The sequence below is a fragment of the Diceros bicornis genome, chromosome 37, assembly GCF_020826845.1.
Source record: "Diceros bicornis minor isolate mBicDic1 chromosome 37, mDicBic1.mat.cur, whole genome shotgun sequence".
Lineage (NCBI taxonomy): Eukaryota > Metazoa > Chordata > Mammalia > Perissodactyla > Rhinocerotidae > Diceros > Diceros bicornis.
Window position 1 is genome coordinate 12,297,045 of NC_080776.1, and position 288,358 is coordinate 12,585,402.

Below are 288,358 nucleotides of genomic sequence, written 5' to 3' on the forward strand. Positions count from 1 at the left end.
CTTTTCAATATAAAAGTAAAGAGTAAATTCAGCGGCCTGGGGTTTGTGGGTTCGAACCCTGGGCGTGGACCGAAGCACCGCTCATCAAGCCATGCTGTGGCGGCGTCCCACATACAAAAATAGAGGAAGACAGACACAGATGTTAGCTCAGGGCCAATCTCCCTCGCAAAAAAAAAGTAAAGAGTAAAGATAAATTACAGGAATAGAATGTAATTTAGTAGCAGAGAGAATAATTTTGAAGTCACATAGACCTGGATTGAGTCTTCCTTCTGCCACTTTGTTGTGTGGCTTTGGGAACATTTCCCATTTGTAAGCCTCAGTTTTCCCCTCTGTAAAGTGGGAGTATTACTCCTTAGTACAGCCTACATGGCCTTACTTGATCGAACCTCTGCCTACCTCTCCCAAGTCAATCCCTGCCCTCAAGTCTCTCCAACAGGCTGGCCTCCCAGTGATTCCTCCAACACACTGAGCTCGGGCCTGCCTCAAGGCATTTACAGCTGTGGGTTCCTCTGTCTGAAATGTTCTCTCTCCTGATCTTGACGGGGCAGGCTCCTTCTTTTCTTCCAGGTCTCTGCACAAATATCCCCTTCTCAGAGACAACCATCTTACCTAAATATGTCTTCCTCCTACACACCCACCTTGCTCCTCTCCATAGTTTTTATCACTCCCTGAAAGTACATAGTCATTTGATTTCTTATTAGCTGTCTCCCCTACTAAATTATAAGTTCCATGATCCAAGATCTCCTCTTTTTTTGAACTGATACAACACCTGGCCTGGAATAGTGCCTGACACCAATAAATGTACATATTGTCACACATATTGAACACCATGTGACAACAGAGGAAGAGACTGAGGGATACTCTGCCACAAGCCAATGACCACCAAGAATTGCCAGCAACCACCAGAAACTAGGAGAGAGACCTCTGAGCCCCCAAGAAGGAAACAATCCTGCCCACAACTTGATTTGGGGCTTTTGACCTCTAGAACTGTGAGAGGATAAAGTTCCTTTGTTTTAAGCCACCTATTTAATGGCATTTTGTTACGGCAGCCCTAGGAAGGTAATAAACAGTACTTGATCAATCGATGAAGATTACCATTTCTATTAATAATTTAGCTCTTGCTACAACGACCTTGGTGGACAAGGCAGGCAATCACTGTATAACTACCTTTACTGGGAGCATTCTCTACAGCTTTGAGAACAGACCCACCCAGTTAGACTTGGGATGGGCAGGTTTTCCAGACCAGGCTTGGTCCCTCTCCCAACTCCTATGGTAGTCTTGTGGCTTCCAAAGATACTCCAGGACCAGAACCAGCTCTGTCTGGCACCTTGGTGAACACTGGACCAGAGCTTCCTGGCATGGTAGGGTGAATGTGGCATTCAAGTCAAGAATAGCATTGTTTGGAAGCAACCCAAATGTTCATCAGTAGATGACGAGTAAAATAAATTACAGCACATAGAATGGAATACTATGCAGCCATAAGAATATAATGAACAAGATCTTCTTACACTCATATGGAACAATCTCTAATTATACTCTAAATGAGGAAAACAAGACAGAGAACATTATGTAAAGAATGCTAAGATTTGTATTTTTAAAAAGCCAGTAGATTCACATTTGCTTGTATATGCAAGTAAGTAAAATTCCATTTGGAAAAAGTCCTTTTAAAAATAAATCTGAATTATTGAAATGGTCTTGCAATGCATCTCCACATCCCCAACTTCTCCCTGCCTCCAGATACTATTCATCCAATAGCCAACCTCCTGATGAATTTTCTGGAAACACTGCTTTCCTTACGTCCTTTATTTGCTTTTCAATGACTTCTCCTTACCTCAAACATATACTACAAACTTTATAACCTGGAATTCAGGGCCCACTGCTGGGAAGACACAATTTATCTTTCCAATACTATTCCGTTACTCAAATACAGCAACTCTCCACTCTAACCAAAAACAATTGCTCACTGACCCCAGACACACCAGCCATTCCTATTTTATTGAGGGGTTTTGACAAGAATGAGTGTTGAATTTTGTCAAATGACTTTTCTACATGTATCAAAAAGAGCATGTATTCATTTCCCTGGGCTACTGTAATAAAGTATCACAAACTGGGTGGCTTAAAACAATAGAAATTTGTTGTCTCACAGTTCTGGAGGCTAGAAGTCCAAAATGAAGGTATAAGAAAAACCACGCTCGTTCTGAAAACTGCTGGGGAATCCTTCTCTGCCTCTTCTTAGTTTCTGGTGGTTTGGTGGCCGTCACTGGCGTCTCTTACAGCTGCATATCTCCAATCTCTGCCTTGGTTGTCAAATGGCAACATTTGTGTGTCTCTGTCTTCACATGGCGGTCTTCTTATGAGCACGAGTCATATTGGATTAGGGATCCATGCTACTGAAGTACAACCTCATCTTAACTACATCTGCAGTGACCCTAGTTCCAAAGGAGGTCACATTCTGAAGTATTGGGTGTGGGATTTCAACATATCTTTTTTGGGGGGGACACAATTCAACCCATAACAGATCATATGACTTTTCTCCTTAGCTCTATTAATATGATGGATACTACTGATGGATTTTCTATCATTTGACTATCCTTGCACGACTGGAATGAATCGCCCTTAGGCATGATATATTCTTTTTTAAATGAACTGTTGAATTTCAATTGTTGATATTTTAAGATATTGAATCCTATTCACAAGTAGGAATATTCTGTTGTTTTCCTTTTGGTACTCTTTCAGGCTTTGAGATCAATATCATAATTGTTTTATGAAAAATTTTTGAAAAATTCTTTCTTTGGGAACAGGTTAAGTAACATTGAGGTTATCTATTCTTTGAAGGTTGGGTAGAATTTCCCTTTGAAACTATCTATCCTTGGTGCTTTTCATAGGGGAGAATTTTAACCCCTTTTTCTAGTTTTTCCACAATAATTGGTCTGTTAGACTTTCTTTACTGGGGTCAATTTTAGTAAGTTGCATTTCTCTAAAAAAAAAAATTATCTATTTCATCTACATTTTCCGATTTGTTCACATAAGGGTATGCAAAGTACCCTCTGAGGACTTTTCAGATTTCCTCTGCTTTTGATGATTATTTTTCCCTTAGCATTTCTAATTTTGTGCTTTTGTGTTTTTTCCTTTTATTCTTTGCTAGATTAGTTAATTGCTTTTCTATGGTGTTGATTTTTTTCAAAGAACCAACTTTTGGATTTGTTAGTTTTATTGTTTTTCTCTTTCCTAACTTAATAATTTCTGCTTTTGTTTGTCTTAAGCTATCTGTACTGTAACTTGGGCAGATTTGCAGGTAATTCTGATCCCAGATTTGAGAATTACAGCTATGGTTTATGTAATTCTTTACTGGAAATTAGTCTTCTGATGCCCTGTGTCTTCCATGACACCATTGTTTTCATATTATTACACATTTTTTTCTGTGTGTTTGCATCTTATTTCTGCAACAGAGGGAAGCTCTTTGAGGCCAAGGTTATGTATCACATTTCTTTGGGATGCTAAATATTGATATTGCAGATATGAAGTTAGAAAATTAACGTAAATGGGAAGAACCTGTGGTAGGCAGCTTCTGAAAGGGCTTCTGATGACCCCTACATCCTAGTATTTGTGCTCTGTCTCATCTCCTTCTTGAGGACTAGCTCGACCTAGTGACTTGCTTCTAAGAGACAGAATATGACAAAAGTATTGGGATGTTATCTCCAAGATCAGGTTATAAAAGATGGCTACTTGGTCTCGCTCTGATTCTCTCTCTGTCTCTGGTTCTTCTTGTTTGCTTGCTTTGATGAAGGAAGCAGCTGTGTAGTGAGCTGTCCTATGGAGAGGCCCACGTGGCAAAGAAGGGAAGGTGGCCTCTGGCCAATGGAATGGAAATCTACCAACCACCACTTAAGTGATCTTGGAGGCTGATCTACCTCCAGTGTAGCCTTGAGATGACTACAGCCTTGACCAACACCTTGGCTGCAACCTTCTGGGCAATCCAGAACCAGAGGACTCAGCTAAGATGCACCTGGATTTCTGCCCCACAGAAACTATGAGACAATAAATGTTGTTTTAAGCCACTATTTGTGGGATAATTTATGCAGCAATAGATAATCAATACAATGTACAAACCCTGGATATCTGTCTTGATCCAGGAAATATTGCCAACTTGAAAATTGAATGGTCTAGTTGTAATTTGGAAATGACCTGCTCTGTAGAGAAACTCTAAATTAGAATTTAAAATGCAATAATGCAATTAATACCAAAGTTTCTCATCTAAAAGGTATTTTAACATCATTTCCTTTTAATTCTCTCATTTTGATTCATTAATGGTATGACAGTTTTCCCCTTGAATTTACTTATTTTTAGTGCTTTCTTTAAAAAACGTTGTAGCTGCACGTGAGTATTTAGAATGTGCCAAATTAAAGACAGACCACCTAGATAAAATTGAGCAGATCATGGGTTGAATTATAACAGATTTATATTTTACATTTAAGCCAACATTGGTTTGATTTCCATACCTGGTGGAGACTGCTGATTGTCCACCAAAACGTGTCCTCCCTTCTCCCACAGTAATAGCTTGGACGCAGGCTGCCCTGCTAGAGATGACATTTCCCAGCCTTTCTAGAGGCCATGTGACTACTCTTTGATGGCTATCAGAGAAAGCGAGGTGGGAACTTCTGCCTTACTGAGAAAGAAATCACTGCTCAGGACACTCACTGGACTTCAGACGTGCCCATAACCCAGCTTCAACCATGCAGAAAGGGACAGCGTCCTAGGACTCGGTTCCAGGGGGTGGTGGAGTAATCAGATGAAAAGGACACGAGTCACTGTGTAGAGTCATGGAGCAGAGCCTTCCCATTAACCCAAACTGCTCATCTTGCAACTATTATATGAAAGGGAAATAAATGGCTGTGTTCTTTAAGCCACTGGATTTGGGGATGTCTGGTACAGTGGCTTAACCTTTTCTCTAACTAACACATCTATCATTGGTTCCTCTAAAATATGTCATTTAGCAATTGGTATATATACACAATTAAGCAAAGTACAAATAACTGGATTTCCACCAGGAAAAAAAACAGTAGTAAAACGTATTTCTCCTAGGCATGACTAGTGTTAAACTATCAAAAAACTACAGCTCTACATCAAATTTGTTTATTTATTTGCATGACTTCAGGCTATCATTTAACATCTCCACTAGATGTTATGTTAGAGCAGTCTTTCAGCCTATCACTTCTCAAAGACATTGATTTTTCTTCGATTGGTTGGGAAATTTATGTTCGGAACATTGGCTTGTGCTTTAGAAGACGTGATCTGGGGACGCATGTTGATCACTGCCAGAAGTAACCAGCTTTTCAGTCTCACTCAGGATGTTCAGGGCCAGCCCCAGTGGCCTAGTGGTTAAGTTCAGCGCCCTCCACTTCCACGGCCCGGGTTTGGTTCCCGGGCGCAGACTTACACCACTTGTAGTGGCCATACTGCGGTGGTGGCTCACATAAAAAGAGGAAGATTGGCAACAGATGTTAGCTCAGGACAAATCTTCCTCAGCAAAAAAAAAGGGGGGGGCTGTTAAAAGCCAAATTCTGCTGAGGATTCCTTACTAAATTGAATGGCTCCAACACAATACATACTGTTACCGCAATGTCACAGGTGCCTTATAGAGCTTATGGAAAGATTTTTCACGACACCCTTATAGGAAAGACAAGAAGTGAGGATTATCGTTTTATCATATGAAGAAACTGAGGCAGACAGTGACGTCGCAAGTCACTGGAAGCTGGAGTCAGGACCTGGGCCTCCAAGGAGATAAAATACGTTGTCTGAATGTACAGTTCTTTGGCCTTATGACACATGTGTCATGTTTTGCTTTGCCTCTTTTTCCTAGTTGGGAGAAAGGAAAACGGAAGCATCGAATGTGGGAGATAACATCACTCAAGTGTCTTCATGGGAGAACATATTTCTTTAACACAACTCCAGCTTTTAAAACTAAACCCCAGGGTTTGGTCCCAGTGGCTGTAAATGACAGCAATGCTGGGGAGAGAAACCTTCTGCTTCTGGGACTGGACATCTGGTGTGTGACTCAGCTGGACTGTGACAGCAGCTCTGTGCTTCCTCTGTAAGGGAAGTAGAAAATGGTATCTCCAAGAGTTTCATTGCTCTCTCAGCCCCCTTGATCTTGTTCTCCAGACAGGACCAGAAAGGAAAGTGGAAACTAAGGCATGAGGGAGACCAAGTCACCCTTGAAAGCTACCTCTCAAAGACTTCCTGGTCTAAAAGCACAACTGGGTAACGAGGTTTTCCTTCATAGGCCTTTGTGCAACCTCTACTTAGCAGGGTTTGCACGGGCGGCCAGGAAACGCGCGGCCCTCTGCTGCAAACTGAAGATAGAAGGATTGAATTGCGCTTTTGTTGCAGGCTGACAGGCTAGGCCTAATTTGACTGCTGCCTCTCCCCATGAGGAAGTGCAGGGGCCCTCACGCGGGATCTCAGCGCTCTTGGAAGGAGGTTCAGGAGGGAGGAGGGAAAACCCAGGCCGATCTATAGGATGTTTCCTTTGCTGCTCTCCCGCTGAGAGCTCTAGAGCAGGCGCAGGTGCGGAGAGATGTCAACTCCTCCTCCCCTTCCTTGCCGTGTTCTCTTCGGGTCTAAAGGTCCCAAACGATCTTGTTCCGTCTTCCCGGTGCCACTGCGTAAAGACAGGCAGAGCGGAAAAAAACAGAGGAAGCGGCAAGCATCATCCATCTCAACGCAGGAAACCGAGAAAGAATCGCGTTTCCTCCCCACGGGTCTAAAAGTGGTCCCCCGTTGCCAAATCACAAGGGCAGAAGCAGGTAGGCGGAGGATGGCTCAGGGTCCACTTTGAAGGCCCTCGGTTCTTGAGCAAGGTCGAGGAAGTTTTTCGAGCTTGGGGGGAGACGTCGCATCACGCAGAGTTTGGAAAGAAGTTGGGAATCTTTCCTAGTGGGAGGTCACCCTACTTGCAGGAAGCGGGGAAAAGCAGGAGTAGAGGGCTGCTTGCGGGGAGCTGGAGGGGAAATCCGACTTCCCCTTGGGCTCAAGAGGTAAAGGAAGGTCAAACGGGATCAGCCCGCGCATGGCAAGATGGACGCGCGCAGGTCCACACCTGCTCGGCCGCTCCCCGTTCGCTGGCACGTCTGCGCCAGCCTGGAGGGGGTGGGGGCGCGATCGTGCGGAGAGTGGCGCGATGTAGACACCTGTCCTCCTCCGCCCTCTTCCGAGCGGGCGGGACGCCGGGGACAGCCCGAGCCCGCCCAAGCCCACCGGGAAGGCAGGGAGGGCGGACACCTGGGCGCAAAGTGGAGGCGGACACCTGGGCGCCCGCGCGCAGGGGGCGGGCGCTAGGACCCGAGCGACGCACCTGTTGGCTGGCGCCCCGGCCCCGCCCGCCCTCCGCCCCCGCCCGGAATGCCCAGCCCGGCGAGGGTGACGGCCGGAGGGACAGTGCGAGCCCAGGGCACCGGCGTGGCGGCGGCGGCGCGCGGCCCCGGGCGCACCATGGCCGAGCTGCTGCGGAGCCTGCAGGATTCCCAGCTCGTCGCCCGCTTCCAGCGCCGCTGCGGGCTCCTCCCCGCGCCGGACGAAGGCCCGGGGGAGAACTGCGCGGCGCCCGGGCTCGAGCATCTCCCGGCGGCCACCGGCAAGGGCTGCGGGGAGCCGGCCAATGGGCTGCGGAGGGTCGCGGCCCCGCAGGTAACCGCGGGCCAGGTGTTCGCCAGGGGAGGGGGAGGGGCAGCCCGCTCCGCAGGGACTTGCAGGTCCGGGCGACTCCGCGACGCGCGGGCAGGCGTGCGGCGATCCTGCCTGGCCGAGAGGGCACCATCTCCGGCGGCGACCCGGCTCCCGCCGCTGTGTTTGCAGGGGAGAGGGGCTGGGGAGTCCACCCAGAAGGATGCCACCTTCTAACGCTGCCAGGTGGCCACTAGGTCTATTCAGACTTCATATCTGCCCAGAGTTTAAAGGCAATGTAGAGACTTTCTACCTTAATAAGTAGTTAAATTTATGTTCCTGTGTATTCTCCCAAATGTGTAAGAGTTACGTAATTGGAAAGAGGAGCGGAGATGTCCTTGGCATTTTCACCAGAGGCTTCCCTGGGGAGAAATTCTGAGCACTCCCCCAGGATTCGCGAGTTTCCGCCCCGTCCCCCTTTCCCTGTCCCGCACTGATGGGGTGTATAGCCGGCCTCACTGTGTTCTTGACCGTCCCGCATCGCCAGCTCTAAGGACAGAACGTGGGGTTTAAATGTTGCTCCTGGAGAAATTTACAAACCCCACCCCCACCGCCAGCGATGAAGTCCCAACAGCGCTTCGCTCTTTCCCTTCCCCAGGGTCTTGGGGTCCCTCCTGCCTGGGGGGTCTTTTATTAACTGGCACCAGTGACTTTGAACAGATGCTGTCGGGAGGGCAGCTCACCACGCTCCCCTAGGCGGTCAGAGTGTGGTTACACAACCCACTGCGGCTTTGGGGAAGCCAGCGCTGTTGTAGTCGCAGCGCTCAGGGACTCCAGGCGGGAGGGACCAGACAGGCTGCAGATGCTAACGTGCCAGGGCCGCTGTCTGCCAGGACGAAGGGATGCCCCTGGGAGGGAGGGCTTTCTGCAGCAGCGAGGTACCCTGGGCACCCACAGAAGCTGCCCTTTCCCCCGGGGGAGGTAAAAAGTGTGGCAAATCAGGACAGAAGCGATGTATTAACAATTGCAACTCCTTTTGTGGAATGTGAGGAAAGCCACAATTTTTTCTTCCTAGAAGTTTTGGTGACAGGAAGGTGGCATTTATTTATGTGTAGATTTCCAGATCTAGTAACTGAGGAATTGTGAAGAACCTGGCTTCCATGTGGAATGGAATATTGTGGGTATTGAATTATACCATTTTTTTTGAGAGGGTAGGGGGGGATTGTGTGTTGCACTCCAGAGAAATCCTCCTCTATAATATTTTTTTCTCGTTTTGTTGTTCCTTCTCTATCCCACATGGCATTCTAATAACTTTTAGATGAGTTTGAGACACCCCTCCCCACCCTTTTCTCTCGCCTTGTCTTAAAAATGGGGCAGAGTGAGGGGATAAGAACCAGTCACACGTCTGGAATGTGGCACAGCATGTGCTGTGCGCACACACTGTTTACACACATAGGTAGATGCACGGGCTGCGTTCTGTTGCTCTCTCCTCAAGTTTCTATTCTGTTTCTCTAATTCAGGAAGCTGAAGCAAAGGGCATTTTTCCGCTAGTGCTTTTCAAACTGTTTTAAACATTAGCCGTGGCAACGTAACTTTAAATTGTGGAAAAGGGTCCTCTTCCCCTCTGGAAGCAAGAGAAGCAGATGTCTTGCAGAGGTATCTTCTTGCTGCTTGAAGAGCGTGGGCGTTTAATGAGCCAAATGGGCATTCAGTGAGCCCCTTCTATCCAACATGCGACATCACTCACTATAGATCATGAGAAAATGGGAGCTAAAAATTCACAATAAGAAATCACTGTGTTGGTGTCTGATAGAAAAAAAAAGCCCAGGACAGCATTTGATAAATGAGAGGTTAATGAATGTTTTTAAAGGTGGGTTGGTCTCAAGTGACTTGGAAAGATAAATATTTTGCAGATAGAGGGTGGAGTTCCCAAAGGAAATGATTGCATACCTTGCCCGGATAATTCGTAGGACTCTAAGGGAAAAGTTGAGAAAATTTCTCTCCAATAGCTGTCCTTCCTTTGGCCTCTGGCCTTTGTCCAGCCTGTGGCCTGCCTGAGCCGCCTGACCATCTTTCTCTAAATAACCCCACTCATCCTTCAGTTTCAAAGGTCGGTTCCTCAAGAGACACTTTCGCTCACCTTCCAGAATTGCTCCCCCTTTTATAGGTTTTCTTTGCTTCTTGGGTTTCTTCCTTACAGCATTTGTCAGTGTGTAAATATGCCTTTGTATGCAGATCTGATCATTGCCAGTCTCTTCCAGTGGATGGGAAGCTCTAAGAATGCAGAAAACTTGTCTAGTGTGCTCATTATTTTCTTCCTGTGGCCTTGCACGTGCAATCTCAGTGAATTTTGTGAATAAATGAGTGCAGATGGCAATATAAAATCTGCCCTGTAAAAACAAGATAACAGATTTCTTGCAGAGCAGTGTGTTCTTGCTGCTTGAAGAGCCTGGGCATTCAGGAGCCAAATGGTTTCCCCCTTCCCATCCAACACACAACTTCACTCACTAGAGATCAGGAAAAAGTTAGAGCTTAAAACTCAAGATAAGCAATTAAGATTTTTTAAAACTGCAGAGTAAATATTGAAAATCAAAATTTTCCACATAGCCTACAAGTCAGGCAGCGCTAGGACATAGATTTAAGACCCTTTAAACAATAGAGACATTGTTTTCTTCCTTTGAGTAACTTTAGATTGCAACAAATTAATTTTTCTTACCTCCTACATTTTCTATATTTATTTTAATCCTTGAAACAGGATGAGTGTGGAAATAATTGAGTAAGCTCTTCCTCTGCGTTCTTATAACATCACACACTGCTAGCTTCAAGATTAACTACGTCTTTTGCAAACCAGGGCTGGTCTGGGCTTACACAAGGCTGTCATTTTACAAGTCAGGCTGGACCTCAGAGGTTTCCCAGTAGTCATAAATTTCACAGGGATTTCCCAGATATCTACACAGTCAGATCTTTTGACTCTCAACTCTAAACTTCTTTCTACTGGGCAAAATTCCAGGGAAAAATTCCAGGGCTTCACTTTATCTGTCTCATTGTGAAGGTGTGAGGTGTTGGAACTGGTTGGGAGCAGGATGGAGATTGGTGGAAAGAGGAGGTATTGCTTTTGGTTTGCGAGGGTAACCTTCGGAGGGCATTCTTGGCACTTGCCAAGAGCCAGAGGCGGGGATCCTGGGACTAAGCTAGGAGGGCCCAGGCCCGGTCAGAATTGTGTTTATTTGTTTTGGGGTAAAGCCAGCCTAGGATATAATGATATTTTGGTTCTATCATCTTTGCTTACTTTGCAACTCGGTTGCATTGTTTGACTTTGCAATGCTTTTCCCCATCATTAAATTAGACTTAGACAGTCTTTCCAAATTGCATTGTGCTCGGTAAATACTTTTTGCTAACTATTTGCTCAGACATAGTTCTAAAGTTGGGTTGGGGAGGGCATCAAAGACAGGTTATTATTTTTTTTTATTGAGGTCATAATAGTTTAGAATATTGTGAAATTTCAGTTGTACATTATTATTTGTCAGTTATCATATATATGTGCCCCTTTACCCCTTATGCCCACCCCCCAACTGCCTTCCCCTCTGGTAACCACTAGTCTGTTCTCTTTGTCCATGTATGTGTTTATCTTCCACATATGAGTGAAATCATATGATATTTGTCTTTCTCTGTCTGGCTTATTTTGCTTAACATAATACCCTCAAGATCCATCCATGTTGTTGCAAATGGGACAATTTTGTCTTTTTTATGGCTGAATGGTATTCCATTGTACGTATATACCATGTCTTCTTTATCCATTCATCAGTTGATGGGCACTTGGGTCGCTTCCACATCTTGGCTATTGTGAATAATACTGCAATGAACATAGGGGTGCATAAGTCTCTTTGAAATGTTGATTTCAAGTTCTTTGGAAAAATACCCAGTAGTGGAATAGTTGGGTCGTATGGTATTTCTATTTTTAATTTTTTGAGAAATCTCCATACTGTTTTCCATAGTGGCTGCACCAGTTTGCATTCCCACCAGTAGTATATGAGGGTTCCCTTTTCTCCACATCTTCTCCAACGTTTGTTGTTTTTTTGTCTTGGTCATTATAGCCATTCTAACAGGTGTAAGGTGATATCTCATTATAGTTTTGATTTGCGTTTCCCTGATGATTAGTGATGTTGAACATCTTTTCATGTGCCTGTTAGCCATCTGTATATCTTCTTTGGAAAAATGTCTGTTCATATCCTCTGCCCGTTTTTTTATCAGGTTGTTTGTTTTGTCGTTGTTCTATTTTTGAGATTAATCCCTTGTCAGATATATGATTTGCAGATATTGTCTTCCAGTTGGTGGATTGTCTTTTTCATTTTGTTCATGGTTTCCTTTGCCTTGCAGAAGATTTTTAGTCTGATGAAGTCTCACTTGTTTATTTTTTCTTTTGTTTCCCTTGCCTGAGTAGACATGGTATTCAAAAAGATCCTTCTAAGACCGATATCAAAGAATGTACTGCCTATATTTTCTCCTAGGAGTTTTATGGTTTCACGAAAGACAGGTTTTTCTTAGAAGTCTTTGCACTCCTGGTTTCTCTCTTGAAACATTAGGGGCCCTCCAAATCTGTCAGTCTATAAAACCCCACCCTTGATTTTATTGGCTTGCTAAAGTGCAAAGAACCATCATAGGAATCGGGAGACATGGACCTGACTCTGCCGCTGTGTCATTGTGAACTTCTCTAGGCCTCAGTTGTCTCGACTGCAAAATGAGCAGAGTGGAATAGAACCATGAGTTTGCAACTGTGACTGGACATTGTAGTCAGTTAGAGGAGCTTTAAAAATGAAACAAACAAAAAAGCCAGGTCGGAAGTGGGGCCCAGAGAAGCTGGCACACAGAAGGGGGAAGCTCTGAATTCTCTTCTCCTGGGACCCACCACCCTTCCTGTGTTCAAGATGCGGGTAGTGATGGCTGGAGGCAGTGGTCATGGCAGCTGTGACATTTGGCTTGATTATAACTAACCTGGCCAACAGGTCAAACTTCAAGTTTTCATTATCTTTAGATGGATGTTCAGGTTTGAAATGATAAAATTAGCCACTTTGAAAAGGTACATTTGATCTTTTTTTTTCTAGTTACAGATATTGTTCAGACGAGAAAACTTGGAAAAATACAAAGAAAAAGTTAAATCCGTGCCCGTTATACCACTGCCCAAAGATAATCACTCAGTAAATGTTCAACCTGATTTTTAATGGCTATCTATTACTCCATAGTGTGTATATACTATAATTTAGTTGGCCTATTACTGGGCTATCAGGTTATTTCCACTTTTTGCATTAAAAATAACATCTTTGTACAAGTATCTTTCCACGTATCTTGATTGTCTGTTCTTTTTTTTTTTTTGGTGAGGAAGGTTAGCCCTGAGCTGACATCTGTTGCCAATCTTCCTCTTTTTGCGAAGAAAGATTGGCCCTGGGCTAACATCAGTGCCCATATTCCTCCACTTTATAGGTGGGATGCCTGCCACAGCATGGCTTGATAAGCGGTGCCTAGGTCCCCGGCCGGGATCCAAACCTTTGAACCCTGGGCTGCTGAAGCAGAGCACATGAGCTACGCCACCGGGCTGGCCCCTTGATTGTCTTTTTTAGTGAGGTATAATTGACATATAAGATATTAGTTTCAGGTGTACAACATAATAATTCAATATTTGTGTATAGTGTGAAATGATTACCATAGTAAGTCTGGTTAACATCCATCACCACATATAGTTACAATTTTTTTTCTTGTGATGAGAACTTTTAAGACCTAGCAACTTTCGAATATATTATATAATACAGTATTATTAACTATAGTCATCATGTTGTACATTACATCCCCAGGACTCAGGTATTTTATAACTTGAAGTTTGTATCTTTTGACCCCCTTCACCCATTTTGCCCACCCCCCATCCCCTGCCTCTGACAACCACCAATCTGTTCTCTGTATCTATGAGTTCTTTTTTTTTTGGTGAGGAAGATTGGCCCTGAACTAACATCCGTGCCAATCCTCCTCTATTTTGTATGTGGGACACCAACATAGCATGGCTTGATGAGCGGTGTGTAGGTCCACGCCACAGATCCGAACCCATAAACCCTAGGCCATTGAAGTGCAGCATGTGAACTTAGCCACTAGGCTACCAGACCAGCCCCCATTTTTTTTTTTTTTTCTGCTGAGAAAGATTCACCCTGAGCTAACATCTGTTGCCAATCTTCCTCTAATTTGTATGTGGGCTGCCACAACAGCATGGCCACTGACAAGTGGTTTAGGTCTGCAGCTGGGAACAGAACCTGGGCCACTGAAGTGGAGTGCACTGAACTTAACCACTAGGCCACTGGGGCTGGCCCCATTTTATTTTTTTTTTATTCCACGTGTAAGTGAGATCATACAGTATTTGTCTGTCTCTGTCTTACTTATTTCACTTAGCATAATGCCCTCAAGATCTATCCATGTTGTCACAAATGGCAAGATTTCCTTCTTTTTCGTGGCTGAATAATATTCTATTGTATATAAATAGCACATCTTCTTTATCCATTCATCCACGATGGACACTTAGGTGGCTTCCATGTCTTAGCTCTTCTAAATAGTGCTGAAGTGAACATAGGGGTGCATCTTTTCAAGTTAGTGTTTTCATTTTCTTCAAATAAACACCCAGAGGTGGAATTCCTGGCTCATATGGTAGTTCTGTTCTTCATTTTTTGAAGAACTTCTATGCTGTTTTCTATAGTGGCTGCACCAATTTACATTCCCACCAGCAGCGTATGAGGGTTCCCTTTTCTCCACATCCTCTCCAACACTTGTTATTTCTTGTCTTTTTGATAACAGCCATTCTAACAGGTGTGAGGAGATATCTCATGGTGGTTTTGATTTGCATTTCCCTGATAATTAGTGATATTAAACACCTTTTCATGTACATGTTAGCAATCTGTATGTCTTCTTTGGAAGAATGTCTATTTAGATCATCTGCCCATTTTTTAATTGGATTTCATTTTATTTATTTTTTGCTATTGAGTTGTATCAGTTCTTTATATATTTTGGATATTAACCCTTTATCAGATATATGACTTGCAAATATTTGCTCCCATTCAGTAGGTTGCCTTTTCATTTTGTCTATGGTTTCCTTTGCTGTGCGGAAGCTTTTTAGTTTGATGTAGTCCCACTTGTTTATTTTTGCTTTTGTTGCTTTTGTTTTTGATGTCAAATCTGAAAAATCATCTCCAAGACTGACGTCAATCTTTGATTGTCTTCTTAATTTAAATTCCCAGACTTGGAATTGCTGGGTAGAAATATGCATATATTATGGCTTTTAATAAGTATTACCAAGTTGCCCCGCAGAAAGGCTGTACTAAGATCTGTAACTGAGTGCAGGTTTTCCCACCCCCTCACTAATATTAGGTATTAACACTCTGTTTAATCTCTGGAGAAAATAGGCCACTTGTGCTTCTAGCTCATCTTTGCTTCCTTTGTTTCCAACCAACATTTATTGATCAGCTACTGTGTTTCTGGGACAGTCCTCAGACTTAAAGATAAATAAGATTTAGTTCCTGCTCTGTGAAAACCACAAAGAAAATGGCGCAATGCAAAAAAAAACTAGAATAGAAGGATAAATACCAGGGAGAAAATAGGAGTAACTCACCACCCCTAGGGGAGCCCATGAAGTCTAGAGTCCGGGCTTAAAGAGCAGTAGCAGTCAAATAGATCAAAATGTGAGACTCTCTGTTCTTTGTCTCTGATGAAACATAAAGACACATTGTCATTTTTGGTGAATAAGTGACAAGTTCAGCTTGGGTATAGTAAGAGTCCCAGCAGGAAATAGAGGGCATACTGAAAAAGGGTAATTGAAACCCTTAAAAATGGTTGAAATGGGAAATTTTACCTCAATTAAAAAAAAGGGATCATAGGCTGTACTCCACCTTCAGGGAAGGGAAGCATAACTTCCCCCTCCTTAAGTGTGGGCTGCACACACTGACATCCTTCTAAAGAATACAATGGAGGGCCAGCCCTGATGGCCTACTGGTTAAAATTCAATGCTCTCTGGGCGAGCCCCGTGGCTTAGCGGTTAAGTGCGCGCGCTCCGCTACTGGCGGCCGGGGTTCGGATCCCGGGCGCGCACCGACGCACCGCTTCTCCGGCCATGCTGAGGCCGCGTCCCACATACAGCAACTAGAAGGATGTGCAGCTATGACATACAACTATCTACTGGGGCTTTGGGGGAAAAAAAATAAATAAATAAAATTAAAAAAAAAAAATTCAATGCTCTCACCACTCAACAGCCTGGGTTCGGGTCCGCAGAGCCACACCACTCGTCAGCTGCCATGCTGTGGTGGCAGCTCACGTAGAAGAGCTAGAAGGACTTAAAGCTAGGATATACAACCATGCACTGGGGCTTTGGGGAGGGGAAAAAAAAAAGAGGAAGATTGGCAGCAAATGTTAGCTCAGGGCGAATCTCTCCCTGCAAAAAAAAAAAAAGAACACAATGGAAAGAGGGAGAAAAAAAACAGTAATTTTACAGCGTAAAAACCTGACAGATGGGGGCCTGCCCGGTGGCGCAAGCGGTTAAGTGCGTGCACTCTGCTGCGGCGGCCAAGGGTTCACCGATTCGGATCCTGGGTGCGCACCAATGCACCACTTGTCAGGCCATGCTGTGGTGGTGTCCCATATAAAATAGAGGAAGATGGGCACGAATGTTAGCCCAGGGCCAGTCTTCCTCAGCAAAAAGAGGAGGATTGGCAAATGTTAGCTCAGGGCCCATCTTCCTCACAAAACAAAACAAAGAAAACCTGACAGGTGCTTCCTCAGCCAGCTGGTCAAGGTCAGCATCAACAGTGATAAGCCATGTCACCGTATGTGCTCTTCATGCACATTGAAATTATATACTTTTTTTTTTTTTTTGTGAGGAAGATCAGCCCTGAGCTAACATCCGTGCTAATCCTCCTCTTTTTGCTGAGGAAGACTGGCTCTGAGCTAACATCTATTGCCAATCCTCCTCCTTTTTTTCCCCCAAGGCCCCAGTAGATAGTTGTATGTCATAGTTGCACCTCCTTCTAGGTGCTGTATGTGGGACGCAGCCTCAGCATGGCTGGAGAAGCGGTGCCTCGGTGCGCACCCGGATCCGAACTCGGGCCGCCAGTAGTGGAGCGTGCACACTTAACCGCTAAGCCACGGGGCCGGCTCTGAAATTCTATACTCTTGATATATGTTGAATATGGCACTTCACCTCTATGGTCTTCTTCCCTCAAACCCATTCCCTCAGTCAAATCATGAGAAAGGCAGCAACTGAATCCGCATTGAGGGACATTCTACAAAATACCTAACCTGTACTCTTCAAAACTGTCAAGGTCATCAATAACAAAGAAAGTCTGAGAAACTGTCACAGCCAAGAGGAGCCTAAGGAGATGTGATGATTAAATGTAATTGTGGTGTCCTGGGTGAGACCCTGGAACAGAGGAAAGGAGGTTAGGTAAAAACTAAGGAAGCCTGAATAAAGTATGGGCTTAATTAATAATAATGCATCAGTAGTGTAACAAATGTATCATACTAATCATATAAGATGTTAATGATAGGGGAAACTGGCTGCAGAGTATATGGGAAGGATGTGGAGTATATGGGAACTCTGTACTGTGTTCTAAATTATTCTGTAAACTAAAAACTATTCTAAAAAATAAAGTCTATTTAAAAATTTTTAAAAAGGAGATGGCAGTTCAAAATTGAAGGCAGTTCAAAGATGGGATTATTTACAAAGGTGTAGCAGGGTTAGAAAAAACCAACGTGGGAGGATGAAGCAATTTGGAGCAGACAACTTCAGCCTAAAACGCAAGAGAAGACGAGAGGGTCCTGGTAACCCCAGACCCAGCAAGAGCTTCACTGTCAGAGAGGCCCTGACAGGAGCTGAGGCGGTTCGCAGAGAAACACAGCCTCCTCCAGGTAAGGAATGGGGGAAATACATCTCAAACTCCCTCTTCATATGCCCTCTCCTATCCTGCCAGTGCTTCTCTTTGGCCAAATTCAGTCAGAAGCCAGGGAGCTGGGGAACCTGGCTGATGCAGTCCATAAAGGTTAACCTGGAGAAAGGTGCAGACTGGACCTGGAAGATGTGGTTATACTGGCTGAAGTCTTGGGCTAGAGCCAGAGTTTTAGGCTGAAGCCTTAATGTGGCTTCCTGCAGAATTTGGACAGACAGGGGCATGGCAAATCAGTTTTATCCCACGTGCCAAATCAGAATTGGCAACTGAACACTGTGATAAGAAAGGTTCTCCCGGAGTCACTGTGTGTAATGGGAAAGAGCGTGGGATTGAATGGCGATGCCTGTGTGGGGTACTGAGGGAGCCTGGTGCTGAAGCATTTAAGAAATGGGGATGAGAGATTCAAACAGCAGCGAATATGAGACTGACATGAAATCAAGCCTTCATATCTGTTTTGGGTTCTTGGTGATACTTGAATGTCTCCTTCACCCACAAATGCCTTAGGAGGAAACAGACCACAAATGATTATAGGCTGCTATGTTTTGAATCATGGGACCCCATCCTTAGGGCTACCAGCTGATTGGATTGGGGATCAACTCCTGAGTCAAAGGCGGCCTTCTATAGGCTGGTCAGCATCTTATGAAATGGCCTGGCAAGAGAATTTCACCTAATTGGGTTACTGCATATTGAGCAATAACTAGCGGAGCCAATCAGATTGCTCGCTTAGGGAGTCTGAATGTAAGATCTGGACATAGGGACGTAAATGGTAGAGTGCTGATGAACTTCAAAGAGAAAGAGGCGGGGCCGCCCCGGGACTTAGCGGTTAAGTGCGCGCGCTCCGCTACTGGCGCCGGGGGTTCGGATCCCAGATGCACCGCTTCTCCCGCCATGCTGAGGCCGTGTCCCACATGCAGCAACTAGAAGGATGTGCAACTATGACCTACAACTATCTACTGGGGCTTTGGGGAAAAAAAGGAGGAGGATTGGCAGTGGATGTTAGCTCAGAGCCAGTCTTCCTCAGCAAAAAGAGGAGGATTAGCATGGATGTTAGCTCAGGGCTGATCTTCCTCACAAAAAAAAAAAAAAGAGAGAGAGAGGAGGCCATACACAGAAGCCTCGAGTCAGAGGAAACAGTAGAAAAGCAGAAGCCCATAGTGGAGAGAAGAGAAAAATTACGCAGTGTTGGTAAAAGCAGAAGGAAAAACTCCAAGTGGAGAAAGAAGATAGGTCTTGAGTATGGTAGCCGCTCCTTCTGAGGAACTGTTGACTTTCAGGATAGAATGGCTCAGTGGGGAGGGGCTCAGGAAAGGGGACTGGCTGTGTGGCTGCTGGCACTGTTTCCTTACTTCCTGAGGAACCAGGGAACAACTCCTCTAGCTGAAGGGAACCTTTGTGGGTCTTCCCTTGCAACCAAAATGTGCTGGTCCCTACTGCTTTGAACACTTGCACATAATTGCAATCAGATCATTAGTTCTGTCATTTTTGTTTAGTTGTGAATGGTGATAGACTGGTGGGGGCGGGGATGGGGACAATAGGGAGCAGGGGCCAGATCCCTCCTACTGCCCCATTCATCCCCAGGGCCTCACATGTGCCTGGGACATGGCAGGTACTTGACACTACCTGTTGAATGAAGCATGAACGGTGTGCTAAACTCACCCTTTTCTTTCTTGGCAGAAATGTGATCATCTGCTCTCTCCCGTCACTACTGGGCTCATTTTATCTCTGACCACATTAGCTGGCTGTGAGTTCTTTTAGCTGAATGTTTTTTTCAGTGTTGGCTCCTCCCTTTTTATCCAGGAAACTGATGAAGGGTTTTGATTAATGAATAACTTTTTTTATTGGTTTGCTCTCTTCTATTGGACACCACGAAGGGAGTTTAGGTATCGCTAAAAGCTGGTGATGGTGAAACACCTGTCAGCTTAAAAATGTGATTAAATTACTGTTTTAGAAAGACTGTTGACAGCAAGCCTAGTCTAATTTTAACTTTCTTGACTTATAATTATGATGTCAGAACTTTTAAATTTTAAAAAAACACTTTCAGTTCTGCTGTTACGGTTTTTGTTAATGATTAAATCCTCGGTTGTCCTCATAATAATTATGTCTTGAGCAGAGGCATTCTTGCATTTTATTTGGCACACAATTTTCCTGGCAGAAAATACTGTCACGGTTCCCTGGCAACACATTTAGAGCGCTCCTATCTGTGTTAGGAATCTATGAAAATGCTAAAATTGGAGGCTTTATTATTCTGCTTGCCTGGTAAGGGACATTCCACATATTAAGAAAATCAGATATTGAAAAATCCAGTCAAGACTGTGATTCACATTTCTCTCCCCTCATTCTTGTCTCACACACAGTATGGACCAATTGGCAAAATGTTTTAAAAACAAAGAAAAAATCCTTTGAGGTGGGCCAGGGTGGATGGAAGGGGAAGGAGTTAACCACCTGAGATCTTTTAGGGGAGGCTTGGGAATTTTGGAAAGGGGAGTAATGTTGTCCTTGAACTATTTTTCTTTAAAGAGTCAGTTCACCAAGAAGACATAACCATTTTATTTTGTTTTATTTTATTTATTTTATTTTTTTGCTGGGAAAGACTTGCCCTGAGCTAACATCTATTGCCAGTCCTCCTCTCTCTCTCTTTTTTTTTTTTCCTCCCCAAAGCCCCAGGACATAGTTGTATATTCTAGTTGTAGGTCCTTCTAGTTCTTCTGTGTGAGCCGCTGCCATAGCATGGCAAATGATAGACGGGTGGTGTGGTCCCACGCCCAGGAACCAAACCCCGGCTGCTGAAGCGGAACGCAATGAACTTGAACTACTAGGCCATCAGGGTTGGCTCAAACTATTTTGAATATTACCTCCAGCCCCCTAAATGCTCACTGGCAGTTTGATACCCCTTTATTTAATAAAACAAAACAAAACACCAGATTCATTCTTGCTTTTGTTAATGCTGTTTATTTGGTAATCTTGCCTGCAGGAGAAATGCCCTATCTTTCATCTCAGGGTATGTGTTGATTTTTCCAAGCAGCAAAAACTTTGTTCCCATAGAATTTTATGGGAAACAGCCCATCAAAGCAGGGACTCCTCTGGGTAGGAGGAAGAGGGGATGATGGTGAATAAGGCTCCTGGGGATAAAATGTTGGGAGCTAAGACACCGGGACTTAATTGGTAGAGAAAGGGCTTAGGCGAACATTTTTTTTGTAGTTAAAAATAAATTGTCCTCCCATGAAAGGTGACGTAAAAGGTGGCCCTGAACTAGAACATCAAAGATTTTGTTAAAAGCATGACAAGCGAAGGGAGCTGTGTTAGAAGTTGGTTGGTTTTTTTTTTTTTCTTCTTTCTGAGTTTTGATCTTTTGATGATTTTCAGCTAAGAAGTTATCAAATATTTTGAAATTCAGTTTTATCATTTTCAACGATTAAACTAATACATGTTTACGTTAGAAATAGTGGGACACCAAAAAGTATAAAGAAGAAAGCAAAAATCCTGTCATCATTTTGCAACCTAGAGAAAAACATTAACGTTTTAGAGTATTGCTTCCTTTTCTTTCTTTTTTTGTTTAATTTTTTAAATTTTTATTTATTTATTTTTTCCCCCGAAGCCCCGGTAGATAGTTGCATGTCGTAGCTGCACATCCTTCTAGTTGCTGTATGTGGGACTCGGCCTCAGCATGGCTGGAGAAGCGGTGCGTTGGTGCGCGCCCGGAATCCGAACCCAGGCCGCCAGCAGCGGAGCTCGAGCACTTAACCGCTAAGCCACGGGGCCGGCCCGCTTCCTTTTATTTCTATGCAAATATAGAATATTTAAGTTATGAACATGCTATGTGCATATAATATTGGAATTAGCTTTTTTCACTCATATCGTGAGCATTTCCCCACATCTTTGAATATTCTTTAATTATATGATTTTAATGGTTGTTATGATTTCTCATATGCCTGTAACTTAAAATTTTTAACCATTTCCTGAACTATGTATTTAGATTGTTTCAATGTTTGTCTTTGTATTTCAACTTGAGTCTAAGTATTGAATTATTTCCAGAGAACTGCAAAAGAAGCTTATTTCAGGGCTCTTCACACTTATTGACAAATTGCCTTTTGGAAAATGTATCTCAGTTGTTGCTCCAAATAATAATCCAAGACTGCTAGCCCATTGTCAGCATTTAGTATTATCTTCTTGTTATTTGTTTCCTTTTTCTTTTTATTTATTATAACTTTGGTATAGTAAGTGCACAGATCTTAAATATACAACTTGATAGATTTGACCATATATCAACATCCCTATAGTTACTGCCCAGATGAGATATAGAGCAATTCCAGACCCTCAGAAGGTTCCCTCAGGCTCCTGCCATTCCATACACCTCTTACTCCCGGGAAACCACTGTCTCCCTCCGTCACCATAACTTAGTTTCACTTTTTTTTTTTTTGGTGAGGAAGATTGGCCCTGAGCTAACACCTGTTGCCAGTCTTCCTCTTTTTGCTTGAGGAAGATTGGCCCTGAGCTAAGATCTGTGCCCATCTTCTTCTATTTTGTATGTGGGTTGCTGCCACAGCATGGCTTGATGAGCAGTGTAGGTCTGTGCCCAGGATCTGAACCCACAGACCCAGGCTGCCAAAGCAGAGCATGCCGAACTTAACCGCTATGCCACCGGGCTGGCCCCAACTTAGTTTCGCCTTTTCTTGAACTTCACATAAATGGAATCATATAGGATGTGCAGCTGTAATGTTTTCATTTTTCATGCCATGTAGCATCCATTGAGTGAATATACAGCAATTTATTTATCCATTCTACTATTAATGGACATTTTGGGTTCTTAGGAATAAAGGAGAGCATCAAGTATTATCTTTAAAATTTTTGATTTTTCATTTTGAAATAATTTCAGATTTTGAAAATTTGCAAAAATAGTACAAAAAACTCCTAGGTACTCTGGACCGATGTTCTCCTAGTGTTAGCATCACATGTAACCACAGTGCAGTTATCAAGGAAATAGCATGCAATCTATGGACCTTATTCAGTTTTCACGAATTGCTCTACTAATGGCCTTTGGCTGTTCTAGGATCTAACGCAGAAGCATAAATTGCGTTTACTTGATATGTCTCTTTAGTCCACCCTGGAAGTTTTTCAATCTTTCCTTGCCTTTCCTGACCTTGACTCTTGAAGAGTCCAGGCCAGTTATTTTGTTTAATATCCCTCAATTCAGAGTTATATGATATTTCCTCAGGATTACGTGCAGTTTCTATATTTTGGGCAGGAGTACCACAGGCAAGCTATTGTGTCCTTCTTAGTACATCATATCAGGAGGCAAAAAATGTTGATTTATTCCATTACCAGCGATTTTAACTTTAAACACCTTTAAAAGTGTTTAAGTGGTTTCTTGTAGCTAAATGTTTTTCTCTTTATAATTAATAAATATGTTGTAGACCATTATTCTGAGGCATTATAAATATCTTTTTTCTCTGCATATTTTCATCCGCTAATTTTGTCATCCATTAGTGAAGTATTATCTTTTAAAAAGTAATCTGCCAATTTAACACCAGAATGAAAGCATCTTATTTTAATTTTGTGTTTCTTTTATCTCTAATGAAGCTGAATATTTTTCTTATGTTTAGCAGATACTTGTATTACGCTTTTGGTGAATGATCTGGTCATATACTTTATCTACGTTTTCCACTGTGGTTTTAGTGGGGTTGTTTTTCTTACTGATTTTTCATGGTCTTTTTAGTTTATCCATTGTGTATCAAAATCTTCCATTGTTCCTCAGTTGACATGAGCTCACAACCAATGTATTTCTTATCTTTCCTTGTAAAGAGAAAATATTTGGAGTCTGAGGGAGAGATGGGAGATAAGGATGGAATGAGAACCAACTTCAGGGTATCTGTGGGTTTAGATAAATCATGCCTGGTTCCTCTGTTCCTTCCAGGTAAGGCCCATCATTTTCATACTGTGAAATGTTTGTGGTATTTCACTAGCCTTGGGCAGGGGTTGTGGGTTCTGAAAGGGTTAGAATTCATTCTCGGGCAACTCTGAGCGAGGAAGGCAATATATGCTTCGAGGGTGTTACCCCCATATTATGATATTATGATAGTGAGGCAGGAAAATGATTTAGTTCTGTTGTACATTGCAGAGGGTGGCAGACAGTTCTGGAGACCCTGCCTGAGTCCTCCCAGTCTTGGGTGTCCTCCTTCTGGATGGTTCCTGAGGAAACTTCAGGGCTGCCTTCTTGCCATGCTCCGTTACATCACATATGTCCTCAAATAGAAGGAAGGGAATTACTATCCCCGATATTTATTCAGTACTATATTTCTGAATAACCATTACTTTTGGAGAGAAGGGACCAACATCCATTGATCACTTAATTTTGCCTCCCATCTGAAGCCATGTGTCTAAACTCACAGGTCATGTTTTATTATCCAAAAATTTTGGCCCTGAAGGAATTATCTGAATTTTTCCAATATGTTGGTTTATGAGTGATCTAGCCCTGATTTCTTCATGCTTACCACCCCACTACCATTACAGGGATAGAAATGGAACTTCCCATACTCAACCTGAGTACCTCCTGCTATGGACAGATATACTTGTGTAGATGATGGTGCCTGTGTGTTATAATAAGGCGCATAAACACAATGCCGGCTCTTAGATTTAGAACGATTTATTTGGTAATCAATGCTTTTTCTCCCCCGCACCACCTGACCCCAGGCCCAGTTGACTCACCAGATAAATAATCTCTAATGGAAGATTGTTACTTTTGAAAATGAAACATTTATTTAATCTTTAAAAGTTAATACTAAACATGCATTTACCATGCAACCCACAGTTGCACTCCTGGGCATTTAATCCCAGAAATATGAAAACTTACACAAAAACCTGCATGTGATTTTTCGTAGCAGCCTTATTTGTAGTGGCCAAAAACGAAACAACCAAAATGTCCCTCACTAGATGAATGGCTAAATAAACGGTGGTACATCCTTACCATTAAACACTGCTCAGCAATAAAACAGAATGAACTATTAACATACCCAACAACTTGGATGGGTCTCAAGGGCATTGAGTGAAAAAACCAATCTCAAAAGATCACATACCATATAATTCCATTTATATAACACTCTTGAAATGATGAAATTATAAAGATGGGAAACAGATTAGTGGTTGCCAGGGGTTAGGAATGAGAGGATTATAAAGGGGTTGTAACCAGGGAGATCTTTGTGGTGATGGGGTAGTTTTGTAACTTGATGATGGTGGTAGTGACATGAGTCTACAGATGTCGTAAAATGGCGTAGAACTATACACACACTCTTCCAACGTCAGATTCCTGGTTTTGAAATTGTACTGTAATTATATAAGATGTAACCACTGGGAGAAAAAGGAGGAAGAATATACAGGACTTCTCTGCACGACTTTTGCAATTGCTTGTGAATCTAACAGTTATTTCAAAATAAAAAAATTTTTAAAAATCAATACTGCTTATAAAAATTGGTCCTGCCATCCTTCTCCCAGATTTTACTGCAGGCACTCTTGGCACACTCTGCAGGAAACCCAGAAAACACAAAGCAGCATTCAGGAGATTTTCCTCCGAGGTGCCTCTTGAGACGGCCATGCCGCCATGTCTATTTCCAGAGCCCCAGGGCTTGGCTGTAAACCTCCTGCTCGCTGACCCCAGCTACCTGCCTGGGGAGAACACAGAGAAATGTTTGAGGGTCAAAAAAAGCACATTTGTCCTTAACTTTATTTCATCTGACTTGTTTTATAGCTGTAGGTCTTTTGCATTAAAACATTTTTTTTGTTGTTTTTTTGTATTGTTGAGCCACTTCAAATTGGTTTGTTAGAAGTAGGTCAAATTCGCACATGGAGTCTTCAGTCTCCCCTCAGTTGTCATTTTGTCTCTGGGTCTACAAATATGCTCAAAATCTTCAACTTCCTTCCTTACCCATCACAGAACATCTACTTTCAGCCCTCGCCTCCCTAGAATCTGACATTCTTGCCTTTCTTGAACCACAAGACATCTTAAAAGAGTCGTCTAGATCTACACTCCATTTCTACTTTTTGACTCATGTTTTTTAAGTGCATGGCCTTAACTGATATAGTATAGACTAAAATGAAATACAACCTAGAGAGAATATTTAGCATAAGATATAATTTTTGAGATTTACTTTGCCCATGTGTAATTTTATTGACAACGGCTGACTAATTTTTTTTTTTTTTTGGTGAGGAAGATTAGCCCTGAGCTAACATCTGTTGCCACTCTTCCTCTTTTTGCTGAGGAAGATTGGACCTGGGCTAACATCTGTACTCATCTTCCTCCACCTCATACCCGGGACGCCTGCCACAGCATGGCTTGATGGCGGTGTGTAGGTCTGTGCCCGGGATCCAAACCTGCAAACCCCAGGCCACTGAAGCAGAGCGCTCAAACTTAACTACTACGCCGCCGGGCTGGCCCCAACAGCTGACTAATTTTATTTATTTATTTATTTATTTATTTTTATTTTTTAATAATTTTTATTTATTTATTTTTCCCCCAAAGCCCCAGCAGATAGTTGTATGTCATAGCTGCACATCCTACTAGTTGCTGTGTGTGGAACGCGGCCTCAGCATGGCCGGAGAAGCAGTGTGTCGGTGCGCGCCCGGGATCCGAACCCTGGCCGCCAGCAGTGGAGCGCGTGCACTTAACCACTAAGCCTCGGGGCCGGCCCTACAGCTGACTAATTTTAAATTAAAAATTGTAAAAGAGATAATTCTCTTCTAATCTACATAAAAAGCAAAGTAGATTCCTTTTTATTTAAACCATACTCCAGATGGCAGGGGCCAAGGCTATAGCAAGAGAAAGAATAGAAATGCACATACTCATATTTTAATGGCTGTTTTTTCAAGTCTCCAGGTCAAAAATATTCATCCCCAAGTAGTAGACCCTTTACATCTGTTGGTTAGATTTATGCTCTTCTCCCCCAGGTAGTTTTCATCACTAGAAAGTGTTTGTCAGATATCTAACTATAAAAGGTTTTTTCAACTATGTTCTGCAACGGGAAAAAATCACAGTATCCAAAGGATCTCATGAAAGTAATTAAAATTCCATGTATTTCTAGACACGAAAACACATCCATGATATATTATTCAACCAAGAAAAGCAGATTAAAAAATGAAATCTATGAGCCAAAATTTTAAAACTGTGTAAGCATATATTTGAATATATATTTTAAGAGGATCTGGGATGATGAACCAAATGGTTACCAACATTGGTTCTCTCTGGATAGTGGGTTTACAAGTTGTTTTTATTTTCTTATTCATGATTTTCTGTATTTTCTGCATTTTTTTTACATTAAGAAGGTAGTAGTTTTATGTTAAGAAAAAATTAAACCATTTTCATAAAAAAATACTCATATAAAAAAAATTCTCCTATGAGGATGTTTTGTACTTTTGAGGAATATTAGATAGTTACTGAGATTACTAACATTGTTCCATATTAGAATTTTTAAAAATAACCATTGACATCTTTGTAACAAATCCTGAATATCAGCTGTATCAGTTATAATCCTTACCTTGCGGGAATATTTATTAAACCATGTGGAGTACTCCCAAGCCGCCTTTCTTTTTTTTTTGGTGAGGAAGATTCACCCTGAGCTAACATCTGTGCCCACCTTCCTCTATTTTTGTATGTGGGATGCCACCTCAGCATGGCTTGATGAGCAATGTGTAGGTCTGTGCCCAGGATCTGAACCTGCCAACCCCGGGCAGCTGAGGCAGAGCAGGTGAACTTAAGCACCAGGCCACCGGGCCAGCCTGCCAGGACTTTTTAAATGAAACAAAATGGCTCCCTCCATGCCTCTGCCTGAAGACCCCACGTGAAGTTACAGAACGCTCTTTCCTACTCTGTCCCACCACACGAAATGGCAAGAGCTTAAAATACAGAATATTCTGCACTGAAGGGAATTTCTTAATGCAGTGAAAGATTTTGGCATCCAGACGATCTCTCCTTTTCTTGGCCGAAAATGTATTATTAGAGCGCTCGGGAAAGTCTTAAGAAAAGCAGATGTTGAGTGTTACCATCCCCACTCTTCAGTATATTTTTGGCAAGTATTTTTTCTTGTTCCTTTAAAAGTTATTTTAGAAGATCTCTTCATTGTAGGTCCCAACAGTGTTAAGTGGCTTTAACTCTTTAGTCACCTGCTGGCAATATCTTGTGCGTGTTTTGTGTTGGATCTTTGTTCCTCTTAATCTGATGACAGCGGTTAAAGTAAAGGGATCTTAAAGTAGGATCCAATTTAGGGACCTCACAACTACCATTGCCCAATGTTTGATCTAGTTCTTAATTGAATGATATAGGAATTTATCAATTTCTATTTTAAAATAAAACATAATTACTAATTTCAAAAACTAAGTGAATAGATATTTTCTTTTTTAAAATAATGAATATTCTAAGAATATAATTTTCTTTCCTAAAGAAATGTAAAATAATTTGTGGATGATGTTAATTTTAATGTAATTTTAATTGGAGTGGTATTAAATCTATGGGTTAAATTGTGGATAAGTGATATCTTTATGATACATCTACTGGTGTGTTGGAATGCAATTGAGTTTTGTGTACTGATTTGGTGAGCTTGCCAGACTTTCATTAATTCTAACAAATTGTCTCTCATTTCTTTGTGTTTGCTATGAAAACAATGAAAAAATAGATTTTATTTCATCCTTTTCAATTCCTATACCTTTCATTTGTTTTTCCTTCCTACCTTACTGCACAGACAAGGACCTGTAGTATTATGTTGAGTAGAAGTGGTGAGAGTAAACATTCTTGTCTTGTTCATGATTTTAAGGGAAAGGTTTTAACATTTCACCATAGAGTATTAATATTTGATGTAGTTTTTCTCTCCCTTTTAGGGCTTGTTTGCTAAGAGATATTCTCATGAATTATGGTTGAATTGTATTGAATTTTTTTCTGTGTTTAATAGATGATCATATGTGTTTTATTATCTCCTTGAATCTTATAAAAGGGTAAGTTGAAGGAGATTTTGGACCAAACTCCCATTCATGGAATAAACTCCTTCTTTGTCATGATATAATCAATAGCAACATTCACTGCTTATAGCAGATATAAAAATATTATCTAACAGACTTTTTGTACTAATGACTTTTTTTCTTTCTTTCTTCCTTTTTTTTTTTTTGCTGAGGAAGATTGGCCCTAAGTTAACATCTGTTGCCAATCTTCCTCTTTTTGCTTGAGGAAGATTCACTCTAAGCTAACATCCATGCCAGTCTTCCTCTATGTTTTTATATGTGGGACTCCACCACAGCATGGCCGCCGACAAGTGGTGTATGTCCACACCCGGGAACCGAACCTGGGCTGCTGAAGCGGAATGTGCCAAACTTAACCATTAGGCCACAGGCCAGCCCCTGTACTAGTGTATTTGTAAAACAATCTTCCTCCAACTCCCCCCACCCATCCTTTTAGGCTTTGTTGGATGATGGTTTTCATAAGCACAGAAAAACACTGGACAATTTAATTGTGCAGTCCATTTTCATGTGGCCATGAATACTGGATACCAGTATCATAAAATTTGCTTGATTATTTAAATATCCTTCAACATATAAAATATCCAGTTCCTAAGGTGTTAACTAAATGAGTTTCTCTTGGCTAAAAATCCAAAATGTTTTTAAAAAAAGTATTTCTTTTTGCAGTGTGTTTCTGTGCTGATATTTGAACTCTGAAATGTCTAGCAGTTTATGAATCCACTATAATATATTGGACTAACACTGGAAAGATTTGACTCAGGGGACCCTTATCTTCCTCCCTCCTCACAGGTGCTGGTTTGTAGTGCTCAGTAGTCCAAAGATTCCGACCACTAGTACAGGAAGAATCAGCAGATCAGTCCTAGTGGGGCCTGAGTGAACAAACGTGAAATCACAGTGACCAAATAATGAATCATGGTATTGTGTCAAGGAACGCCTCGGAAGGAACTGGCACATTTGCATGCAGTGACCTTTATAAAACACCCACACTTAAGAGGAAAATGACATTTTCTAGTAGTTTTCCCCTAAAAATTGTCACAAGAGTAAAATTGAAAATATATCACCAGAATGGTGATTGTCTTGTGAAGCAGAGGTACTGCATCATGAGACGAAATAAACCTGGCTTTGCTCTGAATTATTTTCTTTTGAGTGTCCACTTATTTTATTACCCAAGGAAAGGACTAATGAGTCAGCATGAAGAGAAGGAGCCCCAGGGATGTTCTTTCCTTTTGTTCCTTCTGCCATTTCTCCTTCCTAGTACTTCCTCAGCAGATCTGTGTTGTGCCAGGAGCAGGTATCACTGTAGTTTGTTTTCCGGTTTTTATATTTTTGTAGCCATTGGTTTTGGTGTTGCTGACTTAGGTGCTGTGCTACAAGGATGTTGGTTGTGGGGAGCCCCTGATGGCCGCACATGCCCCTGGGAGAAGGGCTGTATGTTGTGTGTCTGTGCTGCGCTTTGTGAGGAGGCGGTGTGATGAATGGGCTAAGACGGTGCCTCGCTTCCTACGCTTCCAAACCGCGTCACCTTGGGCATATCATGTAACCTCCCCCGCCTCGGTTTCCCCATCTGTGAAATAGTCACATACACCTCCTAGAGCTCTGAGATGTAAAGACATTCATCAGTGGGAGTGCTGAGGGCATTGTGCCTGGCATCAAGGAAGCCCACAAATGCTAACTATTTTCACCATCGTTTCCACCCTCCCACCACCACCAACGCCACCGCACCTGTTACTACTGCTAGGAACACCCTTACTGCTATTTATTTATTTATTTGTGAGGAAGGCTGGCTCTGAGCTAACATCCATTGCCAATCCTCCTCTTTCTGCTGAGCTAACGGTCTGTGCCCATCTTCCTCTATTTTGTATGTGGGATGCCACCACAGCATGGCTTGATGAGCAGTGCATCAGTCCGCGCCCGGGATCCGAACCTGTGGACTCCAGGCCACCAAAGCAGAACGCACGAACTTAACCACTACACCACGGTGCCAGCCCCTCTACTGCTATTTTTACCCAACAGGCCTTTTCTGGAATGAATTTCATCTCTTATAGTGGCGCATGGGTGGTGGGGGAGGGGGTATTGGACCCTATGTGTAGCGCAGATCTATTTTCTATGCCACTTCAGAATGGCTTCTACCCTAAAATGTGGATCAATCCTGTGCTTTCAGTTATTACATTGAAGCATATTAAATTTTGCATTCCTTCCTTCTGATAGTTTGTGGCACACAATCATTTGCCATAAAAATACTTTCCCAGGTCCTGCTTCCCTCATATGAACTTAGTGAGTTATGGAAAGCGTATTTTAGAGTGTTTCTAAATATTAATGTTTAATTAATATTTTGTCTAATATTAATGTCTGAGCTAACACTATTAATGTTCAGCCAATATATAACAAGCACCTAATGATGTGCCAGACGCCGGAGCACTCAGCAATGGATATGCCTGCTGCCACATGCTTTTTTTTTTTCTTTTGCTGAAGAAGATTGGCCCTGAGCTAACATCTGTTCCAGTCTTCCTCTATTATGTATGTAGGTCACTGCCACAGCATGGCTTGATGAGTGGTATAGGTCCGCGCCTGGGATCTGAACCCATGAACCCTGGGCTGCTGAAGTGGAGGACACCAAACTTATGTGCTATACCACCAGGCCATCCCCCCATGCTCTTGAAGAGTTCTCAGTCTATCAGGGGAGAAGATAAGCAGGTGAACATAACATAGGAGAGACAGGGACAAATTCTCAAAGATCATCAAGGTCCAATTGAACAAAATCTTCCTTTCTCAGATTCCCTCATTCCCCATAAGAAAACTCTCAGTGAACATTTTGAAAGAAGTTGCTTCTAAGATTTCTGATGGAACCCTTAAGAGAGTTTGAAACTTACCCAGTATAGAATTAGGACAGCTGACATTCTCAGATTTTAGAAAACAATAAATGTGGACATCACATGGAAAAAAATCCTTGGAGATTTTTTTTTATTATAGCATATGACATATAGATTTCATGCTTAAGACTAGAGTATTATAAGTTCAGAGAATTTAAAAATGGGAAAAGAAATCGTGCGCATGAATAATAAGATAAAGCTTCCAGCATGTGGCTATCAAGACCTCAATATCTGACCAAACCCCCGACCCAGGAGATCATTAACTATTCAGTGACCAGGAAAAGGAGGGCCCTCTATTCCCTTGACTGTGTGTGGAGTTATGAGAATGAGGCCGCCCCCATAGGGCCCCACATGGGTAATGGTCATCCCATGTTGGGTCAAGATGGTGACTAACTGCTGCTACTGGGACCTGGCCTTGCCTGGGGGCGTGGCCCTCCTTTAACCTCAGAGCAGGAGTCACAGATCAGGGCCTGGTAGACCAAATGTTGGCCACACACATGCTTTGTCCACATGTGGTTTTGCTAGTGAGACCTGTCTAGATTTTTCTAGCTTCTATTTTTTAAGATAACGGGGGCTGTAGCAGCACCAGCTTGCATTCCCACACAACCATAAGAGATTGGTTTTCAGTTGCAGCTGCCTCCTTGAGGTCCCCACCAGCCCCTCTTTTCTCACACCTGCAATCGCTTTGCTGACTTACGTCACTTGCTGGACTCCTGTAGGCGTTTGTATTTGTCACTCCGGGTCTAGGAAATTCCAGAGAAAAGAAGAGCCAGGGTTCCCAGAGTAGAAACCTTCAGGACACCTTCAGAGATGGTAGGAGCTCCTTCTCTTGGGTGCTGCCCTGGGGACCAGGATGCCCCTGTCTGGTGCTCTTTGATGTTTGTAGGTGGTGATCCCCCGGGGAGAGACTCTGAATCTCTTTGGAGTGATTAGGCCATACGAGCCACTGCTGTTGGTGGAAAAGTCTGTGTGGAAAAAGTGTGTGTGGAAAAGGCTGATGACCGCTGGTTAGAAGGATTCTTGAGGGGGCTGGCCTAGTGGCTCAAGCTGTTAAGTGCACGCACTCCGCTTCAGCGGCCCAGGGTTCTGGGGTTCAGATCCCGGGCGCACACTGACGCCCTGCTTTGTCACACCATGCTGTGGCGGCGTCCCATATAAAGTAGAGGAAGATGGGCACAGCTGTTAGCTCAGGGCCAGTCTTCCTCAGCAGAAAAAAAAAGAGAAGGATCCTTGAACTTTGCCCTTTTTGAATCCTCCCAACACCCCCTTCCTGCCTCATCCATGCACCAGCCCAGGAGCTTCATTCTTGACTAGGCTTGAGAGAAAGGATATGGTGGGTTTTGAAGAATGTAAAGGATTTGGATTGTTGGAGGAGATGGAGAGAACATTCTAGAAGGAGGGAACCACGAAGTAAAGGACTAGTGGTGCGAATGAATGTGCCATATGGAAGGAACATTTAGGAAAGCAGACTAACAAAAGCCGAGGAAAAAGTGGAAATAAAGTTGGTTAGTTGGCTGCTCAATCTGTTCTTGAATGCCAGGCTGAGGATTTGAGGGGTTAATCCTAGAGAGCTAGCCATTGTTCATTTTATACAGGTGGATGACATGAAGAATGCAGAGAACAAGAGAGGTTCATCTAGGCACTGAGTACAGTGTAGGTTGAAATGCTGAAGGTTAAGAAGTAGGGGAGCCAGTGGAAGCAGTGACTGAAGTTTTTCCTGGATTCAGGTAATGACAGGAGAATGGAGAGAAAGGGGTGACTCAGAGACACACCAAAAGCAAACACACAAAACTTTTTTTTTCCTTATTACATGAGCATTATGTGTCTACTATAGAAACTATAAATAACCAAAGTTTAAAATGAAACCGTCAATCTCAGACCATCCAGAGATATTCACCGTCACTATTGTGGGGTGTGGCTTTCTAGACACCTTTTCTATGCATATGGTATATACATCTTTAGCAAAAAATACTGTTTTCCAACCTGATTTTCCAATTATCTTGAGCTTTGTCCCACATCAACAAATATTCATTGACAATATTTTAATGACTACATAATATTCCATTTTCTATCTGTTATTTCTCCTGATTTATTTTTGCCAGTTAATTAAGATCATTTCCGTTTTTTCTGCTAATGTAAACACTATAGTGAATATCTGTGTGCATATCCTTATTGATTTGATTAAGACGTTTTGAATCGATTGGCAAGATTTCAAGATGGGTGCCTTCTTTGTCTCTCGTATCCAAAAATAACTCAGCATTTTGATCCTAAAGAATTTGGAGCATAATGATTATATTGACATAAATGAGAAAATATGGAAAAAGGAAGAATTATAGTTGTGAAGGAAGACACAGTAGATCAATTAAGAATTTTTTGCTATAGGTAACAGTAAACCTTGTTAATCGTTGCTTGAAATTTTTATTTTTCTCGTATAACAAGAGGTCCAGAATTGGCGAGTGCTATTTGTTCAGCTGCTCCACAATATCATCAAGGACTCATACTGCCTCTATCTTTCTGATCCTCCATCCTTGTTGGCTTGTTGTCTCATGATGCTAAGATGGCTGCTGTTGCTCCTAGCATCATAGCCATGTTCAAGTTAGGAAGAAGGTGGAAGTAATGACAGCTGCCTCTATCCTTTTTACCAAGAAAACAAAAACTTATCCAGCAGCTCCTCCCCACCTCCTTACTTCTCACCCCTGGACTGGGTCACAGGGCCACTCCTAATTGCAAAGGAGGCTGGGAAAGGAGGAAGTAGAATTGTCCAGATTGACTCGCCCTATTGCCCGAGGTTCAGTCTGAGTTTGGATTCTGCTAACAAGCCAAAAGTGGGCAGGTGGTATCTAGTGAGCGATTCATGATGTCTCTGATGCTATGCTTTGAAAAACTGAATTATTAGGAGACTCAGGAGGTATTGCTCTGGGCAGCGAGGAATGCTGGTATCCAGGCCAACGCTGCACAATAGAAGAGAAGATCAGAATGATCATTGCATAACCATAGAGGGAGCCAAGGTTGACAAATCAGACACATAAGACAAAGTTAAATAACAGGTTATTCAGTTTGAAGGTGAAAACTCTATGAGCAGTGGGAAGAAATAATCTTTATGACATTTTATGTAGGTGGTTTCGTTTAATCCTCCTAATGATGACTTAGTCCTTCTCCAGATTCTAATGAGTGCTTCCCACGTGCCCAGCTGTGCACTGGGGATACAGTGGGAATAAAGCAGACCAAGCCCCTTCATTATTGAGCTTACAGGCGAGTAAAGGAGACAAAATACCAACCAGAGAAGCAAATACTCTCAGGTAGAAATAAGTGCAGTAAGGAGACATACAGTTGGAAAAGGGGATGGAGAGTGGGGGAGAGATGTGCCTCTAGCACCACCAGGAAGCCCCTTCTGTCGTCACCACTGGACTGCTGAGGACACTGAGGTAGGCAGGCTGGCATCCAAAGTGACCAGGTGGTATTTGGCGGAACCTGGCCTCTGAGCCAGGTCGGGCTCTGGAGCACATACTTGGGCACAGTCATCCAGCTGGGAATCGGGGGACCACGGAGGACTCTGTATGTGAGACGAATTCAATCTCAGTGGCCTCACATTTCTCTCAATTCGACCTTTGCGTTACAGCAGGAGCATAGCACCTGATTTTTGCCCTGACTTCTTGGTGTCAACACAACATAACCAATAACCATTCTATAGGTAAGAGAGAGAGGTGAGTTTTACTTGAGCCAGTGAGGATTATAACCCAGGAAGGCCTTTTCCAGAAAGGAAGAAAGCCTTCCAGAGAAGCATGGTTTTCAGTACAGTCTTATGTCTTTTTAGAACAAAGAACATACCTTAAACACGCCCAGGATACATATTCATCCAAGTTTCAAAGAGGTATTCAGTTGCAGTTTAAGCAAGTCAACATGACCCTGCTGTCGGGAAAGGGACTAATATGGGCGGTACCAGTAGGGCGGAGAAGGGGAAGTATGCACTCTTATCTTGAGAGTGCATTCTTTAATGGTTAAGCAGAGGTACAATGTATGTTTGATAGGCCATAAGTCAAGCTTTTTAGTTCAAGCTGAATCTCTTTTGAACCCAAATAGTAACTCCATATAGCTCAATATGTGAGAATGTCTTGTCACTGGTCTCCGCTGGCCAGGCGTGGTTGTTGAAACAAAGGGACCATGTTCCGTGCCGTGAGCCAGTTCCAGGTTTCTGTGCAGACTGGAGGGATGGTTGAGGGATCGCAGGCTCTAGACTCCAGCTGCTGGGGTTTGTTCACTTATTCTCTTACTCATTGGCATATCAACTTGGGCAGGTTAGCCTCTGTGCGGCTGAATTTCCTCACCTGCAAAGCAGGACTAATCCTAATTCCTACTTTAGTGCCTTGTTGGGAAGAGCATCTGAGATCATACAGATAGTGGGAACACAGCAAACTTGATAAACGCTCGCTGCGTGCATTGTTTCTCTTGGTGGCTTTTAGAGAATCTTTGCATCCTTTCATGTTATGCTCATGTTGACACAAAATCACCAATAACCACTCTATAGGTATGAGAAATAACGTGAGTTTACTTGAGCCAGAGTGAGGATTATAACCCGGGAAGGCCTTAGAAAGCATTCCAGAGAAGCATGGTTTTCAGTACAGCCTTATATCTTTTTAGAACAAAGAACATACGTTAAACACGCCCACGATACATTTCATCAAAGTTTCAAAGAGGTATTTAGCTGCAAATTAGCAGGTCAACGTGACCCTGATGTTGGGAAAGGGACTAACCTGGGTGGCTGTTACCAGCAGGGCGTAGGAGGGGAAGTATGCATTCTTATCTTAAGACTTCATTCTTTACTTTAATGGTTAAGCAGATGTACAATGTATGTTTGATAGGCCATAAGTCAGGCTTCTTTAGTTCAAGCCGAATCAGTTTTGAACCTGAATAGTTACCCCATATGCCTCAATATGTGAGAATCTCTTGTCACTCACATTGCAGAGCTAGCCTCAGAGAAAAACACTTTTTTTCCACGCAGAAGCCTCACATTCACAAGTTTATAAATTGTGAACAGCCTGGTGGCATGGTGAGGGATCATGTTCCCCTGATGGCACATTTCTGAAGCACAGCATGCTCAAAATTTTATCTTCCCATTTGACATGCTTTTGCAGACGGCACAATATGGAACTGGTCAGACTCCTAATTAGGACAGTGGTCCAGAGCCAGCATCCAATCATGCAGTTGACAAAGGACTTGGTACGGAGATCGGTGACCAGCTGTTCCCCATCTCCAGTGAGCAGAGAGTAAGAGGAAATGGGTTTAAGCTGCGTGAAGGATTTGGGTTATTTACGGCAGAATTTCCTGACAGTGAGGGTTGCTGAACATTAGGACTGGATTACAGAGAGAGGTTGCAGAATTCCTGTCTGTGGAGATTTTGCAAACATTTCTTGTTTGTGCGATTACTACAGAGGCTGCCTTCCAACTGCACGCTCTGTCTTGTCTCTTTCCCTTTCCACGAATGTGGTGCCTGCAACCAAATGAACCTTCTGGAAGACAAGGGAGGAGGAGGCTGGTCTGTGGAGAAAGGAAGAAGGCTCCTGGTTTCCACGCCCAGCTTTCTGACACTTGGATGACATACTTTGGCATTCTGAGTGAGGTCGCACAAACACAAACTGGTTTAGTTGACCTTGGACTAAAAAGCCCGCCTGGGCCAGGGGAAAAGCAGAGATGGTTAGGTTTAGGACAGAAGAACGTGGAGAACACATGCCCCGTCCTGAAGAAGGCGGCCCCTTACCAGAATCAGCCAATTCTCGTCATAAGGGCTGTGGGGACTCACACTGTTGCTAGACTTCGATTCTCAAAACAAGTGTGAAATCTAGGGAGTTTGGAAATTCTGGCAACTAATTTTTTTTTAATTGATATCATAATAATTTATAACATTGTGAAATTTTAGTTGTACACTATTGTTTGTCAGTCACCATATAAATGTGCCCCTTCACCCCTTGTGCCCACTCCCCACCCCGCTTCCCCTTGGTAACACCAAACTGTTCTCTCTGTCCGTGTGTTAGTTTACCTTCCACATATGAGTGAAATCATGCGGTGTTTGTCTTTCTCTCTCTGGCTTATTTTGCTTAACATAATACCCTCCAGGTCCATCCCTGTTGTTGCAAATGGGACGATTTTTCTTTTTATGGCTGAGTAGTATTCCATTGTATATGTATACCACATCTTCTTTATCTATTCATCAGTAGAGGGACACTTGGGTTCTGGCAACTAATTTTGAAAAGGCCAATTATGCATGGGCCAAAGTGAGCGCATCTCTGTGGGTCAGAACTCAGAGTGCAGGGTGCTCTTCTTTGACCTCTATTCTGCCAACTCATGTTGGCCCTGTCAGCAAGGAGGAGGATGACATCTCTCCAAGTTCAAACACAGACTTGGGGCAGCAGAATTCCTCTTTTAAAATGAGAACCTCTGTATCCATGGGTTGAACCATATGGAATTGCTATTTTGCAGATCAAAAATTATCAAATATTGTCAATTTCATATGGTTCAATCAAAGAGTAATCATTCACCACTTCAGAAAAATGATATTAAATATAAACTGTGTTCTCTCCTGCAGCGTCAAAACTTTCTGTCTGCTCTGAGATTAGGAGAGCATTCACTTACTGCTCCAGAGCCCCATCTTATTTCCTAGCAAACCATGCTTGGCAGATGGAGATTTGCGCTAGGCAGTATAGAGAGCCTGCCCATCCCAGGACTAATGGCTTTGACATCGTTCAAGCTCTCTTAGCCACTGTATAGGCGTTTGTGGAAACGTCTCAGAGATCATCCTTCTCTTTTCTCTTTCCATCTTCCATACGGTTACAGGCTGCCATTTGCCACAAACATCATTAGTGTGAAATTAACTGGGTGTAGCTGAGGATGAAACGATTGTTATCCACAAGCAGATGAATAGATTCCCTCTCCAAAGCAGGAAGAGATCAGTTTCAGCCAGGATCCATGATGATTCAGGTGGAAATCAAATCGCTTACTGATGGTGCCGTTCTCTTAAACAAAAGGTGTACAGGGGGCGACGTGGCTGGCAGACCTTCTCACAGGAACCAAGTGGTCATGTCTCTGTGATGTCATGTGTCCCCTGCCACCCCCAGCCTGACTCCTGGGCAGTGGAGGTGGGAGGGGGGAGATGTGCCAAGCCTCGGTCATGTTAGAGGAGAAAGACAGACATGAGAAGAACCTTACTATTCTCTCTGGCCTTCCCATGTGTCCTAGAACTCAAGCTCTGATGGAAATATTTCTCTAGTCAGTTCTGAGCACTCTCTGACAAATAGGGTGACACATTTGTCCCTTTTTTTTTTTAACCATTTAAGGTTTACTCTTAATTGATTTATAAATATCAACCTCTTTGCATATAACATAGAAAATGTATTTTGACCAAATGCATAATGCATTCTCGTTCTCTTAATTGGAATTCCACCCCAGCTGCCTCCAATTTCTTCACTTTTAGTAAGAAGTAGCAAATGAATAAAAACCATACTAAAGAGAAGAAAGGGGGAAAAAAAGCTGGAATCAGAGACCTAACAAACGAAACTCCCCACTAAAACAGCTTTCCAGAAGCAATTTGCAGAGTACCTATGAAATCAGTCATTGGGAGGAAGTTTTGAAGGAAGAAAGGTGTCTGATAAGATGATTAGCGTATTTTCTACATGTGACCTAAAAAAAAATGTATAATCTATTCCTCATCCCATTGACGGTGATTACTTTGAAAGTCATATTAATATTTAGGAAACACCTGTGACCATGCATGGCATTATCCAGCTGCCTCTTTATCTAGTCTAATAAGGGTGTAAAAAATTATTTTGATGTGCTTGAAGAGCCTAAACCCTGAGTTATCAGTGGCTGGCTTGGGGATTGCAGAGCAGACGTCTGAGGAGCTGATGTGCTGAGCCCTGGGCTGTCCCGAGAACCGCGGCCACCTCGAGAGACCGTTGTCCCTCCTTCTCTTATCTGGAAGTAAAGAATCCAGAGCTCGCTGTGCTTTTCCATTGACTGAGGTCTCTTCACAGCTTCGCGCCTGCTTTTTGATGGATGGCATTACAGGCGCACTAAAAGGAAAAGAATATAAACATCAAACTCTTTTAAATGAATGAAAGGAAGGAAGGGAAGGAGAAGAATGATGATACGTAGATTTAAAGATATATTCTCATGTGCACTGAGCCCGGTGGCAGGGATGCGTGGAAACTGATTGCCTCGTGGTAGTTATTCAGTGCCTGATGGGGTAGAACGGCCCCCATTCTCATCATCACCACCAGCTTACATTCGCTCAGCACTTTGTGTGCCAGGCACCATTCTAAATGCTTCGCGTACATTGATGCATTTAATTTTCACAACTCTGCAAGGTAGATATTCTATTTTCTGTAGTTGAGGAAACAGGCAGAGAACCAGGGCCACCCAGCTAGTGGATGGCACAGCAAGGATTGAACCCCAAGTTCTTAACCACGGTGCTGTCCTACCTCTTTTGATGAGGGCACCAGAGGCCATTTGGTTATTTCTGAAAGAGTGCCTGCATTATGTAACCATTCTCTTTTAATACTACCACTTAATTTTCCTCTGTACTAAGGAGGTCTCTTTGGAACCTCCAGAAATGAGACCTCTTCTACTTTCTACGTGGCTTTTTTTGCCAACGCAAATCAGGACGTTTTCTCTTTCACCTACCAATAGTCTAAAGATAAAGAGAGAGGAACCTGGTGGTTTCTGTCTTTCTAACAGAGGTAAGGGAAAATGACCCCAGGTAGCCCTCGGTGGATTTTGTTTCTGTCGCTGATGTCCAGTGTTTTATGTCTTTCTCTTGGGGTTAGACGCCGGAGAAAAGCAGCCAAGGAGAAGTGGGCTATAGCTCTCTGCCCAGGTGGAAACCTTGAACTAAGAGAACTTGGGAGAGGAAGGAGGGAGTTCAGGGCTAACAGGATTGTTTGGTGACAAACTTTGGAGTGGCCTCTTGTGAAAGGTCTGCCCAGCCCATGTGCCAGAACAGATTTCTCCTCATGTGCACCATGAAGTTTGCACAGGTATGATGACGTGCAGGAGCTGAAGCACATGTAGATTTGCTCCTGGATAGTGGAGCTTCTTAGACTTGACAACCAGGCTTTTAGCTTAACTGGCTAGAAACTCAGTCTGAGCCTCAGTTACTTCCTCTGAAAATGAGGTGATTGGACTAAACAGTGGAGCTTTTAAAAAATAGACCGATTTGGGCCTCCCTCCAGACCTAGTAAATCAGACTCTAGGAGTGGGGTCGACAGCTCCCTGGGTCATTACGAGTTTCCGGATGGTTCTAAGGCCCCTGCTATCCAGAGTGTGTGTTGACGGCGGCTCACTCTTTGTTTCTCTGTCCGTTCATCCAATAAGTGTTTATTGGATGCTTGCTGTGTGGTGGGCAGAACAATGGCCACTGTGCTGGATGCCAGAGATTCTGCAGGAGGGCAGTGGTCAAGCTCCCTGCCTTGCAGGAGCTTGCAGTGTAGAGAAGCAAAAGGGTACAAGAGTAAGAGATTGTCAAGTGGGATGCAAGCTATGGAGAAGCTAGAACAGGGTGGTGCAGTGGGGCCATGGAGAATGTGGCCAGAGAAAGCAGCTCTGAAGAAACTTTGAGGGGCTGGCATCTCAGAGATGAGAAGGAGCCAGCCAGGCAGAGACATGCTCAGTACAAACGCCAGGAGGCTGGAACATGCTCAAGGAATGAGTATTAAAAGAAAGCCATGGGCCAGCCCCAGTGGCCTAGCAGTTAAGTTTGACGTGCTCTGCTTCAGCAGCCCGGGTTTGGTTCCTGGGTGTGGACCTACACCACTCGTCTGTCAGTGGCCATGCTGTGGCAGCAGCTCACATACAAAAAGAGCAAGATGGGCGCTGTGGATGTTAGCTCAGAGCGAATCTTCCTCAGCAAAAAAAAAAAAAAAAAAAAGGAAGGCCAGGGTGGCTGGAGCATGAAAAGGAGGTGGGCAGAGAGGTAGGAAAGATGAACAGTGGTCAGATCGCAGGCCCCTGACCATGGACATCATTTGGACTTTATTCCAGGTGCAACCGGGAGCCATTGGAGGGCGGAAATTGTTCATTTTGTTGGTTTTTAGATATGACTTGGTTCTTTCTGATTTACATTTGAATGAGGTCATTTTGGCTGCTCTGTGATCCTTGACAAGTTGGGTTTTTAAATTATTATTTGATATTTGACCAATTAGGCTTTATTTTTTAAATTGAGTATAATTCACATACCACAGAATTCACCCTTTTAAATATACAATTCAGTGGTTTTTAGTGTATTCACAAAGCTGTGCAGCTGTGAAGCTGTGTAGATAATACGTCACCACTCTCTACTTTTAGGATTTAAGAATAAATTGTTTTAAGTTGCAAAAATGTGATGGTATAAGAAATCATCGTGTCAGCAACAGAGTGAGTAAAAGAAGGCTTGACAGAGACTATAGAGAAAACATGAAAACCCTCTTAATTCAGCATATCCTATAGAACTTTCTGCGAGGATGGAAATGTTCCATATCTGTGCTGTCCAAATTGGTAGCCATTAGTCACATGAGCTGTTTAGCCCTTGAAATGTGACTAAAGCAACTGGATTTTTTATCTAATTAAATTTAAATAACCACATATGGCTACCATATTGTACAGTGCAGCTGTATAGCAACTTACAAATTCAATCTTATCTGAGATCATTTTCCCCATCTCCCCTACCTCCCCAGTTCCCAAAATGATTGAAATTTTGAAGCATATGCTATACAAATTGTTGTGTTTAAACTTAATCCTCACTACAAAGAGAAAGCTGCCGAGTTCCCACAAGGAATCTGGATGATGAGGGAAAGACAGAAGGGATGGGGGAGACTGTTCTGGAAATGTGTCTAAGTGGGAGTCAACTTGTTGGGCACCAGGCGTGGATGATGTCTGGACGCTCACGGGAAGGCAAGGGAAAGTTGTGAGCTTGGCCTTGGCTTCACAGCTCACAAGGATTAAAAATAATTCCAAAAGCAGAATATTTTGAGAGGACACGAAAGTAAGGTTCGTCTCTTGTTCAAGTTGTGGATTGTATGTGACGACAAGAACAAAATCTCCCCTTTTAGGATTCTGTCACCAAACTATTATTAAGAAGAATCAAAGATCCATGAAAGATTCTTTAAACTCTCATGGTGAAACCCATTAAGTTCCTCCCCCTCGCCCAAGTTCCATTTAAGCTATTTCTGTTATGAAAAAAAGTCGCCAGGATTTGCTTTTCCATCCTTCAGAAGAAGAAAAGTAGCCCAGGAAGAACCTTAGACTTTATTAGTGTTGTAAAAATAGTCAGTGTCTTTTTTCATTGTTCTTTATTTCCTGGTTTTTTTTTTAATTACCATGTCTTGTAAATATGAGACATACATGGAGGCAGACACATTTAACATACTTCTTATCCTAAAACGTCCTGTCCTATTTTGGACCAAAAATAAATCCTTGGCATTTATTATGTATGAAGTTATGAAAAGATGAGATGGCCTTTAATGTGTAATTGATATTTACCTATAACATACAACATGCTGGGGAGAAGACCAAAAATACTCACTTATTGCGTGACAAACTTAGAAGAAAAAAACACCATACACCTGTCAGAATGGCTATAATTACCAAGACAAAAAAATAACAAATGGTGGAGAGGGTGTGGAAAAAAGGGAACCCTCATACACTGCTAGTGGGAATGCAAACTGGTGCAGCCACTATGGAAAAGTATGGAGATTTCTCAAAAAATTAAAAACAGAAATACAATATGATCCAGCTATTCCACTACTGGGTGTTTACCCAAAGAACATGGAATCAACAATTCAAAGAGATCTATGCACCCGTATGTTCGTCGCATCATTATTCACAATAGCCAAGATGTGGAAACAATCCAAGTGCCCATCAACTGATGAATGGATAAAGAAGATGTGGTATGTATATACAATGGAATACTACTCAGCCATAAAAAAGATAAAATCGTCCCATTTGCAACAACATGGATGGACCTTGAGGGTATTATGTTAAGTGAAATAAGCCAGACAGAGAAAGACAAACACCGTCTGATTTCACTCATATGTGGAAGATAAACAAACACATGGACAGAGAGAACAGATTAGTGGTTACCAGAGGGGAAGTGGGGGGCCAAAAGGGGTAAAGGGGCATATATATGGTGATGGAAAAAAATTAGCCTACTGGTGGTGAGCACAATACAGTCTATATAGAAACTGATAATAATGTACACCTGAAATTCACAATGTTCTATACCATTATGACCTCAATAAAATAATTGAAAAAAAAAGAAAAAACAATCAGGCCGACCTCTAAAATTGCAAGGTTTCAGGGCAAGTGCACAAATGGAGACAGAGATTCTATAGGTCAAAATATTTCAGTTATTTATTAAGGTAACAAAGCATTAAATATAATACATTTTGACCTCCCTCCTTGACATGTATATCTTCACGTGACCTGGAAAGCTAGGTTCATATTTATAAATCTCAGATTCCCCAGATTTCCACGTTGGAATGTAGTAAAGACGGGGAGCCAGCTTGTCACCCGTCTAGGACTATACAATGGACTCCCCATGTTCCTAGGCTCTGTCTGCGTCCCCCACCAACGGCCAGCCCTCGGGTCTGGGGGAGATCACACCTGTGCTATCGTCCACGTTAGAGAGGACAGACCTGGGGAAGAGACCTGTGTTGGTCCTGCGTGCAGGCCCAGGCATTTGGGCAGGGAATGCTGGGGTCCTAGGTGCCTGGAGAATGTTCTAGAAGGTTGGGCATCTTCCCTTGGCATGTGAAGAAGGACACAGCTGGAGGAGGGTCAGAGTGGGGTGTCTAACTCCGGAGTCCGGGGCACGAACCCTGGTGGCCTGGGTCTAAGGGCAGCACTGAATCTTTTGTGTTTTAGGAACCAGTGTCCATTTCAGTGCCTCTGTGTTGAAAGAAATCGCTCCCTATCCCGCCCCTTAAACCTCACCAAGCTGGGACAGTAGAACAGTCTCTTATTGGAGTTATCTTTCAAGATCTGGTTCTACAGGTGGCCTGTTTTGCAGTCAGAAATCAGTAGTTTTTAGTTAGGCATTTCCAGGACTCCTGAGTGCTTTAAAAAATATTTTTAAGCTTTATGAAATATAATTCACATACCATGCTATTTACCTATTTAAATATTTTTTCGTATATTCATAGAGTTGTGCAACCATCACCACAATCGATTTTAGAGCATTTTCATCACTACAAAAAGAAACCTGTGCCCATTAGCAGTCCCTCCCCTCTCTCCCCACTGCAACCTCTGCCCTGGGCACCCTCTAATCTCCTCTCTGTCTCTTGGGATTTGCCTAGTCTTCACTGAGTGTTTTTGGACTTTTCAAGCATCTCCCCTTTCATATGTACATTGGCCCAGAGAGAATAGTAAAACCCTAGTACATTCAAACATTTGGTTTGTTTTCCCAATAGATGTAGATTAGTGCTTCTCAAACTTGAATCTTCTCAAACCTTAATGTGCCTGCGAGTCACCTGGGAAATCTGATGAACATTTCCCGGTGATTCCGCAGGTCTGGCGTGGGGCCTGAGATTCTGACTTTCTAACAAGTGATGCCCGTGCTGCCGTCTGGGGACCACTCTTCAAAGGACAAAGACATAGATGACGCTGATGTCTTATTTTAACCAGAGCAGCCTCCGTTTCAGGCAGTGCGTCAAGGACTTGAAATTTGGAACTGGCTTAGTATGGCAGGTTCCCATCATAGCATAGAAAGCAGGGGGAAGGAAGCGTGTGCATGTGTGTGCGTGTGTGTGTGTGCTTGTGTGTGAGGCAGTGGGCAGGGCTTCGCGTGCATGGACCTCTGTCTACGATTCTGAAATTAGGGCTGTGAGGACCCCAAGCATTCTTTTTCCCTCCTCTAGTCTTCAAGTGCATGCTCTCCCTCATTCATCGTCGTCCTTGTGTTGGCAAACAGAGGTACCAGAGGTTGTTTAACTTGGTCTGGTTCTCGTCCTTATTAAGGCTTCAACCCATGTTTCTCTGACGCATCAGGGCCAGTGGTTCTGGTCATACAGTGCTTTCTGGAAATCGTGTTCTATGAAAAGAAATGAGAACCACATTTTCCACATGTTGGTATTTTTGGTGAGTTCTGTGTCCTTAGTATGGGACCCACCGTCCCTGTTTACGGAGGAGGCATGTGAAGTGTGTGGCACCAGGTGACAGGGCTTAACTGGAACCCAGAACCTGAGGGTTTATTCAGGGTCGGTCCATGCACAGCCTGGGGCGTCCAGTTGCCATCCTTGGAAGAACTCCCTTTCTCTGGGTTTCATCAAATTGTTTTTGTTTCTGTGGTTTCTTGCTAAATAACTGTATCATCAGATCCCACACGGCAAAGCCAAGACCAAAGCAGAAATCCAGCTTTGCTGATGGCCCACAGAGGCTCTCGGCACATCCAGCTTTAATTTCAGATGTGATGGCAGAGGCAGGTTGTGTGTAAGACCCTCTGTGAGCACAGCATACCAAGTGGTTTCATGGGTGTGTTGCAGCGCGTCTTCGACCTCTCCTGAGACACATTTAAATCTGAAAAAAGATGGGAAATCACTGAGAAAGGACAAGAACGCAAGCACAGGTCATTTAGAGCACATCTCTGATCGTGTCACTTCCTGACTCAAACACTCTCAGTGGCTCCCCATTACCTGCATATTAACCCAACCTCCTTGTTACAGCCTTCAGGACTCCTCTCTCTGGCTCTGGCCCCCCTTTCTAGTCTTGCTACCTACATCTCCCCTTATAAATACCTTACACTCTAGCTCTCCTGGACTGTGTGCTCTTCCAGAACACTGTGCCTAGCTGCTTCCATTCCCTTCCTCATGCTGTTCCCTTCAGCTGGAATGTCCCTCTTCCCTCTCTCTTTCTGTCACAGTTCCAGTCATCCTTCCAGGATGGTTTACTTGCCTCCTCCTCTGTGATGTCTTTGTTTGTTTTTTAAATCTTCTTACTTTCTTTCCCTCCTCTGTCTTCCACTGTAATTGGGCACTTCTGACATTTTCTTATTATTCACACTGTTAATAAACACAATGCAAATACAACCACCATCTACTGAGCACATCCTGTGTATCTGTTGTGGTGTGATGTGGTTTCCATAAGTGACTTCATTTCATCTTCCAAACGCCTCTATGAGGGAGCTGGTGTTACACCCACTGCACAGGTGAGGACACGCCCACCACACAGGTGAGGACACGCCCACTGCACAGGTGAGGATAGACCCACTGTACAGATGAGAAGGTTCAAACTTCCCCAGAGTTGCCCCAGCAGATCTGTCGTTGGCCCCAAGGCTGGCTGACACCCAGACCCTCTTAGGTTCCATTTATATCCACTTATCTCAGCCAGAGCTGGCTGGCGCTGATGAAGGAGGGCTCTGGGTCGTGTGTGACCCCCTAGGACTTCCAAAGCTGGCAGGACCTGGTTTTACCTGTTGTGTGCTGGATTATGGGACCGGCCCTCTGCCTCAGCCCGGTGACTGTCACAGCTCTTGCTGGTCCTCAGGTCATTCTTTATTTCTTCAGTAGAGTGCTTTGAGCAGTGGCCCTCGGGCAGCCTTAAAGTGTATCCCGGGAGCTTTTGCCACATCTGGCAAAGAGACTTGAGGTCCTCGGGAAAACAAAGCAAGCGAACAACAACAGGACCAAAAAATGCAAACAGGTGGTTGCAGGGATCGTTGTCAATGTGGATGCTTGGCCAGGTTGAGAAAAGAGCCAAATAGAGATAAAGACCATGGAATGGTGCCTCCAGGTGCCCCAGCAGACGTGGGCAGGGAACTCTGGTAAGAGGCTCTCGGGTGATAAGATTTCTGCTCATGTTGACACAGGCCAACCTGCGCACGTGTTTGTTGTCTTGTTCTGTGCTGGGATCTACCGTGAGAACGGGTGAGTGAGACAGTGGAGCACAGTGAAGTTGGGACTGAAAAATTAAACAATCAAGGGTGACCAAAATCGTGATCTAAAATAATATTTTAGGGACCTAGGGAAATGCTCACGGTATAATAAATCATACTTAAACATTTAAGATTCACTGGAATCTCAATTTTGTGAAAATACATGCCATCACACACACTCACACTTATGCATAGGAAAAAGACCAGTGGAGATATTCAAAGGGGTTGAGTCTGAGAGGTGGGATAACGCGTATTTTTTCACTTTGTTTTTATATAGTTTTTGAACTCCCAAATGTTCTTGAGTGAAATGTGTTAATCAGAAGAAAAACAAGTGATAATCAGATAATTGGGGAAAAAAACAAGTGATAAAAAAGCCCCAACGTTTAACACAAGAAATTAAAAGTAAAAAAACAAAACAAAATAACATTCACAGGGCACAAAGAAATCAGAGCTTGCCAGGGACAGGCTGGGTGGGGAGGACCATTGTTCTCACCCAGCACGGCTTTCTTCTTAATGTTCTTTTATGTGTGTGCATACAATTTCAAAGCTTTTCCTAAGTTTATTTTTATGACCAGTTGCCTTAAACTAGTTCAGAGATAGCCTTCCAGAGGGAACTACAGTTTGAAAATGTGATGGAAATTGATGGAACTTCCCGAGAACTTTTCATGTAGACAAGGCTTAAGAGGAGTGTGGAGGGAGTGAGACTCTCTTGGCAAAATGTCCTTCCCTTCCATGGATCCCTCCTTGATCTGTCCATCCCTGCTTTACCCATGATGCCCTCTGCTACACATCGACACTGCCCCAGGGAGTGGGGCGGATCAGGAAAAGAAAATTGTTCCAAAGTACTATCTACCATCTTGAATTCCTCCAGAGCTCTAAAAAGTGGAATGAGGAGGGGACAGCTCGAAGATATCTTTCTGCTTCGTCCTTCTCCTCCATGTACACACATACCTACCCCCACTACCATGATGGTCTTGGATGAAGAAAACTCCAAGCTAAAGATTCTGTGCCCATTTTGCCCAAATAAACAAGAAAGATTGAAGCAGGAAAGCCTTTGGATAAGATCTCTTTGACTTCAGAGGCAAACCAGTCAGAGTTCAGTTTTGGTTTTGTCTGATTTAAACGTTTGTTTTTAAATCTTTTTACGTAAAAGATCACCAAGGAGAAAATCTTACATGTGCCCGAATAGCTTTCCTGCATTTTTGTGGTGCCTTTTTAAGTTTTAGAAAATGTTTTTTGAAGGGAATTAGGAATGAGTGAATTCATGCTGCCAGGTTAGAAAAGAACTGAATCACCCCTTTCAAGTTCTGAATTCTGAGTGTGTGCGTTGGGGCGGGGAATGGAATTCCTGGATTAAAACTAATGAACTCAAGTTTATAAAACTCCTTCTTAAACATCATATAACTCTTCCAAATGTCATTTTGATAAGTTAATATAAATGAATCAGAAACATCTGTACCAAAAATCCCCCTGAACACACAAGGGCTTAACAATTAACTGGAAGAATGTTTGGCACAATGTGTTTCAGGTTTGAGCGGATCCAAAATGTTTTGAGAAACAGTGAAGTTCTTAAGACATTTTGGGAATTTAAAGGGCAGCTGGTCCTCCCAGCCTCTTTAAAAATGGGAGTGGGTATTTCTGTTCTTTGGGTGCACCCCTGTTGTTCTTATTGTTTGTGGAGGAAATTCTAGCAGAGGCCCACGTCTCTTGTTTCTGCGAACTGCTGTCCTATCCTCTCTCTATCCCAGTCTTAGATTTGCCTCCTAAGCAGATATTGTGTGTTCCAGACACAGAATTCTGAAAGTGATGGTGAGGCAGTGTTTTATTGAGTTGTAAGACCCCTTTCTGATTCAGGTGAAGCATTGTTGCCAGCACGGATCACTGCCTCACATTTTCAAGAATTTCACGATTTGTGGTACTGGTTCACCCTTTCCGATGGTCCCCAATATGAGAAAGAGCTGGCTCTTGAGGAAAAGCAAAACAAGATATCGGATGTTCGGAGGATGCGATGAAATCTGATGGATTGTCAGGAGGAAAAGAAAGTTTATGTTGTGGAAAAGGCTACAACTAAAACTCCACTGTAAATAAAAGCCACCTTGAGTTCAGTCCCCTCAAGCTCCCTCTTATTCTTGGACACAGACTGAGGGATCCCAACAAAGGCCAACCAAGCAGATGAAAGTGATTAGTCTGCAGTTCCCTGTCAAGCTCTTTTATTCAAAGAAGTTGTCCTTCCATTTTATTGACTTTCAGTCTCGACATCCTGAAATTTTAATCACTGAGCACTGGGCAGACATCAGTTAGATCATCCAACTAGTAATTTTATCTGGACTTGAAGATGAAAGAGGAAACCCTCGAACATTCTCGTTTCTTCGGTTTTCCCCTTCAAGGAACACTGTCAATCTTTCTTAGGCTTCCTAAGTAATCACCATTTAATTTTCTTTATGAGTCAGAAAGTCTTGACTCCCTAAACTTAAAAAATAAAGAGTAATTAGAAGTGATGGGAGCATATTAGTAAATAGACATGAATTCAAGACAACACGTGTCAACCTCACCGTGGAAACAATGTGATTCCACCCCAATTTAAGATCAGCACTGCTAATTAATGATATTTCTCCACGAAGTTTAAGAAATCAAAAAACAAAAGAATTAAAGCAGGGTTTCTTCCCACTGTTTCTGAGCCAAAATTTGTTTTAGTCTTGCCAGAGTAGATCAAATCATGCCCTTATTTGAAACCTTTCGGTTACTTACTATTTCTCCCAAGCTAAATCCCAAACCTTGGCTTGAGCTAGCTTCTGCTGTTAACTTCATCTCCTGTTTATCTCTTTATCACCTGCCATGTTCCAGCACACAGACCTGGTTCCTGCTTCAAGGCCTTTTACTAAGTGTTCCTCGCTAACCCACAGACCCTGAAGGAACTGGCTCATCTCCCCATCCAGGGCTCAGCTCAAATGGCTCCTCCATGCAAGAGCATCCCCCAACACACATGTATCACTTTGTATCATATTATCTTGCTTTAATTTCATTATAGTACTTACGGCTAAATGAAATAATCTTGCTTATTGTCAACCTTCCATCACGAAAGTGTTAGCAATGAATGAATAGTCTACATAGACATGGCCTGTGGTTAAAAAAGATTTGCCATTTTCAATTTTTTTTTAGATGTTGGGCATTGCTTGGTTTGTACTTGGTGTATTAACATGCTAGTTGGTGTCTTATAATAGCTGGGAGGGAGTGTTTATTTTACAAATATTCCATCTCTGCAGAGTGTAATGGCATGCCTGCCAAAGCCTAGTCTTTCAGAGAGAGAGAGCGGGACAAAGACCTTGCAAATTATAGGTTCTATTGAAAGAGGCGCCAAGTTCCTTAGATTTGCCCTTCCCAATTGCTGAGCTCTAGATTAGAAATCCTGGCTGATTATATGCCGAGTATGAGAATCAGAGAGCAAGGCAATATAGAGTTTTAGTCCTGAATCGACTGCCTTTGAGGACATTGCCCTGACCCTGGACGGTATTTTTCTGGGGAGGCCCAGGTCTCCATAAATGGCCATCAATCTGGAGATGATCAGCTGACACCCCTCTTCTTCCACAATCTCAAACACATGAAGACGTTGCCTACCTTGAAAAATGACTCTAGGCATGCATGTGCCAACATGGCAACCCTCAGGAGTTGATGAGAATGAGTGTGCAGGTTGAATGTATATTATTGCAGATGTAACTAGAAATGACAAAGAATTTCCCAAGTTGGGTTAAAAAAAATAGTTTGGAACTTCCAAAAACCATTGATCGTAATGGGATACTCTCCTCTTAGTTTTGATCTTTTCTAAAAAAAAAAGAGAGAGAGAGAAAAAAGCAAATTACTGCCTCCATCTTAACAGAGAACATAAGGACAGATGTGCCTGCCTGCAGAGGTCAGAGAACTTTGTTCCAAGCGCGATTCTGACAGTGGTAAAAAAGCCCTTTTTAGGGAAATGAGGTTTGTTTTACTGTATTGTGATGGTCTGAGAGGTTGGGAATGTTTTTCAAACTTCATGACTCCTTCTTAACTAATTTTGGATTTGTCATCAAGGGATTTCTGCAAACCCTTCCCGAATGAGGGTGAGGAGCCCAAGATGGCTTGTTTGTTTATGCGTGGTCAGCTGGTTGTTTGATCCGGCTGCTATTTCAGTGGGGCATCTCTTATGCATGCCCTTCTCTTTAGTACCTTCTGTGGTCCAGACACTTGTCTGGGCTCAGTTCCCACATCTGGACTCTGGTAGGACCCTCCATGGAATTCACTAACTATTCCTTTCTGGTTTGTCACCAGCACGTTTACCTGTCGCTTTGATCACCTTATCTTACTCTTTAAACTCCCACTGAGTCTTCCTCCAACAGTGAGGATTAAATCTGAGAGCCTTACTTTTTGGTTTAAAAACCCGTTACTGGAGTGTCCTTCATCCTCGCTACTCAACGTGTGGTCCTTGTGTTGGCAACATGGCAGCATATGCATCACCTGGGAGCTCGTTGGAAATCTCAGCCCTGCCCCAGGTGAACTGCATCAAAATCTGCATTTTAACAAAATCCAAGTCATTCGTATGCACATTAGAATTGAGAAGTCCTCAATTTTCTCATTTTCTGAGAAGTCCTCGCTGCTACCATCATCACTCGTGGCCAACAGCTAGGTCTTATTGAGAGGTTTCTCTGCTAGGCTTTGAACTGAGTGCTCTGCATACACCATCAACAATATCTGATTTCATCTTCCCGACGTTCCAATGTGGTATGTCCTATTATTATTCCCATTTGCAGAAGGGGAAACTGAGGCCCTGGGGGATCAAGTCACTGGTGTGAGATTATTCAGGTAGTAAGTGGTGGAGCAGCCTAGATTCATTTTGAGATGCTTTGCCTCCAGAGTCCATGTTCCTAACCACAGGGCTCTGGGCCTTCCCTCTTCCTGGACTCTTCTGCTCTCCAGGGCAATCCACTATGTATTAGTTTGTTTCTTTCTCATCAGACTGTAAAACTTCTCTATAGGAAAGCCATTGTGAAGGGAATGCTGCTGTCTGGTGTGTTCTATAAAAGAGCTTTGGGTCTTAAAATTACTTTAAGACCTGTATAGATTTGATCTCTCTCCACCCTAGAGAATGAGTTCCTTCTACTGCTTCCAGTGAAAGTGGACAGCTCAGAGCTGCCCGTATCATCCTCCTGATGCAAACTCCTTCTGGCTCCGTTGCAATAGAGGGTATCTCAAACTTGACCTTTGGAAGAATACTTAACATTTACAGCTCTAATCTGAAAAAATGGAGATAAGTGATATGACCTTGCAATGACATTGGGCCAGAGTTTATTAAATCCTTTAAAGACTCAAGGTTGGAATACCTATAGCCTGTGTACTGAAGGCCAAAAGTTAATTATAGGAATGTGGTATGTGATTTCCTGCAGAGATTGAGGTCAGTGGTTTTCAAACTGATTACTGAACTGCTCTGAGGGGATGCTCCAGAGAAGGCCTGGGGGATGGGGGAGTGGGAGTGGCCTGGTCTGAAATAGGGGTTCCCTGGGCCCCTCCTCACTTTCCATGAATTAGTACAGACTTTTAATCTTATATCATTTTATATAATAGGCCCTGGGGTGACATTTTATTTAATGGGCCTTTCCCTACTTAAAATTCTTTTTGTGGGCCAGCCCTGATGGTCCAGTGGTTAAAGTTCAGCACTCTCACCGCTTCGGTGGCCCAGGTTTGTTTCCCAGTCACAGAACCACACCACCTATCTGTCAGTTGCCATGCTGTGGCGGCAGCTCACACAGAAGAACTAGAAGGACTTATAACTAGGATATACAACCATGTGCTGGGGCTTCGGAGAGGAAAAACATTTTTTTTGTATATTGAAAAGCAACTGGACTAATCCTACTCCATCATTTGCAGCTGAGGCCGTTGAGGTTCAGACAGGCAAATTGACTTCCCCAAGGTCACGCATTGTTTTGGCTAAAAGCTATTTCTTCTATTTCTCCTTTGAAAGCTCAAACCTGGGCCGGCTGCCAAGTCTGCTGGGCATTCGCCTCTCTGCTGTCTAGGTCAACTGTTATTATAGCCAGTGGTGCTGACCTGGCCATATTTCCTTTGCATTTAGGACTCCTTGGGGTGTGTTTGGAAAACAAAACACTCTTCAGGTGCTGGGGGGCAGAGCTGAATCAAGAAGTCATATATTTGCAGTCTTCTTTCTCTTCTGTCATGCAGTCAGTCTGCATGGCTCTCCTCCTTCCTGATTTATTTATGCATTGCAGGCAGCCTTGCAGAGAACACAGAACACTCTGATGTTGGCAAAATAGAGCAGCTCTTCTCAGACCCAAAGGTTAGGTTACTGAAAACCACATTTTAGTAGAACGTAGATCTGAGGAATTTACGACCAAAAAGGGAAGATGGCATTGGGAGACTGAAAACACATTTTTTTTTTTAACTTTCAGGAAAATAAACCAATAAATAAAATACACAAATGAGGATACCAATGACATTTTGCAATTAGTAAGGATGGATATGTAGGCAATTTCTATCTTATCCCTTGTTTACTAGAAACTTCTTCATTTGGCTTTGGGACAGATGATAGGCATACTAAGAAGTACTTTATTTCTAAAAGCTCTCTACTCACTTAAATGTTCAATGCCTTCCTGATCTTTGTCTAAAAAATTCGCTGCTAATTCCTGCCTCTTGAGTCTGTGCCCCAGACACGGCCCACAGTCTAGGCTGTCAGCCCCTTGTGTGTGGCCAGTTCTACAGAAATGTAGAAATAGCGTTCTGGGACCTGGTTTCCTTTCTCTCAGCTTTTTCCCTTCTCCTCTCTGCCATTCACTTTACCTACCATTTCTGCTTTACTGCCTGTTTCTTCTCCCTCTAATTGTTCCCGATGGGACCAACACCTACAATGGAACTGAAATTCTCGTTGTTTCCAAAGATATAGAAAAGTCATAATACACACTGAGATTTCCTACAGGAGAAACTCAGATTCTCATTCTGAAAAGACAACTACTTGACCACTTTATTTAGGTATGTATAATTCCCAAGAATTTGGGGCAAATATTGGCTCTCAAGCTACTTAATTGCATATACAGAGATGTTATCTAAAAAATCCTTTGGGTTTCCTTATATATATGCTGATATTCTAAATTTCACCCTTGCTTCTTCTGTTCCTAAGAAAATTTAGAGAACATTTGGCTGTCTCCCAAAAAAAGAGAATTCTTGAGAGATTGTAAAAAGCATATTTAGAGATGTTAATTAGTAATATGTAGCACTTAAGCAGTTTGCTGTCATCTTTGAAGGTCTTTTCAATTATTTACTAGGATTAAGATATTGAACTTGGTCTCAGGTAAATGTCCAGGGAAATGGTTGTCGCTGAGTATTTATAATGTCATATAGCACTTGTGTACCATGAAATGACATGAGGGAGGGGTTTGACCCTTGTCAGAGTTTCTCAAAGGTTCTCCTTGTAAAGCTTCAAAGCAGGCCAGATTACCAGGTGTACCTGGTAGCTGGCAGGTTAAAATGACTAATCTTTATGTAAAAAGGGGCTCTTTACAGGACGTGCCTCAAGGTCAAACCTGTTGGATGTATATGTATAAAACGGAACCTGCAGAGATTCATTGTCTCACTAGTTAATGAGATAGAGGAGAGGCTGGCCCAGTGGCATAGCGGTTAAGTGCACGAGCTCTGCTGCGGTGGCCCGGGGTTCGCAGGTTCCGATCCCGGGCACGCACCGATGCACTGCTTGTCAAGCCACGCTGTGACAGCATCCCATATAAAGTAGGGGAAGATGGGCACGGATGTTAGCCCAGGGCCAATCTTCCTCAGCAAAAAGAGGAAGATTGGCAACGGTTGTTAGCTCAGGGCTAATCTTCCTCACAAAAAAATAAATAAATAAGAGATAGAGGAGTTTGTCACTTATTTATTCTTCACAATCCCTTATCTTGTTTTGCAAATCCAGCCATAATATCTTGGCAGAGAGGTGAAACTATACCCTTCCTTATTTAATTCATTTTGTGCATTATTGTCTTTCTTATTTAGGATGGATCTATTGCCATTCTCTCTCATTTGAATTTACTTAGAAGTAAAGTTCATGCCGAAGAGAGATGAACATTTTTTAGCTTACGCTGTGTGCTCACCCCTGACTTGTAACTTTCTCCAGCTGAGTACCATGCACTGCTTGGCTTGAGGCTGAATCTTGAACTTGCCGTGACTGGTTTAGACGAATCCAGATATGCCTCTGGAGCCCAAGGCAGTGTCCACTCCCTCTGAGTTACAGTGCTTTGCCAGGGAGGTAGAGACACTGGAATAAAATCAAGAACCTCTTAGGAGGAAAGGAATACATACCTGGTAGGCAGCCAATAGTGTCAAGTACAGATATATTCTTGCAATTTCCAAGGTCATCTTTTTTTATTCCTTAAGTGTAAAAGTATGCTTGGTCTTCTTCAAGGCCTCAAACACAATATTGGTCCTTTAAAAATTCATTCCCCCAAATTATACTCGTTGGTGCCCCCCACCAAATAAGAGCTTCTGGAAGCCAGGTGTCATGCCTGGCTCATCTGAAGCTTCTTGGCACCCAGCATAGGTTCTGGGTCACCATAGGCACAGAACGAATATTTTCAGAATAAATACATATAACTTATTCTCTGAAATTCCTCCAGAATTCAAAGATGTCAGGGGCCGGCCCAATTGCGTAGTGGTTAAGTTTGCACTCTCTGCTTCGTCAGCCCCAGGTTCATGGGTTCCGATTCCAGGCGAGGACCTACATACCACTCATCAGCCATGCTGTGGTGGAGTCCCACATACAAAATAGAAGAAGATTGGCACAGATGTTAGCTCAGGGCCAATCTTCCTCAGCAAACAAACAACAAAAAACAACCAAAGACTTCAGAGTTTGTATAAAACAAAACACAACAAATCTAGCCCTACAAGAGTCTTGACATCTTTTCCTTTCCATTTTTGGTGTTGGCATTTTGCTTTAATTTTATTTTTATAAAGTTTATGACTATAAGTAGCATTAAAATTCTACTTTTTAGATTCATTTAACAGGGTGATGACGTTTTTGTTTTTTAGCTTGTTACTAATTTGCCATAATTTAAGGATGTTTACCATATTTTTAAATAGATTGTCTGCTTATTCCTGTGTTAACCCCTTCAATTCATTTTTTTTCTGCCTCCTACCAGGATAAGAGGGAGGGAAAGTGTGACAGAAAATGGGAGTGGATTTTAGCAGGCATTTGCTGTGTTTCTTACACCATCACTGTAGTGGGTTGACTTGACTAGTCCCATTTAAAAGGTAAACTAAAAATGTTCATCAGCAAGTGATTTTTCTGATGTCTTAGTCTCAGTTATCTATCGCTGCTGCAACAAATTACCACAAACTTAGTGGCTTAAACAACAAAAATTTATTCTCTTACAGCTGTAGGGGTCAGAAGTCCAAAATGGTTCTCATAGGACTGAAATCAAGGTGTCAGCAGGGCTGTATGCCTTTTGGAGGCCCAAGGGGGGAGGGGTTCATTTCCTTACTTTTTCTAGAGGTTTCTAGAGGCTGCCTGCATTCCGTCAGAATGGCTATAATTAACAAGACAGGAAACAACATGTGTTGGAGAGGATGTGGAGAGAAGGGAACTCTCATACACTGCTGGTGGGAGTGCAAACTGGTCCAGCCTCTATGGAAAACAGTATGGAGATTCCTCAAAAAATCAAGGATAGAACTACCATATGATCCAGCTATTCCACTGCTGGGTATTTATCCAAAGAACTTGAAAACACCAATTTGCAAAGGTACATGCACCCCTGTGTTCATTGCAGCGTTATTCACAATAGCCAAGACTTGGAAGCAACCTAAGTGCCCATCAAGGGACGAATGGATAAAGAAGCTGTGGTATATATACACAATGGAATACTACTCAGCCATAAGAAACGATGAAATCCAGCCATTTGTGACAACATGGATGGACATTGAGGGCATAATGCAAAGTGAAATAAGTCAGAGGGAGAAGGTCAAATACCGTATGATTTCCTTCATTAAGTAGTAGATAATAACAACAATAAACAAACACATAGGGACAGAGATTGGATTGGTGGTTACCAGAGGGGAAGGGGGGAGGGAGGAGGGTGAAAGGGATAATTTGGTACATGTGTGTGGTGATGGGTTGTAATTAGTATTTTGGTGGTGAACATGATGTAATCTATGCAGAAATAGAAGTACAATGATGTACACCTGAAATTTTTACAATGTTATAAACCAATGTTACTGCAATAAACAAAAAATTAAAAAAAATAAAAAAAATAAATAAAAATGTTCATCAGCAAGTGATTTTTCTGATGTCTTAGTCTCAGTTATCTATCGCTGCTGCAACAAATTACCACAAACTTAGTGGCTTAAACAACAAAAATTTATTGTCTTACAGCTGTAGGGGTCAGAAGTCCAAAATGGTTCTCATAGGACTGAAATCAAGGTGTCAGCAGGGCTGTATGCCTTTTGGAGGCCCGGGGGGGGGGTTCATTTCCTTACTTTTTCTAGAGGTTTCTAGAGGCTGCCTACATTCCTTGACTCGTGACCTCCTCCTCCATCTTCAAAGCCAGCGGTGTAGCATCTTCAAGTGTCTCTCTGACTCTTGACCTTCCTGCTTCCTTCTACCATTTTTAAGGATCTTTGTGATTACATTGAGCCACCCAGATACTCCAGGATAATCTCTCCATCTCAAAGTCCTTAATTTAATTACATCTGCAAAGTCTCTTTTGCCGTGTAAGATGGTAACATATCTGCAGGTTATAAGGATTAGGATGTGGACATCCTTGGGGGTGTTATTCTGCCTAGCATAGTCACAGATTCATACAGTGTCCTAACAGAGTTTGCCTCCCTCGAGTTTCTAGCCTTCTGAATACACAGGAAAAAGATTTTTGACTTTTTTGTGTGTCTTCTCCTGGTATTTCTGTCTTAGATATTACTTATTTAATTTTATGAAGAAGTAACGTCTTCTGTGATCATGTGGATGAATTGTGGTTAATAGATGTTCAGCAAGGATGTACACTGATAGTGATGATAGCATAATTACGTAATGGGAAAGGCAACACCCTGGCAATAGAGACCTATAAGTTTTAGATAGAGATTTTTTTTTTTTTTTTTTTTTAGATAGAGATTTTTAAAACTTGCCCTATGGTGACATGTTCGGTAAACTCACAAAGTCTCCTAACTTTTGTCTTTTAGGCTGATGTACAGAAGTACATTGTGAAGAATTATTTCTACTATTACCTATTCAGATTTTCAGCCACTTTGGGTCAAGAAGTGTTCTACATCACGTTTCTTCCATTCACTCACTGGAATATTGACCCTTATTTATCCAGAAGACTGATCATCATATGGGTTGTAAGTATTATTATTACTTAGGAACCACTACTACTTATAGAACAACTGTCTGCTTTGGTATTGAAGTACTTTGCATATGTGGGATTTTTGATCACTTAGAGTTGAATTTTTACCTAGTTTGCTTTGGAAAAATTACAGGAAAAGTTAAAAAGCCAGGAACACAACTCGTTTTGTTTGCAAAACCAAACCACCCTGTGGATTTCATGTACTTTGCTGCACGCCTCCCTGCGGGTTAATAAAACTAAAAGAGGGGGAAGTGGTGTGCAGAGAAGAAAGGACTTTTCTGGGAACCCATGAAGAGGCATAAAATGCGTCCTCCCAGGAGGCCCATTTGAGTAAAATTTGATCAAAAACCGAAACTAGAAGCTATTGACTAATAATTCCAAGCAGCATTAAGTGACTACTCTATATGCATTGGAGGCATGTATAGGGCAGGGCACCTTCCTCGAGGGAACTCCTTGTGTAGTTGGGGCAGCTGGGTTTGCACAAAAACCCAATGACAATTCCAGGTAGAGAGGTGGAGCCCCTTTCTCATGTTTTGCTTGAGACCCCATCATTTGACTTTGTTCAGGACCAAATAAGTTCTATTTTTTTTTCTTAATTGGGGGGATGGTGGCTATTTATAAGGCAGCAAAGCAAGCTGCAAGTGTATGGGCTTTGGGCTCTTATAGGCCTGGGTTCAAGTGCAGCTCGGCCACTGCACTTGTCTGTGTGCCCTTGTCCTGAGCCTTACTCATTAAGTAAGGTTTTATATTTAGATTTACTAATTTAAATGTATCTAATATCATGGGGTATAAATTGCCTTTTCAAAAACAAAACAAATTTTTAAAATACTATTTTGTTTAACCAGCAAACTTCACTTTTAGCAGCAATTATTTTAAAAAATGCAAAGAAAATTCTTGAACAATAAATTACAAGAGCCCAAGAGAAAAGAATATCTGTGCCTATTGTCCCTTTTGTTTAGAATGTAATTTGTCTAGCATTTGCCTTGCAAATTTTAAAATCAACTGTATTAAAACGTCACAGTACATTTTTCTGTTAATTCCTGCTGGTGTCTTACAAAAGCTCTTATCATGGAAAGAAAAAAAAATGCTTCACAGGTAGTAGATACAGTGGGTGATTTGGGGAAATAGTAACTAAAAATTAGTCTTTTTTAGCATTCAAAACCAGGACTGCAATGAAATACCCTTAGACAAGTTCCAAGTCCATGGTGTGTCAGGATTGCCTTCCTCATCTGTAAAATGGTGTTAATAATGCGTATCTCCCAGAATCATCGAGAAGACATACAGAGTGTGCACAGAGCTCAGGGCCTGGCAGATGGGAGGACTCTCCATGTCCTACTTGAGCATGATAATTAATGCATAGTGACTAGTCCGTGAAGGCAAAGGAGTCTTAAAGATCAACCAATTCGAAGGTCAAAGATTGTTTAGCTGGGAGAGGGAGCTTCAGGGACAAGGCTGCCAGCACGCTGTTTCCCTAACTCAAGATTCTTCCTGAAAACAGAGGCTCAGAGCGCTTGTTTGTGTGTAAAGGAGTTGGGGTTGCTGTGCGTCTCTGCTCTGAGAAGCTGTGTGATGTTAAGCAAGTGACTGCCCCACTCCGGGCTTTATTTTTCTTATGTGCAGAACAGGTTAGAGTGGCCTTGATTGGGAGCCATAAACTCAAATGTCCTCAACGGCAGGGGAGAGAAATAAAACAGTGAAGTCCTGTGTGGAGAGAAGTGGCAAGGGTGGGGGTATCCGTGAGAATCAGAGTGTGGCCACCTAGGAGCATAGGGGAGCAGCCGCCCCCTGGTTCCACCTGTGACAGCCATGATTAAAAATGGGCTGAAGTTGCTAGATCTGTTTTTCATGTGATATCTCCCAGTTTTTAAACGTAGGCTTACATTTTTAACACATTATGAGCCAACTAAACAAAGAATCCTTGAAGTCCAAACCTACGAGGCCTGTTTGAAGCCTCTAGCCTGAAGGACCGCTAAGGTCCCTGGGGCGTATGGTTATGTTTATTTGGCCCTGAATTCTTCCTGTTTTCTCCTTTTCTCTCTGAAACTACAAGCCACTTTTTCCTTTCCCCTTCCCTGTCTCCCGGCCACCCCTCTTCTGAAATCTAGTTTCTGTCTGAAAGTATGATCCAAGAATCTACAAAAGCATATGCTTCTTGCAGAAGGTGAATGTTAATGCAATTGTCCCTCTCCCTTTCTGAAGCCAGCCTCTCTACCTGCAGAGCAGTGACTGCATAGGAGCAGTTGGGACGGGGTGAGGAGAGAGAGGGGGGACAGGGAGCATTCCTTTTGTTCTTAAGATTTGAAAATGCATGAAAGACCTGTGGTACTTGAGTTTCTTTTCCTGCCATTTCTTTTTATTTTTTTATTTTTATTTTTTTTTTGGTGAGGAGATCGGCCCTGAGCTAACATCTTCCAATCCTCCTCTCTTTACTGAGGAAGACTGGCCCTGGGCTAACATCCATGCCCATCTTCCTCCACTTTATATGGGATGCTGCCGCAGCATGGCTTGCCAAGCGGTGCGTCGATGCGTGCCCAGGATCCGAACCGGCGAACCCCGGGCCGCCGCAGCAGAGTGCGCGCACTTAACCGCTTGCGCCACCGGGCCGGCCTCTTTTCCTGCCATTTCTTTTCTGAGATGTTAAAAATAAAATTTCCAACTTTTATTGGAAGTTGAGTTGGAGAGTTGACTAGGGCAAATGATGTAAGGTACTTTTAATAACCTGGGAATATCTTGTAAAGTGTACAGTCAGCTCAAGGCCAATTATCTCCTCCACTGAGGGTGGAAAACTTTTCCTAGGGCAAGCAAGATCTTTAGACCCAATGGGAGGTGGTGGTTAGGAGACTCTGATTGTCATCATTGGTTGTTATTTTATGCTTTGGAATCCTCATTTCGAAGAGCTCAAATGATTTTCTGTTTGAGGTAGAATTAGCAGGCTTTGTCAGAGAGTGCGCAAATAAAATCTTTGCCTGAGAAGGGGAAGGGCGACCTTTGAGTATGCAGTTTGTCCTGAACTTTGGAAAATGGGTGCATGGCCAGGTCCACAAGGCACCCAGGCTGAGAGTTACACATTCGGTGTGGTCAGCTGTATTTGTAAGGCATGGTGTGCATTCCTCGTGGAGAGAATGGAGGCCATTCCAAGGAGACAGAGGAAGAGATTGAGGTTGAGAGACTGAGAGAAGAGAGAGAGAGAGAGATTGAGAGGTAGGAAGAGGGGCACTCTGCTCAGCTGCAGAGATAATAATGAGAGATGCTTGGTTGGGTCCAGTGTTGAAGGTGGACGAAGGGAAGGGAAATTCCTGGTAGTGTTGGGGGTTGGGAGGGAGGGAGGGGTGGAGTAGGTGAGTTTCTTCTGGGCAACCAGCTTCCTGCTGAGGCAGCCTCTCTCAAGTAAGGGATATCCCTAAATTAGTGGCTGCCTAGACAAGGGGTGAGGATTAAGAAAGGTTAATTACATAAGGGCAGAGCTTGAAGTCTTGTAACTTCAAACATCTTATCTCACCCAAAATTCTTTGGAAGGCAACAGCATTCAGCAGGGCAAACCTCTCGTCAAATTTTACATTAATTCAACCCTTGTCATTGGATGAAGTCCGCACAGGTTTTATTGTGTTTAAAAATTGTGTTATATTAGAGGTGACTCATACTATCTGAAGTGGCTTAGCAGAATTTATGGTTATATTAACTGCTTTCTTGTCACAATCATAATTGTTACTCCCCTCTATTGTACATCTTTTATTGCTTTTATTGGCATTTATGTTCATTATCTTATGTCTTCATAACAATGGGTTAGTATCATTTCATCATTTTATGGATTGAGATAGTAATACTTCAAATAATAAGCCATACCAATGTGGAGCCCTCAGTATATACCCCATTCACTGTAATAGTGTTTTATATATTCTACCTCATTTAATCCTGCCAGCAATCCTGAGAAGTGGTTCCTGCCAGCCCATTTTACAGATCAGGAAGCTGATGTGTAGAAAGGTTGAATAACTTGTCCAGGATCACATTGGATTAAGCGGCAAGGTGGATTTGATCCTGTCCCCTAAGGCCCTCTGTGCTAGAGAAGGTAGCCATTGTTGTGCCTTAGAACACAGCTAAGTGACATGAACAACGTTCACGGTCCATTGTTTTTAAAGAGATGTTAAAGCTGAGGCTTTAAGTGTTAAATGACCTTCCCAATGTCCTCTTCTACTGCATATTTGCTATGGTTGTGTTTCAGATTTGACTGTATGGCCTTTATTGACTCTATATTCTATTTTCATGTCTTTTATATACCTTTCTTGACAAGTCGAAGGTATTCTATCCCGGAAAATTTAGATAACCTTTTGTTAAGTTAGCTGAAAGACATCAATCAAGACATTATTTCCCTCTTCTGTCACTTACCAAGGTGTGTAACCTGTCCTTGGACTCAACAAAATCTTTGACATTGGGACAGAAAAGGCAGTGAATGGGTTATTTCATTAGATGCTCACAAAAAGATATTGTAGATAGTGCCTCAGAAAGATCCGTTGTCCAACTGAGTCATTATCTGATCTCTTGACTTCCATTTTGGCCTGGTGAAAGCCCCACCAGAAAGTAAAATAAAAGCTTTAGAGATAGGATTGCTGTGTCTTAAAAAGGTTAGAGGCAATTTCATTGAAACTACGTGATGTTCAGCGTTGTAACATGAAGCAAAATGTCACTCACTTTTTGCTAAATAAAGTTATTCTCCATTTTGTTAAATAGCAATGCAAATATTGATACCACAATTGATGCTTGGAAGGTTCATATTTTCTCTGTTCTTATGAGATTTTACTTATTTATATCCTGTCTCTTCGCACAGATATTTCATAGCATTCAAGAGATGCAAGAAAAAATTGAAAACGTAGATAAAATCAAAATTAGGAGGAATACAGATAGAATAAGAGATGAAGATCTAGTCTAAAATTAGCTAGCTTGCTGATTCAAAGTTGAGCCACATAGCCAGCCCTGATGGCCTAGCGGTTAAAGTTGAGCATGCTCCGCTTTGGCAGCCCAGGTTCAGTTCCCAGGCACAGAACCACACCACCCGTCTGTCAATAGTCATGCTGTGGTGGCAGCTCACACAGAAGAACTAGAAGGATTTACAACTAGAATATACAACTATGTACTGGGGCTTTGAAGAAAGAGAGAGGAAGATTGGCAACAGCTGTTAGCTCCCAGCAAAAAAAAAACAAAGTTGAGCCACAAATTTGTCCTTAAACTTTGTCTTGACCAAACCAAAACGAAATTACATTATCCACTGGGAAATAATACTCTTATTCCTAAGAGAGGAAACCTTTTCCTGACACGTAGGCTTGATAGAATCATTAAGGCCAGTGATACGTATTGCTAAATTATTTTCCTAGAAATATTGTTTGGTATCAATACCACCATCACTTGTGTGGGAATACTCATTTGAAGTCTTCCCCGTAAACGTTGCTTGTTCTCATTTTTTAATCTTTGCTAATTTAACCAATGAAAAATACTACCTCAGTTAATTTTCATTTCATATATTTTAGTGAAGATCAAAACATTTTTCAGATTTTTATTAGCCATTTGTGTTAACTCTTTTGTGAATTGTCAGTCTGCCTTTTGAGTATTTTTTAAAGTGGCTTTAATTTTTTAATTGCTGTTTACCAATTGTTATAAAATGATACTAAACTATTGATTTTCCTTGTCTCAGAGGCAATGTGTCTTTATATATAAGATTTTTAGAAGTTTCAGACTTTGAGAAATGATATTGAAGGGGAGGAAGACTATCCTCTACCTACTTTGGGTCCTTCTGGCTGGGCTACAAATTAAATTGACATGAGATCAAATAGCAGCAGAAAATCAAACAAAGCTTTATAACATGTATACATGGGAGAAACTCAGGAAATAGAAACTGAGCAACTCGTCGTTCTAAGTTGCTGTCTTAAGTATTTTTCAGCTCAAGATAAGGAGTGTGTTGGGGTAGTGGTTTGGGATTTCAGAGGGGAAGAAGACAATTCACATGGAGATGGAAATGCAAATGTTTGTCAGACAACTCTTTACAGGGCCACCTATAGAGCGTGTGGCCAGAGAGACGGAATTTTTGATAAGATGGGCTTGTTGGTGCCTTTCTTATCAACTTATTTTACATTATACTACAGCTATCATATGGGAGTGGCTCTTTCCTGGAACAGGCCTTCTATGTTAAATTCTTTAAGCAGTTTGATGTGGAAAGGTCAAATGTCCTTCAGAGAAAATAAGCAAGGTAAAGAGACAAATTTTGTGTGTGTGTGTGTGTGAGGATGATCGGCCCTGAGCTAACATCTGCCAATCCTCCTCTTTTTGCTGAGGAAGACTGGCCCTGGGCTAACATCCATGCCCATCTTCCTCCACTTTATATGGGATGCCGCCACAGTATGGCTTGACAAGCAGTGCATCGGTGTGTGCCTGGGATCCGAACCGGCGAACTCCGGGCCACCGCAGCAGAGCGCACACACTTAACCACTTGCACCACTGGGCCGGCCCCAAGAGACAAATTTTGAGGTGGCCAATTTTGATTTCCCACAGTATCGTCAATCATGACCTAAGAAAGTTCTTTGAAATTGAATTTTGATGCTTTTATGCTGGGTGTTCACTTTAGTTTAGCCATAGACCTCACCACTCCCTCTTGTATTACCCTTTCTGACCTCCCTGACCCCTTTAAGGCATTTGAATTTGGGACTCCAGTCTTCAGGCACTTGCTCTTTCTGGCCTGCTGTTTCCCTGGCCATAAAGTATCTTACTCAGGGGTGCCCAGCCCTTAAAAAGCCTGGTTCATGCTGCCTGAACTTCAATAAGGTTAAAATTTGTCTTTGAGTTTTTTTCTTGCCATTTTTTTCCCATTTGTAGAAATGATTTTCCTGATTGGAAGCAAGGAGTGTATATGGGGAGAGAGATAGGGGCTGCTCCCACCTCCTTCTGCAGCTTTGAGGTTTGGTTGTGTAATACCGTGAAAGGAACGCCAGGCTGATACTTATAGGTAGTGTTTTTTAGTTTCCAGAAACAGAGACCCACTTGAACTAGCTTAGGAAAGGGGGGATTCTTTGTAAGGTAACGGGGAATCCCATCCGAACCAGCACCTCACGGGAGCTGATGCCAGCAAACAGTCTGGTTATCTGCTACAATTGAGCTGTGACTCCACGTATCTGCTCTTTTATCTCCTGTTGCCAGCTGTTAGCTTCCCAACTGTCTTTTAGTTCAGATTTTCAAGACAATCTGACCCAGCTCATTGTGTAGCATGATGCCATCCATCTCGGGCCAGTGCATGCGTTGGCCGTACTTAGTCCAAACGGCTGTGTTGAGGGGGATAGACAATTAATTGGGGCACAGAGCCATGGGCCAGGCTGCACTATCAAGACTTGGACTATAATCCTAGCAGTGCAGCCTTGCTCAAGGCACTTCATGATTCTGGCCTGCAGTGTCCATAGCTTTAAACTGAAAGGACCCAGCTAGAGAATCCTTGGAGGCTTGTAACATGGTCATGAGTCTTCTTTATATTTTTCCTCTGTGACACTTAAAAAAGGTCCATCTTGGCATGGAGTGAGTAAGAAAAGAGTAAAAGTTGGGCACAATAACGTTAAAAAATAAGAATAAATTGGGGCCGGCCCGGTGGCGCAAGCGGTTAAGTGCGCGCGCTCCGCTGCGGCGGCCCGGGGTTCGCTGGTTCGGATCCCGGGCACGCACCGAAGTACTGCTTGGTAAGCCATGCTGTGGCGGCGTCCCATATAAAGTGGAGGAAGATAGGCACCGATGTTAGCCCAGGGCCGTCTTCCTCAGCCAAAAAAAAAGAGGAGGATTGGCGGATGTTAGCTCAGGGCTGATCTCCTCACAAAAAAAAAAAATAAATAAGAATAAATAGAAGGTATACCATTTCTTTTGCAGACTGAACGCTAATGTGGCTTTACTTATTTTGCCTTGCGTTGTGAATCCCCTCAATATAGACAGTACATTTGAAATGCATATCAAATCCATTGCTAAATAATTGTTAGATTGCCTGCTCTTTTGTATTCAACATGATTAAAGGAACGCTTTAGAAAATACTTAATTGCTTGGCAAATGTAAAATCCATTTTTTTGTAGCATCAAAGTCCTGGGGATAAAGACGCCATAAGAGCCATAAGGTCCTTTTGGCAGGCCCTTCTGTTCCTACTCTTCCAAGCCAAATTAACTTAGGTTGGAGAGCTCAAGTAATATGATGAATTTCACATTTCTCACGTTCTGATTAGTGAAAGCTAACTAGGTGATACCTATAGTACAAAGCAGACCCAAAATTTACATTTAAATTATGCCTATGATCTAGATAGTGTCTAACTGCTGTAGGATCTAGGGTATAATTTTATAAAAGTCCCATAAATTGGTTAAGAGGCAAACTTTGTGATAACATGTGAAAATGGAGAGATGTCTTTTTGGATGTGGGCAGGCTGCCATCTGGCTGTCTCAGAGGGGAGTCTGGGAGACCCTGTAAGGGAGAAGAGGGGAAAAGCCTGCCCCATCCCTGTAATTCACAACCCTTAGACTGGGGTTAATTTTAGTGCCAAAAGATGACTCTAAATGTGATTATCTCCTAATCCTCTGTTTAAGCCACTACCACCATTCACTTCAAAAGATTGCCCTTCTTGTTAAGTTGGTTCTTGCCTGAGATTAATGAGTCTTGAAAAGTCCTCAACAATGGCCAGATTGTAACCCTCGCTAACTTGCACTGAATGAAATGGAATCAGGCGTCAGAGATTCTGCCCAGTTCCTCTGAAGTAGAATCTTGTAATTTAGCCTTAGTTAAATATTAAGTCAATGTCTCTAGGGGGGTTATTATGCAAACAGTGTTGGTTTGGTTTTAAAACACAATAAGGAAATGTTTTGGTTTTAGTGTAGGTTAAAAAAAAAAAAGCTTGAAAACTGGACTCATGCGGTGAACAGATAGATCTGGATCTCTCTAGTTATGACCATCATTACCTGAAAAATGATTCTCACCCTCCTCTCTCTTTTATGGTCATGACTGGGGAATGTGCCCACATTCTTCCCTAACTCTCCTGCCATATCGCCCCACCCCTGTCCCTACTCCCAAACCCTTAAGACTGCAATCCTGGTTTGGGGGCTTTGGTTTTGATCAGAACAGTAATCCTCCCAGATAGAGACCAGCACCCCACTCCCCTGCCCCACCTCCCAGTATCACTTTCAATGCTTCACCTAATTTATCTTGTGGATGGGTGATTTCTTTAAAGCTGAGCCAGGTAAGAAATTATTTGAAATACCAGGGTCCTGGAGGCAGGATATCTTTAAGGATGACATTAGGTTGGATCTGCTAAAATGATGCAAAAAACTAAAGATTTCTTCAAAAGCAGAAAACCAGTTTAAGAGGCAAAGCATTTATTTGGGATCAAAGAATTGCAATTCAGGGAGCACAAATTCAGGTAGAAACCCAAATAGTGTCCCAATTACAGGAGAGGGACTCAGGGTTTTCATGGGGAAAAGGGAGGAAGATGAGGTACGTTGTATTTAAAAAAAAGTTCACTGGTGCCAGATGAGGTACAGCTAACTTTATACTTGATAGATTGGCTTGAGATTCCATCATCAGGCAAAAGGCTGCACTTGTAGTTCGTTGATTGGTTAGTAATTCTATCATCAACAAAGTCCACTTTCATCAGTCCTGGTCCTTACTGACTTCTGGGAATGTTGGTGGTTTGGTCCAGTTTGGAAGATAAAACAAGCTGTCAAGGCGATTCCTCTGATATGGCTGCTCTGGCTCTTTTAACATGGCTCCCTTCTTGTCATCTTTCACATTTCATACAAACTTTTGACGTGCAGCTAGTCCTTCTCTCCCTTTGGTTTTGTTTTAGCTTTTAAGGTGTCAACACAAAATAACCAATAACCCTTCTATAGATAAGAGAAATAAGGTGAGTTTTACTTGAGCCAGAGTGAGGATTATAATCCAGGAAGACCTTAGAAAGCGTTCCAGAGAAGCATGGTTTTCAGTATAATCTTCCATCTTTTTAGAATAGAGAACATACATTAAACACACCCAGGATACATTTTCAAAGTTTCGAAGAGGTGTTTAGCTGCAAATTAGCAGGTCAACATGACCCTGATGCTGGGAAAGGGACTAATATGAGTGGTACCAATAGGGCGTAGGAGGGGAAGTTTGCACTCTTATCTTAAGAGTTCATTCTTTAATGGTTAAGCAGATGTACAATGTATGTTTGATAGGCCATAAGTCAGGCTTCTTTAGTTCAAGCTGAATCAGTTTTAAACCTGAATAGTTACCCCATATACCTCAATATGTGAAAATCTCTTGTCAAAGGTCTTATCAAGAAAAACAAATAGCATTTTCCAAGTCATATGCAGACCCAAAACCAGGGAGCATCCTGGCAGCACAGAGCGTCAGGAGTTGTTTCTCTCTGAATTCAGCAGAGTCAGGCTGGGACTTACGGCTGAGGCTGCCCCCTCACCGCCTGCAGGCAAATCATTTCCTAGGGGTCTTTACGAACACACCCTTCTGGGCTGGACTTTGTCCCAGATTCTCTCCCATTCATTTGTAAAACAAAAGGAAGGAGAAGGAACTAATCAATAAACCATGGGGACCTTTCTTTCAGATGAAATTTTCAAATAAAATCTTAACTTTCTATTTCTTTAACCAATCAATTCCATCTGCAAAGCCACATTCTGGAATGGATACGGTCCTCATCGCAACTGTTTACTGAGCCTTCTCTACCTGCCAGGTGCTTTACATACAAGAGCTCCATTGCACAGATGAGAAAACGGAAGCCCAGAGCTTAAGTGACTTGCCCAAGGAGACACAACCAGTCAATAGAATAGGTGGTGTTCACACCGGGTTCTACCTCCAAACCCGATCCTTTCCACTGTGCCACCTTGCCTCAAATGGCTAAACTTTCCTTTTTTTCTCCTCAATCCAGTTGTTCAGAAATGTGCTTTGGCCTGTTTGGTTGGAAAGACTCCATATAGCATCACAGTCTCATTTGCAAGTGGCCTATATGTGTGGCAGCCACATGTTACAGATTTCCCAGACATTCGCCTTCCAATTCTGTGCTGGGGTCCCTGTGAGTACGCCCCCCGCCCCACTTGTCAGACTGTGTGTCCCAGACTTTCTACACTTACCCAGAGGGCCGGGGCATCACAGGGACTTAGTAATGTGGAGAGGGCTGCCTGCTAATCCTGTGGGCTCATCATTCCTGGGCCCACGCTCCACTTCCTCATCCTATTTTGCAAAGCAGCCAAGTGGAAAAGAAGGAGGGTGAGTGGACCCTTTGTCCCCATGAGAAGGTGGAGATTTGACCTGAAGGGGACTATCCTTGCCTGAGGAGAGAAAACCTCCTGGGGAAGGAGAGCATTTTTCTTGTCACCGTGCCTCATACTTCCCAGGCTTCTGGCCACAAGGTGCCTTCATCTTCCCTGCGTTCCACACCTGGCCAGCCCCCTCTGTGAGGGAGGAGGAGCCTTACATTCCTCAGTAGCTCTCCTATAGCCTTTGAGGGTTGAGAACTGTCCCCAGTGCTGGGAAGGGGAAGGAAAGGCTTTTATCATTTAAGTGGTCTACCATTTACAGCTGGGAAGGCTACACTTTATTTTGGCCTCTGGAGTTTTCTGGAAGCTTGAGAGCTACTAGACAAATCCAGTCTTATTAACCTAATGACTGTCATCTCTCCTTTTCCATCTCCTTTCACCAGTGTAGCACTGGGGCCTCCCCAGAGGAGCCTTTTTTTTTTTTTTTTTGCTGAGGAAGATTAGCCCTGAGCTACCATCTGTGCCAATCTTCCTCTACTTTGTGTGTGTGTCACTGCCACAACATGGCTGATGAATGGCGTAGGTCTGCACATGGTATCCGAACCCACAAACCCAGCCCACCGAAGTGGAGTGTGCCAAACTTAACCACTATGCCACAGGGCTGGCCCCCAGAGGATCCTTTTGTAGCCTCTTCTCCCCTGTGCAGATGACATGGGAAGCCCTCTTTAGTCAGAGGGCTCTGCCTCCAGAGACCAGCCTTGATGTCCATTTCTTTCCTTCTACGCCCAGATGCTAATCAGGCCCTTTGGCTCTAGTGGCCTCAATGAGCACGCACAGTGGCCTCAATGGGCACGCACAGTGGCCAAGACTGACTCCAGGGCACCAGCCCTCCCTCTTCAGTCCCCCAGCAGTCCTGGCTGTCTGCTGGGGTTTGAGGCCCAGGCCCAGAGCTTTCCTTGCCGGGCTGAGTCCAGCTTACATGCTCTTATTACGTCCCCCATGAGGTGGAGTGAAGAGTCTTGAATAAATAGTTTGCAAGGAGCCCCAGTATAACTGCTTATGATAACATTCTCAAATTCATAAATGTAAGCCACATGTGGCTGTGCCAGCACAGTTTGACTATTGCTCAGATGAGCAGAGCCTCTGTGCCAAATTTCAAGACGATGGCCGTGAGTTATTCCATCCTGACTGTGTGCTAGACACGGGGCTGTGGCCTTTCTAAACATTGTTGAGTGACTTACAGGCATTCTTATTGTTCACATTTTAAAGATGAAGAAACAATGTGAGGAGACCAGCCAAGCTGACATAGCCAGAAGACAGCAGAGCCAGGATTTGAACCCATGACTGTCTGATTCCAGAATCCTGGCTATGAACTGCTGTGCTCTGTGCTCACCTTTCCCCTTAACTTTCTTAAATATACTCCAGCTTTTTTGTGTTTTAAACATGCTCAATTAATTTTATTTTTAATTTTACTAGTGGTAAATCACAATAAAAAATTGAGAAAATAAGAAGAAAAAGTTCCCTAAATCCTACCTCACTTATTGATTTGAAGGTAATTCACCTTTTCCATCTGTTTGTCTGTCCATCTACCTATCTTTGCAATGTTGGATCGCAGGATACAGTGTATAGCTACTATATGAGAAAGGGTTTGATATAGATTAGATGTGTCTTGGAGTTCATAATGAATACATAAGAAAAAGAAGGGAATGGGATTGAGGAAGATTCATGAATCTTTTAACCTAAAAGGAAAAACTGAATCAAAGGGCGGTTTATTTACCTTAAGTATTGGGAGACTTGGATTCTTTTTTTTTTTTTTTTTTTGGTGAGGAAGATCAGCCCTGAGCTAACATCCATGCCAATCCTCCTCTTTTTGCTGAGGAAGACTGGCCCTGAGCTAACATCCGTGCCCGTCTTCCTCCACTGTATGTGGGATGCTGCCACAGCATGGCCTGATAAGCGGTGCGTTGGTGCGCTCCTGGGATCCGAACCCGGGCCACCAGCAGTGGAGCTCATGCACTTAACTGCTATGCCACAGGGCCGGCCCCCAGGAGACTTGGATTCTAATCCAAGTGAAAATTGCTCTACCCCTCTTTAGGTCACATAGCGCATGTCTTAGGAGTAAGATAGATTGAGAAGCTTTCGTGGGGGGCGCAGCCAGGCTGAGCTGGGCTCAGAGCTTGCTGGCTGTTACAGATGTGCAGTCAATTGTAGTCCAGAGTTTACTAATAACTAGCAAATGGTGTTTATCTCTGGGCCTCATTTTGATCATCTATGAAATGTGGAATTGAACAAAATGACCACAGGGCCCCTCTCATTTTAAAAGTTTTATGAGGACCAGCCCCGTGGCTTAGCGGTTGAGTGTGCACGCTCCGCTACTGGTGGCTGGGGTTCGGATCCTGGGCGCGCACCGATGCTCTGCTTCTCTGGCCATGCTGAGGCCACGTCCCACATACAGCAACTAGAAGGATGTGCAACTATGACATACAACTATCTACTGGGGCTTTGGGGGAAAAAAAAAAGGAGGAAGATTGGCAATAGATGTTAGCTCAGAGCTGGTCTTCCTCAGCAAAAAAGAGGAGGATTAGCATGGATGTTGGCTCAGGGCTGATCTTCCTCACCAAAAAAAAAAAAAAAAGTTTTATGATTATAAAAATATTGATGGTGATACATCTTTTAGGATATTCACATTATTTTTTTCCTGAGGAAGATTTGCCCTGAGCTAACATTGCACCAATCTTCCTTTATTATTTTTTTTTTGTATGTGGGACACCGCCACAGCATGGCTGGCGAGTGGAGTAATTCCACCCTTGGGATTTGAACCAGTGAACCTGGGCCGCTGAAGCAGAGCATGTGGAACTTGAACCACTCGGCCACGGTGCTAGGCCCTCATTCTTTTTAATATGTTCTGACTTCAACAGTGCATCTGGCCCAATAAAATTTCCCCAGGGTGACCCCCACATGCCTTGACTGGATTGGCTCCTACCAGTTTTCTTGGGGTCCCCCTCATAGACAGAGGGAGCAACAATTAGTGATTCTCTGTGAAAGGAGTTCTTAGGGAGATAGTTGGACCCACCCAGATCTGAGTCACTAGGAGTCAGTGGCATAAGGTGAGGGTTCAGGCCTCTCCTAGTCCAGACACAAAGTAATGACAAACATCAAGCACACAAGTCTTGTTCTGAGCTTCCTTTTGTGTGTGTGTGTGTGCGTACATATAAATTCATTGTTTGCATTGCATATACTCAGAGTTAACTGGAAAAAGATGTTATGTTTTTGTTCTTTTTAAAATTAAATTTCTTCTGGCACTCCCAGGCACGGAAATCAGAAGGGAAAAAAAAATGTTTTGTTCAATTTGAAAATGTTTTTCAAATACATAGCAATTTGACTCTAGGGGCTGGAAAACGACATTCTGAAGGTTTTTCCAAAAACTCTAACATGGAAATTAGCAAGTTCTGAGCCACAGTGAGCTTGCTCCTTTTAAAGCAACTCTGGTAAACAAAGACTAAATGAGTAAAATAAGAAAGCTGATTTCTTGTATGAGGCCATAATAGAAGGTGCAGGCAAGGGAGAATATTAAAGTCTGGATTTATGCTAACTCGATGATTGCACACCTGTATCAGGGCTGCCAGCGGGACAAGAGCCCATCCCAGCCTGACCATGCCCCCACGAGGGCTTCTTAAGCCTGGGCTATGTGAAATAGAGTTTGAGCAATTTTCAGTGTTTGTCTACAAAATTGGGAAAATATTTAGCTAGAAAGAATGGACACAGGCGGATGGACTGAAAGTCTCCATTTCTCTCTAGCCAACAAACACTACAACTTGGTTGTTTAATTAGAATTTATTTTTAAGAAAGGATCAAGGGCTCCTTCACTTGGTTAAGCATTCCAGTGAGCTAAGTGTTCTTTGAGGCGTTTGCCTGTTTAGAGGCTGGATTCAGAAATTTAAACCTAAATTTGTATGTAGAAAGCTTTTAGAATGTATAAGACTGGGTTTTGTGCTTTAAAAAAAAAAGTCTATTAGTCTACAAAGAATGTTGGACCCTTTCCCCTAGGGGGTAATCAAAAGGGTGTGTCTTTAACACTGAAAAGGATTAAATCATTAAAACTCTGCCAAGAGCCTGAGTTTCAGAAAACCAGGTGCCTGTCTTTATTTAAAACTTCTCAGCTGCCTATAAAAGGGTGTGCTAATCTCTTATCTAGCTCTCTTATGGATGTTAATTTTGTGTAACCTTATAGTACATTCATGAGGAATGTATTTTAAGGAGAATTTATGAAAGAGATGTAAAACCACCTAGAGCCTTTTCAGGGTGTCGGTTTTTTTTTTTTTTTTTTGAGGAAGATTAGCCCTGAGCTAACATCTGTTGTCAGTCCTCCTCTTTTTTTGCTGAAGAAGATTGGCCCTGGGCTAACATCTGTGCCCATCTTCCTCTACTTAATATGGGATGCCGCCACAGCATGGCTTGATAAGCGGTGAGTAGGTCCAAACCCGAGAACCCCCAGCTGCCCAAGCAGAGTGTGTGAACTTAACCACTTTGCCACCTGGCGGGCCCCTAGGGTGTCACTTTTAATATTAAAATATAAAGAGCCATGCATGGGATGGCCCTTTGTTCAGAAAATACGCTTGGTAAGTGGAACAGAGGTTTTGTGATGGAAATTCTCCCAGAGAAGCCGAGGGGAGTGGACCCCCACATCAACATGCAGACGATGTTAAATACTCTTGTGAGGTCCCCTACACGTTTTTCACCCTTTGCAACCTGAGATTCTGAGATTATGTGTCTTTAAACACTAGACGTTGATACAAACGAGAAGTCACACACAGTAATCTTTTGAAGGCGTCTCCTAAAACATCTGAATCGTGTGTTCTTGCAGATACATCAAGCTTAGGTCTCCACTGCAGTTTTTTGGGGGTTTTGTAACTGTGAAAATAATTCATTAGTTATTGCTACCAACACCTTGTTGCTAAACAACATCTAGATGCACCATAGCCGAGTCTGAAAAAAAAAGGAAAAGATTAAAATGTGCTTGCCTCTTACGATGATGAGATTGTACACAAGTGTAATTGGTCTCCTGCCAGGTCTTCCCCTCTACTGTGAAAACAGCTGGATGTAAGCAAACTCTACAGAAACAGGTTCTGCAGCATTTGTATGTTTAAAATATGGTGTCAAGAGCATGTCAATAAGGAAGAAGAAAAGAAAAGTTCCATGAGTCAGTCATTGTTTCTAAAAGTAATGTTAAAAACAAGGAGCATATGAGTCCACAGACGGCATAGCACTTTCAAATATATTCTTAATCTAACATCAATTTTGTAAGCTATTAATACCTACATTTACATATGATGAAACTGAGGGTGGGATATTAATAATACCAAGATCTCATTCTCAGTCCGGTCATCTTCTTCGTTGTAGTGTGTAAGGCCTAAAAGAAAGGATCTCTTTGGAGCAAATAAGTCTTTGAAAAGGACCCAACAGGCTAGACTGTAGGGAGTAGATGTAGACAAAATATTCGTGGATGGGAAAATGCACCCTTGATGAAAGTTCAAAGAAAAAGAATTGTATAACTAGTCACTATAAGATATATTGGGTAAATCAGAGCAGGATTTAAGGACTTACACACTCGGTGAAGACGACCATTTTTGGTTTTTTCTTTTAATTTAAAGGAAAGTTTGCCCCTTTTCTCCCAATGCTGGAAGTTCTGGCTTCACCTCCTGTTGCTTCTCAGAAAGTTCCAGGCAGCTTTTCTTTAGCTTGACCTTAACCTAAGAGTTGCTGATGGTTTGAGAGCCTGAAGGAGTTGCTGTTGTCAGAGCTGATCTTAAAGTACTTTCATGAAGCGCTTCTTCAACCTACACTTTTTCCTGCGAATCAAAGCGCTCAATACACTCTAGGCTTAAAAATAAGAGAAAGGAAAGAAGGTGTCCCCGGTGAATTTTACCTGAGCCCTGTGTTCCTGGAAAACAGACACCAGGAAGGTAACCATTCCACCCTTTTGTGTTCTGGGAAATGACTTACTACCAGGAACCATCCTTCCTCTTATGACTTAGACAAGACTCACAGACGCCCTCCTTGATTTCCTGTGACGGGGCCAGACATTGACCCTCCAATTCCCATTCTTTGTCTTATAAATGATTAGCTGAACTCGGTCTCCACAGGCCAATCTGGACAAAATACTTGCTTCCTTGACTTGACCACATTTAAGTTGTTTCTCTTCATCCCGAGACCCCTGAAATTTGACCCACCCTCACCCCAGCCAGCAGACAGCCCCTCCTGAGGATAAACTGACCCCAGAGTAAAACATGCTCTGATCTACTGTCCTATCCACCTCCCCACCCCCCAGGGAACATCTTTCTAGCCTTGTTCATTCTTCCTATAAAAGAAAAGGCTCTTTCTGCCTAATCTTTGAACACTTGCAGATCTCATGATCAGAGGGGTCTTCCAACTGCAATAGTAACTCACCCTCCCTTGCAATAATCGTTTCAAATAAAGCCTTTGCTTACCTAAATCCAGATTTGTTTTTTATTTGACAAGACAATAAAAAAGCACAGAGAATTCAACCCTAGCATACCTCTGCGTGGCCACACTATAGTTCTCACTTTCCAATATCATTCTGTGGCCAAATTTACTGTGTCTTTACTCCCCTTTTGCAGCATACAAATTTTTGTATTGCAGAATTCCTTTCAGAATGGCATTTGGATTCTTTCTCTAACCAAAGCAATGTATAAATAACAAAGAAAATGATAAGGAGTCATTTTGTTTAGGCTAGTGTTTAGCATCCAGTTGGGACTAGCTGAGAACACTAGGTGGAGATCTAAAGATTGCTACCTAGTTAGTGGTTTCCTAACTTTCTTTTTTTTCAGCTCCAAGTCACACACATCAGATACAGCAATATTCAAATGTAACTACAAAAACACCTTCCACCACCAAGTATTAAATTATTTCTTGTATTCTTTCTCACTTTATATATTTGAGAGCTGGCTTTCCCAGCATTAATGAGAAGCATTGGGAACTTGCTGTCTAGTACCTTCTTCTCAGCTGTGTCTAGATAGTCCATCATGTTGTTTTATTGTTGTTTCTAATGAATAAATACTTCACAAAGAATATGGATTTAAACAGGGCTCTATCATTTTAAAATACTATATGGAAAATCTATTTTAATTCTTTTAGGACACCAAGGCTATTGATTAACTCCATCAAAAATACGTTCTATTTTATGTACCAGTTAATTCAGGAAACTTAGTGTAACCAATTGTATGATCAGGCCTATAGTAATGAATCATACAATATTTTTTGTGCCGAGTAGTATATCTTAGAAGTTATATATCAGAAGTTACATAGAGTTGAAGAAGTTACATGGTATTTTACATTAGATTCTTAATTATCTCCTAGAGTACCGCCTATAAGCTATAAATCCTAAGTTATTTACCAATATAAGTGACTTGTTATTCTTATTTTCTCATGAGCTTGGTAAACCCAAAAAGCAGGACTTTTAAACCAAAACATCTAAGCGATCTCCCTTAACATCGGAAGATGTGAAACAGAAAAGCTACAAAATACAACCAACTTAAAATAGTTCATGTCCAGTAAGTCTTTACTTCTCAGACTGATATATTTTCTACAGTAGTGAGCAGAGTCTAGCTCTCCAGGGAGCCATGATTTGTGTGTTTATTCATTTGGGTAAAGATTTTTATTCTATACTAGGCACTTGTAATTTTATATTTCCAACATTTCTGGAAACATTCCCTCAGTTCAAGCTTGGGTCTTTATTTTGTACTGTCACTTTAACCTTCTAATTAGTCTCCTTCCAGCTATTCTTATGACCTTCAAATTCATCCTCCCCACAGCATGTAGAGTGACCTATCTCAAAAGCAAAGATGACCATGCACCACTCTTTAAAACATACTAATGGCGCCAGCCCGGTGGAGTAGCAGTTAAGTTCGCGTGCTCTGCTGTGGCAGCCTGGGGTTCACAGGTTCGGATCCCGCGTGCAGACTGACGCACCGCTTGTCAAGCCATGCTGTGGCGGTGTCTCGTATAAAGTAAAGGAAGATGGGCACAGATGTTAGCCCAGGGCCAATCTTCCTCCGCAAAAAGAAAAAGAGGAGGATTGGCATCAGATGTTAGCTCAGGGCTAATCTTCCTCACACACACACAAAAAAACACTAATGTCCAAGCACCTTACATTACCTGGAAGGCCTTTCACAATTGGACTTCTGCCTAAATCTCTACCTTTAGCCCTTCTTCCCATCTGTTCTCTTCTCTGGAATCACAGAACCACTGATGACCCCCCACTCCCTCCCCAGTCACTGCATTTCAGACATATCCGTGCTCTACTTTATGGTTCCTTCCTAGTGTTGCCACAGCCTTACGTGGTCTCTCACCTGCTCTGCCTGCTATAAGTCTCCACACAGCCATTATCTCTAGAAAAGCCACCCTGAGCCTTGTATCTACATCTTACCAGATGGTTCTTTTTTTTTTTTCTTTGGTGAGGAAGATTAGCCCTGACCTAACATCCGTTGCCAATCCTCTTTTTGCTGAGGAAGATTGGCCCTGGGCTAACATCCGTGCCCATCTTCCTCTACTTTATACGGGATGCCACCACAGCATGGCTTGACAAGCGGTGCATCAGTCCACACCCGGGATCCAAACCTGTGAACCCCAGGCCACCAAAGCAGAGCATGCGAACTTAACCACTATGCCACTGGGCCGGCCCCCAGATGGTTCTTTATCGTTCCTTGAACCTGGCACGTAACAACAACTCAATAAATAATTATTGAGTAAAATAAATAAAGGCTGTTTCTACAGAGATGTTCTAAGAGATGTCCTCCTACAGGAGACAGACATGTAAAGAAGTAGTTACCGTTCAGGGTACTAAAGATACCCTAGAAAAATCTGCAAAGTACTAAGGTGGCATCCCAGAGATCTTTTCAAAATGAAATCATTCCCCATCTGGAATGGTTCCCCAGTGGCCCTGGTGGAAAGTCAGGACCCAGCTTGGTCGAAATCCCATCAAGGTTTTTTTCAGTATGAAAATAGTAATTCTATATGTGTCTGAACTGGCAAAGAATCCTGGAACCAGAAACTAGAGTGCACTTGCTTCTTAAAAACAGCATCAGATCTCTTTCTTGCCTTATAATTGGTGAGCAACAACTTTTACATTTATTTATTCATTCATTTAACAAACATCTGGCAAGAGCCTATTATGAAATACTATGCTCCATGCTGGGGATTAAGCAACGAACAGAACAGACTCCATCCAGCTCTCCCCAGGTTTACTTGTAGGCAAAACAGGCAGTAATAAGTAAATCAATAGAGTAATTAAAGATTATGTGATTGTTGTTTAGGCCATGATCAGGGTGAGAGCAGAGAACTACGTTAAAGGAGGTAGTCAAGAAAGGACACTTCATGCTGGTTTCGTTTCACTTAAGGCTTGAAGGATGAGAAGGAGTCAGCCAGGAAAGGGGCTAGGGGAGAGCGCTCCAGGCTGAGACAGACGGAAAAGGCAAAGATCCAAAACTGCACCAGACACTGTTCCAGACTCTGGGTCTCAAACAAGGCAGAACTTCCACTCGGGGTGGGGATGGGGCTGATGAAATAAAAATATATCGTCTAAATGCAGGCAGGGTAAAATTCTACGAAGAAAAATAAAAACAGGGTGTGGGGAGAAAGAGTGGTGACAGGCAGCTGTATTAGGTAAGGCAGTTAGGGAAGGCCTTTCCGAGAAGATGACATTTGGGTACAGGGCTGACTTTACTTATAATTTACTTATAATTCACATTTAAATTGTATTATTTTGAGGAGGAGGAGTGGCGCTGAGCTAGCAGCTGTTGCCAATCTTCCTCCTTTTTTCCTTTTTTCTCCCCAAAGCCCCAGTAGATAGTTGTATGTCATAGTTGTACATCTTTCTAGCTGCTCTATGTGGGACGCCGCCTCAGCACACCTTGATGAGCGGGGTGTAGGTCCGCACCTAGGATCCAAACCAACGAACCCTGGGCCACCGAAGAGGAGTGCGTGAACTTAACCACTATGCCACCGGGCCAGCCCTCACATTTAAATTCTTTATGGAAAATCTAGAATGTTTGAAATTTATCAACAGTCTTTCTGAGTGATTTCTATGTTCGATTGGAAACCAATGTTCCCAAGAAGTCTAAATGGCCCAACAAGCAAGTCTTCTAAGATAACTAGATGTTAAAAGTGTAAGGCTACCTTTGAGTTGGTCTTTTCTGTCTTTAAAACAAAACATTTGCTGTGATTCAAATCTGGTAAGACATTTCATTCCATCAGTAGTTTTGTAAAATGCTTTCATTGCTCATCGTCTTATGGACCTCAGCCTTATAGTGGAATGTGGAAATTGCAGAGAAAAGGACTCAGAAGAGCATGGATGTGCCTGTTGGCCTGGAGGCAGATGCTGGCAGGCCCAAGTCAAGCCTCTCTCATTACAAAGGATCACGGGGAGGTTACAGCCCAGTGGCAGCTGTGTGTGGGAGGTGCTGACTGTGTAATCAACAGCCCCTCCTAATAGGGTTAGAGTTAATCACTCACTGGCTGCCTGGAACATCAATGGCGCCCTGCTCTCCCCCTCCACTTCGCCTGTGCTCATCCAGCCTCCTTCCTTTGCTTCCTGCAGTGAACAGGCGTCAGGCAGGGGACCCTCTGGGACTCTTGTCCCTTCCTGCTCAAAGACCAGCTCTTCAGGAGGAGAGTCATCTAACTCCAGGAGAGGAGAACCAATTCTTCTCTGCCTGGGAGAAACCTTGTAATGAGGCCATCCTGCCAGAAAGGAAGAAGCAACAACAAAGACAGGGGATAAGGAAAAAAAAGACAGTCTCTCGGAGGAAAGACATTGCAGCCGAAATGAAAAGGAAACTTGATTTTCAGAGATGATGGTCTGGAGAATATTTACGTGTCTACAAAGCCTCGTCAAATGCAGTGTAACCTTAGTTCCTAGAATATTTTCATTTCAGGAGGTGGTGAGTTCTGGTGTTTTTGGGTGAGCTCTGAAAGCTGATGTCATTATGTTTACCCCAAACAGACCCTCCCATGAGGCTAGCTAGACCAGAGGTCTCTTGGCAGAGAGCCTGAAGAATCAGGATACTGATGCCCTGGACGAGAACTCAGAATGTTAAGTTCTCACCATAGGCCTGGCTAGGAGTATGTCTGAACCCTTTGGTTGGCAGAAGGGTGTTGCCAACAGGTAGAATTAAACCTTGCAGTCAAGGGAACTGTTCATTCAGTCCAGCTGAGAGGTTTCATTCCTGAGGTTTGAGAGCCTCCACCTGAACTTCAGGGCTTAGGTACTGTCTTACATACAGAAGAGACTGTCACAAGGTTTAGAAATTTCCCGGGAGACGGGTGAAAAGGGCCAGTTACTTTCACAAGTGAGATGTGAAGTTCCTGGTGGTGGCGATGGTGGGGAAGGGGAGCAGTGTGTTAATCATAGCGTGTTCCCTAACTTTCACCTGAATGTCTCTGTTGTCAGTTTGGAAGGAAGAGAAGCGATAACCAGAAGGGGGGTCAGTGAGGAGTCAATGAGGGTACTGATACACACACAGCTGATTCAGGGTGCAGTGGAGATGGTATCCTCTGCCCTCTAGACTTTGGATTGATTTTGGCACACGCAGTTGGTAACCACCCCTGTTCATGGTCATCATGGTGACAGTTGTTCGAAACGAGCAGGAAATTGGCTTTGCCCAGCATTGATAGCGCAGCACGTGACGTCAATCTGAGAGTGGAAATAAATGTTGTGTAAAGAAATAGAAGAGTCCATTTGGCTCTTCCCCTGATTAGTTGAGTAGATACATATCCAGGGCGCCCTCACCGAAGACTGACATCATCTGAGTTGTCATAAGTGAATTTTCTTCCCTACATCCTGTGATTATAGCTCCCGTAATTTTATTAGCCCTCAGATTGAGTTTTTATTTTTATGCATTTCCTTAGCTCTCCATTTCCTTCCCAGCCTCTTAACTGGTAATTTAGTTTGCTCATGGAGTGCAGCACAACAAAGCACCTCATCAGGAAATAGTGCTTCCCTCACGTATGTGCATGGGAAATTCTAGCATATTCTAACATGAGGAAATGTAGCCAGCATTAGTTCAGTGTTAACTTTCTTGCCAAGTAAGAGAAGTGGGAAGATTTGCGCATGTGTGAAGGGAACCAAATCCAGACAAACAGAAGGTCCCTAAGCCTTGAACTTTCTCAAATAAGGACCATTAGGACAAGTGCTTCTTTAACATTGCTTTCATGATTAGAAATGGTTTCAATCCCCTGGGGTTACAGCAGGAGTTGTGACAGCCAGCACCATAAATCTGGATTTCTTTTTGTGCAATATAGTTTTGTTTTTTTTGTGTGTGAGGAAGATCAGCCCTGAGCTAATATCCATGCTAATCCTCTTTTTGCTGAGGAAGACCAGCTCTGAGCTAACATCCACTGCCAATCGTCCTTTTTTTTTCCCCAAAGCCCCAGTAGATAGTTGTATGTCATAGTTGCACATCATTCTAGTTGCTGTATGTGGGACGCGGCCTCAGCATGGCCAGAGAAGCGGTGCGTCGGTGCGCGCCCGGGGTCCGAACCCGGGCCACCAGCAGCGGAGCGCGCGCACTTAACCGCTAAGCCGCGAGGCCGGCCCTGTGCAATATAGTTAACTGGTCATGTGAAAGGCAAGCTACTGAGATTGAGAACTTGGGTGGATGAGGTTGCATGGCTTGACTCCTTGGAGTCTTTAATCCTTCCAAAAATCAATCTTTTTTATTTCTTTTGAGTGACCACCACTCAAATCTTTTCTGAGTTCTGTAAGAATGTAGACTGATAAACTTATTGAGGCAAGTCCCCAGCTTCAATGGTCCTTAAACCTCGAAAGCTGTGTCTTTACAGGAGGCCAACATGAAGTGATAACTCTGACCATGCGTGGTGGCCTGAAAAACTAGGTGTTCAATGTTAGCGACCTTTAGCCAAAAATCAGCCTCGCGGTCTATCAGGTCAGCATGGTGGCCGCCCCAACCTCACCACATCCAGAGACTTGCTCCTACACAGACACTGCCACAGAAAGACAGGCAAGTGTGGTGAGGTCACATTTTCTCTGTGTCAGGGTAATTCAAGACTAGACCCTCTCTGAGGCTAGATATATTTCAGGATATACTGAGCCTGAATCCCATTTTAATGATATCTATACTTTTTCCAACTGAATTTTTTTTTCCAGAAAATTATGAGACACATTACAAAAACCCAAATGGTTTAATCTACAGAGCTGTTTTCATTTTGTTGAGGATTTGGGTTTTGGTGATGGTAGAGGTGGGAGGGGACAGGTAAAAACATTTGTTTTTGTGACCAGCATTTTTAAGACAAATGCTTTTTCCATCTTTATGGTGAAATACAAGTTTACCTGGGTGCCACTAGAATGACCTGAGCTTTAAGGAAGTTCTGGGCAGATCTTCCTTATGCTACCCTCATAAGTTTTACCATTTGCGAGGCATACTCACAGAACACAAGTGATAGAATTATGAGAATATTTGGGAAATACAGATGAAATAGGGAAATTGGCCTGAGTGAATTGGGAGATTTGCTCAATTAAATTAAAAAAATCACCAGGAATTGGGATGTGTACACGAAAATGCCTTGGGAAAATTTACAGATCATAAATTGGTAATTAAACTTAATCTACTAGTATCCCTTTCTCATTACATCCATGGAGAAAAATAAGAGAGTGACTTGCCAGGGTCCTTTGATGATAGAAAATAGTACTTTCCTGAATTACTGCCAGAGCATATCCCATGTCTGCTTTATTGTATGCACAATATAGACTGCTGTTAGCAATTTTTACAACATCTAAATGGCTCCTGAACTGATATATATATAAGCAAGTGAGGATTTAGATAAAGACAACAGCAGCTCATTATGAATGCACTATGCTGAAAAGCTCTAGCTTACTGCTGCTAAAGACAAGAGTGTTGAGGAAAATGATAGCTCATTCTGGAGGCTCATATTAGAAATCGTTAGTATTAGAAATGGTACCACCACTGAGAGACCGTTTACTCAGTGTAAGATCTGTCTTTTGAGACTTGAAGTACAGACTTGAATTGCCTTTAAAAAATATGAATGGAAGGAAATAAAAAGTTGAAGTACTCTATGTCTTATTCTGAAGCTTGTTGTTAAATGGTATTTAACTGATTTATTTCTAGTGGAAGAAAAGATACCCATTCAAAGGGCATCACTTAGAACATCCCTTTGTCCTAATCACCTGCTCTGAACCTTCTGCTTTGGGGAGGCCTAGGGAAATATTGAACGTTTATGATCCTGGTAAAAAGATCTCTGTTCAGACTATATAACCCATTAAAAAAAAAAAAAAAGACCAGGGGCCAGCCTCGTGGCCAAGTGGTTAACTTTCCATGTGCTCTGCTTTGGCTGCCCAGGGTTCGGATCCCAGGAGTGAACCTACTCCACTCATCAGCCATGCTGTGGAGGCGTCCCACATACAAAGTAGGGGAAGACTGGTGCAGAGGTTAGCTCAGGGCTAATCTTCCTCACCAAAAAAACCCAAAAAATAGACAAAAAAGGATGGGAAACAAGAACATTGTTGGGAAATATAATGAGGAATGGTCAGGACGTCCTTCTGTTATAGCAAAAGCTATATATTGAAATGACGATGAATCATAAATTTTATTAAATACATTATGAAATGTTTCAAACATATTAGGGCTGAAATAATATAAAGAGAGGAGACAGCGGGTGGTGAATTCTTATTGTTTTATTTATTTATTTATTTTTTAATTTTTATTTATTTTTCTCCCCAAAGCCCCAGTAGATAGTTGTATGTCATAGCTGCACATCCTTCTAGTTGCTGTATGTGGGACGCGGCCTCAGCATGGCCGGAGAAGCAGTGCATTGGTGCGCACCCGGGATCCGAACTCCGGGCCGCCAGGAGCGGAGCGCGCGCAATTAACCGCTAAGCCACAGGGCCGGCCCATTATTGTTTTATTTTAAGTGTTAAGAACGTAGATTTATATTGGTTCACTTACCTTCAATATTCAAGTCTACCTTCTAGAGAGATGTGAGGCCAACTGTTGTGGGGCTGTTCCCATTGCAAGATGACAGAGGTCTCAAGTCCCTGGTAATAATTGCTCTGAATCAATCTATAAATTACAGCCTATCAGGGGTTTTTTTTGGTGATTATAATGTCAGGGATTATAATGTCTATTTTGTGTGTCCCCATAGGTTTTATTTCCTCATCTGCACCCCCACTGTACACAGTGTGGATTTTATTGATGGAGACAAATGGTGCACGACAAAGGAAGACTCTTAAGTCCTCCCTTCTTCACCAGTGCAGAATGGGACCTGTATAGAAAGGATGGAAGATTCTCAGTGTATTGGGGGTAGAATTGGGACAAGGATTCCTCCGTGGCCGAGGACCTCTCTCTTCCTCTCATGCCTGTACCAGGGTGGGTAATCCAAGATTCTTACTCCTTAGAGGCTGTGTGGACCGTAAGATCCACCATGCAGTTGCTCTGGCCATATTCATGGTCATACCAAGAAATGTGCTTGATGAAGTGGTCTTTAGGGAAATACCCCAGTATCAAAAGTGGGATAGTGATTGTCACAAAGGCAACCAGCTGGTCTTGCATGTAGCCCAGGATGCTCTTCTGGAGCCCTCCATACTTGCTTCATCGCCTTCTTGATGTCATTGTAATTGGCACCTTTTGCCATATGGCAAATCAAATCCCCAACAAATTAAATCCTTGAGAAGCCCTTCACCCCAGGGCTGGGACTTGGAAGGCCAAGTCAGTGAGCTTCCCATTCAGATCAGAGATGACTTCGCACACAGCCTTGGCGGGACCAAGGATGCAGGAATAATGACCACTGACATTACACTACAGCTTGCTAGAGGGGCCATCCTGATCCTCATCCATAATCATCATGGGTCCATCATAATCCATGAGCAGTGATGGCATGGACCATGGTCTTAGGTTTCTCCACTTTGCCAAAGTCATAATGGATAACCTCGGCCAGGAGTGCCAAGCAGTTGTTCTATGGTTGGCATTGCTGACAATCTTGAAAGAGTTCTCATTGTCACAGTTCTTTCCCTTTCTGAGCATCACAACAGCAGCACAGGGGGTCAGAATGATAATCCTTTGGCCCTACCTTTCAAGTGAGCACCAGTCTTGCCTAAGATGGTGAACATAGCAGTGGGCTTTATGAGGTATTCAGCACCACATCAGCCCTTTTGATGTTGGTGGGATCTTGCTCCTAGAAGATGGAGTCCATTTCTAGTCAATTCCCATTGACTATAAGCCTTCTATTCTCCGCCTTGATGGTGCATTGAACTTGCTCTGGGTAGAATAATGTCTTAACATGTGATTCATGTTATCGAGGTCAAGGAAGCAATCACTGAAGGCCACAATATCCACTTTGGAAACAGCCTGGTGACTGGATACCCAGTAACACAATCTGACTTTTAGCGTCATGACACGGATGTGACTGACGCCATGTAAAAAGATGAGGCCTCCATTGAGTGGGGAGGATCTGAGAGAGCTGCATGGGTTTTAACATGAAAACAAAAGTAATACATTTTAGGCCAAGTCCAGGTAGCAAAGTTGGATTGCAAGGGTTACGAGTGGTCCAAATGCATTTGGTTCCTGCATTTCAGATAGCAAGTAGCATGAGTTTTGATAGCAAGAAATTTATCCAAATGTTTATCTAAATCTATTCAGCTCCAGATTTCAGAAAACAAGAATTTGGGTAGTGAGAGATACATGTGTATTTACTTCTTGTTTGCATGCATGCATTCATTCATTCAGGACTTAGGCTTGTTACAGGAGCTGGGATATAAAACAACCATAGCCTTACCAGAGGCAATCATATGAAGATGAGTGGAGATAGATAACTGCATAAGTATAAAAGTACGACTACGCTCCCCAAAGTGCCTAGTATGTGAGATGAGCTTTTCTTTTTTTACTTTAAATATGTCCATGTTAGTTTTTTTTTTTTTTGTGAGGAGATCAGCCCTGAGCTAACATCCGCCAATCCTCCTCTTTTTTTTTTTTTTTTTTTTTTTTTTTTTTTGCTGAGGAAGACGGCCCTGGGCTAACATCTGTGCCTATCTTCCTCCACTTTATATGGGACGCCGCCACAGCATGGCTTACCAAGCGGTGCGTCGGTGCGCGCCCGGGATCCGAACCAGCGAACCCCGGGCCACTGCAGCGGAGCGCGCGCACTTAACCGCTTGCGCCACCGGGCCGGCCCCTGTCCATGTTAGTTTTAATGTATGTTACAAAATATAACTAACAGACCATGATTTCACATATGTTTCACTAAAAGGGAGAGAGCCAATTTGAAGACCAATATTAAAGAAATAATAACATGGGGGGCCGGCCCAGTGGTGTAGCAGTTAAGTTTGCGCATTCCGCTGCAGCGGCCTGAGGTTCGCAGGTTCGGATCCTGGGCGCGGCCCTACTCATCGCTCATCAAGCTATGCTGAGGCGGTGTCCCACATAGAAGAGCTACAACTCTACAACTATGATACACAGCTATGTACTGGGGCTTTGGGGGAAAAAAAGAAAAAAAAAAGAGGAAGATTGGCAACAGATGTTAGTACAGGGCTGATCTTCCTCAAAAAAAAAATAATAATAATAACATAGGTGGTCTATGGATGTGACAGAATCTAGAAGGTAGTGTGTGAACCACTGTAGTTTGAGAAATGCTTATGAGAACTGGGCAGAGTGATCTGGGAGCAAGGAGGAGACCTCCAAACCACCTTGGTAGGAGAACCACAGAAAGTGTCCCCCTGGAGGTCCAGACATGTCCCGGTTAAAACCATGCTGATTCAATCTTGAAAATAAAAAGCCAGTCATTTAGGCTGCTTTTGCCCTGTAAAGACCAAGGATGATGTTTGGCTAATTGGAGAAGGTGATTGGTGTAGAATTCAGCCCATTGAGTTGGCTTCAATTGCTTGGGGTGATTTCTTGGGGCAATTTTTCTGAATTTGTTGGGGTTTTTAACCTGTGAAAAAGTTCTGGGGCAGGTTTTACTGTTTTTAATGCAATTAGGAACAGTAAGAGTCTTAGTAGTTAATTAGCCAAGAATGAAGATAGACTTCCCTTCAGACTGAATATTCTGAGACTATATTTAATTAAGATTTATACTTAAATGCTTTTTTTTTTGCCTGTTGCCTAGGCTGCCTGGGTTAAACACAAAGATCTGTGGCAGTGTATTTGGAGATGGAAATAGTTTATGGTTTAATCAGATGAGAACGTTGAACATGGCATGTGACTAACATCTGTTACATTTTTGCTCTCAGGGGTCTATAAAAATAAAGTTTTTGATCTTTCAATATTATTTTGCAGTTTATTTTTTCTATGGTCAGCAGGGCTGACAATTAAAATACATAGAAATGTGAGGGAGCAGTCTAATAAAGAAAAGTTTTCTTCGCAATGGTTACATTGTTATCTGAAGCAAATTTTGTTTGTTTTTGCATGAAAAACTCAGCATACAAGGTACCAACGCCAGACCTCAGTTCTAACCCCCAGTGGATCTACCATCCGTAGTTTCCCCGCCTTTTTTAAAACACAAATAGGATCAAACCGTACTCTTGTAGCCTCTTGCTTTTTTCATTTAACAGTATATCTCATAGTTCTTTTTTAGCAGTCACGTAATTTATTTAACCAGTGTCCTGTCATGAATATTTAGAGTTGTTTCCAGGTTTTGTGGTTGGTTAGTTGTTTGAAGGATGGTGGACTTATGCATGATTTTAGCTTTTGTATGTGCCCTACATTTCCTAGGTCTGAAGACACCCATTCTTTCAATGGGCACCCTTTTGGATGTGATATCTCTCCAATGGCGAGCAAAGGACACTGGTCCCAGCGTTCTGCTGGACTGCTTATTGGTGGGATGATATGGATAAGAATTTGGCAATTTTCTCATGAGATGTGACATCTTAATCTCAGCCCCAAAGGCAGTCAAGTGGCCTCTAATGAACTTTACATGGATCTAATGGGTTAGGATCATAGAAATTGGGTTCTTTAAGGGTAGATATCTGTTCTCATGAATTATTTGTCAGATGCTAGATGGTGGAGTATGGAGAAAAGATCAGAAGATTTGAAATCAGAAAACAAAATTCAAGTCCAGCTCCTCTACATGGATTGTATTATCTTTGGCAAGACACCCTCTGTTAGCTTCAATTTCCTCATCTGTAAAATAGAAATGCTTTGAATATTAAAATAAATAATATCTATGAAAATACACTCTAAAAAAAATCACTGCACAAATATTAGTTATAATTCAACCCAGCTCCTTCTTAATAATGAAAAGGAGACTCAACTGGTTTGAAGTAACTTTCCTGAAGACATGCAAACATCTACTTAATTACTGATCTTTTTACCTGTAGAGTTTGTCTTCAGAAATTTCTGAAGCAGACCTGAGCTTGAAAAAAATGGAACACTAGAAAGAACAAGAAAATGTTATAACTTATTTTATTTCTCTCACCTGCTATTTGTGCTTTAGTATATTATATCCCCATTTTCATAGAACTTGGAAGATGTAAAGACCAGTTTTCTGATAGTCTTCTGTGATTTATGGCGTTTGCACTGTAATTTCTTTGTTTTGGTGCTTCAGGCATGGAATGAAATTTCATTAGATTGAAATTGCAATGGCTGCTCCTGGTGATTCACCACCCTCCCACCCCACACACAAACCACATGACACACACTGTAAAAGCGCTCTGAGTTTTAAAAAGTAAATAAAAATAATGCCTCAAGTATGAGAGGACGTTCACCAATTGAAAACAACTTTTCACATTGGATGGTAACCAGTAGTTTCTAGAATGTTCCTAAATAACCATAACAAAGAAGTGCTTTTAATTCACTCCCTGAAGCCAAATAGGAGACCACAGAGCAGTGTGTATTCCAGGGAGGAAAAAAAAGACTGAACACTGAGTAAACAGAAACACAGGCTAGTGCAGTCACTTTTTGGTAAAATTGTTGATCTGGAAAGCCTCCATGGCTAAAAATTGCTCTTAAAATGAATCCCCTACTCGTGGGTTTGAGTAGGTGGATTTTCAGCAGCTTTCTCTGTGGCACATGTGGTCACCTCCTCAGTGCCTTGTAGAACTGGGGTCTAGGGCCAGAGCTAGGCAGGACTTTTGAAGAAAAGAATATTAATAGTCCCCATAGCTGCTTCTGTTGAATCAGTATTTGAAGGCATTGTCAATAACATTTTAGAACACGAACACATAGAAGAGGTCTTTCAGGGCCCATTTTGATATCTAGTTTCTTTTTTTAATTGCAATACAGTTCACATTACCATAACAGTCACATTTTTATTTTATTTTTTTAATAGTCACGCTTTTAAAGAATACAATTGAATGGTTTTTAGTAAATTCACGAAGTTGTGCAACATCATCACTATCCAACCCCAGAATATTTCATTTCCCCAAAAAGAAACCCGGTATCTGTTAGCACTCACTCCCTAGTCCCCTCCCACCAGCCCTACGCAACCACTGATCTCCTTTTTGTCTCTATGGATTTTCCTATTCTGAATATTTCATACAAATGGAATCAGATAATATTTGTCCTTTCTATGTCTGGCTTCTTTTGCTTAGCATACTGTTTTTAAGGTTCATCCATGTTGTAGCACATATCACTACTTCATTGCTTTTATAGTTAAATAACATTCTGTTGGGGGCTGGCCCCGTGGCTTAGCGGTTAAGTGCGCGCGCTCTGCTACTGGCGGCCCGGAGTTCAGATCCCGGGCGCGCACCTACGCACCGCTTCTCCGGCCATGCTGAGGCCGCGTCCCACATATAGCCACTAGAAGGATGTGCAACTATGACATACAACTATCTACTGGGGCTTTGGGGGGAAAAAAAAAAAGGAGGAGGATTGGCAATAGATGTTAGCTCAGAGCCGGTCTTCCTCAGCAAAAAAGAGGAGGATTAGCATGGATGTTAGCTCAGAGCTGACCTTCCTCACCAAAAACAAAAAGAAAAACAAAAACATTCTGTTGTAAGGATATACCACATTTTGTTTATCCATTCATCAGTTGACGGATGTTTGGGTTGTTTAAACTTTTTAGCTATTGTGAAAGATGATGCTAAAAACATTCATGTGCAAGTTTCTGTGAGGACATATATTTTCAGTTCTCTTGGGTATACTCTAGGAGTGGAATGATTGGGTGTCTGGTCTCCTGTTAGCCAAAGCATCACATTAGTAACGTGAGAAGAAGGGGAATGAGCTTAATTTGGATGGATTAGCAAATAGGTTGTCTATCTACTGGTAGAGAAGCTGTGGTCTTTGGGTTACATCTCATTGTTCTATAGTCTCCAACAGTTAAAGAATGATATAACTAATTCCTGACTTTTTAAAAATAAATCCATGGATGGACTATAAATCCCAGTGATTCACAACGTTTCTGCCTCACGAGACCTGAGGGACATCATATACTCCTGTTAGTTACTTGCTTACGCTGTGATCTCCCCATGGTGGAAGGAGCTATGGGTGTAGCCAGAAGAAAGATGTTAGAATTTATCTAAATTTGTGTCTGGATGGAGGAGGGAGGTGTCATTTGAAAGGAGCCTCTTGGTGCTCCCTCCATCCTGCAGAGGATTTAGCTTTTATATTATAACAGTGGAGCCTTCACACCACGGGGATGGGGATGCTTTGCGGGGAGGAGGACAAATGGGGGGCAGCCAGCAATCTCACTGTATAAAAGAGAATCCGGGGCCAGCCCAGTGGTGTAGTGGTTAAGTTCACACGCTCCGCTTCAGCAGCCTGGGGTTCGCCAGTTTGGATCCTGGCCATAGACCTACACACCGCTCATCAAGCCATACTGTGGTGGCGTTCCATATATAAAGTAGAGGAGGATTGGCATGGATGTTAGCTCACGGCCAATCTTCCTCACCAAAAAAAAAAAGAATTGTATGGCTTTGCTTTTAAAATCTTCTGGCTGCTTTACTAGTAATGTTATTTCAAAGATTTTTCTGTTTTCTAAACTGTTTAGGTTTTATTTAAACTAGTGTGAAGTGTAAAGTTCTGTTAATTGGAGATGTGTGAGACACGGTAAAGTTCTCATTTTAGACTGTAATAACTAGAAAAGGCTACCACACCAAGAGAAAATGTGCTGTTTTCTCTGCTGGCCCCCAGTGAGCCCAGCCATCAAGAATAGACCCCACGTTGGAAGTTATTCCATGCTGTAAGAGCACGTTTTGTACTGACAGATTTGGTTTACTAGGAAAGCCTTTTGTTGGCTTGGGATCAACAGTAGACTACCCAGAGAACCAAATTTTCTTTCCACCTATGTATTTCCTTTATCCTGTAATCAGGGAAGTAACAAAATAGGCTACCTTCTCATCATGAAAGCTAATGATCCCAGCACCATATGGGGGACCCAACCAGGTTGTTTAGGCGTTAATGATCTATTATTGCTTCTTTCTTTGCCTCTTCATGGATTTTTACTTTTACATATAGGCCTTTGGGGCCTCAGCCCAAAGGAGCTTGATGGTTGACGGAACTTAATTTGGTCCCTTTAGGTAGGAGAGCCCCTCAACAATACAGAGCAAAGTCCTCCATTTAGGACAAGCCATATGAAGTTAATCATTATACTCTTAACTGCGAACTAAATGGAGAAATAATTGTCTTCTGCCATAGTACTCTTTTTAATAGACTTTATTTTTCAGAGCAGTTTTAGATTCACAGCAAAACTGAGCAAAAAATACAAAGAGTTCCCATATACCCGCTGCCCCCACACAGGCGCGGCCTCCCCCATTATCAACATTCCCACCGGAGTGCTACATTTGTTACAATCGATAATCCTACATTGACATATCATAATCACCCAAAGTCCGTAGTTTATATTATAGTTCTTTCCTTGTGTTGTAAATTCTATGGGTTTGGACAAATGTATAATGACCTGTGTCGACCATTATAGTATCATAAAGAGTAATTTCACTGCCCTAAAAATCCTCTGTGCTCTACTTGTTCATGTCTCCCTCCCCACAACCTTCGGTAACCACCGACCTTTTTACTTCTCCATAATTTTGCCTTTTCCAGAATGTCATATAGATAGAATCAAATAGTACATAACATTTTCAGATTGGCTTCTTTTGCTTAGTGATATGCATTTCAGATTCCTCCATGTCTTTTTGTGGCTTGAAAACTCATTTTTGTACTGAATAATATTCCGTTGTCTGGATGTACCATAGTTTATTTATCCATTCACCCACTGTAGGACATCTTGGTTGCCTCCAAGTTTTGGCAAATATGTATAAAGCTGCTATGAACATGTGTGCAGGGTTTTGTGTGGATATAATTTCTCAACTCCTTTGGGTAAATACCAAGGAGCAGGATTGCTGAATCTTATAATAAGAGTATGTTTAGGTTAGTAAGAAACTGCCAAACTGTCTTCCAAAGTGGCTGTACCATTTTGCATTCCCACCAGCAATGAATGAGAGTTCTTGTGGCTTCACCTTCTCACCAGCGTTTAGTGTTGTCAGTGTTTTGGTTTCTGGCCTATCTAATAGGCCAGAATGATATCTTATTGTAACGATATCTTATTGTTGTTTTAATTTGCAATTCCCTAATGTCGTGTGATGTTGAGCATCCATAGTAATGTATTTAATATCTTAAGCTTGTTGATTCTGCCAGTTCCAGCACCTCCTTTTTTTTTTTTTCCATGATGATGCTGTTTTATTGGACCAATAAAATGCAAGGAAGCTACGGATAGTTTTTGCTAATGTTTCAATTCATATGCTCCATGAGAGCAAAGATCTTCTCTTTCTTGTTTTCCACGGTATTCCCCAAACCAGCACAGAGCCTGGTTGTTCACTCACTAAATATTTGCTGACTATAGTGGGTCGAATGGTGGCCTCCAAAAAGACACGTCTACATCCGAATCCCTGGGACCTGTGAACACTATGGTTTTTGGAAAAAGGACTCTTGCAGGTGTTATTAAGTTAAAGATCTTGAGATGAAGAGATCATCCTGGATTATCCTCGTAGGCCTTAAATCCAATGATAGGCATCCTTATAAGAGAAAGGCAGAGGGAGAGTGGAGACAGAAGAGAAGGAGAGAGAGGGAAGGCGAGACAATGTGACCATGGAGGCAGAGATTGGAGGGATGTGGCCACAAGTCAAGGAGAGCCAGAAACCAGAAGAGGCAAAGAAAGGACTCTGCTCTAGAACCTCCAGGAGTGTGGCCCTGCTGACGCCTTGATTTCACACTTCTGGCCTTCAAGCCCTAGGCAACCACTAATCTAGTTTCTATCTTTATAGATTTGCCTATTCTGGATATTTCATATAAACGGAATCATACAATATGTGGTCTTTTGTCTGGCTTCTGAAAATTAGCATAATAGCACCTTCTTTTATATTCTAAATATATTGTAATACCCCTTTCACTTTCTTTAAATGAAATTCATAGATAATATGACCTACTTACACACATAGCTAAAAAAATTTGCGTTGTAATACAAAGGTAATTTTTAAAATAAGTAAATGCTGGGGCATGTCCACACTAGGACATTTCATAGGATAGTAAGATCCTTGAAACTATAAACAGCATCACCATGAGTGTGCCAGCTATAGTGGCTTAGGCACAGATGCTCTGTGTTGGAATCTTAAATAGAATAAGTAGCATTTCCATTGGTGACTCGATTTCCCCCAATGGTGAATAATTCTTGATAAAGCTCCAAATAAACCAAAATTCAATCCTCTCTCAGTTTATACAGTAGATATGTTCTCAACTTCAATGTATGTTCAAACTTTGCAAGAAAATACTTGCTGTTTACTTGTGAAACAGAGTTAGGCTCTCAATTCAAAGGATTACAAATAGGTTTTTCACCTATGTGAATGTCTGGCAGAATACTCAAGAGTCATGTTAGACACAAAAGACAATTTTCATAGAGTGGCATGATCTTATGCATTGAATGGCATATAGCACATCCCTGCTCTAAATGCCAGTGGTACCTGCAGTCATTGAGCTAACCAAGAATGTCTCCTAGGAGACTGCACATCCCTTTTGAGAGTCAGTGGTTTAGATCTTTTCAACTTAAAAAGCACTTCCATGTACAAGATCACCTCTGGGTCCATAGTCCATCAATTTCTTTTTCCTCTCTTATTTAAGTAATTTCTCTCTCTTTGCCATTCTCCCTACACTTATAAACCTGTTCAACATTCTTCCATCTTAGAAACAAAAACCTTTGTTAAATCTGTCTTCTGCCCTACTTCTGTTGACCTTGATCACATCTTTATGTCTCACCTGGAGTTTGCAATATTCTCTTAACTGATCTCCTTCCCCCACTCTGCCCATGGCGTCAGAGGGATTTACCAGACAGAGAGATCAGAGCTGGTGGTGCCTCTTTTCCAGAACCTCTTCCAAGTGGGCTGAAGATCTAGACGCTGTTCAATGTGGTGTCTCATGGCCAGGCCCACCCTGCAGATCTGTTCCTCACATTTCAGAAAAACTTTTGAAATTTAAAATGTGGAAACTTACTGCCCAAGGTGATGGTATTAGGAGGTGGGGCATTTGGGAGGTGCTTTGGTCACAAGGATGGAACCATCATGAATGGGATTAGTGCTCTTGTAAAAAGACTCCAGAGAGCTCTCTCACTCCTTCCACAATGTGAGGACACAGCTGAGAAGATGACCATCTATGAACCAGGAAGCTGGTCCTCACCAGACACCAAATCTACTGGCACCTTGATCTTGGACTTCCCATCCTCCAGAATGTGAGAAATAAATTTCTGTTGTTTATAAGCCACTCAGTCTGTGGTTGGTTGTTATAACAGCCCAGGCTGACTAAGACAACTGCTGTTCAAGATGCGATTGACATACAGTAAACTGCACTATATAACAGCTTTGTTGAGGTATCATTTGCAAACTGTACAATTCACTCATTTAAAGCACACCATTCAATAATTTTTAGTGTATTCACAAAGTTTGCACATATTTGAAATGTACAATTTGGCACATTTTGATGTACATACACACCTCTGAAAGCGTCACCATAATTAAGATAGATATCCATCACCCCCAGAAGTCTCCTCCTGCCCCTTAGTAATTTCTTTCCCCCCTTCTTGGCAACCACTGATCTGCTTTCTGTCCTATAAAGTCGTTTGCATTTTCAAGAATTTTATATAAACGGAACCATATAATATGTACTTTTCTGTCGTTTGTGTTTGGTCTGGCTTCTTCATTCAGCATAATTATTTTGAGATTCATCCATGTGGTAGCATGTATCCACAGTTCCTTTTTCTGTTGCTGAGAACTATTCAGTGGTATGATTATACCACAGTTTATTTATTGAGTCACCTGTTGCTGGAAATTGGGTTGTTTCCAGTTTGGGGCTATTACAAAGAAGCTGCCTTAACATTCATGTACAAATCTTTGTGTGACTTGTGCTTTCGTTCTTCAGGGGTAAATACCTAGGAATTGCATGGCTGGATCATATGGAAAGTATATGTTAAACTTTTTAAGAAACTGCTACTGTTTTCCAAAGTGGTCCTACCATTTCGCATCTCCTCCAGCAGTGTATGAGAATTCCAGGTGCTCCCCATCATACATCTGGTATCCTCAGTCTTTTTATTTTTATTTATTTATTTTGGTGGGGAAGGTTGGCCCTAAGCTAACCGCTAACATCTATTGCCAATCTTCCTCGTTTTTTTTTTTTCTCTTGAGGAAGATTGTCCCTGAGCTAACATCTGTGCCCATCTTCCTCTATTTTGCATACAGGATGCTGCCACAGCATGGCTTGATGAGCGGTGTGTACGTCCATGCCCGGGATCCGAACTCACGAACCCCGGGCCACCAAAGTGGAGCCCATGAACTGAACCACTATGCCACCAGGCCGGCCCCAGTCCTTTTAATCTTAGCCATTCTATTAGATGTGTAGTGGTGCACCTCACAGTTTAAAGGCCAGTGGTCCTAACCTCTTAGGAGCTCCCGTTACATACCACCCAGTATCACTTCTCCAAGCATTTGTTCGTGCTATCCTTGCAAACTGGATGCCTCTCTACCCATCCCTCATCTTAGTTAAACCATCTTCCTTTAAGGATCAGCCCTAGCATTCCTGGCCCTCCAGGTTGAACCAAAGTCTCTCTCTCTCTCTCTCCATATGTGTGTGTGTGTGTGTGTGTGTGTGTCTGTATATGTTCTATGGATAATTTTTTTCAAAGCGTATTTGCATTATGATGAGCTCCTCTGTCTGGGTGACTTCTCCCCACTCAAGGATGGGGACCTAATACAGGGCTTGGCACATCGTAGGTTTACAATAATGAATGGAGTGGCAGAGACAGGACTCAGCATCCTACCTTTGATGTGAAAAATATAGCCCTAGTTTCTCTTGTTTAAAGAGAGCTGTCATTGCCGTCATTATTTGACACTTATTAATCAGAAACAAGGTGTAGTGTGGAAATATTTTTAAATGAAATGAACAGTTGTCCTCATCTTAAAAACATCCTTCGAACATGGAAGGTGAAATATAAATGAAGTCTAAGGAACTCGTGAAATTTCAAGGACGTTCAACTTTGTCTGAATGATGGCCTCCCAGTCCGTCTTCGCTTTATGATTTTAAGGTTTCCTGTCTGGGAATTTTTAAATATTTTTGAGTGAACTAGAGCTAGTCATTATGCCTGTAATGTTTTGTCTATGTTGGTGAGTGGGGCAGGGGCAGGGTGGAGAGATAGGTCTCAAGCAGCTTCTGAGAAATTCACTAATGTCCACAGGTTTTTCAACTCCCCAGATAGAAGTCAGTCTGATGTGGTTTTTACAGGTTCGCAGGAGGGAGGCAGAAACATAAAAGAGTGAGCCGTTTCCAGGACACTGGTTCCCGGCAAGAAGGGGATGGTAAAGAGGTTAAGTTTCGAAGTCCGCTTAGAACTTTGAAACTTAACCTCTCTCTTGGTTTTTGACCTGGAGCAAAGTGGAAGGGAGCACAAAACTTATGCAGAGCCTTCTGGGGGCTGCTGAGTGTGCTGGAATAATGCTCAGAATTAACCAGCAACGAAATGAGTTAAAGGAAAGCCCCAGGATGTGGGAAACCCCGAAGCAGTCTGGCTGACTAATCAAAATTATTTTGAAATAGCTCTTCGTAGTGGGTTTTGTTCCAAAGCAAGGTAACTCCATCCATCACGAGCTAAATAAAGCCCTAGAAAGATCTATACGATCAGGGTAAGTTGAGGAGGTTTGTGATTAAAGCTCACGACAAAGTGACCTGTGCAAGAATACGGTGTAACACAGAGCTTCTCAAAGTCTCACGTGCACACGAACCGCCTGGGGGTCTTGTGAAAATGGGGGTTCTAATTCAGTAGATCCAGACTGGGGCCTGAGAGTGTGCATTTTGTGTGTGTGTGTGTGTGTGTGTGTGTGTGTGTGTGTGTGAGGAAGATCAGCCCTGAGCTAACATCTGTTGCCAGTGCTCCTCTTTTTGCTGAGGAAGATTGGCCCTGGGCTAACATCCATGCCCATCTTCCTCTACTTTATATGTGGGACGCCCGCCACAGCATGGCCTGACAAGTGGTCCGTAGGTCTGTGCCCGGGATCCAGACCTGTGAATCCCGGGCCGCCGAAGTGAAACACGCGAACTTAACCGCTATGCACCGGGCGTCCCCCGTGAGAGTACGTTTTCTTTCTTTCTTTTGTTTTTGGTGAGGAAGATTCTCCCTGAGCTAACATCTGTACCAGTCTTCCTCTATTTTGTATGTGGGTCGCCGCCACAGTGTGGCCACCAACGAATGGTGTACGTCGGTGCCCGGGAACCAAACCTGGGCTGCAGAAGCGGAGCCTGACAAACTTAACCACTAGGCCACCGGGCCAGCTCCTGAGGATGTGCATTTTAAAACAGTGCTCAGGTGGCTGATGCTGCCAATTCAGACCACACTTTGAGTTGCAAATGCAGAGGCTTATGTAAACAGGTGGCTCTTCCCTCTTTTATAACAGATCATGAAATTGTCCTGTAAGCTCTCTGACAAAATAAATACGTCTATTGTTAACAGTCCTATGCGTCTCTGTAGGGTATGGAAATTAAATTCTGATTTCTATCTTCTGCTTTAAGGAAAAATGAAGAGGGAGGAATTTCTTCATGAACGGCATCATGAAAAAGTCATCTGAAAAACCTCCAGATTGAATTGTCTTTATTTTAGGGTTGAAAATACCAAACCGTTCATTTTTCTGATGCTTCTGATTATTGAATGAAGTGAAATTAAATCCAGTATGTCACCTACATACATCAGGAGTAACAGCAGCATTCAAAAATTGTTTAACTAAAAGTTCCATAAGAACAGTCACTTTTCTGGCTAAAACTTGAGAACAAGCGCTATCTGATTTGTGTATTAGATCATCTTTAGTCCAGGAGCATCCTGTGTTTGGAGGTACTGTCATGTAGTAGTTTAAGGCACAGCTTTTGAAGCTGAACTCCTTGCTTCAAATGCAGTGAGTCCTGCCACTTACTGACTGTACACAATGGTTTACTCATCTGTAAAATGGGTCTACATTCTAGAGGTGTTATTGGATTAAGTGAGTTGATATTTGTAAAGCTCTTAGAACTATGCATGGCACACATACTATATATATAAATGTTTGTTAAATATATGACTGAAATAAATAATTTTTAATTTTTTTTTCCCCAAAGCCCCGGTAGATAGTTGTACGTCATAGTTGCACATCCTTCTAGTTGCTGTCTGTGGGACGCGGCCTCAGCATGGCCGGAGAAGCTGTGCGTCGGTGCGCACCCGGGATCTGAACCCGGGCCGCCAGTAGCGGAGCGCACGAACTTAACCACTAAGCCACGGGGCTGGCCCTGAAATAAATAAAATATGTGTTAGTGTCTTGTCTTAGTTGCCGTGTGGAATCCAGAAGCCCTGCTTCTCTTTTTACCAATTAAATATCATCCTATAAGACTTTCCCCATAGGTAGCTGGGTCAGAGAGAAAGGTGATTTCAGCCAACAAACAGGGAAACCCAGAATAAATTCATGAAATCTAGGAGTTCATTCATTTTACTTATTGGTTGGACTCACCTCACTCTTTGGTTTTGCAGTTGGTGATGTATATTGGCCAGGTAGCCAAGGACATCTTGAAATGGCCCCGCCCGTCCTCCCCTCCTGTTGTGAAACTGGAGAAGAGAGTGATTACCGAGTATGGAATGCCGTCTACCCACGCCATGGCAGCCACGGCCATTTCCTTCACCAGCCTCATCTCGACTATGGACAGATACCAGGTGAGGCGCCCTGCCTCCTCTTCCTCCCGCGTAAGGCTCTCCATGCAACCAGGCAGCAAAGAGAGGTTTCGCTTCAGAATTTTCTTTTTTGGGGTGCATGAAATAAAGACTAGGGGGAACTAAAACCTATTGAGCCATTGTTGACAACTTCTTCACAAATAAAGTGACCATATAATTTAGCATCCAAATCAGGTTGTGCCTGAGAGTGAAAGTAGATGCCATTAATAATGACACCAGTGCAACAAGCGTGACGTGGACTGTTCTGGGAACCAGGGTGTGTAGTTTTCACCCTGAGCTGCCTGACGAGACAGCACTTGAATTGGTGTTCTCACCCTCTGTTTGCACCCGACACGAGGGGTTTATGATCCTAGTAAGTGACCCCCCAGGGCTGAGATGATTCCGCCAAATCCTCCTGCTACACTCCCCAGCGCCCAGGGCAGAAAAGAGTCTGCGCCCCAAATTAGCCCACAAGCATGCCTCTGCCCCTGGTTGGAACCATTAGAAATAATGGCTCCACGTTTTCTAGAAAATTATCTGAATGACAGGAGATTAATGTTGAAAATGGAAGAATTTCACTTAATTAATATCTGCTTAGATGCCAATAATAGTCATAGACTTAAAAGTTATATTAGTGCTGCAGTGAAGTTTTGTTTCTCCTATCTGAGAAGCCTTGTTCTAATTTTGTGTTTAATTTCATCAATTTTACCTTTTACCCACTGGAAAATTTAGATTTCATTAAATCTAGCGGTTTGTATGTCAATGACAGTATTGTTTCGCCCTGTGCCTTTATCCCACAAGCCCAGGGACGTTGCATATTCCAGGTGGTGCAGAAATAGAGGAGTCAGCCTGATGCGGTTGGAAGGGGACAAGATAAGTGTCAGGTCCTGGCTCTACCTCTGCCGTCTTCCACCTGGTCACCTGGGGTCAGAGGTTGGTTTCCTAGATGGGCAAGAGACAAGTATAAGGAATTCATCCAAATGAATGTACAATCTTTCATGATAACTTACTTAATTGTTGTGCCAGGGTCAAAAAAAATGGCTGAGCTCCCCAGCACTGTCTGAATTACTGTAATGCAGACTTCTGAGCCTTGTCATACCCAGTGTCATCTGTCCCAGAAGGATGCGATGGGACCAGCATCAGCCCCCACTGGGCTGCTTTCAGCATCCAGAGATCCAGAGAGGCCTGCGAACATGCTGATCTGACTTACGAAAAAAGCAGCAAGTACAGGCTGACTCCAAGAAAACAACCACCACCATTTATACACACATTTTAAGGCCACCTGGTCCTTCTTAAAAAATTCTTTTCATGGGGGCCAGCCCAGTGGCCCAAGTGGTTAAGTGCCCGCGCTCTGCTTCGGTGGCCCGGGGTTCGCAGGTTCGGATCCCAGGCGCGCACCGACGCACCGCTTGTTAAGCCATGCTGTGGCGGCGTCCCATATAAAAAGTAGAGGAAGATGGGCACGGGTGTTAGCCCAGGGCCAATCTTCCTCAAGAAAAAAGGGGAGGATTGGCATCGGATGTTAGCTCAGGGCTAGTCCTCTTCACAAAAAAAAAAAAAAAATTCTTTTCAGCTCATGTGATGCAGCAGTTTTCCTAAGGCCTGAGTTTTTATGGACTTCTTTCCTATTTAATTTTTAATGACAAATATACTATGCTGATCTAAATAAACCCATCTAAACATGGGTTTATTTATATAAATCTGTGTTTAGGCTAATGCCCAAACTTTGACTTCTGAATGCATTGACTCATTACTTTTTAACACTTTTTCAATTAAAATCGAGATGCAGTTAATGATAAATCTTAGGAAAAGATGCACAACCCTGTGTTATTGTACTCACGTGTTACATTGGAAAGAACACGCTGGACTTGGCCTCAGAAGGCGTAGCTTCTGGTTCTAGCTCTGTCACTTACTGGCTGTGTGACCTTGGGCAAGTCATTTCACCTCTCTGAACCCCAGCTCTTGATGTGAGGATCACATGGGATGATTGATGGGAAAGCATCTTGCATCTTTGTGCTCAAGTTCAATACTAATGTAACTTATTTCTGGGGTTAAGAGTTTTCCTCATTTGTAGAATGGGGCTCATAATAGCACCTACTTCACAGGGTTGTGTGCAGATTAAATGAGGTAGTGACTATAAAATACTTTGAGTAATATAGACAGTTCTCTGTCATCTTTATTCTTATCATCATGGAAGACCACAGACATGAGTCCTTGAAGCATGTGGACTATATCTCTATGTCTAGTTTATAAGCATAATATCCGTATATTCCTTATATGACTCGTCATTAGCCAGATTTCTCCAACTGCTTTTATTACCACCAGTAAATGTTGAGATTTAGTGAAGCCTGAACTTTGGCCTTGACATCTGTACATAAATATGCCCAGTCTCAGCTTGGGCCCATTGTCCCTGGTCTTCCTCAGGGAGCCAATTGTTGCTAAGCTGTATCACTGCAGCTCGTGGCGCAGAAGTAGCTGGTTGGACTTCCAGATTATAGCACTGTCCATCCACCTTGCCCCTTCTCAATACTGTATACTTCATAAGTTTTAATCTAAAACAAGGTAGAAATAAAAAATTATTGACTCCATTAAAACTGCCAGCACTAGGGCTGGCCTAGTGGTGCAATGGTTAAGTTCACACACTCCATTTCAGCAGCCCCGGGTTCACGTGTTTGGATTCCGCGTGTGGACCTACACACTGCTCATCGAGCCATGCTGTGGTGGTGTCCCCCATACAAAATAGAGGAAGACTGGCACAGATGTTAGCTCATCGACGATCCTTCCTACCAAAGAAAACAAGAACTGCCAGCACCATAGCCATGGTCATCAGTCTGAAAGTCAAGTTCTCCTATGTCTTATTTGCATGTTAATATGTTGTGAAACTTCCTCCCAGAACTATATTCCTATCTTCCCCTTCTCTTTCCTCAGTTTCCCATTTTTTGAGTGGTTTTAGATCATCAGATTGCTGGTCTAGGGAATACAAGATTAAGACTAGCAGTTTTGGGATCAGGAATCCTATTTCCTTCTAGGGCATCAAATTGCACGTGTCCAGGCATGATCTAATTTCCTTGTTTTCTCTTCTTCCCCCGCAGTATCCTTTTGTTTTGGGACTGATGATGGCTGTGGTGTTTTCCACCTTGGTGTGTCTCAGCAGACTTTACACGGGGATGCACACGGTCCTGGTAAGGCTTTGTGGTCAGGTGTTGGGGTGATTGCGTGAATAGTATTGCAGCCAGTGTGTCAGCGTGTTCTTCACGCTATATTTTTATAAAGCTACTTGCATATGTAATTGTATTTCCCATCAGGCCAATGAGTTAAGTAATCATTATTTTATAGCAAATGCATAATAACTGTAATGAATCATTAAGGTAATATCAAGGAGTCTGAGCTGGGCTAGACCCTCATGACTTTGAAGATGGGCTAGAATAACAACAGTCATTTATTTTCATGTTGGTTTACTGGTGACGCAGCAAGCAGTGTAGGGAAAACAGCCAGAGTCAAGGATGTGAGTGTGTGGACACACTTCTCTACTTAGGTCCTCACAGAGATGGGCCTGAAATTCAGGGGTCTCAGCTGCACTTGTAGGGTAAGGGTCTTGCCAGGTTAGAAGAGTCTGGAGTCATTGGCCTACTTCCTTTCATATTGTTCTAGGCCACGGGCCCTGATGGGCACAGAGAGACACACTTGTATTTAAAGGTCCGTCCACCATTTTACCATGTTAGGGATTTTTTTCCAGGGCTGCCACGGTTAGCACAGTTAAAATTACCTCAGAATTCTATTTTCTTGACGTTTCGGAGCACAAGCTGCCATGATATACCATAGGCCGCTATTTATCATCATAATTGGTGCAAGAAAGATTTCTCTAAGAGGGAATAGGCCCCTGCTAATTGTCTTCCTCCCCACGTGAAGCCCAAAAATTGCATTATCAAAAGGCCCCTCGGGGAAAGGCCACCCTTCACTAGCCCTCTTCCTGGTGCCTGGTTAGCATGGGAAAGGTGGCAGGGCAGACGCAGCGGAGGTGAACAGATTTAGGGGGAGAGTTTGTCAAAATGGGCAGAGGCAGAGAAGTGGGAGGAAGTAAACCCTGAGAAAGGGGGCTTGTGGCCGCACAAGACTCAGAGAGCAACATCATGCTCTCCTCTTAAAAATGCAAATCCTGGGGCCAGCCCCGTGGCATAGGGATTAAGTTCAGCGCTCTCTGCTTCAGCAGCCCAGGTTGTCGGGTTCAGATCCCTGGTGCAGACCTACACCACTCATCAGCCACGCTGTGGCGGCGACCCATATACAAAGGAGAGGAAGAGTGGCACAGATTTAGCTCAGGGCTAATCTTCCTCACAAAAAAAAAAAAGAGGAAGATTGGCAACAGGTGTTAGCTCAGAGTGAATCTTCCTCATCAAAAAAAAAAAAATGCGGGGCCAGCCCGGTGGCGCAAGCGGTTAGGTGCGCGCGCTCCGCTGCGGCGGCCCAGGGTTCGCTGGTTCGGATCCCGGGCGCGCACCGACGCACTGCTTGGTAGGCCATGCTGTGGCGGCGTCCCATATAAAGTGGAGGAAGATGGGCACGGATGTTAGCCCAGGGCCGTCTTCCTCAGCAAAAAAAAAAAAAAAAGAGGAGGATTGGCGGATGTTAGCTCAGGGCTGATCTCCTCACAAAAAAAAAAAAAAAAAAAATGCAAATTCTAACTCAAGGAGAGACGGGTGGTGCTGAAGGCGACTAGAGTCAGGGCCATGTACAGAGTAAGGCAAGTGAGGCACGAAACGGAAGGGACACTGAAGAACTCAGGAAGCAAGATAAAGGATTTTAATGCAACACTTTAAAAAAATCAAAATTAATGCGAAAATTTTCCACGATGAACAAAATATCCAAATTTTAAATGAAGACCAGCTCTGACCCTGGATTTGCGTGACCCTTCTTCTTTGCGCCACTCTAATTCTGGCCCTGACTTCTAGATCTTGAAAATACTACAGGAGCAATTAGGAGCCAAGCTTACTATTCTACCTACCAAGGTGTGTCCCTGCTATCCTGTCCCGTCTCACAGTGTGTCTGGTGGCTTCTAAGACGAAAGAAGAGAAGAGGAGGGCGTTCTCCATTTGCTAACCCGCTGCTTCACGTTATAAAGAAGTTCTCTCCAGGGCCGGCCCTGTGGCTTAGCAGTTAAGTGCGTGTGCTCCGCTGCTGGCAGCCCGGGTTCGGATCCCGGGCACGCACCAACACACCGCTTCTCTGGCCATGCTGAGGCCGCGTCCCACATACAGCAACTAGAAGGATGTGCAACTATGACATACAACTAACTACTGGGGCTTTGGGGAAAAAAAAAAAGGGAGGGGGATTGGCAATAGATGTTAGCTCAGAGCCGGTCTTCCTCAGCAAAAAGAGGAGGATTAGCGTGGATGTTAGCTCAGGGCTGATCTTCCTCACAAAACAATAAATAAAACTGTTCAAAAAAAAAAAGTTCTCTCCAAATACATCCACAGACTTAAATATGGAATGAAGCAGATCTCTCTTGAGCGTTTTGGTACTTCTTTTATCTGGGGCTACTTTTTAATTTCCATAGGTTTTAATAAAAATGATCTTGGGAACTCAGGTTAAAATTAAAACCAAAGTAAACAGGAGAATGTGCGGACATGAAGAGAGGGCACAGAAAACCCACTTCCGGAAAAAGACAGCTACGTGTCTTTCTTTTCTCTTTAAAGTGGGTTATGGAGATGGGGAAGCAGATGTTTGTGGGGAAGATCATTCAGGCCTCTCATTCAGATGCAAGGAATGGGTGTAGCCACTCTTTCTGGAGCATCTGTCTCAGAAGAAACTGGAACAAGGGGCCCGAGCAACTATTCCCCCCACCCTGGTCCAGTCCCACCGTCGCTGCCCAAGGCTTCTTTAACAAGCATAATTTTATTTCATAAAGACCTTAGACCCTGACTCAGGGCCAGGTCGAAGTCAGGCTCCGGGGCCAGAGTCCCAGCCCAAGAACAATGGTACATAATTTCTAGTAGCAGAAGGGAATGGTTGGTTTTAATAGTCAGATAGAGTTAAATTGTGGATTGGCAATCTTCTTGATTCAGCAGCCACTTAATAAGCTCCTGTGGGGTGTCAGGCTTGGGGCTAGACCTGAGAGATACTGAGGTAAACAAGACCTCCCTCATCCTCCTGGGTCTCCGAGTCTATCTATGGAGACAGATATGTAAGCTGCTGATTACTGGATATGATGGGGACTATAATTAGCACAGAACAGCTGGATCGGGCCAACTAAGGTGGCATGCCTCTCCCCTGGACCCCCTCCCATCTGGGGACTGCCCTCATGCACTGATGGTTCTCACCCTTGGCTGCATATTCAAATCCCATGGAAAGCTGTTAAAAAATATCTCTGGGGATATTTGGACACCCGCATTCGTAGCAGCAGCATTATTCACAATAGCTAAAAAGTGGAAGTAACCCAAGTATCCATCTATGGATGAATGGATAAACAACATGTGGTACATACAGTGCGTAGAACGTTCTTCAAAAAGGAAAGAAATTCGGACACATGCTACAACACGGATGAACCTTGAAGACATCAAGCTAAGTGAAATAAACCAGTCACAAAAGGACGAATATTGTATGATTCCACTTATATGAGGTCCTTAGAGTAGTCAAATTCATAGAGACAGAAGTTAGAATGGTGGTTGCCGGGGGCTGAGGGGAGGGAGGAATGGGGAATTATTGTTTAATGGGTATCGAATTTCAGTTTGGGATGATGAAAAAGTTCTGGAGACAGATGGTGGTGATGGTTGCACAACAATGTGAATGTACTTAATACCACTGAACCGTACACTTTAAAGTGGTTAAGATGGTAAATTTTATGTTATGTTTTTTGCCACAATAAAAGATATATGTGTGTGTGTGTGTGTGTGTGTGTGTGTATGTATATATATATGTGTGGGTCCTAAGCATTGGTGTGTTTTCAAAGCTCTTCAGTTGATTTTAATGTGCAGCCAGGGTTGAGAGCCATTGATTAGACTAATTATCCTTTAGAGCTGGGCATGGGCATGTGCCTGAACAAAACTCGAGTTGGAAGGTGGAAGGAAGGCAGAGACGATGCTGTGTAGGCACCCACCGTGTCCACATCATGAACCGCACTAATCACACGCACCTAGGATGCTCGCAACACTTGAGTCCTTCAGGTGGCTGCCTGCTTTATATGAATGGTTCTCTGTGCATGAGGAGGAAGAACAATTCATGGAAGCAGTAAATTGTTTATCTCTTGCGCATTAAGAAATCACTCCTCCGGGCCAGCCCTGTGGTGCAGCAGGTGAGTGCGCGCGCTCCCTGCTGGCTGCCCGGGTTCGGATCCTAGGCGCGCACTGACGCACCGCTTGTCAAGCCATGCTGTGGCAGTGTCCCATATAAAGTGGAGGAAGATGGGCATGGATGTTAGCCCAGGGCCAGTCTTCCTCAGCAAAAAGGGGAGGATTGGCAGATGTTAGCTCAGAGCTGATCTTCCTCACAGAAAAAAAAGAAAAGAAATCACTGCTCATCAGAGGTGAATAGGCTTGCTGTGATGTCAAGGCTTTGGGGACAGGCTCCAGCTGACTCCTGGGCAGGCCCCAGTCAGTGTGGGTAGGCACTGAACCTCATGTAGTGTCACTGTCCTGCCAAACCAGCTCTGGCCCCACCTCAGAGAAGGGCATCTCTGTCTACCAAGACGCCCAAGCAAGAAACTTGGGTACCACCCTAGCTCCTCCCTTCTCATACTCCATCAGCCAGGTAGTCACCAAACTGAATTAATTCTGACTCTTAAAGATGTCTTAGAGCTGTTCTTACACCACTGCCAGGATATTTCCAAATCTGATTATGCTGTTCCATGCACAAAGGAGAAGTTTCTCCATCTCCTGTTGGATGTCAATGATGACACAGCCCCAACTGTGAGTGACAGCCGCTTGGGGACCCTAGGGGAATCGACGTTTGAGAGAGGTCAGCACTGTTTATGGCAAAACATGAAAATAAAACACAGAGGCCCTGATGACATCCTTGAGCTGCTGACTGCACCACACTTGGGGCCACCCTACCTCTAGGCTCACTGTTCAAGGGAAAAAGTTCCTTATTGCTCAAGGTGATTTTTATTGAAGTCTTACATTTCCCATAGTGAAAAGCATCCTAACTGATGACTTACAGCAACAATTTTTTGGTGTTATAAGTTCATGTTCTCTTGGATTGAAGAGAAAATCAATTGCAGCCAGCTGAAGGGGAAAAAAAAGAAAAAAAGGTAGAATGTCTTGGAAGGGCTAGGGCAGCTCATGGAATCCAACATGGAGGGGGTCAAGCAGCTAAGCTTTAGGAAGGGCCAGAGCGAGGGTGGCACTGAGGGTGTCTTCCTCTCCCTTTAGAGCACCACTGTTCACAGAACCCAGATCCAGACAACTTCTCTCTAGATCAAAACTTGAACTTCCGGAGATGAAACTTTGATTGGACTGGGCGCTACCCTTGGACCAGGGGGATGGCCTTGACAGGGGGATGGGGTCGCAGAGAAGAAACAGGACCCCAGAAGCCACTCCTTGGGCTGCAAAGGCAATGCCCAGAGAGACAGGGACTAGGGAGACAACCCAATAAGCTGACCACAATTGAGGATGACTAAACTCAAATGGTTACCATCGCGTGTGTCTGGACTCCTTGAATGCAAATAACAGACACCAACTCATTGAACACTCAATCATTGAACCAATGATTGAATTATAAACTTAAGCCCCAATATTTCACACTAGTGAGATTGAAATTAGTGGTAAGTTTCATTTTTTAAAAACTGAATTTAACAGGTATAAGGCTTACCTATTTCTAAAGAATTATTCTAGTAGTGTTTAAGAAAAACAATTAGATCTAGAAACAATCCAGTAAACTGTACTGTAAACATTATGACTACAATTGCCCCATTATGTCCCAATTCTGGCTTTTTGGGCAGTGTTGAGAAAGGAGATAAAAAATTAATTTGCCTATATTTGTTGTTAGGAATACACACCATGGGCAGTTCTTGCTGGAAACTATGTTAAGCCCTAATTTTGATTCAATACAGAAGCATAAAATTCCTTCAGTTTCCTTTCATGTCATCCTAACAAATGGTTGTCTGAACTTCTCCTATGGTGGTTAACTAATAATGATTTATTTTGCCTCACTTAAGCTTAGAGGGAAATGTATTGGTTTTTATAACCACAGTGTAGGAAGGGCAGAGGTGCAGGTGGTCGTTGGGAGAGTGGGACCCCAGGTGTAGATCTTCATTGGAGGTCTCCCCTATCTTTCCCAAACTTGTCTGTGTATGGTGGATCCATGCTCTTGGGTTGCCTTCTCTCTAAGACTGGACTCAGGAAACTCTGGGCTTAAATTCTTTCTATTTCACTCCTGAAAGGATTCCAGTGGGGAGAATTTCAAGAAAGGTCTCTAGTTGGCCTGGCCTGGATCATGAGCCCATTGCTGCACCAAACACTGTCCAAGGGATGCCAAGGACTGTGATTGCAGCAGCTGGATCAGGAGCCAGCCTGTATGAGCAGGGGCTGTGATTGGCAGTGAGGGTTAGGATTAGGATGGGCATGTGGGAGGGGCAGTTCTCTAAAGTAAAATCGTTCCATTACTAGAAGAGGAGGGTGGACAAAACCACAATGATATCCTTTCTACATTGACATCGTTGTGTTTTTCCTACTCTTTCAAAGACTCAAAAACTGGACATTATATCTGTGTTTGTGGGGAATGGAGGACGAGAGCAAATCTAAGAAGGTTGATCATACTGTGTGAGGCCTGAAATTAACCAACTTATACAGAGTTGATTTTAAGGCTTTTGACTACAAAGCAATCACCCCTAATATATTAACAGTAAAATTAGCCAGAATTTTTGTTGTTGTTGTTGTTGGATTAGTGAATGGTTGTCCCATTGTTTTGAACTTGAATTAGCTGAAATGCTGCTCTATTTTATTGTCCCTAAATTATCTGATCTGTGAATAATTATATAGATATTAGATTTTGTTTGCTTACTCATTTTTTTTCCTAAGTATTGCTTTAGTTTTGCTTGGAGTTGGAGAATGTTGAAAAGGCTTCTCAAATATTAAATTATCGGCAGACCATACAAAACTGTGTTCTGGCTTTGGACTAGAGTGTTTTTGGTGTGTTTTTTCAAGTTCTTTGAAACCACTTAAAAAAAAACTTACTTCAAACTGCCTGACTTAATATGGAGAAGAAAGCTAATTGTGATATAAATTACACCCCACCAAGCCTTACTTTCTGTATACCCTGGTGGATGAGTTAGCTACTGAGATAAAAAGGGAATTTGATTGTTTCTGAGCACCAGTCACCACGTTATTATGCCCACTGTTTTCTCTTTACCTTGGAGAGAAACGTTTTTACCCTTTTATAAAAACAGAGAATTATTTCTGGTTTCAAAAGTAGTAAGTACTCATGGTAAAACATTCATCCTCTCTTGCTTTTAAAGTTTTTTTTTTTTTTAAGGCAAAATAAATCATTATTAGTTAACCACCATAGGAGAAGTTCAGACAACCATTTGTTAGGATGACATGAAAGGAAACTGAAGGAATTTTATGCTTCTGTATTGAATCAAAATTAGGGCTTAACATAGTTTCCAGCAAGAACCGCCCATGGTGCGTATTCCTAACAACAAATATAGGCAAATTAATTTTTTATCTCCTTTCTCAACACTGCCCAAAAAGCCAGAATTGGGACATAATGGGGCAATTGTAGTCATAATGTTTACAGTACAGTTTACTGGATTGTTTCTAGATCTAATTGTTTTTCTTAAACACTACTAGAATAATTCTTTAGAAATAGGTAAGCCTTATACCTGTTAAATTCAGTTTTTAAAAAATGAAACTTACCACTAATTTCAATCTCACTAGTGTGAAATATTGGGGCTTAAGTTTATAATTCAATCATTAACTGTATAATGGGTACGGAAAAAAATTCATGAGAGCTGCTAGAAAATTAAATCTTATTACCAAAAAAAAAAAAGATGGGCACGTCTGTTCTGTAAGTGTAGGGTGAAGAGGCTACTGGAAGTGTTCTAAATATAGGAGAGGAGGTAGACTGAGCCTTGACTGCAACCACAGAAGATGTACAAAGTTGGTCAAATCATCAGAATTATGCAGAGGTCAGAGGTTCCTCCAGGACAGTGAGCCAAAGTCTAAAGGGCTAAAGCAGCCACAGACTGGTGCTGGGCCAGTTTGCCTCAGACCGGAAGCCACTTATATTCTTCCCGCTGCCATAGAAATTGGTTGGCTTCTAACATTCTGTGACCTGGGGCCTTAGAAGCTGTTCCAGACCTGAGGGAGCATGACAATTAACTGACAATTAGCCTGACTGGGGAGGGAGGACAGGAAACTCACTGAGGCAAATGGCCGGGCAGCCAAGCCAGACGGGCTAGGCCTATAGCTACAGAGATGGTCCATTGCGTCTGAGTCGGACAGGCGAGGTGGCTGTGTAGCAGGTAGTCTACCTCAGAGAGAAAGACACAAAAGTGCCACTTGTGTCCCAGATTGCTGTAGAGAGAGCTCAGGTAAATGCTTAAGTCTAGGTTGTGTTGAGAATGCATCTACTTTTCCTAAATAAATAAAAAAGAACCACATTCAGGGACAGAGCACAGATTTGAGATATAGCACTACTGTGTGTTCTTGTATTTGTGTTCTGGGTGAGTCCCAGTTACAGGTAAAATAAGAACAAGGGATTAATTAAACCTTCCATAGAAGCCAGTCTCCATATGTTTCTTTCTTTTATTAGGTATGTGCTTTTTGGATTATCTAGTGTGTTATAGTTTCATGGAAGGGTGAAGATTTTCTATAAGCTTATAATCATATTCCTCTCTTAATGGAAAAAGCACTGTCTTCAAAATTTGTTGTGAAATCAACTTTCGTGAAATGAATCAGACCTTCCATTTATTTATATGATTTTTTTAAAAAGATTCTTTGGCTCCTTAGGAAAATATATACACAAATTTCTGCCTTATTGCTATGACATTCTGAAAATTACTGGCGTGCATTCGTACTTTATTTTCATTGCAACACTCTAAGTTATTACTAGCTTGCCCTACTAGTGGAACAAAAGGAAAGAGAGATGAAATGATTTGCTGTGATTCCTCAGCTAACCACTGAAACCCGAGAATAAAGCCTTATTTCTAAATCAAATCCAATCATAAGAAAAAAATTCAGGGCCAGCCCAGTGGCGTAGCGGTTAAGTTCGCACGTTCTGCTTCAGTGGCCCAGGGTTCGCCGATTCAGATCCTGGGCACCAACCTACTCAGTGCTCATCAACCTATGCTGAGGTGGCGTCCCATATAGAAGAGCTACAACCCTACAACTATAATACACAACTATGTACTGGGGCTTTGGGGAGAAAAAAGAAAAAGAGGAAGATTGGCAACAGATGTTAGCTCAGGGCCAATCTTCCTCAAAAAGAAAAAAATTCAATCTAGTTCAATAAACTATTCACCTTCTTCATAAAGCAGATGTACCCCTTAGAAGAGAAGAATCCTACGTGTTTACTATCAATAGTTCAAAGCTATGAAGGCAAGAGCAAATCCAGTGTGCTAGGGGAGAGGCAGCATTGTCTGCCTCAGCCAGGAAGCCTCCTATATTCTTCATGCTGTCTCAAAAACCATTTGGAAAAATTAGCAAGAAAATATAAGTGAATATTTATGTAAGCTTAAAATAGAAAAAGACCTTTGTAGGCATGGTATTAAATGTATAATCCACAAAAGGAAAGATTAGGAGAGTTGACTACATACATGTTTTTAAAAACTTCTATACATAAAAAAAATGGAAAGTTATCATTAAAAACATATGGGCCAGTCCAGTGGTATAGTGGTTAAGTTCCCGTGCTCTGCTTTGGTGGCCCGAGGTTCTCAGGTTTGGATCCCGGGTGCAGACCTACATACCGCTCATCAAGTCATGCTGTGGCAGGCATCTCACGTACAAAATAGAGAAAGATAGGCAAGATGTTAGCTCAGGGACAATGTTCCTCAAGCAAAAAGAGGAAGATGGGCACAGATGTCAGCCCAGGGCCAATCTTCCTCAGCAAAAATGAAAAATAAATGTAATAAGGGATAGACAAAGGATTAATACAATGTAGAGAGTCAGTAAGCAAAAGCCCAGCATACCAGTAGACAAGAACAGGCAATTCCCAAAAGAAGAAATAAAAATGTCCAATAAATATAAGGAAACAATTCCACCAGTATTTATAGGGATATAATAAAAGTTATAAAAGAGGTACAAATAAAAGTGAGATGTCTTTTTAAAATTTTTGCCTGTAAGGTTGGTAAAACAATAAAAAGATAATCAATGTTGATAAGGGGTTGAGTCATGGGATATTCTCATCAGGGGACCTTTTGACAAAATATATATATCAAAAAGAGTAAAACGTGTGACGCATCCTTTTGACCCAGGAATTCTTTCTAGCGTCTTATCCTAAAGAACAACTGAACAAATCCACACAGACGTTTAAATAAGGCTGTAGTGTTATTTAAAATTGTGCAATAGGGAAAACAATTCAACGTGCAACAATAAGGAATTGTCCAACTAAATTAATTGCATATCAAGATATGGAACAATATGCAGCTAATGAACATCATGCAATTAGATATTTATTGATGTATCATTTTTATTCATAATTTCTGAAAACTGGAAACCAACTCAGATGCCCTTCAACCGGTGAGTGGATAAACAAACCATGGTACAGCCATACAGTGGATTATACTCGGCAATAATAAGGAGCAAACTATTGTTGCATGCAACACCTTGGATGGTTCGTGTAAGCCAGACTCAAAAGGCTACATGCTGTATGATCAACTGATATGACATCTGGAAAAGGCAGAACTATACTGATGGAGAGAAGATCAGTGGTTGGTAAGAGTTGGGGGTAGTGAGGGGGCTTGTCTGTGAAGGAGCAGCAGGAAAGAGTTTTTTAGGGATGATGCCATTGTTCCGTATCCTGATGGTTGTGGTTGTTACCCGAGTCTATGCATTTGTCAAAACTCATAGAATTGTCAACTAAAAAAAAATTGAATTTTAGTGTACATAAATTTAAAATTAAATTATATTTCTAGCTACCAAAGAAAGGCAGAGAGAGAGGGAGGGAGGAAGGGGGAGAAATATGACTTGTAGAGAAATAAATGCTAAAGAGACTCCAATTTTTTTTTAACTTTTGTGACACAGAAATCTGTTACAATATATTATTGAGTGAAACAAGCAGGGAAGTCCTCTCTGTTGCATTTTGCACAATGTTCCGTGAAAGAGTCATTTCATGAGGTTCTCTGATGAGAATGAGGATTCCTTAAGCAGTTTGTCACAAGTCTGCTGCCCTCCTCAAGCCAATACGCAGTAGTATATCAAGGTTCTTAAATATTTGAAATCAAAGAAACCGGTTTAACATTGCTCACCAAGGCTCTATCCTGTTGAGTACAGTCAATGAAATTCTTTCTTTTTTTTAATATTCAATTTATTTAAACTAAAAAAAACAAAAACAATTCATCCATTTCTCCCACCTCCTACTCTCTGCCTCTGGCAACCACCAATCTGTTCTCTGTATCTCTGAACTTTGGTTTTTTTATATATCTATATATAAATTTTATTTTTTAGATTCTACATATGAGAGATCATGCAGTATTTGTCTTTCTCTGACTTATTTGGCTTAGCATAATGCCCTTGAGGTCCACCCATGTTGTCTCAAATGGCAAAATTTCATTCTTTTTTATGGCTGAATAATATTCCATTGTATGTATGTGTATATATACCATGATTTCTTTATCCATTCATCCACCAATGGATACCTAGGCTGTTTCCAAGTCAAGGAAATTCCAAGCACTTCCTTTAAAATACATTATAGATATCCTATACCAACTCTTCATTATTCCTGTGGAAATTTCGGAATTTCAAATTGATTTCTCTTTGCTGGTTTGTATGTTTCTGGACTGTCTCCTCCCTGACGACTATTGATGGATGCTTGGTAATGCCAATTAAACAACAGAGTTTTATTTAAAAACCGAGGCTCTATAGAGGAGCAGAAAATAGAATCAACTTCAGGTATTTTAAACAAGAATGGAATTTAATTCTGGGAATATGATGCTTACAAAATGTTGGGAGGGCTTGATGAGCAGGAAGAGACCATTTGCTATTGCTGCCACGCAGAAGTCAAAGAGCTGTTGGTAACATTGCTACCACCACTCTCACGATCTCCGCCTCTCGGCGCTCACCAACTAAACAAGCAGACACTGGGCTGAGTCCAGCCGCTGTAACAGCCTTAGGTGCTCTGGAAAACTAGGAGCTGGTGACCAGATGCTGGAATCCTCAACCCTGCTGCTGCCACTCACCTTTCTGTGATTTTGCCAGATCACAGAAACAGCAGGAAGAAGGTGGCTTCCACCTCCTTTCCACCTCCCAGATTCTGCAAGAGTGCATCCACCTGGTGGAACCTGGTTTCCAAAAGAGCCAAGAGAATGTAATTTTTATCTTTCCCACATCTCAAATTCAGGTGGGAGGTGGGATTAGACACAGGCTGCCAGTTGGCCATTTCCATCACGCTTCCCAAACCATTTCCCGTGCTTCCGTTTTCCCATCATCATCTAGTTTCTTCTAAGCCTATTATGGGAAACTCTGATTAGGATAATTTCCTAGAGGTGGGCGTCTAGGGAAAACTATATGTACATTTTACCAACAGAAAAGACAAGAATGTGAATTTCCTGATGTTTGTTTTTTTTTTAATGTTAAGTACAAATATTTCTATTTCAGTAGATAAAAGGATGATTAAGAGGTTTTCCTTCAAAGTCCCTTAGGTTATCTTGCATTTTAAGGTATAAATATCACTTTATTAGCAGTCAGTGTAAGCTGTGATATAGGCATATGGTTGGTTATATTCCTGTCTGTTTGTTCCGTTAAGTGTGAGTCCCTTGAGGCGTAGAATCTTATTTTCTGCACCTTTGTATCTCCCATAGTCCCCAAGAGAGTTCCTGACAGTAAGCGCACAGTAAATGTTGGGTGGATTGCAGTGGACTTCATCTGTTATCTGTTCATCAATCTATTTTTTCTCTATTATTTCTTTGTACTTTATTGAGTCAGATTTGACAAGATTCATCTATTAATCTGAATATTGCATTCACTGAAGGAGACCAGGCCAGATCATACATCTAATATTTTGTTTCAACATTCTTTTATTTTGCCTGTGAGAATAAACTTTGGTGGAAAATTTCATACAAGACGTCACGCAACAGCAAATACCGTACAAGCATGGTTGCTCCATTTTGAGCTTCTAGAATTCCCAGAGTTGAATGTGGCAGATGTCTTGATGTGGAAGAAGGGACCATGGATCAAGCAGTAGTCAGCAGCTTGAAGGCTTGGGGTTCTTTGAGGGACCAGTTCTTTGGAGAGAAGGAAATCTTCTGGTGAGAGTATCATGCTTCACACATTTCATTCAATAAATTAGAGGATGATGTATCCAGGGCTGTAGAGGTAAGTTCTGCAGTTCCTAATGGACTTGAGAATTTCACAAATTGAGAACGTGGTACCTGGTTCTTGGATATAGATGTATAAGTAGTACCTAGAGGATAAGGAGAGATGAGTAGGTACACTCAAGTAATCACCATCCAGATTACTGTAAATCTAGCATGACTAGTATGTCAGAAGTCCCCTCATGCCCCCTACTCTGCATCTCCCCCAAGGTACCCACTCCCCAGATCTCTGACACCATACCTTAGTTGAGCTTCACATAAATGGGATTATACAGTATGCATTCTCCAGCGCTGGGCTTCTTTTACGTACTATTTTGTTTGTGATATTCACCCATGTTGTTGTGTGTAGATTTAGTTCATCAATTTTTATTCTTGTATAGTATTAAGTTATATGACTATATCACATTTTATTTATTCCTCCTATTACTGATGGATATTGGTTGTTTCCAGTTTGACACTATTATAAATGATGCTGCTCTGAACTTTCTTTTATGTGCCTTTTACAGCGTAGATGTAAATTTTACTGTTGAGTATGAAAGTAGAAGTAAAATTGCTGGGTCATAAGGTGTGTTCAGCTTTAGGATATGCTATTGCGTTTTCTGAAGAATTGCACCAATTTACTCTCCCACCAGTCACGTATGAGATTTCCAGTTCTTCACATTCTTGTCAGCACTTGCTAATGTCAGTCATTTTCACTTTAACCGTTCTAGTGGGTGTGTAGCAGTATCTTATTGTGCTTTTATTTTGATTTCTCAGATGAATACGTTCAGCCCCCTTTCATATGTTTATTGGCCATTTATGTATCTTCTTGTGTGGGTACATGTTTGTCTCTTGTCTGTTTCTTTATTGAATTGCTTGTCTTTTCTTTATTGATTTATTGGTGAGTCATTGGTCAGATGTACAGTATGGCAAATTTTTTTTCCATTCTGTGGCTTGCCTTTTTACTCCATTGGTGGTATCTTTAGGTGAATAGAACTTCTTAATTTTAACGTAATCCAATTATCAATCTTTACCTATGGTTACAAATTTTTGTGTCCTGTTTAAGGTATTTTTACCTACCACAAGGTCATGAAGATATTCTCTTATGTTTGAGAAGTTTTGTTATTTTACTTTTCCTGTTTAGATATAGTCTACTTGGAATTGATCTTCTGATTTATTTTTGTGCTATGGGAATACCCAATATACTCAGCACCATTTATTGAAAGGATTGTCCTTTGTCCATTTACTGAGCATCAACTTTGTCATAAATCAAGTGACTATATTCTCTCTCTCTATATATATATACTCTCTACTCTTTTCCATTAGTTTATGTGTCTATCTTCATGCCAATACCACTATCTTATTTACTGTAGCTTGTAGTAAACCTTGATGTCAGGTAGTGAAAGTCCTCCAACTTTGTTCTTCAAAATTATCTTTGCTATTCTTGGCTCTTTGTATTTCCATGTAAATTTTGGAATCAGCTTGTCATTTTCTCCAGTGCTGCATTTTTTATTGGGATTAAATTGAATCGATAGATCAGTTTGAGAGAATTGGCATCTTTTACAGTATTGAGTATTCCAATACATGGGCATAGTACATGCCTCTATTTCGATCTTTAGTTTATCTCAGTAATGTAGTTTTCTGTGTAGAGATCTTGCACACCAAAAAAAAAAAAAAAGATCTTGCATACCATATATTAGATTTATTCCTAAGTATTTGATATGTTTGATGTTGTTGAAATTGCATTTGTTTCATTTTCTAATTATTTTTAGCCCATATATAGAAATAAATTGATTTTTGTACATTGACATATCCAGTGATCTTGCTAAATTCAATTATTAATTCCATTAATTGCTTGTACATTCCTTGGGATTTTCTACTCACATAATTACGTAATTGGTGAATAATGCCAGGTTTACTTCTTCCTCTCCAATATGCATTTCTTTTGTTTGCCTTATCATATGGCCTTGGATCTCCAATGTGATATTGAAAAGAAATGATGATATGGTCATCCTTGTTTCTAGACTCAGAGAGAAAGTGTTTTGTATTTCATCCTTAAGTATAATATTAGATGTAGGTTTTTTTTATTGGTACCATTATTAGTGTAAGAAAGTTTCCTTTTATTCCTAATTTTCCATGTTTTTTTAAATCATAAATGATATTGAATTTTATTAAATGATTTTTTACATCTATTGAGATGAACATGTGATTTTTTTCCTTCATTTTATTAATGTTATCATTTACACTGATTAATTTTTGATTATTAAACCAACTCTGCATTTCTGTAATAAACCCAACTTGGTCATTCTATATTATCCTTTTTTTATATCACTGAATTCACTTTCTCCTAACATGATATTATGGGCTTTTATATTTATATTTGTTGGTATATGATATTTCTTTCTTGTGGGTTTATGTATCAAGGTTATGCTGACCTCATAAAATGATTTGGTAACTGTTTTTCTCTTTTTCTATTTTCTAGGAGAATTTGTATATGGTCTTTTTTTTTTTTTTAATGTTTGGAAGAATTAATCAGTAACCCAAGTGGCCCAGGATATATTTATTTTTGGGGAAAGGTTTTTAATGTTATATTTCTTCAATATACAGAGGACTATTTACATTTTCTATTTTCTCCTTTATCCGTATAGGTTGTGTTTTTGGTCCATTTTATTTCAATTGTCAAAGTAATTGGCATAATATTGTTAATGAGTCTCTTATTATCTTTGTAGCGTCTGTAGGATTTGTAATGATTTCTCTATCTTCATTTTATTTCCTTTGTTATCAGTTTTATAGGGCTTTATCAATTTTAGTAGTCTTTTTGAAGAAGCAAGTTTTGGTTTTGGTAATTTCTCTATTGTACCTGTATTATTTTTTGCTTTTTATTATTTTCATCCTTCTTTTGGAATTAATTTGCTGTTATCCTTCTAGTGTATTTGAAGTAGATTCTTAGTCATTGATTTTTTAGTCCTTCTTTTTCAACACATCTACCTTCCAATATATGTACCTTTCCCTCTAAAAATATGTTTAGTTGCATCCTATAAGTATTAATAAGTTTTTTTCATTGTCATTCAGTTGAAAATATTCTTTAATTTTGCCTATGAGTTACATACAAGGGTATTACTTAAATTTCCAAATATTTGGAAATTTTCTAATTATCATTTTTAAATTTATCTCTAGCCTAATTTCCCTGTAGTCAAAGAAGATACTCTATATGATTTCCATTTCTTGAAATTTGTTGATATTTGCTTTATTTCTCAGCATATAGTTAATTTTTATAAATGTTCCATATATTTTGTGTAATTATTGCCTACAGTGTTTTATATGTCAGGTCATTTTTTTAATTGTACTTTTCAATCTTTTATATCCTTATTGATTTTTTTTCCCTACTCCTCTAAATTACTGAGAGAGGTGTGTAAAAATCTCTTGCTATGATTGTGGATTTGTCTGTTTCTCCTTTTAGTTCTGTCAATTTTTCCTTTATATATTTTGAAATATTTTGAAGTGTATGTTATTTGGTATACACAGTTTTAAAATTTGGTATATGAAGTTTTAAAATTGTCATTTCCCTGATAGATTGACCCTTTTATCATTATGAAATGTCGTTCTTTGTCTCTGTAATGTTTCTAACACTAAAGCCTGCTTTGTCTAATATTAATATAGGAACACCAACTTTCTTTTGGTTAGCATTTGCACAGCATTTTTCCATCCTTTTACTTTCAATTTTTCTGTATCCTCATATTTGCATTGTGTTTCTTGTGAGCAATATATAGTTGGGTTTTGTTTTTTAATTTAGTTTGACAGTTTTACCTTTTAATTGGTGTATTTAGTCTCTTATCACACAAGGTAATCTGATATATTTGGGTTTCAATCTACCATATTGCTCTTTGTTATCATTTCCCCACCTGTTCCTCTTCATCTCTTTTTTGCCTTCTTTTGTATTAATCAAGTATTTTAAGTCTCCCTTTTTCCCTACTCTATTAGCTTTTTAGAACATCTTTACTGTTCTTTTGGCGATTTCCCAAGAGATTACAACATGCATCCTTGATTTATGCGAGTCAAATGCAAATTAGTACTTTTCACTTCCTGGAAAGTGGATTTTTAAATGAAATGTAATTCTACATATACTTTAAAGGCCACAAGAACTTATTTTTATTGTTTTATGATTAAAACACATTTAGGTTTATTCACATATTTATCCTTTCTGTTGTTCCTCATTCCTTCCTACAGTCCTGTTCTTCCGTCTGGCATCTCATTCCTTCTGCCTAAATCACTCCATTTGGTATTTCTGTTAGCATGATTCTGCTGGTAACGAACTCCCAGTTTTGGGGTTTTTTTGGAATGTCTTTATTTCACTTCCATTTTTGAAGGATATTTTTGCTAGGTATAGAATTCTCTGTGTCATTTCCTCCCATGCGCCTGAACTGGATGCCTTCCATTTCTACCTCCCACGATGTGCACTGAATCAGTGTAGCCAGCTGGGTCAGATTGGCAGTGAATTTCCATATCTCATACCTGCCAAGCAAGGGTGACTATTTTAAAAGTTATGGATAATCCATCAGTATAAGCTTTTTGGAGGGCATTTTGCAGAATGTATTAAGGTCTAAAGTGTACGTTTAGCCTTCTAGGCTCCTAGCCCTTTTCTAGGAATTTAACCTAAAGCATATAATTGCACAAGTAAAAAAGTAAACATAATAATAATACACATTTATAGAGCACTTATGATCTGCTAAGCACCATTATAAGTGCTCTACGTGTGTTATTGACCTCAAGGGGACTTAACAGCAGCCCCATGAGGGACGTACTATTATCACTGCAGTCTTACAGACGAGCATAAAAAGGTTAATTAACCTGACCATGGTTATATGGTTGGTAAGAGACTGAACTGAGATTTAAAACCAAGCAGTCTGACTTCAGAATCCATGCTTTTAATCACCTTCCTATACTACCCTCCATCATGTTCATTAATATATTTAATAGCAAACAATGAGATTACACTAAATGCCCATCAATCAGGTCTAGTTAAGTAAAGTATGTTATTCCCGTAGAGTGGAATGTTATACAGCCATTAAAATAATGCAGTGCTGTCATCATGAAAAGATGTGTGTGACATTTTGTCAATGGAAAAAAGCAGGTTACAGAACAGCTTGTACAGTTGGTGCCATTGTTTGTAAAATTGTGTCTGTGTCTGGGGGAGGGATTGGTTATGGACAGAGGGCTCCGAAATGCATTTTTAGTGGTGAGCCTGACTTGTTTTTGACAAAAACAATAAAGCTATTTTTGTTTAATGGATAGAGACTATATCTTATTCTTCCTCTATCCTAGTTTATTTCTTGGTATGTAATAGCCAATTGAAAATAAAAGCACATATAATAGCTTTTGAATGAATGAATAAATAATTATGTTAGCTCTATTATTTTTACATAAGGATTTCCTAGAAGAGAAGGAAGATTTTAGACTTCACTGTGATGAAAGATAACTTCTTCTACTGGGTACTTGCGTTTCTTATGGTTTCTTTCCCTGTGCTTTTTCTTTTTTTTAACAGAACAACACTTAATGTGGATTTTGGCAATAAAACAAATGCATGGGTTTCAAAGAGCTTATGTCTTTTGTCCTTTTATTCCGTGGGAATCAATTTTAAAAATCACAAATCATTGATTTGCAAAATTCCTCTTAGTCATTGTAAACCTACATCCCAAACCTGATTGAAAAGGGAACCAAGTTCTCAACAGAATCAATATTTATCCATCCCTTCTCTGTGGTTTCAAAATGAGAAATTCACCTTAAAGGGGTTGGAGAGTTGAGCTGGTCCAAGTTGCCTGTGGAGAGAAATAGCAGTATCTAACTAGTCAGAAGCGCAAATGGACTGTTTATCCATCACATCATAAAACTGCCTGAGAATTGGTCTCATTACCCAAGTATGTCCTGAGAATTGGTCTCATTACCCAAGTATGTCCTGTTGGTGATCTGGTGGACACCAGCTGGGTCACAGCAGGCAGATGTAGAGGAGTGAAGTAGGTGGCTGGCATCTTATGCTCTGAAAATCAGCTAAAGGTCTAGAACTTAATTTTAATCTCAAAACACTGCTGAGGTCTGTGTTTATATATGTCTGTGGGAATGTTCCTTAAAGCATGCTCACTTGGGAGAGGAAATAAACACTTCACGTATCATATTTTTCAATGCATTCAGGGCTTCCTGAAAGTGCTGTAATTTACTTGATTATTTTAAGCCCCTGAAACCTCCATAAAATTACTTGACGTGCACACGTCTACAGAAGTTTCATTTCCCCACCATACCCCTGATGTCTCACCACATTTGTGAGAACAGAGGGGCACCCAGGTACCACAGTCTTGTACCTCATTGTATCTTGGATCTCATTTCTCCATTTTAATTAGGTTACATGGCTTTACCTTCTTTTCACTTGGCACACACTTAATGAATGACAAAGAAGCGACAATCTCTGTAATTGAGATTGTCCAGCCTCATCAAAAACATTGCATGGCCATATGTGACATCACTAGAAGAGTCTGCAAAGTAAAACTGATACTTTTTTAAGTCTCCAGTAATCTTCAGTTCCTAGTGTGATACAAGGGCTGCAAAGTGTTCCCTTGGAGAGTTCTCTTTCTGCACAAGGAGCCAGGACTCAAGGGTTCAAGCCAGCATTCCTGAGGGTCAGTGACAAAGGGCTGGGACAGATTCACTTTTTTCTCTAAATATGAGCACCCATGTCACCAGGTCTACAAATAATTACCAGATCTTTCTTGTGTGCCTCTTTGCATACAGGTATTTCTACATTAGAATACCACTTTAGGACTTTCAAAAGCTTTCAATATGGTACTAGTATAATTCAGAAGTTTTTACTCTTTCATGCACATTTCAAAAAAAGCACGCTGGACGCTCTGACATGCCCACATTCACCCTGAGGAGCCCACGCTGGCCTCTGTGATTTAGCAGATTTAGGAGAGAAAATCTTTGCCATTCACAGTGTGGTCCCCTGACCAGCAGTCTTGGCATCACCTGGGAGCTTGCTAGAAATGCAGACTCTCAGGCCCCACCTGGACCTACTGAATCAGAACCTACATTTTAACAAGCTTCTCAGCAGACGCGAATGCAAGATAGAGTTTGGAAAGTACTGACACACTCTGCACACATCCCAGCACCCATGGGGACAACGTCAATTAACTTTCAACCTGCGTGGGCCTGTTCAACAATTATACTACATGGAACATGACTTTCTTCCATCCTCTTGTGGCTCGGGGCCCCTCTGCCCACCCAGGTTTGAGAAAAATCACTTAAATGTTTGACAGTGTCTTTTATGTCTTCTAGCAGATCGCCCTTCTCTGTCCTTGTCATTCTTGCAAGCTGCTTAGCTGTTGTTAAAAATGATGTTATAACCTGCCCGGAAGCTTGTTTGATCTCGTGTCATAATCTTGTTGACCTGCCAAGCCCTGTGATTCGTTCGAGTTAGAGCTGTTTGTAATAATGAGAATTACGGGTGGGAAAATTTTATCTGTTTCATGAACTACTGTTTGGACTTGTTAGATTCTGTGAAGCCAAGACAAGCAAGTGATAATTTCCAAAATCATGCTGTATGTGGAATAAAGTTTAGAAATCTATATTATACCTAAATATCTTTCTAGTTAATATTGATATTATAAAAAGCATGCAATAATGTCTTATTATATCATTACATTAAGAAACATCACACCTGCCTTATTTACTTTTTTAGCAAACCAGTGCCATTTAAAGAGGATATACAAGGGAAAACAAGATAAAAATTATAATTGTTATATGAAATATGCATACTCAGTCATTCAAGATAAATAATATTGAAATAAATTATCTACTTGCTAGAGTATAATTTTTAAATAGTAAAATCGTAACTCTGATCCAAATATAAAATGAATAGATGTCAAAGATTTTTTTCAACTCATTAATTAATGAAGGAACCAGTAAAATGTAAAAAAGAACTAAATATTTACAGATAATTGAATAAAGAAAGATTACATTAAGATTGCTGGGTTGGAAAAAAAAAAAAAAGATTGCTGGGTTGTATACAAAACTGGTTACTGTCCTATGGGCAACAAACTGTAATCTTTAGGGTTATCATTTCCACTGAACAGAAATTATTTGCATCTCTACCAGGCAGCGATCTATCAGCTAGCCTGTCACTTTACGAAGTCTGAGATCTTTAATCCATAGTAAACAGTGAGTTGGACGAAGTACTTTCCCTTCTATAATCCTTGGGTGGCTTTACCTCCATATGACATTGAAATGTTTTTGCCTTACATCCAAGTTTTGTATAATTTTTCTTAACACACTTATAGAAAACCATTTTCTATAAAAGTATCAAGATAAATTCTAATTAAAGTTTCAATATGCTCACTTTCCAAGTGGGTGTTTATTCTAAAATTGCAGAAGGTGAAAGCTGCCCTACTCTTTTCTGCCTCATTTTATTTGTTACTCCTGAGCTTCAGTGAGTTTTCAAAAAGTCTCTGTCATAGCCTTCTCTTTATAATCGTTCATTTCCATGCCTAGCGATCCTTAGTCCTAGATTTGTGCTCAGACATCTGAGGTGGCTCAGAGAGAAATCATGACACAGAACGGAGGGGCATCAGTGACAGAGTGCCCGCTCAAACAGCCATGAATATTAGAAGATTCTGCTGTTTACGCTTACACCACAGGGCAAGGTAAATGTGCTTCTTGCTTTTGATTGATCCCTGTGGACCTTGGTGTGTTTCAATATGAAACTGATATTTTTGAACTTATGCATTCCCTTTCTCCCCTATACACATGCTAATTACATAATATGTAGGTTTCTCTCTGTAATCATTTATATTCATATTCATGAACAACGTTGCCTCCGTCTTGTCATTTGGCTTCTATTGAATCTCATTGGCATTATTCTCAGAAATTGAATTAATTGTGAGCTAGCATGGAAAAGAATAAGTATTCTGGGTGTGTTAACTAGGAAACATTGACCTATAACTAAAAATTATTTTCTAGAATAATTGTAAGGTTTGGGAGTTTTTGTTTAGTTTGTTTTAATGTCAGGGTCTGCTTGCATTCAGAGCATTCACTGCATCTACAAAGAAGTGTGTCTTGGCTTTTACTCTGCTCCTGGCTTCAGCTCGCTCTGTGAAGGCAGCCAAGGGCAGAGAAGGCCCTTCACATTCTCAGCAGGGGACCTGGCAGAAGGGAAGATGCCAGAATCATAGAGTTCTCGGCATAAATAGTTCCAAGATCTGAATGCATTCTTTCCTAACAATTGAATGAATGGGTTTGTTCTCTCGCCTTCTTTCTAGTTAGCTAACCTTGTGTTGTGTTGGTCTGCTCAATAGCATTCTTCTGAGAAGATGTTTGGAGCTAGAATGTAAATTTGTCGCAGTAAACTGCATATGGGAACGTGATGTAGGGTCAGAATTCACAGATGCTGGGAGTTCTCAGGGTTAGGGCCTGTTGTTGAAATACCTAGAGATGTTTACCAAAAAGAAGAGTGTTTCTCTTTGGTTAAGAATAAAAACACTATTTTCTGTGTTTCTATAAGCATTCACTAAAATTTGTTCTGATGCTTGGGACAGCTCTATCAGCATTCTGTTCTAAATTTTGGATTGCCTGTCTTTATTATTGTTTTCTGTAATGAGATAGAATAAAGCACAAGCTTTTATCTGAATACTAAGTTTTATAACTGAAAATGAGGATGGGTACAAAAATCAAAGGCATTTAGATCTTTCTCCATTTTAACTTTGGAAAATGTTAGTTTCATGTAATGATTTTTTAATAAACAATTTGAAAGGCTTCACTTAAACCTTGGATGGGAAATTAAAGGTTGATTTTATGTCAAACAATTTGATCTGTAGGGTAGCGCTGGCAAACGCATCTTATGTGCCGTTATTTTAAATGTTACTTACATCATGGAGGAACGGTATATTGATTATCATCTAGATTCTTGGGGGCATTTCGTTTTTTTGGCATGATGTGAAAATTTATAAGCAGCAGTTATCTCTATTTTCGTCTATTATGAAACATTCTGATTTTAACATTACTGATTTCTTTGCCTTCATTATATATTTATTATAGTAAAATAATAGGCCTTGACTATAGAAAATTTAGAAAATACTGCAAAGCATCATCATCTACAATATCACAACAGAAAATATACTCAACATTTTAGTTGATTTCCTTCTGATATCTTATCCATATGTGTAAGCATATATTTCTATAAAATTAGGATCATCCTTTCTGCAAAGTTTGTATTCTGCTTGATCTTATTATGGTTACTTTGAAACCACGAAAAATCAGGTTGCAGAAATGTAGCTTTTCTTTCTTTTTTTTTTTTTATAATTTTATTTATTTATTTATTTTTCCCCCCAAAGCCCCAGTAGATAGTTGTATGTCATGGCTGCACATCCTTCTAGTTGCTGTGTGTGGGACATGGCCTCAGCATGGCCGGAGAAGCGGTGCGTCGGTGCGCGCCTGGGATCCGAACCCGGGCTGCTGGACCCGGGCCGCCAGCAGCGGAGCGCGCGCACCCAACCGCTAAGCCACGGGGCCGGCCCGAAATGTAGCTTTTCAAATGGAAAATGTTTGTGCTATATTATTAAATAAGAAAGCATTATGTATGTCTTTTTTTTTTTTTTGCAAAATTTGAGGTTTTTATATTACCAAGACTTTATTGCTTAAAGGACTTTAAGGTGAAACAAGATTTTTTTCCCTTAAATTGAAAGAAAAACGAACAGGAGAAAAAAGGAGGGAGGAAATGGAGGAAGAGAGGAAGAAAAGAAGACGTGAGGGATTCTGAATTTATATAGATACTCAAAGGACAGGAGTAATTTTTAAAACATTACTTTGTTTTCTCAGATACATACCCAGAAGCGGAATTGCTATCATATGGTAGTTCTATTTTTAATTTTTTTAGGAACCTCTATACTGTTTTCTATAGTGGCTGCACCAAATTACATTCCCACCAACAGTGCACAAGGGTTCCCTTTTCTCCACGTCCTCGGCGACACTTGTTATTTCTTGTCTTTTTGATGAGCCATTCTAACATGTGTGAGGTGATATCTCATTGCGGTTTTGACTTGCATTTTCCTGATGATTAGTGACGTTGAGCACCTTTTCATGTACCTGTTGGCCATCTGTGTGTCTTCTTAGGAAAAATGTCTATTCAGATCTTCTGCCCATTTTTTAATTGGATTGTTTTTTTGCTACTGAGTTGTGTGCATTCTTTATATATTTCAGATATTAGTCACTTATCAGATATATGATTTGCAATTATTTTCTTCCATTCAGTAGGTTGCCTTTTCATTTTGTTGATGGTTTCTTTTGCTGTGCTGAAGCTTTTTAGTTTGATGTAGACCCACGTGTTTATTTTTGCTTTTGTTGCTTTTGTTTTTGGTGTCAGATTAAAAAAATCAACACCAAGACCCATGTCAAGGAACTTACTATGTTTTCTTCTAGGAGTTTTATGGTTTCAAGTCTTATGTTCAAGTCTTTAATTCATTTTGAGTTATGTAAGCTAGTACTCGAGTTTCATTCCTTTGCAGTATGTATTTTTATCTCATTTTTGGTGTAAACAACGTTATAACATGCTTGATTTCTGTCTTTCCCGATTCTTTCTTATTATGATGCGTGCTCCGTTTTTTATGCTATGTTTGCTTGTTTGTGTTTGCTGATTGCTCTGTAGTGGACCATGTGTTACTTTTTGGATTTAATTGGTATGAGATGAAATAACACGGTAAGAATCATCCCTATATGTAAACCTTTGTGAGCAGATTTATTATTTTCTCTGATTATTTTCTTAGAATAAATTCCTAGGAGTGGAATTACGGGGTCTAAGTGGGGAATATTTTGTATATTTTGTATACTTTGTAGTCTAATTATATTCTTCTATGGAAAAGAGCTTTAAATCTGTTTTTTGCAACGTAAAGAATATTTATTCTGCCATTTTTGCCTTCGTGTCTTTTCCTTATTGTGCTTTCTGTACTATTATCTTCTACCTATCTTCCATATAGTTCATATCTCCCTATAAACCACACACACCCTTCCTCTCTTCTCTTCTCTCTGCTCCCAGCCCCCAAACCCACCTGTTCGGGACAGAACTATCCCAGTGCTGGCTAGTGGCTCCCACCTCTGCATTGGTGCTCTGCTCACCGTCCTCTGCCTCACAGCTTGCCTTCATGGTTCTAGAGAACTCTGAGCTGTTCTCCCTCTGGCCCCATGTACTGTGGCAAACACACAACTGTGCAATTCCAAAGAAATCACCTCCCAATTTCAAATCTGCCAAAATCGAAACAGCAGATCCAATTCCAAGTTGAAGATTTCGTGAGCTTTTATAGTTTCTGTGAATTTAGTAGCTTGAAAAAAAAAATCATGTAAAAAAATCATTCTCGAATTTTCAAGCACTACAGTCCTTATTTTTAGCTGTTTAGAATAATTTTATTATTAGAAATTTAGAGTCCCAAATTAGAAAGCTCATTAGCATGGTTCAAGTATTTTCCTTACAAAAACACCTAAATGTCTTTATGATAATATCACCTTTTACTGCTGAAAATCCAACTGTGTGGCCAGAAGGAAAAATTTCTACATGAGCAGCCATGTTGGCTAAAATTTCTTTTGCCTCAAATGCAAGGGCTGTGAACCAAAATAGTCTAGTCTCCTGGTGCATTGAAGATGAACAGAATTAGTTTATATAAAGAGTATTCCAACTGGCTGTCTGGGATTTTGGTAACTGCAATTACAAAGGAAGACAGAGAGAAGGAAGGCGAATTTTCTTTTATGTGTTGAAACAATGGGTATTAAATATTATGTATATTCAGGATAAGAGAAAGGCATTAAATTCTCCCAATCACTATAACTGAATATCTGCTACATGTTAGGCACTGTGATGGGAGCTTTGAGGAATAATGCAAGATGCAAGAGAACTCAGTCTTGCTGATCAGAGTCTTATAATCAACTCGCGAAAACATGGGAACATGTAACGACAGCAAAGGCAATATAAAGGGAGGGCTTTTTAAAGGATATTAAGCAAGTGCCTTCACATTCAGTTCAAGGAGAGGTTATTTCTACCTGTGTTGAGACATGAAGATATTTTGGAAAGGAGTAGCTTTTGAGCTGAACCTCAGGTGAACCGATAAAATCTTGATAAAAATGGTTCAAATGTGTCTGTTCAAGTGTGCCATGTATAAAAGAAATGCAAAACTGATGATAAAATTGTACTAGGCATGTTTGGGAAAAGCAAGTAGACCTATTTGACTGAAGTGGAAAGTTCAAATGGGAAAGTAGTGAGAGAAAACCCTGGAATGATAGAGTAATTAAACCCACATCGTGCAGGACTCTGATGCTCAATCTACAGACTAGTATTTCTCAGAGGTTTCTTTTTGCTTTTTATAATTTGTTCTTTTATTTCTTACTTAACAGGTAAGTCTTTTTAAATCTAATTTTTATTTTGTCAAAGCTATGCATATATAGTTTTTATTATTTTTTTTTATTTTGTTGAGGTCACATTGGTTTATAACATTGTGTAAATTTCAGGTGTACATCATTATATTTTGACTTCTGTGTAGACTGCATCGTGTTTACCACCAAAAGTCTAGTTTCCATCTGTCACCGTACACATGTGCCCCTTTACCCCTTTGGCCCTCTCCCCACCCCCTTCCTCTCTGGTAACCACCAATCTGTTCTCCTTATCTATGTGTTTGTTTTTTATTTAAACTCATTATGCCAATATTACATTGGGGTGTTAAAATGAAGACTCCTGGGCCTCACTTCAGATCAGAATTGAAGGGCAGGTGCTGAAATCTGCATTTTAGTAGTCTTCCTAAGTGATTCCAATGCACACTAAAATTGGAGACCATTTGCTATGGAAACAGCCATCGGGAAGGTGGTTATGAGCGCTTTGGGGCAGGAGAATGGCAGGGAGGAGGTGAACTGAGGGTTTGAACTCTGGTGGTAAAGTGGGCATTCGGAGGTGACAGCAGGAGCGGGAGCTTGTGAATGAAGGAGGAGTCTGTGGGATGTAGTGACTGGTAGTTATGGGTGGTCAGGGGAAGGAGCAGTCAGATGTTGCCTTCAGGACTCTGAGCTTCTGTGACCAGGGAGACTGGGGTGCCGCCAGCAGAAATGTGCATAATACATGAATTTCCCTGAGCACCCACAGGGTCACTCTGAACCTCTAGCCCCCGGGGAAGCTGTTTTACTCCCACCTCTAACAGCAATGCCCACACAAAATACTTGTGGAGTTTTCAAAGGGAATCTTACATGTGCTCATGATCCAATCTGAGCCCCCTAGAGCCATGGTTGCTCTCTCTGATGCCATGGTGTCAGGCTGGTTACTGGGTCCCTTGTTCTCTGCCCAGGCTGTGACCTTGAGCACCTGGGTCTTGCCTGCTGCCCTCCAGGCCCAGCAGCTCCCAGATACCGGCAGTAATGGCCACCCCCCAACCCCCAGCTGGTCTAGGAGATGCTGTTATTGCTCTGAGTACCGCAGTCCCTGCTGGGCATCACCACCCTTCCCCACTGATCTGCGTGTTGCCAGCCTCTCTCTCACTGCCTCACCTGTGCCCACGACTCTGATTCAAGGGCGATAGCGAACGATACAGATGCTCTGCTTTTGTCCTGCCAGGTGGCATCATAAAGTGGAAGTGCTGGCATTCTGTACAGTGTTCTGCATCATGCTTTTTAAAATGCCACGCCACAGCATCCTCATCCTGCTTAGGCTGCAGCGTATCCCATTGTGTGAATATACCACAGTTAGATTTAACGGGTCCCTGTAGACGGAACTTGGTGTTTTTCTCATTTCTTGCTATTACAAACAATACCACAAGGGACAACTTGTAAGTATCTCACTTCAGATGTGGGCAGGTGTATCTCTATGGTCACGTTCCAGAGTGAGATTGTGGGTCAGAGGTTAAATGAATGTGTAATTTTGCCAAGTTTCTCCCATAAGGGTTGTGCCATTTTGCATTCCTATGATTAATGGACAGGAGTCCCTTTTCCCCCTACTGTTTCATCAGCAGAAGCTTCTCAAGCTTCTGGATTGTTGTTAACGCTGATAGGTAAGGGGTACATTCTCAGCACAGTTTGGGGGGCGGGGGGAGGAGCATGTTGGGAACCTCTCGGTGTCCAGACATTGCTTTATACACAGCAGCAGATGCTCACCAGTGTTATTTAGTACAAACAAAAGGGCCACCAGCTTTTTCATGTTTACTTGAAATGTAATTTTTAATTTTATTTTTTAAATTAACAGTGAAATTGACTTTGGGTGGATGGTTCTGTGGATTTTAACACATGTATAGATTTGAGCCACCAGCACCACAATACAGAACAGTTTCATCCCCCCAAAAGCTCCCTCCTCCCTCTGCCTGTCCCTTCGTAGTCCCCCCACTCCTCGACCCTAGCAACCACTGATCTGTTCTCCATCGCTATAGTTATATCTTTTAGAGAATGTCATATAAATAGAACCATACAGTATGTAACCCTTGGAGATAGGCTTTTTCCGTTCAGCATAGTTTCCTGGAGATTTCATCCAATCTGTTGCATGCATCCGTAGTGTGTTGCTTTTTATTGCTGAGAAGTATTCCATTATATGAAGGTAACACAGTCTCTTCACCCATCACTGGCTGAATGGCATTGGGATTGTTGCCAGTTTTTGGTGATTATTAGTAGAACTGCTCTAAACATTCACGTACCAATTTTTATGTTAACATAAGTTTTAATTTCTCCTCAGCACAGTTTAATTTCCACTTCTTATTATGAGTAAGTTTAGGTATATGTTCATATGTTTAAAAGGTATTCAGGGGCAAGCCTGGTGGTGCAGCGGGTCAGTGCCCGTGCTCCACTGGGGCGGCCCGGGGTTTGCAGGTTCAGATCCCGGGTGCGCACCAACACACCGCTTGTCAGGCCATGCTGTGGCAGTGTCCCATATAAAGTAGAGGAAGATGGGCACAGATGTTAGCCCAGGGCCAGTCTTCCTGAGCAAAGAAGAGGAGGATTGGCATGGATGTTAGCTCAGGGCTGATCTTCCTCACAAAAAAATAAATAAATAAATAAAAACTGTTTAAAAAAAAAAAAGAAGGATTAATTAGGGGCCGGCCCAGTGGCGCAAGTGGTTAAGTGCGCGCGCTCTGCTGTGGTGGCCCGGGGTTCACCGGATCGGATCTCGGACGTGCACTGACGCACCGCTTGTTAAGCCATGCTGTGGCGGCGTCCCATATAAAGTAGAGGAAGATGGGCATGGACGTTAGCCCAGTCTTCCTCAGCAAAAAGAAAGAGGAGAATTGGCAGATGTTAGCTCAGGGCCTATCTTCCTCACAAAAAAAAAAAAAAAGGATTAATTAAATCAAAATGGCACATCCACTCACTGAAATTGTATGCACACTGTTTGAAATTCCATCTCTGAAGACGGATTGGTAGTGTCGAGATCTGGCACCACCACATCCAAAATGTCTTCTCAAACCACCCCAAATAAACATATCCTGTAAGTAACGTTGGTGTGCTTGCTGTGTGAATGTGGCTCCCCCAGAAGCTAGCTTCCTTCTCCAGTCCCACTGCCTGCCAAGAAGGGATGGTGCCACCTCTGGGAAGATTATGAAAATACTTGTGATATAATATTAAATCGAAAATAATAGAAGATTGAAGGAACAATGTGATTATAGCTATGCATTAAGAAAACAAATACAGAATTCATTCCAAAAGACAGAAAAACTGGAAGAAAATACAAAATGTGTACAGCGTGATTGTTGTTTGTATTTTTCCAATGTTCAAGTTTTTACTTTACTTTTTTATTTTATTTTTTTTTATAACGAGGTTTTTATTTATTTATTTCCCCCAAAGCCCCAGTAGATAGTTGTATGTCATAGCTGCACATCCTTCTAGTTGCTGTATGTGGGACGCGGCCTCAGCATGGCCGGAGAAGCAGTGCGTCGGTGCGCGCCAGGGATCTGAACCCGGAGCGCGCGCACTTCACCGCTAAGCCACGGGGCCGGCCCTACTTTACTTTTTTAAACCTGTATTATAAAATAAAGCAATGTAAAAATTGTATTTTAAATATCAAATCAACCATATTTGACTCAAAATTACACCTGTTTACAGGGAAGAACTCATTGGCTTACATCATTCTTTTCTCTTCTTCCACAGGATGTGCTGGGTGGTGTCCTGATCACCGTGGTCTTCATTGTCCTCACCTACCCTGCCTGGACCCTTATCGACCGCCTGGACTCTGCCAGCCCCCTCTTCCCTGTGTGTGTCATAGTGGTGCCGTTCTTCTTGTGTTACAATTACCCCGTGTCTGAATACTACAGCCCCTCCAGAGCAGATACCACCACCATTCTGGCCGCCGGGGCAGGGGTGACCATAGGATTCTGGATCAACCATTTCTTCCAGCTCATGTCCAAGCCCACTGAATCTTTCCCTGTTACTCAGAACATCCCACCACTCACCACTGACGTGTTTGTTTTGGGTCTGACCAAATTTACTGTGGGAATTGTGTTGATCCTCCTGGTTCGTCAACTTGTACAAAATCTCTCACTGCAAGTATTATTCTCGTGGTTCAAGGTGGTCACCAGGAACAAGGAGGCCAGGCAGAGACTGGAGATCGAAGTACCTTACAAGTTTGTCACCTACACGTCTGTTGGCATCTGTGCTACAACCTTTGTGCCAATGCTGCACAAGTTTTTGGGATTACTCTGAGCCTCAAATGGTTGGAAATTAGCCCACTGGACATGAGAACCAAGACATAGGAAAGTTGTTGGGTGGGCAAGTCTTGACAACAGAGTTTTCTTTAAAAAAAAAAAAAAAAAATCCTTGGGCCAGCCGGGTGGCATAGCAGTTAAGTGCGCGCACTCTGCTTAGTGGCTGGGGTTTGCGGGTTCAGATCCCAGGCACGGACCGACGCACTGCTTGTCGAGCCAATATAGGGCGTCCCATATAAAGTAGAGGAAGACGGGCACAGATGTTAGCCCAGGGCCAGTCTTCCTCAGCAAAAAGAGGAGGATTGGCAAGGGATATTAATTAGCTCAGGGCTGATCTTCGTCACAAAAAAGTAATAATAAAATCCTTAAGTCACATGTCTGTTTTGCTGCTGTCTGTGATAAATGCTACTGCTGTATGAAAGGAAAAATTATCTCACATGCACCATTCATCTGTAAGGGTCACGCTGCAGTGGAAGCTGGGCTAAAACCCAGAATCAGGTTCCTTAAGGGTTTCCCACCCTGTCTGTTACAGGCGCTTTGGGCCTTGTCATGGGCTGGCAGGAATCGTGGCCTGGTTTAGGAATGGCCACCAGCCCCACTGCGCTGTGGAGCGCCAACAGAGATGGGCAGGATCTGGGAGACTGGAGGTTGGACATTTCTTTTGAATTAAAACCTTGCCCAGCACTGAGTCTTACTCCCAAATTGGAACTTTGGTCAAGGAGAAAGGGTGGCACCATGTAAAACTGCATTCCTTGGACACGATGACTTTGTCATTATGATCAAATTAGACTGTGCCTGCTTGGGTGGTTAAGAGCACTGGAAACCTTACTGTGAGGTGATGAGGGCCGTGGCAAAGCTGTGCGGTCACAGGGAAGAGCTTGCTTTCCTTGTGAGTCCCAGTCTCTGCTGGCGTGTGTGTTGAAACAGCGATCAGCTCCTCCTGGTTGTACATTTTGCAGGGTTCCAGGTACCATTACTACAGTCTTCTGATCCTGAATCCAACCGGCTGCTCCCACCTCACCAGGTAGGTGGGGGTTAGCCTTCATGAAAAGCGGGCACATAGGGGCTGGCCCCGTGGTGTAGTGGTTAAGTTCACGTGCTCCGCTTCGGTGGTCGTGTTTCGCAGCTTCAGATCCCAGGAGCAGACCTACACACTGCTTATCAAGCTGTGCTGTGGCAGGTGTACCACATATAAAACAGAGGAAGATGGGCACAGATGTTAGCTCAGGGCCAATCTTCCTCAGCAAAAAGAGGAGGATTGGCAGCAGATGTTAGCTGGGGGCTAATCTTCCTCACCCAAAAAAAAAAAAAAAAAGCAGGCACATCTGGGCCTCTCTGAGTGTCCCGCTCTCCCCTGCGACAAGGAGGGAACGGGCCTCGTGGACATTTCCTGATCCTGACAAAGCCTCTCTGACATCGCTGTGCCATTTCTCAATTCCTTTCTGGAAATCTGTTTTCTCATCTACTAAACAGAATCAGGGGCTCCCTTTCCGTCTTCCCACTGCTTATCTCTTGGCAATTTTAAGGATAATTAATGCAAGAATAATGTCAGCCTCTCTTGGGAAAACAAGCTAACCAAACACAGCACCCTTTAAACTTTGGGCGTGTCCTCGGCAGACTTAGGAAGGTGATCATTATGCAAACACACGCAAAGCTTCCCTCACAGTGCTCCTCTTCAGTTCTTAAGAATAAGGAACCAAGTGTGAACACTTTTCTTAAAAGTTAGTGTAAATATGTAAACAGAGGATCTTTTGTGGTACAGTGCCTGAACCACAGAAGCCAATGATTTATAATCCTAACGCATCATCACCACACACACACACACTTTGGAAGAAAATTAGCCTGATTGAAAGTTAGGCTGGGCCGGCCTGGTGGTGCAAGTGGTTAAGTGCGCCGGCTCTGCTGAAGCAGCCCAGGGTTCGCCAGTTCGGATCCTGGGCGCGCAATGACGCACCGCCTGGCAAGCCATGCTGTGGCGGCGTCCCATATAAAGTGGAGGAAGATGGGCGTGGATGTTAGCTCAGGGCCGGTCTTCCTCAGCAAAAAAAAAAAGAGGAGGATTGGCAGATGTTAGCTCAGGGCCGATCTTCCTCACACACACACACACAAAAAGGCTGTTACTCTGCATCCGTGTGAACACTGAGAACCCCATTTGTCCTGATTTCGATTCTGTGCCCTGGTCTTCTTGTTGGGACCATCTTTGATATTTGACTTTTTTTGGTATTTGACTGGTATTTGCTCCAGTTTCTTAAGAAGAATAATTTTTAGTAAAACATCCTGTTTTTCCTTCACATTCTTCTCACATTTTGCATAGTTAGAAGGCAGGGATCAAAATGACCTGCCATTCGACTGTATCTACATCAAACTCTGACCAGTATTTGTGGCACCATGATGGCGGGGCGTGAGGAGAGCCCCAGCTTATGGGCACTCCCTCGCTAGGCCCGTCCCTCCAATGCCATGAATTAATTAGGCACTTCCCCATAGCTCGTCCACCAGCTGCCAAACCAGAGATGGCAGCCTGGATAATATTTACACAAAATGATTTTCCTTGATTTTTCTGAATCCAACCGACAAAAGGATCAGCCTTTTCCACTTGTATCATTTGAAAAGAGGGGCTATAATTATTGTCACAGCAGTAGGTGTTGGCAATTCATTCCTGTGTGTGTGTGTACAATTTTTACTGCTGTCCCTTTTAAGTCCCCAAAATAGGAAGTCAATCAGCTATATCAATGTATTTAAAGCTGTATTTACACAATTTGGATTGAGGATGAATATATTAGCTATAGCACGTTAAGGAATGACCCAAGGATTTGTCACGGTTGATCACTTTTTAAAGTATCTTATTACAGCAACGGGAGAATATAAAGTATACATTGGTGAGGCCACGACTGCTCTGTGACCTAGAATCAGGCAGAAGCTGATCGAAAAAATAATTACGTGGTTCACATTCCTGCTTTGCCAGCCCTCGTCATTCATTTCTCCCAAGGCACCTCACTCTATTGAACCCTCACATGGCTCAGTCACACTCGTACACACACCCCTCATGCCCCTTCAAAGAGTACGCCTCCCATCTCCTTTAAGACTTTTGGATTTCTCTCTGGGGAAAGACTGCCCCCTGCTGGTGTAGCCTCAGACTTGGTCCAAAGCCCCTCTTGATCAGGAGTCTTGGAGATGAGGTATTTAAACGTCAAGCTCACCATGATGGATCCAACATAAGCTTAGGACCTGTGGTCTAGCCAACCCTGCATGTGGAAACCGTGACACCAAAGCCCTCAGGATGATTGGCCCCCTCCAGAAGCCAGGTAGAACGACACACCCTTTTCCTGACCGTCCTCATCCTGCCCCCAGCCCACCACCACTCTGGGCCAGGGCATCCATCCTGTAACCATCATTCCAAACAGCTGTCATTTCATGCCAGTTCTGCTCAGACCTGCACCGTAACAGAATATGCAGAAGAGACCCTGAACTAAAACCCTTCAATGGCGGTGGCCAAAACCACTCCACAACATGCCTGATGGTTGCACATGGAGTTTTCTCACCCAAATAGGCAACTCATGCTTCCCCAGTGTAATCAAAGCATGTGGTGTTTCCGGGCCATATGCTCCAGGTTTCTATTTTGGGAACTTTCAGCTGTCTTGCTTATGTACTGTATGTAAATGTATTCTTTTTAAAACAAAATCATTTTTGTTTGATTCTGACTTCCTATTAAATGCTTTAAAAGCCAGTGTTCTATTTCTTTGGATTTTTTTTCCCTGGACCTTTCTCTAAGGGTTCATTGGATCTGAGTTGAAAAGAGGCAGCAAAATAAATGGCCGGCTGTGTCATTCTCTGTCACTGTCATAATTCAACCACGTGCAAATGTTGGTGAGTGTCCCTACAGCCACAGGTGTGATTGACAGGAAGGAAGAGGTATGTATGATTGCATGCTTCAATAACCTCCTTCAACTCGATACAAAAGAGCATCCTTTTACCATATCCAGAGACAAATGTTACTGTGTGTTGAAAGGTAAGTTATAGGTATTGCTAGTTAAGATAACTAAAAGATTTTCCACAGATGAGTACACTGTGCTGAACCAAATGAACACGACCCTATTTCACGTTCACATCATGGCAATGATATGTTCTGCCTTTAAGTGTCCCAAATTTGCTATTTGAAATGATACAGAAAGCTGACACTCTTATTTGCAAAGCCAAGGATTTACTAGCCAATATGCTGGGCACCATGGGCGTGGGAAGCTGGATGAGACCCAGTCTGCCCTGGGGAGTTCTCTTGGGAGAGAGGAGACATGGGCTCAGAGAATTACAGTTCAAGACCCAAAGGGTTAAGGCTGTAGAGAGAAGGTAACCCCGCCATAGGAATTGAGAGAAGTGGGTGTTCATCCCAGCTTGGGGGCTGCAGTGACTCAAGGAAAGCCCATGGAGAAGTCGCGCATGAGCCAGGCTTAAAGAACGGATGGATGTGGTTGGGAAGTAGGTACGAGATGATACTCCATGGCGAGGGCACAGTTGCCAGAGATGCTTCTTCAAACACCTCCAGCTCTTACAAGGAGAATCCAGATCAAACTCACGTAGGAATGAGTTTGGAATAATGGTGGCGGGGGTGGAACAAAGGATGAGGAAGGGACTTTGATGTTGCAGAACCAAATCACAGGAACGGCAAAGAAGTGTGAGAAGCCCCTTAACTTCATTTCCTTGTGTCCATGTGGGACCATTCCAGAGGAGGCGACATCTAGAGGTGATTGATTTCATAGTCTCTTGTCATCATTCCTCGTTCCGATATTTAGCAGTCCGCAGTGGGCGCCTTCCCCTTCTGCCGTCCCTGAATTCGCATACACAGCTCCATTCCCATGTCCTCCTGTTCAGCTCTCAGCAGAGGTAACAGCAGCTAGGGACTCAGTCTGTGTCCTTGGTGCCCTCCTTCCCTCCCCCTTTGCTCAGTTCCCCAAACTGGTCCGTGAAACTTCATTTTAAAAATATTTTAGGGGCCGGCCCAGTGGTTAAGCGCGCGCGCTCCGCTACTGGCAGCCCGGGTTCGGATCCCGGGTGCGCACCGACACACCGCTTCTCCGGCCATGCTGAGGCCGCGTCCCACATACAGCAACTAGAAGGATGTGCAACTATGACATACAACTATCTACTGGGGCTTTGGGGAAGAAAAAAAAAAAGGAGGAGGATTGGCAATAGATATTAGCTCAGAGCTGGTCTTCCTCAGCAAAAAGAGGAGGATTAGCATGGATGTTAGTTCAGGGCTGATCACCCTCACAAAAAATAAATAAAAAAATAAAAACAATATTTTACCATACTCCTGTCTCTCTGGGAGACCTGTAAATACTCTACGTCTCTCTCTAGTGATTATGAATGAAGCCCTGGTTCTCTAGTAAGAGGCTAACCAGGACCAAGTGGAACAGGGGTGAAAATGTATCTCGTTTTAGAGAACAGATGTTTTCCTAAAAGCTGCCTGTGTTTTGATTTTCTAAACTTGAATTTTAAGTGCACCGAGGGGTTTACTGTTTAAAAATCATGGCAATTCTTCATTACTGTAGACGTAAGGTCTATAATGGATTACATTGGATACACCAGGCATCCACTGTTTTCTTAAAGTGGGGCACACCTGTAGGACAGACTTGGCTATTTACGGGATGCATATTAAGAAGAATAAGAATTGAATGTGGACCATGAATAGAACGTTAAATTCGTAAAACTGTAGCCACATGAGACGAGGGAGCTACACAAAGCCAAAGATCCTTTTTGCTTTTCCACGCCTGTCTGTATGGCATGTAAAAACAAACAAGAAAAGCCAGGATGTGGCTAGGAGTTCCGGCGGTAAGCTGCCTTTAGCGCACACACTCCGCACAGCTGCTGGCCTCTCCGTTTCTGGCTGTGACGTCAGGGTCCCCTTGGTTGGAGCACAAGCCAGATTCTTTCCCCAGGGAGGTGTTCAAAGACCGTCAGTGCCTCTTTAACAGACACAAAGCTAGCCTCAAAGCGTTGGGGGTGGGGCGGGGTGACAGTTCATGCCATCTACCTGCATCTGTAGCCTAAATAGGAGCGAGGCCTCCTGGCCTTCTGGTCTGCAGTGTCTCTCAGTCTCATGGGAACCAGACGGGTGGCACTGTGAGAGGGGCAAATTATGAACAGGGCATGCTAACCCCAGACCATTTTAGCCATCTTAATTAGGTACTGATAAAAATATTTGGCTGGAAAGCTGTTTTTGTTGTGGGGGAAAAAAGCCACAGCTTAATGTGAATTTTTCATGAGTCAGTCAATTCTGCTGCTATTAAATAGGTATTAGTATTATTTTTAGCAATGTATTCCTTTCTCTTTTATCTCAGACATCATAGTCTTCATCTCTAGAAATTCAAAATATACACCTTCCATATGTCTAAGTTACTTATCCAGTCTTTCCTCTGGCTCCTTGAACATATGGAAGACAGTTATAATAGTGTCCCTGTCTATTCATTTTATCATCTGTGTCATTTTGGGGTCAGTTTTGCTTCCTTTTTTCCTCCCTCATTATGGGTTGTATTTCCCAGCTGCTTTGCTTACCTGGTAAATTTTGATTGGATGTCAGATACTGTGAATTTGACATTGTTGGGTGCTGGATATTTCTGTATTACTATAAATATTCTTAAGCTTTGTTCTGGGATGCAGTTCATTCCTTGGAAATAGTCTGATTCTTCAGGTCTTGTTTTCAAGCTTTATTAGGTGGAATCAGAGTAACGGTTAGTCTAGAGTTGGTCTTCCCCATGACTGAGGCAAAATCCGTCCGAGAACTCTTCCCATCGCCTGGTGACTTAGGAGGTTTTCTAGCTCTGGCCTGCCCTGTGCGAGCTCCTGGGATTTTTCCTTCGATTCTTTGTGCATGGTTACAGGTAGTCTCCCCTGTAACAGCTGAAGACTAGGTGAGCACATCTGTGCGGCTCTTTCATCTTCCTGCCGACTCTGACTGCCTTGGTCTCTGTGGACTCCCCACCTACATCTGCTCCACTCCTGCAGACCTGCGCACTCTGCCTGGGTCCCCAGCCCTGCCCCACAGCCTGCAACCTCTCCAGGCAGTAAGCTGGGCAGCCCTAGGGCTCGTGTTGTCTGTTTTCTGTCTCTCAGCGATCGCTGGCCTTCATTGCCTGATGTCCAATGTCTTGAAAACCATTGTTTGACATAGTTCCTCTGGATTTGTAGTGGAATATGCAAAGTAGGAAAATAAATGTTCCTTGGGAAGAAAGAAGTAAAGAAAGCTCGTATGGACCAGCTAGAAAGGAGGATGCTGAAGTATCTCAGAGATCAGAGAGGAAGTTCTTCAGAGGTTGGCTGATCCCTGATCGTTTTCACTGTGCCCCGGTCCAGGCCTCCACCTAACAGGTGTGTCCAGTGTTCTCCACAAGTTATCTCACCTGCAAGCTCTCCCTCCTCCCTACAGGTCTCCCTCCTCCCTACAGGTCTGCTTATGGGGCGCCCTTCTGTCTGGCTTCTCCTGCTTCATCCGCCTCGGGTCACCCCCAGTGCTCCTTGTTTAAATGTCCTGCCCAACACTCCAGCTACGAAATCTCCAATTAAGCCCATCCATCTCTGATGGGCCTTTGACCCTGTGTGGCCAGCACCAAGGTGGATGTTTGCACAGCTCTCCATCCTTTACAGCCGGGGCCTCGTGGCCCTCAGTGGGTGCTTATTTTAGGGCTGGCACATTTTCATTCCTCATGACAAAAAGTTGTGACTTGAGGAAACTTCTTCTGCTGCCAGGTTTGATATCAAACAGGTGCGTTTCCTCAGCCTCTTCACTTCTCTGTGTTAAACAGAGGACCTATTTACTTCATATGTCTGACACACCCTGTAATTCGAATGCTATAGCGGTTGCCTCTTGCAAGTGCCTCAGACCAGGGTGCTTTGTCATAGCGTTTCCTAATGCAGAGTCATGTCCTGTTCCTGATTTCCTTAAATAGAGAGGATCAAGGCCAAACCTTATGGATGAGGAGTGAAGAACTTGAGTGTAGGCCTTGAGCGTATTCTCACCACACCGCGTTGCTCCCATGGGGAGGAAAAATCTACAGGCCTTGAGCCAAACATAATTCAATTAAACCCTTTGCTGGAGATATCTGTTCAACCCACCGTCTAGCTGCAGTGTTTCCAGTTATCCTTTCTGTTTACCAGAAAGTCTGAGGAGAGTGGAATACTGGAAAGAAGGCAGGTGGTAGTGGAGACGACAGTCGCTCTGGGTCTGCTTTGCCCTTCCTGTTGCCCAGCCGGTTTGCCAAGCCTTGGCTGTTGGCTCCTCTACCTTTGTTCAAGGAGGCCGATTTCCCTGCACCGACATTGGTCAGGCCTTAGGGAGCTGCGCAGAGATCGTCCCAGAGGTCTATGCTGTCTTGAATTTTATCGTGTGTGTCAGCTCCTACCTTTTTTTCCTGTAATATATGTAAATTTATTCAAGCTCCTTATAACATAGAAGCCACAACTTGGAAGAGACTGGATGTGTCAAACGCTTTCCTCATTTAGAGGGCGGCATATTTTGCTGAAGGCAGTTGTATTCCTTTAAGGCCACTGTCTGCTTTTGGATAAAATGGACAAAAGAGCCAATACCCATCCATTGGGGTCAGTGATGTTTATACAGAGCACCATGCACAAACAGAGGCTAAGATCGAGACGCGAGATCGTGAGCAATGCTCTTTTACCAACCCGATGAACCCGTCACCGCTGAGGGCAGGAGCAGCAGTTAGGCTGGCTGCTTCCTCGTTAGGTTACCCCTGTTTAAAAGGTGAGAATGGTCATTTAACATCCCCTCATCTAGGAATCTAACCTGCGGCGATAATATACTGCTCAAGTACAAAAGTCACATCTAAGAAATATCTAAGTAACCCCATGCATCTCTGACCGTGTCTATTAAACACCAAATGTGGAAGTTGATTCAGTCTTGCAGCCATTGTCTGTTTTTTCGTGGTCCCTAAGCCAGTGCTATTATAGGGGGAGGCACATTGAAGCCCACTGGAGCACTGTTTGTAATTGCAGAGTTGCAAACAACAGAATGTTCATAAATAGAGGAATAATTAAACAAATTACGGATGTCCATACACTAGAATATGGCATCATTTAAAAGAACGAAGTAGGTCTATAGGTACTGAACTGGAAAAACAGGACATATTAAGTGAAATGTCATGGGACATACTATGTAAAACAAAGGCAACACGTTTCGCAAACCAGTAAGAGTATGATCCAACAACTGTGAGCATGTGTGTGGCTGACTGTCCTGAGGAAAATGCCAGAAACAACACAAGCTGAGTTGTTAAAACAGTTGTAGTTACTTTAGGGGATGGTGGGAGGAAGGGTAGGTTAGCTTGGGAAAGCTTTACTATGTACTATTTTTTAAAGTAGTGGAGTTAAGATTTTTAACGTCATGTTTTTCAGTAATTTTTATATTTAAAAAAACTCATAAAAACCTCAACATTTTAGATAAGTAGGTAAATGACACAAAATTGAGTGATCCCTGGACTCCAAGTCACTCTTATTAGGTGTCTCACACCCACTTATCAGCCATGTGACTTTGGCCATGTCATTAATCTCTGAAGGTTGACTGCTCTCGTCTTATAAATCAAGAATTCCTATTCTACCTCCTACGATTATTACACCCAAAACTTAAAATGTCGAAACAAGATCACATGTGAAAATACTTTAAACTGAAGAGCAATGCAGGAATGTCAGGCTGTCGTAGAAGTTATCAGTGGGCTAGAACAAGAACCAAGTATATCTGATTTCCCCGTTAGTGCTAGGGCTCCCAGTGTTACTAAGGAGGTGTGTGTCTCCTCCAATAAAGGCGATTGGCAGTCCCCACAGACTGCCCTGGCTCCAGTTCAAATGCCTCACCCTGGACAAGTGTAAGAGGATCTGGCTGTGGACCTTGACTCGTGAGCCGAAGGTTCGTTTCTTCTAGTGTACCCGATATTGTTTTCCTTCCTACTGTTTCCTGCTTCAGAGAGCAGAAACATCCACATGATGGATGGACTTGATCTTTCCTTTCATGCTGGGATATACAATTAGGTATCAGTGGGTTTTTCATTACAAGTAGTTTCTGACCATCCAAAAAACATCCAAGTGGTTGGCTGCTAACGGAACAAATGGCTCCACCCACTTCAGCAACGGCTATCATACCAAACCATGAGCTTAGCAATAATGAACCTGAAACTAGGGGAGAATAGCTCATTAATGGTAGTGGACCAGTAAGCCATCTCGAGCACACATGCCAACTCTAAAATTTACGCTTTTGGGGCCGGCCCGTGGCTTAGCGGCTAAGTGCGCGCGCTCCGCTGCTGGCGGCCCAGGTTTGGATCCCGGGCGCGCACCGACGCACCGCTTCTCCGGCCATGCTGCGGCCGCGTCCCACATACAGCAACTAGAAGGATGTGCAGCTATGACATACAACTATCTACTGGGGCTTTGGTGAGAAAAGAGGGAAAAAAAAAAGAAGGATTGGCAATACACATTAGCTCAGGGCCGGTCTTCCTCAGCAAAAAGAGGATTGGCATGGATGTTAGCTCAGGACTGATCTTCCTCACAGAAATATAAATAAAATGTACGCTTTTACCCCATGCATGCATCTACTGGTGTTGCATACAATTATTAAATTACTATATGTTGCATTAGTTTTTTTCTCCCAGCTTTACTGAGGTATAACCTACATCTTAACTACCACCTCAATTTAGGTATAGAACATTTCCATCACCCCAAGGACTTTCCTCTTAACCCTTTGCAGTCAATTCCTTCCACAAGCTCCAGCCAAGCCGTCTTTGACTTTCCTAGAATTTCATATAAAGGAATCACACGTAGTCTTTCGTGTCTGGTTTCCTTCACTTAGCATATAATGCTTTGAGATTCATGATTTCAATATCAGTTCATTCCTTTTTATTGCCGAGAAGTATTCCACCATATGCAGATACTATAATTTGTCCATCCACTCATCTGTCGTAGCTACCATGAGGAACACTGCTGTGAACATTGCATAAAAATCTTTGTATGGCCATACGGGTAAACCTGGGAGCATAATGGCTAGATGGTAGATGTACGTTTCATATTTTAAGAAACTGCCAAACTATTTCCCAAAGTGGCTAATTTTACATTCCCACCAGTAGTGCACACAAGTTCCAGGTGCTCTAGTCTCACCAACACTTGGTATACTCTTCTCAATTTTAGCCATTTTGATTTGTATTGTGATTTTATTTGCATTTCCCTGATGACTAATGATGTTGAGCATCTTTTCATGTGCTTATTTATCTTCTTTGGGGAAATACCTGTTCAAATCTTTTGTCCATTTTTTAAAAAGTGGGTTGTCTTCTTAAGTTGTAAGAAATCTTGATGTATGCTGGATACAAACCTTTTGACATGCATTATTTTTTATGAGAATATCTCGCTTTATTTTTTAAATGTCATAAGGATCTGTCTACAACAGAACTGGGAAGGACTAGATGGAGGTTATATGGTCACAAATCTTGCAAAGTTGGACACTGCTGCCCTGATTCAAGGTAGTAATATGGTTGGGTTTTTCTTAGTAGTAGGCTCAGCAAAAGTCCCATAAACATACCTGTTTCACTATCTTTTTTAGCCATTTCTACTGGGACTTAAAGTTGTACATTTTATAGTGTTTCATTTCATCTCAATAGTAATTGAGAACTTTTCTCAAACATTAGACCCAGCCTTTTCAATAGATGGTACCTACTGGAGGAGTCTAGATCAAAGTATGAAAGTAAAGTAGAAGGTAAGACGTGATTACAAGAAGCTTAGCTTCAGAGGAGAGATCTAACACCTCCTGTAAAATAAGACAGACACTAGTAGCTCAACTAAGTATTTAAAACCATGGTTTTATAATATTGATTACAGTAAAATGCATGGCCTAGGGGAAAAATAAGTTTTCATTGTTTACTAATGTTCATATCACCCTGATAACGTCCACTTTAACTTTTCTAGCAGAACAGATCTATGTTTCATGTACTGTCTCAGAGAATCACAGAGTAAAAAAATACCTATGCATCCTCAGATATTTTGAATTCTTGTGTTGCAGATTTTTCTTTCACTTTAAAATAACTTTCAAGGCTATAACTACTAGACCATCACTGATTCTTAAAGGTTTTCTAAAAATACTGTTCTTTTATTGTTTCCCAATGATGAACACGTCAAATGTAGAAAATAAAAACCAAAGACCCTTAGCTATTTCGCACTTGTGCGCCGTGTGCTCTAATCAGCTATCTTGTTGCATAAACAAGGCGGAGAATGGGGTCCTGCTATGCAGGAGTCCTCAGCGGCGGGTGACGCTCTGATGTCTGAGGAGCATTTCGGATTTCCAGAAGGGACCCTGCACTCTGCTGGTGCATTCTCTGGCTCTCCACTGGGCTTTTACTGACAACGATGCTTCATATCAACACCACACTCATGTGGCATACAGGCCGGCCTAATGAAGGGAAAGGGCGGTATCTACCCACGGAGCCACACAGTGTTTCTCCTTTATTAAACATTAAAGCACAAATGCATGTTCCCTGTGGGGGGCAACTAAAGGACACGGGGGAGGAGAAGGGGACACCGGGTAGCCACATGGCAGAGCCCCCTCTTCACAGAAAGGGCTCGATGTTGATCTCCAGGGAGGAGCAGGGCATGGTCAGCTCAAATTTGGTGATAACATCAGGATGAAGGACCCCAAGCTTCCCGACGCTCTGACCCCTGGCAAAGACCTCAGCACATCGCCCGGGGAAGAAAGCAGGCCCTGAAAACCAGAGAGAGAGAAATCAACATTTCTCCTGCAAAAATGTCAACAGACATTTAACACCCAATGCTCACGAGTCTACTTTAGAAATAACTATTCTTCTTTACATCACTGGTTATGAAATGAGAGTGCTTTCTCACACTTTCTAGTCTTAAAAAGGAGGATTTGCTATTACACCAAGAAACTCGCGCAAGGAAAAGGTTAGGGGCAAAATATTAAAATAAGGGCCTGTGTTTCTTATCACAGGGGTCCAGGCAGGAAGGATGACGAAACGGAGGCTGAAGGAGCACAGTCATGAGAGGTCTTAGGAGAACTGGTCCTAAAAAGGACAAAGGAAGAAAGTGAAATGTAAAACTGATGACCTTGCGTGGGAAGAACCTGTTTTGAAACAGGTTTTTCCATAGTCGTAACTTGCTGGATGAAAAGTCTGCACTGAATTCATTTACTGTTCAAAATATCACTCTTTGCTACCTTATTACATAGGGACACAAGCTGCTCTGTCATCGGCAGGCTTAGGCCTCGTCACCAGATCACAACCCACGTTCCTGTCGGAGAAGGAGCTTTCCAAGCAGTCGTGGAGCATCTGCTGTGAAACCACAGCAAAGGCCAGCCCCACACCAGTCCGGGTTGATCCCTGATTTACTCCAAGACAGGCCGAGTTCTCTCTTCCTTTGCGTGCCAACGCACGGGCAGGCTTACCAAACCAGCAACAGGTCTTGAGGTTCAAACAGCTAAAAACAACCAAGCAACCAACCCAGAGGTGCATCCGTGTTCAATGAATTACCTGTGCCACAGGAGTTTATCCACACTCCCCACTCCCCTGAAGGGAAACAAAGTGCTGACTCATTTCTCTCACCACCAACTTGAAAAAGGATCAGGCCCACAGCTCCCAGCTGATTCAACTGAGACATTTACTGGCACAAACTATAAATACCCAGCAGGGCCGGGCCACAAGCTTACAGCCTGCCATTTCAGAGGGAGTGCATTATTTATGAAAGAGTCAACTGCGGAGTCTCACTAATGGCTCCAAGGTTGGCCTAATGAAGAAATACAGAAGGGGGGTGCGGAGGGGTAGACCTGCTACTGTCAAGTTAGTATCAGCTATACCAGAGAGAACCAGGACAATTACACATATTTCCCAATCAGAACAGAAGGTTGTTTGTGTATAATCCTGAAAAACATTTTTAATTCTCATCCTTAAATAATCCCAAAGCAACCTGGCTGAAATATAACATAGTCTGTTTTTCACATCCCCCCAAACTAAACAATTCTGCTTTACTGCCTATTAAAGCAAGAGTTTCAATAAACTGCATTCGAAGTTCAAAATTATTTGGCTATGTACGCTTGGGAAGAGGGGTGCGGAGAGGCTGAAAATAACACAGAAACCAAACTGAATTGGTAATGTAGAGCTTTAGTGAGATATGAATATCACTAAATCTGATAAAGATGGCTTATTTTAATTCTCTCAAAATGAAAACTTAACTTTAAAGACAACAGCATTTCCCCCGCCAAATAAAAGAAACCGTCAAATGACAAACAAGTTTGTATGAAGTATGGGTGGAAGGCAGTACAGCCCAGAACCAGAATGGGCAGGACTGCTGAGAAGCTCCTGTGCCATCACATCCCCCCAAGCCCTTTTGTTCAGAACCACATCTGAATAGTCTACACTATCTGAAAAAGACACCAGCGTATTTGTAAAGGACACTCAGAAAGGAAGTTTTCAAGACCTTCCCTGATAACCTCGCTACATTTAAGAATCCTCACTGTACCAAAAGCCTTCCTTTTATCTATCTTCACATTCCTATTTCATTGAATTTATTTTAACTGAAGCGTAAAACCAGACTATTTTAGAATCTAAGCCAGATGTGCTAGCTCTGACAATATTAACAAAATAAAGCCTAAGAGATAAGAACTTTGAATTTGTACTTCATAAAGCAACCTTTTGAATCAGCACTTTGTAGCAACATTCAGTTACATTCCTCTTCAGTTAGCAAGCTGTACCTCTCTCCACAAGTTGGCCCAACATTGCTTTACCTCATTAACCAGTTAGGTACTCAGTCAAACAAAAATATTCATATCACTAAATACAATTTTTCCTCCTTCCAAAGAAAAGCAATGAGGACTGAAATTCATAGTATGCATTATGTGAAACATATCCAAGTATGCGAGTATTCTAAATGATAAAAATATCAAAAGCTCTCAGCCCAGTCCATGGACCCGTCCGAGTCACCACAGCATCCTGACCTGCTCCTGGGTCAGAAGGCCTTCACTGCAGAGGAGCTGCTTCCGAATGGAGTGGGTACCAAGGGGTCCTCTGCCCTCTCATCCAATGCTAATCATCCCCTTCCCACCCACATGAAAAAATTAAGCCCAATAACAGGACTGCTGTATAAACTCCACTTTGCTGAATACTGCACACTTTAACCTGTGATGACAATTTTAACTTTTGCCATTTTTCATTTCTAACAAGGTCCGATTATGATATAAACACTGCCTATGATTTTCCTATTGACTCCTCCATTCAGTTAGAGCAAGGCTGACGTTCTCTTCTTCACATACACAAATTGAGAGACACACAAAAGGGGCCTTCAGGTTTGTAAGGGGTATAGAGAGAACCTAAAAAAATGTACCACTTGACTGATGTTGCATAGGAACTAGAAATACTGAAAGAAAATTTAAAATTACTAAAACACAAGCATTTCCTAGTGCTTTTAAAAAACCTTTATAGTTCAAACCAAACTTTGCAGGCAGAAGTGAATCGCTTCAAAGAATGGCAGACAAGAGAGAATTGCCTCACTACCAAAACAAAGGGAACGCACCCACTAAGGCAGCAATTAGGCCTGAGTTCAAAGACGAGAGCATCCCCCCGTCAGCAGGAGGGGAGGTGAGCTCAGTAGATCAATGCAATCATAATGCTCCAGCCAGGACTGATGCAACTTAGATCTTTCCAGAAGTTAAAATCACAGCTGAGTCGAACCCAAATATAAGTCTAGGCTTGTGAAAAATCAGACCTGGATGGTAGTCAAAGGCGACTCTGATATCAACAACAAAAAATAAGAAGATATTTCTGGAGGAAGAGCAGCCTGCTGTGTCTAGAGACACGAAGTGGCCAATTCAAGGAAAATCATGTTGCCTTGTGAACGGGAATTCTAAAGTTTAAATTCTACACAATACATTCGCTCACTCTCAGCTTTGCTGGTATTCATCATGGTAAAACAGCTTCCAACCTAAAACAGATTTGGGGAAAATAGTGTTCTCTGTTGAAATACATGTAGAAGCCCAGACAAAAGAAACATCAGTTAAGCACAAATAAGAATTTAATTTCCAAAACTTAGTGGGGTGTAAGTCAGTCCCTTAATTAAAGCTTTTGTAGCATCTTCTCAAGGTCTGTAATTGTCCCTCTGCTCAAACGGCAGGACCACTTTGAGGACCTTGGGGGTAATTCCTGGGCCAGTAATCCAGCAGAGCGCCCAGTCTTTAGCACATTTTCTGGCTAATTGACCTTCAAAGAGTTTGTGAGCTCCCTCTCTCGCTCGTTGCCAAACACCTTTCACAGTTTCTTTTTGCCCCCGTCTTTCTTTTAGAGTAATATTATAGGCCCAAAGTTTGGATAAGCTTTAACACAGTCATTCCTATAATTTTATGACGCATCAGAAGTAGAAGCTTAAGGCCATAACTGAGCAGACCCCTCATCTGAAAGCACCACAATCTTATCAAGCATGAGGCTCTTAATTCCTTAATCTTAAACCCCCTGCCATTGGTTATATTCAGCTAATTCATTTGGCACTTTATTCCCATCTCTAAAAATCATCTACTCATACACTTTTACTTTTCCCTTTCTTCACATTACTAACATATGCTTTGGGGTTCAAACCCAGATATTATAACTGTTTACAATCTGGTACTTTACCACCCAAATTTTCTACAATAAAAAGGTAAGAACAAGATAAAAAGGAGGGTGGGAAACACTGGAAAAGGAATGTCCGTATATTACATACATCACAGCAAACAACAGAAACTACCATCAGGAGCTTAAACACAACCAGACATATGTAGTCTCCAAATTCAGAGACAAAACACAAAATGCAGAATTATATAGATACAGTAAGCCATTAGGACCAACTGAGTGTATTTTAAATCTGTTCTAAATGACTGATTACGTAATATGGGATAGAGGGCAGGAATAACCAGTCAACAGGTTGACTCTAGAGCTGGCACCTACCCAAACCCTACCCTTTCCTCCCTCTACGTGCTTGATTCTAAATACAACTAGATATATATTCCATGGTCCAACAGCCCATCCTAGGAAATGACACAAAAGACAAAAAAAAAAAAAAAAAAAAAAAATCCCCAGTGTTCCATTCTGGAGTGAAACTGACAGAGTGGATGACAAGGCAAAGAGTGGAATGGGGCTTGAAATCATAATTTTCTAGGTAGAACTTTCTCCTGGTTTCCCACCAGTTTTCTGAGAATGTAGTAACCATAACTAACTCTGCTGCCAGCACATCAACCTCACTTTCCTTTTCTGAATAATGTTAATTTAAAGGAAGAGAAAAGACAAAATATAGGGCCTATTTTAAAAAACTGAACATACACTTATATGTGTGAGCATGGTATCATTCTTAAGGGTAATCGTTCTCCGAGTTTTAGAAGCAGGAGTTTTTTGAATGCACCAATGGATTATACAAAGAGGGGAGGATCTGAGGGCGGAAAACGCACAATGTAGGTAAGATATTAACTTCTAAAAAGAAAGAAAAAGGTTTAGGAATATGAGGAGGAAAAGTCGGCATAACTACTGAGATATAAACACACACACATTTTCAGATCGTAGTAAACTCCAGGTTGGGAGAAAAACATCTCTGCAAAGATCATTTAATTTGTAAGTGGAGACTGAATAATTTCCAACTTGTAATATAAAACACCCATTTTCCCCCAGATGTACACAATCCTTCCCCTTACATCTGAAGTGGAATATTTATGGCACCTAAAGGCTTTAAAGAGAGAGGACCTAATCCCTTGAGTTTAATGGCTATCTTTCATCCCTTTCTGAAGATCAAAAGAAAGAAAACCCCCTTTACACAACTTTACGGTGCTAATCCCAACACACCTGCAGACATCGTTAACTCTTACTGCAAAGGCAACTGGCCGTAAGAGGTAACTGGTGCCTACTCAACCCCACAGCCTGCAACCCAGAGAGGGAGCCTGAGCCCACAGCAACGTTTGATTATGACAGGGCCTCACAAAATCCACACTGCAAAGAAGGACGGGATCCTACAGGACTGTACTTCTTAGAAGTAACAGCAAAGCCCAGACTATCTCGTCTTCTAACTAATGGATAAATGTCTTCAATAAAGAACCTTTTCTAATAAATCACCACAATCGCCTTATGACTAAATATTTAGAATCCTAACTCCAAAATTTCCCAGTTCTTTGTATAGAGAAATTTGTAATTTATTTCCATGGCTATCACTTTTTAACATTTCTTAAGATCTATTTTAAAGTCTAATCTTAACTAAGTGTTTCTCATACACACATACCTACATTTCAAAACCTAAAGGTGGTCAGGAAGGATAGAAGAACTCAAATGTGATCCATCTAACTGCAGTTTTAAATCAGGCTCAAATTGTGTAAAACCAGAAAAATTTTAACTCTAGGTTAAAAAGTGCCCTCACTCTCTGTCTACTGGTTTGTTTTGAAAATTCCTATTCTAAAATAATGCCGTCATCCTACATTTGTCTGACACTTAAATCATCTTCCCCCCAATTTTCACATTTCTTAAATATTCATAGAACAGATTTAGAATAACAACTTCAAAAATAAAAGGTATGGATCATCTGGCCTTCCTGGGCCAATAAAATGGTTCTTTCCTAGTATTTCACCTGATAAAAACCTTTAAGGGGGACACTTTATGAGCAACTTATTACTTCCTCCACAATCATACTGAAATAATAATATTAATAATAATAGACTATTGTAGGGCTAATTAAGGAAAGAATGGAAATGTTGAGTAGATGAGATTATTTATCGAATTGTCTATAATTTCACAATTAGTTAACTTATTCAATTGAGACCTTTGGCCAACATGGAGTAAACACAACTTCACACATGTAATTATGACAGATGTGCTTCAGTTTCAAAATTAGATTTCAGGGGGCTGACCCCGTGGCTTAGTGGTTAAGTGCTCGTGCTCCGCTACTGGCGGCCCGGGTTCAGATCCTGGGCGCACACTGACGCACCGCTTCTCCGGCCATGCTGAGGCCGTGTCCCACATACAGCAACTAGAAGGATGTGCAACTATGACATACAACTATCTACCGGGGCTTTGGGGAGGGGGGGGGGAAGGAGGAGGATTGGCAATAGATGTTAGCTCAGAGCTGGTCTTCCTCAGCAAAAAAAAAAGAGGAGGATTAGCACGGATGTTAGCTCATGGCTGATCTTCTTCACAGAAAAAAAAAAAAGAAAGAAAACGAATTAGATTTCAGGGGGCCGGCCCCGTGGCTTAGCAGTTAAGCGCGTGCGCTCCGCTACTGGCGGCCCGGGTTTGGATCTCGGGCGCGCACCGACGCACCGCTTCTCCGGCCATGCTGAGGCCCCGTCCCACATACAGCAACTAGAAGGATGTGCAACTATGACATATAACTATCTACTTGGGCTTTGGGGAGAAAAAGGGAAAAAAAAAAAAGGAGGAGGATTGGCAATAGATGTTAGCTCAGGGCCGGTCTTCCTCAGCAAAAAGAGGAGGATTGGCATGGATGTTAGCTCAGGGCTGATCTTCCTTACAAAAAAAAAAAAAAGAAAAGAATTAGATTTCAGCTGACAGGTAGGGTGTGAAGGAGAAAAAGAACAATGAGATTGTTAAAACATAGTTCCGGCTTTCTACTCATCTCCTTCCATCCCAGTAAGGGCCGTACCTCCGTCCCAGGGCAGCCCTGGCCAAGCCCCCAGGACAGACAGGTTACAGATGGGAAAAGCAAAGCACAAGGAGATTAGGGGACTTGCCTGAGGCAAGCAACAGTGTAGGCTGGACAGCCCTTGGAAGGTGAGGACCCGGTTCAAAGAGCACCTCTTTGTGTGGGCCAGAGACACAGAAGGCCCACAGGAGAATGTTGTCACATTTCGGTCAAGCTGTTCATTTCATGTTTGCAAACTTCTTCCAGTTTAAAATTAAATAAATAAACACAACTTAAGAGGAAAAAAGAAAAGACTGACTGAGGACCTCTAACTTCAGGACATCCCCAGGTATGCCCTGCAATATTCTTAACATAACATAATACTGACAAAACCTAGAGCCTTCCAGGGAAAACAGAACTATATTTTTAAAAATCCCATATAACACAGGCACCCTTAAAGAATCAATTCGGCTAGAATAATATAACTAGAGAAAGAAGCAGCACGGTGACACCATCTAAAAGGCGAAGAGAAAGAGCTGCTATGTTACAGCCTGCGGCAGAGACTGCTTCCACTTCTGCTGAATCTCCACACTGGAAATGACCGTGGAAGCCACCTCGTCCATCCCTTTAGTTTAGATGTGAGAAAATGGATACCAAACAGGTTAAGAAACACATAGCAGGTAACAGCAGAGCTGAGAGCAGAACCCCAGTCTATGACTCTTTTACCCAATGCCCATTTCCTGAAGTGAAGACCTAATACCCACCCTGAGTTGCCTCTGGAGAGTGATGCCCCATTCCAAAATGCTTTCCCCAATTCTCCCATCTGCCTCTCTCAACAACTCTGATACAGACAGGACAGATATTATCCTCCCCGCTTCACAGATGAAGAAAATGGTGTGAAGGGATTAAGTCCTGAATCACGTGGACGACAGAAGGACTTAAAGCAACACCCAGTATTATTTTTACTATACCACAGCTGGTCACGCATCCTAGGATTTAACAAAACGCACTCTTTCCTATCACTTTAATTATTGTCTATACCATCCTAGGATCTGCTTTTTCAACTTAGTTGATATTCACACGTCTAAAAACACTTCTATCACACTCCATTGTATTTATATGTCATAGTTTCCAAATTGTTCTGTAGGTATTTTATGTTGGAGTTGTTTTCAATTATTCACTATTATAACAGGGCTTCTATAACATATATATATTACTTTTTGTTCTTTCTTGGTTTCTCTCCTTTTGTCAAAAGTAATACCACACAAGTAAAACAATATGAATCATTGTATAGCTCATTATATATCAAAATGTTAAACAATGGACTTCTAGCAATGGGACTAGCAACAAGCCACAAACTGAATATTGTATTGATCTCATCTTGTACAACACAGATTAAAAAGCCTTCCCTTGCGTAGTACCAACTACTACCTTTTATTTAGTTCAAGTGGTGGAAAAAAATGCCCAAAGCAGTCTAGGAAAATAATTCCAAAAGGAAATCTTTGTTCACAGAATGCAACTCACAAACAAGCTAGGAGCCGTTAGGGATTAAGAAAATGACAAGAAACTTTTCTCTTCTGGAAGGTAAGTGCCAAAGTACAGTGGCTGAGATAACATTGATAAAATATTTAACAGCTGCTGATGAAGATCAGACACATCAAAACAGGTCTCGACAGAGACTGGATGGGTGGTACCAGAGGGGAAGGGTAGAGGGAGGAGGGTGAAAGGGGTGATTAGGCACATGTGTGTGGTGATGGATCGTAATTAGTATTTGGGTGGTGAAGGTGATGTAATCTATGCAGAAACAGAAGTATAATGATGTACACCTGAAATTTATACAATGTTACAAACCAATGTGACCACAATAAAAAAATTAAAAAAAAAAAAAAAAAAACAACAGGTCTCGAAGTGTAGACAACAGGAAGTTCTTGAGCCATGTACAGCAAGGGATTTTATCTGATATTTCTGCTCATGGGTTTAGTGTTTACGGGCTTCAACATCACTCAGAAGAAATAAAAATATCGTAAATACAGTCACGTGGTTTACGTTTAAAGTAAGGCAAGTAAACAATTCCCGCCTGCATTTGCTGATATACTGGGCATTGTTGCTGTTTCTTGTGTTTCTCTTTCACTTCTTCCTAAATACACTCTCTTCACCTAAGGAAGGCCCCGAGGTGTGCGTGCCTGTCAACACAGTGTGCTTTCAGAGAGCCGGTAGGTTTTTCTATTCCACTGCATTTGCCCCATCCTTTTTGTTAATACTTGAAATTTTCATAGGGGGCCAGATTTTTCTCCCTTCACAATTACTAAAGCTAAAAATTAAAGCTTCTCGTAAGTTCACACTGATATGTATCAACTGAAACTGAAGTCAGATCCTTTCCTGAAAAGAAAATTTCTTGAAAAGGGCAGAAGGGGAAAAGGAGAGTCCTGGGTCCTGGAGGGGGAGCAGCGGGACAAAGAGCAGCTGAAACGCAAAGAGGCTGCAGGATGGGGAGGGCTGGGGGCTCTGAAGACAAGCCGCCAACCCCACATGTGGTCTATGTGGCCTAGAATAACCCTCAGCAGGAAGACTGGTTCCTAACCCAGCAGGTGCTCAGAGGTATTTCCAGGAGGAGGACAGGTTGCTCAAGTCACCCACGTGACTATTAGAATTTATTTCTCAAACAGGTCAAGACTAGGCCACAGTTATTCAATACCAATGTAAAACAAAATAACTCATCAAGACCAAAACCACAACTGGGACCTCAGTGAAGTTAAACTGCCCGCCTATCATTTATATAAAAGTATTGGGAATACTTTAAACGAATGTCAATCTGTGGGATTCCTGCAATGATGTAATATATAGAAGACTAATTGAAGCTAAAAGGCAAAAAGAAGTCTCTCTAAATGAAACAGAATATGGAGAGAGAAGAAAGGTGCTGGCAGATGAAACAAACTCTGGAGAAGATGAACATCTAATGGACGTTTGATTAAATTTTGGCTTCCCCACTGCCCCCAAATCCACAGTAAAACATGCATTTCTAATTTTTAAACAAAGCAGATTATGGATTCATATAATATTTTTAAAAATCAGAGCAAGCATTAATTATTATAGGCTTCTGGTGTCTTGCTTGTTAAAAAGAAATATTGGGAAAATGTTGGTCAAAAAGTGATTTTTAACAACCTTCTGATTTCCTAGACAAATCATAATGGACGGTAAGCTATTAGCTACTAAGCAGTGAGAGTTCCTACATCAGATTGTACCTGTGGTTCAGTTAAGCAAGGAGGAAGGGAACCAGAGACTGTGAAAAAGGTGTAGGAATACAATGGAACGACTTCATTATTCTGAGGAGATAAACAATAGAAGCAATATTAGAAGGAAAAAAAAGTTGGCCCCAAATACATCACCCTAAACAAAGCCCTGGGACAGAAAAAGTGGTTATTAAGTTGCAAAGTGCTCTGGAAGGATGATGGATACCACCATTTGCTCCAGTTCCAGTGTAAAGGGAGTGGTATGCAGAATCCTTACTTTGATACATAATGTATTCTTGAAACTGTTATAAAAAATCCAACAGATAAATAGGCCATCAGCTAAATATTCTATAAACTCCCTAATTACGGCATAAATATTTCCTTTTGGAATCATTCTGAATCTTATACATACTACATGATTAAGGTCTTACCTCAATTTCTATCAGACTTTATTTATAGATAAAATAAATTTATCTGAATGTTAGGAAGGACTGCTAATGGAGTGATAGGGGCTGGGCTGATTAAGGAGACTATCATGCCAACTCTGAGGTGTACTTGCAAATTTCTTGAAATTTTCTCAAGAAAAGAGTTGAACAACAGAGGTTGTCTTCTCTTAAAAAAGCAAACTGTATCTTTGTAACTCTATGGATCTGTGAATTTTGCTCTGATGTGGACCAGTTTTTTTATTCCAATTCTTATCCAATTTTAAATATCCCATGTTTTCTCCTGAACCTGTTCAATGTGACTGAGGGACTTTCAAAAATCATTTCATCTTTCAAAGATATCAAAGATCACAAGATTTCAGACATCTTCTATTCCTTCATGGATTTCAAAAAGCATTTGCCATAAATTTAGGAAGTTAAATAGTACCAGTAAAAAAAAAAGTTATAGCAATAATTGGAAAGAAATGTGTATCAAAAAATCTGAAAAGCATATGGAAAAAGATAAAACTGGATCTATTCCTCATCTGTACTCAGGATAAATTACAAACAGGTAAGAGATTTAAATGCAAAATAATGAAACATTTAAGTGCTAGAGGAAGCATGGGGAATTCCTCTTTAATCACACAGCAGGAGAAACTTTCCTAACTATGACTCAAAATCCAGAAGCAATAAAGAAAAAGATTAATAAATTTTACTATATAAAAATTTTTTAAAAATCTACAGAGAAAAAAATATAACAAAAGATAATTTAAAAACTTAAAAAAATAGTTGGATATATATCACAAACGGTTGATCTCCCTAACACATAAAAAGTTTCTAAAAATAGAGAAGAAAAAGATGACAAACCTAAAGAAAAAATAAGCAAGACATATGAAAAGGCAGTTCACAGAAGAGGAAATAAAAATGTCCTGTAAACATGAAAATATGTTTGCTTGCTCATAATAAGGGAGATCCAACTAAAACTACAGTGGAGACCATTTCCCACCTGCAAGACCAGTAAAAAATAGAGAAGTCTAACAAGCTAGTCTGTGGACAAGGTTCTCAGAAAATGGTCCCTTCATCTGTTGTTGCTGTGTTTGTACAATGTTAGAACCACAAGTCCTATGGAAGGTTGTTTAGCAGAATCTAGTGAAAATATGAATTTGCCCATTGTCCCATTAATCCCATATTTCTAGGAATCTGTCCCAAAGATACACCAGCAAAAAAGCCAAATAACATACACACAAGGCTATTTGTTGTAGCATCCATTTGTAACAGCAAAAGACTGGAAACAGCCCAAACATCCATCAGTAGGGTTTTAATTGAATAAACTGTGTAGTCCATACAATGGAGTACTCTGTGGATGTCAAAACAGAGGAGAGAGATCTCCATATGCTGCTACAGAGTGACCTCCAGCGTTGATCGCTAAGTAAAAAAAACAAGGTACAGAACAGTATGTAAAGTATCAACTCTCCAGTGGAGAAAGTGGAGAATATAAACACACACACTTATATTTAAAAACAAACTATAGAAGGATAACTGAAAACTAGTAAAACTCATAACCTATCGAGGCAGGGAGGGAACAATGTGAGGGACAGAGACAGAAGATGGAATTCTCTAAATGTACTGTATTTTGTAGGACACATCCTAAGTACAAAAAGAACTGAAGATAAAGCTTCAACTGTTTTAATAGTCATATTCTTAGTAATAATATTGATATTATTATTTTGAAATTTAGACAGATAAACAGAGGAAGCAAATAGGTAATAATGTAAATTCATCAGGAACCAAGATTTCCAATACAAAGAAAAAGAGCTATAAATATAAAGCCAAACATATTAAGTAAAAATCCTCTAATCCTGAATATAAATTGGAAATATCCATATGAACTCAATGTTTTTTCAAAAAAAAAAAAAAAAAGGTTTTCCTCAGCTCTGCATACTAAAAAGTTCTAGAAACAAGGACTTGCTCAGTAGCAATGAGCAACCTTAGCACCTAGAGTGTGATCTAAATTTGATTTCCCACTAAAAGGATCCAGGGCCACTTGGAGATATGGCTGATTCCAGGTCTGGGGCAGAAACTATATAAGATGAGCCCAGAAATATATTTCCTACATTATCACCTGCCTCCAAAAAAGCCTTACTATATACAACCATTTTCTCTCCCTCATTTTAACAAGAATCTCCCCACCAACAAAGGCTTCTCAAGACTTCAAATAAAAAGTCTTTCACCCTTCTCTTCTAGAACAATTCAGCCCTAAAAGGGCTGAGAAAGGCAGAAATTCCCACCCTTGGGGTCATGGGGTGTCAGATCCTAAGGGGGTGGGGAGGGCATAAACAGGTGAGAGGGCACAGCCCCGAGAGGATAGTCACAGGACAGGCCGAGTCCGAGAGTGATAGCAGGGCAAACATGCAGGGGAGAAGACAGAGTTCAGTTACAAGGGCGATGATCAAGTGAATAAATCAGGAATAACGGGAGCCAGGTTTCTCACTGGTGGAGAAGAGAGGTACACACATGAAATGGGAGAAAACTGGGATGAACCCTGAAGTGTTGGGTTGGAAAGGAGGTATCGTTGTGGACTTATGGTCTTCAAAATATACATAGATATAGAAATAAGTGTGGGTGTGTGTTTTACAAATAGCAACTCTCACCCCTCAATGGCAAGAAACACAACTAGCATCCTAAATCTTGGCTTTCAGACACCATTCCCCACTAAAAGGAATCAGCATGGAGAAATGAGGCAATGGAAAGTTCAAGATAAGCCTGGAATATCTTCTTGTGCCCAGAGCAAGGGAGTGTTAATAATAATAAATAAGGAGAAAATGTTAAAAGGACACAGAAGCGCCAGCTTGAAGGGAGTCCCATTGGTCAAACTGGGGACAATGTGAGCATCAGAATAAATGATGAAGTAAAATACATTGAATAAAATAGGAAATAATGAGTCCATACTGATATCAATCAATCAATAGATTCATTAGGAACGGAACACTTACATAATTTCAAAGTTCTCATATATTTCCAAGCTCATATTACACTCAAAACCAGTGTGAAGACCAGGGAAACATCATAATTTCACCCATATTTTTTAGCATCTGAAATCTTACACAGGTGTCCTGTGAGAGGAAAAAGGTCACGACCTACAGGTCAAGTCAATGATCATTAGGTGTTACTGTAGCAGAAGGCAGCTAAACTACCACTGCAGGTACATATGGCGTGGGATTAAATGTGCATATTATTTACAAGATTATTTTTCATTTCAAAAAACGAATTCAGAGCAGCATGAAAACTAGAATTGTCAAAACTAAAAAGTTTCTAAAACCTCTGTCTCTCCATCAGGGATCTTGTCTCCAGTTAAATTGAAGTTTTCTGTAGAAGTGTAAATAAACAAACCTGAAATGAGTAACAAATTAAAGGGGAAAAAATACTCGCTCAAGTCAATGTAGCCAATTGCATACAAAGCCCACTACCTTCTACAAGAAAGTATTTTTGCCCAGGAACCACATAACTGTTCTACACACAAAAATGTTGAGAATTTTCTGTGCCCAGAAGTGGGTTCCCAAAAAGATAAATGCATTTTCACATACATAATTTAGTTTGCAACAAAGCACAAAAGCAAAGGGGAAGAGGCCTGAAAAGAAGCATGCACATGTGCTGTAATAATCTGACCAAACGCCACTAAAACATTCTGAGTTGAACCCTTTTGAAACCCTCAAAATGCTCTACAGTCTGCTAAAAAGTTAAAGGGTCTTTTTTCTTTTTTTCCACTCAACAACTGACCTTATTCTATCAGCAACTCAACATTCTATCTCACCGTATGGTCTTAATTACAAGGGTGCTCAGCACATGAAAACTATGTAAGATTAAGCGACCACGGCTTCTGACTCCGGCTGCAGTCAGGGGCCTTAGGGGCGCCTCTGCAGGGACTCCCCATGCTGCAGAGGGCCGCTGCCTGCATAAAGAGCAAGGTTACACACCAATGTCAACAGAACTCCTTGGATCAATGTGATGATCCATCAAAGGAGTTTCCAGATTTCTCTTACAATGGAAGTTTCTCAAAAGGGAATCAAGTTGTGTTCCATTCATCCCTACCTCCACGCAAAACAGCACAAAAGGAAGCCAGCGGTGTTCAGCAGAAAGGACAGAGAGAAATCAGGCATAACTGCCAGTGACCTGACATTAGCAGGAATCTCTGGTGAACAGACTAAGCTCAACTAGAAATGCAAAGCCACCAGGGACTTTTAATTATTAAGAGGTAAACCATATGCCAGAGTAACAGAAGACAACTCAGTAATCAAGAATGGCAGGAAACGGTAGTTCTTAATCTGTTTTCACTCTACCTTTTAAAACTCTGAAGACCTTTTCTTAGCAGAAAAGGCTATATGCAAAATAACAATAAATCTGAGGAAATAATGTAGCTAAACACACCCCAGCAACCAAATTCCTGTATTTACAGATTTACTTAGGAGATATAGATATATATATATATATGATATATATGAAACTCATATATATGTAGGAAATTTTAGATGAAGAATTAATACCAGTTTTGCTATTGACTTATTGTGACAAGCCACTTCTTTAGCTTTTGATTTCTTTAACCATAAAAAAAAGGATTTGTCATTAGATAATCAAAACAGACTGAGAAATCCCTACGAGAAATGAGGAACTATTATTTATAATGACACATTCTCTTTGGATGGTGGCTCTTAAGAAAGCATCCTGAGAAAAAAGATGTGGCCAACGCTGGTGAGGGGACGGTGAAAGTAATACCCTGTCTTTTTCCAAAGAAAGTCAGTTAGATGTGCTGATCCAGACCACCCATATGTACAAAGAAGTTGTACCGAAGCTTCTCAAATTCATAAATCTAGGACACTTCATAGATGTAAAAACTTTAAAACATTACAATATTCTGAGAGCCAAATTCAAAAGAAAACACAAGATTGACTCTGTCCTCACACTAAATCAAAAACCAACTTGGACCAAAAAACTAAACATAAAGATGTACAACCACATGATAAGTAGTTCAAGTTCGTGAATGTATTTTCTAATTAAAAAATACTCTCCAAACCAAAACAAGAGACATCTACATAGTAGGGAAATTAAGTACTAAGTATTATATTGTTTTGCTGCTAAAATATATAGGATTCAAATTATAATATAAGGAGATCAACACATATTAGCCGTATCATAAAAGGTTCCAAGTGACACATATCACAAACTTTTCCAAACACTGAATGCTGTAGCTTCTACCTTCGTAAAGTTTCTTAAATGAGTCTTCTCCTTGGTGTAGCCATGGCCAACATTCAAGTTCAAGTCCTCATTTTCCCTGCTCTAGAATACAGTGTAATACCTTTTGACTATTTTCTTCACTTCTACTCTCCACGCCACCCACCCTACATATTGCTGCCGGATTAATCCCCATGAAGTACAGATCTAATTATATCACTCACCCGCTTAACAAAAAAAATGGAAGAAGCTTTTTTTATCCCTATATTTTATCCCTAATTAGCTAAAATCCCTTATTCTAACATTCAGGTCTCCAAATATAGTGCCAAGCTTCTTCCTCGCCCTAGAGTCAAACCCAACTGCACTAGGCCATGTTTTCCATCCTTCTTGGCTTTGCTCATGTGGTTTGCCTTGCTTCCCGTCTCCGCCTATCCCTTTCTTCAAGGCCCAGAAACTCACTAATGCTTTTCCAAATGCCCTCAAGATAGCTGCACTGTCTCCCTTTTTGGAAACCTTAGGGCACTCATCTTAGCAGCTTGGTGAGAGTCAGTAAGTACTGGTCTTTCCCTCTGCAGGTTCCTGGACAGCAGGGCCTGTGTCCTCCTTACCCTTGTCTTCCTGAAGCCTGTCTCACGACTGGGAACTCAGATTCTTCTGAGAAGTAAATGTCTACGGAACTTATTGAGGCAGGAGAATCATATTAAGATGTTAGCTTATGGTTTACAGAAACATCATTCATATAAAAGTACCAAATCCTGAACAAGTTATGCTCCAATTTACCATTTCAGCTCTTTGCAACCTTTCAAATAAGAAAAACAATTTGATCTAATATACATGGCATAACCTGTTTCAGGGAACTGATTTTTATCCAGTTAATCCGTTTGAGAAGTAAGATTTCTGTGGAAAGACTTTGCATAAAAGGTAAAGAAATGTCACATCAGCTTTCAGGGTGCCATTAACTTGGGTGACCAGGTCTTAAAGCACAACTCCAGAAGAGTGAACTGGTGAATGAGTAAAGCACTATGAAGGCAGGCAACTTGGCCTCTGGGAAGAACCCTTGGTGGCAGGAGCCCTGGGATCCACATGTGTGACCCTGCCTGACTCACTTAACTTGTCCAGCCTCGGTTCCTTCACTTGTCAAACCAGGAAACTGGACTTGATGAACTCTCAAATCCAGTTCTAACACCGTAGAATTCTGTAAGCATAACAAATGTCTTCACTGAATTCTTTCCATGAGAGATTTGGGAGAAGATAATAACTTCCTGCAATATTTAATCTCTCAATGTAATTAAAAAAAAGATAACCCCATAAATCTTCAAGTTGTAAAAAGGCCCATATATTTCAGGGTTACTGCATTTTCAAAGAAGTCGCCAAATAAAAACAAAAACGAAAATTAAAACAAACAACAACAGAAAGCAATCTCTGAGGACTAAGAAAGATAAATCTAAGGTAAAACAAAAACATGTCCCCACGAAACATCACACCACTACACTTAACTGCTAAATAACACTTAAAAAAAAATGCATGTTCTGTTAGAAATTTAAGATGTCAAATACAGTTATAAAAATTGTCAGGCAAACAGTAAGAAACAAGTGGTAAAATATTTCTCTCAAGTTGTCTGTGGATCTCTTGTCTAACAAAAACTCAGATTCAAGCTACAGGTATATGAAAAGCAAAAATTGCAGAATTCCTCAGACAATCAGACACTAGACTATGAGGAGTACATACGCCCCATTTGGTCAGCCTAATCTACTCTGACAGAGACTGTCCTGTACTTGGGCTTTTATACAGGAGTCTCACCATTCCTAGTCAACCCTGTGACTTGACTGACATATGTGAAGTCTTTCAGAATAACTTTTGAGGTTTTATTTTTCTTTTGCCTTAAAGGCTTCAGACAGGTGGCTTTTCAGTGCAAATCACCAGGTCAGGTTCTCTCAGTTTCCAGCTTTGGACTCCTGGGTTCACCATGGTGCTGGTGGCTTGACAGTGCCAGTAACTAGGGTATCAACGCTCCGCTGGAACAAAAGTACATTGTACAGCACTAAGAGAGTCCGAAAAGCATTTTCTTAAAACGCTGGAGGGAAAAGAAGTAGTTTCTAATAAATACTAACAATTAATTGAAATGAAGCTTTCTCTCTCGCCTCCCCTCAAAAATAGGGCTTGGGGGCCAGCCCGGTGGCACAAGTGGTTAAGTGAGCGCCCTCCGCTGCGGCAGCCCGGGGTTCGCCGGTTTGGATCCCGAGCGCGCACCAACGCACTGCTTGTCGGGCCATGCTGTGGCAGGCGACCCATATAAAGTGGAGGAAGATGGGCACAGATGTTAGCCCAGGGCCAGTCTTCCTCAGCAAAAAGAGGAGGATTGGCAGATGTCAGCTCAGGGCCGATCTTCCTCACCCAAAAAAAAAAAAAATAGGGCTTGGCCTCTTCATTACATTGTCACGAGCTCTGGACTTGGCTGATCTGTCTCACCTTCCGATGCTCTGATCACATATCCTCCCTTCTTCTCACCAGGGGGCACACCAAGCAGCTGCATAATTCTGTCCAGCAGCCCGTGGATTATCTCAAACCCAGGATTCTTGTTGTAATAAACAGCACAAAGATGCCTGTAATTTCTTGCACCTACATCTGAAAAAAATAAAAAAATTGGTCACGAGGCCACACTGATCATTACTTAAGAAACTGATTTATCCCAACACAAATTTGGGCAAAGTCAACAAAAAAAAGAAAACCGATGAGTAAACATATAGAAAATCACTCAACCTCAGAAATGCAAGATAAGGTAAGATGGTTGAAAATCATCAAATTCCCTGAGGTGTTCTTCTTTGGAGGAAGCACGGAAAACCCTCAAGGCTGGCCCAGGAACATAAGGCTTCATTGTGGCATGAACTGGTACAACTCTTTGTAAACAATTTAGCAAGATATATCAGAACCTTAAAACTTCATGCTTTTATTCACAATACTATCCAAAGGAAATAATTCTAAATACAAAATAGGCTTCGTGTAAAAATATATTATTTCTACACAAAGCATTACTTCCAGTCGTGAAAATCAGAAACAACCTAAACTAGGGGACAGCTACATACAGTACAATCATTCATCAGAATACTAAGTGGCCAAAAAGCATCTTTATGAAGATTTACCATAATACAGCTATTGTTTAAAGAATGTACATAGGTTGGAAAATTGTGAAGCAAAGGAGGGCAAGACAATCACGAAAGTTAGAATGGCGATTACTCTAGGTCAAGGGAAGGCGATATGATGGGGAAGGTCTTACAAGAAGCTTACGATACTGGAAATACTCCATTTCTTATTTTGGATGGTTATACTAGTGTTTGCTTTATAATCTTTTTAAACTGTATATGTTATATACACTCTTCACAATTAAAACATGAAAAAAAGGGGAATATATAAGAATCACAACTATGTAAATATAACAATAAGCCAAAAAAATCCATGCACAGGAAAAAGACGGAAAAGAAAAACGCTAAATCTTCACAGAGATTTAGCGTTTGGGCAGGGATCATCTTTTTCCAAGTTTTATCTATTTTCCAATTTTTCCTTGATTAGTATATATTATTCTAATTTAAAAATCAGGACAAACTTAAAAATTTAGGTTTGTTTTGTTTTGTTTTTGCTGAGGAGGATTTGCCCTAGAAGCTGACATCTGTTGCCAATCTTCCTCTTTTTTTTTTTTTTTTGTGAGGAAGATCAGTCCTGAGTTAACATCCGATGCCAATCCTTCTCTTTTTTGCTGAGGAAGACTGGCCCTGGGCTAACATCTGTGCCCATCTTCCTCTACTTCATATGGGATGCTGCCACAGCATGGCTTGACAAGCAGTGCGTCGGTGTGCACCCGGGATCCGAACCTGCAAACCCTGGGCTGCCGCAGCAGAGTGTGTGCACTTAACCACTTACACCACTGGGCCAGTCCCGCCAATCCTCCTCTTTTTTTGCTTGAGGAAGATTAGCCCTGAGCTAACATCTGTGCCAATCTTCCTCTATTTTGTATGTGGGTTGCCACCACAGCACAGCTGACAAGTCGTCTAGGTCCATGCTCGGGATCTGAATCTGCGAACTCGGGTCACTAAAGCAGAGCACGTGAACTTAACCACTACGCCATGAGGCCGGCCCCCAAACTGCAGTATTTTAAAAAAGAACTGCAACAACCCAAATGAACTGTGATGGGTAACTAGATAAATAAACTGGTTCAACCACACAATGGAATACTACTCAGCAAACTGTTGATAGACTTGAACAACTTGACAACTTAGATGAATCTCAAGGGCATTATGCTGAATGAAAGAAGCCAGTCTCAAACAGCTAAATACAATATGAGTTCTTTATATGACATTCTGGAAAAGGCAAAACTATAGCAACAGAGAACAGACAGTGGTTACCTGGGGTTAGATGCGGGGAAAAAAATGTGACTACAATGGGACAACATGAAGGGTTTTTGGGGTGATAAAACTGTTTTGTATCTTGCAGTGATGGTTATAAAAACCTAAACCTGAACTAAAATTCACTAAAAAAAAGAGACGTGCATAATATACAAAGGTAGACTCAAATTCAGTGGTTATCATTTAACTTTATAACAGGTATATACACTTGTAGCCCCTTAAAAAACACTGGAGGAGACCACTCCTCTAACGCCAACAATGAACGAATGTTGGCTTCATTTTGCTTTTCAAATTAGGAAAAGAGAAAGAACAAACAAATGTCTAACTGGGGGAACAAACTGGAAATAAAAAGATGCTACCTATAAGCATGTATCGAGCAAAAGTTCTTCCAGATTTATTCCCATACATTATAACTACTAGCCATAATCAACACAAAATATAGAGTATCTGTTACCTTCCAGGTATCCAAATAAAACATGGGTATTTTAAGACAATGTCTTCTACTACTAAAGTAATATAATAATGAGCACATGAATGAGGGAAAAGGAAAAGGAAACTAACCAACTGATTATCTACTGTGTACCTGGTACTTACTACCTACCTGTAAATCTGTCTATAATGTTACTTAATTTTCAAGACAATCACGTAAGGTAGGTTTTATTATCCCTATAAAATAGGATCGGGAAAATAAGATGGAGAAACAAAAGCTCAGATTTTGCCCGAAGTCCAGCTAACTGGCTGGAGCTAACTATAATTAATTACATAGCTAATAAGTTACAAAACCTGGATTTGACCAGGATTGTGTGACTCTAAAACCCATGTTCTTTCCACTATATGGAAATTGCTAAATCTCTAAAGGATTTAGATGAAATCTCTAAATCTCTAGAGGATTTAGATGAAAACAAACAACATAAGTACAAAGACAAACTTATGTATGGATGTATACCTACTTAATACAGTCAAAGATGTGCATTCTTGAAATGTTTTTGATATGATAAACAGATGTGTTACTTTTCAAAAGTTTTCATGACATTTAAGAATTCTAGTTAAGCAATTGGAATAAATTATTTTTAGATATCAGTTAACTCAAGTTCCTAGCCATCAACAGTATCGTAACTTGTGGCAAGTGTACTCTGAATTACACGTCTGACTGAACACACATGAAGAAACAACTGTTCTTGCCATGTGACGTTAGTACCGACCATGCTCAAGGCTCTCCACTCTTGGTATCCCTAGAGGGGAGAGGTCAAAGCCAGCACAGGGCTTGCACAGACCAAACCCTCAGCAATTATTTTCTGACTAAATGAATAAAGCCTGGAAAGGGAGGTGAGCAGACAAATAACTGTTAAACAAGGCCAGGACCAGACCTGGGCCACAGTCTAAGTCAGCACAAGAGCCAGCTGATGCAGGAGAGTGAGCGGTGTACTGCAGTCAGTCCCCATCGTTTCCATTTGCAAGGATAAAGAAATGTGGTATCTAAAAGCTGTAAGCGAAGGTGTAAGAATTAAGATTAATGGGGGCCGGCCCGGTGGCATAGCAGTTAAGTGCTCACGCTCTGCTGTGGCGGCCCAGGGTTCGAAGGTTCAGATCCCTGGCGCGGACCAATGCACCATTATCAAGCCATGCTGTGGCTGCGTCCCATATAAAGTAGAGGAAGATGGGCACGGATGTTAGCCCAGGGCCAGTCTTCCTCAGCAAAAAGAGGAGGATTGACATCGGATGTTAGCTCAGGGCTGACCTCCTCACATACACACAAAAAAAGAATAAAGATTAATATTAAAATCAGGCAGGCATAAAACCTCACTAAACCAACCACATGCATAAACTAAAACGAGGGGCCTGATTCCTCTGTAGGAACAAACGGACACGCACACACACACACACACACACACACACACTCCCTCTCCCCTTCTCTCTCCCCCTGCCAAAGGGAGAAAAATGAAATCAAACAGAACTAAATTATCCCTTTCATATTACTGACTTGCTCCTGGGTATCTCTGCCATGTGGTACCCATTTGTTGGTGTCACATGCTTCCACTTTAACACACAGACACGTATTGAAATTACTTTGTAGTTCTATTTTTGCCGTGAGAGAATAGCCCAACAGTAATGCCACCATCCAGAGAGCTTAGCAACATCAACCGGAAGCTTTATTTTGGTAACCTTTGCCTTGGAATACTTCTTTCCTGATCTCCAAATTATGTAAAACTTACCTTTCTGATAAGAGTAAGAACATCTGGTATAACAACGTAGAATTTTAAAAAAACAAGTTAATGATTTTGATGATCAGAATAATGAAATTACAATAAAAAATACAGGACTTTAAAAAAATTATATGCCATTCAAGAAAGGTTTCAAGATGTTTACAGCACACACACATACAAGAATGAGCTATCTATTTTTAGATTCAATTTTGCAATATTTCTAGGAATGGCCATTGACTTTTAGGGCTTGTACTAAACCCACCGTAAGAATTAGATTAAACTCATTATTTAGGCGCCCCTCCCAACTCCTACCACAGACTGGCTGGTTTTCACATTTCCCAAGTGCTACCACTCCCTCTACACTATCTTGCTAAGATATTCCCTCTACTGTAGCTGAAATGAATTAAAAGAGAAAATAACCACATACTCATTTCCACTCACTCCTCCTTGGAGAAACTGCTAGGGATGGTAAAAGTCCCAATTCCTAGTATTTTGCACTGAGTGACCATATTACATCACAGGAAGTTCACTGACTGCATGCCACAAAATAAGAACTATTCAAATTTCATGCCAAAACTAGGGTTTGTTGGACATGCCTCAGTTCTTTATAATTTAGTTAACAGACTTCTTGTGTCATGCCACCAAACAATTCTGCTTTTTAAATGGGCCTGCCAAGTATGTCAGACTAAATTACCAATGTATTTCCCAGACTTCAAAGTACTGCCTGGAGAGGCTGATCTAAACCCCCCAGAGGAGGGGCGGCTGGCTACGATTCTGTATACTGAAAGAACATGCCAAGTGATTTTTTTAAAAGAAAAGAATAAAGAATGGTACATGACCCTTAGTAGATGACTACTGCATACAACTGAAATTTTTAGAATAGGCTCCTGCCTATTTCACCAAAGTACCAATGATTAAAAGCAAATTAGACATGTTATGTTATCATATATGGTGCAGACTGGAATAGGGCAGAGTCTTCAAGAGAACGTCTCCATCCCTACTCTCATATTCACCTAGAAGCCCAAAGAAAGATGCTAGGAGAATGCCTACTGGGAAACCAAAAAGGTTTTCAGGGTGATTAGTGGCTGATATTGAGTTTGAGATTAACAGTCTGGCCAAAGCTCACAAAATAAAGCAAACACTGATTTTAGTCTATTTGATCCAACAAATTTCTTTAATATTGGTACCCAGGAGACTGCAGCTTCTATTGCAAATTTTACATGTCTCCTGAAGAATTTTAGTGTAGGCCTAAATGCTTCATAGAAGCTCCAAGAATCTTGGGGCCAGCCCCGTGATGTAGCGGTTAAGTGCTCGCACTCCATTGCTGGTGGCCCGGGTTCGGATCCCGGGCGTGCACCGCTTGTCAGGCCATGTTGTGGGGGCATCCCATATAAAGTAGAGGAAGATGGGCACAGATGTTAGCCCAAGGCCAGTCTTCCTCTGCAAAAAAAAAACAAAAAACAAAAAAAAAGAGGAGAACTGGCATGGATGTTAGCTCAGGGCTGATCTTCTTCACAAAAAAAAAAGCTTCAAGAATCCTGTGAAGACATACACCTTAAAAATTTATATCTAATGTGGGAAAACAGGAATCTTTAAACACTCTTGGTAGGACTGCAAATTTGTAAAAAATCCTTTTTAGAAGAGAATTTGACGCGATAGCAAACATTTAATGTGCATATCTATGGACTGACTAATTCTAGTTCTAAAAATACATATTTGTATAACGGTACAAATATTCACAGTAACAGACATATTTTAGCAAAAACTTGGCAACAATCTAATTATTCATCATAACAGTCTGAGTAAATAAATGATAGTGCATCCATACAATGGAATATTATGCAGCTGTTTAAAGAATGAGGTGGACGGTGTGTTCACAGGAAAAAGGAAAGTGTGGAACAGAACAGGTAAAGCATAATCCCATCTGTGTAAACACTAAACAGTATGTATCTGTCTCCACGGCTGTATGTAGAAATGTAAAACATATGACTGCATATGAATAGAAAATGTCTGGCAACTAATTCTAAGAACAGGATTAGGGAGAAGTTGGATGCATATTTTTTTTAATATGGAAAGAACAGAATTACTCTTAAATTAAAAATATACATTCATGAAAGTTCTTAAAGTTATTACAAATATATTTTTATCTTTAAAAATAGACATAGAAAACTTAAGAACAATTTTCTGTAAAAGACTTCTATTAATTATAGCAATAAAGTACACATTTTTTTTTTTTTTTTGAAATAATGCTGAAAGCCAAGAAACAAACGTGAGGAAAAATCTATGACCTTCTCAATGCATGAAGGAAAAAAGTTATATCCCTGTGGGTTGGCTTTTATTTAGTTAAATCTGGAATGGGTTTTTATCTATTAAAAAAATAAAATATGCAATGCATGACAGAGCACATTATACTCATGTTAGCAGATCTTAACTATGTGGAACCAAATGTACCAAAATAACTTTCTAGATTAAAAATGATGTTATTTACGCAGTTAAGAGGCCATCACATATGCGAATGATGCTACTTCAAATATCGTTAATGTCAATGTTCCTTACCCCCATGTTTTTTGAATTATTAATTGGAAATTCTACATGCCAAAAATATGAAGTAGTAAAATTAGATTAATCCAGACGGATGACATAAGCTCTCTTCAGAAAACCGCATTCCACATGTGGACACTAAATAATCTTCCGTTATTTGACGGCTGCAGAATTAATGGACAATTTCTCAGAGCTCAAGTATTTCACAAGCTCATAATGAAAATGCTTTTATTAAGTTCTTTATTAAGCAAAGAGTTATATGAAAAACTATAAAGATCTGACCCCTATATCTTAGTAAGTTACAATATAAGACAGATACACAAATGGTACAAACAGACAGCAAATTGAAAGAACAAACCAAATCATAAAACAACAGTAAATTAGTTATGTTCTATGCAGCCATGGTGGTTCAGGGAGAGAAAGGAACAAGAATCTTAAATATATATATTGCAATTAAAGTTAACAAAAAAAATTCTGGATTTCCACATCCAAACTAGGCAGAGCAAGAAGCAGATCATTTTCTGATTTAGAAAAGCTTCAGGGAGAATGTGAAATTTTAGAAACTGTTTTAACAGCAATTCGGGGGCAGAGGAAATGCAGCTGTACCAGGACGGCAGCGACGCTCTGGAGAGAGTAGGAATAATCTGAGCGAGAAGTGAAGGCTTGCGGTTAGGTGTGCTTGCTCAGACAAGCGAGGGAACTGGAGGCTCCCGGGTGGTCAATGGCCTTTAACCTATTCCATCTACTATAATAATTATCAAAACCCCACATTCTTTAAACGCAGCAGTTGAAACTAAAGTGCATGGCAGTTTGATTATTAGGGTTCTCCATAGGTCTCTGTCAAATTGACAACTGGATGACTGTGTCGTGCTAAACCTAAGTCACCCAAAATACTTTACAAACTAAGGCTTCTTTCCTAGGCTGTCATTCCTTGTAAACAGACTCAACCAGTGATACGTTTTCTCCTGCCATTTCTGTGAGCTTCTAGGCATACTGGCCGCTTCAGCGACCATCGTGGTGGTGGAATTCAATCTGCATTTAATAAAAGGCCAGAATGCTGAACGTCGCAAAACATAGTTGCTTTTCTGGGCATGAGGGTTAGCAATTCACAATTGCTCCTCTGAAGTAATTTTTTATTATTTTGTTTATAGTTTAGTTATTCTTGACATGGAACAGAAAAACAAGAGTATTAACAACTGAAACTGACCAATAACTCACACAGCAGCCTGATTTGATAGCTTCAGTGCTGCCTCTACTGACTTCCCTGTTATAAAGCTGAAAATTTAACCCACAGCAGAGTCTGCATTTAACTTCTCATTCTAAAGACAGATGCCACTCTGCCCAACAAAAGGGATAAATCAACTTAGTCTCTTGAGTCATGACTAATTTTTTTAAATCTTGCAGCAACTTCAGATCTTACAACTCAATGAATGTGGTGGGTGGCTCAGCCTCCAAGAACTGGACTATGTCAGACGCAGAGTGGGAGTTTTAATACTTGAGAAGTTTGCCTGACTTGTCACTTCGTCGCTAAATGGGCAGGCTGACAGCCTCACAACATGGATGGTCAGTCCAAAACTCCACATTAACATAAGAAACTGTCCAGGGAGGTCAAACATGAAAACAGGGGTTAGTAGTCTTTCTCTACTCTTACAGGAATGCAGGTCAAACAAAATTTGCATGAGGCACATTGAAATCCAGGAGAGATTCCTTCTCCATTTCCATTTTGGAAGATATGCTTGCCTACACAAAAGGGACGTGAGGCTGAGAGGGTTGGGTTTTTCCTCAATGTTACAAAACAAGTTAGCGGCAGCTGTCACTCCCTTCTTTGTGCTATCAGGGCACCTTGCACATTCCCCTGGAGCTCTATCTGTAAAATCCGTTCACCGGTCTGTCTCCCTCAAGACTGGCAACTCCTTCTCTTATATTCCAAGCAGTCCCTGGCAAAGAAAAGGAACTCAAAAATACTTTGCTACCAGTGCAATGAATGAGACTGTCTTGACCACTCTTGCCACACATCTCCACCCATTTTGAACCAGTAGTTTGGCTACTGTCCTCATTAATGAAAATTTGGGACATTTTCATATTAACTGGAAAACTCCTCTATCATTTCACTTGTTTTTTTTTTTTAAATTTTATTTATTTATTTATTTTCCCCCCAAAGCCCCAGTAGATAGCTGTATGTCATAGTTGCACATCCTTCTAGTTGCTGTTTGTGGGACGCGGCCTCAGTGCGGCCAAGAGAAGCGGTGCGTCGGTGCGCGCCCAGGATCCGACTGCCAGCAGCGGAGCGCGCGCACTTAACCGCTAAGCCACGGAGCCGGCCCATATCATTTCACTTCTGATGGTCTAGATTCTTTTTCTTCAAAATAGTTTCATTATTCAGGAGGAAATGGCCAACGTAACTCCAACAGAGAAATGGTTACCAGTTTGAGAGACAATAAAAACATATGTACTCAATTCATTGAAAAGAAGTGGGTGATGAATCACTCAAAAAAACAACATTCCTATTTTCTTAAGTAAATCCCCACATTAGCACAATTTGGTTTTCTTATCCTAAAAACAACAGTGCACAACAGAAGAAAAACCAATTAAGTCAAAGGTTAGGATAAAAGTGAGCCCAAGTGCCTTAGCAAGGCGACACTAACCCTTTAATGGCCAGCAAAGGTTTTCAAGTCATTCTAGTGGAAAATTCCCAGAGACCTGGATGCTAGGTATCTGGCCTTGGGGATCACTATATCGTAACAGCAAGAGCAAACACCTTATTGTGTGGCTGGGACTGCTCAAAATGCAATTTCATTTAATCCTTATGACAAATCTAATGAAATAAGTGATATCATTATTCCCATTGTAGAGAGGAGGAAACTGAGGCACAGAGATTTTAAACAAATTGTCCAAAGTCAAGCAGCTGGTAAGTGCCAGAACCACGACTGAAACCCAGGCACGCAGGCTGCAGAGTCCCTCTACGGCCTGGCATCTCCTATGGAGTCCTCTAGGCAGACCAGATGACAAGTAGGGAGTCCACATGTACATATCTAGAATAATCCATCAGAAAGCTTCTTTTGTAATGAAATAAAATCTAGGCCTACCTAAATAGGAAACACTCCAAATAAATTAAAGCAAACCTATGTTTTCAAGATGGTGGACTCATTGAGCTCATTTTTACCTCCTCTCATTCCTCAAATCCCATTGATATGATAGGAAATTTTAAAGAAAAGAATAAACCATAATGGTGTGAGACAACAGGCAAAAGTAGCATCAGATGGAAATGGATCGATGGAGAAATAAAGCAGAATAATCACAACTAAAAACAGGTATAAAAGAGGTCTGCTACAGAGACGAGAACTCTTCTTCCTGACGCAACGAAGTGCAGAAGACATACAAATCTCTGTGTTAACAAGTACATGGATGGGTTTCTGGGGTTTGTCACACAATGGCCTATAGCACTAGAGCTTGAGAAGAGCTCTCTCTCAATAGGGCGTTATCTCCAAGCATGGGCCGTGGGGCAGAGAGAAGTCTATGCCTGGGCCTTCCACCTTCCTAAGAAACAGAAGAAAAGAAAAACAGCCAAGGCATCTCCACCCAGGATGGCAATCATGTGCCCCACGCCTACTGCGAAACCTTCCTTGTAGCAACTGTGGGGACCCCAGCTTGCTACTCACCCTCACCCTCCAAGACTCTGAGCTGCCTGCTTGTGAGCATGCCCAGCCCTGCAGAGCCCTGCAGGGAGCGCCTGCAATTAGGGAAGAGGCCTATTGCTGAAATAGTATTACAAAAGCTTTGAGGAAACCCAGTGTAATTAACCTAATCCTATATTTATAAATTTGAATGAATCACCAAGGATCAAGACAACATGAAACTCAAAGAACTAAGATGAAAGGAAACAAGTCAAAGTTAACAGAAAAATTTGACACTGGAATTATAACAAATTTTCAGTTATCTGTACCAGTGGAGGATTTGAGGCACAAGAACCCTCAAAACTATTTGCAGCTGGCACTAAAAATGTTTTCTGATTTTTATTACAGCAGATTTATCATCTAAGAAAAAGTCAACATAGACTGACATGAAAATAAACTTTTATTCTCTAAGGATACATGCACTTGAAACCAAAATTCTGGCCCTAGCTCTAAGTCCAATATTTTATGCAGCCTTGGGCAAATTACCACTTTTCTGTCTTAATTTACCTATATATTAAACGGGGACAATATTTTCTCCCATCTGCCTCATAGAAATGTTTTAACAATCAAAAGAGAAAAAGCATCCTTAAAAATTTTTTTTTGAAAAGTAAAAAGCACCACATAAACATAAGGTGAGGCTATTAACTGAAGACAGGCTGCCAACTGGGGGGCAGACGGAACCCAGCCTTGACTGACAAGTCTGCTATGGACAGTCTACACACAGACAGTCGAGGTGGTCATACCTTTATAATATCTTTTTCCTAAGACAGGCCGATTTACTGCCAATAGTTCTCGATTACATTTGGTAGTTAGAATGATGCCATAGGATCCTCTTCAGGAGAAATTGAGGAAAAGGCCTCTGCTTTTGTCAACTGATTCAAAAGAACACACTTTTTTCTCCAGAATCTGGAGTAAGGCTCACTGTATAAATGCTGCTAGGACTTGACCTGTTAAATCCAGGGAACCAAAGAAATACTGCCAGCAATTTAGTCATTCGACGGCACCGCTCACCAAGAGATGACCACACAGGCAGCTCGAAACAGACAGTTGCTCTTGTATAAGGTTGAAGACACGGAGAAGTTTGAATGAGACAGACTTTCTTGGCAATCAGGTTTAAGTACTTAGTAAATATATTTATTAAATAACCACTGCGTTCCAAATATTGGGCCAAGCAACCTGCTATACTAACACGCCCAGGCCACACTCAAAGGAAATAAAAACTGGTACAACACAGTTATAATCATTTGTACAACAGTGATTGAATGGTCACTGCTAAACTAGAACTACAAGATATCAAGTACGTTAAAATGATATGCATATAAATCATGTGATATAAGAAAGAAAAATATTTCAGGGCGCCACTCCCGTGGCTTAGCGGTTAAGTGCGCGCGCTCCGCTGCTGGCGGCCCGGGATCCAGATCCCAGGCGCGCACCGACACACCACTCGTCTGGCCATGCTGAGGCCGTGTCCCACATACGGCAATTAGAAGGACGTGCAACTATGACATACACCTATCTACTGGGGCTTTGGAGAAAAAAAGGAGGGGGACTGGCAATAGATGTTAGCTCAGGGCCGGTCTTCCTCAGCAAAAAGAGGAGGATTGGCATGGATGTTAGCTCAGGGCTGATCTTCCTCACAAAAAAAAAAAAAAGAAAGAAATATTTCATAGTGCTTTTCAAGTTGAGGTTTTAACAGGGCTCTTCATAAATATTATTAAATTCTTTGTTAAAATTTGCTTTCCATTAAAAGAAATAAGAGACATAACAAATATCTGGACCTTGCTTGGACTGATTCAAATAAATCAATCATGAAAATCAGATTTATGAGACAATTGGGAAAATTTAAATACTAGCCGGATATTTGATGATAATAAGATAAGATAATAGTGTTCGGTTATTTTAACAAAAGCGGTAGTCCTTATCTTTTAGAAAGACATAATAAAGTGTCTGCTGATGAAATACAACGTCTAGGATTTACACTAAAATAACATGAGGAAATGGGTTGGAGTATAGATGAAGGAAGCCTGGCCATGTGTTCATAACTGCTGAAGCTGGGTGCTGGATTCACAGGGATAATTATACTATTTTCTCTACTTTTATACTCAGTTGAAATTTTCATAATAAAAATATGCTTTAGGTATACAAATCAAAAATGACTTCAGTCTTACCTCTGGTAGCATCTTTGACTACAATGTCAGAGATTTCAAACAGTTTCAGAGGAAGGGGCATCTTCCGATTCGCCGCTATGGTCTTCAGGAGGCCGGGAAGAAGGGTAGTGCGTGCCACCTACAGGAGAAGACATGAAACTGCACTGACCAAATAGGAACGGAACAGACATACTGCGTTCGAGACAAAGTGGAAAGACTCCATGGCCTCAAAGGAAGACACTTCTGAAAAATGCGATGCCTCAATATCCAAGTCATTTTTAATTTTTAATTCCAAGACACTAAGAGAACTGAAAGCATTCTGGCTTCCACTTACAAAATGAAAAATCATAAATTTGATTAAGTGAAAAACAAATATTATAACAAATATAATTGCTTTATCCAGGGTTGGTTATTTTATTATCATTTTAAAAATTATACTTAGCTTTCAAGATTTCAAATGTGCAAATTTTCATATCCTGCTTCATTTCACAAAGTAATTGAAGTAGATTATAAGAAATACAAACATTTGTATGTATTTGATGTAGTCTACACAGAAATCAAAATATGACGTACACCTGAAATTTATATGTTATAAACCAATGTTACCTCAATAAAAAAAGAAAAAACAGAAAAACAAACATTTAAATTGATTAAATATGAACTGACCAAATCTTTAAAAACCAGGACAAGGGAAAATGTCAATGCAATTGAAATACCAGGACAATGAGGAAAACAGAACACAAATGTGTGGCACTAGAGACCATGCAGCTACTCTGTGCAGCTTGAGAGTACAGTCTTCACTCAGTAGCCAAACAATAGGAAAAATGTAGAGTTATTTGATGCTTACTATTCATGAGAAATACAAATATACATCCTAGTTTTTTTTTTAGTGAGGAAGATTGGCCCTGAGCTAACATCTGTTGCCAATCTTCCCTTTCTGCTTGGGGAAGATTGTCCCTGAGCTAACACCTGTGCCAATCATCCTCTATTTTGTATGTGGGACACCGCCACAGCATGGCTTGATGAGCGGTGTGTAGGTCCGAGCCCGCGAACCCCAGGCTGCCAAAGCGGATCAGGTGAACTTAGCCGCTATGCCACTGGGCCAGCCCCCATGCTAGTTCTTAAAAAAAAAAAAAAGCAAAACTTCTCTGCTTTTTTCTGTGAAATAAATTTCTCACTCTAAGCTATAGGAGGCACACTAGCTTCCAACACATCACGTTACCGGAAGGGTTTTATGAGCAGTGGTATGACATCATGGTTAAGAGTCTGGGCTCTGCAGTAAGACTCCAATACTTTCTTTTGCCCAGCCTATTGCATGAGCTTCTTTTTTTTTTTAAAGATTTTATTTATTTATTTATTTCCCCCCACAAGGCCCCAGTAGACAGTTGTATGTCATAGCTGCACATCCTTCTAGTTGCTGTATGTGGGACGCGGCCTCAGCATGGCTGGAGAAGCGGTGCGTCAGTACGCACCCGGGATCCGAACCCGGGCCGTCAGCGGCAGAGCGCGCACACTTAACCGCTAAGCCACGGGGCCGGCCCTGCATGAGCTTCTTAAGCCGGATTCTCTGCTTCCGCTCCTGCCACCTTATGGTCTATTACTCTCCACACAGAGAGACCCTTTAAGACTTAAATCAGATCATGGAACTCCCCTACTCAAAAATCTCAAATAGGTCCCCAGCAAATTTTGAATACAACCCATGGCCTATATGGGGCCCTACGTGAATCTGGCACTGGCCCCCACTCCAACCTCAACATCTGCTGCTCCCCCAGCTAACTGCGCTCCAGCCACACACTGCAAGCAGGTTTCCATCGCAGGCCTCCACACTTGCTCTCCTCTGCCTGGTACATTCTTCTTCTCGATTCGCATGTGGCTATTTCCTTCAAGTCTCTGCTCAAAGGTCTTCTCCCACAGAGACTGGCCCTGACCACCCTAGCTAAAAAAAACAGCAGCCCCTCCCGGATCCTGCACAAGTAGTAGTGAGCCCTTAACAGGACTTGCTAGATTGTATGTTGAGGGAAAAAGAGAAGATGTTTCCACCTACCAGCAAGCAGCTATATGCCTTCAACTCAGTGCTTTCTTAAATATCATTCACTTTCCCAACTGGGGAGAAAGTGCCCAGACTATTCATAGAAACAAAACTAAAATGCTGAAAGAAGGTTAGAAGCTTAACTTATTGGAATAAGTAATATAAGCAAGCTACTTTTGTAGACACTTTTCTGAGTTTTTTTCAGTTTATTTTATAGATAAGCCTTATATGCTTATTTTAAAAACCTACACTAATATATATATATTAAAAAAGTCAAACCTGAATCTAATCAAGCTTCTAGATCTACCTACCAATTTACCCGAAATACAGGGGACCACTGGAATGTATTCAGCAAAATCCTTAATGTGACAACTCTACAAGACAAATGACCCAGTTCCTTCAACAAACAAATGAAAGGAAGAAAGACAGACAGAGACAGAGAGATATGGATGGATGGAGGGGCAACCTGTAGATTAAAAGAAACTTAAGTACATCAATCAACTTGGATGTAAGAACCTCATCTGAATCCCAAATCAATCAAAATCAATCAAACTATTAAAAAAAATCGAAACAACTGGGAAAATATGAACAGCGAAAATTTCTCCCAAAGTTAAGAATTATGCAGAAGAAAGAATGGGCTTAGCCAATAAATAGTTACAAACCTACGAACAACTTTACATTTATTTTAACCATAAATAAATATAAACCTGTCAGCCACATTAGTAACGGTAGGAGATATGTATTCATAATGCAGGAGTAAAATACAGAATCTATCAAGTCTAAAAGATCGACTCTCTTTCATCTCTAACATACTTTTTTGTGTGTGTGAGGAAGATCGGCCCCGTGTTAACATCTGCCAATCCTCCTCTTTTTTTGCTGAGGAAGACTGGCCCTGGGCTAACATTCATGCCCATCTTCCTCCACTTTATATGGGATGCCGCCAGAGCATGGCCTGACAAGCGGTGTGTCGGTGCGCACCCGGGATCCGAACCTGCAAACCCCGGGCCGCCGCAGCAGAGCGCATGCACTTAACCACTTGCGCCACTGGGCCAGGCCCTCTAACATATTTTATTAAGAAAAATTGATTCTTACATGTGCAAAGCCACAGCTATTTAATAGTAACATTTAATGTGTTTCTGATTTGTTTTCCTTCCACTTATATAAAATAGATAAGACAAAAGATGTAAACTCTAAAGAACATAACCTTACCACATCTTAAGAAATCCATCAGGTTTGATAAATAAAACTGGGGAAAAATGAAAATATGGAATAAACTCAAAAATTCATTAAGATTTACTAAAAAAATTAGTCTGTCCAAATAAACTTGAATATTTCACATTAAAAAGAACACCACGGGGAAAAAAAAAAAAAAAAAGAACACCACGGGCATCTTTTAAACACAGTAGAAAAGCTAGCAGACTCAGAAAACAAAACATAAAAACTCATTATCACAATCCTTCCAAACCAGTGTAAGGATTCTTTAAGTTCTGACACTAAGCAGAGAGAAAGAATTTATGTACTTGATGCATAACACCACCAAGTAGTTCTTTAAATTAGTCCAGCTCTAATCTGCCACGTTAGTAGGTAGTTCTATAAAATTTAGATTTTTTAAGTTAGATTTAAACATTTTTAGAATTTTTAGAACTAATCCAGCCCCCTACTCTTACAGAAGTGAAAACCAAGATTCAAGGAAACTATCTCAAATCACAGAGTTCAGATATTATTTTATGATAGCAATAACTTTCTTTTTTTTTTTAATTTATTTATTTTATTTATTTAGTGTGTTTGTGTGTGTGTGAGGAAGACTGGCCCTGAGCTAACATCCGTGCCCACGTTCCTCCACTTTATATGGGACGCCACCACAGCATGGCCTGACAAGCGGTGCGTCGATGCACCCCCGGGGATCCGAACCCAGGCTGCCAGCAGCGGAGCGCACGAACTTAACCACTATGCCGCGGGGCCAGCCCCAGCAGTAACTTTCTTAAAAGCATTTCCGTCCAATTCTGAGATTCTCCTTGATTCTGGAAAACACAATTTTTCTCTAAAGCTTGGGTTTAAAAAACCATATAGAATTTCATATGCAAGGAAAACAGAACGCGAGCTATTAGTATCAAACAGATGAAGTCATTAATAAGCAAAGATTTTATAATCTTGAAATGCTTGCTTTTTATAGTTAATCTCCTAATCTATAATGTAAATCATTTAACATTTACTATTAAGGTGGTATCATTCTCATTTAAATACTCCTAAATTCTACATGAAACTGCCAATAAACTAGACAATTATAATGAAAGACACAGGCAGCACAGTCAAGAACTGATATGACAACTAAATTCGAAGTGAATGACTTAATAGGGGTACCGGGAACAGGTGCTGATTCATTTACTACTAATGGGTGGAAAAGAGATGAAATCTGAAAATAGTACTAAAAAATCAATTATGAAATGGAACCTTCAGACAAGAATGAATGGGCTAGACAGCAGAAAGCAAGTAAGAACCACCTATAAAGTTAACCAAGAAAAGACTATAAAAAGTTTTAAGAATTTTTGTCAGCAAAGTATCTACCAACCAAGTATCTAGACTTGGTTGGTTTGATACTATACCGAAGTATCAAACAACCAAGAAGAGATTTTTAAAAAGCTTTAAGATTTTGCCATCTGAGGTATTAATAACTAAAGAGACTTTTCATAATTCGTGTACTGCCTCTCAGTTTTTACCCAAATTCTTATCTACTTACAATTCTTACCTGAAATTCAGCTGTTTTAGGATTACTGATGTGGACTGCCTTTGTTGCAGAGATGTCCAAACCAAGTTTATCAGCAATGTCTTCTTGGGAGCACTAAGAAGTACATACAAAATAGATCAACATGGAAAAGCGATGACTAAATTTAATGTAAAGAGTAACGCTGTGAGTCAACTTATGGTCTCATTGCAATGCAGATTCCCTATATAAATCAGTAAGTTAAGAATAAGCTAAGAAGAAACAAATATTAATTCAGGTCCACAGCAGATGCCATTTAACATTAATAGCTCTCCTACAATGCACTCTAGCCACGATACAGAGCTGGAGCCCACCTTTTACATGGAGATGGTGGTGTACCTGTACTCGGGCCCTTCCTAAGCTAGCCTCCCATTCATCTTTCCAGTCTAATCTCCTACAACTCCCTACCCATTCCCTGAACCTTACGCTTTTCCCTACCTTTACCTGAAATGCCCTCCCCACCCTACGTGCTGCCGTCCCCCAAGGCTCTACTTAAATGACACTTCCTCCTCCTCTTTTATAAAAATATCCCTAGTGACTCCAGTCAGAAATTCTCTCTCCCTCCTTGGGGTTCCTATGGCTTTCTGTTTTGACTACCATTGTAATCCCTGCTAAATCTATACTGACTCGCACAGAATGGTAGGACTGAGAGCAGAATTCAAGTGGCCTGAACTCTGCCCAACATTCTTCCTACTATATCATTTAACGTCTGTGCACATGTGCTTGATAAAGCTCCGGGTAATTAATAAACTGCTAGGCATTCGCCCACCAAAAAGAGAAGAGGCTTGTCACACTCAAAAACCATGATGACAGACAGAAGTTATGAAAATAAAACTCACTGACTACAAGATACATCAAGTCTAATAATAAATGAGATAATGCAAATAAAGTACCTAGCACAAAGGCTCAAAAAATATTAATCATGATGATGATTAATAAATCATCAGTACTAAAAATAAACCATTATCATCTATAGTAATGCTAAATTTTTGAGAAAGAGTTTAAAATCCAGCATGAAAACTGATGTACCATCAGATTACTCAACTATTTTCCCACATCAGGTGATACGCTCATTGCACTGTTCTACAAAATGGTCTTCAAGGGCTAGTTGGTCTGTATTTCACTTAGAAAAAAAGCATGGGTTTACATTCATCTTATGCCAATGTCAGTTCTAATGATTCCTGCTATGCTCTCTTGGGAAGGATCCTGAAGCCAAATCAGGGCACACCAGGAAAAAACTCCTTGATCTGCATGGCTGCAGAAGTGGTGAATGTAGGCAGGCACGCTGGGAATAACCATTTCTTTCTCACAGCTGGAGGAGTTTTTATAACAAGATTTAGATATAATGTGATCAGTTACTTAGGACATGCAATTTACATGATGCAATCTACTCTCAAACTGAACTGTCTATACAAGAAAAAGGCTCCACCGACACATGGCAGTGCAGCTAGGTATGTGAGACCTTGTGCTTTATCATGACGATGGATGATAAGGAATGGAGATGAGCAGCAGTTTAAATCAAGGTATCCTGAAGCGGCAGTAGCTAGTATACAGGAAGGAATGTTTTTTAAATGTGAATATTGACGTGTTTATTTTAGTGTTAGAAAAAATACAAGTAAATGAAGCCCAAAATTTTGACAGACATTAATCTTATAATAAGGCTCAAGTAGGTACTTAGTTTTAAAAGTGAGCTAATTTAAAAGAAAATATTACAACTAGTATGCAGATAAAACAAAAATCATAATGATGAGATGTGAATTACTTACACTCGGGAAGTCAAGGGCTGGGTTTTAGGAAAAGAAGTGCTGTTACTCTCGTGCAAAACTAGATAGACAGCTCAGCGATGCTGAGGTTTACTCATCAAGTATGTAACTTTATAAATACCCTTAATGTTGAAATTCCTTCAGGAAAACTGTTATTACAAATCTGAAACTCTAGCACCTCACTCCTTTTCCCCACAGCGATAAACAATGTATTAAAGTGACTTGGGACAGCTGAAGACTGTTTGTGGCATTCCTGGGGGAGAGTTCTGTCATAGGCCTTGGGAGCAGACAGGCCTGGGCTGGAATCCCTGGCCCACAGCCAACTGGCTGTGTGGAGTGGGGCAAGTTACCTAGATTAACCACTGTATAGACAGGAACACCTACTTCACAGGGCTGCACTGAGAGATGCAATCACGTACATAAAGCCCCTGACACAGGATAAACTCTCCCTGCAGAGCAGCTACCAGTCAGGAGGCAGAGTACGTGCTCCCCTGAGGTGTGTGGGGCTACAGTTACAAAACCAAATGTAAAATTATACTCACATGAAAGTGCAGGGAAAAACAGGCCAAAGTTTTAAGAGCAGTTCGTTCTGGGGAGGAAAGTAGGATCTGAGGTTGGCGGGGAGTTCTCATGGTTTACTCTACATGGTTCTGTAAAGTTCAGTCCTTTAAAATCAACCCTGTACCACTTAACATAATTTAAAAAAAGGAAATACATGTCTCATGCTACTTTTTGTATTCCATTTTACATGAAATCGTTGATGTTCACGACTGTGTATGTATATGTATGTGTGTATACATATATGAATGACATGGCACTAGCAACCCAGCATACATAGGATGAGACAAAAGAAAAGCACTGCTCTAGAAGTCAAAAGGCCAGGATTCTGCTCATGGTTCTCCTGCTGGCTGTGTCAACTCTGCTAGCTAATTGTCCTCTCTCAGCCTCAGGTACAGGTGGTACATCAGTACTCATTGGTACAACGCCTAGTATACAATAGATACTCCATAAACGTTGAACAAATGATTTCTAAGTCATAAAAATGAAGATGTTCAACTAGATCTGTAAGGTCCCTTCTGAGGTTGATATCCTATGAATTACAAATGCATGGTAAAGTGACGTGAGAATTGCTGCATCCCCTTAACAACCCTTCCTGTACTGGTAGTAATTCCCACTACTGCCTTCCGTAAATATTCTATAAGATTTGAGAATTTTAGGGCCAGAGTTGAGTTGGAGGGAGAAAAAGAAGTAGATTTTTTAGTTGTTTTTGTTTGTTTTGTTTTGTGTTTTGTCCTACATCACTAAGCTGCAACTTACTTGAATACTCAAGAACTACACTATAGGCACCAGAGAAACACCAGGCAAGAGAGAAAAGGGAACTACGAATTGCATATACATTTTATTCTTTTCAAATGGTCAGTCTGATGGGGGAGGGGGATTTCCTTCTGATTTTGTAATAAAATTCATTTCCTGATTTAGGCCTTTTATGTCAGCTTTTCAACTCAAAGCAAATGTTTGTGAACATGTTCAAAGACAAAGAAATAAGTTTAATGTGGAACAGTCCACAAGCCCTTAACCAGGGCAGCATCTAGTGGGCACAGCCATAACCAAATTAAGACTAAAAGTTCTAACATAATAAATTTGGTTATGAAATTCATTGTGATCTCTCAACACTTAATGAAACTACAAAATACGTTGTCATCTGTCATTTAAGACACTATTTTTGTCCTTCATGTTTTTCTGTGACTCAAAAAAAAGAAATCTTCAACATTTCTTCACCAGAAATTGTACAATCTCAAGGAACAAAGTCACTCTGGAACCTGGAAATTTTAGCAGTCTAGATTTTATAAATTCCTATAAGGAATCAATAATTCAGAGATTCAAAGCAAATAATCAGCTAATCAGGTAAATGAAAACATACCAGAGCAAAAGTAAGTGCTTCAGTGAATCCAGCAGCTGCCATGTCATGTCTGAGAAGTTCTGTAAGCTTATTAAGAGGAAACTGGAAAAAAAATATTTACTTTACTTCACCTCAATAAAATTTCCTATTTTTTTTAAAAAAAGAGATTCATACAGAACATGTCATTAAAGGAAACCACCCTTCTATCCTTACTAATAAAGTACTGCTAATACCACTATCTCCCACTCCCCACTACTCCCTCCGCCCACCTCACCACCCCAGCACTCCTACACAAACGTACAAACCCCCCTTCCACCTCTCCCACACAGCTTCTGCCTTCGGGCCCAGGGTGAGAAAATGAATCTCCCAGTTAAATACTCACCAAGGGATCCAAACTCGAAACCTGTCTTTCTTCAAAGAACTAATCATCACAGGTTTTCAACTTACTCTAATCAGTTGGACATCTGTTTTGTATCCTCTCCATAGCAAATGCCTCCCATAGCAGAGCATGTCCAAATACTGCTTAATTCCTATGTTCTGTTTTTCTCGAAACCTTCCTGGCAGTCAATAATCAGTTTCTAACAATAAGGAGTGTTTACTTAAGGGTGCAATCTTACTTGATTAGCTATGGTGTATGTTTTCGGTAGAGTCATCTGAATGTTGTTATACCCATAAGCAATTGCTGCATCTTCTACAATATCACATGCATGGATAATGTCAGCTCTGGTTGGAGGGATTTCAATCTCAATCTGATTCCCATCACCGATGACTTCTGACTTTAAACACATCCTGGTCAGAAGCTTGGCAAGATTTTCTGGACTTTCTCTGAAATAGGAATGTACAAACCATAAACTTCACTGGTTTATTTAAAACGTGTTTTTATTTTATTTTAAAACATGCTACTACCTGAAATAGTCATCTTTCTCTTTGAATTCCATTCAACACCAGACATCCTAACTGATGTTCCACCATCACTTCACTTGCTGAGAGGATATCAAAACCCTCTCCAAGCATTCTTTCAGAAAAAGTTACATAGTCTTGTGTGCACTTCACTCTTGAATTCTCTCCAACAGTAAATAAATAAATGAAGTTTTCAGAGCATACCTGATTCCAACTTTTTTGTTAATTAGATCAGCCCTCACCATCTCCTTTCGGTAAGCCAGTTCCTTAAAGAAAACGTGTGAGAAGCTTAAATCATCCCCCATCAGATACAGTGTTAGCCTCTTTCTAATTCAACTCATTGTAGTTTCATTACCCTCCCAAGAAACTGTCATTAGAGCCAGATATTGAAAATAAACGTGGTGTTTCAAAACATTATTATAGATGAATAAGTTTGCTACATTATATTCATATATGAACATTCTACTTGCTAGACAAATAGAACTGCTTGGAAACAATATAAAATGCCAAATATCTTTCTCTTTTCAATGGTCAATCACCATTCTCTCTGTCAAACACTCGTGTATTACCTCATTTCTAAAATGCTTATCAACCCTGAAGATTTTCAGTCTCATCTTATGCAAGCAGGTGTTTATGACCAAGAAAGAATAATATTCAAGTGTCACAATGTACTACCCATCATACTAAGTCTAAGAGTGTTATAAAGACATTTCTTTCTTATCATTTTTCTGGAAAAGCTGAAATCCAGGCTTTTCAGCACCTTTGGAAACGTATCTACGAATATTTCTTAACCTCAAATTACTTTCAGAAGTATAACTGCCACTAGCAAAAAGGCCATAAAACCTGTTTGGACTCAGGTAAGGAAAAGGGGCCAGAACCTTGCTATGCAAAATGCAGTTCTCAGAGCAGAAGCATCATTAGCACCTGAGTGCTTGCTAGAAATGCAGACTCTCAGGCTCTTATAGCTAGTGCAGTTACACCAGACCTGCTGAATCCGAATGTGAATGTCATCAAGATCCCCAGGTGATATGAATGCACATTAGTCTGAGAAGCACTGAACTAGATGCTAATGATTGCAATAGTAATAACAAACCTTTACTGAACAGTTGATGTGAGCTAAACAGTCTAAGACATACTTTTAAGAGAATCTTAACCCTCACAACGGCTACTATTAGGATTCTCATTTTTTTAAAGATTTTATTCATTTTTTCCCCCCAAAGCCCCCGTAGATAGCCGTATGTCACAGCTGCACATCCTTCCAGTTGCTGCATGTGGGACCCGGCCTCAGGATGGATGGAGAAGTGGTGCCTCGGTGCGCGCCCGGGATCCGAACCCGGGCCACCAGCATCGGAGCGCGCGCACTTAACCACCAAGCCACGGGGCCGGCCCTAGGATTCTCATTTTATAGACAGGAATCTGAGTTTTAGATTAATAACTAGTCCCAGATCACAATGGTAAGGTGAGCGTAAGCTGAGTCCTGGTGTTGCTGTATTCCCAGTGCTGAGAAAAACGCTTGTCAGACAATAAGCACTTGGTATACAGTTAATGAATAAACGCATGCATGCATGAATTAACAAACTAATGAATTAATGAATTAATAAACAAGTTCAGGCAGCCTAATTCCAAAGCTTACTCCATTAACCATCAGGCTCTCTGACCACCTGCCACTTATTATCTTCTCTAGTCCTCTTACTCCAAACTCTGTTCTTTTATAGGAAATAACAGAAGACTAGGAAAGAACTTTCAAAGTGTCTGGAAAAATATGCTATTTCATGTGAGGAAAAATCAATTTCCCCCAGAGTAGGAAGGATCATTCTCTTCTGGGAGGACAATCTGAGAAGAGCTGTTCTATTCTAAGTTTAGAAGGAAATAAATGAACAAATGATGAAAACATTGGTGTAGTACTCCTTTTCAGAAAGCCCACCATTTCAAATTTATGAAAGCTCTTCAATGATTTCAAGGAATCATCTGCATAAAGAGAAAAGTGAACCAAATTTTAAGATATAAATTTTCTTCCCAAAAGTACATATTTCACTCTTATTAACACTTGACAATTCTTCATATTAAAAAGAAAAAGAAACTTTTCTCAAATCGACATTATTTTAAAACAAACTAAAAAGCTATTTCTGGCTAACCCCAACTACTACTGTGGTAAACTATGAATGGCCACAAATCCTTCCTCTCTGCATCCACAGCCTTGCAATGTGACACTGCAGGTCCTCCCATCAGGAAATGGAGTCTATTTCTCCCCCAACTCTTGGATCAGCAAAATGACTGGCTTTGGCCAACAAGACATCATGCTTAAAAGCACTTGAGCACTGGACTTGCTCTCCTGCTGTTGGGAATCCTGCAACCACCAGGTAAAGAAGCCCAAGCCAGCCTGCTGGATGATGAGAGACACTTGTCCCCACAGCCAAGTAGACATGTGAGTGAGGCCATCCCAGGTCATCCAGCTTCTGGCCACCAACCAGCTGACTACACACGAGTGAGCCCAGCAGAGATTAGCCAAGCCAGCCCAGACCAGAAGAATTTCCCAGGTGACCAACAGAATCAGGAGACAAACAAATGGTTGTTGTTTTAAGCCACTAAGTCTTGGAGTAGTTTGTCACATAACAAATACTAACTGATAATAGCCACTAAAATCAACTTAAAAAACTGACACTGCCCATAATTTCAGTCATGCTTTCTACAGTTACACATTTATTTTAAATTATAAGTAATACTCTGGAACAAAATATGATTCTAAATGCTAATGTTTTCAAGGAGGGGAAGTTTTGATCCTGGCAGGTTTTTTAACTACTTTAAAAAGCTATTTAAATAGTAGCAACTATTCCAGGCTTTAATTCATTTCATAAATGATAGAGGAATAGTGAAAAATATAAAGAAAAAGAGCCCATCAAAGAATGCCTCACTGAATCAGAACCACAACTAAATGACTGAGATACTGTCATGTGTCAGAATGGCCATTTTTATATTTATAAAGCCACCTTGGGAGAAAAGCCCAGTGAACTAAGAATAATGCTAGTTTAGATTTTTTACCAAGGTCCTGTGTCTTCATAATAACTGTGCTTACTACTAAATTAGTCCTGTTAATACATCTGGAATTATTTATTAGTTACAGTGATGACCTTCGGCAATTGTTAATTCAAGTGTGAATACACTAATTAGGTTTGGAGGACTGAGTAATCTTAAAAGCAGTAAGACTATAAATTACCCAGTTAACTAGATAATAAGAATAAATCACAGGAATTATGGCCATATAATGCTGTGGTATAATGTAGCGTGTTGGGAGCTGAAGTCGGACTGTCTGGGCTTAAATCCTAGCCCCACCACTTAATAGTAATAGGCAATTTATTTAACATCTCAAGGTCTCCAGGTCTTCTTCTGGAAAAGAGCATAATAATAGCACCCACCCTCATAGGGTTAAGGTAAGGATTAAATCCATGTTATGTACACAGTATAGTGCCTGGCATGTGGGTAGGTGGATGGATGGATGGACAGATAGACGACAAGCACTCTATAGCCATCATTATTACTGTCATCATCATCATCATAGTCACTTCTTAAATACTTACCGGAAAGGTATATGATTTTCCATTAGGAAAAACTACCTCAGCTGCTTCAACCCTAAGGAAAAAAAAAAAAAAAAGCCAGAAATAAAATACTTAAGGAAAAAAAAGGGCCATAAATCCTAGAAATGTGTATGGTTAACAAATCTTTCTCTTCGTCTACAACTGTAGCCATAGCACATTCAATCTACTCACAGTCCAATACCACTGCTTGAATTAATATACATCCTATAGACATTACTCTACTATTCCGTTTCCTACAGCCTCCACATCTCTTCAGGCAGCGCCCACTAAACTCAACTGAAGAGTTTATTTGCCAGTACTGCAAAGCATGTATCCGCTGTGGACTCCCTGCCAATACTGACACACACATGCCAGGCTTTACCAGCTGACTGACACAATCAGTAAAATGCAAGTCAATTCAAAAAAAAAAAAAAAAAAAAAAAAAAAAAGACTGATACTGTCCACACAATTTCAGTCATGCTTTCTACAGTTATACATTGATTTTGTTGTTGTTGTTGTTTTTTTCTCCCCAAAGCCCCAGTAGACAGCTGTATGTCATAGCTGCACATCCTTCTAGTTGCTGTATGTGGGATGCGGCCTCAGCATGGCCGGAGAAGCGGTGCATCAGTGCGCGCCTGGGATCCGAACCCGGGCTGCCAGTAGCAGAACGTGCACACTTAACCGCTAAGCCACGGGGCCAGCCTATACATTTATTTTGAATTATAATTAATACTCTAGAATAAACAATAATGCTGGTACTACACAGTAAGGGCCATATAGTTTAAGCAATTTTTTTTTTAATTAAAAAATAAGCTTTGCTGGGGCCAGCACAGTGGTGTAGTGGATAAGTTCACGCGCTCCGCTTTGGCAGCCCGGGTTCACAGGTTCGGATCCCTGGCGCAGACCTACACTCTGCTCATCAGGCCACGCTGTGGCAGCGTCCCACATACAAAATAGAGGAAGATGGCCATAGATGTTAGCTCAGTGACAATCTTTCTCAAGCAAAAAGAGGAAGATTGGCAACAGATGTCAGCTCTGGGCCAATCTTCCTCACCAAAAAAAAAGACTTTGGAAAAAATGTAGTAGTTTTTTGATATATAAGGGATATACGCTTTGCTCTTATATATGCTTCTCTACCTCTGTTTAGCTGTTCCTTTTACTGTTCCTCCATGTTTACATTCTCAAATCCAATAATTCTTAAACACAGCTTAAATTTCACTGCCTCCATGTGGCCTGCCTAGATTGTCTCAGCTGGCAGTAACTTGCCATTACAAACAGCCAGAACATCACTGAAACTTTTTAAAGTACTTATCTTTTTATTTTATACATTATTTATGCATATGTCTTAGCTCCCCAAAGATACGTTCAAGTTACAGGAACCATATTTTTCATTTTATGTTTAGCACGAGGCCTTAGTGCTCTGCCTTCAGAACAACAAATGTGCCCAACGAACTTACGTAAACTGATTCTCACAATATTCACTGAACATGGTGACAATAATATCAAGAACGATTTTTGCCTACAAAGGGAAAAAACAAATATTATGGCAACCTACAAATATACTCTCTCTTCACTCAGATGGAAATGAATATTTAATATAATTTAGTCCCCAACATCTAAAAATGGACCTTTATATATGCATTCTAAAAAAGGAAGTGGAACAAAAACTTATGAGCTAAAGTAGGCCTATCCTTATCTTCACGTGTTCTGCATTTATGCAGTTCTGAGAGTTACATCCATGACTGAGACAAATCAGTTACTTCCCAGCCCCCTCCTTTGGGTCCACCAAGTTTCAAGAGAGACAAATGGCTAACTACACAAGTAAACCTTACCAATCTCTTAAGTCTCTGTAGCCAGACACCCGACTCCTGGCTCAACCACTTACCAGCAGTCTGACTCTGGGCAAGTTACTTACAGTTTTTATACCTTAGTTTCTTCATTCGTTAAATGGAGACAATAAAAGTTCCCACCTCATTTGGTTATTATGAGAATTAAATGTGTGCGTGTGTGTGTCTGTGTGTATATATATATAGTATACAGTATATGTAACATGTAAAGTAATGTCTGGAACATAGTGAGGGCCACAGAGATTTGTTTAACTATTTTAATTGAAAAAACATATGCTTAGGAACAAATACAGTAATCTTCTTGGTATATATGCTTTGCTTTTATATATACTTCACTCTTTATATATAAGCTTCAGGAAAGATAGTCAAGGTCTGCTAATGTACAAATTAAAATTTTTTAAATAGTAAAAGCTATATTATATTACTTTGACACTATTTCTGAAGGCAAACATGGCACATAAAAGTTGTAAATGAAATACGTTATAATGATCTCCAATCTTGTAAGATGTGTGTGAACGCCATTTACCTGCCCTGCGTCTATACTCCAGCCTTCTCCTCCACTCAGGTTTCCCTGTCTTCATTTGCTTAACTGCCAGCTCACTCCACGCCTTACTTAACAGGCATAAAGAAATCATATGCCATAGAGAAAAGCTTTCATAGCAATCCAATCCAATATATGTAGTGACTAAAAGTGAGTGAACAACTACTATTCTACATATTCTAGATATCATTATGTGCATAAACTCTTTTTCAATAAAACTTCTTTATACCCAGTTCGTTTTAAAAAAATTTTTACCAAGTACACAAAGTTACCAAATTACTCAGCATTTAAATTAAACCTACTAAGATAAACAATTTATGCAGACCTCATTACAATACTTATCTCATTCTGTTTTAAAGTTATGCATATGGCTAATTTTCCCACTAGACTACAAGTTCCTTGAAGTCAAGAAATAAGTAACTCGTTATTAAAGTCAAGGCACTGGAAAGACCGTAGGTGCTCATTAAACATTTCTCGATGGAATGAAAGCACCATAACCAAAGTACAGAATATCTACATCTTCATAAATTTCTAAAATATATTTCCACCTACAAAATAAACATATTTTAAAGTTTAGCTATTTAGTCTTGGCCCAGAAATAATATCTATCCTGTCTGACAGTACAAAAATAGAATAAAAGTTCTTTTTACCTTAGTAAAGTCAGTTCCTGTGCATTCAATAAATATATTTCTAGTATTTACTGTTATTTTGGAATGATTTCCTGCAACGAACACAAAATAATGACAAAACAATCAGTTTCAGAAATATAGGTGCACTAAAAAGCTCTACAAAACAGAAACTACATTTTAATTTAGAACACAATATAAACTGACACCTCAGAGGTAAGGGGATATATGGCTTTTAGATTAAGCCCCCATTGCAAGCTGGAGAATAAAGATGAAGTAACAAGCCTTTACTGAGTACATTCAATGCATCAGGTGCTATGTCAAGCACTTAACACGGGTTGTCTCAGCTCATCTTCACCACAACCCTATGATGGAGTTACAGGCGGGACAACTAAGATTCAGAGATTAAGCTCACTGACCACAATCAGGAGCTATTCAGCAGCAAGGCTAAGATTTGGGTCTAGATTGGGCTAACTCTGAAGTCCAGGTTCTTAACCACTGTAACTACAGTCATGCATCGCTTAACATTGGGATACATTCTGAAAAGTGCGTCATTAGGCGATTTTGTTGTTGCATGAACATCACAGAGGGTACCCACACAAACCTACATGGTATAGCCTACTACACACCTAGGCTAAACGGTACTAATCTTATGGGACCATCATGGTATATGTGGTCCATCATTAAACAAAAGGTCGTTACGTGGCACATGACTGTACTCTAGTCCAAGGTCTCAGGAAGAAAAGACTCTCCTTCCCATTGCGAATCAACTAAACCCCGCTTCTCGCCTCCAGAAAAGCAAACATCTATGGCTTTGACGTCATTAAAGTTTGTAAATACATTCAAGTTGCCTCATCAAAAAAGCCTTCAGAGAGGAATTAACACAGTAAAATTCAGTTTAAAAGTTTTAATTTAACTATAAAACAGCAGGCAAGACAGAATTTGACTTTAATTTTGAGTTTAACCAAGTGAATTACCTGCTAAAATCAAGATATCAAGACCCTTTGGAGGAAGATAACAGAATCCAGAGCCTGGCACTGGAAAATATTTATAAACTTATAAATCTTTATACATTTATAAGTTATATAAAAATCATCAGTAAAACGTCATTGAATAAATGAATTGAAAAGAACTATTACAATAAAATCTACACAAGACCTGAGATGATCAGGTTAAGAGTTATTTGCTTCAGCCAAGTCTATTGAGAACTCCACAGAAATGCTGAAGAATAGCAGAAGACAGCAAAAAATCTATGATGCTTAAGAAATAACTCACCATTGATGATCGGAGGCATGGAAAGGACGACACCATTGCCATCGTAGATAACTGGGTACAGGGGTTTATTTTCAATGATATGTAAATAATGTTTAAGGTGGTTGTCAGTCTGAAAAAAATTAAGTCAAACAAAATTAGTTTTTTATTTCCATCACTGTAATTAGTTTATATACCTACCTAGTATAAAAAAGGAAAAGAGTCAGAAAAACAATAAAACAGCCCCAAATTACACAAAGTTCTAAATGCATAAGGTTTTCTAATATAAATTAATATCTCAACATCCTTATACAGCCTCATCACCTACTGGGGAGAGATGAGAACATAACTGAATCATTTTTCCAGAATGAAAATAGATTTGCACTGGTAAGCCTGTATAATCTCAAACAAAACAAAAACCATCACAAAACTATTTACATAAATAGGAAAAAATCACTGGTAAAATCAGGCCAAGGACAAGAGCTTTTTCTGAATGACACTCCCTACTTCTACTATGTTAAGTGCAATTTAAAGTGACTACTAGGGCCAACCCAGTGGCACAGCGGTTAGGTTCTCGAGCTCTGCTTCGGTGGCGTGGGGTTCGGATCCCGGGCGCGCACCGATGCACCGCTTGTCAAGCCACGCTGTGGCAGCGTCCCATATAAAGTGCAGGAAGATGGGCACGGATGTTAACCCAGGGCCAATCTTCCTTACAAAAAATAAAAATAAAAAAATAAAGTGATTACTGAATTCATCTTCACAACTGGAATCTAAAATGCTAATAACAGGAGGTAGACACTTTGTAATACAGTTTCCCACAAAAAAACCAGCTAAGTCTTATTGTTCCTTATACTTGCATGAGTTTTAATTATACTCAAATATGAATATTACAATTTGGCATGGTCTACTTCAGTGGTTCTCAATCCCAGCTGTACATTAAAATCATCCAAGAGGTTAAAAAAGTAATAATAAAACAAAACTACGCCCAGGCCCCACTCTAGATCAAATGAATCAGCAGCTCTTGGTTGGAGCCCAGCCACGGTTATTTTTTTAAAAAGCACTCATTATGGGGCAGCCTGGTGGCACAGTGGTTAAGTGCGTGTGCTTCACTTTGGCGGCCCGGGGTTCGCAGGTTTGGATCCCTGGCTTGCAGTGATGCACCACTTGTCAAGCCGTGCTGTGGCGGCGTCCCATAGAAAGTAGAGGAAGATGGGCACGGATGTTAGCCCAGGGCCAATCTTCCTCAGCAAAAAAAAAAAAAAAAGAAAGAAAGAAAGAAAAAGAAAAAGAAAAAGAAAAAAAGAAGAGGACTGGCATTGGATGTTAGCTCAGGGCCGATCTTCCTCACACACACACAAAAAAAGCACTCATTACATTTCCCTACTTCCAAGACTTGACTTTGAAGGAATTTCATGATTTACGCAGAGCTACTGCATAATATAAAAGAACACTTGCCTTGTATATGTTCATCAGTTCACAGGCTGTATACTCCTTGGTCTTATTTAGAGGCTTGAATTTGATATCTGAAGGTCGCTTTGCAGTATAAGTAAACGGGCCTGACAAAGTATCCAAATCATGGGTACCAATTGCAACCAAAGCTCTTTTCCTAAATGTTGGGAGAGAGGAGGAGAGAGAGACAGAAAAAGAGATTTGAATATTCCAAAGCAGAAATTCTAAAGATAACATAGACCATATGTTTTAAAAAATTATTTTTAGACACTTCCCTAAAATAGCCTGTTGCTGTATGGCAACTTTAGAGAAATATAATGAACAAATTCTCACAATCATTAAAAGTAATAAAAGGGCCGGCTCCATGGCTTAGTGGTTAAGTGCACACGCTCCACTGCTGGTGGCCCGGGTTCGGATCCCGGGTGCACACCGACGCACCGCTTCTCTGGCCATGCTGAGGCCGCGTCCCACATACAGCAACTAGAAGGATGTGCAGCTATGACATACAACTATCTACTGGGGCTTTGGGGGAAAAATAAATAAATAAAATTTTTAAAAAAAGTAATAAAAAATTATAAAGCTACTTAAAACACATTATTTCAGTAGCTGAAGCAAATTCCTTCCACTACGCTTTCCCAAGTACTAAGTTACTAAGACGTTTTCAAGGTCAACATTCCCTTTACCTTCTTTTAACCTATTTCCTCTTAGTGTTCTCAAGTAAATATGTTTTATTAAATTAGAATAAACTACCAAATTGCTGTGTTTTTTGGCTTTCCTATCTTTTTCTAAATTTGTCACATAGCTGTATTACCGTAATAATGGAAAAAATTTACTTTTAAGGACTGTTAATTACATTTAAAGTTTAATGTATAAGGAAAGTTCAAAAGCTACTAATTTATTTTTTCTATAGTTTATCTGCAAAAGATTTAAGGTAATTTTAGGAATTTACAGCAAGTTACAAATTAGGAGGGAAAGAAATAGAAGTAGGGACATAAAACAGAGCCAGGAATGATATTAATAGTAAATGAGAATCTAAAGGTCTACAGTCTTATCAAGGAGAGTCACAAATAAGGAGCTAAGGTAACAGAAAATTCAAAAGAGAAACTTGGTCAGAATTTATGGTATTCTTAAGATTTCTTAAAATTGGTTTTAGATGTATGTGCACATATTTTTGAGTATTTATGCATAACTCTTCTGTATGTATATGCATAACCACATATACATATGGAAGAGATAAAACGCACTAGTAATCAAGGATTTTATTAAAGTCCATATTACATGAACCATGAAATAGTTTTTAAAATTTGTAAGAAATAAATCTTGGTCAATCTCCAAGACTGGTGACTAGAACTTTAACAAACAGGGTTGAACTGAAAAGAACTGTTGACAAGCAAAAAGGAGGTATTACTTTACTCGGTGAGTTACAGGCTTATGGAAGATAATAACCCCAGAACTACCATGGTTAAAATATACCTGGTTCAATAAGGTTAGATAAATTAACAAGTCCTAGAGAGGAGAGAGGTATAAAGAGAGCAAGCGCTGGAGACCCGCAGAGGGTCTCCCTCAGGTATTCAGCTCAGGAACGATCATCGCATTCGTGTGAGGACACTACCCGAGGCCTCGGAAAGAACCATCCGAGGGAAATAGAGGGAACAGCGTTCGCCCCAACTTAAAACCTCACTGTTCGTATGGTAATGGACAAAGTAGGCAGAGGGTCATGCTTCAGTGGTAGGGACTAATTAGCTCTACACAGAACACTGCCTCATCAATGAAAAACAGAAAAACAGAGGGGAAAAAGAGAGAGAAAACTCAATGAAACCAAAAACGGGTTCTTTGAGAACATCAATACAACTGAACCTCTAGCCACACTGATCAAGGGAGAAAAGACACAGGAATGAAAAAGGTGATATCACTATAGACACCACAGTATTGGAAGGATAAGGGAACACTGTGAACAACTTTATGCCAATAAATTTGATAACTCAGATGAAATGAATCTATTCCTTGAAAAACGCAAATTTCCAAAGCTCACTCAAGAGGTTAATTATGATTTACTGACAGGTAAGGAATGGCACACTAGAGTATTAGGATGTGATTTATTCCTCCCTTAGTAAAAGCTCATAATTTCCAAACAGACCAAATAAAAGAGAGCTTCAAGTTGAATTAAGTGAGCAAATGCCTTCTGTTTAGATAAAAATAGATTCTTCAAATAAAGTATGCCCAGAACAAATAATCTGGGTCAACCACTTACTAGCTATACCTGTGCTTGTCAGAAATCTTATATCGTTATTTTGAACTTGTATTTAAATTCTTATTGTTTTGTGTAACAACATATTAGCAAGATAACAAAGATTATTTCTATAACAGTGGGAATAAATGTTATTTGGAATCTGAAAAAAGTTTCTTTTACCACATGAGCAAAGATGTTTCAGGAAAAAGAGACCTTGTGAGCTTAACTACAGGTGTTTCATTTTTAAACATTTTTCACCCCAGAAAAAAACATCCATGGTCCTCCCTCAACCCTGTCCCTAGCCCATCCCTTACAAACAAGCCTCTTCTAGTCTCCAGTTTACCAGACTGCAACTACTGCAATTATTAAAAAATAAAAATTCTACTTTCTATTTTTATTCAAGACATATATAACTGTTACTCATAGCTTTTGAACAGCATGAGATTAACTTATGTTGATATATTTCAGGAACAACACAAAAAAGTTAATATGTTAGCTAAAGCCTGATGTTTCCTACCATCAGTAAATATATAATGTCCATTAGGATTTTTTAAATACTGAAATTAGTCCAAAGGACTCCCACTGCTACCTTCCTTGACCTTTAGGAGTTCAGGAACTATGCAAGTTTGAAGATCACTGCACTAAAGAGAGCTGTATGGGAAATGTGTAAGTAATGTCAAAGGTAGAATGAGAAAATTCAGTCATTTAAAAGTCTCAAGTTTTATCTGTCAATTTACAATTATACTCACTCAAAAAGTGAGATTGAGCCAGATTTTTTTCTCCATTTTTAAAATGATAGGTCATACTCAAATTGCCATGGTTTGATATTTAGTAGTACAGTCTACTACTAATGATTTGAACCAAAAAAACAACTAAGAAAATCTCTAGGACTAAATATTTCTTCTCTATATAGTATTCAAAATATATCTCCCATTTCTCCAGGCATAAATAACAAATAGCTATCTGGTAAAGCAAATTTAAATTCCTATTACTCTCACGTATTATTAATTTAGAAATCCTTTGAAAAACATCTGCAGAAGCAGCAGCAAGGAAGGAGGGATGAAGGTAGAAGAGAAGAGAGGGAGAAAGGAGAGGAGAAGGGAAGGCAAGGCGGAAAGAAGACGCAACCACAAACCTGCAAATGTTCTGATGTAACTTCTCCTGAAGTTCAATGAAGCTGTCATAGCGATCTTTAGTAAACTTGACATTTCGGAGAACTGCTGCTACAGCACAAGGGCGTATCTTAGCTGTCTGAAAGTCATTACACCATTAGAGATGGTAAATATTAAGGCTTTTCTATGTGACGACATCTTGTAATAGAAAGTTAGCTGCACTCTTGACACAGTCACATATTCTCATTCAAACAAGTATATATTCATTCATTCAACCAACAATAAAATACAGTGGTGACAAGAGACAAAGTCACCATCCTCGTGGAATTTACATTTCAGTAAGATTTCTGAAAATTTATTAAATAATTGAGAAAAAATTAATCTTTTAATAGTTTGCTCATGGTTGGTATTTTTACCAAAATAACCCCCCCCAAAAGTGCCTCCTTCTAAATTTTATTAATATACCACAATTTAAACAATTTTATCTCAAATGTATTTTAAATAAACACTTGTATGTTATTTTCCAAAATTATTAATGGAAAATAGATGCTTTATTTCCTTTCATTTCTTGGTAAAAACAAATCCACAATTTTTTAGAGCTAAAGGCTCAATATACATCCATTTTATCAAATGAACCAAGAAAAGTACTTTTGGCAGAAAGGTCGGCTTTGATCCTTTTTCCTCCCAACCTTATAGATACATACACAAAAGAGATTTTTTACAAAGGAAAATAAGAATTTATCCTTTTACCTCTTCTGTGATGATCAATTTCTGTATTTCTCCATTAGGCATTAACCGTTTATATACTGGAGCCTTTATCCTAAAATAATATTAAAACAAACTTGCTCATTATTAACCAAAACATTTGATAAACTAATATATCCTATGTAAACTATGTATCATATACATTAATATATCCTATACCGTGTATAGAAAGTATACAAAATGAACAGAACTAGGACAATGAGTTGAAGTTACAGCAAATCAAATTTTGGCTGAATATTGAAAAAAACAAACTTTATAACATTTAAAGTTGCCCCAAAATGGTACAGGATGCCTCATGGTCATGAGTTTCCTATCACTGGAGTCTCAGCTAGAAAACCATTAACTAAGCAACTGTATACAGTATACAGGGGGCATTTCAACATCAGCCGAGGGGCTGGATTAGATAATCTTTACATTTTACTCCCACCATGAGATTCTGAGCATCTAAGAAAAATAGAGTTTACTAAAAATACAGATTGCCTGATCCCATCTGGACCTAGTGAATCAGGATATTCAAGGGAAAGGCCTGGTAAATGGCACATTTTGAAGGCACAGTCCAGGTAATTCGTATCAGGAGAGGTTGGGAACTACTGTTTTAAGTCAGTGCTTCTCAAACCTCAGTGTGCTTACACTCAACTGTGGAATTTGTAAAACCACAGATTCTGATTCAACAGGTCTTGGGTAGAGGCTGAGATTCTGCATTTCTAACAAGCTCCCAGGTGGTGCAGATGCTGCTGGTCCGTGGACCATACTTTGAGTAGCAAAGGTTTTAAGTCACTTTCCTAACTCTTTCTAATCATGAAAATCACATGACGTGCCTGTTAAAAACAGAAATTCTAATCAGGTACGTTTGGGAACCACACCCTAAGAGATTATCCCTGACCCTAAAATATAAGCATTTGATTGCTGTGCAGGGAACCAACTGGGTCAACTCCCAAATTTTAACCAGCTTAACCAAATACCTAATCATCACCCTTCCACCAACACCCCTCACTCTTCATCGTTTCAGAGTCTAGTCCATCAGCCAGAGGCTCTTACTCTTTTGCAACCGACCAAATAATGTATAAGCAATCAAAATCAAAAATAATTATTTTTGATAGCTGTTATTGTTTTACCTCTTTTTCACTTTAACACATTCATTACTTTCTATATTTACTACATGAAGAGTTGCAAGAGGACTTAAAAATCTTCTTCATTATGTACAAGAGGCTATGACTGAAACTACAGAGGCCAAGTAACTTGCCCAAGATCATACAGCCCTCACAAGACCTTCAGTTTTCCAGTTAGGAAGCTCCACTCCCGACCCTCCGTTAGAATTCTTAAGAAAGCAGCATATAAAGTTATGTCAGTTCCACTTTCCTCCCAACCTTTAACAAATCCAATCAACCATCTATTCCAATTGGATTACTAAGGGAACTTATATGAACTTTTTAAGAATTTTTTAAGAAGCCATAAACTCATTAACCACTCCAGTTTTAAAACATGCTCTTAAAATGAAAGGCTATGCCTCAATATTCAGGCTAATTTTCAAATGACTACAATCTACATGAATCTCACCTTCCTATCATCCCTCTATGCAGACCTAAAGCTATGTACCTGTCCAACAAGTTTTTTTCTAGAAACCTAAACAGTGTTGCTGATAATGACAGGCAAGGAAAAGAAATTCACCTTAGCAAAATATTTAATGACTATATTCCCTTACCTTTCTTTGAAGACTTGAAGTCCTCGAACCAATCCTTCCAGACACAGGAGATCATATCTATTGGCAGGGACGTCAATTTTGTAAAGAACAACATCAGAGGCCCCCTCTGCCTTTTTATTACCTTGTTCCTTACTTATAATTTCCTTCTCAGAAGTCTAAAACAAGCCCAAAAGATAAAACTAAATAAATATAAATCCTTTTAAAAAAGTAGTTGTCAGTCCTAAAAAGCAGTAACTACATTATACATGTTTTTCTGCAACAAAACATGGGTTTATTATATCTGTAACAAAAATATGAAAATATTAAATGTTATAATCAAAGCTGACAGAAAATACTCCAACTTCTGCTGAGTTCAGACATCTAGCATCCTCAGCCATTCCAGAACAGCACAAACCCATCTAAAGCGAGGGCTGGCCACATCAGGCCTGCCACCTGCTTTTATAAACAAAGTTTGACTGGAAGACAGCCAGGCCCATTTGTTTACATACTATCTATGGTTCCTTACACACTGCAGCAGCTGAGTTGTGACCGAGACTACACAGCCTACAAAGCTTACTATCTGGCACTTTACAGAAAAAGTCTGCCCACCCCTGACCTAAAAGAAAATGAAAACATAACCAAGAACATAGTGCAACAACAAAATGTCAATAAGGCAAAGCAAAGATGATTCACCAAATAAAACAAATACAACTTCTTATAAGACAATAATTCTAAAAGCTAAATCCTGTGGGTACCCACGCCTAGAAGCAACATGAGAAGGAGAGTAATAACATAACAAACAAACAATAAGATTTGAAGAGACCACCAGAAGCTGGGGTGCAAATCAGAAGGGATTTAGGTACAATGGGAAGCAATCTAGTGACAGTAAAGGTATAGAGCAGCAAGAATGAAGGCTACCAAGAGGGGGAAGAGAGAAGAAACACCACTAGAATAATTTTTAATGTGGTGGTAAAAAGCTTAGAATATTTCAATCACATTATAGTGGAGAATAATAACAGATTTTCTTAACAATAACCATTGCCAAGAAGTTAAATTCTATTCCCTATGTTTACTACAGCAGGGAACTGTAAATATGTTTAAAAATTTTTCAAGCAAAATGCTTAAAAGTTATATCCCAATTGTTAATGTTACCCATCAATTATGTGGAAACCCCACTTAACCAGAACTCCCACTATTTCCACCACCAATAACCTGCTAAAATGATGGATGGATTCCTATCAAAATATGTAATGATATTTGTTTACATGATGCCCTCCCACCGCCACAATATGAGCAGTTCAAATTATTGTCCACATAAAGAATTATAATCTACACTTGCGCAGCATGCAGAGGAATTCACTTTGGGTAGATAAGCACTATGTGCCCAAGTCACACTTGAGGAACCACAGAGGTCCATACAATGCTGGGACTCAGCAAGGCTGTGTTGGGCTCCAAGAAACACCTATGCTGGACATCTCAAACTTAGGAGTCATATTTTAAAAATTACAGAAAATGAAAATATAAAAGAAGGAAGAGAGGAAGAAGAGGAGGAGGAAGCAGGGGGAGAGAAAAGAGACGGGGGATGAGAGAGGGACATGAGAAGAGGCAGGAGGAGGAAGAATTAGAATTTAAATAGCGTTCAGGGGCGGGCATCGTGGCGTAGCGGTTAAGTGCGCGCGCTCCACTGCTGGCGGCCCAGGTTCAGGTCCCGGGTGCGCACCGATGCACAGCTTGTCAGGCCATGCTGTGGTGGCGTCCCACATAAAAAAGTAGAGGAAGATGGGCATGGATGTTAGCTCAGGGCCAGTCTTCCTCAGCAAAAAGAGGAGGATTGGCATGGATGTTAGCTCAGGGCTGATCTTCCTCACAAAAAAAGTGATAGTGTTGAATCAAAGAGGTTAATAAAATCAGTGTTTTTTAGTGAAGAAAGATGAGCCACCTTACAGGAGATGCTGGATTTCAGGAGGTACCTATATAATAAAGGGGAAATAATATATAACCAGAGAAATGAAGGCATTGAATAAACAATGGCCTAATTCCTTTGCAAAAAAGACACAGCAGCTTAAATCTTCTCTCATCTTCAGTATGTTAATTCATGCAAAGACCATAATGTGAAGACTGGGTTTGTCAGTGCTGACAAAAATCTTATGGAAATCAAAGAACACAGAAATTTCAGAGCCAAGAGGAATCTATAGGGATCATATAATCCAAACCCCTTATTTCACAGATGCAAAGGAGGCCCAGAGAGACTAATATATGAGGCCCAGGGAGGCAAAGTAATCCATGGTTAGATGGCTAGTAAATGTTGGAGCTCGAACTATTACTCAAATTTCCTGATATCCAGTCCAATGCTCTTAGGTAACACACAGCCTCGACCATAATTTTGAGGTCTAATAAAATTATTAATAGCAACTTAATATAAACCACAGAAATCTCAGCCAACTTCTCAAGCATACAGATGCTCATTAATATAAAAAATATCTTTCTGTAACATTAGTAAAGAAACAGCAGGAAAAATAAGGCAAAACAATGTACATTTTTGTCAGCCTGAAGATATTTTAACCTTCCAGTGTTACAAAACACTGAATAAATCAAGAAGATAAAACGCTTAGGAAAAAATAACGCTAATTAGCAGAGAAATATTAAATTATCTTTTTAATTATAAGGACAGTGTCTTTAATACACAATCAATTAGTAATATATTTTGTAAACAGAGCTATTTTCAAAATATTTTAATCACTATACAGTCAAAAGACTTCAATAAGACAATGTATCATAATCATTTTTATAAGTAATTCTTCAAAAAATAGGAGATCACTTTACAAGACCAATGTATACAGCAATGAAAGAATGAATTAATGCTGGTTAAACAGAGGAAGTGAAGGCGGGGGAGCCAGAGGCAAGGAGACACAGCAACTCTGGTTGAAGCAACGTTCCCACTGCTTCCCAGGTCCCTTTCCACGGCTAATGTGCAAAAAGGCACCTCACTGGCGGGGAGCTCATTCATTCTGGGGTTACCTGAGATGGTGTATCCATCTCTACAGCACTAGCCTGATAACCTGAGTTGACTGCATACAGAGTAAGGCATGAACCCCTTTTGAGATTTTAAGATTTTGAGATTTTAAGCAAAGTAACAGACACTCTTAAAACCAAAGCTTAGCCCCTTAACACAGAGAACACAGAAATCATGTGGCCCACAACCATAAGGTAACATAAGATAACCATAAGGTAACAAAGATAAAATACAGTAAACCTCTGAAAAAGAAGCCTATACACAAAATATTTGAAAAATAAATATCCAATACATACAATTTCATCAAGTTCCAGACCAAATTCAAAACATAGTTCATCAAATTCTTCATCCGCTAGGAAAAAAAGAAGAGACTGTTAATTTTAATCTGTTCAGCATAAATGAAAACAGCACATAAACTGCATTTTCTTACTAATTGCTTTACACCAAGCATACTAAATATCAGGCATGCTTGACCAAAAAAATTTTAAAAGAAAAATAAAGCTATTTAAGGACTGATTCTTCTAACTAATATCAACTACAGAATTAGCTTACCTACACTGGGAAGTTTACATTTACTTAGAAGAAAAACAACTTGTTAAGGAAGGATCAAATGTACTGTAGGTTCCAAATGACAGATCCAACACAATGGAGTATTGTCATCTAAGTCCTATCATTTAAAATTCTCTGAGGTGACAAGGAGCACAGGGCCTCCTGGGAGGAAAGAAATTGAGACCTCTACTCCTTCTTGTTAAGATCTGAACTGGTGTTTTGCACTCAGGGTTCCCCAGCTGAGGCTAGATGCCGGAGGGGGAAAAAGGGGTTCAGGAAGAGAGTTCAGCAAAAGAAGGGAAGAAGTGAGCAAAAGAAGGGAAGAAGTGAGTTCTAGATAGGTGGACCAGATCTAAATATCCAGGCCTAGATGTTCATATCAGCAGGCAGGATGTAACTGTGTCTGATTGATACAGATACTTAAGTTAGCTAGGTCAACACAGTAACATAGTCATGAGTTAGTAACCAATGAATGAATGAGAGAGAGAGAGAGAGAACCCCGAAAGAGCTCATCACTAAGAACCTTGGGACCTCAGGTCCCCTGACAAAGCTGAACATGAGGATGCTCCCATAAAAAATGCCCCAAGTTACCACTCCAACAATGGCTGAGAATCATGTGTAGGCATCTCAGCATCATTCATCTGCTGCATGCCCCGTACAAGTGTTTGCCACTGCCAGTACCAGGCTTCACCCTCCAATACTCCTTCCACAGATAGCTGCAAGCCACAGAAATTGGGTCAGGCTAACCTAAACGAAAGGCAGGTTGCTGGAAGGATGCCAGCTAGCATGCAGACTCCACAGGATGACTGAGGAACTGGGCTTGGACAATAGTCAGGAACCCAGCAAGGCTGGGCAACAGGAGGAATGGCTCCAGGATGGAGCTGCTGGCACTGCCTCCAGAACACTCAAGGCCAAGGCTCCATGTACTCCAAACACCAGGGGGCACTGTTCATCGGCTGACCCTGCATCTTTACATCAGTCCCTGGAGATTAAGTCCCAGGCTCGAGGGTCAGCCTGGCAGAGCCTGGATCCTGTCCCTCAAGCTGACCCTCAAGGAGCAGGGAGGGGCTCTCCCAACCTCAGGCTCTGTGGTGGGAGGAGGACCCTGCCTCCCCGCCCCCATGCACCACCATCCCCCATCCCACAAGACACAACGTGGGAGGAGGCTCTGAAAATAGGAAGTGAGTGAAGTTTGGGGCAGTCAAAAAATGACACCTGGATGACAGCTGATGTTGGAAGTCAGATGGAGAGCCAATAAAAAGGAACAAGAGGAACAGACTCAACAGACAGCTAATCTCAGAAGCCACACAATTCATACAGAGTCTGTCTTTAACAATGTAAAGATGAGGGCCAGCATAGTGGTTAAGTTTGCATGCCCCACTTCGGCGGCCCGGGGTTTGCAGGTTCAAATCCCAGGCACGGACCGACACACCACTCATCAAGCCATGCCATGGCAGCATCCTACATACAAAATAGAGGAAGATGGGCACAGATGTTAGCTCTGAACCAATCTTCCTCATTAAAAAAAAAAAAAAAAATAGGGGCAAGCCCAGTGGCATAATGGTTAAGTCTGCACGCTCCGCTTCTGTGGCCCAGGGTTCTCGGGTTTGGATCCCAGGAGTGGACCTATGCACCACTTCTCAAGCCAAGTTGCAGCAGGCATCCCACATATAAAGTAGAGGAAGATGGCCACAGATGTTACCTCAGGGCCAATCTTCCTCCAGTAAAAAGGGGAGGATTGGCATCACATGTTAGCTCAGGGCTAGTCCTCCTCACAAAAAAAAAAAAAAAAGATTCACCCTCTTTCTGCAATAATCTGCTTTATAGCATGGTTTCCAGAGACACAGAGCAAAAACTTACCTGGCCATTTGCTGTACTTTTACACAAAATCTGACTGATTGATTGATTGATGGATTTTTGTGAGGAAGATCAGCCCTGAGCTACCATCCATGCTAATCCTCCTCTTTTTGTTGAGGAAGACCGGCTCTGAGCTAACACCTATTGCCAATCCTCCTCCTTTTCTTTCCCCAAAGCCCCAGTAGATAGTTGTATGTCATAGTTGCACATCCTTCTAGTTGCTGTATGTGGGATGTGGCCTCAGCATGGCCAGAGAAGCAGTGTGTTGGTGCGCGCCCGGGATCCGAACTCGGGCTGCCAGTAGCGGAGCGCGCGCACTTAACCGCTAAGCCACGGGGCCGGCCCAATCTGATTTATTATCATAATAAAATGGTTAGGTTTTAAAAAAATAATAAAAAAATAAAATAAAATTCTCTGAGGCGGCCTGACAGTTGGCTTTGGAACCAGGCCAATCAGAGTTTGCATTCTGACTATCCCACTACTAGTTCTGGGAGCCTGGCATCTTATGTCAACTTTCTGATTCCTATGCCTCATCCATAAAGTGGATCAAAAGGCCTCATCCGTAAAGTAGCATTTTACAGCTATTTATTTCTAGCACGCAACTGTTGGAAAGATTTAAGTGAATTTATGCAGAGAATGGGGCTGGTTTAGTGCCCTAAAACCTGGGAGCCCTGCAATAACTAATAGTTCTCTTCCTTATTTTCAAGTTAGATTCTACTTTGCTTTGCTACCTGATACAGCATTTTCAGGGTTTTCTGGTTACCACAAATTGAACACAAACGATCATTACCAGTATATTCTAGTGAAAAGTTGGTCTTAAGATTCCTGATCCTTACACTGAACTTCAATTTAACAAACACTTATTGAGGCACTGTACTAGGTGCTGGGGCTACAAAGATAAATAAAACACAATTCCCACCCTAACTACTTCCTACTCGAGTAAAGAAACCAGATGTGTAAATAGAGTTATAAGTGCAAGGTACAGGGGTGGCACAAAGGAAGTAATGAGCTCCACTCAGGATCAGCCGAGGCTTCACAGAAGGGATGAGCTCATTAGGCAGAGACTGGGCGGAGTGAGACAACAGCAGGCAAATCTGGAAAGCTCAATATGGATGAAGCATAAGGTCCATGTCAAGAAGAGATATGACAGATCAAGTAGAAACAAGTCAACTTGACACGCAAAAGGATTTGCCCTCTGTCCTGCCTGCAGCAATGGGATGTTACATGGAAGGATTTCCAGCTGGGCAAAAGCATGATTAGATCCTCATTTAAAGAATGGTGGCAGGGTGGTGGATGGATTGGAGCAGGGAGTCTACTGCAAGAGTATGGGTGAGACGCAGTGAGGACTTGATTAAAGCAGCAACAGTGAGCATGAGGAAGAAGGAAGAACCGGACAAATGTTAAAGAGGCAGAATCTGCAAGGTTCAATGACTGAGTGGGAGGTGGGAATAGCGAGTGAGCAGGAGGAGTGTAGGATGACTGCTAGGCCTCTGGTGTGGGTGAACAAGTAGGTGGGGGTGTCATTAACTAGGGCAGGGAATAACAGAGGCCCCAGTGATCCCTGCTTCCTGGTATGCACATCCTTGTGTGAACTGAGGTCTGAAGCAACCACATAGGTGAGCTTGGGAGCATTTCTCCAGCCCAGCCAAGCCTTGAGAGGACTGCTGACAGCTTGACCGCCAGCTGGTGAGGGCCCAGAGCCAGAAACACCCAGTTAAGCCACTCCTACGTCTCAAACACTGTATGAAATACTAAAGGCTTGTTGTTTTACACTCCTGAGAACTGGGGTAATGTGGTATGGAGCAATACATAACTAACAGAGACTTCAGTCCCTGGAACTAGAGTGCTGCCATAACAAAAACCTAACACACGGGGCAGCCTTTGGAATCGGGACAGGTGGGCTTTGAGGCAAGTGTAAATGAAAACCTGAAGTGCCTTGAAAAAGCTGTTAGTAGAAGCCTCCAAGTCTTTGATAAGGATACACGTGACGATATGGAGGAAAGTGAGGCAGCGTTATTGGAAAATGGAAGAGGGGAATCCTTTCTGCGTAGAGGCAGCAAGTTTAGCAACGCCGTTGCCTCCAGTTAAGTGGACTGTAGAAAACGTACTGGGTGACGTAACTGAGATTTTCAACCAGTGCTGCAAGTGCCCGCTGGCTCCCCGCTTTTGAAGAGGACCGTCTACAGTAGTTATCCTATGCCCGTCCCACCACTGTATGGTAGGGGTAGGTGGGGCAGAGAACCTGTTGCTCTAGTCTCTCAGGCCAAGGGTAACTGTACTCAGCAGCTCTACTTAAGGAACTACACCTGAGGGCCTCATCCACACGTAGACTTGATTTAGATGAGACTCTGGATTACGAGCTGCTGCTGTAAAGGGAGGACACTTCTGGAGGCCTTGGGAGGGGATCAGTACATTTTGCACGTGGGAGGAACATGAATCATTGGAGGCCAGAGGGAGGGCTGTGGCAGCCAGCCTCCAAGACGGCCTCCAGTACCTGCCTCCTGGTATTCACACCCTGTGTAGTTCCCTCCCACACTGTGCCAGGATTGGTCTGTAGGACTTAGAGGATGTGGCAAACGATGGTATACCACTTCTGAGATGTTATTAAAAACTGCAGCTTCTATCTTGAGCACTCTCTGGATTACCTGGACCTCTTGCTCTCCTACATCTCCAGGGTTGAAGATGTATGTATGACATACACAGATGGCTTTGGCAGTACTGCTGGCAATTACACCACAGCAGAACAGGACCAGAATTGAATAGTGACAATCAATCGGTTCACAAGAAAATGAGTGGCAAGAGGAAAACATCTAAGCAGAAAGGCGAAAAAAAGGTAGATTAAGGAAACGAAACTACCCTAGAAAAGCAAATTGACCAGAACAACAAAAGTAGCTTGAGAAATACCCTTGATAAGCAAAGAGATGGTGAAGGGGAAGGCAGTGACCGGTAGAAACAATGGAATTTAGGACAAAAAGCAATCCTTGAAGGGACTGGAAAAAAAGGGGGAATGGGGATAGAAAAGAGTGAATGAGACATTATCTGAAAACAAGAAAAAAAAAGGGTGAGGCTGGCCCAGTGGCATAGTGGTTAGGTTCCACACTCCACTTTGGTGGTCCGCGGTTAGTGGATTTGGATCCTGGGCGCGGACCTACACACCACTCATCAAGCCATGCTGTGACAGCCACCCACATACAAAATAGAGGAAGATGGGCAGCGATGTTAGCCCAGGGACAATCTTCTTTAGGAAGAAGAGGAAGATTGGCAACAGATGTTAGCTCAGGGACAATCTTCCTCAAGCAAAAAGAGGAAGATTGGCAACAGATATTAGCTTAGGGCCAAACTTTCTCACGAAAAAAAAAAGAAAAAGTAGGAAATGAGGTGGATCCACCCTACTTGGAAACCAGATCCTTTGCCAAACATGCTTTTCCAACTCTGACCTCAACTCAATTTAACAAGTAAAAGTTTGCAAGAAGGAACACAAGAAATATAAACTAACGATGACTATTATTTCTGACCTGTCTGAAGTACATCTCTCAGTAACATCAATCTTTCTGACCGCAATCATAAAGAGTTAGTAGCTGACAGACATATGTGGAAAATCAAGCTTACCTGATCTCTCTCAACATGAAACAAAAAGAAGGGAGGCAGCTACAGAATATATTCAAACTTCAGATGACACTAAACAGGTTATAAACCTCACCATTTTTTAAAACCTGGATTATTTCTTACCTTCCCAGAACTGGATACCTAGGTGGGAACTGATCATAGATATCTTGAACAAATATTTGCCACATACCGTCTTGTGCAATTCAGGTATATCATATACCGTTATCGAGAATATGGTTTAGAAGGATGGATAAGAAATATAAATAAGCATATTATAAAATAAAAAGTGTGAAGAGTTAGAGTGCAGTTCATAGAGCAAGGGTATTACCTCTATTTTCAGGGACTTATGGCAGAACCTTATGGAGAATAACACTTCAAGAATACACAGTATCCGGGGCCTGCCTGCTGGCACAAGCGGTTAAGTGCCTATGCTCCACTACCGCGGCCGGCAGGGGGGTTCGCAGGCCTGGATGCGCACCAAGGCACAGCTTGTCAAGCCATGCTGTGGCGGTGTCCCATATAAAGTGGAGGAAGATGGGCATGGATGTTAGCCCAGGGCCAGTCTTCCTCAGCAAAAAAAAAAGGAGGATTGGCAGATGTTAGCTCAAGGCTGATCTTCCTCACAAAAAAAAAAAAAGAATACACACTATCTAAAAGTGCACCTTTAGAAACGTCTTTAAAACCCAACTTTATTTTAACAGTAACATCTTATTCTAGGAAGCAGTACCTGTTAAACTGACTAGGGCTTTGTCATCATATTGAGCCCTAAAACCAAAAATAGCTCTCCCACATCAATTGCTACAGCGTTTATACAAGCTGATAATTATGGGGCGGGGCAGATGTTTCAACTGCTATACGGTAACTGATAATTATACTTAATATTTCCCTTTTCTTTTTAACGGTAGTGTTTTTAGAACTGAAGAAGAGATGAGGTGTAGCATGAAGACTAAGCCCACCGAGTAAAGACTCCTCATCATTCAGGTCTCAGCCCAAATGTTACCACCGTATCTGATGCCATTCTCAGCACAATATCTTCGTTTCCTTGATAGTATTTAACACTATCCGAAACCATTTTATTAATGTGCTGGTTAATTACGGTCTGCCTCCCTCATCAGAACGTGAATGTGGGCCTTATGTGTCACGTGCACCGCCGTCTTCCCAAAGGGCTTAAAACAGTGCCTGGCACAGAACAGGCGCTCCGCAAACGTTAATAAAATAAAACGAAGACAGAACGCCGTCCTCGCTCCTGCTCACAAGCGGAGATCCCATAACGCCCTCCTTATTGCACTCAACTAGCTATACAGGGGATGCGACCCGGGGCTTCATTCCTCTCTCCCCGCTGGCCCCAGGCGCGCAGCAGGCGCTCGATGCGAGACCGCTGAATGAGGGACACGGCGAGCCGGGCACGTGCGGGTGAGGCAAGCGCAGCCGCGGCGAAACCGCTTCCGAGCGGCCACAGCAGCCCAGCCAGGCCGCCTCGGCCGTCAGCCCTCCGTGTCCAGACCCCGACCGCCCAAGGCCAAAACCTGCCCGGCAGCACGAACGCTGCCACGATGTTTTTTTGCAGGCGGACCCATCCCCCGAGGAGAAGCACACAGCCCGGGCTACGGGGTCGACACTCACTGTAGGTCCGGCCCAGGGCTTGGAAGAGGAGATCGCGCTTCACGCCGACAGTCGGCATGGCGAGGCGGACCCACTGCGCCTGCGCCGCGAGCCGGCCCGGGCTCAGCGACCGAGGTATGTAGGACCCGGCCCCTTTCGTGCGGGCTGTCTTAAATATCGCCAGTGTGCCTCCAACAGCTCCTCCTCTCGTTTTCCGTCTGAAGGCAAGTGAATTGCCACCATTAAGCTCAGTAAATCTAGCTTCATTGGGTTAATAATCTGCAGGCTGAGAAAGGAGACAGAATTGGATACAATGGGCTAGGATTTGATGGGCAGTAGAATGAACAGACCGCGAAGGCCCTCACGCGTCTGACGCACTAAGGGCGGAGGACGCCAAACTCGGTGGGCGGGGCAAGCGGGAGGGTGCGTGAAGGAGGCGTGGCCTCGGAGTGAAGACTTGCGGGCGAGGTCGTGAGAATGAGAGTGGGCGCGAGGGGCGGGGGAGCCAAGAGGGCATGTGGGGATCCGAATAGCGGGAGAGAGAGAAGCGTTAACAGAGCCGTTTCTTTTTCATTCGTTAGTCTCATACCCTTGTAAGTGTTATACCTGTGCTTTGTTTGAACCTTACGGCAGCTCTATAAGGGAGGCATTGTTAGAGATCTCTGTTTAGAAGAGGAAACACTGATATTGACTCACTGCTCTCTACTGGCAGATGCTGTACTCAGTTCTCTGCCAGCATTAGCAGATTTCCTCCTTATAACAACCCTGAGTATAATAGGCCGAATAAAGGCCCCCAAAGATATCAGGCCCTAATCCCTGCAACCTGTAAGTGTTACTTTAAGTGGAAACAGTCTTTGCAGACTAAGTTGAGGATTCCGAGATGGAGAGATTATCCTGCATTCTCAGAATGGGCTCTAAATGCAATCACATGTATCCTTATGAGAGGGAGACAGAGGGAGATTTGACCGAGACACAGAAGTGGGGCAGACTGTAACCACTGAGGCAGGGATTGGAGTGATGCAGCCACCAGAAACTCAAGAGGCAAAGGAAAGGTCTCCCTCAGCCCTCTGGAGCAGCCTTGCCCAGTGAAATTGATTTCGGACTTCTGAACTCCAGAACTGTGAGAGAATAAATTTCTGTATTTTAAGCCACCAAGTCTGTGGTAATTTGTAACAGCAGCCATGGGGAACTAATACATCAGGGTAGGTGCTACTATTATTTCCGTTTTACAGATAGTGAAACTGAGGCACATGCTGAGTTGATCAACTCTCAAGGCAGAGCTGAGGCAGTTCCAGGAAGGAGCCTGGCCCTTATCCTTTCTACTATACAGTGAGTGAGGGCTTCCAAGTCTCAGGTGAGGGGGCAGTAGGTGGGTCAAATTTAGGCCTCCCTGACTGCAATCAAGCAGTTTTTCACTATATTAGCTTCCTCCGTGGCTGCAGGCAGTCCCTTCCCAGTGCCCAGCATAACAGGTTGGCAGAGGCCCCATCAATGGCAAACATCTCCAATGCCAAATAAAACTCTCTGCCCCCAAATTGATACTCAGTGCTCACTAAGTGAATTAAGGACTTCCTGAATTATTACATGCTGACCTGCTCTCCTCTGGGCACTCCAAAGGATTCTGTGGCCTCTGAACCTGTTCCCTTATCTATAAAGTAGAGATGATAATACACACTGTAGAGAATTATTGTAAGGATTAGAAATAATACTCATAAGCGACTGGTATAGTTTTTATGTTGTAAGTCCTGGAAATTGGGTAGCTGTCATTATTGTTATCTATCCTCCCAGTCAGTTTCCTGCTATTCTCAGACTATCTAGGGGCATTCTGTTCCTATCTTGCACATGCCTGACTCATCTGTCCTGCTTTTCTTTTCTTTGTTTTTTTTGGTGGGGAAGATTGGCCCTGAGCTAACATCTTTTGCCAGTCTTCCTCTTTTTGCTTGAGGAAGATTGTTGCTGAGCTAACACCTATGCCAGTCTTCCTCTATTTTGTATATGGGACGCCACCACAGCATGGCTTGATGCATGGTGTATGGGTCTTTGCCCAGGATCCGAACCGGCGAACCCCAAGCTGCCGAAGCAGAGCACGCCAATCTTGACCACCATGCCACTGGGCTGGCCCCTGTCCTGCTTTTCATCCTTGCACATGTACAGGTACTCTGTACCTTCTCTATGTCTAGCTAAACTGTTAGAAGATTCTATTGGAAAAGGGAAAACTAGGCCACGAGTACTCATCACAAATGGTATTGGCTGGGGGGCGGGCCCTGTGGCATGGCAGTTAAGTGCACGAGCTTCACTGCTGGTGGCCCGGGTTCGGATCCCAGGCGTGCACCGATGCACCACTTGTCCGGCCATGCTGTGGCCGCATCCCATCTAAAGTGGAGGAAGATGGGCACAGATGTTACCTCAGGGCCAGTCTTCCTCAGCAAAAAGAGGAGGACTGGCATGGATGTTAGCTCAGGGCTGATCTTCCTCACACACACACACACACACACACACACACACACACACACCAAATGGTATTGGCTGACGGATAGGAAAGATACTTCGAAAACATTGAGATACTATATTACAAAATGTAGGTAGAGACTTCTCTCATCTAATTTTAGGGCCAGCCTGAGAGCAAGAATGAGATGGCAGCATTTCCTGGAAATGAAAGATGGCTGGCCAATAAACATGAAAAAATTCTCCATGTATTAGAAATTAGGGAGATGCAAATTAAAATTATAATGAAATATATTTTCATACCCACTAGATTGGTAAAAATGTGGAAGTCTGACAAAACCAGATGTTGGCAAGAATGTGGGAGTATAAATTGGTGGAACCACTTTGGAAAATATAGCCTTACCTAGGAAAGTGGAGTGTGTGCATACCCTACGGCCAACCAATTACACTGCCAGGAACATTCCCCAGAGAAACTCTAGTCCACGTGCCCCAGAAGACCAAATGTTCACGGGTACATTGACTGTTCATGGTTACGTTGTTCATTATAACAAGCAGCTGGAAACAACCCAATATCCATCAATGCTAGAATGGGTAAGCAGTTATGATAAATTCATACAATGGAACACCATACAGCTGTGAAAATGAATGAACTCCGGCTGCGTGTATAGACTTGGGTAAATCTTCAAAACATAAGGAAAAAAGGTAAATCACAGAAGCTTACATACAATATGGCGCCATTTATATAAAAATGAAAAACAGGCTAACCTAAAGAGTATATTGTTTAGGCATACATAAATAGATGGTAAAACTAAAGGAAAAGGAAAGATAAGCACAAAATATGAGACTAGTTAGTTCTGAGTGGGATGGAAAGGATGCAGACCGGGGAGTTGGGAGACCCAAAGAGTTTCAGAAATGTTGGTAATGTTCCGTTTTACCTGGTATAACTTCATGGGTGTATTTTAAGAAGTTAAAGATGAAGGTAAGATACGAGATGAATGTGGCACTCTTTTTGGGAGCTAAGTGAGACCTAAATTCTTGGTGACCCATAGCTAAGTAGAAACACAATAGGAACACTTGACTTTTGATTTTAAGTTATTTTTTTCATAAAGAGCTTTTTTTAAAGTTTTAGTCTCATTTATAGATTCTGAGTTTTAGGTTATGTTTTAAAAAATCTTTCACACCACCCCACCCCCAGATTTTTTATTTAAATCACATATGCTTCTTAGAGGACTTGAATGGATTCTCTTTTTCCCATTTAAATCTCACATCTTTCTGTAATTTGTTTTGGTTTTGGAGCGAGTGAATGAACCAGCTTTATTTTGTTTTCAAACAGTGATCCAGTTAGGCTGACACAATTTATTAAATAAACTTCTTTTTCCTCACCACTTTGAAATACCTCCTTTAGCATATATTAAATTTCCATATATGTTTGGATCTATTGCTGAACTGTTCCATCGCCAGTATGAAACTATTTTAATTATCACAGCTTTGTAATACATTTTAATATTTGGAAGAGTTAGTGTACCTTCAATGCTTTCTTTTTCAAAAATTTCCTGACTATTCTCTCATGTTAATTTTTCTAGATGAACTTTAGAATTTTGTCAAATTTTGGGCCGACCCCATGGCTTAGCGGTTAAGTGCGTGCGCTCCGCTGCTGGCGGCCCGGGTTCAGATCCCGGGTGGATACTGACTCACTGCTTCTCCATGCTGAGGCCGCATCCCACATGCACCAACTAGAAGGACGTGCAGCTATGACATACAACTATCTACTGGGGCTTTGGGGAAAAAAAAAATTTAATTAATTAATTAAATTAAAAAAAAGAATTTTGTCAAATTCTGAAAAACATTTTTTGACATTTGATTAGGAATCAAATGTAATTATGGGTTAACTTAGGGATCTTTCTAGCCAAGAACCACAGCCTCCGTGCAAGTGTTTGAACATACCAGACAGTGACCCACTTTTGAGCCTTTGAACCAGCAGTTCCCTCTGCTAGAATGTTCTTACTCCAAGAATGTTCCTGCAGGGCTAGCCCCCTCAGCTCCTACAAGTCTTCTCAGAGAGACCTATCCCTGACTATACTATTTATTCTGGTTATTGGATATCAGTGTCTCTCTCCCTGAAACAACATAAGTTCCATAGGGCAGAGATTTTTGTGTTTTGCTCACTAATATATGCCAAGAGCCTCAAACTGGCACAGAGCAGACCCTCAATAAATAGTTGAAGTTTTCTTTTAATGATAGGAATACTTGGTATATTTTCTCTTCTTCTTTAAATAGATACTGCAATAGAAAAAAATGGGCAAAGGAGATGAACAACCAATTCATTAAATACAAACTGAGAGAACAAATAAAAAGTGAGGAGGGGAGGAGAAATGCAAATTAAAACAACAATGAAAGCAGGGAGACTGGCAGAGATTAAAGAAATAAATCATACCACCTCGTGTTGGCAAAGATTTAGGATGCTGGCACTCTTAGACGCACCTCTCAGGAATGTAAATAGCAGTTTGACAATATGAATCAAAATTTTAGATATGTATTCTCTTTGATCTTGAAATCCCACTCTTGGAATTATTCTAAGAAAGTAATCAAGGAAAGATTCTTCTGTTTGTAATACAGAAAATTTGGAAACAACCAAAATGTCCAACAATATGGGGCTTGATTAAATCAAGTCTAATACCGCCATACAATAGAATACTATACAGACATTAAAAATGTATTGGAGAACTACATTTTTTGTGTGTGCGTGTGAGGAAGATCAGCCCTGAGCTAACATCCATGCTAATCCTCCTCTTTTTGCTGAGGAAGACCGGCTCTGAGCTAACATCTATTGCCAATCCTCCTCCTTTTTTTTTACCCCCCAAAGCCTCAGTAGATAGTTGTATGTCATAGTTGCAGATCCTTCTAGTTGCTGTGTGTGGGACGCGGCCTCAGCATGGCTGGAGAAGCGATGTGTCGGTGCGTGCCCAGGATCCGAACCCAGGCCGCCAGCAGCGGAGCGCGAGCACTTAACTGCTAAGCCATGGGGCTGGCCGAGAACTACATTTTTTAACATGGAAAAAAGTCCACAACGTATTACATGAAAACAAGTTACTTAAAAAAAACACTTAAGGGGCCAGCCCTGTGGCCTAGCGGTTAAGTGCTTGCACTCCGCTGCTGATGGCCCAGGTTCGGATCCCGGGCGTGCACCGACGCATTGCTTGTCAGGCCATGCTGTGGCAGCATCCCATATAAAGTAGAGGAAGATGGGCACAGATGTTAGCCCAGGGCCAGTCTTCCTCAGCAAAAAGAGGAGGATTGGCATGGATGTTAGCTCAGGGCTGATCTTCCTCACCAAAAAAAAAAAAAAAAAACAGTTAAAATGATTGATTTTTGTTCGTTTTTTTAAAAAAATGCATGTATGTATGTGAGTGTGAACAAAAATAAAACAGCTGGTATGATATACACCAAAGTGTTCACAGTGGTTATCTTTGGGTGGTGAAATTATTTTCTTCCTTGTACCTTTTATATTTTACGGAATTGTAATTAGCAGGGATTACTTCTAATATGAGGGAAAAAACCACAATCCTGTTCAGTTCTCCTTCAGACATTGGTAGACGATCCAGTTCTTTCATCACCCCATAGGATCAGAGCCCACATAGATCTGTACCATCATGATCATTTTTGCCTGTAAAACATGTAACATACATGGAGGAAGTTTCCGAAATGGTTGTGCCATTTCCTGTAATGCTTGTGGGTTGGGCAGTAATTGGGAAAGAGATGTTGTCAGGTCTGAAATCCTTCCTACACAGGTCCTAAAAATGCAGGCCTGGGTCTGATGACATTTCACACTAGAGCAATGGATGGTTTAAAGTGGTACGCTGATATGGTATGTAGTGCCTTCCTCTCCGGAAATAAACACTGTCCACTCCCAGCCTCAGTTTCCTTATCCATAAAATGGGGATAGGACCTCATTGGATGGTTGTGAGGATAGAGTGGAAACAATTTGAAACCTGCAAAGTGCCCTTTGAATATTCGATATTTTTACTCAAGGTAACAACCTAATTGATCTGAGACTATAAATTCTCTTTGGTATTAAGCTTAGTAAAATTTGAGCTGCTGTCTCCAGGAGGATGAGGCAAGGCTGTAATCTCAGGTAACAGATGATACAATTTACTATAACTGGCCTTGTTTTAACTGCTGTGTATCCAAAACTGGTTCTGTTCTGGCCAAAACCTTATATACCTTCCCTATTTATATCCTGGAGCACTCTCATCCCTTTGTAGATTACCCTGAAACTTTTAGGACATGACCAAAGTCCATCTATCTTCTTGGGTTTCTCTTGGTGGATCTATCTGGAACCAAGAAGGTCCAATAAACCTGCCAAGAATCAGGTTGATCAGTACTGACTTCCTAGTTGTCAAACCAATGGTCGTTTTTAATTGTATTTTAAAAACAAGCTTGTTAGACATTTTATAATATTGACCATTCCCTCATTCTTGAAATTCTCCTCTCTTAGTTTTCCTGACTCTAGACTCCTCTATTTAGCTCTCTGGATGTTTCTACTATCACTATGTGAGAGGCGATACTAACTGAGACCTTGGACCAATTGCTGAATATCGATAAGCCTCAGTTCCTTATAAAATGAAGATGATAATAACATCTCCCTCATCGGTATACCATAGGATGGTTGTGCCAATTCTAAGAGAATTAGTTCATGTTGGGGTCTGGCACATCGCAAACGTGATAAGTATTAACTCTCACAGCTTCTTCTATCTCCTCCACTACCTTTCCCCACCTTCAGTGTGGGGTACCCTCCAGAGCTCTGTCTTTGGTGATCTTCTCCCCGAACAATCTCAGCTTCCACTGCTACCTACACACAAATGGCTCCCATTCTAATCTCCAGCCTATATCTCTCTTCTATGACTATTTCTTACCAGCTTCTGAACATCGGCACCTTGATGTCCAACAGGCTGGCATCTCATACTCAAAAACTGAACTTTCCCCTTACCCCTAAACTTGTTCTTCCCCATGTATTCCCCATCCTTTTCAATGTCACCACCATCCACCAAGTTGTCCAAGCCAGAAATTCTCAAGTCAGCCTAACTCCTCCTCCTTCATTTCTCTCTTCTAACTGGTTATGATCGAGGAAACTTGGGATAATCTGCCCAACATACCTTTGTTCTCTCAGCACAGGGTAAACTTAAGAGTCACCATGTTGGAGCAATGGGACTCTGTATCCCATGCCAATGAATTGGTCCAGGAGTAAACACTTGATCCAAGCTGCATTTTGGACTTGGGCCCACAGGGAACTTGAGGTCCATTTTATTTAATGGTGGAAGCTGTAAGGTTCGAGTCTGGAGCCATTGGTGGCCATGTTTCCCACCACACAGAGAAAACTAATCTGCAGTGAGACGGAATGATACTGACACCAAAAGACAAGATAGTGGAGAGAGACTAGAAGCATTTAAATCGCTGTTGTTGTTAAGACCCAGGTGTCTCCCTCCTCTTCCTGAAACTTGGTTGTTCAACTGTATGAAGCTCAGATGACTGAGTGCTTCCAGTGTGAGAGGTGGAGGGGTACAGCTGAGCTTCCAGAGGTAGGTAGATGCCCTATAATGGAGGGTCCAAAACTACATTAAAAAGGTTATTGTAAGACTTCATCTCAAGAGCAATGGGAAGAAATTCAAAGATCTTAAGCAGAGAAACGACATGATTAACATGGTGTTTTGGAAAGATCACTTTGGGTACATTCTGGAAGAGGGATTAGGGGTGGTAGTTCAGGGGGCAAAACTCAAGGCAGGGAGACCACTTAGAGGCTGCAATAATCCAGGGAAGAAATGATAGCATCTAGGATTGGATAAATAGCATGTGTTGGAAAAAAAGGTAATAATAATAGACCAGAGGAATCAACGGTCGTATACCATGTAGCCATAAACAACCAGAAAGATACAAAGATGAGTGCAAGCCCATCCACTGGACTGGACCTTCTTGGAAACTGGAATGAAGTGATGGAGCCTGCTTTGTCACGCCTCCAAGGACACTGCTGTTGGAGTTGCTGACTGCCTCTTGAAGAGCCTGCCCTGCACCCAGGTTGGTTGAAGTAGGCCTTCCCAGTCTCTTTCTCTTTGTTCCTCCCTTGCTTGGGTTGCTGGGGCCTCAAGTAGCTTCTAAGGCCAAGTGTAAACAAAAGTAGGAGTGAGGGAAGAGAAAGGACATTTAATATATACTAGTGATTACCATAATAATTTCTAATCACTCGTAGTGTTAGAATAATTTAAAAGAGCAGGAATGGAATTACCTATTTTGTAGAGCCAACATCCTATACTAGCATTAACTCGTGGAAAGATAACAATTGAACTTATATCACTGGAGCTTTCGAAGGAGAACGTGAAAGGAAGGACGGCAGGAATGGTGTATAGGGTCCGAGACCTTGTACGTGCCCAGAGCAACAAGAAGACATGGAGGAAAGGAAACCTTGGACATAATCATGGTGGCTACAAAGCCTCACCCTCTCAGGCAGGACTCCTGCAACTCTGCCAGGAGCGAGCACACTCAAGCTCTGTCATGTTGATGAAATAGTTCATTTAGAAGACAAGAAAACAGAGGGGCCAGAGCAAATTTCTTGAACTTAGTTCAAAAGAGCCTTGAAAATAGAACTTTTTGAAGGACATTCTATTGAGACTACCATAGTGGTGGCCTTCTATCTGAATTTAACCAAAGCTGGTCACTCTCTATGAATTATGGTAAACATGATGATTGGGTTCCGTGTATGTGTGTGTGTGTGTGTGTGTGTGTGTGAATGAGAGAGAAAGAACATTTACCTTTATGATTAATGCATTTTACGAAAACCAGAACAGTGACCTTTGCCCTAAACTGTCACCTCTAAGAACTCTCAATCTAGAAAGAATGCTATTTCCTTTTTAACTTAACAACAGAAACATTTTAACTTAAGTTACAGTAAAATATGTTATAGAAAAACATCATCATCTTCCTGCTGGTAGAAGTTAGCTGTGTTAAAACACACAGGAAAAAAACATAAAACAAGGAAGTGACTTTTAATTATTCATTTCCAAGAGAGGCTTTTGTAATCTCTGAGGCAATCTGAACTGTCACCTCCTTATTCATTAATTAGAGTTGAGAAGTAGAAAGAGGAACCACACTGGGTTGATGGAATCTCAGATCTTCAAGCAGAACGATGTTGATTTCATATCACTATGCTCTCCTCAGGACTTGCTGCAGCAGAGTTTGATATATTTTTGTTCAATTACTGAAAATTTATGTTTTATTCACTCATATGTACCCAATGCCAATAATAGTACGTGATTGGTAAATATTTGTTGATTGAATGGATAACTAACCCCAACCCAAACATGACAAATCGGGTCCTCTGCATTCTTCTACCCACTGCTCAGTGACTTATTGCTGTTTCAACAGTCCCTTCTTCCTTGTGACATCCAAGAGACAGCTCAGCATGGCAGCTACTTGCTCAAGCTCTAGAACCTATTTTCAAAAGACAGAAACCCGATTCTGCTATTTACTAGGTGATGAGTTAGTTTGACTTCTAGTCGCACTTTCTTGATTGGTGAAAGGAATAAGGGTACCTACCCTGGAGAGTCCTTGTGAGGTTTAAATCAGACACATAAAGCATGCAGCACAGTACCTGGTAGGTGGTAAGAACTCACTAATGTTGATATATCGTATATGTTTTTTTACCTGCAACCTCATTCAAACTTGGTATTTCTCCAAATATTAGGCTGCCTACAAAAAAAAAAAAAGGAAAAGAGCAAAATAAGCAGTCGTTTCCAAGCTGGGCTTTGCTGAACCCTCAGAGGTTCTGTACCTGTTTGATGTTGATTTCCTTTTGCTGAAAAATACAGTCACCTTGGGAAGAAGGAAGATGCTGAGAAGGTTGGAACCAGGTTTCCCATTCTTTTCCAACAAGAGCAGTTTCACTTGGATTTCTTTTATAAATTGGAGTTCTTTGAAGATTAAAAAAAAATCCCTGCTAAAATAAAAGTTTGAAACCATTATCCCATACCACATTGCTTCTCCTCATCTGTTTTAGTATGAGAAGTTTATTTAGTTTTAGATCTAGGTCTACTCCTTGCCAGTAACCAGCTGGGTTATCTCAGGCAAATCTCTTAACTTCTCGCCTCTCAGCTCCCTATTCCATGAAATGTGTAGTTTGGAAAGAGAGAACGTCTAAGCTTCTCGTTTTCCTGTTTTAGTTCTAGGAATCAACAAAACTCATACAGAAGAGTTGTTTTGAATAGCTTGATGAATTAAAACTTTCTCACTATTTAAATCCAATAATCATTTAACTCCAGTAACCTGGCACACAATATGTACACAAATAAACATAATGTCAAACGAATGAGTGAATGATTTAATTGTTAATTAAAATGCTGATGGGCTGTTGCATTGACTGAGCCCTGGTGGGTCCATGGTTTTTTCAATGGGCTGTGGTGGGATAGTACAGTTCTTGTCTACCAGCTGAGGGCTCCAGGAAAGTGACAAAAGCATTATTAAGTACAGTAAACTCCAAACACTTAAGAGTAGGAGTTCTGGGTGTCTTGCTCATCTTACTTACCAATAGATTGTGAATCCAATTAATCAGTCAGTCCTACCATTTATATCTCCCGCGCATATCTCAAATCCATCTGTCTTCTTTGCTACCGCAATAGACCAAGCCACCATCCTCTACTCTCACCATCCAAAAGCCTCTTTAGGGTCTCCCTGCTTCCACTCTTGTTAACTTCCAATCTGTTCTAAATAGGTGTTCATTATTCTGTATCACTGGAACCTGTATGTTTCTTTCAGGGAGCTGTCACGTACTTGATTATATACCTATGTGGTTATCTTGTTTCTCCCACTAGACTGTGAGCCCTATGGGGACAGAGACCTTTCTACAATTCACTATTGTAGCCCATCCCCACTCCCCACCTAGTGCCTAGCACATAGAAACCTTCCTGTAAATAGTCAGTGAATGAATGAGTGTGATTTCTAAAGGCTCAGAGACCACGTCTTAATTCAATTTTGTGTCATCAGCACCAAGGGCAATGCCCGATGCAAAGCAGGTACTCAATAAATGTGGGTTCCGGGGGCCGGCCCCGTGGTGTAGCAGTTAAGTGTGTGCGCTCCACTGCTGGCGGCCTGGGTTCGGATCCCGGGCGCGCACCGAGGCACCGCTTGTCAGGCCATGCTGTGGCAGGCATCCCACATAAAGTGGAGGAAGATAAGCATGGATGTTAGCCCAGGGCCAGTCTTCCTCAGCAAAAAGAGGAGTATTGGCATGGATGTTAGCTCAGGGCTAATCTTCCTCACAAAATAAATAAATAAATAAATGTGAGTTCCATGCTGGATTCCATTGATGAAGGGATGACTCTCCTCTCTAGGGATTCCATTGATGAAGGGATGACAAAACTGTATTTGAGTCTTCTCCACTCCACCAGCTGTGTGACTTTGAACCTAGATGTCCTTAACCTCCAAACTGGAGCCAATGTTTATTTTACAGGGTTGCTCTAGGATGAGCTCAGGCCTGTGAAGGACATTGCAAAACATCCTACATGGTGTGTTCTCAGTGTCCCCATCTAGCACTGAGGGAAAGTTCAGGCAAGACATCTGAAAGGGAAGAAGAAATTGACTCCTCAACTAGGAAAAAACCCAAACCAGAAAGTTTTGTGTACAAAAAGTCACAAACATCTATGTGAAATAGAAGTATAATGATGTACACCTGAAATTTATACAATATTATAAACCAATGTTACCACAATAAAACAAACAAACAAACAAAAAGTCACAAACAGAGCCGGCCCCAGTGGCCTAGTGGTTAAGTTTGGTGCTCTTTGCTTTGGCAGCCTGGGTTTGGTTCCCAGGAGCGGACCTACACCACTTGTCTATCAGTGGCCATGCTGTGACAGCAGCTCACATACAAAATAGAGGAAGGCTGGCAACAGGTGTTAGCTCAGGGCAAATACTCCTCAGCAAAAAAACAAACAAAAAAAAGAAGTCACAAACAACTCCCTCAACTACCCAGTCTCAATATTCATTTTTATCCAACTTTTTCTCTCTTAAAATTTTGAAGGAGATAGAAGCATGGTAGGGGGTGGGGAGTCAACTCTGTTGTTTTTCCGTTTCAAATCCTTCTAGCAAGGACTTGACAGCCACATGCCACTTAGAGTTGTTCAACTATATAGCAATTAATATTTATAAAGAAAATATAGTGTGTGCTCACAAGGATTAGCACTATTTAGAATCCATCCATCTATTTTAACATATCATAATTGAAACCCTTCAGTGCCAAGTCTTAGAGTAAAGACTTGAACCCTAAACAGGCCTGCAAGGATCTGGCCCTTGGCCACCATTTTTGCCTCATCTCACCCCAATCTCCTCCCTGTTCCCTGAACTCCCACCATATTGGTCTTCTTTGAGTTTCAGCCACAGGACCTTTGCTCATGTGCTTCTCTTTGCCTGGACGACTCCCTCAGTTAACTAGATTCATCGTTATACCTCAAGTTAAGGTCACTTCTTCAGAGACTTCCCTGACTCTCCAGTCCAACTCCTAGAACCTTCTTCCAGCCATTCATAGTAATGGTTTCACTTTGCAATTATACACCCAAGCGTGTTATTTTGCTTATGCGCCCCCCCCCCCCCCAAAGCCCCATAATTCGTACTCTCTGAGAGCAGAATCGACGAATGACTTGGTTACCGGGTGTATCCACTGTGCCCAGACTCGTTCCCGGCATGTGGTAGGTACTCAATAAATGTCTGTTGAATGAATGAATAAAAGAAAGATTTCCAGACTCGTGTAGTGATCTGAGGCCAAGTCCCGCTCTACCCCCGGATTTTGGGAGCGGTGTGGAGCACATAGACCAATAAGCAGATGAGTGCCCGCCTCCAGAGAAGCTTAAGTCCCAGCCTTCCTCCAGCTGGTGGGCGATTCCTTGGACTAACCCTTCGCCAGCTGCAGAGAGTTCAGAGGAAGGGGTGGGTTTAAGGGCGGATGCTGAAGCCCAGCGCACGGTGATCGATCAGCTGAACAAGGGTGCGGTCCCGGTGGAGATCCCAGGTCCTCGGCAGGAGCCCACGCTTCTGGGCTCGGCCGGGCCACCAGCTGAACCCTCTCGCTGTCCCTCGCTCGCGCCAGCCCATGCATCCTAGGCGCTCCGGGCCAGCGCCTGCGCCGCGCGCGCCTGATTGGCAGCCCCCAACCTCAGCCCGGGCGCGTCCTCCCACTCAAGCCAAGCTTCAGTCCCCGCCCGCTCCCGGGCCACCACCTCCTCATCGTCACCCGAGCGGCGGCGGTCGGCGAGGACCTCTCCCGAGCCGGGCCATGAAGATCGAGTTTGCGCCGCTCAACATCCCGCTGGCGCGGCGGCTGCAGACGGCGGCGGTGCTGCAATGGGTCCTCTCCTTCCTGCTGCTCGGTAAGGACCTCGCGCGCTCCTGGCCGCGCAAGATCCAGGCAGAACACCACGGTGCGTGGGGCTCCTTCTCCCCTCGCCCGGATAGTCCTTGCCCGAGGACGTGCTGAGAACCCCCGACCCGTCTTCCCTGGTGAGCCAGAGCAGGCAGGTCAAAGAGGGCGTTCGGAGCTCACTTGGCACTGTCCTGTTTGGTTTCTCTCCCCACGTGAACCTCGTAGCGAACGACTGTTTGCCAACTTGATTCTCCCCTGTGCGATTTTTTTATTTGAGGTGTACCTTACCCACAATAAAACGCACAGAGTGTAAGCATACAGCTCGATGAGTTTTGGCAAATATCTACATGCACATGGAACCACGACCCCATCGAGCTTTAGAACTTTGCACTTTGGCCCCCTCAAAAGTTGGGAAACTCGTTTCTTGAGTTGTCGATTCATAAATGGAAAAACAGTACCCAAGTATTTAAACCCTGATTCCTTCCTCTCCCCACCCTCATGACAAATAGCCGTGTTAGCTTTTCCACTTGTAAGATCCTCCGGATCCAGAAAGGTACCTTGCAGCAAAGAAGACTGCACCAAACATTGGGTTGGGTGGTCTCTGTCTGTAAATAATTTGACCCAAGTGTGTGTTCTAGCGGGCTTCCAACTTAAGCCCATATAGAAACGCACACGAGGCAGTCACTAGGTGGGGCAGGGTGAGCGATTTTTTTCCTGGATGTTTGTTCTGTTCTTGGAGTAAATGGAGGATGGTATGAGAGGAGAGAGGGGTTATTGGAAACTTAAACTCTTCTGAAGGCTAAAATCATTTGTATGCTCTAAGATCAAGGGTTGTACACTGTTGAGGCTGCAGTAATAATAATAACTGTAGGGGCCTGGAGGGGTGGTGTAGTGGTTAGGTTCACGCTCCGCTTCGTGGCCCGAGGTTCGCAGATTCAGATCCCAGATGCAGACCTAGGCACTGTTCATCAAGCCATGCTGTGACAGGGTCCCACATACAAAATAGAGGAAGATGGGCACAGATGGTAACTCAGTGCTGCTGTTCCTCAGCACAAAGGGGAAGATAGGCAACAGGTGTTAGCTTAGGGCTAGTCTTCCTCACACACACACACACAAATAATAATATTAACAGTAATAAACTCATTGCATTTTGGAGGTTGACACTTTTGAAACGATTTTACGTTTTGAATGCCTCAATCGGTGGTTCTCAACCCTGAGTGCACATCAGATAGAATCACTGGGGGAGCATCTAAAAAATATGGATGCGCAGGCTCTGTTGCTAGAACTTCTAATTCATTTGTTGCAAAATTGAGCCCTGCATTGGGATTTTTTTTTTTATAAACAGACTCTCCAAGTGACTCTAGTGTGCAGCTAGGGTTTACTGAAAAAGAGAATTCAAAACATTAACTCATTAATGGGGCCGGCCCCGTGGCTTAGTGGTTGAGTGTGCGCGCTCGGCTGCTGGTGGCCCGGGTTCGGATCCCAGGTGTGCACTGCCGCACTGCTTCTCTGGCCATGCTGAGGCCGAGTCCCACATACAGCAACCTGAAGGATGTGCAACTATGACATACAACTATCTCTTGGGGTTTTGGGGGGAAAAATAAATAAATAAAGTTTAAAAAAACAAAACAAAACATTAACTCATTAAGTCCTCAGAGGCCAAACTGTGAGACAGGGTTGATAGCACTAGACTCTGTTTTGCTCTGGACCAAAGGGCCATCAGGATAATAACAGACACACTTATGGGGGCTTAGTGTGTGCCAGGTACTCTTCTCAGCACCATACCCTGTTAACCGTGTAATCTTCACAACCACCCTATGAGGTCAAGACTGTTCGTTCCTGCACTCATTGGACAGATGAGGGAACTAAGAGGTGAAGTAAATTGTTCAAGGTCTAGTAGGAGGTGGAGAAAATGGATGCAAGCTCAAGAATTCCACCCAAGAGTCCCTGCTTTAACCACTATGCTGCTGGCTTTAATGGCTTGAACTTGAACTTGACTTCCTTGCTGATCAATCAGCACATCTCTGATAGCCTACTGTCCTTTTTTTTTCATGACACTTGTCATTGCTTATATTTGTGTATGTCAGTGGTTACTCAAGAAAGGTCTGTATTGCATTCCTAGCACACAAGCTGAGTGAGGGAGCGCCCTGCGTGTGCCTGGTCCATGGAAGGTATGAAATAAATACTTGTTGAGTGATTGTCTCCACTCTGTCTGCCAGAAGGAAAGCCATCCACCCCCCATATCCCTATTCCTATTAACCCATGTAATCTGCATAGCAGCCCTGTGAGGTAGGGGCTACCTCTGGACTCCTTTTACAAATGAGAGAGCTCAGAGGGGAAGTAAATTGCTCAAGGTCACTTGGCTCAAAGTGAGTAGTAGAGCCACAGGTGTCAAATATGAGTGGACTGTTGACTTGGACATGACCTACAGTGGCTCAACAGACAATTCATTTAAATGCTTTTATTGTGTGCATTTGACATTCAGATTACCTGGAGCATATTTTGTATTATCATATATTTTAGAAATTTTATTATGAAAAATTTTAAACGTACAGAAAAGTAGAAGGTAATGAACACTCATATTCATTACCTGGGTTTATAGTGAACAGTTTGCCATATTAGTTTTATTTTGCAAAAATATTTTAAAGCAAATCATATTATGATATTTTAATCCTAAATACTTTAGTATGCATATGTAAAATTAACTATTTTTTACATAATCTTAGTACCATTGTCACACGTAGCATAATTAACAGTAATTGCTTAAAAACACCTAAACTAAGTTCATACTCAGTTCCTAAATTATGCCAAAAATACACTTTTATTGGTGATTTCTTTGAACCAGGATCCAAAGAAGACCCTCGAGTTGCATTTAGTTTTTATGTGTCTTTTAATTTAGAACAATGTTGTTACCGAGCCAGGTTCATTTCTGCCTGTTGCCCAGAAAGCCAAACACCAAGACGACGAGATTGCAGAGAGAGAGAGTTTAATCATGAGGCAGCCAAGTGAGGAAAATGGGAGAACAAGTCTCAAATCCACCTCCTCGATAATGGGGACTCAGGGATATTTATGGGGTAGGGGACAATGTGGTCTGAACTGTGGAGATAGATGATTGGAGGTGAGGAGAGGTGAGGTAATTGATGATATGCGCAAGCACAGTCAGACTTCATGCCTGTTCATAGGACGCACGTTCATAAAATGGTGGCATTGGCATGATCTGAGGGTGGAGTTTTTAGCCTCTTGACATCAAAATGTCGCTTATTGGACATCTGCGTAGGCCCAGTTGATGGGTTGGTGGTCTCAACCAGCCTGAAGTGGACAAGGGGCTCTAATTCCTGAAAAACAGCTCAAACATCCATTACCTTGGTGACCCAGGCTCCAAGGAGATGTTATCTATAGGAACCTAGTGGGAGTCAGATACATATTGCCTAAACAGCACAGTTCACAATGGGTGGGGAAACAACTAAAAGCTACGATCAGTAATTGCAAAAAGGAAAAAAACTTTAGTTCCTAGCTATTTAATCATCAATGGCTAACTGTTTCCTGGTTTCAGTGTCCCCCCATTTGTTTTCTTGTCAGTGAAGCTTGAAGAAGCAGTTATCTTCTTCAGTTATGCAAGATGTCTGACCTTCTGGATTTATCTGATTGCTTCTTTGTGGTGTTAATTCATTCCTCTAGCCCTGTATTTCTTCTAAGAAGGAAGTTAGATCTAAAGGCTTGATTATATTTAGGTGAAATTGGCCTGTTGCAAAGAAAAGTTCCCCATTGACCATTGAGCTTTCCCCTAGTAGTAAAGTCTCCATTGATGATCCTTGCTTGAATTAACTGTTTTATTTGGGACTGCAAACTGGTAGTTTCCTTATTCTATCATTCATTCTTCACATATTAGTTAGGATTTATGCAAGGAATAATTTTCCCCCATCATCTAGGGCCATTTGACTACTCTGTGATTCAATTCTTATAGGAAAGGTAGGATAAAAGCTTACTTATTTCTTTCCATTTAATTATCAATTTTAAAGTAAGGAGTTGATGTAATAGCTACTTCCAATGGTGACAAGAGAGGTTTTATTAACTATATATTTTAAGATCTCTAAATCAAAATCTTGGAATGCATTTTTCTTTCCACCATCAGGAAATGAGTTTAAGCTGTTAGCACTTGGAATATATTAAAAAATAGCAAAATGATTCATTTAGTCATAAAATCAAACACTGTTTCCTTGAGATAAATGTTAAGTACCTGTCATCCAATCTTATAACATTGTATTAGTTTTAGGTGAACAACATAATGATTTGATATATATGTATATATTGCAAAATGATTAGCACAATGTTTAGTTAACATCCATCACACTTAGTTACAAATTTTTTTCCTTCTGATGAGAATTTTTAAGATTTACTCTCTTAGCAACTTTCAAATATACAATACAGTATTGTTAACTATAGTCACCACGCTGTACATTACATCCCTAGGACTTATTTTTCTTTTTATCTTTTTTGTGTGTGTGTGTGAGGAAGATTGGCCCTGAGCTAACATCTGCCAACCTTCCTCTTTTTGCTGAGGAAGACTGGCCCTGGGCTAACATCCATGCCCATCTTCCTCCACTTTATATGGGATGCCGCCACAGCATGGCTTGACAAGCGTTGCGTCCATGCGCGCCCGGGGTCCCAACTGGCGAACCCTGGGCTGCCACAGCGGAGCGCACGCACTTAACCACTTGCACCACTGGGCCGGCCCCAGGACTTATTTATCTTATAACTGGGAGTTTGTACCTTTTGACCACCTTTGCCCATTTTGCCCACCCCTCACCCTGCCTCCCCACCTCTGGCAACCACCAGTCTGTTCTATGTTATCTATGAGTTCAGTTTTTTTTTAGATTCCACATATAAGTGAGATCATAGAGTATTTGTCTTGCTCTGTCTAACTTATTTCACTTAGCATAATGCCCTCCAGGTCCATCCATGTTGTCGAAAATGGCAGGATTTCCTTCTTTTTATGGCTGGATAATATTCTGTTGTATGTGTATACCACATTCCTTTATCCATTCATCTGTAGATGGAGATTTAGGTTGTTTCCATGTCTTGGCTATTGTAAATAATGCTGTAATCACCCTGGAGTGCACATATCTTTTCGAGTTAGTGGTTTTATTTCTTTTGGATAAATACCCAGAAGTGGGATTGCTGGATCACCTGTCATCCAATCTTAATATTCAAGAAACGGAATTAGCCTGTGTGCTACCAACCTGCTAACTGAAAAGTAAAAAACTGAAAAAGAGAGAGCCAGCATTCATTGACCATCTTCTATCTACAACCCTTTGTGACAGGGATTATTAGATTTATTTTTTTATGTTTTTGTTTTTTTGTTTTTTTTTTTTTGTGAGGAGGACCAGCCCTGAGCTAACATCCAATGCCAATCGTCCTCCTTTTTGCTGAGGAAGACTGGCCCTGGGCTAACATCTGTGCCCATCTTCCTCTACTTTATATGGGACCCTGCCACAGCATGGCTTGACAAGCGGTGCGTTGGTGCGCGCCCAGGATCCGAACCAGCGAACCCCGGGCCGCCGCAGCGGAGCACGCGCACTTAACCTCTCGCGCCACTGGGCTGGCCCCAAGATTTATTTTTTTAGATGAGAAAACTGAAGCTCAAGAGGTAAGTATCGTGCGTAAGACCATGTGGTGGGACCATGATCTTTTACTGAGTGGTTCTATTTATTTACTTATTTATTTAAGTAGCCTTACTGAGGCACTGACATACAGTAAACTGCACATATTTAGAGTGTACAATTGATAAGTTGTGACATATAGATACCCGAGAAACCATCATGGTTAAGATAGTGAACATAGCCATCATCCCCAAAGGTTTCTCATATCCTTTTTGTAAATCCCTCCTTCCCCGCTGCCCACCATCTCCAAGCGTCCCCTGATGTGCTTTCTGTCATACAGTTAGTTTGCATTTTCTAGTGTTTTAGTTTGCATTTTCTAGTGTTTTATATAAATGGACTCAGATCATAGGTACTCTTTTTTGTGTGACTTCTTTCACTCAACATAACTATTTTGAAATTCATTCTTGTGTATGTAAATAGTTCCTAGCTTTTTTGCTTTGAAGTGGTGTTCTAGTGAATGGTTATGTTGCAATTTGTCCATTCATCTGTTGATGAATATTTGGGTTGTATGAGTATTATGAGTAATACTACTGTGAACTTCTGCCTACAAGCCTTTGTATGAACATATACTTTATTCTTGGGTAAACCTAGGAATGGAATGGCTGATCATGGTATGGTAGATACAGGTTTAATTTTTTAAGAAACTGCCAGACTTTCTTCCAAAGTGGCTGTACCATTTTACATTCCCACCAGCAGTGCATGAAAATTCGTACTCCGTATCCTTTCCATCACTTGATATAGTCAGTTCCTTTTTACTTTTTGCAATTTTAATAGGTGTGCAGTGGTGTCTCATTGTGGCTTTAGTTTGCATTCCCCTAATGACTAATGATGTTGAGCATTTTTTCGCATTGTTATTTGCCAGCTATATAGCTTCTTTGTTGAAGTACCTCTTTAAATCTTTTGCCCATTTTGAATTGGGTTGTTTTCCTATTATGGAGTTGTGAGAGGTCTTAGTGTATTCTGGATACAAGTTCTTTATCAAGTATATGCTTTGTATAGATTTTTCTTCTAGTCTGTGGATTATCTTTTCATTCTCTAAAGTGCATCCTTTGAAGAGCAGAAGTTTTTAATTTTGAGGAAGTCCAATTTATCCTTTTTTTTTTGGTGAGGGAGGTTGGCCCCGAGCTAACATCTGGCCAATCTTCCTCTATTTTGTATGTGAGTCACCGCCACAGTGTGGCTTAATGAGTGGTGTAGGTCAATGCCCGGGATCCAAACCCGTGAACCTGGGCCACCAAAGTGGAACACGCTGAACCTAACCACTATGCCAACTGGCTGACCCCTATCATATATTTTTCTTAAGGATTGTGTTTTTGGTGTTATATCTAAGAAGTCTTTGCTTAATCCAAGGTCACAAAGATTTTCTGGGTTTTCTTCTACAAGTTTCCTGATTTTAGGTTTTACATATAGGTCTATGGTCCATTTTGAGTTAATTTTTGTATGTCATGCAAGGTGTAAGTTCATTTTTTTGGCATATGTACAAGACAATTGTTCCAGCTCCCTTTGTTAAAAAAACAATCTTCTCTCTACTGCAGTGCCCTTGTGCCTTTGTCAAAAGCCAGTTGTCTATATATGTGTGGGTCTATTTCTGGACTCTATTCTGTGCCATTAATCTGTTTTGTCTATCTTGATGCCAGTACCATGCTGTTTTGAATACTGTAGCTTTCTAATCATTCATGAAATCAGATAGTATTAGCCCTCAAACTTTGTTCTTTTTTTCAGAGTTGTTTTGACTATTATGGGTCCTTTGCATTTCCACATGCATTTTAGAATCAGGTTGTCAATTTCCACAAAAAAGCCTGCTGGAGTTTTCATTGGGATTGCTTTTGATTGAGATTAATCTATAGATTAATTTGGAGAAAATTGACAAAAATATTGAGTCCGCCACTGTATGATTATATTTCTATCAGAAATATTCTGAAATATTAAGAACATGGGACTGGTTTCAACGAGACCCTTGTTATAGTTTATTTGCTTCATTAGGCAAACAAGTAGATCCAGTAATGAATTTGCTTTTAAACAAGAAAAATGTGATTCCTTGTAAGACAATACTATTTAAAAGTGGTGTGGAACAAACCCACATATGAGGAATACAAGCTGCAAAATTCTGCAAAGGTGTTTCAGATTTGTCTTCTAGCCCTGTCCTAAGAAACTCTGGGAGGCAAGTTCTCTTAAAACAGGAATTTTAAAAACCAGAAGACTGTTACACTTACATTCTTATATTCAGCAGATGGCACTGATTGGTATTTTGAAATACAATGATTCAGAAATAAGAAGGAAAAGAATGTGATGTGCTAAAGGATTTTGCTTGCCTCTGAATTCCATTTTCTTTCTCCATACTATGTTAAATGGTTAAAATAAGTATAGAAAGAGTTTTCATAGGGGGAAAAATGAAAACTTCTTGAATACAAATGGGAAGGATACACATACAAATATTTAAAATATTAATATTAAAATTTAAAAATTAAAATACACATACATATTTAAAATTATTTCTTTATATTGGTTACTATTTAATGCAAGTAAATAAAATTTCAATAGTTTTCACAATCTTTTTTTGATGCAGTTTGCTCATGGAAATTTAATAGAATTATGTTAAAAATGAGAAAATTCTTACATAAGTAGATTCATTCTGCAGAGTTTTATTTAGTTTTTTTCCCCATAGTGGATCCATTTTATTTCTTTTATAAAAATAATTTTTTGGTTATAAGATAATTCATGCTAGTTATTAGAGAAATTGGAAAATGTAGAAGAGCTTTTAAAAGAGACTAGAAAAATTCCATATTCTCATCCAGAGATAACTGTTGTTAATGTTTTGGCATATCGCTTTCCTCTTTTTTACATAGATGAAAAATTTTTTTATCAAAATAATATAGGCACTGGAGAACAACTCAAATAACATACTGGGTTGAACCACATGAAATTTGTGTTTTTGAAGGTGATACGAACATCTTAATCTCAAGTTCATGTGCCTGATGCACAGTAAGCCAATCACTGAGACATTGGTGCTTGGAGATGGAGAAAGGTTTATTCCAATTGGCCAAAGTAAGAAGGCGGGAGGATAGGCTCTTTAATCTGCCTTAACAAGAGAAGAATGCAGAGGGTTTTGTAGAGCTAAGGGGTGTGACGGGAGGAATTTCAGAGAAACAAAGGGGTAATCTGTGTTTCTTTCACTCCCGATAAGCCCTTGGACAATCTGACTTCTGGGCATCAAGGGCAGCTGGGGGCTGGTGATCCTTGAAGGCATTCTTTTGCTTCTGTAAAGCAAGCTCATAAATCCTTGTGGCCCTTGAGTCACCCTTCAGGTTAAACAAGAAAACAGCAAATTGACAAGATTAACTTCTTTTCATCTGTGTGTTGGGAACAAGGTAGAAAGGTAATCATATTGAGTATTTACAGTAACCCTCAGGTACCCAGCAGGGGAGAGGAGAATGGGGAGTAACTGCTTAATAGATACAAGGTTTTATTTTTGAATGATCCAAGTGTTCCAGAACTAGGTAAAAGTGGTAGTTGCACAGCATCGTGAATGTGCTAAATGCCAATGGGTTAATTTCTTTCAAATGGTTAACTTATGTTATGTGAATTTCACTTCAGTAAAATAAAGTGAGTGGGAGACAGGTAGAAGCTATGGGACTGTAAGTGATAAGGGGCTGACTTGTGGTGTTTCATCCAGAATAGACCAAAGTCAAGGCAGCTGAAATTCAGGCCTTCAATGCAGCTTGGCTTGTGAACCTAGACAATTTAAAAAGGTTTCACCAGCAGTTTTGAGAGCTGCCCAAAGTGTTAGAGTGGACTTTTGTATCTTCCTCTTCTCTTTGGCCTCCAAGTTAGAAGAATTGTGTTACCTTGGATTGCTTAATGAGATAAAAATAGAAAGTAGAGGTGATCTGTTCACCTAGTTTTTCTAGTGTTTTCTTCTTTTGATCTAATTCAGGATCAAAGGATTAAAAAAACTATTTTGGTGCTGTTTATGATGTGAAATATAAATGAATGTATGAGATGGAGTGGGAATTTAAATTAGAATAACTCCTTTGAGTAGTAAGGTATCAAAGTATATCAGGTAGCAAGGATGTTTCTGCTTAGTGATTTAGTGTTTTACATACTGTCCTATGGAAGTAAATCAAAATGTGAGGAAAGTTTATGCAAGATTACATTTCTAGAGAAAATTTGTCAGGGGGCTGGCCCAGTGGTGTAGTGGTTAAGTTTGCACGTTCCGCTTCGGCGGCCCGGGGTTCGCAGGTTCGGATCCCCAGGATGGACCAACGCACCGCTTGTCAAGCCATGTTTTGGCGGCATCCCATATAAAGTAGGGGAAGATGGGCGTGGATGTTAGCCCAGGGCCAGTCTTCCTCAGCAAAAAGAGGAGGATTGGCACCGGATGTTAGCTCAGGGCTAATCTTCCTAACAAAAAAAAAAAAAAAATTTTTTTTAGAAGCCCAAGTGTTCAAACATAAAAGAGTGGTTGAATTAGCAGTGACAATCAATAGAATGTTGATCAGTCATTAAAAATAACATTTAGAAAGGGCATATTACCAAATTTATCATACCAAACAGCTAATGTGAGATCATCGTGATAAAATACAGAATAAAAAATGTATGTGACCAGCCATGTTAAAGAAGCATAACCTGTTCACAGGAAAAAAAGACCCCAAGGAAAATGTTAACAACAGTTTTTGTTGGGTGACTGAAATATGGGTGATATTTTGTCTGCTTCTACTGTTTGCATTCTCCAAATGTATCATAGTAAATAAAATTATTATAACGACTCCTATTTGTCAAACGTTTGCTCTGTGCCAGGCACTGTAGGATCTCTTTTTGCCCAACAGTCCTTGGAGACAGGTGCTGTTAGTAGCCCATTTCACAGGTAAAGGAGTTGAGGCTCAAGAATTAAAAGATCTTGCTCCAGATCAGGCAGCTAGTCAGTAGCAGATTCCAACATAAGCAGTCCCATTCCAGATCCATGTGTTAACCACTGTACATGAAAAACATATAATGAATGTTGAAGATATATGCAATGTGTATTCATTTAGAAGACGTGTGGTTGAGTTAGTGGAACATTGAATTAGTAACTGGGGGACTTTATTTCTGGACCTGCTCTTGACTCACTCTGTGATTGAAATTAACTCAGTTTGCTTTTGGTCTCAGTTTCTCCATCTGTATTTATTTATTTTTTTTTGTGAGGCGATCAGCCCTGTGCTAACATCTGCCAATCCTCCTCTATTTTTGCTGAGGAAGACTGGCCCGGGGCTAACATCTGTGCCCATCTTCCTCCACTTTATATGGGACGCTGCCACAGCATGGCCTGCCAAGCAGTGCGTCGGTGCGTGCCCGGGATCCAAACCGGCAAACCCCGGGCTGCCGCAGCAGAGTGCGCACACTTAACCGCTTGTGCCACCAGACAACGGCCCCTCTCTATCTTTATAGTAAGGAAAACAGAACCTCACATTTGCCTGATTCTTTATGCTTATGGACCTACTTATATTCTTGTAATAAATACTTAAAAGTTTATGATGATATTATTATTAGCTGGGGATAGTTTGGTTTTGTAAAAAAAAAACAAACAAAAAACAAATGCATGGGTTTAGGGATTAGGCAGATCCAGGTTCAAGTCTTTTGGACACTCCAACTCCCTGAGCCTCAGTGTCCACAACTGCAAAATGGGGACAGTCATGTGTACCTTGAGGGTTCCGGGGAAGAGTGAATGAAATTGCCTATGGGAGATGGTCACTACTCAATACCTGTTCTCTGCCTTCCCTACTCTGTCGAAGCTCAGTTGATCTACCTTGGAGCAGAGAATAATGAGACCTACCTAAGCTTCTTGTATTTTTTGCACATTTTAGTAAAATAAACAGAAAATTAACTAACACTGGTAAATTGTTGGCACTGAGATCTGGGTAGAGGGCAGCAAGTGAAGCAAAATAGAATGATCCTGGCAGGAATGAGGGCAGAGGACACTCTTTTGGCTTTGCTTCTGGACTCATGGAAACTTTGTTGCAGTTCCAGAATGCAAGAAAACCCCACAGTGGGGTAGAGGGCACATATTTCCTTAAGCTTTCATACGCTCCTTTAACCTTTAACCCACTCTGGAGAGAGCAAGTCAGTCCTCTGACGGGGTTCAGTTCTACATGGGAATAATATCTATGCTGAGAAATGTATTGATTTATATATTTCCAGAAATATAAATACACGTTCTGTTTTTGGCAAAAAAAAATTCTATATCTGTCTATAAAAAAATAGTAGATCAAGGTGCTATTACTCAGATATCATGATGGATCATTTGGGGACAAAGCTCTTTTTCACGAGGTTAATAGGGAGTGGATAGGAGTTTAGGGATTGAAGTCAAGCACTAGATTAGAGATGGCAGCACACCGTCGAAGAGAAAGGGGCAGGGGTACTCTGTAAAGTGAGAGTAATAGCTGGAACTTATTGAACACTTACTGTGTGCCAGGCTTTATGTCTTTATGCTCCCCCCATTAACATAGTTCTCTTTTTATAGATATTTTTTGGTATAATACATAGCATAGATATGAGAAGAAAATGTTTACCTTAGCTTAGTGTATTGCTTTAAAGCAAACATTCTTGTCATTACCACCCAGGTCAAGTATTATCAATTCTTGCTGCATATATTTTGAAAGTATGTCATGAGGTGCATGAACAATCAGGATTGCTCTGTCTTTATGAAATATTGCAAGAAGTGATAGATGAGCTAAGATGTAAAGCGTCCCACCTGTGCTGTTTCTATCTCTGGCAATAGAGTTCCTGAAAATGAAGTTTGTCACTGGGATGTGCCCTTTGTGGGCTGCTCAGTCCAGATGAACACCTGTGGTAGGAACCCCCCTACATCCATCCCTCCTGTCAGCTGTGGTCCCTCCATATATCACAACGGGGAGGCGGTGTAGGGCCGTAGCTAAGAGGGTGGACTTTGAATTTGGATGGATCAACCACTTACATTCTGTGTGACTTGAGCAATTCACTTAACCTCTCTAAGGCTCCATTTTCAATTCTATAAAGAGGACATCAGAAGTACTATGGCAGCATATGTACAGTGGTGAGCAAGATGCCGTCTATACAGAAACTGATATGTAATAACGTATATCTGAAATTACACAATGTTATAAACCAGTATGACCTCAATAAAATAATTGTGTGTGTGTGTGTGTGTGTGAGGAAGATTAGCCCTGAGCTAACATCTGTTGCCAATCCTCCTCTTTTTGCTGAGGAAGACTGGCCTTGGGCTAACATCCGTGCCCATCTTCCTCCACGTTATATGGGACACAGCCACAGCATGGCTTGACAAGCGGTACGTCGGTGCGCGCCCGGGATCCGAACCTGCGAACCCCCAGGCCGCCGCAGCGGAGTGTGCGCACTTAACTGCTGCACCACTGGCTAGGTCCCTAAAATAATTTTTGAAAAAGTACTATGGCTGCTTCATTGATTGATACTGTGGCTGTATAAGGATTAAATGAAAATATTTTGGCAGAGTCCACAGTACAATGCTTGGCATATAGTAAACATCCAATAAATGTTAAGTAATACTATACCATTGCTGTCTTGCTATATCAGCTCACTTGAACTGAGGTTCAGTTTAACACACTTGATATGTATTAAGTCCCCCTCCCGTGGGCCAATGATTGTACATGACATGAGCAGATGCTAACTGACCCTGATTCCTGAGGTCTTTCCCTTTCTTACAGCGCAGGTGTGTGTTGGAATCATCGTGATACTGATCATTCACAACTACTGGTTCCTCTACGTCCCTTATTTGACATGGCTTTACTTTGACTGGCGTACCCCAGAGCAAGGAGGCAGGAGATCCAACTGGGTCAGAAGCTGGACTGTTTGGAGGTACTTTAAGGACTATTTTCCAATTCATGTGAGTAGAGTTGTTTTATATGGTATTATTTTGAGTTTTAGAAGAATGAAAATTTTTCATCATGGATATTTAAAACTTTTCTCTTTTTAGGGGGAGAAAGCCTGCAATTCAGCCCAAGTTACTAAATGAGCTTGAAGCTAAATTCATGTAATTTAGAAGGCTGTGTGAAAGCTATTTCCTGAGCTCAGGAAATAATTTGGGAACAATTCTAACCCAGGGAACTAAAACAAATCATGTAGATTCTCCGTTTCCTCTTGATGTGAGAACTAATCACAAGTTCTTTTGTTTCTTATTGGAAACTGATGAGGGAACATTTTCTTTTTTATCTCAATATAAATGCGCTGTAGCTCCTCAAAACTTGGGATTTGGATCCAAGTCACAACTACATATTTGGGTTCCACCCCCACGGCGTGCTCGTTGCTGGAGCCTTTGGAAACTTTTGTACCAATTATTCGGACTTCAAGGAGCTGTTTCCCGGCTTTACTGCGTATCTGCACGTGCTCCCATTTTGGTTTCGGTGTCCTCTCTTCCGAGAATATCTGATGAGTAGTGGTAAGTGAAGGCAGATCACTATTTCTACAATGTTCACGGGTGGCAGGACCACACAGAATGTTCCCTCCCAAGGCCAGTCGGGTTTACAGTTTCTTAGAGTGAAACCCTATGTCTTTATCCTGATCTGATACTTCATCTGCTGTTTGCATGTTTCTTGCCTCCCCCATTGCATTGTAAGTGCCAGGAAGAGACACCCTATGTCTTTTTTTCTTTTCCACCCCGAGTATCTAGCTTAGTGCCTGGAATATAGGAATGTTCAATAGATGTTAACTTAAGGAAAGAATGAATTGATGAGTGTACTTGGTGTATGCAGATGTGGAAGAGAGAATCATGGATCAAATGAGTGATAAATTGCACCTTTGGAGAGACGTTTTGCATGCTTTTATGAATATTAGAGATGGAAAATGTACTCCAATGTGTCTTGAAGTAATGGCAGTATATAAACTAAACATATTCAATCTGTTATCTTTTTCTTCCTAGATTAAATATAACTTGGCTCAGAAATGAGTCTATTCTACTCTGCTACTCTGAACTAGTGGAAGGCTCTTTGATTAGTGAAACCATAATTCTGCCAATTCTGAGAATAAAATTCACCTGAAATGCTATAAAGTTGCTATATGAATATGTGCAGAAGGCTAAGCTTGTGTTAATGGCTTTCACTTCAACTTAAGAGGCTCAATTTGTTTGGTTTTCCAACTTCACCAATTTATTGACTAACCATGAACTACAGTAACTGACAAAGTGCTTTATGTTTATGATCATTGTGTAGGTTAGTTATTATTGTCTTTGTGTTTCTTGGATATAAAGAAAAGCAGATAGTCTCTTTTTGAGAAATTGTAATTTCACCATCAATAAGTGGCGTATTCAGAGGTAGAATTAGAATTTTCCATGGTCTTCCAGGTTTTCATTACTTCCTATTAATTTCTCAAGCCTCTGTCGTCATTAGATACCTGGTAGGAAATCACTAAGCATCAGAGGACCAGCATCCATGGCTGAGTTTTGCAGATTCTGTTTATGGACCTTCACCCAGATAGCCCTGGGCTCTCCGTCCAGTCAGGGCTGCCACTGCATTTGGCCTCTAGAGGGCACACTAAAAGAAGAGAAGATTGGGGAACTACCAAAGAGGAAAAAAGTCCCTTCTCTTCCTTGTTTTGCAGACATTGGGTTAGAGTTTTATAAAAGGAAGAAGATTAAAGGGAAACTTAAAAAAAATTCAAAAAAGCACAGAAATATATTTACAGTATACAGTTTGCTGAGTCAAAGGATAGCCACAGGTGAGTTTGAGTGGTGTAATTGAGAGCAGATGGGGTGAATTCATGGCACAAGAGATGCAGGTACACCCCTCTCCATGACCATGTCAAATAAAAATAGTCAACCTTAGAGTCTTTCTCGCTGTGGTACCCCCATAGCCACTGCTCTTCACTAGAATTGGGCATTTAAGTTGAAACCTGTCTACTGTCACTAGTAATGACATCATGAGATCTTTTCTTTTGCTGCAACCTGAGATATCCTAAAAATTAAATAAAAATATCCAAACTTGTAGCCAGCAGAGGTTTGGGCTATCCTTGTCTCTAAGTTTAGAGAGATCTCAATCCCTCCCAGAACCAGCTTCCTAGGACAGCCCCTGGCCCAAGGCTGCCCTTCTACTCTGCGCCTGCCTTTGTGGCTGCCTCTCAGGGTGTGAAAGACAGACACGTGCCCAGACCTCATGTAGTAAGGAACCAGTAGGGTTTCACTTTGCTGACAGGTGTCTGCTTTGCTCTTACCCTCAAGATTTCTGTGGCTGTAAGTCCCACCTCCAAACCATTCCTCTTGGCCCATTTTGGTGAATCTATACTCAGCAGGTGTCAGCCAGAGCAGAGTCAGTTTCAAGGCTCATGCTCCCTTCTGTCTACCCATTAAGGCTGGCCAGGTAGCAGAGAGCAGATCATAACGGCCTGAAATATACTTTAGATTTTATCTAGTAGATAAGCCACAGAGTACTTGTGAGGTATTAAGGAGGGACTTGACTGGATTTTGCATGTTAGAAAGGTCGTTCAGGCAGCAGCTTGGACATAGGTTGGAGGGAGGTGGACCTGGAGACTGTGGTGATGGAAGGGGCTCATTGTGGTGATCAAAGGAGAGGGATAAAGGCCAAACTATCACAGTGACTGGCAGTGGAAATACAGAAGGTGGGATTGATATGAAAAATAGTTGATAGATTCAACAAGACTCAATGATTGGTTCAGCCTCATGAAGGCGTCATCATCTCATCAGCATCTAGCACAGCATCTTGCCTGTAGCAGGTACTCAATAAGTGCTTCTGAATAAACGAATGAATGATGAGTCAACGTGGTGGCAAGAAGAGGGGAATACATATGGGACTTGGTTTCTGACTTGAATGACTGGATAGATGATGGTCCCATTCACCTTGATAGGTAGTGTTGGAAGAGGAACAACTTTGGGGAAGAATTTAATGCATTGGATTGGGAACTATGGAGTTTGAGGTGTCTTTGAGTTGTTGAGGTAAGAGATGTCCGTTGGGCCATTGGAGATGTGGGCCTGGAGCCTCAGGAGGAAGATCTCTCAGGAGATGAATTTAGGAGAACTCAGCACACGTAAGTGGTAGTTGAATCCGTGTGTGTAGATAAAATGAGATGATAATAGAGTCAATGAAGAAGCCTGTCTTAGTCAGTTCGGGCTGCTATAACAGAACACCGTAGACTGGGTACCTTAAATAGTGGAAATTTATTTCTCATAGTTCTGGAGGCTAAGAAGTCCAAGATCAAGGCACTGGCAGATCTGGTGTCTGATGATGGCCAACTTCCTGGTTTGTAGACAGTCGTCTTCTTATTGTGTCTTCACATGGTAGAGAGAGAGAGCAACCTAGCTCTCTTCCTCTTCTTATAAGAACGCTAATCCCATCTTGGGGGCTTCATTCTTAAAACCTAATTACCTCCCAAAGGCCATACCTCCTACTACCATCCTATTGGGTGTTAGAGTTTCAACGTATGAATTCTGGAGGGATACAAACGTGCAGTTCTTATCAGAGCGCTAAGACATAACAGCATTTAAGGATGGCCTGAGGAAAGGGAGCCTGGAGAGGAAACTGAGAAGTGGCCAGAGGAGAGCCAGGGGTCTGGATTCCAGGAGGCCCTCTTTCCAGGGGAAGCAATGCCTCCAGCCCTCACTCAGGGCACGCAGAGCAGGACGGCCACACCTTGAACTCAGTGCAAGTTCAAACCCATCGAACCTCAGGTTCTCTACTCTCTCACCCACCACCCTCTGCCTCTTCTCTTAAGACAGTGGTTGGTCATTCAGAATCCTGTCACAATTTTACATCCCCCCAGTAGTAGGAACCAACAGTAAGATGAGCATATAATTTTCCTTGAGAGACGAGGTGTGGTGTGTCTTTATGAAGCCTAACACATTCTTTTATGACTCAAAAAATGGATCAAACCAAGAATGGAAGGAAATACTAAGACATTAAAAAGCGATTGACTCTGAAATATGGGGCATGAGTGGTTTGTGTTTTCATCTTATGCTTTTCCTCCAAGAGTTCATAGTATTTTCCTCCAAGGGTACATAGTACATTTAAAATATGAAAAGGGGCCCAGCCCTGTGGCTTGGCGGTTAAGTGCATGCGCTCCACTGCTGGCGGCCCGGGTTTGGATCCCGGGCGCGCACCGACGCACCGCTTCTCTGGCTATGCTGAGGCCACGTCCCACATACAACAACTAGAAGGATGTGCAACTATGACATACAATATCTACTGGGGCTTTGGGGAAAAAAAGGAGGAGGATTGGCAATGGATGTTAGCTCAGAGCCGGTCTTCCTCAGCAAAAAAAAAAAGAGGAGGATTAGCATGGATGTTAGCTCAGGGCTGATCTTCCTCACAAAAAAATAAAATAAAATCTGAAAAGGAATCTTTAAAGTTATGTTTACATGGGAAAGTCTGTTATAGAGACTGAACAATTAGATAACTATCTTTAATAAACAATTTACCAAAGTCAGACTAGACATTTTGGAACCATGTAGAGCGCTGGCAAGTGATTCTAGGTTATTTGTCAAATGTCTGAATTTTTTAAACCATTTACATTATAAATCCACATCTGGGAAACAAGAATCCATATACAATATTTGAAAACAGGCCATTTTGTATTCAGAAGATCCGGTGCAACCTCCTGGAGGATATACTTTTTGGTTCCGAGCAAGGATTCACCAGGGTAATGATCAAGGCCATCACATACAGCTATGCAGGTTGTGCACTGAACAACTCCACGGGACATCTTTTACTTAGGATGCAATATGAATGGAATCTCTAGAGCTGAGCAGTGCACAACCTACCCAGACGAGTGGTCCACCTAGTAATGATCTAGAGACATTTTAGAGACCTAACCCATCACCAGCCGAAATGTCGGATCTTATTGAGGGAACACATTACCAAAGATTTGGCTATGACAAAATTTTAACCTACAGGCTGCTCCAAATGTAAGCAGTCTAGGAAATTTTGTTAAATCTTCACTGATCTGTAGAATATTATGATAAAATTGTTTTAATTTTTTAAAAACGATAATTTGTTACCCCTTTTGTTTTATTCATGAAGGGCCAGTCTCAGTTTCCAAGAAAAGTGTGTCCCACGTGCTGAGCAAGGAGGGCGGTGGAAACATCTCAGTGATTGTCCTTGGAGGTGCTGAAGAATCGCTGGACGCCCACCCTGGGAAATTCACTCTGTTCATCCGCCAGCGGAAAGGATTTGTTAAAATTGCTTTGACCCACGGGTAAGTGGCTCTCATTTCAGGTAAGTGGGTCAGAATAAAGCAGATGTGGACGTTTATGGGGAATGGAATATGACCTTCCCACTAAGGTACCTCATGCCCTGGCATCCAGCAATTAAACTTATCTTTAAAAGCCATGCACAGCAAACAAAATCATACAAAATTTTATATGCACAGTATAAATTTCTAGCCAAATGAACAAACAAACCACGGCCAAAACTGTAGGTGAAAAAGAAGCTTCCTGGAACCTTTCTTTTCTATAGAATAAAATTCCACAGATTGCTAGACTACTCAAGTATCTCTCCAAAGGATTTCAAGTGTAAGTCAGTTTCAAGGTATAGAACAGGAAGTTAGCAGTATAGGGAGGCTTGGGAATGTTAAAGAATTTTTAGGAATCTGTTGCAAAAGTCAGCAGGACAGAATAAAATATTTAAATCCTTTTCATTAAAAATTCTTAATCTTCTCCTTGGTTATTTGCAGCGCCTATTTGGTCCCAGTGTTTTCTTTTGGTGAAAATGAACTATTTAAACAAGTGAGCAACCCTGAAGGCTCGTGGCTTCGGACTGTGCAGGAGAGACTACGGAAGATCATGGGGTTTGCTTTACCACTGTTCCATGCCAGAGGGATTTTTCAATACAATTTTGGCCTAATGCCATATAGGAAACCGATCCACACTGTTGGTATGTATACTGAGGACTAAAAGCTCGTTAAAATGGGTAAGGGTATTATCTAACTTTGAGTAGCGTTGATTATTATTGACTGAGGTGCTACTGCAGGAGAGTGGCTTTGAGTAAGAACTTCCTAAAATACTAATCTTAGAGATGTATTTGAGCTTCATTTACAGGATGCCTTTTATTTATGAAATGACTATATTTTCCATTTGAATGGGACTCGATGACTTTCAAGAATACTGCTATTAAATGACAGGTAGAATCCAGTTTTAGAAATAAAGTTTCTAATACTCTAAGATGAATCTATTTCTCTGTACCAGCAGATTATAACATAGCAATTCTTTTAAAAAGCTACATGGGAGTCTATTAATATATGCAAATTTATGTATAATAGATGTCTTTATCATATTCAATTCACATCGACATCAGTTTCTATAGCAAAAGCATTTTTTTTTTGGCAACTAGCTATATTTATATGTAGTCTCATATAGACTGTTTTTATTTTAAAAAGTTGCATGTTGGGCTGGCTGGCATGGTATAATGGTTAAGTTTGTGTGCTCTGCTTCAGCAGCCTGGAGTTCGTGGGTTCGGACCCCAGGCACAGACCTACACACTGCTCATCAAGCCATGCTGTGGCCTCGTCCCATAGACACAATAGAGGAAGATGGGCACAGATGTTGGCTCAGGGCCAACCTTCCTCACCCCAAAAAAAAAAGGTGCATGTTTGGGGGAGTTGAGATGAGGGATGAGGGTGACAGACCATATTGATAAAAGGACTGAGAAGCAAAGTAATTAGTTCCTCAGGCTGAAAAAGGATGGAGAGCTGAAAAGGAGAAAGTGCTAAATCACACGCTAATAGCAGAATTAACTAAAACTATATAATTGATATGAAAACGGAAGTAAGTTTCACCATGGAGAGCCATTAAATGAAATTCAAAAATTTTTTTAGGTCTGTTTCATTAGAATGAGACTTTACTTCTGTCAGTTTATAAGAGCTTTGCATTTCACATGCAGTCACATGACATTATTTTTAACTACTGTATTTAACTCAAATGGAATGTTAACAAACTTGATTAGTTAGTGCAATAGGAATACTGAGATAAGTTTAAGTTTGTGATTGTGTTTTCCAAGATAAGCTGGTTACATTTTTTGGCATAATATTTTGTTTTTGTTTTTGTTTGTCTGTGAGGAAGATTAGCCCTGAGCTAACATCTATTGCCAATCCTCCTCTTTTTCCTGAGGAAAAATCTCAATCTTCCTGAGGAAGATTGGCCCTGAACTAACATCCATGCCCATCTTCCTCTACTTTATATGGGACACTGCCACAGCATCGCTTGACAAGCAGTGTGTCAGTACGTGCCCAGGATTCGAACCCACAAACTCTGGGCCACCGAAACGGAGCGTGTGAACTTAACCACTATGCCACCGGGCTGGCCGTGGCATAATATTAATTAGTCATTTTTGATCCCTTATGTGCAAGGTATTGTAGTTGGTATTTTGGGGGATATAGGAAAGTTTTAAGACATAACTTTAGGAACTAAAAGTTTAATTAAGTAGAACTCATATGCACGGTGCAATAAGTTGTAGGTGTTGAAAGCAAGTGTATTTTGTTCAGTTAAATGATAGCAGTTATCACTTGGGTGGGTTAAACATTTTTTTTCAGTAAAGTGGTTTGTCATTTGATACAGCCTGGTTACACCTCTAATTACAATTAATTCATTGGTCAAGGGTCAAATGGAAGTGACCGAATCAAAATTCGTTGTAAAGACTAAAAAACTGTAGCACTGGTGTTCACTCATGCCTGTCCAACGTGCTTCTCTTAACGATTCAGAAAAAGGGAAAGTTGCTTCAGTCCCTCCTTCCACTTACCCCTCAGATGATTAAATCAGAACCCGACCATTTTCAGTCGCGAGCATCCTCAGTTTCCTGCTATCGTTTGAAGCCTTTTGAAACCCAAGCTAAGAATATGAACGTTTCATAAAGACTCAGCTGCCGTGGTCTGGTGGTGGTCGAGTGGGAGTCAGATGATTGAGAACTGCTTGATATGTGTGAACCAGACCCTGAGGCGATGTGTGTTTAAAGACTCTTATTTACTTGAAATAACACAAGTTGGAGATAGAATATTTATACTTCCGTAAACAAAAACAAAGCTATGGGGCCGGCTGGTGGTGCAAGTGGTTAAGTCCACGCACTCTGCTGTGGCGGCCCGGGGTTCGCCGGTTTGGATCCCGGGCGCGCACCGAGGCACAGCTTTGCAAGCCATGCTGTGGTTCGTCCCATGTAAAGTGGAGGAAGATGGGCATGGATGTTAGCCCAGGGCCAGTCTTCCTCAGCAAAAAAAAGAGGAGGATTGGCAGATGTTAGCACAGGGCTGATCTTCCTCACAAAAAAAAAAGCTATGTATCAGTCAAATGCAACAGAGAATAAAACACAATATAATGAAACAGTGATGTAAGTTACTATGTTCATTTCTATTTTTTTTTTTTGCTGAGGAAGATTTGCCCTGAGCTGACATCTGTTGCTAGTCCTCCCTGATTTTGTATGTGGGTCACCGTCCCAGCATGGCCACGAGTGGTGTAGGTCCACGCCTACATCCTAGGAACCGAACCTGGGCCGCTGAAGCAGAGCATGCTGAACTTAACCACTACACCACCGGGGCTCGCCCCCGTTTCCATTTTGAATCCATGCACTTCAAACCCAGAGTTGTTTCTTTGCTGACTCCCTGACACACCCCAGGCGGAATTCAGGCAGCATCCAGAGAGGCAAGTTATTTTGTGGCCCCTCTGCTCCCCCTTCTACTTAATTAAGAGTTTGTTAACTCTACCTTGCATTGCAAGAACTCACTAAATATTAGTTGAATTCATCCTAAATCACCACTTCATCTATAATCCTCTCACACACAGGTGTCCAGAGATGCTCAGATTCTCTGTCCTGTATATAGTTTCCCCACACATCTTTCAGACTCCACTTCGTCAGCAACTTCAACCAGAATGTTCAGGGTTTTGAATGTTAATGTCCTATTAATTAAATCCCTTTGAAAAATGTGATCTCACTAAATGCAAAGTGCCATCATCAGGTCCGAGTTCCCCTTTCTGCATATTTGTAACACCAAACCTTGCTAAACCATCAGGTTTCTCTCCATCCTCCATCAAAACCTTCTTTCCTCTTTGCTGAAGGTTGTTCTGAATGGACATAATTTGTAAAGAAGCCACCATATGTTTTCTTTACACGTTTCATAAATGGTATGTAATTTACACACCTGATGAATGTTGTTATCAGTTTATCAAAATACAATAGTAAAATGTTCACCTATATTGTGTTTCATTACATAATAATGGAGAGAAACTGATTTAAATATCACATCCATCATGGCAACCAGGAGAGAAAATGGGAATAAGTTCAGACTTTAAGAACTCTGTGTTGGGCCGGCCCCTTGGCTTAGCAGTTAAGTGCACGCGCTCCGATACTGGCGGCCCGGATTGGGCTCGGATCCCAGGTGCGAACTGCTTCTCTGGCCATGCTGAGGCCGCGTCCCACATACAGCAACTAGAAGGATGTGCAGCTACGACATACAACTATCTACTGGGGCTTTGGGGGAAAAAAAAAAAAGGAGGAAGATTGGCAATAGATGTTAGCTGAGAGCCGGTCTTCCTCAGCAAAAAAAAGAGGAGGATTAGCATGGATGTTAGCTCAGGGCTGATCTTCCTCACACACAAAAAAAAGAACTATGTGTAAAGAATTGCATTTCCTCGGAAGAACGTTGCTTTGTTTGTTTCTGATTACAGAGTGCCTTATAATTCTCTGCTGTGTTCCCAGTGCCCACAGAGCAGGAACTCAACACACTTGTGAATGAACAAATTAGTCTTTAGTTAGGCCTGTTTGGTTGTAAGTCTTACGTTTTCAGAAATCTAACAAGTACCTATTAAAATTTTTGAGATCAATTAACATTCAGTTCAAGTAGTCGAACCAGTGCGGGTGGTATGACAGGAGGTTGTTTGGACGAGAAAGTAAGATACAAGGGGCATTTGCTATTTAAAAGAGGAAATTTCATATATCAGAGGATATGTTGATTTTAGTTTTTAAAATTTTATGTTGAAAAATGTCAAATGTTTGGAAAAGTTTCGTGAGTAGTAGGATGAACTCCTATGTGCTTTTCTCCTAGACTCACCACTTGTTAACATGTTGGTACAGTTCTCTCTCTCTAATGGTTTAATAAATACATTTTCTACTTTTTTTGTGTGTGTGTGAGGAAGATCAGCCCTGAGCTAACATCCATGCCAATCCTCCTCTTTTTGCCGAGGAAGAGTGGCCCTGGGCTAATATCTGTGCCCATCTTCCTCCACTTTATATGGGACTCCGCCACAGCATGGCGTGAACAAGCAGTGCATCGGTGTGTGCCCAGGATCCGAACCTGGGCCACCAGCAGCGGAGTGTGTGCCCTTAACCACTACTCCATGGGGCCGGCCTGCACACTTTCTACTATTGTTATCACTGAATCGTTTAAGTGCAGACATCATGACCACTTGCTCCTAATTACTTTTATGTGTATCTCTTAAGAAACAAGAGTCTTCTCTTCCATAATGTGAGTTAAATTCAGGATATTTAACGTTGGTAAGGCACTATTAACTAGTGTACAGTCTATGTTCAAATTTCAGCGATTGCCACAATAATTTCCTTGTTAGCTGTGTTTTTTTGGGGGGGAAGGAGATATTTTTTCCCTAAGCAGGATCATACGTAGCATTTAATTTTCACTTCTCTTTAGCCTACTTTAAGATGGAGTGGTTTTTCAACTTTTCTTTGTCTTTAAGGCATGAGCAATTTTTTTTATTGATGTCTTAATAGTTTATAACATTGTGAAATTTTAGCTGTACATTATTATTTGTCCATCACCATATAAATGCCTCCCTTCACCCCTTGTACCCGGCCCCCCCCCAGCCCCTTGCTCCTGGTAACTACCAGTTCTCTCTGTCCATGTGTTGGTTTATATTCCACATATGAATGAAATCATACAGTGATTGTCTTTCTCTCTCTGGCTTATTTTGCTTAACATAATACCCTCCAGGTCCATCCATGTTGTTGTAAATGGGGCAATTTTGTCTTTTTTTATGGCTAAGTAATATTACATTGTATACATATACCACATCTTCTTTATCCACTCATCAGTCGAGGGACGCTTGGGTTGCTTCCAGGTCTTGGCTATAGTGAATGATGCTGCAAGGAACATAGGGATGCATAAGCCTCTTTGGATTGTTGATTTCAAATTCTTTGGATAAATACTCAGTAGTGGGATAGCTGGATCATAAGCTATTTCTATTTTTAATTTTTTGAGGACTCTCCATATGGTTTTCTGTAGAGGCTGCACGAATTTGCATTCCCACCAGCAGTGAATTAGGGTTCCCATTTTTCCACATCCTCTCCAACATTTGTTGTTTTTTGTCTTGGTGATTATAGCCATTCTAACGGGTGTCAGGTGATATCTTAGTGTAGTTTTCATTTGCTTTTCCCTGATAGTGATGTTGAACATCTTTTCATGTGCCTATTGGCCATCTGTATATCTTCCTTGGGAAAGTATCTGTTCATATCCTCTGCCCATTTTTTGATCCGGTTGTTTTTTTTGTTGTTGTTCAGTTGTGTGAGTTCTTTACATATTTTAGAAATTAACTCCTTGTCAGATATATGATTTACAAATATTTTCTCCCAGCTGGTGGGCTATCTATTCATTTTAATCCTGGTTTCATTAAGGCATGAGCAATTTTGAAGAGTGGAGGGCAATTGTTCAGTAGACTGTTCCTCAACTTGCGTTGGTATGTTTCATCTTGATTATATTCTGGTTGTGCGTATTTGACGAGAATCCCACAGAAATGGCATTGTGTCCTCCTCAGTACATCACGTCAGGAGGCACCTGATGTCAGTTTGTCTCTTTGTTGGTGATATAACTTTGATCATTTGGGTAAGGTGTTTGCCAGGTTTCTCTACTATAAAGATAAATTTGTAGATTTATCTACATAAATCTAAAGATTTTTTTTTCCTTCTTTGTCAAGTACTGGGGGTAGTGTAACTTAGAGACTGTGTAATTATCCTGTTCTTCATCAAAACTTACTTGATGGTTTTAATTTCCATTGATAATTCTTGCCTGAATCAATTATTACAGTCATGGCTGCCAAATGGTGATTTTCTGACTTTAGCATTCCTTCTAAATTAAGTAGTTAGCATTTGCCATAAAGAAGAGCTTTCCCTCCTCCCAGTGTTAATTGTTTGAATTTCAGATACCCAGACAGGCTCATCAGCTGTGTTTGCACATGGCACAGAAAGGGCTCCCATCCCATCTTTCCTAGCCTCAAGACTTCCACTGACGTTCTGTTAACTCTTGAGCCTATCTTCTGATTATGGATGTGATAGAAGTGTTTATTTCACTTTTATTCTTATGGCAACATTGAAAACAATATAAACGATGCCATTAAGAAATTGGTTCTTTCCATCTATAGGCCCAATATGGTGGCTACTGCCTGCGCTCAGACACCAGCTGTGCACAGAAGTCAATATTGACATTAAGAAGGTATTTATTAGCATCAGCCAGCTGTACAGAAGGAGGTGGTGTGGGTTTGAGGTCTGACTTGGAGTGATTTAGAATGTTTTACTTATCTTCTCGGAGCCTCAGATTTTACAATTTACAGAGGAGACTCTTATCATTGTCCCTTCTGGGGATTAGAGGACATGATGTGTGAGACAGCTCCCTGTCAGCCCCAGGTGCCAGGCGAGTGTGGGTTGGTATACACAGCAGAAGGCTTCCTGACCAGATTGTTGAGAGCTATCAAATGGTTTCCATTTTCTCGTGTAAGTATTCTTGCCAAAATGTTAATCTGAATCAAATCATGAAGAAATAATCAGATACAACCAGACTGTGGGGTATTGTACGAAACAACTGGCCTGGACTCTTCAAAAATATCAGGGTCGTGAAAGACCAAAAGGAGGGAGGGCTCAAAGACGTCCAACAGCTGTCGTGGGCTGGTGGGGAACAACTATAAAGGAGATCATGGAGACAACTGATCAAGTGAGAACGTGGATTAAGTACAAAATAATATCGTGTAGAGGTTAAATTCCTTGGGTATGATGATGGTGTTGTTGTGAAGGACAGTGTTCTTGTTCTTAAGTATACATGCTGAAATATTTAGGGATGATAACATGATCAAATTTTTGATGTGAACAACTTTCAAATCATTCTATAAAAATAAAAATACATATGTATATAGTCTCGTGTCGCTTAACGACGGGGATACGTTCTGAGTAATGTGTTGTTAGCTGATTTTGTTGTTGTGCGAACATCCTAGAGTGTATTTACACAAACCTAGATGGTATAGCCTACTACACACCTAGGCTGTACGCTACTAATCTCATGGGACCATCATCGTATATGTGGTGCGTACTTGACCAAAATGTTGTTATGCAGTACATGACTGTACATGTTGTGTGTGTGTGTGTGCAAAATGTTCAAAATCGGTGAGTCTAGAGGAAGGGTATGCAAGTGCTTATTAAGTTATTTTTCCTGTGGTTTTGGATTTTTTCAAAGAAGAAAGGGAAGGTAATTTATTTAAATAACACTGGTTTGAAACCACTTGAGGACAAAAGTAGTCCATTATATTTCAAGTCATTATTCTATCCTGGTGGGAAAAAGGCAGGTAAGGGATTCTCTGAAATAGAAAGAAAAGGAAGGGAACCTAATTTAAATTCTAATTGTAAAGTAGGGCTTAAAGGAGATGATAATATTGAAAAGATTAGACTGGTGCCCAGTGTGGCAAGTTACACACTCAGTAGATGTTCATGAGTATGTGTGTGTGTGCGTATGCATACATATACATCCTTACACACACACATACACACACACTTATGTTGGGCATCTTTTGAGCCTCCAGCAGAAGCCAGAGGTTGCACTTGAACCCAGGTTTTTTCGGGCACCCACGTTTCGACTCTTCACAGCCCCGCTCTGCCCCACAGCCCCCTGCCTGTTCTCTCTCTAGTGCACAGCCACGTAGCATCTAGAGAAAGAGTAGTTCCTGTGTGAGACCATTAGAGAGAGAAACTGTGGAATTTTCATAATTCCAGAAAAATAGAAAAAAGATCTCTTATTGTGAAAGACCTACTCTTTGCCACAGTGAGAAGAAAATAATGCCCATTTCCAAACTCTTCCCCAGCTGTAAGTACAATGGCTCGTGAAGCTGCTCATTCTTCATCTTAGGTAAATACAACACAGCATCATAGAAATGAGAGCAAGACTGCTGGGTGAGACAAATGCATAACTAATCTTGAATTGTTGGGTGGAATTGGAAAATGGAACAAATGAGCCTGACAGCTATAAAAAGCACCGAAACATACACAATAGCTATGGTTCCTGACTCTGCCACAAGTAAATGTTGGCTGATTTTTCCAGGGCAAGGAGCTCTATTTCCCAGAGCAGCCCGATGGAGCTGTTTCTTCCTTTGTGTTGTAAAAAGAGAGTTATGCAGAAGTTTGTGACTATCTTAGTCTTCTGTTGAAAACATTGTTTTCTTCTCCTTAGTAGTAAAAATCTCCTTTTTGTGGAGAGAATGAATTCTGGTCTTCTACGGCTCAGGGGACCGTTCTCAGATAAGCAAGTTTTTGTTTTGTTACCTCTATCTTTTTGTGTGTGTGTGTGTGTGTGTGAGGAAGACTAGCCCTGATCTAACATCTGTTGCCAATCCCCCTCTTTTTGCTGAGGAAGATCGGCCCTGGGCTAACATCCGTGCCCATCTTCCTCTACTTGATATGGGACGCCGCCACAGCATGGCTTGACAAGCTGTGTGTCGCTGTGCGCCAGGGATTCCAACCTCTGAACCCCGGGCCACCGCAGCGGAGCGCGCGCACTTAACCGCCACGCCGCCAGGCCGGCCCCTTGTTACCTCTGTCTTTATCCCTAAAAAGCAATTGAGAAAATTTTCATACTCTGTAATCCAATTTGTGGTTAATTTAGTAATGAGGGGCAGGAGTATTGGGTTTAAATCTTAATTTCTTCTGTTTTTCTGTGTAACGTAAGAACTTTCAGCATCTCGCTTTTTCTACACATGAATAAGAGAAAGGCAAGTCTGACTATGTCTGTCTCACACTTGAAAGGGAAAAGTCTTAGGATGATAAATTCAATATATGTGGGCATGTTTGAGCTCTCTGGAAGAACTATCTGAAATATGATAAAACCATTTAATAAGAAAAGAGCAAGATTGAAAATAACTGTAGGAGAGCTCATAGGAAATAAGACTCAATAATTCACAAATCACCAGTCCTCATTAAAGTGGGCTGGGAACATTTCACCTTCTTAGAGACTGTGTCTTTTTATAAGCCCCCACTCCCACCCCAGTAGTTGTACTTGACCTCTCCTTGGGATAATTTCACTAAGAATACAGCAGCTATTTCTATAAAACCACGAATTTGTTAGTAGATTGGTATGTCGATTCTCAACATGCATATAAGATTTCTCAAGTTTTTCCTCAACAACAAAGTTCAGAACTGGAAGGGAGCTTCAGGATCATCAAGTTTTACTCTTTTATCCTACACATGTGAAAATCAAGGGCAGAGAGGAAGTTCCTCACTAGCTCAGTGTACTTGGTGGTGGGCTAGCACTAGACCTGGTCTAGCCTGGGGCTTTTTGTGCAACACCAACGCCCAGTTCCACCCATCACCACAATAGCCTCTCCTAGTCCGTATTTCAACCACAACTGACACCAAGGTATTATGTTTCTAGTTCTTCATGTTGAATTATAAAGGACTGATGTCTGCTATCCAGGCCTACCTCGGAGATAGTGCGGGTTTGGTTCCAGACCACTGCAATAAAGTGAATATTGCAATAAAGCGAGTCACGAATTTTTTGGTTTCCCGTTGCACATAAAAGTTATGATTATACTATACTGTAGTCTATTAAGTGTGAAATAGCATTATGCCAAAAACAATGCACATACCTTAATTTAAAAATATTTTATTGCTAAAAAATGCTAACTGTCATCGGAGCCTTTGGTGAGTTGTAATCTTTCTGCTGGTGGGGGGTCTTATAAAAAACGCAGTTATCTGTGAAGTGGAGTAAAGCCAAGCACAGTGAAAGGAGGTATGCCTGTGTATAAATTTGACATCCAAGCTATCAAAGAAAATTGTGCATGCTTCTTGAGGCTATATCTGGTTAAAAACTTAGAAATTTGAGATTAATGTTGCAATAAGCGAGCGTGTGTGTGTTTATGTATATATATATTTCCTTACTATTTAACACATTATATTGTGCGTATCACCCCCTTCTCTGTGCCCCCTTACCTCCCACGCTGATGTCCTTTATCCTTTCTCTGTGACTTAACATTTGCTTGGTTTTCTCTTAACTAACCCCCTTCTGTTACTGACATGGATTCGAGGCTTGGGTGTAGCATGAGGCGACCTAGGGTAGGCCAGAGAAAATCTCCTCCCCTCTCAGTTCCATTCTATTACCTATGGCTCCACTTGGCCTCCTGCCCAAGCTAATCAAAGGTAATACACAGAAGCAGTTTGCTGCTAATGGGTCATTGAACATATTGTACATTTTCCACTCTTGGCATCAGTAGCAGCGTCAGACCAGCAGAGGGCGCAGTGAGTAGCAGAGAGGAGCTAGGAGAGCAGAGGCCGAAGCCACGTGTATCTGTATTCTGTAACGTTATTTATTATATAAACGCCTTTTAAAATATGTATATAAGTTGACAGGCTTTAAAAAATTAATTAGTTCATTTTTAATTATACAGGTAAAACACAAATGCATTCTCACTGTAGAAAATTCACACAGTACAGACAAAGTGAAAGTTCCCCCTCCGTAGCTCCGTCCCTTTAGGTAACGATTATCAGTCTCTTTCCAGACTTTTTTTAATACGCTAAAAGCTTATGATGCACCTAGAAATATAAATATTTTTTCATAAACGGGCTCCTACTTTATTATTTTACAAGTTTTTCCCCACTTAATACATTTTAGACTTTGTACACACACATACATTATTTTTTTGAGGTATAGTTGACATATAACGTTATATTAGTTTCAGGTATACAGCCTAATGATTCGATATTTGTATATATTGCAAAATGATCACCACAATAAGTCTAGTTAATGTTGGTCACCATACATAGTTACGAAAATATTATTTCATTTTTTTAAAAAATTGCTGCCTAGGATATCATTGAATGAATGTTCTATGATTTATTTAAAAATTTTTCTACCGAGGGGCCGGCCCGGTGGCGCAAGTGGTTAAGTGCGCGCGCTCCGCTGCGGCGGCCCGGGGTTCGCTGGTTCGGGTCCCGGGCGCGCACCGACGCACTGCTTGGTAAGCCATGCTGTGGCGGTGTCCCATATAAAGTGGAGGAAGATAGGCACCGATGTTAGCCCAGGGCCGTCTTCCTCAGCAAAGAAAGAGGAGGATTGGCGGATGTTAGCTCAGGGCCGATCTCCTCACAAAAAAAAAAAAAAAAAATTTTCTATCGAGACTTTTGTTGGTTTTGTTTTCCACTATAACAAACAGTGGAATCTTTGGATTATGTGTGTTTTCTAGTACAGACGCTTAGCTGTGAAGGTATATATTCTTTTAATTTTTTAGGATGACATTAAAAACAGTAGAGAGTTGATGCCTGATGATTCAGGATTTCACAGTCGGTCATAATGGGGCACTGTGGTCTGGCTGTCAGCTGTACCCGAGGGAGGAGGCTGGTGACGTGCACACATAGCTATGTCCTCTTACCTCACAGCTGCAGTCAGCACAGAGCTTCATTTGACTCAGAATCAAAACCACCAGTGGACTGACAATCCAGCATCTGCTGAGAAGGAAAGTTCTTTATTTGTTATCGAAGGGGGTGGTGTGAGCACTGTAGGCAGCCAGTAAAATGAAAAACGGATAGGAGCTAGCAGGCCTGGTGGATTCTGATTGGCAGATCTTCCCAGGGCTGGCAGCTCAGGGCAGGAGTTTGCGGTGGAGTGGTTTTGGTGTCTTATGCATGATGTATTCTCTGTTTTTACAGTTGGCCGCCCGATCCCTGTTCATCAGACTCTGCACCCAACTCCAGAGCAGGTTGAGGAGTTGCATCAGACGTATATGGAGGAGCTAAGGAAATTGTTTGAGGAGCATAAAGGGAAGTTTGGTATTCCAGAGCATGAAACTCTCATTTTTAAATAACTATCCTCTTAGAAGGCATAACGGAAGAGGAGAGAATATCCCATTGAGAGAATAAATATTGAAAATAAGTTTATTTTTTTCTTTGAATGTGGAATCAAATTTGCAACTGAAAAGTATTATTTATGGTGACAAATGTTGATGTTTCTCTGTGGTAAATAAAAATACAGTCGGTGGCTATAAGATAAGGTTGGAAATGACTATAAGCCTTTTAACAATTTTCCTCGTTTAAGAAGGTGAAATCATTTCACAGGTTAAGAAGAAGTTTGGAATTATTCATGTGCTCAAAAAAATGACAGCTTCAGAAAATACTTAGGCCCTTTTACTAAACATCACAATAATTTAAGGTGGTATTTTCACTAAGTATGACAGATGTTATTTAGACAGCTGGAACGTTTAGGAGACAGTGTGTAACATAATTTGCCATATAGAGCTAGAGGAGATCATTTCTTTTTTCTGCTTGAACAGACCATTTGTTAGTAAATCATGTTACTTTTAAGACTTAGATAATTTGATCCTTTAGGTCATGTCAACCAACACATTTGTATACAACACTGCAGAATTTTTATGCAGTTTTTGAAATAGGATGGATCTATCATATGGAAAGCCATATGGATTAGAGCAGGTCTTTGCATTTCTAGTCATGCTTAGAAATAGTCATCCTTGTCATTTGCTTAGAAATATGTTCATTTGCTATAGACAAGGAGGTCTTTTGGAAGACCTGCTTTTGCACGTGTTTTGGGACATTGAAATTCTGAAAGGTTTTCATATAATAGAAATGGTTTTAATTTTCTTCCCAAATGGCCTCTTCATGTAAGACAAGCTATGAAAGAAAGTGCCCTCTGTGCTGAGGTGTGTCCAGTTTACAGTTGGCTCGCATTGTGTGAGTCTCTTCTAAACCAGAATGTCATGTCCGTGAGGGTCGGAGCCCTGTCCCTCCTGCTCACTGATGTCTCCCTCATGTGTGGGTCAGCTCACGGCACTTAGTAGGCACAAAATACGTACTTGTTAAGTGAATGTGTTTAAAGGTGAACACACAAACTTTGCTGTAAGGTGAAGAATTTTTTAAGCTGTAACATAGGATGAAACATATTATAAGATAAGACCCCCTTTCAGAAGAAGATAGTTTGCTATGTCTGATCGTCCTGTGCCAGTAAGGGACAAGACTGTAGGCTGGTTTGTAAGGAGCAAGTCAGAAGGTTGGTTCTGATCGCTAGTCACTAAGTGTTAAGTAATTAGTTAATAAGTAAAGTAAGAAAAATGTCTAGTTTCCAAGTTATCTCCATTGCTCGATGTTTCTGTGCCTCCTCCACTCTAGGTATTTGGGGAAACTTCATTGAGTTTCCTTCTAACTTATTGATAATCTGTCTTTGGGCCCTGGGCTAGAGCCTGGATTGAATTCAGCAACCTTAAACAAAATCGTACCAGATAATACCTTGACTAAGAAAGCATTTCACACACAAAAAAGTGAACCTTCTCAATTGTTCCGCATGAGGTTGTTTGGCCAGCATCCCTTTGGGTTCTCAGTAGTTGAACGATCCAGGAGTCTATTGACCCATGGCCTTGAAATTAGATCAATTTTTTGTCCAAGCAGGGAATAGGACATCACATATTTTAATAGATGCAGAAAATTCAACTATAAGTCCTTTTTGGTGTTACTCAATACCAAAAAAATGTAAAAGGAGCACCACTGAAATAAAGTGACTCCCCAGCTGCTCAGGGGTCAGTCTTTCAGAAAAGAGCTGTGAGACCCAAATAACCACAATAACTAAAGGCCTTTAAGTTATTTTAAAGCCCATGAATTTCATTCCTTTGGGGAAGTTTATTAAAAGCCCATGATGCAGTCTTTTGCGATTTCACAAAGGTGTGAATTTTATTTTATTTTATTTTTTAAAGATTTTATTCATTTATTTATTTATTTTCCCCCCAAAGCCCCAGTAGATAGTTGTGTGTCATAGCTGCACGTCCTCCTAGTTGCTGTATGTAGGACGCGGCCTCAGCATGGCCTGAGAAGCGATGCGACGGCGCGCACCCGGGATCCGAACCCGGGCCGCCAGCAGCGGAGCGCGCGCACTTAACCGCTAAGCCACCGGGCCGGCCAAGGTGTGAATTTTAACCTCACACTTGGTAGAAGGGGAGCCACGTTGACCGCCCACCCTCAGATGCATTGTCCAGTAAGCAGTGAAAGCCCATGTGTAAGACAGCAGAGGCGCCGGAAATAAGAAAATTTCTGCTCTGATGAATTTATCTAGAATTTTGCCATTAAGAAAGTCTAGACATCAGTAATTTTAATTTTGGCATACATAAAAATGTTATTTTTAGATACATATTAGGGAGTTTATCTCTTCCTTTCATAGGGTCTCCAGAGGTCTTAATCCAGCCATGCCAGAAGTCCTTTCATAAACTCAAAGCTTAGTTGTAAGTTCCGTATAGTGCTACAGATCGCAAATTAATTTTTTTTTGGTGAGGAGGATTAGCCTTGAGCTAACATCTGTTGCCAATCCTCCTCTTTCTGCTGAGGAAGATTAGCCGTGGGCTAACGTCCATGCCCATCTTCCTCTACTTTATACAAGGGACGCCTGCCACAGCATGGCTTGATGAGCAGTGTGTAGGTCTGCACCCGGGATCTGAACCTGTGAACCCTGGGCTGCCGAAGTGGAGCGTGAGAACTTAACCACGACACCACCAGGCCGGCCCCGCAAATGAATGTTTTGACGTCAGTTTTTGCTACAACACAAATGTGGGCCATATATTGTACTCACTAGTATGGTTTAACAGAGATCTCTTCTATTTTAAAGGTTCTCATCTACTACGCATTGCACATCAAACTTAAACGGCAAAGAAAAAATAGTGACTATCAGAACAAAAAGAACCCCAGAACACTGTAAGAGAAACTGGGCCTGTTGCCTTGAGAAATGTGCATTTGTGCTGTTTGATTTGGACATTTCTTTCTCCTGTTTTTCTTGCACGCTGGATGCAGGCTGAGTCATTTCCTTTGTCTTGCAGCTGGAAGTATTGAAATTGTCTATACCCAGCTAAGACTATTAGGCTCACATGGAAGGTTGTAGCTTTAGTGCTGATGAAGGCCAGCCTGTTTTGCTCTGTCTCAAGGGCAAAGGACGCTGCTTGATTTATGCAAACCTTTCCCCACCACCATGAAAACAATCCAAGTGTATCTACTTCAGGGATGATGGGTGAGCCTTTATTGTATGTGTGGGGCTAAAAGTAAAATCTCTACTTGCAGCAGAAGGTACATTTCTATCATGGAGGCACAGGAGTTGGAATCTAGAGGCAACGTCCATACTTCTGTACCTTCACGTCTCTTCCAAAACTACCTCACTGATGCAGATTACCAAAGTTTATGATAAATAGGAAAACAAGATTGGGTGCATTCACTGGGTCTTCTTTTTCTCTGACAAGAGGCGATGTTGATGGGATTTGTCGATTGGATGTTTTTTCCCAATAGCCCAAGACTGCTACTTCTCATACTTGTATTTTTTACACTAAGTGATAAAATGTCTATTTGTGGGGCTGGTAGAGTTACTTCAAGTAGAATATGTATATCTTTTTAAAGGAGAAGAACAAGGCTACTTCAAAATAACCAACTAGTGCTCCATTTTCTCTTGGGTGGCAAACACAGAAGTAGTTCTTTGTATTTAAAACAAGTATTTCTCTAAAACCTTATATTTTAGTTATTTTCATGAATCCTCTCCAAACACCTTCAGCTTAATGTCTTTTGTTTTGCGAGGAGATCAGCCCTGTGCTAACATCGGCCAATCCTCCTCTTTTTTTTGCTGAGGAAGACTGGCCCTGGGCTAACATCCATGCCCATCTTCCTCCACTTTATATGGGACACCGCCACAGCATGGTTTGCCAAGCGGTGCGTCGGTGTGCGCCCGGGATCCGAACTGGCGAACCCTGGGCTGCCGCAGCGGAGTGCGCGCACTTAACCACTTGCGCCACTGGGCCAGCCTCAGCTTAATGTCTTAATATCTTAGAAGGAGGAAGTTTATCTCAATCTGTGGTTAACCCATAGGATGATGAGTTCCTCAACAGCAGAATCTGTGTCCTGTGTGTGTTTTGATCCTGGCTCCAACAGTCTCTCACTGAATGCTGGGGCACTAATCTGGAAGTTTGATGGATTGTGTCATGGAGGCCAAGTTTTAGAGCTAGGAGGGACTTCATGGTCTGTCAGTTATTCCTTCTGTAGATGAAGCGGTTGATCCCCAGTGAGGGTTAATGCTGGTTGGAACTGACTCCGTGTTCATATTATTCTGCCCTAGATCAAACAGGAGGTCCTGCTACTCCATGATTGTTAATTAATACACCTAAGAATCCTCCTACAAAACAGAAGTGTCAAAAAAGTAGAGTCTGATGATAATTACACTTACAGGAAGGGATTTAACAACTCTGAAGCAAGCTCTGCCTTACTGGAATTGAGATCATTTTTCTTTTTTGAGACCGGTACACCGCATTGTTGGTTTTTCCCTTTTGCAAGAGCTATTTTGGTGATGGGTCCTGGGCCAAGTCAAAGTTTTCAACAACCATCTTAGCCTCTAGAGCCTTCTGTATTGGAGCAGCGGGAGAGGGCCAGGTGCCTTATGCCCAGGCTGAGTGACAGACCCTGCAATGGTCTTCCCTCTCAGTCGTGTTGTGATCATTAATGCCTTAATCCAAAGCAATCCCGTTACTCAGGCAGAGGTGGAAGTAGATCTTCTACACCTCACTCACAGCCCCAAGCCCCAAGTCCGTTCTGGATCCAGCCTCACCCAGCTGGGTTGTCAGCTTTTTTTTTTATAGCTCTTAGATTCCCATTAAGACTTATCTTAGACTTTCTCGAGCATAAAGATAAGTGTGACCTTCTTTGTATTCCCAAGGGCTGCGTAATTCTGTCCTGCTCCATTTCCAGACCAACTTGGAGCCTTAGGTCTTTCCAACTGGAGTCCAAACCCTCCAGTGTGGGGGTGCAGTCGAGACAACCGGAGGAAATAACTATCCTGCTCTTTTCTACTCTCCAGGCTTCTATTTCAAATAATCCTTTAGCCTCTTGTTTTCTAGCGACTACCAACTGCCTGGGTGACCCAGGTTCAGTTCTGTCGTATGTAAATAGAGTTAGGAGTGAATGGTCTCCGAGGTCCTTTCTCACTCTTTCTCTGTGATCTCTGCCTGGCGTTTTTCTGTCATGGTAGTGACATCTACTTGGAGCTGTAGATTTATCTGATGCCTTTTCCTTTCCTCTATCATCCTCACTTGATTCTGTTCCTCTAAGACATGCAGTGAGCTCAAATGATTTTCTCACTTTCTTGGTGTGTATAACACAAATTGCCACTGAAATTTCTCCAGCACCACAGTGATTTGTAGTCCTGGTGTTTCTAAGAAATAATTTAATTCTCTAAATAAAAATAGGGGAAATTTATCTAAGAGGCTTCCTCCTTTATATCGTTCAAACCTGTGGAGTAACAGTTTATTGCTTGTTAAAATATTTATAGAGGATGGTGAATTTTTATATTTTCTATACTGTATGTGTTGCTGTTTGCTTTTTAAAAGCTCTCAGTTTATAAAGTTTTGACCAATAAACGTGTTTTATGCCCAGGTTATAAATGCGTGGGTGTGGTGTTTCAGCTGGATGGAATGGTTTTCCTCTCCCACACCTTGACAAGGCTGAATTAACTTGGACTTGGGGGGGAATGTAAGCAAGGGAATTGCAATGAAATTGTGAGCACTGCAAATTCTCATACTGAAGAGTCAGTCTTGTAAATTCTCTTGATGGGGTAAAAGGGAAAGCAGGGGTGGGGTTAACCAAGAAGTGCAGGTGTTCAGGATGAAACGAGAGCAGAGGACAGTAAGGGGAACCAAGTCTGGAAACTGCCGTGGTCTCATGTGGTCGGAATAAGAGAGAAACTTCTCAGATTCAGAAATGTTCAAAAACCGGTAGAAAAATTTATAGATTCCAAAACAAATGAATCACTGCTAGTGGGAATGCGTTTCTTTTTGGGTAATGAAAATGTTCTACAATTAGAATGTGGTGATGGTTGCACAACCTTGCGAATATACTAGAAATGCCTAAACTGCACTTCAAATGAGTGAATTTTATGGTATGTGAATTTTATCTCAACCAAGCTGTTTTCTAAACTCAAGTCGGTGATACACTTACCAAAATAATGGAGGAAGCTAAAACCTAAATTCCTTTTTTTTTTTTAATGTAATATCTTTTTTTTTTTGAGGAAGATTGGCCCTGCACTAACATCTGTGCCAATCTTCCTCTTTTTTTTTTTTTTTTTCCCTCTCCAAAGCCCCAGTACATAGTTGTGTATCATAGTTGTAGAGTTGTAGCTTTTCTATATGGGACACCGCCTCAGCATGGCTTGATGAGTAGTGAGTAGGTCCGAGCCCAGGATCCGAACCGGCGAACCCCGGGCCGCCAAAGCAGAACGTGTGAACTTAACTGCTATGACACTGGGCTGGCCCTTGAATTCCTTTTTCTACGTGTCAAAAGTGAAATTACCCCCTTTGGTGCCAGCACTTTGGACAACAAAGTTTATACCTTGGTTTTTGAGACCTACGGGTGTTTCTGGTGTTCATGATCAAAGTAGATGTTTTCAATACTCCTTTTAAGGATTTTATTGGATAAAGAGCATGCTGTTTTATTACTGTGTAAAATAGTTTGACTTTAATTTTTCCCAGTGTTTTATTAATACTGTCACATAATACTAAGTAAATGTTATTGTATAAAAACAGTAGTCAATATTTATTGACCGCCTACAATGTGCCAGATACAGGGCTGGGTACTTTATAACATTTCACTCTTAAAATAGCTCTATGAGGTCAGTACTATTTTTTGTGTGTGTGTGTGAGGAGGACTGGCCCTGAGCTAACATCTGTGCCAATCTTCCTCTATTTTTGCTGTGGCACACTGCCACAGCATGGCTTGATGAGCTGTGTGTAGGTCCGTGCACAAGGTCTGAACCTATGAACCCCAGGCTGCTGAAGCAGAGCGTGTGAACTTAACCACTACACCACCGGGTGGCCCCTAGGTTGATACTATTTTTATGCCATAGGAAACTGGGGCTCAGAGGACCTTTGCTGAAGGCAACCCTGATGGTGGGTAGTGGAGCTCGGATGTGACGCCAGGTCCTCTGGCTAGAGCCCATGCCTTGGGTGCAGGGCTCAGGGGCCCGGGGCGGGGGGAGGCATCTCTTTCACGGACTTGCTGTATGACTTTACGTAAGTGACTTCATATTCTTTACCTATTAAATAAGAGGGTGGGACTTGATTGCTAAGCTTCTTTATGGGTCCACCTAGCTCTGATTCTATTCCAAAGCCATCTACATTTCTGAACACCCCCTCACCCCAAACCCAATGGGCACGGGAGCCATCCTGAGCACCAAAAAGAACCCTGGGGACCCATTGGGAGATGGCAAAATGGTGTGTCCACCATTAGAAGGACAAAGCAAAATGTGTCCACCATTACAAGGACAGAGTATGTAAATTTCATAAGTGGACTATTATTTGTTGTTAAAGTAAAACATTTACAATGTTATATGAAGAACACCTGTGTAGTTAAAATTCTTGATATTTTTGCAGCTGTTACTACATAGAGCATCTGGGGAAAGGTCGTTTTTCCGAACTGTATTTTAAAATTCACTTTATTTCTCACATGAGTATATGTACGTGTGTGTTTCTAAGTACCTTTAAAATTTTTTCTCAGTAAGAAAATTGCCACATGTTCCAAATTGAAGAAGAAATTTCTCCTGTTTGATGTCTCCTTCCCAGCTTTCTCTAGTTCACCAACAACATCTTTAAAAAATCTAGATGGCAATTTGATCTTTAGTTTGACCTAGCACTGACATTTTATGTGTGATGCTGAAATAAAGGAATGCCGTCGTCTATCTCAGATTGGTTGACTATATAAGAGCAGGATCATACAATTTGTCATTTCAATTCACTTAACTTTAAAATAACACTGAATCCAGGAATACAGAATGTAAGCCATATTAAATAATTTTAGTGGGATTTGCAGTAGGGTTTAGATACTATATATAGAGACAGAGATATAGACATTGATATATAGATATATATATTCATTACTGCTACTGAAATAAGATGCAAGTAAGGGAAATTTTAAATCACTAGGAATAAAAGCAAATGTGATCCTTTGGGGAACTAGCTATCCTTTTAAAGATGGATTTGATTTATATTTTGAATAATTATGTAGTTGATTGAAGTTAGTGCTATTATTATTACAAGGAAACACGAGATACGGCATAGGGACCCCTACGATTTTCTGTAGGAAGTAACACCTTGCTATTTCAAACCAGGATGCGAGCATATCCACACCTTAAAAGCGCTGCAGCTCCAGAGGGAGAGGTGGTCTTCCCAACCGGGGAAGACCTTGATCAGACGTCCACCCATTCTTCCTTTATTTACTTTTTCTCTCCACATTGGCTTCCACTTTGTCCATAATCCACGAAAAAGAAAAAGAAAAGGAAGCAAGGGGGAAAGTTGAATTGCAAGAAGCGACTGACACTCTTATTTTCTGGCAGAGGTCAGGTCAAGGAGGATGAAAGTAGGGAAGAGTTGAAAAGAAAGCAAGGAGGCTGCACTGAGGAGGAGGGAAGGAAGAAGAGGAGAGGACCACATCTTACCATCATACATTTTATGTTAAAGGACCGTTCACATCCCGTTCCATGCTGTGTCCTCGTCCTGGAGGACCTTCACTTCAGTGACATGACATGAACACAGCTGGCAGTGCCTGAGTGAAATGTTACCTCAGACATGACGCCCCGCTGAAGGAAGGTACATCCTCTTTTTGGTCCTTTCCCGATAATCTGGAGCAGTGATTCCTGCATTAGAACTTCAAACTTTCTGAACCCTCCCAGGTCACTCTGATAAGGATCTTTGCTATTTATCTATTACTATTATGAATCCACGATCTCTTTCCTAGACAGCTGGATGGTTGAAAATCTTAGCTGAAATCCTGAAAGCCCATTTTCCCCCCAATACTATGCCAACTTGGCAGATGATATTAGCAACTAGTCCAAAGATCAAAGATCAAGTGAGAACAGAAGAGTAAAATTGGTTGGTTCCAGTCTGCATGGACATTGTGACCTTTAGAACTATATATTTCCACTGTTACTGTTGAGAGGTCTATGAACCAAACCATCAGGATGATTTGGCTACAGTTGCTGAGTTTAGATGTTTAGATGACAGAGCATATGCATAGCAGTGTGCCCTAATGGTCATCTGTGGCCAGAGGAAATGCTTTTCATAAGGAACTGTTGACACTGAACTTCTGAATCATTCTGAAGCTGTTACCACATCCTTTTGGCCCGTCTTTATTGCAGAGGTGATTTCCCTTTCCAGATCTTGATAGGCTTAGAAACTGCCCCAGGGTCATTATTTCAAAGGAGAAATTTCTCTTCTACACTGCCTGTGATTTCTGTTTGCTCTGGGCTTTAGTTTTTGTGAAACAGAGGGATGCAGTAACTTCAGTCGGATTCTCTATCTGGGGTATGTAATGTGTTTTCTGCTAATTCACTGTGTTCCACCAGGGATATTCTCTGCCAGAATCATTTGGCAAGAATCCACTGAAGAATTACTTTTAGCTTTATTTGTGGCTACTAGATAGAACTCGAATTTCCTGCGTCTCCCGGCGATTCAAAGATTCTTGTGGAGGGGCCGAGGCCCGGGCTGCAAGGTGTGTTTCTGCCAGTAAATGCAAGAAGTCAGGGTGCGACGTGAAGGAAGATGCTCAGCGCCCAGTTCTTCTGAACATCTTTCCCAGTCAATTGGACAATTTTGATCAAGGACTGACTCGGTGAAAAGAACCAAGATGTGGGACAGGTGTGCTCCCTTCTAAGGGGCTGTAATCAGAGAAATATCTCATTGGAGAGAGAGGGAAGCAAGTGTCACAAGAGCAGCATCAGCCCACAGCTTTAGCCATGTGGAGAGATGCATTCTGGCTGGGGGATCTGGAAGGAGTCATGGAGGGAGGGAGTGGAATCAACTTGGGCTTGCAAGGAGGAGGAAGCCTTAGATGAGCATGAAGGGAGAGCTCAGGCAGAGGAGTCAGGATAGAGTGACCAACTTGTCACAGTTTGCCCGGGACTTTCCTGGCTTTAACAATGAAAGCTCCCGTCCTGGGAACCCCCCTCAATCCCAGGCAAAGCGGGACAGTTGGCCACCCTAGGCAGGAAGGCAGACTCCCACATGGCCCTGGTGTTGAGGGCCCAGCTAGCAGCTCTCTGCACCTTTGGGAGGGATGGCAGAGAGGCTTTTTGTTTTTTCCTTAATGTTCTAGAGAGCAGCTTTTAAACTAATTTTTGGAAAATGAATTATTACAACTTAGCTATATATCCTATGAAACTCTGAAATTTCCTGGTTACTGGGGGTTCGATGTGAATGATCGGCTTAAGGCTCTGGAAGGTCCCCATATGTTTGGGTGAGATTTTGTCATGAATTCTCCTTAATGCACTGTCTTGTCCGAGTGGCCTCAAAACTAATGACAGTGGATACTCCCTAAGAGTTTGTGCGTGTGGAGAGGGTTTTTTAATGACTGTGACCATCTTTTCTGGACTTCAATTTCGCTCTCTACTAGAAGAAATTATTTTCTCCTATAATAGGTTTCTAAATTATTTTGAATGAAGGGTTGCCTAGACCGTGGGACTTTGAAACTCAAGATGCCCTAATCTTTATATAGCATTTACTCTGCATTTTAATTTTGTTTTGTTCTGCCTTTTACTTATTAAATATACATATATTTAAATCTTATTTATTTATACCTTATTCCCAAAAGGACCATAGGTGGAATAGCTCAGTTAGAGATTTCATGATCTAAATCATCACTTATGAAACTTAATAAAAATGAGCATTGAATATAAGACTATTGAATTCCAATTCGGTATTCACTAACAATAATAAAATTATGTCTCCTATACAGAAGAGCCACTGAGTAGTAGGAACCAGCGAAGCACTGATGCTTTTACATCTTTGCCACAGTTAAATGAGCACATTTAATCTTGGAACACAGCTTTTTAAACTTGTGTTTATATCCTTCCCACTCCAAGCACTGTGGCACATTTAACTTGTGCTGAAGTTGAACTCCCCTCTATTGCAGTCGGAGGTTATGTGGCCATGATCAAATTCCTAAAGAAACGGGGTTTCCCATGGGAAGCATCTGCCTAAATTATTCTTTCCCCCAGGACCATTGTTGAGACTAAGTTTAGAAAAACTACAGACTGCTTCAAATCAATTCCAACTCCAGAGACTCAAGAAAGCATTGGATGGTTGACCAACATAACCAGGAATGTATCAGACAGAAATGTGTCAGTCTCATGCTTGTTCCATCATGGTGGCAGACTGTCACCACTGCTCCAGCTATCACATCTGTGTTTAAGGCAAGAAGAAGGAGAAAGAAGTCCACTCTCTTACTTCTTAAGAACCACACTATCTTTCCCAGAATCCTCTTACAAACTTTCCTTGACTTCTCATTGGTCGGAACTGAGCCACATGGGTCACCCTCAGCTACAAATATGGCTGGGAAAGTGAGTATTGAGTTTCCCTTCTCAATGGCAGGCGTCACCAAACTTTTTAGTAAAAACTAAGATAGTAAATATCTTAGGCTTTGTAGGCCATTTGGTCTCTGTCACCGCTACTCCACTCTGCCATTGTAGTGCAAAAGCAGCCATAGAGAAGGTATAAATGAATGAATGTGGCTGTGTTCCAATAAAACTTTATTCATGGACACTGAATTTTGAATTTCATGTAATTTTCATGAGATAGTCTTCTTTTGATCTTTCTTCAACAGTTAAAAGTGTGGAAATCATTCCTAGCTCCCGGGCTATAACAGGAGGCTGGCCTGGCTTGGTTTGTGGATCCCAGCCCCATGTGTGAGATGAGGGTGAGGATGGCTTTGGGAAGCCCATCCGTGCTCCCGCAAATAGGCTCTGTACCTTGAGTACAGAAAGTCGGAAAGTGACGACAAGCTCAATCTATCAAGCCAACTTAAATTTTCTTCAGCAAGAAAAGCCTGCTTCCAAATCATGTTCAAATTAAAGTTTACCAAATACCTTTATCTCAGAAAATCTGTATTTCTGATCTCCTGGGCCAAGAGGCCTTATATAGTTTACATATTTTGTTTCATAGTTGCCTTATATTTTATACCTGTTTATATTGTTGCCCTTTGGAGACTGCAAAACTGGATCACACCCTACACAAGAAAACTCTAGAACAAAGTCTAGAACTGTAACCAGAAAATTACTGACACTATAACAGACATTTGCATAATTGCTCAAAGGTCTGTTTGCATTAGCTTCATGAAAATTCAGAGTTAAAACTACCCTAGATACTGATTAAAACAGGAGAGTGATGTATTAGATACGTTGATCTAATGATTATTCTTTTTGAAAATAAAAATATGTCTAAAATGTTACCTGTTCGTTCCCTTAGAAACTTTCTATTCTCTTTTGAACTTTACAATTAATTTTATAATTATATTGTATGTGTATGTATTTGTATATAAATATAAAAATATATATTATAAATATATGTATACATATAAATATAACAATATATACATGTATATACTATGTATAAAATATATACATATAAAACATATATATATATATATAATAGGACACTCTCCATAACAAAAGAAATTTATTCGTTACGTAGCAGAAGAGTCTAGGGATTCAGGCATGGATCCAGATACTCAAATGATATCATCAGAACTCAGTCTTGCTCCATCTCTGCCCTCTTCTCTCCACTGTGTTGACTTCCCTCTTAGACTCCCTAACGGTGGTAAGATGAGCACAGGCAGCTGCAGGCTCACATTCTACCAGATCGGCATTCCCAGGGGAAAAAGAGGTGCTCTCTTTCCCAATGAGACTGGGTCTCATTGGAGATTTGGATCATGTGTCCACCCCTGAACACATCACTATGGTCATGAGGGTGGAATATGCTAATTGGCCTGGCCTGGGCTCTGTGGTTGTGTCCCCATCCCTGGAACTGGGGGAATTGTGGGGCTGATTGGTTTGTCTGAACTACACAGACAGAGACTCCAGGATAAGTGTTCCCAAAGGAAAATCAGAGTGAATGGATTCTGGAAAGACAACAACAGTTGTCTAGTACAATGACGTTAACACTTGACTTTTAACAAAGGAATCAGGAAGAGAATATGGAGACAAAGAAAATGAATGAGGAATGGGAAAATCATGGGAATGTAAAGAAGATGTTTTATAGTCAATTGGGCAAGGTCAGCGATTCATGACCTTGGCAATGTATCAGAAAAATCTAAGTAGTTAAAAAGAAACAGATTTCTGCACCTTACCCCACTGACTGAATCAGCATCTGAGAGTGGGGTCCAGGCTTCTGTATATTTTTAAACCACCCCAGGCAACAGATGTGCAGCTTATCCATAGACTTGCTTTGGGAACCAGTGAATGGGATTGCTTTAGAGCACAGGCTAAGTTCCCGTAGCAAAGAGACTTCAAACTACAGAGGCCTAAACAACAAATTAATTTCTTTCTCACGTAATAGTATGGAAGTGAACGCTCCAGGGTGCTGGGTGTTCCTTCCATTTGGTACCCACCATACCCTAGGGTGTTGTCCTTGTCTGCATAGTTGAAGATGGCTGTTGCCACATCCACATTGTAGCCCATGGGAAAAACAAAGAGAGGGCAGAGAAGCACAGAGTTGAATGTGAAGGCCAAGGCTCAGAAGGGCACACACCACTTCCATTGTCATTATATTGGCCTGGACTTAGTCACATGGCACAGCAGGCTGCAAGGGAAGCTGGAAAGTATAGTCTTTCTCTTGCCTTAGATATATTTTTTTCTTCTCTCTAAATACACACACTCACGGGCCGGCCCCGTAGCTTAGTGGGTAAGTGCGTGCGCTCTGCTACTGGCGGCCGGGGTTCGGATCCTGGGCGCGCACCGACGCACTGCTTCTCCAGCCATGCTGAGGCCGCGTCCCACATACAGCAACTAGAAGGATGTGCAACTATGACATAAACTATCTTGGGGGCTTTGGGGGAAAAAAAAGGAGGAGGATTGGCAATAGATGTTAGCTCAGAGCCAGTCTTCCTCAGCAAAATAAAAAGGAGGAGGATTAGCACGGATGTTAGCTCAGGGCTGACCATCCTCACAAAAAAAAAAAAAAAAAAAAACAGTATATATTGTATGAACGCATTAAAGGATATTTAAAAAATAAATAAATACACACACTCACATATATATGTAAATAGCTAAGTATGCCCAGCTAAACTTGGACACCTAAAAATTAAACATTTATTATTTCAGTTAAACATGATAAACTGAGTGCTTGCATTAACCTTTATTCCTTCCTGAAACTCCACTGAAACGAGAATAAAGGAATAAAAATGGTAAAAAGTCAAAAAAGTGAACAGGGGAGGAATAAGAGGAGAAAGTGATGTCAACACTCTTTTGCCAAATGGAAAACAGATGGACAAGTGGTGACTGACTTGGCAGAGCAGAAAAAACAGAAACTCAATGCCAGAGAGTGTTGACAGGGAAAGTCCAGTAAGAGGCAAGCTGATTCCCATTGCAACGTCTCAGAAAGGCCAAGCCATGGAGGGCACCACCCACCTAAGGGTGGGTGTGGAGAGGACCAGAAACAATGAGAGCAGTCAAAAGTCCCTTTAAGGAGCAGAATCCCAGATTCCCTGCCCTAACTCCTTGTCCATCGCCATCCAGGACAAGCTGCCCTGCCCAGCTTGTCCATCGCCTACCTGAATAGGGCACAAGAGCTTTGCTCTTAGAAATTCCAGAGAAACTCTGAGCTCTGGGACACGAGGCTCAACGGAGGGGTGGTGAGGTGCCTTCAAAGCAGATTGATATTGAATGGTAATTCCCATAGCCCCCTTCTCACACTAGGTTCCCATAATCCTGGACAGCCAGTTTTCTATTACCCCAACAGGAGAGTGGAGACTTCCTCTTTGGGGAAGTCTCCCAACCCGAGAGAGAAGACCTGCAGATTCCAGTCCTTGTGGTCCCCGTCTGCCACAATGTAATGAGACTCACCAATGAAGAAACTCCGTCTCTTTACACAGAGCTGCTGGTCAGCTCTTTAGTGGCAGTAATGGACATCCAAGAATGACCAGGCATTTCAAGAAATCCTCAACAGAAGAGAATGCAACCAACGAGGAACATGATAGAGATGGAGACAGCAGGAGAAACGCACAGTAATTCACATCTTTAGAGAGAGAGAGGAGAAAATTTTGCAACAATAGAATAAGAACAGACTGCTACCTAAAAACCAGCATTTAGAAAACAGAAAGTGACGTAACTACGCTGGGAGGATGGAGGGAGGAAAAAAATAGATGCAGGAATGCATGGGGGAGCCAGATCCTCATATTGCGTAGAAGAGAGCCAGCAGATGAAGTCTAAAATAAAAAGTCTATAAAGAGCAATTTAAGCATGCAATTTATAGATATAAATACGTAAAGAAAACTGAAAATTATTGACTGTAAGCGGGAACTGAGGGTGGCGAAGGTGAGGCAGGAGACGGCTGCTTTTCATTATAAGCCAATTCTTGACTTAATTTGATTTACTAATCCATGCATATGATAACATTAAAATATATTTTAACATTTTTATTAGTTTTAATATTATTTTAAAATTTTAATATATATTTTAAAATAATAAGTGTTAGTATGTCATATCTCAAAGACTACTTTCCAACAAGACGTTGAGATATAAATGTACTAGAAGTCTCTATGTGAGATAATTAGTGAGAAGAGGGGGAAGAGGCAGTTTACAAGGGAACTTTGGACTTAAGATATGAAGGCATTTGAAGGAATTCTGGAACTTTCAGGAGGAAAAGTGAGAATTCCTATTTTAAGAAATCTGAGCAAACCATTAGAAACCAAGCTGTCGAATATCTACAGAGAGTTGGCAGACGTAAAAATTACAGATGCTCTGTTTTTTAAAAAAATTTTGTTTATATATTTTAATAATAAGAAGTCAGTTTGTTTGAATAACATTGGGAAAGGAAGACTTGCTTTTCCCTTTAAGTTATACCCAGAAATACTTTGCATAGCAACGAGTCAGACACGACTAATTGGCTTCTCAAAAACCCCCACTCCCTGACTAGCACCCCATTAAACAGTCGGGTACTTGCTTTCTCAATCTTACTCTCAGCTGAGTGCCCTTGTGTCCCAGTTCTGGCCAATGAAATATAAGGCAGTCTGCTTAGGCGCCCCTGGGAAGGTTCTTCCTTCCTGATAGGCAGTTGGGACAGGGGGAAAGAGACTCTGCATGCTGCTTGTGAACACTGTGATGATGTCATTTTGGAGCTCTCTATGGCCATCCTGCAGCCACAAGGGCACGGCCAAAGGAATTTCCGAAGACACGAGGCCAAAGCCCCAGCGTCAGGAAATCCCAAACCAATACCAGGAACTATCTAACTCCGGTCTCCCTGTTATGCAAGAACAAAAAAGCCAAGGTGAATCTGGCTTTCTGTTTTTCACAGCCAAAAGCATTTCTACTTTCACCACTGGTCCAAATATGTCATTGTATTATTTTTGTTTATTTATTTATTTTTTATTGAGGTAACATTGGTTTATAACATTATATAAATTTCAGGTGTACATTGTTATGTTTCTTTTTTTTTTTTAATTTATTTTTTTCCTCCAAAGCCCCAGTAGATAGTTGTGTGTCATAGCTGCACATCCTTCTAGTTGCTGTATGTGGGACATGGCCTCAGCATGGCCAGAGAAGCGGTGCGTCGGTGCGCGCCTGGGATCCGAACCCAGGCCACCAGTAGCGGAGCGCGCACACTTAACCGCTCAGCCATGGGGCCGGCCCACATTGTTATGTTTCAATGTTCTGTTAGACTATATCTTGGTCACCACCCAAAGACTAATTACCATCCATCACCGTACATATGTGCCCCTTTATCCCTTTCACCCTCCCCCCTCCCCCCTTCCCCCCTGGTAATCACCCATCTAATCTTTATATCTATGTGTTTGTTTGTCGTTGTTTTTACCTTCCACATATGAGTGAAATCATATGGTGTTTGTCTTTCTCTGTCTATTTTGCTTAGCATAATACCCTCAAGGTCCATCTCTGTTGTCACAAATGGTAAGATTTCATCCTTTTTATGGCTGAGTAGTATCCCATTGTGTATATATACCACATCCCTATCCATTTATCATTGATGGGCACTTAGGTTGTTTCCAAGTCTTGGCTATTGTGTATAAGGCTGCAATGAGTATAGGGGTATAAATATCTTCTCAAATTAGTGTTTTTGTGTTCTTTGGACAAATACCCAGAAGCAGGATAGCTGGAGCATATAGTAGTTCTATTCTTAATTTTTTGAGGAATCTCCATAGCGGCTACATCAGTTTATATTCCCACCAGCAGTGTATGAGGGTTCTGCATTATTTTTATAAATAATGTTATGGTCTTGGTGATTAGGCAGTGTCCCCTATAGCAACTGAGTGAAGGAAGGTAAAATGATTCACTCACATCAATATGATCATTCCATTCCATTTGTACATTTGTATAAAAGTTTAAAACAGTTTTTTCAAGAAGTGTGCCTTGACACAGATATTGCAGGTGTGATGAATTATCGATCCCCTCATCCCTGGGGGTTGCTTAGAGGGGACTGGGATGGCAGGAGTCTCTATGGCGGTTAGAGCCCGTGAGAACTCCCACTGGGCTGCCTTCTCCATTTACCCTCAACGCACTGCACAAATATAATCCTTCACTCTGAGTGCCATCAGGTGAAATGTGCCAGGAAGCCATGCTTTAGGATTTACACATGGTGTTTATGTGCATTATCTCTCTGGGTCTTTGCAGGAGCATTCTGAAATGATTATTAATCTCATCTTCCAAATGCAGAAACTAAGTCCCTGGATAAATTAAATATTTTGGGATTAAAAAAAATCAGACATTCTACCCCTAAAAAAATAACTTTACCCTATAAAATTAGATTTTTTTTTTTAATCACCCATTCTGGCTTTGGGCAATTTTCATCTTTATCTGTTGATTCCTGTGACAGGTGATCAACAAGCATTTGCTGAGTACCTGCTATGTACTTAAAGGCCTAAAAGAAGAACCTGTTAGTGAAGATCCTTGAAAAACAAGTCAAAAATATGCAAAAATGAGAAAAGGGTTAAGCCTATTAGGTTTGTGTCTCAATTCTTACCTGTCAGGCCCATCTACATTGCATGATATTCTGTTGGTCTACATGGATAAAGGCTGCCTTAAAGTGTGAAAGGCAGTGAAATACAGGGGTGTTGAATGGTCAGAAAGAAGTAATTCTTCTCCCCGCTCCTTTAGCATGAGCACCCCCAAAAGAAACAAATTATTGTACAGAAAATAAAGTTGACTTCTGGACTTCAGTCCCAACTTTAAAAAAAAGATAGATAATAGATAACATAGTGCCCTAATTTTTATTTTTTATTTTATTGTGGTCACGTTGGCGTATAACGTTGTATAAATTTCAGGTGTGTATCATTATACTGCTGTTTCTGCATAGATTACATCATGTGCACCACCCAAAGACTAACTACAATCCATCACCACACACATGTGCCTAGTCATCACTTTCGCCCTCCACCCTTCCCCCCTTTCCCTCTGGTAACCACCAATCCAATCTCTGGCTGTCTGTTTGTTTGTTGTTTTTATCTTCTACTTATGAGTGAGATCATACGGTATTTGACCTTCTCCCTCTGACATATTTCGCTTAGCATGATACCCTCAATGTCCATCCATTTTGTCACAAATGGCTGGATTTCATCATTTCTTATGGCTGAGTAGTATTCCATTGTGTGTATATACCACAGCTTTATCCATTTGTCCCGTGATCATAGTGCCCCAATTTGCCATTCGATGGCAGAGTCAGAATTTGAAACTAGGTCTCCAGGCTCACTCGACTGCTGCGGAGAGAATAGGCATACTTATTATTCCCAGCTCTCCATTCTCATTTTACACTTCCCTCTGAGTCTACCGGACAATAATGAACTGTCATTGCTGAGACAGGGTGTTGGGAGGAGGAGGCTAAGGGGGTGACGTGATGGAAGGATGGTTTGGCAACCACAGAACTGAAAGCCAAGAGAATGAGGGTGGCTCGGCCAACTCAAATCTCTTTATTCATGGTCTGTGAAGATGTGACAAGACCAGAGAACCCGGAACAGAAGACAGTGGCCACATTGTTCTGCTGGACTGAGGCCGAATGTTCTTCCTCACTTATTTGTTTCTTTGGCCTCCTGAACTCCACTAAATGACACTGTGCTCATCCCCTGTGCCAGCTGCTTATGGTGAGAAAATGGGAAAGAGTTTGTGTGGGAGCAGGCTGGGCTCGGTCCAAGCGTGCGTGGCACTTCTACTTGTTCCTTTAACTTCTGGGGATGTTTGTCTGAGACTCTCAGCCCTGAGGCTCCTGCTGATCAGGCCGTTTTATTTCCAGTCGTGAACCAAGATGGTGGGGCTCTGATAGGGGATTAGAGGCATCTGGGCCACCAGAAGGCTAGTCCAACCTTCTCTTTATACAAATGAAAAAAATGAAGCCCTAACTGGCCAGATGAATTTCGCCAAATCTCAAAACTACGTAATGACAGAGGCAGGAAAGGGATGGGATTCTCCCTGCTCAGGACACTGCCACCTCCTGGGTGTGTGACCTTGGCCAAGAAACTCAACTTCTCCAAGCTTCAGCTTTCTCATAAGCAAAGTAGAGATTATAAAAGAAGGTTTTCTGTAGGGATTCATTTAAAGGGCATCCCCCAGTGCCTGTGCACACAGTACATGCGGAAATGTTTGCTTTATATTGTTACTGATTCCTAGCCTGTTTCCATCAGTTCTGTGGGTCTTTAGTGTGCTATGTAACTGTGGGAATCACAATATAAGCATCCCATTCATCGAATCTCATGGTACTATACACTGAGAAAGTGTGAATTCTACTATAACTAAATTATAACAATAAATCTGAGGGTTTTTTTAAAAAGGGATTTATTCCATTTCAAACTATCGTCTCATTAAAACATGTAACACTGTCATTTGAAAAGGCCCTTAACACAGTTGCAGTGGTTAACAACATATGAAGCTAAAGGCATCAGTTTAGAGAGAACTGAATTTTTTTATGCACTTTAATCTTATTCTAAGTGTAGACGTAAGTGAGGTCAACTTGGGTGCAATTACAGATATTTTCCCAGAGTATTGGTTAAGTATTCTGAAAGTCTCAGCAGCTAATTAAAAAAAAATGTGTCCTGTAGTTGAATAAAGACAATCTGCTTGGGTGCTTTTAAGGAAATTGCTGATTTTCCCTTGTAGTTTATATGTTTTTTGTTGCCCAAAGACTTGAACAGTTTCCATCAACTCCGGAAGTTATTTCTCTGAAGCTTTGTAAAGTCAGAATATATTTTCCTACTTTCCTGTCACCCAAGCAGACGTGACTTCCTCTGGAAGCCCATGACACATGGTGCAATCTAATGGCGTCATCAAGATCCACTCGACATCCTAATTATTTGTGAACATGTCTTATTTCCTCCTCTGGATTTTTAGCTTTTTGAGGTCGGGGCTATATCTGAATTACATTCCCATCCCCAGTGGTGCCTAGTGCTGAATAAATGAAAAAGATCAATCATTATTGTTAACTGATAGAATTAAGAAGCAACGTACTGTTTCATAGAGAACCTGAATAAATAAAAAAAATCAACAAACAAAATGCTGTTTCATTATTGTTAACTGGTAGAGGCAGAATGAAGAAGCAGTATATTGTTTCAGAGGGGACTTTACGTCCTTGATTTAGTAAATAAACAGTCTTCCATTAACATATCGATTATTTTTAAATGAATGCTTCTGACTGAAAATGGAATTAGGGCACCTGGACTGTAATCCCAGCTCTCTGACTAGTGGAAAATTGGCCAAGTCACTCGAGCCTCTGAGTATCAGTTTCCTCCTCCGCACAATGAAGGGATCGTTAGATCATCGCCAAAGTTCCTTCCAGTTTTAGCGTCCACCAAGTGTGGGCCTCTCTGTGTCTACCTCAAGGCCTTGGGCACAGGACCCTCAGGAAATGCCTGTGAGTTAACTAAGGCTTTTAGTTAAGTGGTTTGACTTCAACATTGTTTATTTTGCAATTCTTTCTTTATTGATAATATAAACTAAATCTCAGCCAAGCTCCTCTTTAACATGAACACAAATTCCTAATTTGCAAGTTCTGAATTGCAACATATTTAATTTGGAGTGCTTGTCACTTGCACATCTCTCATAGGTGTTCCATGAATTACAGATTTTATTTTTAGGTAAAAGGGATATTTAGAGATTACCTTGTCCAGGGATTCTGAATCTGTGGTTTCTAAACCCATGGGCTTTAAGGACTCCATGAACCCCTAAAACATAGCCCTCAGAATCCTGTCACTCTTTATTCCTTTTCCCTACCTTCTTTTTATTAAAAGTATGGATCACCACTTAAAATTATCATATGTTCTCACTTTTTTCATCAAGTCTGTGCCTTAGTTCCCCATTTCTGCACACACACACACACACACACACACCCCACTGGACTATAAGCTCAGGAGGGCAACACCTCATCCTGTCTTATTCATCATTGCACCCCAGTGTCCACAGAACAGGGCCTGGCACTCAGTAGTTGCTCAATAAACACGTTTACTGAATGAATGTGTAAACCAAAAATAAGTGGATTATGTTGGAACCAATCTAAATTCAATATCCTACCCCCAAACCCACAAATACAATTCCAAATCTTTTAAAAATATGTAGTTTCAGAAGATACTAGAATAAGTAACAAAAGGAGGTGGAGGTAGTTCCTAAATACACATCAAACTTCCTAGAAATCCTGTCTACCCATCCATCTCTCCCACACCTCATACAAGGCAGATGTCTTGAACTTTCCTCTCTCTTTCTTCCCCAAACCTTGACCCAGGCTGGCTCACTTGTCTTCCTCATTTTTTCTTTCCCCCACTGCCCCCAGATTTATTCTTTTTTAAAAAATTGAGATATAATTCTCACACCATAAAATTCGCCATTTTGAGAGGTACAGTTCAGTTGGTTTTAGTACAGTCACAAGGTTGTGCAACTATCAGCACTAATTCCAGAACATTTTCATCACCCCATTGAGAAACTGGTACTCACTAGCAATCATTCCCATCGTCCTTTCCTCCAGCTTCTGGCAACCGCCACTCTACTGTCTGTTTCTATGTATTTGCTTATTCTGGACCTTTTGCACAAATGGAATCATACAAAAATGGTCTTTTGTGTCTGGCTTCTTTCACTTAGCATAATGTCTTCAATCTTCATTCATGTTGTAGCACGTAGCAATATTTCATTCCTTTTTATGGCTAAATAATATTCCATTGTATGGATATCCCACATTTTGTTTATTCTATTCATGAGTTAATAGACATTTGGGTTGTTTCCATTTTTTGGCTACTAAGAATAAGGTTGCCACGAATATTTATACACGAGTTTTTCTGTGAACGTGTGTTTTCAGTTCTCCTGGGTATATACCTAGGAGCGAAAGTGCTGGTCATATGGTAACTCTATGTTTAACTTTTTTAGGAACTTGCAAATTGTTTTCCACAGCTGCTGAACCATTTTTACATTTTCACCAGCAATATGTGAGGCTTCCAATTTCTCCACACCCTTACCAACAGTTGTCATTGTCTACCTTTTTTATTATAGCCATCCTAATTGGTATGAAGTGGTATCTTATTGTGGTTTGGATTTGCATTTCCCTAATGACTAATGAGACTAATGATATTGAGCATCTTTTCATGAGCTTATTGGCAATTTGTATAGTATCTCTGTCGGGAATATATCTAGTCAAGTCTTTCACCCATTTTTAAATGGGGTTGTCTTTTTATTGTTGAATTGTAAGAGTTCTTCACGTATTCTAGATACAAGTCCCTTGATTTGCAAATATTTTCTTCCATTCTGTAGGTTGCTTTTCTCTTTCTTGATGATGTCCCTAGAAGAACAAAAGTTTCTAATTTTGATGAAGTGCATTTTATCTACCCCAGGTCTATTCATACTCACCTTCTATTAGCACCCTGACCCTTAGGTAAATCAACCTAGTCTCTTGTTACTTCCAATTCTCCTTTCTACACATTGCTCTGATATGTATAACAAAGGCCCTGAGGAAAGTAGAACAAATACAATATTTTCTTTTGAATGTGAAATGAGGAGGAAAATCTGTGACTTCCTATATCTTCATATTTTTGTCCCTTTCACATATAAAAAATATTTAGGCATAATGTGCATTTTTCTGAGGGTATGAGTCTATAGATTTATTTCATCAGATTTTCAAAGCTATCTTCAACGCCAAGAATACTAAGAAATATGCATCTAACTTCATTTTCTTATTTTACAGGAAAATGAGACCTAGAGTAGTTGAATGACTTGGCCTAGGTCACTCAACTTATTAGTGACAGTTCTACAGACACTCAGGTTTCCTTCTCTCTCCTTTCTCTCCCCCGTCAACACCATTGCAGGATACCATGCTGACTATAGAATTCCCATATTGCAGGTTAATTCCTCTTGGAGCAGTGTATTAATCCAGCACCAACATTTTATCAAATATTTACTCATCAGAGACTAAGGCCAGGCAAGATTGACCTGGAAGGGTGTGTGGGGCCTGGGGAACAGGGCAGGTCTTAGTGGGGTGTAGAAGCATCAGTCCTGAGGCTCCCCTGAGGAAGCTGTCTGCCTGGATGTAGCTCAAACCAGACAGTCACAGAATGTAAGCTGAGGGAAAGCAGGTGAAGATAAGGTATAATAAGATGCATCACCACTTTGCCTGGGGTCAGCTGGAAACAAACAGCAGATTAAATCATGAAAGTGCATGTGCTAAGGAGTGGACGAGGAATCAGAGAAATTGGTGCTTAGCAAAGTGAAGGGGGGCGAGAAAGATGGTACAGTTGACAACCCCAATGATCTTTTCTCCCATCTAGACAATTGAAGACATTTCTTCGAGTGCTACATTGAAAAAAGAGTATTTTAGAAAGTTTCTGGCCGATTTTTCACTTCTGGACATTTTTTTGCAGTCAGTGAAGAAATTTCTAAATGTTTACATGGGTATCAAGGTTTGCTGTTGGCTAAAAGTTCTGTTTCGTTTGTTTAGTGATATTTACCAATGTTAATTTCCTGACGTTGGTAATAGTGCTATGTTTATGTGCAATATTCATGTAAGCGGAAGCTGGGTGAAGGGGATGCGAGAACTCTGTACCTTTTTGGTAACTTTTCTGTATGTCTAAATCTCCAAATAAAAAGTTAAAAAAAAAAGAAAAATATGTTTGGGTCCATTTTTTAGTTTTTTGCATTTCCAGAAATTTATGTTTTAACAATACATTCTTTATGGAATTATAATGCAAAATCTTAACTAATAACCAAACACAGCAAACCTTATTGAACTATATATGTATTAGAGTTCTCCAGAGAAACAGAACTAATACAATATATATATTTCTCATATATATATTTATGTATATATTAAAATTTATTATAGAAATTGGCTCACGTAGTTATGGAGGCCAAGAAGTCCCATGATCTGCCATCTGCAAGCTGGAGAACCAGGAAAGCTGGAGGTGTAATTCAGTCTGAGTCTGAAGGCTTGAGAATTAGAGGGCTGATGTTATAAGTCCCCATCTGAGTCTGAAAGCCCCAGACCCAGGAGTGCCGATGCCTGAGGGCAGGAGAAGGTGGATGTCTTAGCTCAAGCTGAGTGAGAGAGAGAAGTTGCCCTTCCTCTGCCTTCTTGCTCTATTCGGGCACTCAACAGATTGGGTGATGCCCACTGACAGTGGGGAGGCTTTACTTGGTTCACCAATTCAAATACTAACCTCTTCTAGGAACACTCTCAAGACTCATCCAGAAATAATGTTTTACCAGCTATCTGGGTATCCCTTAGACAAGTGTACACACAAAATTAACCATCATAATACACAGACACACATATAATATGTGAAAGAGAGAGAGAGAGAGAGTCATGCGCCTCATAATGACGCTTCCATCAATGCCAGACCTCACATACAATGGTGATCCCATAAGATTAGTACCATAAGCCTAGGTGTGTTGTAGGCTATACCATCTAGATTTGTGTAAGTACACTCTCTGGTGTTCACAAAAGGATGAAATCACCTAACAACGCATTTCTCAGAACAACCCAGTGGTTAAGTGACTCATGACTGTTTATATATTCCAACTTTCACACAGATGGTATCATACCCATAGATAGCTTTATTGTATCTTAAAGTGAAATTTAAGGAAACAAGGGATGTGACAATAAAGCATTCTTGTTGACTTCATTCATACTACAGATTTTTTTAATATGATTTTTTACCAAAGTAATCTGGGCATACAGTTTTATTTTTCAAATCAAGTAGGAGTAAATATTTATGGTGAAAAATACTAGCCTCTTGATCTATCTCCCACATCTCCCCATCCTGCTTCCCAAAGGCAATCACTTTTTTCTCTCTTAGTCATTTCTTCTGGAGGTCGCCTCTAAAATTGCTAAATAATATGATTCTACTGTTTTGACTTATCAATTTTAGTCGCTACCTGTTGGACTCTGGTACTACTATTCTTTACTCTCTCATTCTCTCAATATGTGAACAATCACTATTCATGGTCTCTCGATAAATTACATTTATAGCTTTAATAATACATAAACACCATTATTTCATGTTCAACTACAGCCAGAACTTTTAATTCCCTAGTTATCTAAAGAAGACATCAACGCCACTAACTTTTCCTTCAGCCGCCTTCCCTCCTTCCACTTTCTAATATTCATCTTCTATCATTTTCCTTTTACACTGTCAGGGTCAATAATATTTACATTTTCTCCTGTAACCATAACCTCGTCCTCCCTCTATTGTCTATAGTTTGGTTCTAAAAGTTGAAAATCAGTCAATACGGTTTAAATTGTTATGTCTATGTAAAAATCATTCACTGCAGAGTCAGTTTATCGCTCTGATTGCATTTTCTTTTTATCCACCTTTTAATCTTTCCTGGAGTTTCTGATCGTCACCCTCTTATTTTTTCTTTCTTTTATTCTTGCACTGTTTTCTTTAATCACAATCATAGTTTTCCCCCAAAGTTCTTCACCAGTTAGACCATCTATTAAGGATCCCCTTTCCCTTTCCCCCTGAAGCACTTCCTTCCACGGCCCGCCTCCCTCCATCCTTCTGTTCCAATCAAGACTAATCCGGCAGCAGCACAGCTCTCCTTCTGAGCTGCCCTTCACCACTTTCCTTGGTTGGACCCACTACTTTTTGGATTCTCTGCTCTCTTTGTTTATTCCTTCATTTTGCTGGAGCACTTCCTTAAGGAACATTCTAAGAAAGAGTATGATATTTGTTCCTATACTTAATACCTATCTGACATTTCTATCTCTTCTAGATCACCTCAAAGGACTTCTCCTGCCTATGGATTTGCTGAAAATAGAAGCAACAACCCTCACTTAACTGAGGGAATGTCCCACTTTTATTAAGAAAAAAAAAAGAGGGGCCGCCCAGTGGCTTGGCAGTTAAGTGCGAGCGCTCTGCTGCTGGCGGCCCAGGTTCAGATCCGGGGAGCACACCGATGCACCGCTTGTCAGGTCATGCTGTGGTGGCATCCCATATAAAGCGGAAGAAGATGGGCACAGATGTTAGCCCAGGGCCAGTCTTCCTCAGCAAAAAGAGGAGGATTGGCATGGATGTTAGCTCAGGGCTTATCTTCCTCACAAAAAAGAAAAGAAAAGAAAAAAAAAGATATTTGTGTAATAGGGGCAGGTATCTCCTCTGTCCAAGCCCTCAAAATGCAGATTCTAAGCCTTTCCTTACCTACTAGTATAGTTCCTCTGGGTGTCAAAGATCTTTCCCCTCTTTTTAAAAATGATTTTTTTAGTGATCCACTTTTACCCAGACACATTTCCCATCTCCCATTTTGCTGAATTCTAAAGCCTCTTAAATGGTCTATTTCCAGGATTATCTGTTATTTTATTGTATGGCATGTTTTCATTTTTATTTATTTCTTAATGTAATACTCTTCTCCCAGACCATGCCCAGGAAAACATTTCTTTTCTCAATCAGTAGGGCACAGATGATAGACTTTCTAGTGGATACTACTACTCACTACTTTTTATGGAATTCTCCCCCATTGCAATCTAGAAGTGACTTGAATCATTTTCTTTAAAGGAAAAAAGATAAATAACAGTTCTTTCTCATTACATAAGTTCCTTTAATCCTGGAAGGCTGTCTTCCAAAGTGGGCCTGGGTCATGTATCCATTGCTCAGTCAAACCGTGTTTTTTTTTTGGCAAGGAAGATTGGCCCTGAGCTAATGTCTGTGCCCATCTTTCTCTATTTTGTATGTGGGTCACTGCCACAGCATGGCTTGATGAGTAGTGTAGGTCTGCGCCCAGGATCCGAACCTGTGAACCCAGCCTCCAAAGTGAAGTGTGCCAAACTTAACCACTACACCACTGGGCTAGCCCCCAAGCCATCTGTTTTGACAGCAATAAAGCAGTTGGAAGATGAGTCTCCTATTGCCTGAACTTGAGATAACCAGAATAGTATGAATTCACAGCTGGCTTTGCAACATGAGTTCCTGTGACTAGCTGGCATGGGGAAAAAATAGGTCAGATTATCAAGGAACAGATAGTTTAGGGGAAAGTCTATTTCTCTTTTTTGGCTGAGGTTTTTCTGCATTTACCAACTCTTTGAACTAGCAAATGCCAAACTCACACATGCTAAAAGAAATATGAAACAAATCTGTGAACATGAGAAAAGTTGTGGATTCCAGTTTAGCATCCTCTTTTCATATCTGTTTACTTATTGTGTTTAATTCACAGGGACGTACTCCAAGATTTCTCTGTGAAATTGTAACGACACTTTTAGATCTTTCCTCCAGAGATCACTGATGTTCTCTTTAATCCTTGCAGCATCCTTGCACAGTAGATAATTAAAGAATGCCTACCTTTTGCACAGATAGGAATCTTTGGGCTCAGAGAAGCTAAAAGATTTACTCAAGGTAGGTGTATTCATTTTCTAGGGCTGCCATAACAAAGTACCACAAATTGGGTGGTTTGAAAAAACAGATTTTGTTGTTTCACAATTCTGGAGGTTAGAAGTCCAAAATCAAGGTGTCAGCAGGGCCATTCTCCCTCTGAAACCTGTTGGGGAGAATCCTTCCTTGCCTCTTTCAGCTTCTGTTGGTGGATGTCGCTCCTTGATGTTCCTTGACCTGAAGCTGCCTCAGTCCAATCTCTGCTTCTATTGTCACATGGTGTTCTCCCTGTGTGTCTCTGTCTATATTTCCCTCTTCTTATATGGACATCAGTCATATTGGATTAGGGACCACCCTGATGACCTCATCTTAACTCGAGTACATCTGCAAAGGCCCTATTTCCAAATAATGTCACATTCACAGGTACTGGGGTTGGGGCTTCAATATATATTTTTGGGGGACACAACTCAAGCCCTAACAATTGGGTAGGAAATCTGGTCCAGCATTGGGGAAATAATGGCTGTCAAGCCACTGTTTCTTAAATTTAGTTTATATACACATCTCCTGGACTTCTTGTTAAAATGCAGTTTCCGATTCACTAGGTCTGAGATGGGGCCTGAGAGTATGCATTTCTAACATACTACTAATGATGCCAATGCTGCTCCAAAGAGCACATTTAGGAACAGCAAGAATCTAATCCTGTGCTGTCCAACACTGTAGCCACTCGCCACACGGCTACTTAAATTTAAAATTAAATGAATGAAGATGAAATTAAATAAACAAATTAAGTCCCTCGGTCACACTAGCCACATTTCAAGTGCTCAATAGACACACGTGGCTAGTGGCTACTGCATTGGATGGTGCAGATACAGAACATTTCCACCATCACAGAAAGTTCTATTGGACAGTGCTGCTCTAGAGCAGTGGTTCTTGAAGGTGATCCTGGGATCACTGGGGAACTTGTTACAAATTCATATTTGTAACAGGCCCACCCAGAGCTACTGTATCAGAAACTCAAATTAGGACATAGCAGGGTGTGTGGACAGCCCTCCAGGTGACTCTGTGCAAGGATGCTCAAGTTCAAGAACCAGTTCTCCTTTGGTGATTTTTTTTTTCTCTTCATAGGGACATAATAAGGATGTAAAATACCTGACCATGATTGCAAAAAGGTCAGTTAATTGGGTTATTAAGGCATTACCCACTTTTAATATCAGCCATGAAAAAGAATTAGAATGATTGGCTCTGTTTTAGCCCCCATCTGCAACAGAGCCTGAGACTTGCGTGCAGATAGTTTATTTTGGAATGTGACCCCAGGGAACAGAGATATGACAGTGGGGAGAATGAAATAGGAAAGAGGACAGTTAAGGCAAGGATGCATCCCTGGGCTGGTTGCTGCTCTGGACCAGTGGGGCTTATCCCCCACTGGGGACCGTGTGGGGAACCTTGCAGGATGGGCCTCAGCATTGTCTAGCAGAGAAAGGGAAGGAGGCAGACCCTCCATCGGTCAAGGACTGCCCCATAAAGTGTTAACTCCCTCACGCTTTTCCTTTTGTTCACGCACCAAAATGGCTAAGCAGGCTCCAGCAGGAGTCCCACACAACTGGAGCAGGGAAGCTGGGACAGAAGGCAAGAAACGCGTGATGCAGCTGAGGCCAGGTATCAGCTATCAGGTGGTCGCAGCAACAGTAAAGCAAAAATGCAGACCTGGATGAGGTGGGGCACAAAAGTGTCCAACCCATTCCCCGAAAATGGGATGCTTGTAGCACCTTGAAAAAGAGGACTCAAACACAGGGACATAGAGTCAAAAAGCGTTTTCTTTTAGTCAAGAATAGCTTATAGAAGTCCCTGGAAGAGGAATGTTTGCAAAGTATCTAACAACGCCTGGCATACAGTAGGCGCTCCATGAATGTAGAAGCTTCCATCTTCTCCCTCTGCCTTTCGTTCTGTGGCTTCTAACATTAAGTGATTAAATATTTCACTTTTCATGCCTAATGTAGTCACATGTCAATATTATGAGCATTTCTCAGTATGCCTCTTGGCAGAAGAGAGGAATAG

General features: G+C 41.3%; 3 protein-coding genes across 3 annotated transcripts; 2 read left to right on the forward strand and 1 right to left on the reverse strand.

Annotated features, from left to right (window-relative positions):
* The first annotated feature begins 7,456 nt into the window (after positions 1-7,456).
* SGPP2 (sphingosine-1-phosphate phosphatase 2) lies at positions 7,457-134,658 on the forward strand. Its single transcript, XM_058533091.1, has 5 exons — positions 7,457-7,686; positions 58,575-58,733; positions 99,979-100,158; positions 103,248-103,337; positions 133,730-134,658. The coding sequence occupies exons 1-5, from the start codon at positions 7,492-7,494 to the stop codon at positions 134,279-134,281; spliced, it is 1,176 nt and encodes a 391-aa protein (XP_058389074.1). The 5' UTR covers positions 7,457-7,491; the 3' UTR covers positions 134,282-134,658.
* Positions 134,659-146,732: 12,074 nt separating this feature from the next.
* Positions 146,733-213,075, reverse strand: FARSB (phenylalanyl-tRNA synthetase subunit beta). Its single transcript, XM_058533092.1, has 17 exons — positions 212,826-213,075; positions 205,487-205,542; positions 202,199-202,353; positions 200,482-200,551; positions 199,755-199,870; positions 196,396-196,546; positions 194,965-195,073; positions 193,714-193,784; positions 192,133-192,194; positions 190,679-190,730; positions 187,308-187,369; positions 186,821-187,028; positions 186,225-186,305; positions 182,526-182,618; positions 177,772-177,889; positions 165,257-165,412; positions 146,733-147,019 (listed from the first exon to the last, which is right to left on the reverse strand). Exons 1-17 carry the CDS (start codon positions 212,881-212,883, stop codon positions 146,868-146,870), a joined length of 1,770 nt encoding a protein of 589 aa, XP_058389075.1. The 5' UTR covers positions 212,884-213,075; the 3' UTR covers positions 146,733-146,867.
* A 13,127-nt stretch (positions 213,076-226,202) lies between these two features.
* On the forward strand, positions 226,203-258,521 carry MOGAT1 (monoacylglycerol O-acyltransferase 1). Its single transcript, XM_058533093.1, has 6 exons — positions 226,203-226,654; positions 240,002-240,180; positions 240,528-240,732; positions 245,318-245,492; positions 245,970-246,169; positions 258,182-258,521. The coding sequence occupies exons 1-6, from the start codon at positions 226,378-226,380 to the stop codon at positions 258,334-258,336; spliced, it is 1,191 nt and encodes a 396-aa protein (XP_058389076.1). The 5' UTR covers positions 226,203-226,377; the 3' UTR covers positions 258,337-258,521.
* The last annotated feature ends 29,837 nt before the right edge of the window (positions 258,522-288,358 follow it).

Excerpts from the sequence above, each read along its gene's own strand:
- FARSB (XM_058533092.1), bottom strand. The coding sequence starts at position 212,883 with ATGCCGACTGTCGGCGTGAAGCGCGATCTCCTCTTCCAAGCCCTGGGC. Across the intron at positions 199,871-200,481 it reads AATTGATCATCACAGAAGAG|ACAGCTAAGATACGCCCTTG; the intron begins GTAAAAGGATAA and ends AATGACTTTCAG. Across the intron at positions 187,370-190,678 it reads GAAAATCATATACCTTTCCG|GAACTGGCTTACCGAAAGGA; the intron begins GTAAGTATTTAA and ends GTTTTCTTTAAG.
- MOGAT1 (XM_058533093.1), top strand. The coding sequence starts at position 226,378 with ATGCATCCTAGGCGCTCCGGGCCAGCGCCTGCGCCGCGCGCGCCTGAT. Across the intron at positions 240,181-240,527 it reads AGGACTATTTTCCAATTCAT|CTCCTCAAAACTTGGGATTT; the intron begins GTGAGTAGAGTT and ends AATGCGCTGTAG. Across the intron at positions 246,170-258,181 it reads GAAACCGATCCACACTGTTG|TTGGCCGCCCGATCCCTGTT; the intron begins GTATGTATACTG and ends CTGTTTTTACAG.
- SGPP2 (XM_058533091.1), top strand. The coding sequence starts at position 7,492 with ATGGCCGAGCTGCTGCGGAGCCTGCAGGATTCCCAGCTCGTCGCCCGC. Across the intron at positions 7,687-58,574 it reads GGAGGGTCGCGGCCCCGCAG|GCTGATGTACAGAAGTACAT; the intron begins GTAACCGCGGGC and ends TTTGTCTTTTAG. Across the intron at positions 100,159-103,247 it reads CGACTATGGACAGATACCAG|TATCCTTTTGTTTTGGGACT; the intron begins GTGAGGCGCCCT and ends CTTCCCCCGCAG.